The 249,629-nt window shown below is 51.6% G+C and overlaps 7 protein-coding genes, 2 long non-coding RNA genes and 1 other non-coding gene across 88 annotated transcripts; 5 read left to right on the forward strand and 5 right to left on the reverse strand.

The window, feature by feature from the left end:
* The first annotated feature begins 11,766 nt into the window (after positions 1 to 11,766).
* On the forward strand, positions 11,767 to 57,255 carry AP1B1 (adaptor related protein complex 1 subunit beta 1). Of its 50 annotated transcripts, XM_081542746.1 has the most exons (23): positions 11,767 to 11,891; positions 26,282 to 26,344; positions 29,392 to 29,497; positions 32,086 to 32,221; positions 33,182 to 33,427; positions 34,576 to 34,766; positions 35,610 to 35,831; positions 37,988 to 38,108; positions 38,460 to 38,555; positions 39,504 to 39,619; positions 39,896 to 40,061; positions 45,058 to 45,156; positions 45,551 to 45,810; positions 46,382 to 46,583; positions 47,344 to 47,364; positions 47,911 to 48,054; positions 51,845 to 51,990; positions 53,784 to 53,913; positions 54,205 to 54,289; positions 54,870 to 54,956; positions 55,053 to 55,207; positions 55,732 to 55,740; positions 56,445 to 57,255. In XM_081542746.1, exons 2-23 carry the CDS (start codon positions 26,308 to 26,310, stop codon positions 56,517 to 56,519), a joined length of 2,850 nt encoding a protein of 949 aa, XP_081398872.1. In that variant the 5' UTR covers positions 11,767 to 11,891; positions 26,282 to 26,307; the 3' UTR covers positions 56,520 to 57,255. The 50 variants fall into 50 exon arrangements, 46 of the variants coding, with proteins under 46 accessions (XP_081398872.1, XP_081398878.1, XP_081398856.1 ...); XM_081542752.1 differs by lacking the exon at positions 55,732 to 55,740 and having other exon boundaries at positions 11,767 to 11,954; positions 55,053 to 55,212; XM_081542730.1 differs by lacking the exon at positions 55,732 to 55,740 and having other exon boundaries at positions 11,767 to 11,954.
* LOC145528091 (small nucleolar RNA SNORD125) lies at positions 52,389 to 52,485 on the forward strand. The gene has a single exon (XR_014070161.1). It is a non-coding gene; the product is annotated as a small nucleolar RNA SNORD125 (small nucleolar RNA).
* Positions 57,256 to 62,887: 5,632 nt separating the features above from the next.
* LOC145526603 (uncharacterized) lies at positions 62,888 to 67,124 on the reverse strand. The gene is made up of 2 exons (XR_014069016.1): positions 64,767 to 67,124; positions 62,888 to 63,437 (listed from the first exon to the last, which is right to left on the reverse strand). It is a non-coding gene; the product is annotated as an uncharacterized LOC145526603 (long non-coding RNA).
* On the forward strand, positions 64,832 to 67,789 carry RASL10A (RAS like family 10 member A). Its single transcript, XM_081542774.1, has 3 exons — positions 64,832 to 65,487; positions 66,555 to 66,679; positions 66,984 to 67,789. The coding sequence occupies exons 1-3, from the start codon at positions 65,269 to 65,271 to the stop codon at positions 67,249 to 67,251; spliced, it is 612 nt and encodes a 203-aa protein (XP_081398900.1). The 5' UTR covers positions 64,832 to 65,268; the 3' UTR covers positions 67,252 to 67,789.
* A 164-nt stretch (positions 67,790 to 67,953) lies between these two features.
* GAS2L1 (growth arrest specific 2 like 1) lies at positions 67,954 to 73,382 on the reverse strand. The gene is made up of 6 exons (XM_081542773.1): positions 73,267 to 73,382; positions 71,705 to 72,353; positions 70,241 to 70,348; positions 70,061 to 70,157; positions 69,786 to 69,957; positions 67,954 to 69,270 (listed from the first exon to the last, which is right to left on the reverse strand). Exons 2-6 carry the CDS (start codon positions 72,332 to 72,334, stop codon positions 68,244 to 68,246), a joined length of 2,034 nt encoding a protein of 677 aa, XP_081398899.1. The 5' UTR covers positions 72,335 to 72,353; positions 73,267 to 73,382; the 3' UTR covers positions 67,954 to 68,243.
* Positions 73,383 to 77,704: 4,322 nt separating this feature from the next.
* On the reverse strand, positions 77,705 to 104,289 carry EWSR1 (EWS RNA binding protein 1). 3 transcript variants are annotated; one of them, XM_081542785.1, is made up of 16 exons: positions 104,255 to 104,289; positions 99,865 to 99,901; positions 99,674 to 99,725; positions 98,304 to 98,427; positions 93,823 to 94,009; positions 89,329 to 89,540; positions 88,243 to 88,423; positions 85,451 to 85,488; positions 84,882 to 84,914; positions 84,469 to 84,587; positions 80,665 to 80,794; positions 79,765 to 79,887; positions 79,198 to 79,360; positions 78,760 to 78,857; positions 78,095 to 78,347; positions 77,705 to 77,917 (listed from the first exon to the last, which is right to left on the reverse strand). In XM_081542785.1, the coding sequence occupies exons 1-16, from the start codon at positions 104,265 to 104,267 to the stop codon at positions 77,878 to 77,880; spliced, it is 1,803 nt and encodes a 600-aa protein (XP_081398911.1). In that variant the 5' UTR covers positions 104,268 to 104,289; the 3' UTR covers positions 77,705 to 77,877. The 3 variants fall into 3 exon arrangements, with proteins under 3 accessions (XP_081398911.1, XP_081398913.1, XP_081398910.1); XM_081542787.1 differs by having other exon boundaries at positions 85,451 to 85,485; positions 98,304 to 98,430; XM_081542784.1 differs by having other exon boundaries at positions 98,304 to 98,430.
* Positions 103,936 to 109,892, forward strand: RHBDD3 (rhomboid domain containing 3). 10 transcript variants are annotated; one of them, XM_081542810.1, is made up of 8 exons: positions 103,936 to 104,134; positions 104,463 to 104,565; positions 105,040 to 105,195; positions 106,849 to 107,038; positions 107,670 to 108,053; positions 108,939 to 109,101; positions 109,190 to 109,477; positions 109,565 to 109,892. In XM_081542810.1, the coding sequence occupies exons 4-8, from the start codon at positions 106,891 to 106,893 to the stop codon at positions 109,740 to 109,742; spliced, it is 1,161 nt and encodes a 386-aa protein (XP_081398936.1). In that variant the 5' UTR covers positions 103,936 to 104,134; positions 104,463 to 104,565; positions 105,040 to 105,195; positions 106,849 to 106,890; the 3' UTR covers positions 109,743 to 109,892. The 10 variants fall into 10 exon arrangements, with proteins under 10 accessions (XP_081398936.1, XP_081398941.1, XP_081398937.1 ...); XM_081542815.1 differs by having other exon boundaries at positions 104,463 to 104,516; XM_081542811.1 differs by lacking the exon at positions 105,040 to 105,195.
* A 296-nt stretch (positions 109,893 to 110,188) lies between these two features.
* On the reverse strand, positions 110,189 to 164,742 carry EMID1 (EMI domain containing 1). 13 transcript variants are annotated; one of them, XR_014069019.1, is made up of 17 exons: positions 149,272 to 149,470; positions 143,345 to 143,458; positions 142,785 to 142,888; positions 135,301 to 135,384; positions 134,218 to 134,279; positions 132,536 to 132,656; positions 132,249 to 132,299; positions 132,069 to 132,158; positions 131,165 to 131,311; positions 129,970 to 130,059; positions 129,792 to 129,844; positions 129,236 to 129,298; positions 129,099 to 129,143; positions 120,336 to 120,380; positions 115,052 to 115,136; positions 114,122 to 114,212; positions 110,189 to 110,926 (listed from the first exon to the last, which is right to left on the reverse strand). XR_014069019.1 is itself a non-coding variant. In XM_081542824.1 (17 exons), the coding sequence occupies exons 1-16, from the start codon at positions 149,370 to 149,372 to the stop codon at positions 115,090 to 115,092; spliced, it is 1,242 nt and encodes a 413-aa protein (XP_081398950.1). In that variant the 5' UTR covers positions 149,373 to 149,470; the 3' UTR covers positions 110,189 to 110,926; positions 115,052 to 115,089. The 13 variants fall into 13 exon arrangements, 12 of the variants coding, with proteins under 12 accessions (XP_081398950.1, XP_081398952.1, XP_081398943.1 ...); XM_081542824.1 differs by lacking the exon at positions 114,122 to 114,212 and adding an exon at positions 117,275 to 117,299; XM_081542823.1 differs by lacking the exon at positions 110,189 to 110,926 and adding an exon at positions 117,275 to 117,299 and having other exon boundaries at positions 111,000 to 114,212.
* On the reverse strand, positions 162,056 to 243,312 carry KREMEN1 (kringle containing transmembrane protein 1). Of its 7 annotated transcripts, none has more exons than XM_081542831.1 (16): positions 243,074 to 243,310; positions 224,793 to 224,955; positions 220,605 to 220,696; positions 203,870 to 203,994; positions 197,607 to 197,760; positions 195,309 to 195,641; positions 194,349 to 194,507; positions 193,147 to 193,231; positions 190,868 to 191,024; positions 179,952 to 180,089; positions 172,318 to 172,468; positions 167,621 to 167,640; positions 167,416 to 167,530; positions 165,418 to 165,658; positions 164,120 to 165,365; positions 162,056 to 163,392 (listed from the first exon to the last, which is right to left on the reverse strand). In XM_081542831.1, exons 1-10 carry the CDS (start codon positions 243,168 to 243,170, stop codon positions 180,036 to 180,038), a joined length of 1,419 nt encoding a protein of 472 aa, XP_081398957.1. In that variant the 5' UTR covers positions 243,171 to 243,310; the 3' UTR covers positions 162,056 to 163,392; positions 164,120 to 165,365; positions 165,418 to 165,658; positions 167,416 to 167,530; positions 167,621 to 167,640; positions 172,318 to 172,468; positions 179,952 to 180,035. The 7 variants fall into 7 exon arrangements, with proteins under 7 accessions (XP_081398957.1, XP_081398958.1, XP_081398956.1 ...); XM_081542832.1 differs by having other exon boundaries at positions 162,056 to 163,376; positions 164,102 to 165,365; XM_081542830.1 differs by lacking the exon at positions 167,621 to 167,640 and having other exon boundaries at positions 172,306 to 172,468.
* Positions 184,275 to 187,359, forward strand: LOC145526633 (uncharacterized). The gene is made up of 3 exons (XR_014069042.1): positions 184,275 to 185,186; positions 185,292 to 186,339; positions 186,903 to 187,359. It is a non-coding gene; the product is annotated as an uncharacterized LOC145526633 (long non-coding RNA).
* Positions 243,313 to 249,629: the final 6,317 nt, after the last annotated feature.

Genomic DNA, 249,629 nt, shown 5'->3' on the forward strand with positions numbered 1-249,629 from the left:
TGCCGCCTGTAGCACCCGAGGTGGGCCGGCTTCTGAGTGGGCCCGGCTCCTCCAGGCTCAAAAAAGCCCTCCAAGGGGCAGGTGTGTGTGGGGGGCTGAGGGGCAGGGGTCAGAGGGTGCTGTTAAGATCAGAAACACCCCCTCTCCCCCCAGCACACACACGGAGCTGGTGCCGGGACCCAGGCCCTGGGGAGGGCTCTTGTTACTGCGCTGTGTTATCCGTGAGCTTGAGCTGCTCAGGACTTGCCTAGCAGCCCCACCGGGGGTCTGATGTCACCAGGAAAGATGGCCAGCATCCACTGAGCATGTCTTCTTTGTGGGCCTGTGTACTGCAGCCTTCAGCACCCACAATGAGCTCCTCCCAGGGCAGAGTCCTGTCATTCCCCCTATTTCACATGGCTCAGGGAGGCCATGGGTGGCACCATGCAGATTTGAGCCTCATATGCCCAAATGAGTGCCCGAGTCCCTGCCTTCCACCAGAGCCACTTTCTCCCTGTGTGACTTGGGTTGGTTACTCAACCTCTCTGAGCTACCATTTTCTCAGCCATCATCATTGTCTGGGGCCACGTGCCTTGTTTCAATGCCCTCCCATGCCCTGTTTCAATCTTAGCCTCCCCACTGGATGCCAGCACCACCACTATGATAAGCGCAGCACCAGGGCCCAGCCCCAGGCCTGTGGGGGCCTGTAGGTCACTCCTGCCACCCATGCGTCGGCTGGGCCCAGGCTGGACCCAGACTGCCCTGGTCTCTGGTTCCCTACCCTCCCCCTCTCCAAGATCAGAGGCAGCGAGAGGTTTGCTAGGCAGACCCCTAAGGAATATTTCCAGGGAGGCCTTCTCACGTTCTTTCCCTCAGTAGGCAAGCCTCGGTTCTCTAGAAGGATCTTCAAGGTGCCAGGGGGACTGGAGAGCCAGACGGACATGGCGCCTGTTCCCAGACGAGTGCCCATCTCGAGGGTGAGATGGATGTCCACACACAGCGGAGCAATGCTGAGAACAAGGTCCCCTAAGCGCGTCCAACAACGGAGCCCTGCTCAGACTCAAGGGTCAGGGTGGACGCCCTGGGGGCCACCGGAGGAGGGGCCTGGAGCACAGAAACCCACTCGAGCCAGCTTATCACCCTGGGCCTCTTGTCATCCTCTTGGGTGGCTTCTCTTATCACAGCCAGCCTTGATTCCCTCCCCCACCCCACCCGGCAGTTGTCAGGTGCCCTCGTGTTGCCTCCAGACCTCACCCCCACAGCTCCCAGGGTGGCAGGGTGCGTCCGAGCCAGTTCCTGGGAGAGAAGCCTTCGTGGCTCGTGGGTCCTCCCAGCCAGGTGACCATGGCCAAGCCCTGGGGGAGCAGGTCCTGCCTCTTTACTGCTGTGTGACCCTCAGCTAGTCCCCTGCCCTCTCTGAGGCTCAGTTTCCCCTCTATAAACCAGGGGAAAATAATAGCACCCACTCTGTAGGGTTGTTGAGGGCATCAGAAGAGGCAGTGTTTGCAAAGAGCTCAGCTGGGTGTCTGGCACACGCTGAGCCTCAGTAGCTGGTAGACCTTAAAGGCGCAGAGTGGCGGGGGAGCCCAGGTGCAGCAACGTTCCTGGAAGAGACACAGATGAGCTGAGTGTAGGGACTCCGGAGGTGTTATCAAGGAGCAGGAGGGGCTGAGGGCAGAGGGACCAGCACAGGTGGAAGGACACGAGGGATTCCACAGGTGGGCTCAGGGCAGGAGGCGGCGGGGGGAGAGCCGCAGAGGTCACAGGGGCAGGTGCCAGGTGGAGAGCTGGGCCAGGGAAGGTTTGGAGAGGGGCTCAGGTGGGGGCAGTATTTGAAGGCTCCTCTGACCGGAGGCTGGATCGAGGGGAGCTGGGGATGGGAGGGTCGGGAGAGACACTGGTGGCTGTGCGCCGCCCCGGCGGGATGCAGATGAAGCCTCCTCACCGAGGCTTTATGTCTTTACCCTGGAGAGCAGCTCAGCAACCCCCCTTCACCCGCTGGTGGTGCCCAGGTGGCCCCGGAAGGCGGGCGTTGGCTGGGTGGGTAATCACGATGGTCCCAGGCTCTGCCCGCTTCTCTCTAGTGGCCCCAGGAGGTTGAGACTGTTACTCACCCCGCCTCCCGTTTACAGAAAAGCAAACTGAAGCTTGCAGAGGTCGCGAACATTGGTGGAGGTCCCACGGCCGCCAAATGGGGGCAGGCACAGCCAGGACCCAAACCCAGGGTCCCAGTTCCACTGGGCGCCCCACAGTCTCCCAACTCCAAAGGCCAAACGCAGCCCTGCCTCACTGCCTCATTCATTCACTCGCCGGAGCTGAGAGAGGCCGCAGGGAGGAACATGGGCAGCGCACTCCCAGGGGTTACCTGACTCTGTGCAAAGGACGGCAACTCCAGCAGCAGCCAGGTGGTGGGGATGGGGGGGCCAGGGACAGCACGCCCCCAGCCCTCGGTGGCATCCACCACTCGCTCCTGCCGAGGGAGCCGACATGGACGCCTGCAGGGTCCTCTGTGCGAACAGTGTCTGCTTGGTACCCAGGCAGGTAAGCCAGGTCAGGGCAAGAGGGGTACCAGGTGAGGAGTCAGGCAGGAGGCCAGGGCTGCGGGACACTAAAGCGGTGTCTTCCAAAGGGCCGCTTGTGAGACGTTATGAGGGGGTTCCATTATCTGTGGGTTTGGGAGACTGGAAACTGAGGCTCCAGCAGACAAACGCCTTCTCCCCTTAGACCCGCAACAAAGAAGCGGTGCCGTGGCCATAAGCTTGCTGGCCCGAGGGCAAGGCGCTCGGGCCCCCTGGCGAGGCCTGGGGGGCACTCTCCTGCCCTGCTGTGCAGGCCTCTGGAGCATCCGAGGCGAGTCCCCCGTGCTGCAGGCCCACGTGCCGCCCCCCACCGGACCCCATCGGGCTGGGGCTCTGCCAGCAGAACCAGTGCCTGAGGGCGGAGCCCAGGGAGGCTGAGACCGGGCAGGTGCAGAAGCAGGGGCGTGTGGGGCCCGGGCTGAGCTTGACAGACAGGACCCACCAGCACGACTTTGCCCCCTCAGAGCTACTGTCAGCATAGACGTCTGTGCAGCACGCGGCTGCCTCACACCTGGGTTTTTGTCCATATCTTCTGCAGCAGGTGGGGCAGGCCCTGTGACCATCTCCGCGGTGCAGCTGAGGAAACAGAGACTCAGAGAAGGTAAGGGACTTGCCCCAAACCACACAGGTGGGCCAGGTCATCTGGCCTCTGACATCCTGCTGTGCAGCGAGTGGCCCGGGAAAGCGCCCTCTTTCTGGCCGCCCCGCTGTGGCTTGGCAGGTGGACGTCAGCCTGGTGCTTCACCAGCGCCACAGTGGCCACGTCTGTTCCTGGGGGACCCGCTGAGCGAGGCCCTGTGCTGAGGCTCCACATTTGTTACAAGCCAAATCCTCTCAGCGGCTTCCAAGGGGAAACAGTTTGCCCTCATTTTGTAGGGGATGGAAAGGAGGCACCCACCAGGGTGAGACATTCACCCAAGGCCTGGAGTTGGCTGCAGCCAACACTAAAGCCCAGGTCCTGTTTCTCTTCTTACAAAACTGAGATATAGTTCACATACCATAACAATTACCTCTTTTTTTAAGTATGAAAGAAGCAACTTTATTAAATGAACTCATTTACCTGGCACGTGGATTTAGGCAAAGATAAAAAGAATCACATCCTCCGACTTCCCTGCTGGTTCGGTGGTTAAGAATCTGCCTGCCAATGCAAGGGACACGGGTTTGATCCCCGGGGCCGGGAAAATCCCACATGCCCCGGGGCAACTGGGCCCGTGAGTCACAACTACTGAGCCGGAGAGCTCCAGAGCCTGTGCTCTTCAACAAGAGAGACCACTGCAAAGCTTCAGGTCCTAACTTGACTGATCCAGTACTAAACATCCTCCGTATGTCCCCCAGACTTCTCCCAGGTCTTTCTCTCTAAAAACTGCGGAAGATTGACAGATGCCACTCCCAGCCCACACTGGCAATCTGAGGGCAGCAGCTCTGGGTGGGGGGGTCTGGTCCCAGGGCTCTCCCGGGACCTGGTGGAGAAGTCGGGTGCGAGCTGGGTCTGGCAGGGGGACTGAGAGAGTCTGGTGAGCTCCTGGGGGCGGAAGCTGGCTTGGAGCCTGTCAGGAAGGGATGGCCCAGGCTGCTGCCCAGGCAAGGCAAGAAAGCTGTGCAGCCGGGGGCAGCGCCACCTGGCTGGGGAGCTGGGCAGGCCTGATGTGCAGCTGTGGTGACCTGACTCTTCTAGGGGGCGATCTGAGCCCGTCTTGAAATGGGAGTTCTCCACCCAGGCGATATCTCACCTCCTCCTTCTGTAGGGCTTTACTCAGAGGGTGGAGGGCCAGGGCTGTGGGAGCCAATGAACTTCAACCCCAAGCACGGATGACGAGGCATTCAGTCTAGAACAAGAATCGATGTCCACCGTGTGCTCCCTGGACACCAGGCATTGAGCGTGACCTCCTTTGGTCCTCGTGGCTGCCCTGTGGAGTGGGTATCAGAAGAGACAGGTACAGAGAGGGCTAGTGATTTGCTCAGGGTCACACAGACAGAAACGGCAGAACCTGAGTCCAAGCCCAGGTCCATGTGATTCTGGGCTATGAAGGTAATTGATTGATTGGCTATGTGATACTTTACTTGTGAAATGAACACGATTTTTCTTAGCAAACAAACTTACAGTCACCAAAGGGGAACGGCGGGTAAAGGGGATAAATTACGAGGATGGGATTAATTTGTAACTACAAATACATGAAAAATAAACAATCAATAAGAAACTACTTTAGCAAGGTTGGTGTACTAAACACTCTGTAATAATCAATATGTGAAAAAAACCCAAAAAAACCCAAAGATGAATAGATGTATGTATGGGGATAACTGAATAATATTCTGTACACCAAACATAACAAACACAACATTGTAAGACAACTTTACTTCTAAAAAGATAAACGTTGGAGCTTCCCTGGTGACTCGGGTAAAGAACCTGGGCTGCCAGTGCAGGAGACAGGGGCTCAATCCCAGGTCCTGGGAGATCCCACATGCTGTGGAACAGTCAGGCCGTGCACCACAGCTACTGACTACTGAGCCCACGCGCCGCAAGTGCTGAGACCAAGTGCCCTAGAGCCCGTGCTCCGCAACAAGAGAAGCCACGACAGTGAGAGACCCAAGAACCACCACTAGAGAGGAGCTCCTGCTCGCCGGAACTAGAGAAAAGCCCCGGCAGCAACGAAGACTCCGCACAACCAAATAAATACATTAAAAAAAAAATAAACATTAATTCAAAAAAAGAAAAACCAAGAAGTAATGAGACACTTTCCAAATTTCCACTCTTAATTTACAACCAGGAACTAGGAGGACTAAGCCTAAGGCTCCAGTTACCATGAGTTAGGCAGGATATCCTGCCATCTTGTGGCCATTTCCTGCAATGGCAACCTTAAAAATACTGCCAGTGAGCACCTCACATTCACAAGGACTGCGGGGGTGTAAATGATAACCTGCCCTTAAAAAGTTTACATAAGTAACTAATCACAAATTATTAGAAACTGGACAAACAATCAGGAAGAAAATTTCAACAGTAAATTCTACTCACACTGTTTACAAACAATGGCCTGAAAAAATCACAAATTATTATAGATAAGCATATCAGAACCACAGTGAGGAGTCAACTCTGAATCAGTGTCAAAGGCATCATCAAAAATCTGCAAGCAATAAATGGTGGAAAAGGAATGGAGAAAAGGGAACCCTTTTATGGTGCTAGTGGCGTGTGCATGGTAAAATCAGTGTAGAGAGGCGTACGGAACTGTCTTTAAGAGATAAAAACAGGGCTACCCTGAGATCCTGCAGACCCACTCTGAAGAGTATTTGAGGAGAAAAATAGACTTTGAAAAGGCACATGAGGCCAAGTGCTCACTGACTAGAATTTACAATAGCCAACAAATGGAAGCCAACAAAATGTTTACAGAGAGATGAATGGATAAAGAAGAAGTGACGTGTGTACACAATACAGTGTGACTCGGCTAGGAAAAACCGTCTTTAAAATGTGATTTTGGGGAATACAGATAAAACTAACAATAATCAAACTAAGTGAAGAAAGTCAGAATCAAAAAAAGACAAATATCATATCACTTATAAGTAGAATCTAAAAATACACACCAATGAATTAATTGAGAAAATGTAAGCAGACTCAGAGACTTAAAAAACAAACTTTCAGTTACTAAAGGAGAATGAAGGTGGCAAGGATAAATTCAAAAGTTTAGATTTAACGTATACTATCCCATATAAAAAAGATAGTCAACAAGGACCTAGGTATACCAAGGGAGTTCAACACTCTTGTAATAACCTATATGGGAAAAAAATTTGAATGTGAATAGATATATGTATATGTAAAACTGAAAACATATTTTGTACAACTACAATCCCCACCATCTTTAATATCAATGTTACTACAATAAGGAATAAAAGTTAATTTAATAAAAAAGAGGGGTGCAGACACAAGCTTTTGGGTATTTATTGTGGTACATGCCACTCTAATTTTACAATCCCAAATCAGGACTGAGGCTTGCTATGCTGAAATAACCCTAGTTGGGCACGAGGAAATTCTGTCACCCTGTGGCCATCCATTGAAACAGCAACCTGAAAATTAATGCTTATGGGCATTTAATAGTCACATTATGTGGTGTTGGAGAAGACTCTTGAGAGTCCCTTGGACTGCAAGGAGATCCAACCAGTCTATCCTAAAGGATGGAATATTCAGTCCTGAATATTCATTGGAAGGACTGATCCTGAAGCTGAAACTCCAATACTTTGGCCACCTGATGTGAAGAACTGACTCATATGAAAAGATCCTGAGGCTGGGAAAGATTGAAGGTGGGAGGAGAAGGGGGCGACAGAGGATGAGATGGTTGGATACCATCATGGACTCAATGGGAGTTTGAGCAAGCTCCGGGTGTTGGTGATGGACAGGGAAGCCTAGTGTGCTGCAGTCCATGGGGTCTCAAAGAGTCCGACACGACTAAGCAACTGAATTGAACTGAACATTCACAAAAACTGCTGGGCTCCAAATTATACCTGCCTTCAAACAAATTCTAGGGTTAAGTAATAAAAAATAAAATACTGAAAATCAGCACAAACTGTCAAGAATAAGATATCCATAGGTAAATACAATTCATGTTTTTTAAAAGCACATACAAAGTTGCTCAATATAGACAATTATTAGAGATGTGAAAATCAAAAGTATAATGAGATATCACTTTCAAGAAGTCAAAAATGCCATTATCAAAATATCTACACACAAGAAAAGCTAGAGTGGGCTTAAGAAAAGGAACCCTTTCATGGTCCTGGTGGGATGTAATTGGTACAGGTATAAGAGGCAAGAGACTCAGGTTCGATTCCTGGGTGGGGAAGTTCCCCTGGAGATGGAAATGGAAACCCATCCCAGTATTCTTGCTGGGAAATCCCATGGACAGAGAAGCCTGGCAGGCTGCAGTTCATGGGGCCGCAACGAGTCAGACACGACTGAGCACACACGAATTATCAGGACCGGTGAATTAATTCAGAAAACATAATCAGAGACTGAAAAAACAAACTTCTGGTTACCAGTGAAGAAAGAAGGGGACAAAAGAGAAATAAGGACGTTGGAATAAGTAAATACAAACTATTCCATGTTAAATAGATAAGAAACAGAGACCTACGTATACCAAGGAAGGTCCATCAACACTCTGCGATATCCTATATGGGACAAAGATCTGAAGAATACATGCTTGTATATGTATAACTGAAAAAAGGTTCTGTACACCTATAACACACACAACATTTTATATTCTTGTTACTACAATCAAAATTTAATATTAATTCAATAAAAGAAGGGAATAAGACAGAAGCTTTTGGGTGTTTGTTCTGGCACATTCCACTCTAATTTACAACTCCAAAACAGGATTTCCAGTTAGACTCCAGTTGCCAGAGTAGGGCTTCCCTTGTGGCTCAGTTGGTAAAGAATCTGCCTGCAATGCAGGAGACCTGGGTTCAGTGTCTGGGTTGGGAAGAACCCTTGGAGAAGGGAACAGCTACCCACGCCAGTATTCTGCTCTGGAGAATTCCATGGGCTGTATAGTGCAAAAAGTCCGACACAACTCAGTGACTTGGCACTTTCACTTTTCCCTTTGTCAGAGAAGCCACAGTTGGACACAAGGAAATCCTGCCACCTTGTGGCCATTCCCCTCAATAGCAACCTGAAAACTATTGCTTATGGGCACTTAATATTGACAAAAACTGCCAAGTTCTAAATTATACTTGCTCCCCAAAAATTTCCATGGGCAACTAATATAGCTCCAATGCTTTGGCCACCTGGTTCAAATAGCCAACTCATTGGAAAAGACCCTGATGATGGGAAAGCAGAAGGAGAAGAGGGCGAGAGAGAATGAGATGGTTGGATGGCATCACTGACTCGATGGACATGAGTTTGAGCAAGCTCCGGGAGATAGTGAAGGACAGGGAAGCCTGGCGTGCTGCAGTCCATGGGGTTGCGAAGAGTCGGAGATGGCTTGGCGACTGAACAACAACAACAGTTCAGTTCAGTCGCTTAGTCGTCTCCGACTCTTTGCGACCCCATGAATTGCAGCACGCCAGGCCTCTCTGTCCATCACCAACTCCCGGAGTCTACCCACACCCATGACCATCGAGTCAGTGATGCCATCCAACCATCTCATCCTCTGTCGTCCCCTTCTCCTCCTGCCCCCAATCCTACCCAGCATTAGGGTCTTTTCCAATGAGTCAACACTTCGCATGAGGTGGCCAAAGTATTGGAGTTTCAGCTTCAACATCAGACCTTCCAATGAACACCCAGGATTGATCTCTTTTAGGATGGATTGATTGGATCTCCTTGCAGTCCAAGGGACTCTCAAGAGTCTTCTCCAACACCACAGTTTAAAAGCATCAATTCTTCGGTGCTCAGCTTTCTTCACTGTCTAACTCTCACATCCATACATGACCACTGGAAAAACCATAGCCTTGACTAGACGGACTTTTGTTGGCAAAGTAATATCTCTGCTTTTAAATATGCTATCTAGGTTGGCCATAACCTTCCTTCCAAGGAGTAAGCGTCTTTTAATTTCATGGCTGCAATCACCATCTGCAGTGATTTTGGAGCCCCAAAAAATAAAGTCTGACACTGTTTCCACTGTTTCCCCATCTATTTCCCATGAAGTGATGGGACCAGATGCCATGATCTTAGTTTTCTGAACGTTGAGCTTTAAGCCAACTTTTTCACTCTCCTCTTTCACCTTCATCAAGAGGCTCTTTAGTTCTTCTTCACTTTCTGCCATAAGGGTGGTGTCATCCGCATATCTGAGGTTATTGATATTTCTCCCGGCAATCTTGATTCCAGCTTGTGTTTCTTCCAGCCCAGCGTTTCTCATGATGTACTCTGCATATAAGTTAAATAAGCAGGGTGACAATATACAGCCTTGACGGACTCCTTTTCCTATTTGGAACCAGTCTGTTGTTCCATGTCCAGTTCTAACTGTTGCTTCCTGACCTGCATACAGGTTTCTCAAGAGACAGGTCAGATGGTCTGGTATTTCCATCTCTTTCAGAATTTGCCACAGTTTATTGTGATCCACACAGTCAAAGGCTTTGGCATAGTCAATAAAGCAGAAATAGATGTTTTTCTGGAACTCTCTTGCTTTTCCGATGATCCAGCGGATATTGGCAATTTGATCTCTGGTTCTTCTGCCTTTTCTAAAACCAGCTTGAACATCTGGAAGTTCACGGTTCACGTATTGCTGAAGCCTGGCTTGTAGAATTTTGAGCATTACTTTACTAGCATGTGAGATGAGTGCAATTGTGTGGTAGTTTGAGCATTCTTTGGCATTGCCTTTCTTTGGGATTGGAACGAAGACTGACCTTTTCCAGTCCTGTGGCCACTGCTGAGTTTTCCAAATTTGCTGGCATATCGAGTTCAGCACTTTCACAGCATCACCTTTGAGGATTTGAAATAGCTCAACTGGAATTCCATCACCTCCACTAGCTTTGTTCATAGTGATGCTTTCTAAGAACAACAACAACAACTAATCAAAAAAAAAATACTGAAAAAACAGTGTGAACTACGAAGAATAAGATATCAACAGGTAAATACAATTCATAATGTATTTTAAAAAGCACATGAAAAGTCACTCAATATAGACTATTATTAGAGACGTGAAAATCACAAGTATAACAAGATATTACCTTCGAGAAGTCAAAAAGGCCATTATCAAAATATCTACACACACGAAAAGCTACAGTGAGCTCAAGGAAAAAGGAACCCTTTTATGGTGCTGATGGGTGCTGTGGTTAGGTCTGGACTCCCAGCTTAGTGCACTGTTGCCTTGTGAAGTTGGAAGTTTTCCTCAGCCTCTCAGGGTCTCAGAGCGCTCATCTGTAAAGTGGGGGTTTTCACAGTGCCCACCTCTTGAGAGCATGCATGCGTGCATGCTAAGTCACCTCAGTCGCGTCCGACTCTTTGCGACCCTATGGACTGTAGCCCACCAGGCTCCTCTGTCCATAGCATTTCCCGGCCAAGAGTATTGGAGTGGGGTGCCATTTGCTTCTGCAGGAGGTCTATCCAAACCCAGGGATTGAACTCCTGTCTCCTGCGTTGGCAGGTGGATTCTTTATCACTGAGCCACCAGGGAAGCCCTGCCTCCTCTTATCAGTAGCATATTTTTAGCTCTCCTGCCAGGTTTAGCTGCAGGAAAGAAGGGCTGGGGCTCCAGGAAAGTAGGGGAGGAATCCGCTCTGTCCAGGGCTCTAGTGACAAAGTGCACGACTGTAGGGGACTGTTTCCGAGCACAGCTGTGCTGCCCGTACTGCGGAATTCCATGCAGATATTGGAAAACACCAAACAGGAATGTGTTTATTGTTTTGGGAAACTTTTACCAGTCTTGGTGAATTAAAAATACTGAATGGATATATCGAGTCTGGAAGGATATTCACCAAAATGTTAAAAATCATTGTCTCAGGGCGGCAGGATTGCGGGGTTTTTTAAATCTCTTTTTGCTTAGTTGTATATTTCCATAGTGTAAATACTATTTTAAATGTTTTTAAGAGGATGATCAGAAATTATCTAGGAGGCGGAGAAAGTTAATAGTACCAGGGTTGGGAGTGAAATACCTATACCAACCCTGGCCTGCCGACCCAGCATAACGAGAAACGGAACATTATGAAGTTCTCCTTGGAGGGTGTGAGGTTTTCCTGATGACGCGGAATTCCCCGAAGGGTTGCTTCAAGCGGTAGGTTAGACTTACAGCTCTGGTTTAACTCTTCCCTTCACAGGTGAGTGATCTTGAGCAACACTGGCGCCTCTCAGATACTGAGTTTTCCTGTCTGTAACACAGAAGGGAAGTGGACCTCAAAACAAAGAAGAAAAATAGACCTCAAAGTCTCTACGATCTTCTCCATCTCCATCACGTTACATAGGCTCATTTCAGCTCAGTTCAGTCGCTCAGTCGTGTCCGACTCTTTGCGACCCCATGGACTGCAGCACGCCAGGCCTCCCTGTCCATCACCAACTCCCGGACTTTGCTCAAACTCGTGCCCATTGCGCCGGTGATGCCATCTAACCATCTCGTGGTTTTTTTTTTTGCTCTGCTGAGCGGCAACGTGTCCGGGGCGGAGTTAACTCCGACGCCCCGCCCCTTGGCCCCGCCTCGCTGTCACCGCCCCCGCCCGGGTTGTACCCTTGACCCCGCCCCCAGCCTGTGCGTCCACCGGAAGTGCCCGCGCGCGGGCAGCTCACTTCCGCCTGGCAGGTGACAGCCGCGGGCCTCCGAGCGTCCGGCGGCGCGGGCGCACCGGGAAGGCGGGAGGACAAGGCCGCGGACATTTTCCTGCCGTGTCGAGCCGCGCCGTGGCGTCAGGAGCCGTTCGGACCTGTGGGTGAGGAAGCGGGGAGCCCGGCGAGGCCAGAGAAGAAGTGGGGCGGGGAGTCGGGAGTCTGAGGTGAGGGGTTTCTGGGGTCAAAGGTCACGGAGAGGACGGGGCGCTGGAGGGTCTAGGGTGGCTTCCCAGGCCGGGACGAGGCAGAAAGGCTGCGGGCTCATTCATTCGCGCCCCCTTGGCCGTCGGCGTGCACGCCAGCCGTCCCAGGTCCGCAGTCCCTGCCGGGGCGCCCTCCCGTTGAGACCCCTAGACTTAGGCCCAGGGGAGCTTGCGCCTGGCCTGACAGGAAACTTCTCTTCGGGTCTTGGTTCCCCCTGCACACTCACCGCCGTGGCTGTCCTGAGGCCTCCTCGTCGTTAAGGGCCTTATCTCTTTGCCAAGGTTCAAAAAAAGAAAAAAAAAAATTATGAAACGGCCTGGCGCCACCGCCTCTAGGGTGGGGTTGGACAGAGGTTTGGTCTATCCTTAGGCGCCTCACAGACGAGGTAACTGGGGACCCCTGTAATAATGCCAGAACTACTGATGGGAATGCTAGCTGCTGGTTATGGAGCTGCTCCTGTGTGCAGGCACCGTGCTTACACTGCCGCATTTAAACTTCCCAGCAATCTTTGTGAGGTAGCTACTATTATTATCCCCATTTTATCCACGAGGAAACTGAGGCACAGAAAAGTTATACCACACCTGTAAGATCAATCGAGTAGTATGGATGAGAGCCAGGGTTCCTCCCTGGGCTCGCAGGGACCTGCAGCGTGCTGAGACTGAAGCAAGGTTGGCATTTAGGGGCTGTTTAATATCTTTAGCCGCCATTAAATTTATTTGTATCTATATAAAGATATATTACCCTGGAGAAGGAAATGGCAACCCACTCCAGTTTTCTTGCCTGGAGAATCCCATGGACAGAGGAGCCTGGTGGGCTACTGTCCATGGGGTCGCAGAGTTGGACATGACTGGGCAACTGAACAGCAACATGTACAGATACAGCTTTCTTGCTTCTCATCTAACCTTCCTAATGAACATTTGACTCACTTTCTTTAGGATGAAATGGTCTTGCAGGCCATTGCTATAACTGATTACTGTTCAGGGCAAGAAGGGACATATTCCTGACTATTGAGAACTGTGAGACATAAAACAGGCTAGCCATGCAATGAATTTAAGAATATGCTGAACCTCTCTTGAGAGTGGTCGAGCTGCATTCTTTTTCAAGTAAGGGGAGGAACCACATGACCCCTAGGGTATCTTTTGGCCCTCGGTTCTTGAAGAGCATTCCCAAGGCAAGGGCCTGAGTCTCTGAGAAAAGTGCAGGTCCCATGGCTTCTTGGCTGGAATGCACGTCTTGCCTGGGAGACGGTAAAGTGGTTTCATGGCCAGAGGATTAGGTCTTGTGAGCCTGAGCCTTATTCGGTTGTAGACATTCACTTGCTGCAGTTCTCCCTCAGTTTCCCTGACAGCAGCACAGACCTGCTGACTTCCTACCCACTCCTGGGTTTTACAAGCCTTAATGAACCCGTGAGGGTTTCCACACACTTCTAAAGAAAGCTGGGGTGTATATATTACTGTGCAGTGCCTGTTTTTAAACTCCACTGTCTGTTTTCCTAGTTCCATTGAATTCACAGAAACTTAATATTGTCACCTGATCCCCATCCTTCCAAGGGAGGATTTGAGATGAAGTCTCTCGTCACAGACGGTAGGAACGTGAGCAGCGCTCAGAGTGTCTGGCTCCATGTCCTGAGTTGAGCCCGCCAGGCTCCTTCGACCCCTTAGGGCAGCTTCATGAAGAGTGGCTTCACTAGTGTTCAAAAACTCAGATCCCTCAGACGTTGTATAAAGTTTAACTGTTGACTGTGGTTTGAGTAGAGGCTTCACCTGAGCGACTTGAAGAGCTCAGTGGTGTGGTGGGAAGAGCCTTCCTTGTCTCCCCATCTGTCAGCCATGGATTCTCCTCCCAGTTCGGCAGCTTCTTGGTAGCCTGACCCAGAGCCACCTTTACCTCATCTCTACAATAATACCACCACCTTCCCCTCCTCCCCCAGCACTGGCTTATGTGGAAGCTGGACAAGGGCATTTGTGCAGAGTCTGTTGTGGCGAGTGCCTTGACCCTAGGCAGTTGATGTTTCCTGGGGGCCTGGTTTCAGGGGGTATTACTTCTCTCTGCAGAGACTTCTGTGTACACAGGACTTCTTCCATCCTTCTTGTTTCACTTCCTTAAAGTGTTTCAGAAGAAGTTCAGTCTGTTGGTCCTGCTAGCTCTGGGCTTGGACTTTCATCTTTTTCTAGTTATCCTCGAAGCTGTTGCATGACTTGCTTGCTCACTTCCCGAAAACCCCCATGCTTGGCACAAAAGTGTGATGTGCTAATGGTGAGCCAGCATGGCTTGGTTATGAGTTTTGTGCTGTAATGAATTTCCAAAAGCCAAAGGGGCTTCTGTTACTTGTAGGTATTTCTTTTTCTGAACAGGTCTTTTTGCCTAAGATAGATCACTGATAAATTTTCACAGCCCAGAAATGATTTTTGTGTTCTTTTTCTCCTCACACAGAGAGGAATGAACAGCTCTAGGGAGAAAATATTAATTAAGCAAGTGGGGAATCTTTTTAAAATAATTCTACTTGAGGGGACTTCCCTGGTGGCCTAGTGGTTAAGAATTTGCCTTGCAATGCAGGGGACTCGGGTTCAATCCCTGGTCAGGGAACTAAGATCCCACATGCCACAGAGCAACTAAGCCCACACACCATAACTAGAGAGTCCATGGGTTGCAACAAAAGGTCCCACGTGCCGCAGCTAAGACCCAATACAACTGAATAAATACATATTTTTTAAACAATTCTACTTGAATAGCCATCCGTGGACCCTCCTTGCTCTCGGCTGAAACTCACATTCCTTAGCTGAAACTCAGGTTTCTTGGCCTGGCCTTCAAAGCCTTTTGAGCTCTAACCCCTGCTGGGTTCTCCTGCCTCATCTCTCCAACTTCTCACTTCCAGCCTCTTCCCAAGTTCCAGTCAAATTCAGCTACTTTGGACTTCTGCCAGCCCAGTGGTTTACCTGTGTGTCTTTGCTTTGTGCTGGTCCCACCTCCTGAACACAGGTTCCTGCCACACGTGCCCCTTTTTTCTAGACCACTGCTTGGTTCCTCCCATCTGATCATCTCCCCTTCCCCAACCCCCGCCAACCACCTGCTAGCCTGAACTGGATGTCTTGAGGCATTGATCACAGTGGGCTGTCATTGTGTACTTGGCTGTCTTCTAAGTAAGCAGCTCTTAATCCTTGGAGAGGACTTGTTTGAACTGTGTCTTCAGCACCTAGTGAAATATCTGGCACATAGTAGGTGCTCAGTAAATGAATGAGTAAGTGGATATTGCTCTGAACTTTTAGGATTCCTGGGAAACTCAAAGCACTTCCCAGATGATCTCCCATCCTTCCTCATATCATCCCAGGAGGTAGGGAGAATCCGCCCGTGGTGGGATTAACTAGTCTCCAACTGCCCCTGCTACCAGAGTGCTTCAGGACCTCCAGAGACCTGGGGGTTGGGGAGCAGCAGGGAGGAGCCAGTGGTAATGGCTCTCTCTGTGTAGGAATGAAAGTGGCGAACATTTATCAAGCTCTTGGTGGCTGGACACTGTTGAGGGCTTTGTGTGTATTCACTTGCCTTAGCCTCACTTACCCTTTAGGTACGTGACATAGTAATTCTCATCAGCTGTGGTACGGTTGTGCCTGTTAGGCCATGCAGACCCCTCAAGTGCTTGGGTTGTACCTGCTGGGGCTGCCTCTCCTTTCCCAACCCCTTGTTCTTGAATTGTCTCCTGTTTTTAGTAGAGCTGAGGGAGGGCTTGGCTGTGGTTCTTCTCCCAAGCCTCATGCTTTTTGGGTTCTTTAGCCTTGGGCTTGACCTCTGACCTCTACTAAGAGGGTCTCCCTGAAGTTGGGAGGCCTTCTCTAGTTAGAGTTACAGTATGGCTGGTTGACTACAGAGGGCCCAGAGTTCATCAGCCAGGATGTCTTAGTCACTGATCCTCCGTCTCCTCTGTGGACTTGAGCCACAAGCTGGGAGGTTTGGAAGTCAGGTCTCGAAAGCTTTAAAACCAAGCCTTCGGTATTGGTTTTCAGCACTGAAGGCATTTGTTACAGCTGAGCTCTGTAGAGTACTCGACTTGGGTGGCACATGCTTTTTATCACACCCTGATTCCTTTTAGGGTCCTAAGCTTATTTAGAGTAGAAAGACAAAATTTCGTTTAGCCAGGTATGAGAGAAGTCTGTCTCTGCGGTCTTCACTGTCTGATCTCTAAGGGCTGGGTGGCTGGGTGTTGAGACACTGAGGTCAGAGCCTTCATATGTCCAACATTCGCTCATTCATTCAGTATTTATTGAGCCCTGCTGTGTGCTTGGCACTGGGCTAAATGTGGTGACAGGTAAACAAGCCACACAGCTTCTGCCCTTGGGTTGCTTACCACATTGCAATGGGGGAGAGACCAGGAAGAAATAGAGAACAAATGTAATAATTACAAAAACGGGTAAGTCATGAGGGAAGCTAGGCACAGCCACTTACTCTGGTTAAAGCATAAGCCACATCTCAGGACTCTGTTTAAAACCCTCCAGGGACTCAGCTCATTCAGAGTAAAAGCCAGAGTCCTGACCTTGACCTGCAAGGCCCCCTCCATCCTCCCCTGACCTCATAACCCACTGCCCCCTCATAGCTCACTCTGTTCAGGCCATACTGCCTCCCTGCTATTCCTCAAAGAAGCTGGGCACACTCCCACCCTTGCATTATTTTTTGTGCCTGGAAGGCTCTTCCCCAGGCAATGTTACCTGTCACCTTCTCAAGGAGGCCTTCTGTGGCCACCCTGGTTAAATTTCAACCCTGCACTCCCCCTCCCTCACACCCTCGTCCTTCTTCCCTGTTTTCCTTTTCGCAGCATTTTTCACTGTCTGCGATACTATATGTATATTACTTATTTATCTTGCTGATCATTCCAGTCTGCCATTGGGATGTAAACTCGATGAGGGGAAGGGTTTTTGTCTGTTTAGTGCACGGCTTCATCCCCAGCATGTAGACCTATTTATGACTCAGTGAATGTGTGAATAGGAGCAGCGGACTACGAGGACAGGAAAATACCTCCTTAGTGCGGGCGGGGGTGGTGACTTTGAAGGGACGTCACCTAAGCTGAGATTTGAAGGATGAGTCTAATCCAGGCAGAAGACTCAGCAAATAAAAGGCAGTGAAGAGCTTGGCAACTAGAGGAACCGGGAGGAAGGCCCGCGGGCCGGGAGGGTTACAGGCGGAGGGGAGGGCCTCCCCGAGCTCGCATCATAGCCTGTGTCAGGGCCCCTCCACCCACCTTCCCCAGCGTTTGTACCCCCGCTTCCTGCAGCTCTGGCCGCGCTCTGAGCTGGTGCCCAGGACGGGATGGCGATCTGAGGGAAGTGGCCTGAACATTTCTCCCGTGGGAGATGCTGTGACCTGATCTTCTACCCTTTGCCCTTTCTTCTCTCTCTTACCGTGTGTTTATTTACTTTCCATTTAGTGGCTGAAAATGAACCAGGGTGTTTGGCAGTCTCAATTTCAATTTTGTCAAAATAGCTTGACAACCAGAACAGATGGAGCTCCGACCCTGGCACACCCCATGAAACGAACATTGGGAGGCTTGAGGTTGGCTTACATGAAATTTCCCCAAGAGAAGTGAGCCCTAGTCATTTGCATGTTGACTGAGCACCTCCTCCTTGCCCGCTACCAGTCTAGGAGCTAGGAACATGGCAGTGAACAGAATGGACAAAATCCTTGTCCTTATGGAATTTCATTATGGAGGGGGAAAAACAGATAATGTAAATATGGTTTTATAACAAAGGCTAGACTGTAGGGTAGGAGGGAGAGCAGAGAGCACAGCATCCTCAAACCCAGAGAAGAGGGTGTTTCATGGAGGAGGGTGTGATCAGTGGCATCCAGTGCTTGTTAGCATGAGACTTGGCATTTGATAAGATTACCACATCTTCTGCTGGCAGGTCCGGCTCACCCTGGCGTCCAGGGCTATCTTTGAATCTCATCCTTTCATGCCCAGCCTCATCTGCTCCTTTCCCTGCCAAAACCCTGCCTTCGGACTCCTAAACATGTGCACTTGTCTTGGCCCTGGATATGTCACTCCTCTGTCCGCATCTCTAATCCTCATGTTTAAATGGGTTACTGGAGAATTAAATGACAGGCGCCATAAATTAGCATAGAGCCAGTGTTTGTGTTGGTTTAGTGATTCTCAATTCACTCTGTATTGCTGGCATCTTGTGGGTCTTCTCCATATCACCTTCACCCCTCCCTTTCCAAATCTGACACATCTTTTCATGTCCAGCCAAGCCCCTGTCAGTCCAAGAGGGCTTCCTTTGAGGCCCCAGCCCTTTCAAAGTCTCCTCTGAGCTTTGGTGGGTGTTATTGGGAGGGCACGATTTCTTGGCTGTTCCCCTGAAGTCTGTCCCCTGCCCTTGGAATCTGAAAGAACCAGCAGGGAAGGACTGTGCCTTGTCTGCTGTGTGTGTGTGCGCTCCTGTGTGGGGCACAGTCCCAGGCTGTATCCAAAATGAGAGAGATTGTCGGAAAGTGTTCCCAATGTATAGGCGGGAAAACCAAGGTCTCGGGAGCCTAGTTCTGTCGTCTCTGGCCCTGTCTTCTCATCTTCATTAATTTAAAGATTGTTTAGAAGAACCCCCTATTATTTTGTGTTTAAGGAACTTTTCTTTTACTTGGCAGCAGATCTTCCCATGCGTTGCTGCTTGCTTGGAGGTTAGCTGAGAACTAGCCCTTGATGCTAGAATTCAGCCCTGGAGACTCAGAGCTGATAGAACCTCTGCATGTGCCGTTTGCCTGCCTGTGGTTCCTTGTCATTTTGAGACTTCAGTTGCTAGTGGGTCTCAGAAGATTGACTTTGACTAATCAGTTTTCATCCAGATCCCAAGAGGCCTGTAACTCAGTGAGCTCACCCAGACGGGCTTTTGCTGGGCACGTTACCAAGCTTGACGTTTAGGGCCAGCTGGATGGGCTGGCCCTAAAACAACCTGTAATTCAACCTTCGAGGCACTCGGCAGGGATGTGTGGCAACGTACTTCACGTACCATTTAGCCTGGAGTGTGTGTGTTTCTGTCAGGACTTCATCAGAGAGGAGGAGTCACCTCTCTGGACACGGTGGGACGCATGTGACCTTATTATGGGGCCTGGGTAGAGAGCGTCAGTGCTATCATTTTCCAGCTGTGTGACTCCAGACAAATGCCTTGACCCCTCTGGGCTGTAGCTTCCCCATCTGTAAACTTGGGATATTATCAGTACCTTCTCCACAGATCACTGTGAGGATTACACGTAAAACTCGATGTAGTTTCTGGCCCACAGCGCATGACAGATGGCTGTCATTACCGCAGCCATGGCCACCTGTGTTTCAGATCTTATTCCAAACCCTAAGAAGAGTACAGCTTATTTTCTCATGGCAATTGAGCCGGCTTCAAAGAGCCGATCTGAGCTTGCTGACCACATCGTCTCGGAGAGAAAGTCTGAAATCTGGTTTCTCTACTGCTGACTCACCTTTTAATCGTCAAGGTGGCCTTACCTGCCTCCCTGTCAGTAATGTGAACTTTAGTACTCACCCGTGAGGATCTTTTCCTTCTGCAAAGGGGACTGTCAGACAGGCGAGGAGCGATAAATAGAATTACTGGGTGGTGAGTAGAATTGTTGTCTCTGTTAAACATCATCTATGTATTAAATGGGGTAATGGACACAAACCTTTGTTGTTTGTGTCCAGACTTGACGTGGCATGGCAGGAGTGGGGGGATATCATGAAATGAATCAACTTCTGCCCTTGAGACAGAACTGAAACTGCAAAACGTGGTTTGGTTAAAGTTTGGCTTTTGTGTTCCAAGAGACGGTGGCACTCCCCTAGCCCCTTTTGTTCACTCCCCTAGCTGAGTCTTGACTGTCCTTGAGCTGACACTTGCCTCAGAGCCGGCTTCTGAAAGCCATTCCTCAGGCAAGGTTAACAGTGACAGTTCCAGCACTGAAGCTGGACACAGACTTCCAGGGATCGGTTTTCCCTGCCTGGATATCCTTGAACTCAGAGGTGGGTCTTGGGAGCCGGCTCAGACCTTGTCAGATGTCTCTTTCCCCATTTCCTTTCCTGAACTTCTCTGGCTGCTCCCACTGACAGACACTGACTGTCTCCTGGCTCCGCCCCTGGGTGCTGATGGTGTGCTGCGCTGGCATTGCCAGCTTCACGCTTCTTGGCCGACTGCAGAGTGGGAGTTGCTCAGACATGAATCACTGCCCAGAGACTAGGAAAGTCCTCTCCCTGGCCATTGGCCGGCCGTTTGGGGAACTGCTTGGCCTGTTAGCGTTTTCCCTCCTACTGAAGACCTGATGAGGCCTGCCGGCCCTGCTGCATTCTGAAGTTATTTTTTTTTTGTCCCCTTGGAAACGTTTTCTGTCATGCTCTGTGAATGATCGTGCTCGATTTCTCTTGTTTGATACCCGGAAAGACTGGTGAGGAAGTGGGTTTCTCCTCTAGCAGAGGATCCTAGAACATGAGCTGCTGGAGGGATTTTGCCGTTTAAATTTTGTTTTCAAACTCTTCTGTGGAACGGTGGGGTGTCTGAAGGGCCCCTGGTGAGGAGGGAGAGAAGTGAGCATAGTGGAAGGAGCCAGGCTCTGGGCCCTCACCCTCTCTTCAGCCAGAGCAGGTCCACTTTGATTTTAAACAATTTAAAAATGGGATGGTGGGAGGGGTGGGGGGAATGCAGCTTGAAAGGCCAAGGATCTGGTTGAATTCTCACTTGACAACTGGAGAAAGTAAGACCCAGAGGTAGGGGAGTCTGCCCAGGGTCACTCAGCTGTGGGTAGCAAGGCTAGAGTTCCTGGCCAGCCGTCTCGGCTTTGGATCAGTCTTGCCACGTTTGCAGAAAGTTAACTGCAAAGCCTTATGTTCCCAGTTTGCCCAGTCATCACCGTCTGGCACTCATCAAGGAGTCCTGTTGTTTTGATCTGTTATGGGCCCTTGGTTTTCTAGCTGCTCTGGGAACCTGTCTTTTCATTTTGCCTACAGACATTTGGTGAACTGGAATGTGCCAGACGTCATGCCAGTCACTGGGCTGACAGCATCAGACAGGACAGGTCTGGGATGAGCCGTGAGGAGGGCTGTGGAGAAGTGCACGGGGTGGCTGAGTGAGATGTCGAGCAGGCTTCTGCCCGCCCGGCTCCGGAGAGGGCGCCTCGGGGGCAGGCTGCGGGGGAGCCTAGGGGCGGGAGGGTGCTTTGGATTAGATGCGCCAGAGTTTTCTAAACTGCATTATATTGAAAAGAGATGATATGTGCACAGGATGTAAAATTCCCAAGGTAGACAAAGGTAAGCAATGAAACGTCAGTCTCTTGCTCATCCAGCTTTCTTTCTCAAGGAAACCTCTGTCAACTTTTTTTTTTTTAATTGATGGTTATAGTCACTTAAAAATTTTATTTTTTTATTTATTATTTTGGCTCTCCTGGGTCCTCATTGCTGTGCAGGCTTTTCCTAGTTACCGTGAGTGGGGGCTGCTCTCTAGTTGTAACGCATGAATTCTCATCCTGGTGTCTTCTCTTGTTGTGGAGCACGGGTTCTGGAGCACTCAGGCTTCAGTAGTTGAGACATTGGGGCTCAGTGGTTGCAGCTTGTGGGCCCTGGAGCACAGGCTCAGTAGTTGGGGCACATGGACTTACTTGCTTCTCAGCATATGGGGTCTTCCTGGAGCAGGGATCAAACCCGTGTCCCCGGCATTTGCAGGGGGATTCTTTACCACCAAGCCACCAGGAAAGCCCTCAACTTTTCTTATTTACCCTCAAGGATTGTCCATGCATTTGCAAACACTTGCATATTTCTGTTTTATTAGTATTTTAATTTCTAGTAGAAATTGTAGTACACTACATAAGTTTTGCATCTTGCTGTTTTTCACTTAATAGCTTAGAGAGTATTGCATACAGGTGTGTGTAGCAGTGCCTCATTCTTTTTCATGATTGCACAGTATTCCCCAATTCTATACCCAGTGTTGTAATTTTTTAAACTAGCCACTTTCAACTAAAGTTAACCTTAGCTCAGCTAATTACTCTTAGTAAATTTGAGACCTTGGAGAAAAGTCGAAATACCTTCAACATTTTCTCAAAAATTTTTTTTGGCCATAGTAGTGGGATCTCAGTTCCCCATCTGGGGATTCAATCCATGCTCGCTGCATTGGGAACTTGAAGTCCTAACCACTGGACCACCAGGGAATCCCCATAACGTGGTCCAGGGAAGTCCCTTAATGTATTAGCTTAAAACACAGAAAGATATTTTTAATCTCCTCTTCATAAAATTACATTTAGATTTGTGATGATGACTCAAAAATTTGAAAGGTGTTAAGGGCTTTTTTTCTTAAACCCAGCCCTAACTCCAGTGGCTAAAATTCAAAGTCTTTAGCTAGTCTTTCCTTTTTCCCCTCTTAAGTTAAATTACGTCTTTGTTCCTGGCCAGCGTGTCAGTGATTCTCACCAAGAACTTCTTTATAGTTCTAGAAAATGTAAGAGAAAACTACTGTGTTTCAGGCTTTCTTACTCAGTTCCTTTCTTTAAGCCTAGTGGCAGGAGAAGGAACTGGCAACCCGCTCCAGTGTTCTTGCTTGGAGAATCCCAGGGACGGGGGAGCCTGGTGGGCTGCCGTCTATGGGGTCACACAGAGTCGGACACGACTGAAGCGACTTAGCAGCAGCAACAGCAGCAGCAGTGGCAGGAGAAGCAGCCGTCAATAGAATTAAAAAAAAAAAAATGAAGAAGTGAAATTAGCAGGACCTGGCCCTGGGATTGTGGAGTCAAAGTCATCTTCTGAGAACAGGCTGGGGAGGGGGGACACAGGTGGGCACGGCGGCTGCGGCTCCTCAGGGACAAACCGGTCCTTGCAGGCGTGCCCTGCTTTGAATTTGGACCGCGCCGTCCCTTGAGGCATCCCTTGGCCTGTAAATGCTGAGATTGAGGGGTACCTGGCCTAGAACACCATATCCTTAGCAGAAGTGACTCATCACACTGGCCGTAGCAGGGTCTGAAACAGAAAGTCCCTCCAGTTGCTGCTTGTTCTGATGAGCCTTGCCACTTCCAAAGATGGAATCCAAACCCTCAGCATTTTCTTGCCTAAATTGGCTGCTTGCTTTCAGTCGTGGCTCATGTACACAGTCAGAGCCTTGGCCCCCGTGGCCTGCATTCGTTAGGGACGCAGTGCCTGGTGACAGCTGAGCAGGGCCAAGAAAAGCACCAGCCTTCCCTGGGCTCAGAGTCTGACTGAACCATGGGGTTTTTTCCACTCCTGCAGAGAGGATGAAAAATCTCTCTTGCACTGCCATCCTAGAGGCACCTGCAGTGAGAGGACACAAGCAGGTCGCCACAGTAGACCCGCATGGTGGGTACAGGGGTCCTTACCCGGTGAGGGGAGGGTTTTTAATTGGAGCTCTGGGACGGCTTTGCAGCAGCATTTTCATTTCTCCCCGTCTTCCCCTTCCTCCTCCGCTTTAATTTCCTGTATGTGGAATGACTTCAGAGGGATACAGTTTCTGCATTCCCAGTCCCACTGGGGCCTCTGCAGACGGATAGGTGAAATAGATACTGCGGAGGGAAGAGGCCGCCAGTGCCAGCCGGCGCGCGGGGTGGCGGTTTAAGTTTGCGAGGAGTTGCTTAGCACCTGTGAGAGGATGCGTGTCTTCGAGAGCCTCACTGGCTGACCCTGCAGCCTTCTTTAATTCCCCCGAAGAGAAGCTCTCCCACCCTGTCTTCCACCTGGGTAGTTGCGTCCACCACAGACCTGTCAGGGATTCCAGGGCCCCTGGATGTTGTGTCATGCCTGCGGATGAGGGGCCAGCCCCGACAGCCCCCTCTACCCGAGAAGAAGTTTCTGGGCTACGCCGAAGTGAGACGTCTCAGGTAGTTTTCCCTTTGTTCACTTTGACGTCCTTCCAGGTTTGACGCTGGAGGGGGTGGTGCATTGCTTTCTGTGATTCTTCTGGCCTGTGATTTTTAGCCCCTGTTGCCTTCATTGTTGCTTCTTCTTAGACTGAAATGAACCTTGGGAAACAAGGTGGGCTCCTATTCTGGATGCTTCCGCTGATGCTCTCATCACCTGCGACTTCTGAAGCGAGGCGGCCTTTTCTTGCGTGACAGATACGCCATTGTCTCCTTTACCTGCACATTCTTAGAGCTTCAGAAAGAGTCTCTAGGTTGGGGAGGTTTCTCTGAGAAAATGGCTCTCTGTATGCTCAGAAGGGAATTATTTTTAACATACGTCAACTCCTGTAGGAAACGGATGCTTAAACAGTTACCTCATGGCTGTTGGAGAGCAGGCCGAGGCTCCCTGGGCTATTCCACTGAACAGCCACTTTTCATTTCTTTCAACGACAATCGCCTGAGCACTGGCCATGCTTGTGCGGGGGGCGGATGTGGCCGCGGACCAGGCCAACCAGGGTCTTGCTTGCTTGGGCCTGTCTGCAGCCCCGGCTCCTGCTGCCGGTGCCGCAGGCACCAGCCGCGTCGTCTGCTCTTTCCCGCAGCTCCCTCAGAAAAGTGCCGTCATCCCTTTCATCCTGACAAAGCAAAAGGAATGTGGAATTCAGTCTTTTTCTTTATACTTTTGTCAGCAAAGCCTTTATTCCTTTATCCTAACAGGATCCACAAAGGCTCTAAGGCAGCCCTGAGACACAGCATGTATCGGTTTCCTGTCGGTTACTGAAACAAAACCTTTGGGCATTTCAGTTGGGGAACAGCCCCATGGCCATCCTGCCATAAGTAGAAGCTTAAACTGGAAAAATACAGTTGGGCTGGAGGGGAGCCATTGTTGGCTTTGCTTCCAGAAACTTTTGAAATGATCCTTGAGTCTCACGGCCATCCTAACAGTAACCTTCATCTCACCCGCATGGAGTAATGAATTGAAAGAAGGTGTTAATGGTTTACATGTTTGAGCAGTAGAAGGGACACAGTGAGTGGGTTTTCTCCATTCACATGTCTGTTTTTTGGGCTGTGTGGTTTTCTGTACCATGTGAAACTGTAGGTTGGATTGGAAGTTGAGAGTCTCGTGGATTTTTGGACCGAGTCCCTAAGCCACTGTCAGAATCTGTCCTCGCTGTCACTTGGGGGAAGGAGAATTCTGCATCCAAAGAACACAGGTGCTGAGCCCAGAGGGACCTGAAATGGCCTCCCAGTCCAGCCACCTACAAGCCACGTGACCTTGGGCAAGTTACCTGACATCCCTGAGCCTTGGCTTCCTCATCTATAAAAGGGGATAAAAGCGTTACCTTATTGGTAGGATTAAGTGAGATAATGGGTATAAAGCCCCTGGCTTTAATAGGAGTTCAGTAAATGATAGCTTTTTATTTTTTATCTTTTGTCGCATAACACATCTTATGGGATGTGAGTCCCCCAGCCAGGGATCAGACTTGTGCCGTCTGCTTGGATTTGCAGAGCCTTAACCACTGGCCCACCAGGGAAGTCCCCAGTGATAGCTTCTTAATAAACGTTAGAACAACCCAAGAAGCCTCTGCCATGTACCCGGGGTACTTGGCTCCTTTGTGGCTTCTTTTGTCTCTCATATGTTGACCAAGAAGAACTATTCGAGGTTCCATGGCCGGTGCTCAGTAAATGTTGAATGAACGAGAGGCCCTTGGTGCTCTCTTTGCCTTGTCGCCGTAGACCAGCACTTCACACCGTGAGTTTTATGTTAGGAGGTGTCCTGAGAGATGCTTTGAGAAAACTAGCCAGTTAGGTTTGGAGAGTGCTGTGGAGCTTGCAGTGTGTCGATTCCCGCCCTCTCTGGAGAAGTTTAATGCCTGTCACTGTTAGAGAAGCCTGAAAACAGCTGGGGCGAGAAGTCCCCCTAGCTTTTTAAACTCGGTGCTTTCCAAGCGCTTTTGACTCTATAGGCAATGATAGTACTTTCCTGAGGCCGTGATGAGCTCTCGTGTGCAGAGCACTTAACACAGTGCTAGACAGAGTGAGCACCACGTAGGAGTTGCTACAACCATGATCATTAAGTGCTTTTTCATCCTTGGACTCTTACAAAGTATTGAGCCATTCCCTCGTTCATGGGCATTTATTTCCAGTGGCATATTGTTACGGACAGTACTGCAGGATGTAAAACCCTCATTTCCTGTGCAGGTGTTTCCATGGGAGAGATTCCTAGGAGTAAAACTGCTGGGCCAAAGGATACACACATTCAAAAATGTGATAGATCCTTCAGAGTTGCCTTCCAGGACCCAGGCAGCTGTTATCCAACAGTTTGCCCAGTAAAGAGATGAGAAGCTCTCTTCCCTTGCCAGGCCTGCACTGGATCATCCTCCCCTCTTGTGAAATCAAAATGGAATGGAACACAGGGCAAGTCAGCTTTTCTTCTGTCTTGCAGAGTCTGGCCACAGATAAGGGACCAAAATGACGGACTCCAAGTATTTCACCACGACTAAGAAAGGTACTGTTTGTTTCATTGTGGGGTCTTCTCCTCCTCTTTCTCTGCCCTACATTTCTGCTTGCTCCCTGCAGGAGTTGGGGGTGAGGGTGGGTGGAGGCCTGGAAATGAGTGGCAAGAATCACACAGAGCATTTTTAACCTTGTGGATCCGGAAATTTGAACTGCTGATGATGTAAGAAGTTGACCACTTCCTTCAGAATTCCAGAAGGAAAAGGCATTAGCTCCAAGTATAGGGAAAAAAAAAAAATCCTCTTTTGTTCCCTATAGCTTTGAGTTGTCTAAAATGAGGGATTTTTTTTTCCACCCCCAGAGGAAAGAAAGCACACAGTCCTGTCAGCAGTTCCTCAGTGATAACTGTGCTGATCTGGTCCTCACTCTTGAGCACGTGTTTTACGTAGTTGAAGTCAGAGTTTATATCCTGTTTTTCGTCTGACATTATCATAATCATTTCCCCACAGTTCTGAAGACTCAGTCTGTTGAGTTGCTGCATTGAAATTTGCTAAGCTAGCCTTGTGTTGTTGGGTGTTGGAGTTGTTTCTGCTTTTTAGGAAGTGGAGTTTGCCATAGTGGCTGACAAGTGTGCTTTAACCCTGTAAGCATCTTTCTGTCTGGCCCTTCCTTCCTCCTTCCTTCCATCCATATGAGATTAGCACTCGCCTGCTAACAGATGAGGAGAGTCTGTCCTTGGGTCAGCGGAGCCAGGACCTGCACATCAGGCATTCGTTTCTCTGGCCAGCCACTTTCCCCAAGTCTTTGCCGTGTGCAGTGGAGGAGACACATGGAGTCTCTGGCCTGGCTTTGCTTGCTGTTGGGCAGAGAGGACAGGTTATTGAGTAGTAATCACTCTAAATGGCTGTGGGTGCTGTGGTATGGGAGGGGCCTGCGTGGAGCTAGCCAGGTAAAGAGGGGGAGGGGAGGGGGGCGGGTGCTGGGCCCAGGGTCCATCCAGGGAAGGGGAAGCGTGGCCCAGGTTACTGAAGAGTGTGATGGAAGGAGAGGTGGAGAGGCATACAGGGCCTGGTGAACCAGGCCAGAGGTGGGGACAGTGCTGAGCATATTGGGGTGTCAGTGTGGGGGTTTTGTGGGTTTTCTTTTGAGGAGAAAGTCTAGGGAAATGTCTGGGACCAAACTTGACATCAGTGATGGTTTTAGGCAAAAAGAGGTCAGGGTCAGAGTCTAATCAAGGATCAAAGTAGGTGAGGCTGGGGGAGGCAGAACCACAGCTCGCATGGGAGGTGGTGTTGCCTGAGCTGGGGAGGAAGGCCGGGAGTACTTCTCATCTCAAGTACTTTGCTGAACACCATATTGTTCAGTCATTTAAAAAAAAAAAGAACAGAAAAAAAACCTGTTCTTTTTTTTTTTGCTGCTGGGGGTGGAAGGAGTGCCTGCTGTGTGACTGAGGAGGGGGGCTTGGTGACTGACTGGATTCGGGCCCGTTACGGGCAGGAGACGGTTCAGAAGCAGGCAGATTCCAGGTTCACCGCACTAGCCTTCTTGGGGCCGAGCAGACCTGGGTCTCGATCCGTCAGTTGATTCCTAGTTGTACTGAAGCTGGTCAAACATCTCAAACAAAGCAGGGGCAGCCGGGCAGCAGGGCTCAGGGTGGGTCACGGGGTCTGTCGGATCCCGCGTCGGGGACGTCCCCGGTCTCCTGGAGGAGAAGGGCGTAGGTCCCCTCAGCGCCTCAGAGCTTCGGGTTTGAACTGCAAGCTCTGCAGATTCCTCCTGGCTCCGTTGAGCAATTTCCTCAGTGTGGCCTTGCCCAGGCTGCGCTGCCTGATTGTTCTCAATCAACCTGTTTGCTGCCCCTCATTGCAAGTACTTTGCTGAGCACCATATTGTTCAGTCATTTAAAAAAAAAAAAAAGAACAACAGAAAAAAAACCTGTTCTTTTTTTTTCATGTAAATCCATCCAGAACTTCCTCTAGCACTTCCCCCCTCCTGATAGTTTCTGCTTCACCCCCACCCCAAGCAACTTGAGAGGGTAGTCCCCGAAGCTCCTACAAAACAGGGAGCCCAGACAAAGAGGGTCACGTGGCAAATTAGTAATAATCATGGCCACCTTTCACGCTGGCCACTGAGCACCAGGCACTGAGCTGGCGTTTCGCCACTGTTACAGGAGAAACTTCCAGGCCCCAGGCAAGGCCGAGAGTGCAGACGAGGAAGTGCGTTCAGAGAAGCACAGCGAATGTCCTGGGTCGGCCAGAGCGCGCGGGCTCTGGAACTGGCAGACCTGGTTTTGAATCTTGGCCTTCCTTCCCATGGCTGTGTCCCTTGTCTAGTTCCCAAACTTCTTCTATTCTCCGTTTGCTCATCTGCAAAATGGGGGGGAGGTATGGAGCTATCGTGAGGGTGAGATGAGAAAAGGCATGGGAAGAAGTTACGGAGGCGCCTGGCTCAGAAGAAGGCTCAGGAAGGCAGGCTGCAGCTGTCTTGAGGGCAGGAGGCCTGTCTCCTTCTGACGGCTGCCCCTTAACCTGTCATTGGGGCTGTCAGGGCCCTGAAGGGGGCTGCTTCCTCGACTGCTTTTGTCAGATCCTCAAGTTCTCGAGAACGGTTTATCAAGCCCCGGAGCCCTTGTGGGCCAGCCGAATTCCCATTTTCAGATCTGAGCCACCACTTGTGGCTCAGGAAGTGAAACCCTGAGTGAGCTCTTTTAACTCGAGGCTCTAGGAAAACAGCAAAAGCCATGTGTGGGAATTGAGCAGATCCTGCCTTTCCCCCTCAAACCTCACGTCCCCAGGTTCCATCCCGTGCTGGGCGCGGTGGCTGAGGAGAACCCTGCACCCTCTGTGTGTTTTTAGCTGAGCAGGACCTGTCCGCACTCCTCCTGTCTCCACAGCTTCCCCAGTTCCTCTCCCCTCAGTTCAGCGTGACCCCCAGGCTTCCATCCTCTGCTGCCTGCCCCACCGAGCCCAGGACCTAAAACTGCCCTCAGCGGGCAGCAGAGTGTCTTCTCTGCCTCCTTCCCCTTCTTTTGGAGGTTGGAGACTGGGAATCGCCCCCTGGCAGGTGGAGATGGATCACTCACACTGCCTCCTTTTTTAGGGGAGATCTTTGAGCTGAAGGCGGAGCTGAACAGCGACAAGAAGGAGAAGAAGAAGGAGGCGGTGAAGAAAGTGATCGCGTCCATGACCGTGGGCAAAGACGTCAGGTGTGCAGGGGCAGGCCGGCTGCGTCTGGGAGGGCCGGAAGAGGGAGGCTGTTGAGCTTGGGTCCAGTTCAGATCTCCCCTTGTAGGCATCCCTAAGGACCCGTCCCTCGTGTCGTTCCCTTCACAAACCTCCTTTCCAGACAGAAGGTTTTGTTTGCAGAGGGGTCACGTGCTCAGATGCCGATGGGGTCAGGCAGTCTTAGAGCAAGTGAAGTGGGCTGGGTTGAGAGGGCAGCGGACAGTGAAGCGAATGTGGTGCGTGCCCCGTCAGCAACTCCAGAGGACATTGCTGCTGGGGAGATGACCCCAGTGGGGCCAGGTCTTTTAAAAAGAATGGGGAATCTGGATTTTTCATTTTAAATCTCCGCTTTAGATTGCCAGATAAGGAAACTCCCTGGCAGTCCTGTGGTTAAGACGCAGTGCTGTCACTGCCTCGGGTCCAGGCTCCATCCTTGGCTGGGGCCCTCGGCTCCTGCACAAAGAGATAAACACCGTGTAGGTGGAGGCCACCTGCAGGTCGGGCTTGTTCAGGTCCGCCCTCCGGGGTGCGTCTGTTGCCAGAGCAGGTCATGTGCAGACTTGTGGCCACTCCTCTCTTCACACATCTTCCCAGCCTGGAGTGTCCCTTCCTGTTTTCCATTTACCCTGCCACCGCCCTCATGACGCCAGCCCACTGCCCTGAATATGCAGCACTTGCTGTGTTCCTGTCGCTAATTCTAAATTCTAGACATTCTTCTTTTTATCTTTATTACTGTTTTTTTGGCCTCACTGCCTGGTTTGCGGGATCTTAGCTCCCTCCCCAGGGACTGAACCCAGGTCCCTGGCAGGGGGAGTGCCGAGTCCTGCTCCTGGACCAGGGAGGGGCCCCCTGAACTGCCCTCGTCTCACGTGTGCTTCCCGTCCCCACGCTGTCAGGTCCCCAGGGACAGGGCGAGGCTTTATGACACTCAACGCTTGCAGAGCATTTGAGAGTCGGAGAACACGTTCAGGTGTGTTCCTGGCTGTCCCTTGTATTCTGTAGGTAAGGAAGGTTTTCCTGCCAAAGAAACCAGAAACAATGACTGCCCGGTGGTCACGTGGGCAGCCTGGGTAATGGTGGAACCAGACTTAACACCCAGCCCTTCTGAAATGCAGACCCAGGGTGCTTTCCTCCATTTCCTCTCTGCTGTGCCCTTGTGGTCTCCAGCCCGTGCTTGGTAGGCCTGGGTGCCAACAGGGAGCGACTCCCCATCCGGATCCCTCAGCAGGACCCCACTACTCCAGGCTTCTCCAGGGGTTGCCCTGTCCCATCGCCATGCTCAGCAAGGGACCTCCTAACAGTGTCACAGGAGAGACAGTTCTGCAGACAAACCTGTGGAGGACAGAGCAGCAGAGGGATCCGGCATCTGCTGGAAAACCAGGCCTCCTTCCAAGACACAGTCCTCCCAGGACCACATCGCTCTCCTTCACTTAGAACCCCTGCCTGTCACAGAGGAGGCACCTTTGTTCTCTGTCTCGGATGAGCTTCTGCTGATGTGACAGGCCCAGGAAAGCGAGGCGGGCTCCTCAGCTCCCCCCTTCCTGGCCTGGCGTCTTCCAGGGTGACGCAGCGGCTTCAGCAACTGGACTCGCCTGCCTGTCCGGGCCCAGAAAACTTACTTTCCCCTCTTAAGTCTCTGTTCCCATGTCTTTGCCCATAAAGTCACGAAAATTGAGAAGAGGAGGTGATAATTTCAGAGGCAGAAAACCGGCCACTGACTATATTTCACATCTCAAGGAGCCTGTGACCCCGGGACTGTGGGTACCATGTTGGGAAGGGTTCTGCCCAGTATACCAGCACTCATGAGCAAAAAGGCTTTGGACTCAGACCTGGCACCTTAGGCAGTTATTTGTCGTTTGTGAGCCTCATCATTGTCTTCTGTAAAATGGGGATAATCTACAGGCTTCTCAGGGCTCTTAAATGAGGTTATATGAAAAGCCCTTAGCACCGAGCCTGGCTTGTGGTGTGTGCCCTGTGCATGTGGGCTGGTTCTTAGTGAGTGCCTTGTAGTGTCCGTGGTCCAGCCCAGCCCAGCTCCCCTAATCCCTCTGCAACCAGCAGCCTGATATAAGAGACCACATCAAGTATCAGACAAGGAAAAACGATCATTTTCATTTCTGTAGCACCTCCTAAGTGTCAAGGACTAGGCACCCTTGAGTATGTTGTCTCTTTCAGTTATAACAAGGACCCTGTGAAATGGGCCCTTGTTATTTCTCTTTCTTGCAAATGAGAAAATCGAAACAGGGGATACAGAAATTTTCCCAGCTTGATACAGCTAGCAAGAGGCAGAGCTGGCTCTGAGCCAGGTCTGATAGACTCCAGAGCTCATGTATGAGCCTTGTGAAAAGAACAGAGGACTTTTTGGCTTTTAAATTGCCCTTTGTAATTCCATTTCTACCAACAGATGCTCAGGGTGACGGAGCTGCTGCCCCGCCTTTACTGGGAAGTCCTGTTATGTTTCCTGCCCCCTTTGCACGCCCCCTCCTCCCCAGCCCCCATCAGCTGCCGGAAGAGTCCTCCTCTTCTTCCCTTTGGGCTTCCCCACACTGACGCGGCTCTGACCTTCCAGCGCCCTCTTTCCCGATGTGGTGAACTGTATGCAGACGGACAACCTGGAGCTGAAGAAGCTGGTGTACCTGTACTTGATGAACTACGCCAAGAGTCAGCCCGACATGGCCATCATGGCCGTCAACACCTTTGTGAAGGTGCGGAGGGGCTGGGCGGGGCTGGGAGGGCTGCTCACTGCTCGGTCTCCCTGGGTGCGGCGCCGCGGCCCCCGGTAGAAACACGGAGGCTCTTTTCCGCCCGTCTGACTCCCCACCTGGGGACTCTTCCTCCAGTGGAGGGCTCCCACTGTCTCCAGAAAATCAGATGCCACAGAGCCTGCTAACTCATTCCCAGTGAGGTTGCCCCAGGCCTGTGGGTCCCCGGGCCCTGTGTCATTTGCAGCATGTGTCTGAAGGCGTCTTGCTGCCCTTCTAGACTTCGCCCCTTTCTGCGTGTTCTGTCCTCCAGGTGGAGGATAAGTGGGGACTTGCATTGTTAGCTCTGTGCACCTTTAAAACCTTAGCTCCCCAGCCCCCTCAACACCCGTACGTGGGTGGAGGGGGGTTCTGTGTCCCAGTAGGAAAATTGAGGGTTGTGGTGCTGGATGGATGCAGCTCAAATTGTGGCTCTGCTCTGTGACTGGCTGAGCTCCTGACCCTCCTGAGAGCCTCAGCTCCCTCACCTGTGAAACGGGAACAGTATTGCCTGTCTGCTCTGAGCATCAGAGGGAACCGTACAAAGCCTGGTATCTGGCAGATGCTAGGTGCCTCTGCCTAGGTGTGGGTGTGCTCAGTCGCTTCAGTCGTGTTCAACTCTCTGTGACCCCAAAAACTGTAGCCCACCAGCCTCCTCTGTCCATGGGGTTTCCCAGGCAAGAATACTGGAGTAGGTTGCCATTTCCTTCTCCAGGGGATCTGCCCGACCCAGGGATTGAACTGGCATTTCTTGTGTCTCCTGCACTGTCAGGTGGATTCTTTCCCTAAGCCACCGGGGAAGCCCAGATGCCCACACATACCCCTCGTTTCGGTGCTGTTGGCCGCAGTCGGTGGGAGGCCCCACAGCAGCCATCTGGTTGGTGTTGCTCAACCTGCCCCTGGCCAATGGCTGGTTCCCCTCAGGACTGTGAGGACCCCAACCCCCTGATCCGGGCCCTGGCAGTGCGGACCATGGGCTGCATCCGTGTTGACAAGATCACAGAGTACCTGTGCGAGCCACTCCGGAAGTGCCTGAAGGACGAGGACCCCTACGTGCGCAAGACGGCAGCCGTGTGTGTGGCCAAGCTCCACGACATCAACGCCCAGCTGGTAGAGGACCAGGGCTTCCTGGACACCCTCAAAGACCTCATCTCTGACTCTAACCCCATGGTGAGTCTCTGCCGCCCGCTGTGCCGTCTCCACCACCCTCAGGGTTGCTTGGGAAGCCCTGGGCTTTGAGCCTCCACCAGACAGCCCCGGTTCTGGACAGGCAGAGCCCTGCGGGTGGGCTAGCTGTTCTCCTACCCACAGTGGTTTGGGCGCCATCTTTGGAGTGAGCTTCTCTGCGCAGCCTCTCTAAGGGGCTGTGTGGCTGCGGGCAAGCCGCCTGACCTTCCCGAGCCCTCTCTTCTTTCTCAGTAAGCCGGATCTAATTCTGCGCGGCTGCCGGGAGTGTTGAAGGTGGTTTGCCTGGCATAGCCTGGCGCACAGTGGCTGTGCCCTCCTTCCCCTTCCAGTCACCGTCGTCATCACTGTCCTCTCACCAAGACCATCAGAGAGCTCTGACCGGGAGGGGCTCCCTGCTTCCCCGCTTCTTGCAGGGCTGTAGAGGGTCACCCTGGAAGTAGCGTAGCCTGGCGCGCCGGGCACAGTGCACGTCTGGAAGGGGAGCTGTCTCCTCATGGTGGGGCTGGCAGCAGTTTGGAGAACAGTGGGGCCATGTTTAAAGTGAAACGTACGACCTGCCCCCCCAGACATCTTGTTCTGTGTCTCTCTGAGACACCCATCGCAGGTGGGCGCCCAGTGGCCAGTACAGGGATGCCGTTGGAGTGCTGCTTGGTCAGGGGAAGGCTGAAAACCTCCCATCACCCCTGTGGGAACAGCTGCTCTCGTGGAGGAAATGGTTGCGGGCCCGGAGCTTCGCCTGGTGACCCCTCTGTGCTCCAGGCCCCAGTTGTGCCCATGCCCTGAGGGGCTGGCTCCGCGGGAAGCGTCTGGCTCTGAGAGGCATGGTTGTCAAGCCCAGAGCGAGCTGCTGTAGCTGGTAGAGTGTGACTGTGTTAGGGAGCTTTCTCGCCAGGAACTCGGAGTAGATCTCTCTCGTTGTGGTTTTCTTTAATGGCGGGTACGCTCAGTTTCAGCTCACAGAGGAGTCAGTGGAGCGGGGGCTTGCGGTGGGTCTTGGTGCTCCAGACCCTGCCCTTCGGGTCATACCCCTTTCAGGATGTTTGCACTCTGACTGGCCACCATCGTGAGCTGCCTGCTGCCCTGGCCTGTGGGCAGCGCCCCAGCCTCTGCCCCCTCCACCCTCCCAACAGGTGGTGGCGAACGCGGTGGCCGCCCTCTCGGAGATCGCCGAGTCTCACCCCAGCAGCAACCTGCTCGACCTGAACCCGCAGTCCGTCAACAAGCTGCTCACAGCCCTGAACGAGTGCACGGAGTGGGGCCAGATCTTCCTCCTGGACTGCCTGGCCAGCTACGCGCCCAGAGACGACCGGGAGGCCCAGAGGTGAGGGCCGGGGGGGGCGCCTGGCCAGCTACGCGCCCAGAGACGACCGGGAGGCCCAGAGGTGAGGGCCGGGGTGGGCGCCTTGCCAGGCCGGGGCCCCCACACGCCCAGAGATGACCGGGAGGCCCAGAGACGACCGGGAGGCCCAGAGGTGAGGGCCCGGGGTGGGGCTCCAACGGGCCTCTGCCCAGGGCCTCACCCCGCAGGCCGTCCTCAGACACACAGCCAGGCTGGCAGTGGTGTGGCTTCGGGCAGTCAGCCTGCTGCTCACGGAGGGCACAGAACGGAACCCAGGGCCTGCTCAGGCAGCTGATGAGAGACGTTGGTCACCGCAGGCTGAGGCGGGAGGTAGCGTGAGAGCCACCGTTCGTTGAATCCCACAGGGTGCCCAGGGTTCTGCTGGGTGCTTCCCCCGTGCGCGATCTTCTTTAAAGCAGCTCCATCACTGTCTCGGGTTCACAGGGAGGTGGAGGAGGTCACAGGTCACTCGGCTAGATCTCCCCTGACTCTTGGTGCTAACCAGCATGGTACCCTGCCCGCTTTGAGTGCCCTCATGACAGAAGGCAGGGAGTTGACATTTCTCCAGTATTTACTGACTGCCAGGCACTATGCTCAGTGCTGGACACGCGTTGTCTCAGTTAAGCTCCCAGCCACCATGTGAAGTTGGCATCACCCTCTCCCGTGTTTTAGATGAGGAAACTGAGGCTCCAAGTGGTTTTGACCTGCAGGAAAGAGAACCGGGATCTAGAGCTCCCTCCCACAGGAGACACGCTGTCTTGATAACTAAACACAGGGCACTTCCCCCGTCTGTCTCTCCTGCTCGCCCCTCGGAACGGCCCGCAGCATCTGTGAGCGGGTCACTCCCAGGCTGTCCCACGCCAACTCTGCAGTGGTGCTCTCGGCTGTGAAGGTGCTGATGAAGTTCATGGAGATGCTGTCCAAGGACCTGGACTACTACGGCACGCTGCTCAAGAAGCTGGCGCCGCCCCTGGTCACGCTGCTGTCGGCCGAGCCCGAGCTGCAGTACGTGGCCCTGCGGAACATCAATCTCATCGTGCAGAAAAGGTAGCGGGACTGCTGCACGCGGGCACTGTACCCCAGGCTTGGGAGGGGGCGGTCTCTGCTGAGAACGGGGGCTCCGAAGGGAGACTGGCCTGTCACCAGATAGGGTATCTTGACAGCTTACGCCAGGGATTCTCAGCCACTGGTATCTTTGTCCCCCAGGGGACATTTGGCAACATCTGGGGACATTCTTGGTTGTCATGGTGGGGGCTGCTGCTGCTGGCATCTAGGGGTGGAAGCGGGAGGCTGCTCCACAGCCTAAGGCGCACAGGAGCACCCCTCTCCCACTCCCACCCCCAGAACGCCAGCAGTGAGAGGCTGAGAAGCCTTGGCTTAGCCTGGACAGGTAGAGGCTAGCGTGCGCTTCTTAACCACGGACAGTCGCTGGCCCGAGTCCCCAGAGCCCTCCTGAAGCAGGGTGTAAGGTGGTGTGTGCGCATGCCTTCTTCCTGGGGAAGGAGTGCGAGCTCTGGAGGCCGCCATGGACTCTGCATCAGCCCCGGGGCTGCTCAGAGTGCTGAGCACCCGTTTCTGTCCACCCTGCAGGGGTGACCACAGCAGTGAGCCGCTGCTCCTAAGGGAAGGCACCCGGGCGGGTGGGGCGAACAAGCCATGAACCATCCTGGGAGGGGCCCGGCAGCTCCGTGCTGGGGGTGGGGCGGGGCAGACTCTGCAGTTCAGCTTCCAGCCTCTCTGGTCAAACAGCTCCATCAGCAGCTAATTCGCAGGCAGAACAAGCACCTTTCGTACATGATCTTTCTCGGAAGACTGCACAGGCTCCCTGTCCTTGTAGCCTCAGTCTGGTTCTGAGCGCGTGCCTGGGGTCCCAGAAGCATCAGGGGATTTGGGACGTTTGTAGAGGTTTGGGCGGTAAATTGGGGAAAGCTGTGTGCGTGTCTAAGCAGAGGACGAGACAGGAGTCATAGTTGCAGTGTGGGGCTAGTGAGGTGTTGTGGTCCGTGCAGCCCGATCAGCAGGAGGGGCTCCCTTACAGGATTTATTTAACAAGCCAGACTCCCAAGAGGCTGAGCCTGATGCTGAGGCACCGCCAGGCCCGGGCCCCACGTGCGCTGGGCAGCTAGTCCTGATGGCGGAAACCACCTCTCCAGCCGGCCAGTGCAGGACCCCACCGCCCCCACCAGCATGCCTGAGGCTCCTGCTTCACCAGGAGCCCTCCCACCCCACCGCAGCCTGCTCAGCAGCACCAGGGGCGCAGGGCCCCTCCTTTCTCCCGCTGTGTCTTCCCCCCTCGTCACTGTTCGATTCCGCCTCTCCGTTATGGAAAGGCCGTGGGAGTAGGAGCCGGGTAGGGGTGGTTACTCTCACCACGCTCCCGCCCCGATTAGCAGATGTGTGACCCAGGGCGGGCCGCTCCCCCTCAGGTTTCCTCAGCTGGGGACAAGGAGGCAGGAGGTGCCGGTGGAGGGAGGAGCACGGACGCTTGCTGACAGCCGGTGCCTTCTCAGAGGCAGGCATGCGTCATGCCAGGTGCTTTGCATCTGCCTCTCATGTAGGTGTCGAGGTCCCTAGGACCCGCACGCACACATTCAGAGGTTCACTAGAAGGACTCACGGGAGACGGCATATCGTCCCTGTGGCTGAGGTTTGTCGGCCTAGTGGGGCTGTACAGCTGGATCGTAGGGCGAAAGCCAGGTGGCGTCTGGAGGAGTCCTCGCGCCGGCCTCCTGAGCCCCCTACCCCGTCAGTCAAGGCACAGTCAACCCCTGTGTCCTGCTCGGGAACAGTGGGAGCAATCTCGAGAGCCAGGTTCCCAGACGCCAGGCCTTCCCAGGACTGGCAGCTCAGGCCTGCGATGGTAATGTTTCTGACAGAATGCTTCCCGTCTCACGAGTGAGAAGACGGGCCTGAGGTCACCAGCTAGAACTGAAACTGAGGCCTGACTTCCAAGCCTGTTGCCTGGTGCCTGTGACCTCCTGAATATGAACGGTTTCTTGCTTCCCTTCCTGGGATGTGGTTGGACACGGAGGAGCTGGTTAGAACCTTGGTCGCAGGTCCCCTGCCCAGGAGCGTGCAGCCATGGGAGTCACTGCCTTCATGGATGTCAGGCCCACGTCCGACCCCAGAAATGTCCCAGCAGACGTGAGAGGGTTTTCTCATAGGCCCCTGACTTGCTCTTCGGGCAACCTCGCCCACCCCCAGGCCTGAGATCCTGAAGCATGAGATGAAGGTGTTCTTCGTGAAATACAACGACCCCATCTACGTGAAGCTGGAGAAGCTGGACATCATGATCCGCCTGGCCTCCCAGGCTAACATCGCCCAGGTCAGCAGAGGGTGGTGTCCGGGCCCTGGGCTTCGTGACCAAGCTCTCCACAAATGTTATTGGGGATTTTTGTGATGAATGAGCCTACTCTTTCTGTTATTACTTATCCATCCATCGAAGTGCATGCGTTAGCTAGATCACCCGAAACAAGGCTTGTCCGGCCCTGACGAGCCGTCCTTCTGGTTTCTTCTCGGGGCACCTGAGAGCTCCCTCCCTCCCTCAGGACTCGCTCCTTGAACAGGGGGCAGAATCCCATCGTGCTTGTGTCTGTGCTCACCGCCAGCCCAGGGGTCTTCCAGGAGGGTGCCCTGCCAGATCCCCCCAACTCCATCTCCTCTCTCTGGGCCCCAGGTGTTGGCGGAGCTGAAAGAGTACGCGACCGAGGTGGATGTGGACTTTGTACGGAAGGCTGTGCGAGCCATCGGCCGTTGTGCCATCAAGGTGGAGGTGAGCCTCTGAGACTGTCTGGGGTGGGAGGAAGGAGGAAGGGAAAGGAGTCCGAAGCCAGGAGACCGGTCTGATTCAAACAGAATCTGACAGCTGCTCACGACCCGGGAGCCCCGCAGGCCCCCATGGTGCAGACTTGGCTCCTCCTCATCTGTAATCTCCCTTGGGCCTCTGAGTTGCTGCAGATGAAATCAGCCCGTCATCATCACGGGACCTCCTGCAGCGTTAGCACAGACGGGGCAGCCCAAGCTGATGGTGGCCCCAGTAGACCTAGCTTTCACTTCATGGACTTTGGGGCAGGGGGCTCTGCCTGCTGAGTGTTTTGGCAAGTTTTATGATTCAATCGTCTGTGTGCCCTTTTCTCCAAATTTTCAAGGGTCACTCAGACCCCTGTCTGAGGGCCCTTCATCCTGGCCCTACATCCCTCATGTTCTCTGCCTCTGGAGATGTTCCTGGGCCACTGACCCGACTCTCCTTAAATGGGTCCCTGGAGGCCAGGGGGTCCCTTGAGCCCAGCCTCTTGAGACATTTCCCCTTTGGCACCTATGATGGCAGTGAGGAGTCGCTCCCACAGTCTGATGCAGTGTGTTGGAGTTAGGGGGTGTGGGGAGGTCTGGTCCCAGCAGAGGCTTCCTAAGCGTTTTTGGTCACTGGAGCCCATTCTGTGGAGCAAGCAGAAGTGAAGCCCTGCCCTCAGGGCTTGGCCCGGGAGAGCTCCGGAGGCGCCGCCCCCCCGCTCTCAGAAACTCTGCCGGGCTCCCCTCAGTCTAGTTCTGTCTCCAGTGCCCCTGCCATCCCAGAGCCACCATTCCGCATGCATCCTCTCACCTGTTACCTGCTTTCCTGACGTGGGCAAGGTGTGACTGAGCCCTTGACCCAGGCAGTTGGGCAGAGGTTCTGCTGGATGTGGCCACGAGGCCTGGCCCACACTCTCCTCTTCCCACACAGCAATCCGCTGAGCGCTGCGTGAGCACGCTGCTCGATCTCATCCAGACCAAGGTCAACTACGTGGTGCAGGAAGCCATCGTGGTCATCAAGGACATCTTCCGCAAGTACCCCAACAAGTGCGTGGTCACCGCTCCCTGCCCGTGAGGACGCTGTGGTTCTGTGGGGCCGGGGATGGGGGGAGGAGGAGCACGGGAGCGGCTCCCTCTTCCTTACTTCCCTGCTGCCCTACTCCCCAGGCCTAAATAAGAACCAAAACGGAAAGGATAAAGCTCATATCCTGTTACTCACCAGCCTCTCGGGCTCTTGTAGAGTAGCTGCCCGTGTCTCTTGTCCCCTCATGGGCAGCCTGGGTGCCCTCGGTGCTCACATGCTGGCTGTGCCCTGGTCTGCAGGTACGAGAGCGTGATCGCCACGCTGTGTGAGAACCTAGACTCCCTGGACGAGCCCGAGGCGCGGGCCGCCATGATCTGGATCGTGGGCGAGTACGCCGAGCGGATAGACAACGCGGACGAGCTGCTGGAGAGCTTCCTGGAGGGCTTCCACGATGAGAGCACCCAGGTGAGTCGCACCTGCGGGCTTCAGGGCCCTGCCCCTCCTGATAGCACCCTCACCGTGTGGACATCCGTGTGAGAGATGAGCGGGGGACAGGTGTGGCCTGTTTCCCTCACTGTGGCGCCTGAGGGGGGCTCCTGAGGACAGCCTGTGGTGGAGGACTCTGCAGGCTGCAGACATTTCTGGTTTTGTTGTTGTTAATTTATTTTTGGCTCTGCTGCATCTTCATGGCTGCATGCGGGCTTCTCTAGTGCAGTGGTCGGGGGCTGCTCTCTAGTTGTGGGGCGCAGGCTTCTCGTTGTGGGGCACGGGCTCCAGGTACACAGGCTCAGTAGTTGTGGTACGTGGGCTTGGTTGCCCCGGGGCCTGTGGGATCTTCCTGGAGCAGGGATCAAACCTGTGTCTCCTGCGTTGGCAGGTGGATTCTTATCCACTGGACCACCAGGGAAGTCCTGACTTTGTTTTAATTTTGTCTTTATGTTTGGATAGGTACTACATTGACTTAGTTCAAAACCTAAAAGACACAAAAGAATATATAGTGAAAATTCTGTTTCCTGCCACTCTCCTGGCCTTGAGTTCTCCCGGAAGGCACCATGTTACTTATTGGTTTCTGGGGGGAGTGTGGGGGAGTTTGCTTCCAGAGAGAGCGAGTTTAGGAACACACCAGCCAGTTCCTCTACAGAGACAAAAAATAGTCAAATTTCATCACTTGTGATACTTAACATTCCAAAAAGTCAAATTCTGATTTAGTAAGCTAAACACTCGCTCCCGGGAGAAATAGAGAGTCGTGTTTCTACACACCTCCAGTCACTGCATTTTTATCTACTGGTCAAGATAAACATAGTTTTATGTATGTTTCTGTTTAAAGACACCTTGCTTAATACATTCCATTGATTCATTAGCATTGAACTTATAACTCACGCCTGAACAAAGCTCATCTGACACATGTATTTTCTCCAAAGGCGTATCTCAGCCTTCCTGCCCTTAGGAGCCCCAGACAGCTCTCCAGCTCTACACTGGGGTGGGGTGGGCCCCTTGTAAACAGCAAAATCACCAACAAAAGGCCCCAAGCTGTGAACAATGTGGCACGTTTACGATGAGAACTGAGCACCATCTCTCTTGACCTCAGCCAGGAGCTTGTATGTCAGGCAACGCATGCATTCACTGCTCTGCACGTCTGTGAATGACTGTGAAGGTGCCATAAGCATGGGTTTTGGGTCATGACTGAATGCTAGTAAGCAGACAGATTTGCAGGTATGTCCTCTGAATCATGAGGACCAACTGTATATATATTTCCTTCTCACTTATTTTTAAATGTTACTTGTAGCAAACCATGCAAATTCAAACTGATCAGCAGGTTGCATTTTTCCCTTAAAAATACATCTGAAGGCCATGACATTGTGAGAGCTTTTTACAGCTTCCTAGCTTCTTGCAGAAGGACCCTGTTTAAGCTGGGTCCCTGACTGGTATTTAGGTGTCCAACCTTCTGCTCTTTTAAACAGCTCTGCTAGGAATGAGCTGTGGGAAGCTCGTCTGCAGGCACAGCTGGAGGACGGGTTCTTAGGAGAGTGGTGCTGGTAGGAAGGCCTGAGCATTGCCGGTCCAGGTTGCTGTGTCCAGACTGCCCCGGCATAGAGGTGGTTCTGGTTTACACTCCCATCGTGGGGGTGGGAGGCCCTCTCCTATCTCCTGGTCAGCTGAGGGCATCCTCAGACTTGTGCATGTAAACTGCCTGCTCCGTGCTCAGCAACGGTAGTTAGGTGGTGGTGGTGATTGGCCTGCTTCCTTTGCCTCATGGGAGGCAAGTTAAATGCTTTTATAAGAATACTTAGTGCTTTACGATTTGGGAACTTACTTTAGATTGTCTTTTTGAGCCCCCTCGTCCTGGCTCCTAAGCCTCTCCAGCCGTGGGCAGGGGCATCGGCCCCTTTGCAGGGGGCTGAGGTCGAACTGCCAACATCTGTTGGATCATGGAGAAAGCAAGGGACTTCCAGAAAAACATCTAATTCTACTTCATAGACTACACTAAAGCCTTTGTGTGGATCACAACAAACTGTGGAAAATTCTCAAAGAGATGGGAATACCAGACCACGTTAGCTGTCTCCTGAGAAACCTGTATGCGGATCAAGAAGCAACAGTTAGAACTAGATATGGAACGACTGACTGGTTCAGAATTGGGAAAAGAGTATGACAAGGCTGTATACTGTCACCCTGCTTATTTAACTTATTTGCAGAGTACATCATGCAAAATGCTGGTCTGGATGAATCACAAGCTGGAATCAGGACTGCAAGAGGAATAATCAACAACCTCAGATATGCAGATGACACCACCCTAATGGCAGAAAGTGAAGAGGAGCTAAAGAGCCTCTTGATGAAGGTGAAAGAGGAGAGTAAAAAAGCTGGCTTGAAACTCAACATTCAAAAAACTTAAGATCATGGCATCCAGTCCCATCACTTCATGGCAAATAGAAGGGGAAAAAGTGGAAACAGTGACAGATTTTATTTTCTTGGGCTCCAAAATCACTGCAGATGGTGACTGTAGCCATGAAATTCAAAGACACTTGCTCCTTGAAAGAAAAGCTATGACAAACCTAGACAGCATATTAAAAAGCATAGATATTACTTTGCCAACAAAGGTCCGTATAGTCAAAGCTATGGTTTTTCCAGTAGTCACATACCGACGTGAGAGTTGAACCATCAAGAAGACCGAACGCCAAAGAATTGATGCTTTTGAACTGTGGTGTTGGAGAAGACTCTTGAGAGTCCCTTGGACAGCAAGGAGATCAAACCAGTCAATCCTAAAGGAAATCAACCCTGAATACTCTTTGGAAAGACTGATGCTGAAGCTCTAATACTTTGGCCACCTGATGCAAAGAGTCGACTCATTGGAAAAGACCCTGATGGTGGGAAAGACTGAGGGCAAAAGAAGGAGACAACAGAGGATGAGATGGTTGGATGGCATCCCTGACTCAGTGGATAGTAATTTAAGCAAACTCTGGGAGATAGTGAAGGACGGAGGAGCCTGGTATGCTGCAGTCCATGGGGTCGCAAAGAGTCAGACACGACTTAGCAGCTGAACAACAACAAGCCCTGAGCTACAGGCTGATGCGGGCCTTGGTGTGTGTGGGGCAGGGGAAGCTAGGCAGGGAGCCGCCTCAGCCTTAGTTCCAGGCAGCACAGCAGATGGACGGGGGAAATGAGCGCCAGCAGCCAGCCGCCCAGGGCTGGGGAGAGCTTGGCAAAGAGTCCCTGTGTGGTGGTTGTGGCGGTGTGGGCAACAGCCATAACCACTGTTGTGCAGAGGACACGGTTCTTTCCGTTGGTTATCTCATTGACTTCCTATGGAATTTTGAGAGTCCCTTAGACTGCAAGGAGATCCAACCAGTCCATCCTAAAGGAAATCAGTCCTGAATATTCATTGGAAGGACTGATCCTGAAGCTGAAACTGCAATACTTTGGCCACCTGATGCGAAGAACTGACTCATTTGAAAAGACCTTGATGCTGGGAAAGATTGAGGGCAGGAGGAGAAGGGGATGACAGAGGATGAGATGGTTGGATGGCATCACCGACTCTATGGACATGGGTTTGGGTGGGCTCTGGGAGTTGGTGATGGACAGGGAGGCCTGGCGTGCTGCGGTTAATGGGGTCGCAAAGAGTCGGACACAACCAAGCGACTGAACTGAACTGAATTCCCGTCAACCCTGTGAGGCATTGCATCCATTTTATAGAGGAGGAAGCAGACTCAGCACTTAAATGACTTGTTCAGGGTCACCAGCTGGGAAGTGACGGAATCAGCATTCAGAGGAAGTGCTGTCTAGCTCTGGCTCCAAGTCCGCCGCCATGGCTTGTGTCTTCAGCGCTCCCAAGAGCCCCTGAAGTAGGCCATGCGTCTCCCTCACCAGCTGAGGGTGAGTGGCCTTCTCCCGGCCACCCAGCCAGGGGCTTGAGCCTGGTCTGGAAGCCAGTCCCCAGCCCCTCTTGCCTTGGAGACAGCCAGCCTGCTCCTCCGCCGTTGGCCTCTGTGTCCCCAGATCGCAGGGACTCTGGATGCTCGGTCCTGCCTCCCAACATCAGCCCGCCCTGTGCACCGGGGCAGCCCCACCGCTTGTGTCTATAAGTGCCGTCGTTTGGACGGGCCCAGAATCTGCTGCCAGTCCCACCACCGCCCTTCTGCCGCAGGCCTGTCCCTGGCACCATCTGGGAGCCTCTGGTTGTCTTCCTGTGCCAGGGCTGACAAAATGAGATGGTGCTAAGGAAGGGCTGCATGTGGAGAATTGTTCTTTCAGAGGTGTGTTTTGAGTCAGCGAGTTTTTTTCCTGGCAAGTTTCTCTTAAGTGCCTGTTTCTCGCCGGCTCGGCTCTCGAGTGAATGATAGCCGGGGAGGCAGCAGGGGCAGCCTCGAACCCCACCCTCAGGGGCTCCGCAGGGCGGCCAGGTGGCTGCAAAGCATCGCCAGGACTGTGGGCAGCGCCGGAGAGGGGGCTGGAGCTGCGGAAGTGGGGAGGGGGCACAGGAGGCACGTTCAGATGCAGACAGGGTGGGCGGAAGGTGGGGCTGCTGCGGGCCGGCCAGGCATAGTTCCGCCTCAGGAGGAGGGCTCCGCGGGCCCAGTTGCCCCCATCTGCTCGCCTGGCACTCGCTCCACTTGTTGGCGGGTGGTCTCTGGTAAGCCCACCAGGCACACGTGTTGCCCCCATGAGCTGAGTTCCTGAAGGTCATGGGCCTGGAGCCCTGATGGGTTTCTGGGGTCCTGGCGCTGGACAGCAGTCCCCAGACGGCCTGGGGTGCCGCACACCTCCTCCTGACCATTCAGGCCAAGGTCCAGAATACTTGGCACAGCCACCCCGCTGCTGGCCTGGCCTGTTTGCGTGGCCACCCCAGACCCAGGAGAGCCGCTCTCGGCCTTTGAACGCCCTTTCTGTCCCTGAGGTCCTCTCTGGTTCCCTGCTGTCCCCGCCCGGAGCTCACCCTCCCCCCTCACCTCCTCTCCGTCCTCCTCAGGTGCAGCTGCAGCTGCTGACGGCTATCGTGAAGCTCTTTCTGAAGAAGCCGACAGAGACCCAGGAGCTGGTGCAGCAGGTCCTCAGCTTGGCCACGCAGGTGGGTTCGGCCTCCCTGCCGTGCCCAGCACTGCTCTTGCTCCACCCAGGGAGCCAGGGGAGTCCTGCCCCTAATCCCCAGCTCAGGGAGCTCAGTCAAACAGATCAGGGCAGGCGGGGGTAGGGGGCGATGCTGAGCCAGCCTGTAAACTGAGAGGAGAGGGAAGTCCCTGAGAACCAGGAGGGCAGGCCTGCAGGGGGCAGGGAGTGGAGGCAGGGGCAGGCTGGCCTGAGGGGAACCAGGGGGCTGGGCTGCGTCTGCTCTGCCACTAAAGGGACAGGCTCCCACCAGCATTCAGGCAGTTAAGTTAGCGACCCTGTGACCCCCTGTTGTGGGCTCCCCCTCCCCATCAGCCACGTGGGCGGCGTTTCAAGGCCTTCTCGTCACCTCCCAGGACTCAGACAACCCAGACCTGCGGGACCGCGGCTACATCTACTGGCGCCTGCTCTCCACAGACCCTGTGGCTGCCAAGGAGGTGGTGCTGGCCGAGAAGCCGCTCATCTCCGAAGAGACGGACCTCATCGAGCCCACACTGCTGGACGAGCTCATCTGCTACATCGGCACGCTAGCCTCCGTCTACCACAAGCCACCCAGCGCCTTCGTGGAGGGGGGCCGGGGCGTCGTGCACAAGAGCCTGCCACCCCGCACCGCCTCGTGAGTCCAGGGGCCAGTCGCCGGCCCACCTCCCTGGTTCAGTAGCACAGCGCTCGGACCTGCGTCTGAGCAGAATTACCATCTAGTGACTCTGTAGTGAGTGCTCACTACACACCAGGTGTGGACTAGGTGACAACAGCTCCGAGAGACGTCCTCCCTGAAGAGACGGGGACCAGAGGCAGAGAGCACTTGAGGGCCCGATGAAGAGCCCAGGCAGCAGAGCTGGGCTCAGACCCAATTCCGCCCGCCTCCAGAGCCCCGTTCCGCTCAGGTCCCTCCCCCGCGGCTCCCACGGCCTTCTGGCCTGGGTGTCCTGTCCTCTGGGGACCAGCACCGGGGGTCTTCTCTTTAAAGTGGGCTGAGTTGGGGGAATACAGACGGCCCTTCCTCCCCTCAGCCCGGAACAAGATGGCTCAGGCGTGGGAAGGGGAGGAAGCGGGGTGTAGACAGGCTTCCAGGACAGTGAGGAGGCCCGGTGCCCCTCCTGGGGGTGGATCCCGGAGACGAGGGGTCTGGCTTCTGAGACGGCACCACTCCCCGCGCTGCTGAGCTTCTCCCCACGTCCCGGCAGGAGCGAGAGCACAGAGAGCCCGGAGACAGCCCCCGCTGGAGCGCCCCCCGGAGAGCAGCTGGACGTCGTCCCCACGCAGGGCGACCTGCTGGGCGACCTCCTCAACCTGGACCTTGGGCCTCCGGTCAGCGGCCCACCCCTGGCCACCTCCGCAGTGCAGATGGGCGCCGTGGACCTTCTTGGTGGCGGCCTCGACAGCCTGGTACGTCGTAGGGCCCCAGACGAGGTTGAGGGTGGCCTTCGGGGAAGGATCAGGAACGCCTTCTCTGCCAGACACCATCCAAGGATCATGTAGCTCCCCGTCAGTGAGAAGCTGAGGCGTAAAGGGGTCAGGTGGCTGTCCTGCCTAGTGCACACAGCTGCAAAGTGGCAGACGCAGGACTTAGCCCCTCGCTGGGCTGCTGAACCCCAAGCGTCCTGGGGGCTGTTCTCCCTTACCCTATGAGTCCGGCCCCACGGGCACCTTGGCCCTGTAAGGCTGGGGGGGCCATCCCTGCGCCCACTCCCCCACACGTGGCACCGACTGGGGGTAGCAGCCCAGCAGGCCTGAGAGAAGCCCACGAGAGGGCGGGACAGCCCCCTCCCTGTGAAGGCGGTGGTAAGATGGCCTGCTGTCTCCTTGGGATTCTTCAGGCAGCCGGAGAGCCGGGTGGAGGTGGCACCTGGGCCCTTGTCACTCGGCCATGCCCGGCTCAGGTCCCCAAGGCCACAGCACAGGAAAGGGTCAGAAGGACGAGGGTGGTCGAGTGAGGGTGGGGTGCTGGGGGCTCTGCCCATCATAGAGACCGGGGACCCTCCTAGGCCGCTGCAGCCTCGCACAGGCCCCATATGGTCGGGGGGAACAGCCGTGACTAATCTTCTCCCTCTTTCCTCCCTGTCTTGTCTCTCTGTGTCTTCTTTCCTGGCTTTTCTCTCTGCATGTGGCTGCCTGTTCTCTTCACCCTGCCTGCTTCTGCTGGGAGATGGGGGATGAGCCTGAAGGGGTATGGTTCAACCCTGTGCCACCAAGCCTTTGTCCCTGCTGCTCCTCGGTCACCCGCCCAGCGTCCCGGGGCTGGGGGATGTCAGAGCCGTCGGCCCTTCCCTGCTAGCCCTGGCCTCTGTCCAGCACCCTGGCAGCCTCTTCGTTGACTGCCTGGTGCCCGTGTCCATTAGGTCCTCAGCCCACCCTCACTACCTTCCGATGAAGTTGCCGTGTCGTCCAGAGGCCCCCACGAGCCCTCTCTGACATCCAGGGGTGTGCTCCAGTCTCTGAGCACGGCCCCCTCACAGCACTTTGTCGAGTACCCCTTTTATCCGTGGGCTGCCAGTTTATGAGTGTGCCCAGCTCCTTCCCTCGGGACTTGTAGGGCACGGGAGGGCTCGGCCTCTCCTCTCACCCACCTCCCTCTGTCTTGTTTCTGCAACTTAGAGTTGACCTGAAGGCGGCCCTGCGGGACGCCCTCTTGCCCGCCCCCGTCTTCTAAAGGGCCAGGCGGCTGTACTCCCCCTGGTGTGCCTGCCTCTGACCCCTCTCTCTTCCTCTCTAGATCGGGGCCCCCAACTTCGTGGCACCCCCAGCAGCAGCAGTACCAGCCAACCTAGGAGCGCCCATGGGCAGTGGCCTGAGTGACCTCTTTGACCTGACCAGTGGCGTGGGCACCTTGTCGGGATCCTATGTGGCTCCCAAAGCAGTAAGTGCCGTGGCTCCGGGGGAAACTGGAGGCGGATGTATGGGCTCCTTCAGTGGCCTGCTGGGTGGGGTTGGCTCAGGCCAGCCGGGTTGCCTGGAGCAGCAGTTGGCCAAGCGATGCGGACGCAGCAGGAGCACAGGGAAGGGGTGCTGAGTCTGGTGTGGAGGCCTGGGGAAGGCTTCCCAGAGGGGTTGTTGCTGGAGCTCAGTCCTCCGGATCAAGTCAGAATTAGCAAAGTGAAAATGGGGAGCTGAGGCGGGGTGCTCACCTTCCAGAGGACGGCAGAAGCCCCATCTAGCGACTGGTCAGTGGTTCTCAGTGCGGCTCGACCCAGTGCCCCAGGTTGATGACAGGCACTTCATAGCGCCCCATCCTTTTCTAGTGAATGAGATCTACCTACTCATAAAATTTCTGAAATGGTAAGATGCCGTTATCGCGTTAAGAAGACTTAAAAGGAAGAGAACAGAATGCTTCATTTCAGTGTGGTAAAGGCTTGCACACGCCCGCCCCAGCAGATCTGATGGCGTTGCCAGGGGTTGGCAGCAGTGCAGAGTCACTGTGGCACCACAGCTTGGGTGCCATGAGTGATGGGCTGGAGGTGCCATTTGTTTCTGATATGGCGACTGACTCCCAGTAAAGTTGCAGACGAAACAAAGAACAGGCTTCTGTTGATTTTCACCATCATTAAGTTCCTGGGAATTTCAGGGCAGGCTGAAACCCTGCAGAAAATACTCAAGGTCTGCAGGACAGTGGCTCATGGTGAAGCCTGCCATCCCCACGGCTGCATCCCTGACCCCAATCAGCTAAACCTCTCCCCGTTATCAGCCTAGAGGTGCCTCAGATGCCCCCTGTGCCACCCAGGTAGTCCCACCCCACCCCAGACTCCTGGCTGGACTAACGCTGAGGAGGCAGGGAGCTGGCGAGGTCACGGCCCCAGCTGTGAGGCTTTGCTCTCCATCCTGGCAAAGTGGGTTTTAAGCAGAAACGAAGCTTAAAGAGCGATCGCTTTGGCCACTGTGTGGAGGCCAAACTTAAGGGCTACAGCAGAAGCAAGGAGCCCGTGAGGAGTTGTTGACTGCTGATGGTGGCCGGACAGGAGGGCTTTGTTAGGGGTGGAGACGAGCTGAACTGGAAGGAGGCCTGGCAGGACATGGGGGCGGCGGGGAGAAGGGTTCCGGCTGGCAGTGGTGAGGGCAGGCGAGGGAAGGAGAGCTGAGGTCAGGGTGTGGGAACACGCAGACCTGAGGACAGCGTGGTGTGGGCTGGGCCCTTGGCCTCAAGGAAGCTGCCAGAGGGGCGGATGTGGCCTGAGCCCTCACAACACTCAGCCAGGGCCCCTCTCTCTTCAAGGTCCCCTCCCCAAAGCAGGACCCAGCAGGGGTTCAGGGGCCCAAGGACATGTCCCTTATGATGAAAGGAGCTGCCAGCCAGCACCTGCCCTGCCCCAGCTTCCCTGGGTGTGCCACCAAACTACAGTGGCGGTGGCCAGAACCCCCATCCACGCCTTTTTGCAGGATCTGGGCCTAAGGAGCCCCTAGTAGGCGGCAAGTCTAGCACCAGCAGCCTCCCACTTCTGTGCAGGGGTGCACGAACATGGCACGGCCCCCAGCCCACAGAGTCCTCCCAGCAGCCATGTGGCGCTGGTATTCCCATTTTCTAGTTGAGAAATCTGTCTGCTTTAAGGTCTTATAGCTGATAAGATAAGTGATAAGAGTCTGGAACTGAATATAGGGCTGTGGCACCAAAGCCCGTGCCTGTGACCCTTAGGTGATCCTAAAGTGTTTGAGAACTTCCATGTACCTACTTCAGTGCCATGGTTGTCAGAATCAGCTTGCCCTCTGCATGTGGATTCGTTTTAACATGTATTAGCACTGCTTTGTCTTGGTGGAGGACCAAGTGAGTGTATCAGCTGGAAGGAGAGGTGAAGGGATCACCAGGATAGGAGTAATCAGGGCAGGCTACCTGGAAGAGGAGTCCTTTTCAACATGGGCAGGACTTTCTCCTGCCACCTTAGTCACAGGGATATGGGTGTGCTCTCCCTTCAGAAGTAGTGACTGTGTAGGTTACCTTTTTCTCATAGCACTGTGACCACCTCAAACTGTTTGTCCTGCCTGCAGTCCCAGCCCCTCCTTGTCAAGGAAGGTGAGGCTCTCATATGTACAAGAACTTGAAGTTCCTCAAATATTGTAGCCAGCAGAAGCTGACCGGTCTAGACTCCGTGAGCCTGCAGTGACCAGGAGACACGATATCCCACCCCTAACAGTCAGGATGGTGATAGTGCCGGTTCTGAAGAACCTGGGAAGGAAGCCTGGTGGAAGGGTGGGGCAGGGCAGTCACCCTGGAGCCCTGAGTGCTTTCTGTGCTCCCAGTCACAGCTCACAACTAAAACCCCGAGATTCTGCCCACAGATTTGTCTGGTGGAGCAAAGGATGAGCAGGTTAGCAAGTAGGATGAGGTGGGGATGGGGAGTGCCGTCCAAGCGGAGGGGACAGTGTGTGTGTGTGTGTGTGTGTGAGGCCCGAGGGCCGTGCACACTGACCCGGGGAGGGCACCTGGCTGGGGAGGCCGTGGCAGTGTGAGCATCGCATGATTGAGGGGCTTTCAGGGTGCTGGGAGATTCGCCTTTCTAAAGATGGCTTTGGCTGCTCTGGAAACGGGATGGAAGACTTGGGCAGACATACGTACACCTGTGGCTGATTCATGTTGATGTTTGACAGAAAACAAAATTCTGTAAAGCAATTATCCTTCAATTAAAAAAATAGATTAATTAAAAAAGACAGGCAGCTACCCGGGTGGCTGCCATCTTACCTGGGGGCTCTGACGGTGGCTTAGCCGCAGGTGGTGCCTGTGGATAGGGCAGCGTGGAGGATGTGGTGTCGGGGGAGGAGGGGGCCTTGACAGGACCTGGGTTGGGTGACCGTGGCCTGGGGAGGCTGGCCTTGGGCAGCATTGAGCCGTCCTGGTAAGAATGGCCGCTGGAGAGGCATCTGCGTGCCCACAGGGTGGCGTCCGTGGGTGTCCCTCACGGGCAGGGCTTTGATCCATGCCGTTTACTCAGCAAATGTTCCCCGAATACCAATCTCACATCAAGCTCCAAGCCAAGGATGCAAGACAGAAAAGCAGAGCCCTCCCCCTCGAAGCATTGTCCGGGCACAGAGGAGACGATTTATCTGCGAGAAGGTCATTGCCACAGAGCCTGGACAAGGACCCTGGGGATGGGTTTCCGGAGGAGGTGGCTCTGGAGCTGAGAGGCCAAGGACAAGGGCAGCCAAGTAGGCAGGGAAGGCCTGCCAGGCGAGAGAGGTCCTCCTGGGTACTGTCGCTGCCCAGGCCTGTTGGCACAGTTAAAGGCCAGCCCTGCCGTCGGCGAGGAGGACAGGCCGTCACAGCCTGGGGTGCTCTGGCTCTGGCCCAGGGTACCCATGGCTCTCAGTCTCCTGGGCTCATCTGGAGGCTGGTGAGGCCCGCTTGTCTCCTCGCCTTCCTCAGCCCTCCTCTGAGTGTTCTTGCTTTGACTTCTGGAGACTCAGGTCAGGTTTTGGCCACACTGAGCGCCTCCCCACCCTGTGCTGCTCCAGCACATGGCCATCCCAAGGCGGGGGCCACGGGCAGGCAGGCAGGGTCCTTCCTCCCATCCTGAGGCTCGCACAGTCATCCCCTGGCAGTCCAGGCAGGTGTGGTCCATCTGAGAGGCCCCTTCAGCTGTGAGAGAAGGGGGCAGGGGAAGGACCTTCAGGTGGGCTGTGGCATGGGGGACATGGCAGCCCCCTCCCTGTTGTCTTCCCTGCAGGTCTGGCTCCCGGCCATGAAGGCCAAAGGGTTGGAGATCTCGGGCACCTTCACCCGCCAGGCGTGCTCCATCTCCATGGACCTGCAGCTGACCAACAAGGCCCTGCAGGTCATGACCGACTTCGCAATCCAGTTCAACCGCAACAGGTGAGCCCCGAGGCTGGCCTGCCGAGTGCTCACGCGGGGGCCTGCGGCCCAGCCCCGCTTTCTGCTGGAGGAGGGTCTTCCTCACAACTGCAGCTTGGGCCAGCACTCTCTGAGGCAGTGATTTTCCTCACAGTAACCTCTCTCTGTGGGCACCAAAGTCTGAGGTCAGTGGCGGGGAGTTGGGGGGGTAAGGCACCTCCCTTTATTTTTACCTTTCCCCACCGCCCAGGGGGACGTTTTACTGACAAAATCTCCAGACCTGAGCGGCTCCCCTCTCAGGGCGTGTCTTGAAGAAGGCGGACAGGGAGTGGGCAGGGCCTCTGGGAGCGGTGTCCGCACTTGGGGTCAGTGGGGAAGGTCTCCTTGGACCCAGCCAGCTAGGCCGGGGCTCTCTGGGGAACGCAGGCAGCCTCTCCTGATGATCCTTCTTCCTGAGTGGCTCTGGTGATGAGCAAACTGAGCCTCTAAGAAGTTGACTGAAGAGGCTGCTTCCTCGCGGAGAGCCTGTGTGCCAGTGTTGGCTGGCTGGCCAGCAGACTGCTCCCTTCCCTCAGGGATCCCTGCAGGCCCCCAGGAGTGTTCCCGATCATTGCTCACAGTGAACTTATGCGTGTGGAAACTCCCTGGGTACCAAGTCTTGGGTCGAGAACTGTAGGAGTCTCTGTCTCTCTTGAGCCCCTTCACACCCAGTGAGGTTGATGCCATTAAGCCCTGTTTAGTAAAGAAGGAAATGGCAACCCACTCCAGTATTCTTGCCTGGAGAATCCCATGGGCTGAGGAGCCTGGAGGGTTACAGTCCATGGGGTCGCAAGAGTCGGACACGACTTAGTGACTAAACCACCAAAGTCGTGGTTTGAGTGGTATCTGAGCTCAGAGAGGGTGACTACCTCACCCAAGGTCACACAGTTGGCAGAGGTCGAGCTCCCGGGAGAGCCTGGAGTGCTGAGGCACCATGATGGCCTTGGCGTCCCCATGTCATCTCCTGCTGTGTTCCCGGTGGGTCTGAGCACCACCGTGGGCAGAGCATAGGCTGAGGTCAGGCAGCTCAAGCTCTGGGTCTCAGCAGTGCCGCTCACCCAGGTCTGGGCCCGCCCCTCCCTGAGTCTCCGTGTCCTGGAAGACGGGAGGTTGTGTACCTGTTGCTGTGTTTACGAGGACAGGACTTCAGATGCCCCGCCTGGGCACAGGAAGCGCTCAGTCCATGGTCCCAGTCAGTACCATGGTGACTTATCTTCCCAGAGCCCATGGCCGGGTCTCTCTCATGTTCTTGGTGCCCTCTGATTTGCCCACATGCCACTTTACCAAGAGGCAGGGCTTTCCTGAAGCTCTGTGGCCATCATGTGATCCAGCCAGTTCTGGCCCAGACAGTAAACCCAGTGTCTCCCCTGGGATGGTCACGTCCCTCCTGGGAGGTTGAGGTTGGTCACTGAGATGTGGGCAGTCACAGAGTTTTCAGGTTAGAAGAAGCTTTTAGGCCCCTAGTATGACATGGAGCTCCTGGAGGGTAGGGCAGGACGCACTGACCTGGGCCTGCCCGGTGCCTTACCCAGAGGAGAAACGGGAGCAGAGATGGGCTTCGGCTAGCCCAAGTTCCCTTCCCATCCGTGGGGCCATTGAGGGCTGGGAGTGGGGGTCAGGGGCTTGTCCCTCTGGCCTGGGTCTGGCCTGGGGTGATGCTGGCTCTCTGGAGAGCCTTCTCCCCAGCTGCTGCCAGGCTCAGGGGCCCCAGGAGCCCGCCTGCCCTGTGTCAGCACCTGCTCCCTACCATCCCTGCGGGGCTTCTCTCCCCCCAGCTTTGGCCTGGCCCCCGCCGCCCCTCTTCAGGTCCACGCGCCACTCAGCCCCACCCAGACTGTGGAGATCTCCCTGCCTCTCAGCACGGCAGGCTCAGTCATGAAGACGGAGCCTCTGAACAACCTGCAGGTATGTCCCAGGGAGGACCAGGCACCCCGGTCCTTGCCCACATGCGCTGGGCGGGCCGGGGAAGCCTCGGGGCCTGGCTGGCTCTGTCACAGGGCTGTGTCTGTGGAGTCTTGTTCTTGGGCAGAGACGGGTGGGGATGGGGAGGCTGGTGGGTGGTTAGGGGACGGACATGGCTTCCGGGGAAGCGGTGAGCAGGAACCTGCTCAGTTGCGCTCACAGGGAGCAGAGGCTTCCTGGGGCCTCAGTGGGCATCAGGCATCAGGGACTACCTCAGGCCCCTCTTGTTCCCAGGTGGCCGTAAAGAACAACATAGACGTCTTCTACTTCAGCACCTTGTACCCACTCCACATCCTCTTTGTGGAGGACGGGAAGATGGGTGAGTCCTGAGGGCGCCCCTGGGGTCCCTAGAACAGATGGATGGAGTCCGTGAGTCACTGGCTCCCTTGCAGAGCCTGGAGGGAGGGTCACACCTTCCCGGGGCCCTGAGGGTGTTGTCTGGCCAGCTCTGCTCTGAACCTGACCTGCAGCCTCTAGACAGTCATCCCATGGGCCCCCTGAGGCAGGGCGCCTAGGCCACGCATCACACCTGATGCCCAGCCCTGGGCCCCAGCTGGAGCCTTTGGGAAGGCTCGTCCCGTGCCCAGAGGGTATGGGCCCCCCTCAGCCGTCACTACAGGAGCCTGTGACGTCGCTGGGACCGATGAGCAGGCTGCTTCGTGCCAGGGCCAGAGGCCAGACGTGGTCAGGAGTGGGGAGGGCATGAAGGCCTGGAGGCAGGGACCTGACATCTTTGGGGAACAGGACAGGTGGCCCCATCACAACACGAGCTCGGGGTTTGCTGAGGGGAGCAGGAGGGGCCGTGGCGGAGCCACCCTGATCTGGGGTGCAGGGTCAAACCGCCCCGCCCCCGCTTCCCGACGAGGGTGCTGAGCAGGGTCCCACGTGTGCCCCTCCAGACCGGCAGATGTTCCTGGCCACGTGGAAGGACATTCCCAATGAGAACGAAGCCCAGTTCCAGATCAGAGACTGCCCCCTCAATGCGGGTAGGACACCCGAGCCCAGTGCCTGTCCATGCTGCCCTGTGCCCTGACCCCAGCCCTGTGCACCAGACCCCCCATCTCTGACCTTGTGACCCCCAGAGGCCGTGAGCAGCCGGCTGCAGAGCAGCAACATCTTCACCGTGGCCAGGAGGAATGTGGAGGGCCAAGACATGCTCTACCAGTCTCTCAAGCTGACCAACGGCATCTGGGTGCTGGCCGAGCTGCGCATCCAGCCTGGCAACCCCAGCTTCATGGTGAGGCCCCCGCTCCCGCCTGCAGCCCCCGGGGCCCCTGCCTTCCTGCCCCCATGCCTTCCCAGGCTGGAGTCGGCCCTGGTTGGGGGGGCATCCAGCCCGGCTGAGCGGAGGGGGGCACTCCAGCCCAGCTGAGCCTGGTGTGAAGAAGCACCAGGATTCTGACCTTAGAAAGCTTCAGCTCAGTCCCATCGAGTGTCCCAGATAAGGCACCAAATTGGGTCCCTGAACAGTGAAGTGGACTAGAAAATGCTGTGAATAGGGCCCTGTGAGGCCCACCTGGTACTGGGAAGGGGCTCCCGCCTCCCCAAGGGGGCACAAGGCTTCCCAGAGGCTGCGCCACTGTCCTGGCCCCCGAGAGCCCAGGCTTGGCTTCTCCCCGCACCCGAGCGGGCAGGCATGACCCCCTGACGCTGCTCCCCGGCTCCCCGGCGGCGTGGGCGCCATGACCGGTGGTCGTAATTTCCGTCTCCCTGTGTTCGGTTGCTGCATGTCCACCTTCCCTGCCGGTGCCTGCGGTGCAGGACCTGGAGGTTAGCGGACTGCTTTTCTCTTCCTCTTCCCCTCATCCTCCCAGCCACACCTGGCACACTCCACCTCCTGGCCTGGCCTCACCCCCCTGCTCCCCAAAGCCAGGCAGACGCGCATGCAGGCTGCAGGCAGGAGGACAGACGGCCCCTGCTGCCACGCCCTGTGCTCTCCATCCTGGTGCCCCACTCCCTGCAGGCAGTGCACGCAGAGCCCTCAGGGGAGACCAGGGCCCCCTCAGAGCAGCAGCGTTGGCAGGAGGGGCCGGTGTGGCTGTCTCTGCTATTGGGCTCGCCAGCTCTCCTCGCGGTTAGAGCCAAGCCAGATCTGACACAACTGTTTCCTGTGCAGGAAACCAGAAAGGTCCCCCCACCCCCCCAGTGCCCCCACAACCCCCCTCCTGGCCCCCAAACGTCCTCAGGGACCCCCACCCTCCACGGGTGGGGGCTGGCTGCCTCGGGTTCTGACTCACGCTGCAGCGGCTGCGGGGGTGGGGACAGCAGGTCTGTGGGCTGCAGTCTGTTTGGTCCCCACCCGGCTGGCTGCGGGGCCGCCCCCTCGCCTGCACCGCACAGCTGCTCCAGCCACTGCTGCCGCCCCACCGGGCCCCACGTGCACCCCACCCTCTGCCATCTGCTCCCCCTCCCCTGGCCTGGAGAGGAGCCCCGGGAATAAGGGGTCCCTGCCTCCCACCCTTGTCCCCCTACAGCTATCCCTGAAGTGCCGAGCGCCGGAGGTGTCCCAGCACGTGTACCAGGCCTACGAGACCATCCTCAAGAACTGAGGCCATCCAGCACCCACCCCAGCCTCCTTGGAGCCCCCTGCAAGGTGGCAGCACCTTCCCCTGCGAGGGGCCAGCGAGGCTCCTGGCATCCCCAGGCTTCCCAGGTCTGACTGCAGGGCCCGCTTGGGGCCTCAGGGTGTTCCTGTGCCCAGGACTCCGCTGTTCCCATCGTGCTAACATTTAGGGTCAGGTGAGATGGGGACCAAAGGAGCCAGAGAAGCAGCAGGAGCTGCACAGGGAGGCCAGGGCTCCTCTCTGGCCCTTTCCGGCACCTGAAGGCAAGCCCGCAGGTCCCTCCTCAGGCTCCCACTGCCCCCTCCTGGGACAGGCCCTGGCAGGCATCCTGGTGTGTGTGGAGGGTCCCCCGGGTGCCAGGAGAGCTGCTCTGTCAGGGCCGGGGCTCCTGGGGCCTGCCCCGCCTCCCACGCGCTGAGCCGCTCAGGGAAGACCAGGCAGAAGCTCCTGAGCCCCTCGCGGCTCCGGTGGAGCCCTGGCGGATGTGCATCCCGCCCCCCGGCCCGCGAGAATGGTCACTGCCTGTGATACATTCCCGGCGTGCCCGGGGCTCCTGGAGTGAACGGGGCTGAGGGGTGGGGCGCCTGGGCGAGCGGAGTGCTTCCTCTCTGGGGTTCTCCTTAGCTGCCCCCCTTCTGGCCTCCCAGGTTCAGTTGTGTCTCACAGAGCATTAGGTTTTCCTGTTACTGCTGTTTAATAATAAAGATTCTGCTTTTGGCAATCACGGACACTTCTTTCCCCTCCACCAAATGTCAGAATTAAAAACCGCCTCCAAGTGGTCGAGGTTGGTTTTCCTGAGCCCTGCAGTAAGGGTGCCTAGTATATATAAATAGAAATTATATATTGTATGTTTACTCTTATTTTCAGAAACAGAAAGTGAATAAAAATGATGACATCAAGTGTGTCCCTGGCCAGTGTGTCAGGTCCCGAGGCTGCTCTGGGCAGGGTCCTAAGTCTCCTGGGTCCAGGGTCCAGGGCTCAAGCTGTCAGCCCCCCGCCAGGCCCTGTAGATAGCACCTTTCCCTGTCCCTCCCCTGTCCTTGGACACAGCCTGCTGGTCTCCTAGCACCTCTGCCACCCTTGACCCCAGCTCCACCCCAGCCCATACCGTCTGGCCTTTCGATGTTCGAGGGCTGAGTCCGTTTTGGTTTTCCTTGGCTCCCAGAGTTGGCAGGAAGGCCCAGCAGCAGGCCTGTCCAGGCAGGCTGCCGTGGGTGCCCCGGCCACCACCCGGGCCTCACGTGTCCCCCGTCCTGGCAGTGGCCTGCCTACCAATGGTGTTGGGAGGGACCCCCGGTAGGACTCCCTGGACAGAGCTCCCAGTGGGGCCTCAGTGCCGTGTGGCTGCTGGGCCTTCGGCCCTCAGCAGCTTCCTGCCCCGGCCACTCCCTGCCCGCGCCAGACACACTGCTGTGCCAGCTGCTGGGGCATCAGCAGAGGTGCCTGGCCCTCCACTGCCCCACCTCTGACCCCTGGGGTGTCACCATAATGCCCTGGGACTCCAGAGTCTAGAACCAGCCAAGACCCTTGACTGGACAACCTCAGTTGTCACCCTCGCCAAAAGTCCCCAGCTCAGAAGGCGCCACACACACAAATGCGCCCGTGGACTCACCCCGGCCAGCCCTGTCACCCACCACCCCTGACCTGCTGAGGCCCAGCTCCCACCCAAGCTTGGGAGCACACCGCTGTCCCCGGGTGAGGGTGAAGACGAGGCCCAGGACCCAGCCCCTGAGTGAGGGGCAAGTGCTTCCTGGCCTGGCCAGGCAGAGGCCCGTGGACCGTCGTCGGACACCTTAGGTTCGTGTGCTCGGGCCTCAGGTGGTTATGGGAGGCAACTCCCCATGATCCTGGCCCCCCTCTCGCTTCCTTGTCCCTCCCTCACCCCAGTGACACCCCTCACGTGCACCCCTGGCCTGCATGTGCTCAGGCCTCCGTATGCTCAGGTCTCTGTTCCTCGGTGGGGAGGGCGGGGGAAATGTGGCATCTCGCAGAAGATTCTCCAGGGTGCTGAGCCTTCGTAACCAGCTGGGGAATTCAACACAGCGACCCGTTATTCAGGAGGGTCTAGCAAGCACCCTGGGGGCTGATGGGTTCTCTGAGTGCCCGACACCCTGCCCAGGCCTGCGACGTGACCTCCTTGTACATTTTCTTTTTTTAATCTTCACAAGTGTTTTGTTTCATGGAGAGTGATTCGGACGAAGGTAAGTTCAGTCACACAGAGGATAAAGGTCTCCCTTCCACACTTCCTCTGTTGTTATTTTCTTCCCTAGAGGCAAAGTTCATTGCTACATTTTGGTCTTCCAGGAATAATTCTGTGCCTTTATAAAGCAAATCCAGGGAGGTATTGACTAAGTAAATAGCAGCATACCCTGGGCGCTACCAGCACTTGGCTCTCTTTACCTCTCAGTACAAACAGAGCCACCTTGGAATTCCTTGTGCAGAGCGGCTGGTGTCTGCAGATGGACACTCCGGCTGTTTCCATCTTCTGCGAGTCCAAGCAAAGTTGCAGTGAATATCTTCCTACAGACATCCTTGCCCCTAGACCCAAGCGCAGCTGTAGGATCTAGCCCCAGAATGGCTGGATCAGAGGGTATAAACGTTTCACATCTTAAACTTTAGTTCTTGTTTTGAAAAGGTAATGTATTCACATGGTTCAAAATCCAAAAGGCAGACAGATACAAGTGATACAGTATATATATCAGATATAGTCCTCCTTCTCACCCCTCCCTGAAGGGATCAGTGTTACCCTCCAGAGAGAGTGACATGTAATACGATTTTTTCCCCTTTTTATATGTGAAGGGTAGCATGGGGTACACACACCCGACCCGCACCGTACTTGAATCCTGCAGACTTCTCCGTTATGAGTTCCGTTGTAGAGAGCAGCCTCATGCCTTTTTATAGCAGCTGCGTGGTTCTGCATTGAACAGAGGCGCTGCGATGGACCCAGTCCTCGCCGTGAAGTCGTCTGAGTTGTGTCTTTGGTGGTGTTAGTGCAAATGATAACTGCAAAGAACATTCACTTTCATGTCGGTAAACTCAGAAATCGCTGGGTTGAAGGTAGGTGAGTTCATCATTTTGTTAGCTATTGCTAAAAGCTCTCTAGTTCACACCCCCCCAACCAGGAAGGAGCCGCCCGTTCCCCCACACCCTCACACACTTGGCATAGTGCAGTGTGTGTAGGTGTCGGGTGAGAAGTGGTATCTTTCTGTGTTTTAAACAGGCCTTCATTCCTGTGTTTTGAGCCTTTGTACGTCCTTTTCTATGAGCTGTCTCATTTTTTTCGCCCTTTTTTGATCCGGTTATTGGTATTTTCCTCCTGGTTTGCCATGATTTCTCCCCACTTTGTGTCTGCTTTTGCTGCTGCCTGTACTTTTCCGTGCTGAAATGGCGCTGGGGGCGTCACCCTCCTTTCGTCTTTCTTTCCAGTCCCTGTCTCATCTTAGTTTTTGCATTCTGAGCCTGTTCCATCTGGGCTTTATGTGAGGAATGAGGTAGGGATCCAACTTTTTCTTTTCCCAGATGGTTACCTAGTTGTTTCCACACCATTTCCTGAATAATTCGTCTTTTCCACACAGATCTGAAATGTCATTTCTGTCATACACTAAATTTCCACATGTATATGAGTGCTTTTCTGGGCTCTGTTTCGTACCAGAGAATTTTGTCTATATGTTGGCCACCGTGTGTGTTTGTTTTTGTTTGTTTTGGGGTTTTTTGGGCCACACTATGACTTGCGGGATCTTCCCTGACCAGGGATTGAACCCAGGCCATGGCAACGAAAGCCCAGAATCCTAAGCACTTGGCCACCAAGGAACTCTCGCCATTGTATTTTTTTTTTAATATATTGTTCCTTTATATTTTGATACTCTATAGCACCCTCTTATTCACCCTTTGGGTCCCATTTGAACTTTAGAACTAATCTCTTTTTAATGATGGTATTATTTTTATTTGGATCATATCAGATGTTTATATTAACTTATGGAGAACTGACATCTTTATAATGATGTCAATAATAATAATAACCTTTATATCCGAATGTAGGAGTAGGTGACTTTCCATTGGTTCATACTTTCTTTTACGTCTCTAACATTTTAAGTTTTCTTCATTTCAACGTTCTTGCATGGGGAATTCCAGGGTGGCCGTGGTTGGGACGCAGCACGTTCACTGCGAGAGCCCAGGTCTGGCCCCTGGCTGGGGAACTAGGATCCTTCATGGCATGCCAAAAGTAAAAAGTTCTTGCATGTACATTATCCTTGCATAGATTCATGAGTAGTTTCTGTTTTTTGGTTCCTTTTGTGAATGGGATCTTTTCCATATGTATGTTTATGATGTAAATATATATTTGTTAATACATAAAACAAAAGAATAGGAATATTTATAGTGTAAATTACAAATTATGTAACATATACTTTAAAAACTAAACCCAGACTTCATTCCGATTTCTCTAGTTTTCCTCATGTCCTTGTTCTGTCCCCGGATCACACATTCCATGTGCTTGTCGCGTTTCCTCAATCTCCGTGGGTCCGTGACAGCTCCTCGGACTTTTTCTGTGTCATGACTTTAACCATCCCGAGGAGTGCTGGTCACGTATTTCGTAGACTGTCCCTCAACTTGGGTTTGTCAGACGCAGGGTTAGCCTGGGGCTATGGGTTTTCAGGACGGAGACCAGGGAGGTGCCCTTCTTATCACATCATGTCAGGGATACGCGCTGTCACCACGGCTTAGCGCCACACACCAACCTGCATCACTCGGCCGAGGTCGTGTTTACAGCGGTCTCCACCACGAAGTTGCTTCCTCCCCTTTCCACACTCTGTTGGGAAGCAAGTCACGAAGCACAGCCTACACTGCGTGGGGGCAGGGGGCAGCTACAGAAAATACTTGGAATTCTTCTGTAGGAAAATGTGTTTCTTCTCCTGCATTTGTGTATTCACTCAATCATTTATACCAGTTTGGATTCATGGATATTTATTTTATAATTTGGGTTTAATCCAAAAGTGTGTTATTTATTTTCTTGCTTAAATGTTTTAAGCTGTGGCCATTGGGAGCTCTTTCAAGCAGGCTCTGTGTCCCCTTGACGCCCCTATCCCTCGGTTTCTTTCTTTCTTTTTTAAGCTTGCGGGATCTTGGTTCCCTGACCAGGGATCAAACCCATGTCCCTGCAGTGGAAGCTCAGAGTCCTAACCACTAGACTGCCAGGGAATTCCATGCTTTGGTTTCTTTTGAGCACTTCCTTCCTTTCTGATATTATGAGATGCTCCAGGCTCATCTTTTACTTGTCCTGCTCCAACCCTAGCACCAGCCATTTCTCCAGGGAGCCTGGAGAACAGAATCAGAAGCCAAGATCTGGATGCTGGGTGTGCTTGTTGCTCGTAGGGTTGCACTAGGAAACGTTTGTCTACACACTTAGCTGTGCGCGCACACACATATGCCTCTGTTAACCAGTGGTTGCGTGCATGTCTGACTGTTTGCGACCCTATGGACTGTGGCCTGCCCATCTCCTCTGTCCGCGGGATTCTCCAGGCAAGAATACTGGAGTGGGTTTCAGTTTCCTTCTCCATAACCAGTGGTTATTTGCATATAAACTGAGATCACTTTATATGTACAAACTTAAGTCTTCCCACTAGCCTTCCTAAATTGTCTTGTTTTCCTCTTTGTATCATCTCATTTCATCCCACAACAACTATATGAGTTCAAGACCATTATTGAAGCCCTGTGCTGCCTCCTTGTGTCCTGGTGGTTGTAAAACCCCATGGCCTTCAGGGGGTCGACTGAATCAATGCGTGAGGTCTTAACAATGGCCACCAAGGACCCAGCATGCATGAGGCATCTAGTGATAAGTTTCCCCAACTCAGGACTTGCGAAGGTGAGTTAAGCTGGAACAAGTGACAGACGGTGGGCAGGACAGACCGTGATTGATGATCAGTGCACTGACCCAGATGGCCGGGCCAGAGGAGTCCCCAGCGAACACCCCTGGGAGCTGGACACAGTCCATGGTGCTCAACCCCAGGGAGGGGCTAGAATCAGGCAGAATGGGAAGCAACTGCGTGGGCCAAGGTCAGGCAGCGGGTGACGCACAGCCCAAGCTCTCTGGCTTGCTAGTCTTTAGGGAGCCTGGCCCTGGGCTGCCCGCTCCTGTCTTAGCTCAGCTCTGCTCCCACAGGGCCACAGGTACCAACTCACCTCCTCCTGAGGTGCTTCTGGACCCTGGGCCCTGATGAAGATGGGGTTCTCAGAAGGTCAGTTTCAGTGGCCTAAGGTCCTGGGTTCCAGTCCCTGTTCTGCCACTTTCCTGCTGGACCATTTTGAGCAAATCATTTCATCCCTCTGGGCCTCAGTGAGCACACAGGTCAGGGCTTGGCACATCACAGGTCCTCTTTGATTTATTTAGGCCACACTGCACAGCTTGTGGGATCTTAGTTCCCCAACCAGGGATCGAACCTGGGCCCCCCTGAAGTGGAAGCGTGGAGTCCCAACCACTGGACGGCCAGGGAAGTGCCCACAGCTCCTTGATAAGTGGGAATGTGTCACCCCTGTGGAGTCTGCACGGCTTTGTGGGGACTTTTCCATACCCTGTTCAGAGTGTCTGCCATCGTTCCAGAACCACGCCCTGGGCCCGGGCATGGCTCCCATGCAGCCACACAGCCCTGTTTGTGGTTCCCAAAGAAGCCCTGCCCAGAGAGAGGGCACCCTGTAGGAAGTGAAGGGAAGAAGGTTTCCAAGGAAGGACGTCCGGAGCGGGCTCCCACGTGTAGGTGAGAGGGTGCTCTAGGCAGGTGTGGGTCCCAGCAAGTGCCCTGAGGAAGACCTTCCTCATGTCAGCCCCACACCCTGCTGGCGGTCAATAGGGCAGATGGGGCCTAGTTTATTTACTCCAAGGAACTGAGGCAGCTCGCAAAACTCAGAGGCCTGAAAAGTTAAAACGTCAGAGGGGGCGTCAGGTGAAGGGAAAAAACCCATGGTTGGAAAGTAAGATAAAGCCACTCACTGGGCCCGAAGAGCTGGCCCACCAGCCAGATGTAGCCACAGCTCTGGCTCCGAGCTCCCTTAGTGGCTGAGAAGAGTGAAAGCAGACCCAGGCCCCTGATCCAGGTGCCATCACCTGCTCCCCAGGGTGAACCCCCTTCCCCGCTTCAAGACCCAGCTCCCGCCCCCTTCCCCATGTCCCCCAGACTGAGGTGAGCAAGTTGTCTGTGCTCTTTTTCTTTAAAAAAAATCTGTTTCAGCATCTTGGGAAGCAGTTAAGATTGGGGCTGTTTGTTGCAGAGACAGACGAGCGAAATGCTTGGTCAGTGCAGGAACAGTGGTGTCTGTGCATGTCACGCAGTACCCGGGCATCAGGGATGGTCAGAGATGTGGGAGTCCCACCCCCACCCCCACTGCAGGGGCTGGTAAACCCAGACTTCTCAAGCCCTGATGGGGAAGGCAGCGTCCTGCCGGCTCCAGGAGTGGGGATTTGGGCTCTGGGAACCTAACATGGAGGTTGTGGGGTGTGAGGGAAAGCTACAGGTGGAGACTTAAGCAGAAAACGGCCTTAGCAGTGAGGGAGGTGGTGTGGACCAATTTCTGCCTCTCTCAGCCTTGTTGGGACAGGGATCTGGGGCTGAGCTGCTGGGACCGGTGCACACCGGGTGCAGCACCCTCTGCGCAGCAGCACGCGCAGGTCCCCTTCCCTGATGCCGTTAGTTAGTGCTGGCCCCTGTGGGCAGGAGGGACGTGGGAGAGCTCCTGAGAGGAGACCACAGGGGAAGGTTCAGGGACCACCGGCTGACCCGCAGCCTTGGACAGCAGCCCCCTCTCCGGCCTCAGTTTGCTTCTCCTCTCTCAGAGTCACCAGGTTGAGTCTTCGATTCAAGAATCATGTAGGTGATAGCTTAGTGTAGGGCCTGGCACGTAGTAGGCGCTCAAGAAACGGTGTGTGCTTTTGGTGGATGCGGAGCAGAGCCAGCGCAGTGCGGCGACTCGCCCAAGGTCACACAGCCGGGCCGGATCCGACCCGGGCGGCCTGACTCCAGCGGGCTGGGTTTGCGAGGAGCCAGCTTGGGGGAGCGGTGTTTGGAGGAGCGGACGTGGGCGGGAAAGGACTTCTATTTTGGAGCGGGTGACAGGAGCGCGGAACGCAGAGGGGGCTGGGTCCCTCCCTGGGCTCCCTGAGTCCCAGTCACCTTCCCGCGACCCTTCCCGGGAGGGGCGTCCCGGGCGGGTAGGGGGAAGCGGGAGGGGCGGGCAAGCGGTTACCTCATCGCCGCCTCCGGGAGGCTCTGCTCGCTGCTCGCTAGCTCGCTCGCGCCGCCGGCTGGGGCGGCGACTCCGGGCGCCGGAGCGAGAGAAGGACGGAGGGACCGAGGCGCTGAGAGGCAGCGCCGCCCCCTGCAACCTGTTCCGCCGCGGGACCCGCCAGGCGAGGAGGTCCGACCTCGGTGCCCCGCGCTGTCGCCGGCGCCTCCAGTGGCGCTGCGGGGCGGAGGCCGTGTCTGTGCGCGGCGCGCTCGGTCAGTTCTCTCCTGAGCTTGGCACTCGCCGGAGCTGCTCGTGCGTCCGCCGTCCGCCCGCTCGGCTGTCTGTCTCCCCTCTACCGCCAACTCCGAGCTCCAGCCTGGCCTCCCCCGGCCCCCGGTGCTCCAAGGGGCGATGAGGAGCGCGGCGGGGCTGGGGCGCACCGGGCAGGGCGCGCCTGGCGCACAGAGCGGCGCCGGCCTATGAAGCTTCCCAGAGCGGGGCGCAGCAGCACGCGCGGGCCATGGGGGGCAGCCTGCGGGTGGCCGTGCTGGGCGCTCCGGGCGTGGGCAAGACGGCCATCATCCGCCAGTTCCTGTTCGGTGACTACCCCGAGCGCCACAGGCCCACGGACGGGCCGCGCCTCTACCGGCCCGCGGTGCTGCTCGACGGCGCCGTCTACGACCTGAGCATACGCGACGGCGACGGTGCTGGCCCCGGTCAGAGCCCCGGGGGGCAAGAGGTAGTAGACTGAGGGCTGGGGGTGGGGGGCGTGTGACAGCCTGTGAGTGGATGCTTGGTACACACGTGCGTGTCCGCGTGGACGGCCCAGGGGTACCCGACTGTGTTCATGGACTGAAGGATCAATGTGCGTCCTGGCATTGGTGCTCTTCGCCTCTTCTGCCGGCATGCACCAACTCAGGCCCAAGACCCGGCGGTTTTGCAGAGTGGCTTTTTCTCGCTTTCTTAAATTGCTATTTCTCTGCCTCCGCTGGTGGATGGGGATTAGTACACGGGGGAGCATGGTCCTGCCTCCCTGAGAGTGAGTGCTCCGTGTCTGGAGCCACGAGCAGAGCCGCAGTAGGAGAGGTTGAAGCCAGACACCGGGAAGTCCGTTTTGAGGGCATCCTTTTCTGCTCCCTCATTCCTATGACCTGCAGCCAAGACTTGTTTAATAATTTTGCAAAGTCTAGGGCAGACTTTGAATCCTTGGGAATTGATGCCTTCAAGAAGTGAAGAGGAAAGAGCAGGCAGAATTAAGCAGGGCTTCCTGGTGAGGGTGGCATTTGGGCTGAACCGGGACGGACGAGTGAAATTTTGATTGGAGGAAGCGGCGGAAGCATTTCCAGGTGGAAAGAGCAGCGTGTGCTTCGGCCGGAAGCCTAAGTGTGTACAGCTGCCGTTAATCAGCGGTCTCTGCAGGCTCAGGAACACCGGCCCAGGACTTGGGTTCGGAGGCCGGAACTACCCCCGAGGGCGCCCGGGGAGGGGCGGGGCCTGGCCCGAAAGAAGGGAACCGTGGGAAACAGAGGAAGGGGCGAGGAAGGAGACAGGCCTCAGGGGAGAGGAGACCCAGAGGGAAGGAGGGCTGGACGCTGGCTGGCTTCAGGCACGGTTTTAAAAGGTATACCGCGGCGGCCATAAGGACAGGAAGGCCCAGGGAGCTTGCGGGAGAGGGCCATGGACGAGGAGAAGGGCCGAGGCCTGAGCGTGAACTGTGTGGGTTTCACGTCAAGGCTCGTTGCAGAAGGTCTGGACGCGAGAGACCAAGAAGGGTGCTTCGGCAAACTCTGGCCTCCCGTCCCCCAGGAGTGGCCGGACCCTAAAGACTGGAGCTTGCAGGACACGGACGCCTTCGTGCTTGTGTACGATATCTGCAGCCCGGACAGCTTCGACTATGTGAAGGCGCTGCGGCAGCGCATTGCGGAGACCAGGTAAGGTGCGCCGGCCAGCTTGCGTGTGGGACGGCAGGGAGTGTTTGTTGGTCTGGCTGGGCCTTTTTTCCCCTGAGATGAGTGGGTGGGCTCTTCCGCCGTCCTGGGCCAAGTCTCAGGCCTTTCCGGGCCTGGCTTCTAGCCCTAAGCGGTTTTTGGTCCTGGGTCTTTGTGGGTCTGGTGTTTGCTGGTGGTTCTCTGGCTGCAGGAAAGTATGCTCCTTAGTGTGTATATACCCACTGGAGGGATTCTCCGGCCATGGGGGTCCCAAGCACTGCGACCTTCATCCTCCTTTGGCCTCCAGGCCGGCGGGCGCACCTGAAGCGCCCATTCTCGTGGTGGGCAACAAGCGGGACCGGCAGCGGCTGCGGTTCGGGCCTCGGCGCGCACTGGCTGCCCTGGTGCGCAGGGGCTGGCGCTGCGGATACCTCGAGTGCTCCGCCAAGTACAATTGGCACGTGCTGCGACTCTTCCGCGAGCTGCTGCGCTGCGCGCTCGTGCGCGCACGCCCTGCGCATCCGGCTCTGCGCCTGCAGGGGGCGCTGCACCCGGCGCGCTGCAGCCTCATGTGATCGAGTTGGAAAAACGCCGCTTATGGGGGGGAGGGGCCTTCTAGTTAACTGGAACAACCGGGGACCTGGATTGGACGAGATTGCCCAACTTCTCTTGGATTGGACAGGACAGTCTCCTCCCTGATTGGCTGAGGAACGCTCCCACCCAGTCTCCTGGGCGACAGGCTTCTCTTTGAACCTCATTGGGCCCAACCAGGCCCCATTGGACAAATAAGTCGTTTCTGGGACCTCATTGGATCACGACCCCATTGGATGAAAAGGACTTGGCTATGAATCTGATTGGACACGCTCAGGCTGCTCTTGGCGTTTCATTGGACTAACTGTTAAGTCACACTTCTCGGGAGGCAATAAAGGGGAAGCAAGGTGCGCCTGGCATTTCTGGGATGGCAAGATAATCTTGGGGAATGCCCTGATGGTCCAGTGGTTAAGACTCCAAGCTGCCACTGCAGGGGACATGAGTTTGATCCCTGGTTGGGGAACTAAGATCCCTTACGCCTCACAAAGTGGCTAAAAAATAAATTTTGGGCTTCCCAGGTGGCGCTAGTGGTAAAGAACCTGTGTGCCCATGCGGAGACATACACCTAAAGGTTAGAGCTGACAGGCATTGCCCCTCGCAGTTGACTCCAGAATCCCAACCTGTAATGAGGGTTCTCAAATGGATGTGATGGCCCCAAGGCTGAGTCTCCAAGACGCAGACACAAGTAGCTGGAAGAAAACTTTACTGTCAGGCTCTGCAGGGCCACGGGACCTCAGGAAGGGTCCTTACTGGGCTGGCCCAGCCTCCTCTAAGGCATTCAATAATATTAGTAATTAAATAGCAATGCTCATCCCCCAAGCGGAATGTACACCAGAAGTCCCATTGTGCCATGTGGTCCCGAGGGGTCTGGTCCCATGAGGTCTGGTCCCCAAGAGGCAGGGGCACTCCCTGATGCAGAGGGGTTAAGGCCACGAAGGAGAAGGAACAGGGGACTGGGGGCAGCTGGGCTGGTCCGTCACATCCAGGAATCCGGCTCGGTCCTCGGGCTGACTGAGCGCAGGGCATGCCAGGTCCCGGACCCTGTGGGTCCAGGTGGGCGGCGGGGGCCCCTTGGTGTGGGGATGCGAGAGGGTTTTCGGTCTGGCTCTGTGTCCATCCGGCCTCGTGCCCAGGTCCTCAGGGGCTCTGGGCCAGCCAGAGGACTCCCGGGTGCATCTGGTGGGCCCCCTACACCAGGGCAGGGGCTGCCCTCATCGGAAGAGCTGGACAAGGCTGGGCCTCGGGGCCCCGGCAGCCCGTTGGCCATCCTGCCAGAGTCCCCGGGTTGGCCACACTTGCTACCCAGGACGCTGAGGGACGAAGAGGAGGAGCTGGAGGAACAGTAGGCTGAGTCGGGAGCTGGAGGGTCTGGGGCCCGAATTGGGTCAGGGGCTGGTCCACTGGAGGTCCCACCAGCAGCAGCCTCAAGGGCTCGGGCGTTGGCTAGGAACTCCTCTTCCAGGCGCTGAAACAGTTGCTGTTCCTGCTTTGGGTCAAGCTGCAGGGGTGTGCGGAAGACACTGGCCGGGATTGCGCTCAACTCTGGACTGGGGCTGGGGACCCTGGGAGCTGCAGGGCTGTGGGCACGGGGAGTGTGGGGGCTGCTTCTGCCCGAGCCCCCACTGCCTCTGCCCCGTGGCACCCAGGAGTGCTGCCCGTCTCGGTCCCGACGCACCAGCAGTACTGCCTGCTCCTCGCGGCTCTGACTCCGGGCCCGCCGGGCAGGGCTGGGGGCCGACAACCGGCCTCCCCTGCCTCCGGGGGGCCCACGCTGCCGCCCCCGATCCAGCCGGTCCCGGGACTGGCTGCGCGGGGCGGGAGGCCGTCTTGGGGAGGCCGGCGTGCCCGTGGTCACCCGCCGGCTGGGACGCTCCCGCCGGGGGCCAGTGCCTGAGTCTTCACTGCGGGCACCAAGGGGGCCGCTCTGGGCCGAGGAGGCTGAGGAATCGCTGTCCCCAGAGTAACGGCGGGAGCGGGGGTGGGGGGGCAGCTGGTCCCGGGCCCTGGGGCAGGGGAACAAGAGAGAGAGGTGGGGCAAGGTGGAGAGACCTGCTGCACAGAAAGGGTGGGGAGAGGAAGGAACGGGCAGACGCTTGGCTGCGGGCGAGACACCTGTGGTGGTGGCGGGGGTGGCAAGGGTTTCTGTGTGTCCTGGGGACTTCCAGGGAGAAGTGAGAGATTCTGCCACAGCTTCCTGCAGCCAGGGCCACCCCCCGCACCCCACCCCAAGGCAGCGGAAGAAGCAAGGCCCCAAGCTCCCCGCTCCTCAAGCCTCCAGCTTCCTGGGCAGGCCAGAGAGAAGCTGGGTTGGTTGGCGGCCACTCAGCCCCCAGGGCCCGCCCAGCTGTGTTGTTCGTTTGCTTGGGTTGCCATGGAGATGGGAAGCCAGGCCCACCCCCACCCACGGGAACTTTTCCCAGGGTGTGAGTCACTGGAAGCCGCGTCATCCAGGCCAGGGCGGGCGGCCCCCCCCCCTCCACCGCCTGGACCCCGGGTCCCAAGTCCTCCCTTCTCTCACCTGAGTGGGGTCTCGGGCCCCTCCTTCGAGCTGCGTAAGCCAATGGGGGTCACCTCTGGGCGAGAGCCCCGGCGCTCCCCGCCTGGGGCTGGGCTACCAGCTCGGGGGCTGGGGCTGGGTGACACTCGCTGCGGGGAGAAGGTGCGCGTCCTGGGCTGGGGCGGGCGGTGGACTGCAGGCCGAGAGGGCAGGTGCCGCGTGAGGGGCGGGGCCGCAGAAGGGCACGCCCCCGCGTTCCCGCCCCCGCCCCCGCCCCCAGGAGCCTGGACACTGACCCGCGGAGGAGCAGCGGCAGGGGTCGTGCTTGTCCAGGTAGTGCTCCAGCGTGTCCCAGCCGCCTCCCACACGCACCATCACGTGGCTCCTCAGCACCTGTGGGAGCCCGGCGCGGCAGGTCACGGCGCGTCCCACCCGCCTCCCGGGCTCTGCCTGCTTGGGGAGCCCCTCGCTCTCACCCGCACAAAGATGAGCAGACTGGAGTCTCCCACGCGGTACTTCCCCTCCGAGACCTTGATCATGGGAAACTGGTCTGGGCAGGTGCAGCGCCCCAAGATCTCCCTCACCTAAGAGGAGAGGCTGGAGGTCAGGGGTCAGGTCCCTCCTCCCTGGGCCTGACGTCAGCAGCTCCAGGGTCAGAAGGAAGTAAATCCTTCTGTAGAGGAGAGGCTCCGATTGTGTTGCCCTGGACTTGAGTGCCACCTCTGTGCTTGACCTTTCACCAGAGCTCCTTCCCTTCTGACTACCAAGGGGGCAGGGAGCCGACCAGGACGAGGTGGGGGACTGCTTCCTTGAAGTCCCTGAGCCTTGGGGGAGTCCTCACTCCTCCTCACCCATTTCAGAGACGCAAATGTTGAGACCCACGGAGAGGCCAGTTTCAGGGAGGAGGTAGGTCTGAGTACAGAGGACCCATGCCATATGGAGGCAGCAGTGCCACAGACACGTGGGACACACGCAGACACCACCACGCACACCAGGCCACCCACCCGGCCAGCACACGTCTGCCCACATGCTCCCCCAGGCCAGGAGCTGCCAGGCTGGCTATGTGGGCAGCCCCACCCGCCTCCTCACCCACAGCAGAGCTGCTGAGAAAATGAGCAGGTGGAGCCTCGGGTGACCCTGGCCCGGGGTGGGGTGGGGTGGCAGCTTCTGCCCACAGCCATCTGGCTGCCCGCCTCTAGGACGGGCACATCCCATCCTAACCTCCTGATAAGGAAACTCTTGGCCAGGCTGTGGGGGTGTCAGGGACACCTAGGTCCCGGGAAGAGGAGGAGGGAGCTGCAGTCACGGCCTGACACCTCCTATATGCTCAGCATAGAGCTCATCCCACAGCTCTTGACAGGATGTCAGCTCCCAGTAGCACAGCTACTCTGGCCTGGGCTTCCCAGATAAGTCCCGGGGGAGGAGTAGGGACCCGCAGAGCCCCTGGGAGCTTCCTTGGGCACTCACGTAGCGCCCTACTGTGTGCCGGGTGCCTTGCCCTGGACCAAACGCCTTGGGCCCTATTCAACCTCTGGCTCACTGATGGTGTGAATGCGGCGGTCTAGCAGCTGAGTGCAGGGAGGTGTACAGGAGGGGCTCAAATCCCCAGGATGTAGAACACCCAGCGCTTACCTGGGGCACGGTTAGCACCGAGAGGAAGCAGGGGTATCATCGTGCCATGGGGCAGTGGAGGCCGAGTTTCCTCCTGGGCCACACAGGGCTCTGTGACCTCACCCAGCACTTAGCCCTCTCTGCACCTGCCTAACTCTTTGGGGCCGGGTATCCACTTGGTACTCAGCATATGCACCCTTTCTCCGGGGCAGGCTGTCGTGCAGCCCCGAGGACAGGCCGCAGAAGGTGGCCGGCACCACCCTGCCTGCTGGTGCCTGGGTTGTGCTAGAATAAGCCTGGCCATCGGGCATACGCATTCGCGGACTCACCAGCTCATCGAGGTTGCGTAGGTCGCTGGGCGTCATGCGCGGCCCACGGGCTGGAGCTCCTGGGGCGACGGCCTCGGTGCTGTCCTCCCCGGCACTGGGGGCGTTGGGGGCTGGGGGCGCGGCGCGCAGCTCCCGCTCAATCTCCTGTTCGAACTGCACGAGGCGAGGGGCCAGCAGGCCGAGGCGGGCCCCGCGCCGCGCCACCTCCAGCAGACACAGCACCACGCTCTTCTCGTTCTTGCGTAGCACCAAGTCCTCGGTCTCGAACATGAGCACTTCGGGCACACCCAGCTCCGCGCGGCACCAGCCGATGAAGGTGGCCACGTTGTCGCGGGCCATGAAGGAGCCGGGCACCACGCTGTGGGCCTGGAAGGCCACCCCGCGGGCCGGCCGGGCGGCGGCCATGGCGCGGGCGGCCTCAGTGACGGCGTTGGCATGCTGGCACAGGGTGGTGCCCGTGGCCAGCCCCGTTAGGAAGCCATCGCCACCGCTGGGCAGACCCAGGCCGTACAAGGCGTTGAGCCACTCGGCCAGGTCCTCCTTCATGGCCTCCACGTAGGCCTCGCTCGAGCGGAACGGCCGCACACTCTTGGCCGCGGAGCCGGCGATGCCCGCCACGGGGTCTTCCATGCCCGGGCCAGCCGAGTCACTGTGGGCAGGGACACGGGTCAGGATGGTTGTGAACCCAGCAAGTGCTCAGCACAGGCTAAGCCGCTACCACCTGCACCTGCTTGTCAGTTCAGACCAAATGCCTGGATTTTGAGAAACTTCTCGCCTCAGTTTACCCATCTGTGAAATGGATACAATAATAGTACCTTCCTCATAGGAGCTAATGGGATGATTTTTATAAATGACTTACGTGTCCATAAGTGTTGGCTGCTTGGTTCTTTCGGGAAGAGGGATTGAGAGGACTTGGCTGAGTCCTCCTTCCTGCCCAGGAAGGGAGGCCCCCATCGTTACTGCCCCTGTGAGAGGTGAAGAGCTATGCCCTAGAGTAACCTGCAGCCCTAGACTCAAGAGTAGGAACCCTGGACCTGACCTCAGAGAGGGGTTAGATCCACTGCTCAGGCCTGGTGGCGATCCCACTTACTCCGGAAAGGTCCCAGGTCCTCCCTCAACCCCTTTACCCTAGTGGCTGTGTCATTATAACAACGACAGGATGGCAGCAGCAATAAAGCAGTTGCAGTGACCGTGGCCAGGGCTGAGCGCGCAATGATATTATCTCCATTTTACAGATGAGGAAACTGAGGTGCAGGGCTCGCTCAAGGTCGCGCAGCAGTTGGTAGTGGAGCTCGGCCCTCCAGCCCTGCGTGGCGGATCCGGCGGCCGGCCCGGTCCAGGCCCCTCCTCCAGGGAGCCTCCCTAGCCCCAGACTGGTGCCTGTGAGCCGGGACTCGGAATGGCTGTCGCTAGCCCTGGCCGTCCTCTGGGCTTTGGCCCAGAGAGGGTGCGGGGCTGCCCAAGGTCACACAGCTCCGGGAAACAGAGGCCCGCGGCTGTCGCCGCTGGGTCTGCTTCACTGTGTGCCGGGCAGGGGATGCTGGGGGGGTCCCCGCGCTCACCTGACTCATCCCGCGGCCTCGGGGAGCATCGCCCCGGCTGGGCCGGAGCCGGGCGGGCCGCCGAAGGAAGGCGCCGCCCGAGCCACAGCCGATCCAGGTCCCACCACTGCGTCCTCAGCGCCCGCCGTCTCCGCCCCGCCTCCCTGGAATTCGGATCCGGCCGGAGGGGGTGGGCGGGGCCGCGCGCTCTTAAAGGGGACGCGCTGTTCCTGGGCTGGGACGGGGCTGGAGCCTCCAGACGCGGAGCGGGCCCGGGACCCGGCCCAGCCCTGAGCAGAGGAGGGACAGCCCCCCCCCCCCCGCGACCCTACCGGGCCGGAGGTCCCATCCCCAGACCGGGTCCCTTCCCCCTCCTTGGTCTCCTGGGAAGGGGTTTGGGCGTTTTTAGTGGCACCCCCTCCGCAGATGGTGGCCCCCCTTGTGAGCCGCATGGCCTGTTCCCAAGGGGAACTCAGGAAGAGATAGGGGCCCGGAGCTGCGGAGTCACCTCCGGCCGGCGGGAGTGGACCTCCTTAGGTCAGATAAGTGAGGCCGTCCGGCCTTGGGTGGCGGCTTCCTACCAGCAGCGCTGGCCTCGGGGATAGGGAGAATGGCTCTGTTTTACCCCCATTCAACCACTGGCTCCTCATCAAATACTCTTTGTTAAACCCTGAAGTTAAGGGAACCCGTTTCTCAGATAAGAACGCTGAGGGGAGGGCAGGGAGGGGACTGGCTGAAGCCCCTGTGTCTGAGGCTTCGGCCCCTGCCCTGCCCTGGACCACCTCTGGCTGCCGGGGTGGGGCACAGAATAAAGGCTGGAGGAAGGCAGGCGGCAGCCTGGCTCCTGAGGGTTAAGCCTGGCTGGTTTCTTTTCAAACTGCAGAGAGACCTGCCTGGACCAGTGGGAAATCCTGCCCCCTGCTGCGGCTGGGCGGGGACGCGAGGCCTGGCTGGGCAGTAGCCTTGCTGGCCAGGCGGGGCTGCTCTGAGCCAGTGCTCAGAGCTTTATTTAATAAAACTCCTACTGTGTGCCAGGCCTGCTGTGCATTCTTGACCTGAAGGAACCGATGAGTCAGCTCTATGGGGGGGGACACTCTTACGTCCAAACTTGGGCTCAAGTCTAGAGAGGAGCTGGTGGCGCTGGTGGCGCTGGGATTTGACTGATGACTGTTACAGGAATATCTTTATTCAAGGATGGGGCATTCATTGAGTACCTACAGTGTGCCAGACCTCCCGGGGCCAGGCTGCCCACGTGCACCATCTCACTGCGTCCCCGTGACCTTTCAGAAGGGAGGGGTCTCACCTCAATACCCAGATGGTGCAGGTCCCACTCTACCTTCATCAGCACCTCCTTCTCCCCACCATCTAGTGAGGAAGGCCTGTGCCTAGATGTGATAACGGCTGACACTTAACGTGGCACCTCCTGAGTGTCTTTAACGGGCGCTGCAGTGCAGTTCAGTTCAATTCAGTCCAACTCTTTGCGACCCCATGAATCGCAGCACGCCAGGCCTCCCTGTCCATCACTAGCACTGCAGACCAGGAGCAAAAGTCAGGGAACGAAACAGAGCCAGCGGTCAGGCTCACAGTCTGGAGAGGTGGCCCTTGGGCTGCAGTAAGGACAAGGCACCAGGGAGGAGGGAGCTGAGGGCCAGCAGGGGTGGCATGGGCTTGTCCTTTTGGAAAGGTGAGGGAGGGAGCCGTGTGGGTGTCTGGAGGGAGAGTGTTTTAGGCAGAGGGAAGGGCCAGGGTAACGGTCTAGGTGGGCCTGTGTCTGGTGGGTTGGAGAAAGAGGGAGGGGGCCTGTGAGGCTGGAGAGGAGGGAGATGCAGGCGGGGCCTGGGGTAAACCTGGGGACAGCTGTGTAGGGCTTTGTGGGCCAAGCCTCTTTTCAGGGCCATGGGAGCCATGGAGGGAGTTTGGAGCAGTGGAGGGGTGTGACCTGACTTGTCCCTGTGGCTACTGTGGTGGGTGGGGCGGGGCAGGGGCCCAGGAGGGGACCAGGTGGTGCCAGTTGGTGAGGAGTCGAATTTTGAGGCTGTATTTTGAGGGGAAAGCGGATAGAATGTGCTGGTGAATGAGGTATGGAGATAAGGGCAGAGTCCCAGGTTGGGAGGACAGGATTGCTGCAGACAGGGTTGGGTAAGATGGTGTGGAAACTAATTCTCAAGATATCCTGTGAGGTATGATGCTGTTTGATATTCTGCTTCTACAGTCTGGGGAAACGGAGGCCCAGAGAGCAAGGGATGTGTGTGGTCAGCAGCTGTGCAGGATTTTGACCCCTGCTTGTATCTACCTCATGACCTGCAGGGCCCTGGACGCAGGAGAGTTCAGACTGGACCCAGGCCCTGCTGCTGATCACTGGGTGAGATGGTTAAGCTCCCTGAGTGGCAGTTGCACGGTCTGTAAGATGGGACAACAGCAGTCACATCATGGAGTTGTGAAAATACCGTCACTCAGCCCAGCGCTATCAGGGTGTTCATCACTGCGCCTTCAGAGGCCAAGAGGGGACTGCTTCTATCTCCAGCCCCCTGAGCTGTGGCTGCCGTCACAGACCCGACTCCCAACATTCTGACTCGAGGACATGTGGCAGGTGTGGTGCCCACTGATGTGGCCAGACCCACGGCCCAGGCCATGGAGGGCTTTGGCTTTGACCCCCCTCTGTCCTAAGGTGACTTCTCCTCCTGACAGGACCAAGGGAAGCACAGACGCTGCTGGAGGCAGGAGAGGTTTGGGCTGTGGTTGTCCAGAGCCCTTCCCTGCAGACCCCGCAGGCCACCTCCAAGTACAGAATGCTGCGGCTCCCACGCAGCTTGGGCAGCGGGCACGTGGCTGGATCTCCGGTCTGGGCTGCTGGCCTTGGTTGCAGCCGGAGGTTGGATGATTGCCTCGAGGGCAGCGCCCCGACCCTTGGCACTGGGCAGCTGGGGTCCTGGCTGGCTCCACTCGATACTGTCTGGGTTAGACTGGCGTGGGAGCATGGCCTGGCGTGAGTGGGTGTGACCCACCGGGGGCTCGAGGCTGCCCTGTCCAGATGTGGGTCCAGCTGTGACGACTGCTCCTGCCCTGGCTGCAGGGTGAGTGACCCCAGCTCCCCTGAGCGGCCACCCTGCCCCCCATGAGAGAGCAGCAGGTCTGGAAGGCCCGCTCTCGCCCTGGCCTCCCTGTGCTCACGCATGTGCTGCGCCCACGCACGTGCTGCACCCGGCCTGTCAGGAGTGGGCCGGGCCGGGCAGCTCGGAGCCTGCGCAGGGCCCCAGAGCCGGTGTCCAGGCCCCTGTCCTCAGCCCCACGCTCCTGCCTTAGAGATGCGCCCCTCCCTGCGAGCCTTTGTTCTCAACCTCATCCTCTCAACTCACCTTTCAACCTTCACCTGGACCTGCAAGTGTGGCCTTGTGGGGCCAGGAGGCTGTGCTGGAAGTTTTCATTCTGTGTGTAACTGAACGGGGGCTCCTGAGAGCGGGGAGCGGGGCCGCGCCCGCAGGCTTCAGCCGCTTGTGCACAGCCCCTGGGAAGAGGGCTGGGAAAGGGTGTCTGAGGGCAGTGCCATGAGGCCGAGGTGTGGCAGGCACCCCAGGCGGCTTCAGCCCCAAGACCAGTCACACTTGGCGGCTGTCCTGCAGCAGAGCTGGCTGCGGGCCGGGGAGAGGGCCGCCGGGCCCCCGGGCGTTTAGGCCCAGGATGCGTGCGTGCGCGTGTGTGTGGTGGGGGGCACAGGCTCTGAGACGCTCCCTTGGCCCCTCCAGGGCGCGGATGCTCCTACCTCGCCAGCCCATGGAGCTGGGGCAGTGCCTGGCACAGTGCAGGAGCCCAGTGGTATCCTGGGTGTTCGGGCCTTGGGGGTGTGACCCTGGTCCCCACCAGGGCCGACGGGGGAGCATCCTTGGCCTGCGTGGGGGGACAGTAGGGAGGCAGGCTGAGGGGGCAGCTCAGGTTCCAGGGGCCTCTTGGGGGTCGTGGCAGGCGTGGTGTGGGAATCCCCCGGGGTTGAGTGAGGGAGGCGTAGAGAAGCCTGGACTCTGGGAGGTGGTGGGAGGTGTGGGTCTTGGTGAGGATGGTCTGGGCTGAGGTCTGAGAGAACGGAGTCCATGAGGACAAGGGGACGCTTCCCCTGCTGAGAATGGGGTGGGAGGAGGGAGCCGGGCGAGCCCCCCAGGGAGGGGCTGGCACCTGGGGGAAGGGCGGTCAGGATGCCTGAACAAGCGGAGACCGGGGCAAGACCCGGGCGTCGAGGGCACGTCCAAGTGGGCGTGTGGTGGATGCGGAACAGAGGCGGAGAAGGGTGACTGGTTATAAACATTTGGAATTTTATTTAAAAAAAAAAAAAATCACAACCATGAACATTGTTACAGTTAGAGGCCCTCTTGATTCTCCACAATGATACTGAGCATGCTCACAAGGGGTTCCCATTGTTAAGTCTTAAACAACCATCTTTAAAATAAGAAAAAAAAACTCAGCACACTACCATTTAACTTGTTTTAATGTTTCTTCACAAATGGTGAAAAATACTAAAGTACAGACAAGGAATAATCATAATGTTGTGGCCAACATTATAAATATGGAATTATAAATTTAAAACATTTCTGGTTTAAAAAATAAATCTGGTAGTCAATGCAGCTCTGCGGGTCTCTGCGTCTAGTAGGGCCGGTCTCTGCGTTCCTGACGGTGCTCGCCTCTGCCCGGCAGAAGGGAAGGGGGCGGTGGGTTACAAATGGGGTGGAGAGGAAGCCCTGCCCGGCTCAGGGCGCCCCAGGACAGCTGCCTGCCTCCCGCCTGGGGTGGGTAAGACCCGTTCGGGGGTGGGGGAAGGGGCTGACGGCCCAGGCCCCCCAGCTGGTTCACCCCCACGTACTTATCCATTTTTCCAGGTCCTCCTCGCCCGCCTCGTCGGCCTCCCATCTGTTCCATCAACGGTCCAGGGGGGCCCCCAGGGCCACCTCGTCTTCCACCACCAAAGCCACCGCGGTCCATGCCCCGGCCGCCGCGGAAGCCACCTCTGTCTCCACCACGGCCGCCTCTGAACATTCCACCTGGACCACCGCGGTCCATGAGGCCACCTCTTCCTCCCCGCATGCCTCCAGGGCCACCTCTGCCACGGTCACCGCCTGAAGGGAGAGCGCAGGAGAGGACACTCAGTGCCAAGACAGAACACTGGGTGCAGAGCCAGCGCTTCCCTCACTGCCCACTGGGTCACAGTTCAGAACTGATGCTAGGACCGCAGGTGACCCTTCAACAAAGGTTTGAAACGCTCGGGGGCCCACTTCCACACTGCTTTTTCCCCACCAAATATGAAGTACAGTACTACACAACCGCACTCAGCAGAATCCAAGGATGTGGAACCACAAACATGGCGGGGGGGGGGGGGAGATGGTGAAACTCTAAGGGGATTAACTGCACAGAGGGTCAGAGCCCCATCTCAGGGCTGCGCCTGCTGAAACCAACCTGACCCTGGGCAGCTGGTTACCAAGCCCATGGAGCTAACTAGAAGTTTAGTGCCAAGAAGCTGCGGGTACCTACCCGGGGGTGGGAAAGGTGGTGGGAGGAAGCCTTCAGGCTTTGGGGCCTTACACTGGTTGCACTCTGTTCTCCAGGCAAAGTTCTGGTTTCCACAGCCCCTGCATAAATAAAATTATATCAAAACAGAAATCACTTACCAAACAAGCCAGCCCGAGCAGAGACCAGCACAAACAGAGTCCGGGTCCAACTCCACTCAGAGGATCTGACTACAGAAAACGGCTTTGAAGCCGCAGCCTCAGGCAGCACAGGACCAGAGTCTGATCCGGCAAAGTGTCTGGACAACAGTGGACTCTGTGTGACCGTCTCCCGAAGGCTCCACCCACCCCACAACAGAGTCAGGGTCAGGGTGACGCTGCTCTGGACCAAAGGAACCCCGCAGGCCTCTCCAGGATGGGAGCGGGGCTGCCCACACTCCTGGGTGCCAGGAGAAGTACATACGGGTTGGGGCACTGCCAGTCTCCAGCTCGGTGCTGGACGTTTCCTCCTCCAGACGGGTTCCCCCGGGAACCGCGCGGCCCTCTCGGTGGGAAGCCTCCTCTGTCTCCTCCACGACCTCCCATGCGCCCCATGGGTCCTCCAGGACCTCCTGGGCCCCCGGGACCTGCAGTAAGGAAACAGCAAACCACCTCTTTGTAGCACCAGATTTGCTACAGGATGTGTGTATCACGAAGGGAACTGGATCACAGCATTGCTGCCCCCTTGCCCGGTCCTACTTCCCCAGAAGCCCAAGGGCACAGCTCTGTGTCACTGTGGTCTGTTCCTACAGCTAGAGGACGGGCAGGATAAACAAAACGGCTGACCCCCCAGCAGCATGGTTCCCAGGGCTCCCAGCCTCCCTGACCAATCAACCCCTCCTCCCCTTTTGCTGTCAGTACTCAATACTAGTATTTATTCTATACACCTTTTCAGTATTCCTAAGGGGCCTGCCTTCACTCTAGAAACCAAGCTCCTCAAAGACAAGTGTACCGAGAACGTTCAGAGCAGCAAAGAGCACCCGGTAAATACCTCCTCGGAGCGGCGGTGGCATCCCCCTGCCCTCACGTGGCGGCATCCCTCCCCGCATGCTGTTCATGGGCGGCTTCTTCCGAGCAAGAGAAACTTTAAGTTTGCTCCCTTGGAAATCTTTCCCTAGAAAAAGAGATCAGAACACCCATTACTCAGAACACCCATTACTCCCAATGTCCAACTCCTACTCCCCTTGAGGAGATCAGGTATAAGGTTACACGACTCCTTTTTCCCCAACTGCAGCCTGTTATCAAACTCAACCATTCCCACTGCATCAGTGTCTTCCCACTATCTTCCCTAAGATTTTTAAAGGTGAGGCCAGAAAAGCCTTAACAGGGTGAGAAGTAGAGCAGGAAGTGGCTGAGAGGAGACAGAACTTACTGACACTTTCAACTTGGTTTTGTGAAAACTGAAATTCCAGGCTCAATGTCAAAGTCATTATATATATATATATATACACACACACACATAAAAAACCGCAAATGTGCATAGCTGAGGGGTCTGTGGGGCTTTCTGCACCTCTGACATCTGTTCTTAGAGAAGCAAGTGTATCTCAGAACGACGGAAGATAAAGGATCTCTTAACCCCAGGTCAGCGCCTGGCCCTTGTATGGCTGAGGGGGCAGGACAAGCCGCTTCCTGGACGCCCCCAGTGCTCCTCCAGGAGCAGAGAGAGGGTCTCCTTGCTCCTCTGACTCTTGAGTCCTCCTTCCTGCACACCCTACAGCTACACAGAGGGACAGCCTATCTATCTGTGGTCCCTAGAACCACATTAAGAGAAAATCATCCTAACTGAATGACATACTCAAGCACAAGACCCTTTACCTACAAGCTGACACTTGTGCCCCGAGGAGGCAGGGCCAGGGGGCCAGAGCACACCCCGCTGACCCAGGGCTCCTACCATCAAACCACTCGACAGCAGTTTTGGCAGTTGGTGGGTCTTCATAAGACACTGTAGCATCGCCTTTGGGCTTTCCTGTTTCCTTGTCCAAGTAAATATGGATCATGGGTTGTCCAGTCCTCTTGTTCATCTAGGCATAAAATAGCATAATTAAGCTATGACCAGAAATACTAGTTTTCAGAGGAATGGTGGAATTATCAGTGACTTATTTCCAAAGTAGCTACCACAACTATATACACTTAAATGACTTTTTCTTCTTACATGTTTTATCATAAAACCAAAATAGGCCCAAGGTTCTAAATTGTGTCCCATTTGTTCCCCAGCCTCCTCTTCCTATGGCCTACACCTGCCCCAACACCCTTAAAGGCCGTATCACAGGCACCCAGTGAGCAGCCACCTCTTAGGATGCAGTCAGGCCATCCATAAGACACATCGCACATAAAGTGAAATTGTCCTTCGATTGTTAAATACAACACACAGGGCTGTGAGTGTGCTAAAAGGACTCGACCACCTCAAGCTCAATCACAGCCAGTTTTCCCTCCAGAGACAGAGCAGGACTAGCTTCCCAGTCCAACACCAGATGTATTTTTTGCATTACACGTGCACACATTTATGTATCTTGTGATACAGGAAAATATGTATAGAGCTTAAAAGAAGTAACTTATAATATATACGTGTACTGATACCTATGTTTTTATAAAGGGCATATAAAGACAAAGGAAATGTGACAAAATAGTGGTATGAATGATGGGTTATATAATTTTAAAATCTTTAATTAAAATTAAACACTAATTTCTTAACTAGGAATAAATCCTACATACCCAAATAGACAATACACTGTATAATCCACAAGTAGGAAGTTTATGATTTAAGACTTTCCAAAAGTGACTATTTTTATATAGATGGATCAGAAAAAGCCATTCCAAAACAGCCCATTAACGAAAAAAATTAATAAAAATCTGTAAAACTTTTAAGGAGATGGGCTTTACCAAAGACCCAATAAATAGAGAAATACAATGTTAATAGGGGGTGGGAGGAAACCACTCAATATCATAAAAATGTCAATTCTCAAATTCTTATAGATTCAGAACACATCCTATTTGTGTGTGTGTGTGGTTTTTTGGCTACACCAGGCACACAGGATCTCAGTTCCTCAACCAGGGATCGTACTGCTTTCCCCTCTGCATAGAAGCACGGGGATCGTACCGCTTTCCCCTCTGCATAGAAGCATGGAGTCCCTAACCACTGGACTACCAGGGGAAGTCCCCCAATTGGGGTTTTTAAGGAACTTCATAAATTGGTTCTAAAATGTATAGACAGGAGAGCAAGAAGTAAAAGAACGAAACAAGCATCTGCCTTACTAGAGATCAAGATTTAGCACAGAGTAATTAGCGGAGCTGCTAGCATAGAATCACACAAATTAACAAAAAGTATATATGCAGCCAAGAAACAGATCAGGTACAGACGGTACTTTCTATGTGACAGCACTATACACCACCAGGGAAAAGGTAGACCTTTCAAAATATGTTGTGGAATAAAAGGTCTTGCAGATAAAAAAAAACAAAGACCCAACCCAGTAAGGTAATGACTGAAAAAATTAAGAATTCCTGTTCATCCAAAGAAAATGAGTAAAAATGTGAGCCTCAGGGAACTCGCTGGCGGTCCAGAAGTTAGGACCCTGCTTTCACTGCCAAGGGCCTGGGTTCAGCCCCTGGGTGGGGAACCAAGGTCCTGCAAGCAAAGTGGTACAATCTCCCACCCCGCCCTTTCAAAACTCAGCCACAAAAACTGGAAGACTTGTATTCGCAACAAAGACAAAGATTAGCATTCAGACACTAAAAAGAACCACATATATATCAACAAATGACAGACAACCCAATGAAAAGTGCATATAAGACACAAACAGGCATTTCAAAGAAGACAGGATGCCATTATAACATCATTAACCATCAAGGAAAACATTATTAACCATCAAAGAAAAGCAAACTACATTTCCATTTTCTTCTACCAGATTACTGAAAGTTTAAAACACACACACACATGATTCCTGGTGAGGTGAAGGTGAATGTGTGTGAATGAAGAGCCTACACTGGTCGGCCAGATGGTTACTTTCAGGTTAAACACTGTACACATCTTAAGAACCAGCAGTTCTACACCTGGGTATAGTCAGTTCTCATTATTCGTGGATTCAAATATTTGGAACTCCAGAATCAGTACTTGTGGCACTTTCTGTGGTTATTTGTGGCAGTGAACAGAAAGTGAAAAATGTGTGGCCAGATGTACATGTTCCCCAGCAGAGGGAGAGGAAGACAACGCTCTTCCCTCCTGTTCCAGCTCTCCTAGAAACGACCAGAGGCCGGAAACTGGGAGGTCAGGGGCAGTGTTCTGTAACAAGTTCTGGCTCTGGGACTAGTTGGACAAATCTGAATACCAACTCAGGCAAGTCACACTTCTGAACCTTTTTCTTTAACGAGTAGGATTATCAGGATGAACTGTTCTGAGAATGTGTGATTATAATCTACGTGAGATATGTGCACACACTTCTGGGGCGGTGGTGCGACATTCACTAATCCAGTGTCTGTAGCGACTTTATAGAACTGACCATCACGAATAACAAGAATCAACTATATACACCCCAGAGAGACTAGTGCCACCAGGAAACAAGTACAGGATGTTCCCTAGAGCATGGCCTGGATACTGAACAGGACAGACACAGCCTGTTTGTTAACAGAATGTATGGATAACTTGTGATGTATTTATGAAAAATACAGGATGCCCAAACTTTGAGATTTTGACCTAGGGACCCTCCTCAACCCTTCTCAAAATTCCAGTTTCTCTTAGTTTTCCTCATCTAATCGGTAACCATCACAGTAGCTCAGACCAAACTTTCTAGCCACTCCAGCTTCTTCAAGCTTGCCAGGCAAGCTCCTGTCTCAGTATTCCCTCTGTTAGTCTGAAATTATTCCCCACTTGGAGTGGCTCTGTTCCTCATTTTATCCCTTTCCTATCTTGTTGTATTTATTTTCATCCTTAAGAATTATGATCACTAAACACAGCACAACTATATTCCTCTTTACAACATGTTCCACACTAGACATAAACTTTAAGGGTTCTTGTCTTTTTGTTCCCAGTGTATGTCCAGAATGGTGTTGCCTTACAGTAGTGTTTTAATATTCTTCAAAATTATGTGAAACAAAATATTATTGAGGTACATCTATAAAGAAAGGGAATGATAAAATTCAGGATTCAAGTGGGGAGAAGGGACAAAACTAGGAAAGGAAGACATATACCAGGTACCTCAAAGGTACTCATAAAGCCCTATTGCCTATGCTGGGATATGGACACATAAATGTTATTTTAAAAACATAGTCTGGGACTTCTCTGCTGGTCCAGTGGCTAAGATTCCGACCTCCCAAAGCAGGGGGCCTGGGTTCAATCCCTGGTCAGGGAACTAGATCCCACATGCCGAAACTAAGAGTTTGAATAAATAAATAAAAATAAATTTAAAAAAAAATAAAAAATAAAAACATTATAGTCTGTATTTCCTCCCCCCCACAAGTTCATGTAATATTCTTACAATTAACTTGATAATTATAAAAGTGACCCCGAGTTCTCAAATATGCTTAAACCATGTTTAGGATTTCTTTTCTGTAGAACAGTATTTTTTGCTTTCTGCTTTTTGTATTTTAAGGAGCAAACCACATATGGACAGTCCAGAAGGAAAAATCAAGCCACTTCAGAAACTCTCCAAGTCAGCTCTCTTCAAAATGCCCTGCCGGCCCACAAGGTCATGCTCTTACTCACCTTAACAACCCCACACTGCTTAAAGAAGTCTACCAGATCATCGAGAGTCACACTGTCATTTAGTCCTTGCACATAAATTGCACTGTTGTCAGAGTCTTCATCTGGATCTACAGGTGGGCCTTCCAGAGAAAAGGAGAGGCAGTTACTGTCATGTCTCCATAGGGGCTGATTAACCAATGGTCACTACTGCCTGCTAGCATTCATCACAAAGCCAAGAGAACTAGCAACCTTACCAACAAGAATGAGACGGAACTTTTGGTGTATTTTTGTTTACTCATGATCAAGGAAGCCCCAAACTGCTCGAGAGCAAGAGTATTCCACTCATCTACCTGGCTGCTGAACTCCAACACACACTTGCTCCTGGGCTATTCAATTACAAAAGCAAAAAATAAATGCCAGGAATTCAAAATTACCTAAATCAAGATCTGGTCCTTCATCCATGGGTCCTGCCAACCAGGAAAGATCATACAAAATATTATTAGTGCACGTCTTGCAAGCTACAAACCTTACAAACACACATAGCTATCTACTATACCACCATTTGATGGGGCTTCATTAAATTCAAAATGACCCGCACTGCTAAAATGGAGCAGTGCCCCTTTAACATCTGTGACAGGTTTGCTAGGGTTTGCTTTTCCTCTGCTCAGTTTGCTTTTAAACCATTAACCAAATACACTCTCAGTGCTTACGTGCCAAATTAGTGTTAAATTTAAGTCAAATTTTTTTTCCTCCAAATAAACCAAATTTTAAAAATGTACTCTCCCCCATATTACAGAAGCAGTTGCTCAATACTCCAAGTCACCCTTTGTTTTGTAACCGTAGGTTAACCTTATTACCCCTAAGACAGTGCCGGCAGTACCCATTAGTCTCTTCTGTAGAGATCATTTTTAAACCGCTTATCAAACTAATAAAAAATTATAGTTTTCTAAAAACTGACTGTATTTTTTTTAAACACTATCCATGGTAATACTCAAAAACTTACCACCAGGCTTATTGAAGCCACCTCGCTCTCCAGCGCTGCTGGGGGGATAAACGAAGAAATGAAGGCCTTTCCCTTTAAAAGCCAGTACCGCTCTGAGCCTTGGGGGGGCTCGTGGGGAAGAAGGGCACTGGCTAAACACATCTCCAAACAATGCATCTCTCTCATCTTGTCACTATGCCTTTCTTCAGGGCAGCTCGCTCAAATTTCCTTTATATACAACCTTGCTTGTCTGAGTGTACACACCAGTGTGGTTGATTCCTTTCATTTCGGGGGCTGGTATTAATAGTGCAATACTTGGCAATTTGGGGGGAAAATACATCGCAAACACCCACCCCATCAGCTGAAAAACAGGGAGAGCTTGTGTGGAGAGGAGTAGCAAGCCAGGTAACTGCTGTGATGAATCTTTTCATGTTCATAAAGGTGCACCCTCAACCTCTCCCAGGGGAGAGCCAAGTGAGGCCCTGGGCTTCCTAACAATCACAGTTTATAAAAAGCAGGAGACACCACAGTAGAGGCCTATGACACACACCACAGGACGCATCCAGCCGATCTTCAGCATAAAGCCATACATTTCAGGGCACTAATGGGTTTAACAATCGCTGTGAAAGGAGAATTGACAACAGATACCAAGGCTCCACAGACTGGGGGTGCAACTTTATAGACATATCAATTGAGATTAATGGCAACGGCAGTATAAAATCACTGCCTTACGTATTTTGAAAGGGGAAGAATAAGAATTGGGCCTTTTAGTTTTTTTTCTTAAATAAAAGGCAGCTCCTCAGTGGGAGGCCTTGAGCTTTTCTAACCAGTATTGCACCTTTAATACCTGAATATACAATTTCAAGCTGTTGCATGCAGCTTTGCTTCCTTTTTAAAAGTACACACCATAAAATGTTCTCTCTCTTTAAACACAAAAGTTTACACTTTAATGTTATACAATTCTAGAGTATTATACCTCCTCTGGTTCATTACCAAACAACAAGTATGCAGTTACCAAAGTTACAGAAGGATTCCATTTATACAATGAATACATTTTGTTAAAAATATTCTATGTATATTTTTCCTCTCCATATGGACACCGTGTCTAGTCCCACTTTTCATTATGCTGCCGGCTGAGTACTGAGTACGGGTACTTTTTAAGTATTGAAGTGTATACAAGGCTCTCACTTTGTAACCTGTAGCATATAAATGCGACAAAGCATGTTAAAAAGTTTCCACGTTTAACAGCCAATGAAAATATCAAAATACTGAGGCAATGAAAAAGGGCATGTTAACAACATTGAGTGCCTTACCTGCAGAAGACACTGAAAACCATCACCACACCACAATAAAAAAGAGGGGAGGGGGAGGCTCTTGTATTGTCCCCAAAGGGTCCAACAGACTGCATCACAGTCTGCTGAAAAGCCTGTGGGGAAAGCCATGATGTTTTCTATGGCTTCAGCAGAGACTTCTCATTGAGAAAGAGGGAACACCCTCTACTAGCAAAATCTAGCAAAATTAGAAGAATTATTACTTCTGGAGAATTAAAATGAATAAACTTAAAATTGATCTTGCAATCGAAAAATACTAAGGAGTCTAGATGATTGGAGACGTGATGATAGTGATTTCAAGTGTCTACATCTATTTAAAACATCTGTAAAGAAGTGAAACCTTTATAATGGAATGACATTCTCCAAATCAGAAGACTGATTCTACTTTATACCAAATTACTCATAAATTTTTGCATCTTATAAAATGACTTTCTTCCAATAAAGATTTCACTGAAGACTTAAGTTATGCAGAATATGCAAAACAGTATTTTAAACCAGTATTGTTCAGTAGCAAACATATTTGTTAATATAAAATTTAAAAATCAATTAATCTATTTAATCTTGAAGTACACTTCTAAAGAAATTCTACTCAGTTTTTCCTTGAACCAACGGTGGCACCAAATCCAATTTATACTTATACCAACATTCTGCATAACTTTTTAATACTAGTTTATACAGGGACAGAACACACACAGAACTAAGCCTTCTGGATTATGTTAACCAACATTTCACCTCACCTTCATCAAAGTAGAGACACCAGAAAGGGAAAAGGATATGGGAGGAGGGAGGGGAAGGGTGGGGTAGCAGGTTCATGTTACTCATCTAAGCAAAGTTTTCTAAACCAGGTTGTGCCATCCATCAAAATGGTCAAACCGATTTAGACTTCTCAAAATCTCCATTGGGGAGAGTGATTCTACAATTATAATACATTACTCTGCACAAAGCTACTAGACTTCTCTGTATACCAGGTGCACCTCAGGCCATAGTTCAAAGGTTATGGGACCAAGATCTTCATCATCATGTTCAATAGTTCCAAGTATGAACAGAAGTTGGGGACAAACATTGTGGAAAACAGCTGCATTCCTTTTCTGCAGTATATACACCAGGTATTTCAAGACAATCATTCAGAAGCAATTAGTCAAAAACCTAGGGTTGTTAGAAGGGTTGTGTGTGTTCCATCCCAAATCTATTACCCAGGAGGCTTGTGACCTCTGGAAACCATGAAGGGAACTGAAAGCTCTAGTTTCAAAACCATTCTTTGTTCTCCCCAACCCAACCAAGTAGATTGGCACTGAAAAAAGCAAACTGCCTCCATAGATATGCCACAAAGTGACATTTCCATGTTTGCAAGATGGCTTGGGCTCATCAGACTATCCATGGAAATGCAGAAATAAATTTCCTATGTCTTTCAGTCCCTTCTTTCCATTGAAAATCCTATGGATGAAACAAAATTAGGTAAAAGGAGAAAAGGTTTGCTCTTACCCCATTCCACCGCGTCCTCCTCCCCGCCCACCTCTGCTCATGCCTCCACGATCAAATCCCCCTCTTCCCCTGCCCCGGTTATCAGGGCCACTCATGCTCCGGTTCTCTCCTGGTCCGGAAAATCCTCCAGACTCCTGCCCATAAACACTCATGCTACTGGGGTGGTCCTGTCGGAATGAACCTGAGGAAAGAGTCACATCTGTAAGCCACGGATCAGCATTTACACCACTGCTGTTGTACTTTCTCCTGGAATCATAGAATTCTCAACTACAAGGCACTAACCAAGGTACCATCTTCTTTACATCTGATTAAGTACCCCTATCAGTAAGCTTTTTATAAAGTTCAACAAAAAAGGCTGAAGTAATCTCATAGTTTGCCTAGGAAAAAAACACTCTCAAACAAAAATAGGACTCTGACCAATAGTACACAGGGTTCTGTATCCCAAGATGCCTTAAAAAACTGTTCTTTAAACCACACTCAAACAAAAATGCAGTCAGGTTTCTTGGGAGTTGCTAAGGGGTAGTCTCCATCAAGAAGCACTACTCATTCTCATTGTCATAATGAGACATACTCATGGATGCAATTTAATTAAAAGACAACAATCCAGGCAGAGACTAAATTGTGAAGGCAATTTTTTGAATTTTTGGGTACTTTTCCACATAAATAAACTGTAAGCATTCCACAAAAATTTTTGTCTTATGAATGTGAACAAGAAACAATCAAAATACAGTATCTTTTTAACTATCAAAACTGCAGGAGTCTTCAATAGCTACCTACTCATGCTCTCTGAATGAGCTGCAGTGGGAAGGCCATTAAGAAAAGCTGGCTTCACTCACTGCATATAACCTCCCCAGAGAGCAGGGCTGGTAGTCGGAAACATTGTCTCTGGTCAGTTACAAACTCTCTTTTCTCCTAAGGCATACTAACAACAATTAAACTGGAGAAAAGCCAGGATTATTAGCCAGGATATGATACCCTCAAGATGCATCCTGGAGTTTAAAAGCACACAGTGGTAAAGAGTGTTTCCCCGTTTCAGAAACTCCAAACACAACCATCCTTATTTGGTTTTCTCTCTTAGCAACTCACTCTGCTGCCCGTAGCTGCCGCTCTGCTGGCTGTACTGGCTTGGCGCCTGGCTGTAGGACCCGGTCTGGGGGGGGTAACTAGTGGGCGGCTGCTGCCCGTAGCTGCTCTGTTGCCCATAGCTGCTCTGCTGCCCGTAGCTGCTTGGCTGCCCATAGGTGTTCTGCTGGGAGTAACTGCTCTGATCATAACTAGTCGGCTGTGTAGAGGAATAGCTGAGGAAACAAAACAAAACAGTCTGTTAGGAGAGGCTTGTTATTTTAGGTCCCCTAAATATAAGAGACATTCCCAGCATGTGACATAGAAACCCTTAAAAATGCAGTTACTTTTTACATATTAACATGCATTTCCTTCTCCAGTGCATGAAAGGGAAAAGTGAAAGTGAAGTCGCTCAGTCGTGTCCGCCTCTTAGCGACCCCGTGGACTGTAGCCCACCAGGCTTCTCCGTCCATGGGATTTTCCAGGCAAGAGTACTGGAGTGGGGTGCCATTGCCTTCTCCGTGCTGCACTTAAAATGAGCAAAATATTTTTGTATTTAGAATCAAGTTCTAAATAGGAGGAGGGGGTATTATGCAACACCCCCCCCCCAAAAAACGAGCCCATCTATAAAACGCACAACCTTGATTACGAGTTTCCCCCTTTACCACCTCCACCTTTATTAAAATAGGGCTTCCCAGGTGGCGAAGTAGTGGAGGGTTAGGAGGCTCCACCTGCCAATACAGGAGACACAGGTTCAATCCCTGGGTCAGCAGGCTCCCCTGCAGAAGAAATGGCAATCCACTCTAGCACTCTTGCCTAGGAAATCCTATGGACAGAGGACTTTGGCAGGCTGTAGTCCACGGGGTCGTAAAGAGTTGGACACGACTGAGCATACACACACAGGCACATGTGCTCATTAGAACAATAGTTTTTCTCAACCAAACTCAAGGTACGTTTGGGAGCCTAGGTGCTTCCTGTATTAAGGGAACACTGTGCTCCCAGGGAAGGCTGACCCAGGAAAAAGCACTGAGAAAAGTGAGGCAGCTAAGTATGGTATTCAGTTCTCAGGCTGCCTACAATAATTCCCTTGAGCGATGACTTATTTTCTGAAGGTACAAGGCCACTCAGTGTGTGTGTGTGGCCACTTTTCTCATGAGGGTAAGTTTCAAGTTGCTTTGGTGTATATATATATATATAGTTCCAAACTTCTGGACATGCCTGATCGTCTATGAATCTGGGCATTAATAAGGAAAAGATGGACAAGAAAACATCAGAATCAAGGCACTATATGAAAAATGAATGTCAGATTGATATTCACCTTCACATATGTCAACTTAAGGGCAGGGAAACTAACCAAAGATACTTTTACACAGAAATAAAGCTTGAAATATTAAACTTTAGATGAACCATGATAATGAAAAACAAGACAACACATAGTACAATTTAAATTCTAACTACAATAATTTTAAGTATCTGCACCTCCCTCACAGCTGTAAAACGTTAGCTGCTCAATCGTGTCTGACTCTCTGCAACCCCATGGGCTGTAGCCCATCAGGGTCCTCTGTCCATGGGATTCTCCAGGCAAGAATACTGAAGTAGGTTGCCATTCCCTTCTTCAGGGGATCTTCCAGACTCAGAGACCAAACCAGGGTCTCCTGCATTGCAGGCATATTCTTTACTGTTTGAGCCACCAGAGAAGCCCCTGGGAAGCTGTAAGGACTCAAAAGCCTCTCTTCACACCAAGCGCACCTATTCAACTTGCCAGATTAAGTGCTCTCAACGTGACAGTTGTGGGAGGGCCCTTGGGAGGAAATGCTTGAACCCTGCCCATTTCTGCTCCAAGCTGTAGAGAGACACTTACCAGTCAGCTGTGCTTGCTTATACATAAGCCAATGAAATGAGTACAAAAAGTGGAAATGTTAATTCTATCAAAACCAAGTTAACACTTGAGGACACAATTCATACAGTTCATCTGAAAACTTGCATCAAAAAAATAAATCTGAGACAACTTGTGGTTCTTCCTCTACTTCAAAGAAATCAACACTGGACACTGGAGTTGTTGGTGTGGCTAATTAAGACAAAATGCAGAACAATAAACTCTTAAGTCAAAAAGAAAGGCCTCGGCTTAGCCATTAATACTGGTGCAAGAATGGACCTTTAAGTTAAACGTAAAATGATTAAGGTAAACTTTCTTTTTGAAAAAATAATGCCCTGCAACTTGACCCATCTCAACTGCACCTGGAAAATGTAACTTCCATGGTTCTGTTTATCTGCTTTCATGCCACTGTTTCTCATCTGAATAAATTAAAAAAAAAAAGTGGTAAAAATGTACTAATATTTAGAAGTGTTTTTGACTGAGGTTTTAATGTAGAATATGTGGTCAGGCTTATCCCTGGGAGAGTCAGGTAACACAGTTCATCTGAGGAAGCAAAAGCAAGCTGGTCAACAGCCTGAAAAAAATCTGCTGTATTATTCCACTAGCTCCCTGGCCACAAGAACAAGCAAGAGGAGACTGACCTGGTCGGAGGATAGGACGGCGGTGCCGAGACTGGCTGCATGGGGTAGCTCCCAGGTACCTGGGGATAACTGTAGTTACTCTGTCCATATCCTAGGCTGGGCTGGTTGTAACCCCCTGCGCTAGATTGAGGTTGACTAGTCTCAGCGGGTTTGTTACCATCCTGCGGTCTAAAAGGAGAAATAAAAAAGTAAGACTTCTTTTCTCTCAACACCAAACTCTTGAGTAAGAACTCTATAATCTATGAGCAATAAACAGTGTTAAGACTGGGCTTGGAAATAAATACAGTTGTAAAGAGAACTCCATCAAAACCCAATGTTGGTCCAATGGTCTCTGCTGGAAGAGAGCATAAAAGACGGAAGCGTCTTAATCACATCCACAGAAGAGACATCGCCACGCTCCTTTCGTTTCCTGCCAGCAGCTATGGGAGCAATTACAATACTCTGTGCTGCCCACTTAACAGATCTGGGATGGGAGGTGGTGTGTTCAGGAAGAAAATGCCTTTTCTCAATAAGGACTATTAAAGACAAACAAGAGACTTTAACAATAATGCAAATTCTGGGTTAAAGTAACATTTAAGTAAGTCTATGGCATCCTCTCATGCTCAAGATGAACTGGGAAATATCCTTGTGAAGTGATGAAAACCAATCTTAATCCCAAGGGGAAAAAACCCAGAGATTTCTATTACCCCTTAACCCCAAAGTTTGTAACAGGGTTGTAGCAGAGCTGAGTGCATGCTATTTTAAGCAAAGCCCAAGCATCAGCCAGCAGACCAGGGAGGATGTGGAGGTACTGCTTTCTCCAAAGAGCTGCAACAGTTCACAAGCTCCCTCTCTCTGAGGGAAAAGTGAGTAGCTATCACTGATCAGGAGACAGATTACTGTTATAGTGTGTGAGGGACTGAAAAATTAAGAAACCAAAAAAGATGACTTATTCAAAGACTAACATATACCTGCCCCCACCCCCCGTCCACCATGGACTGGATATACTGTTGCAACGCAGCATCAAATGGGACCTCAAACATCTGAGATCATTTTAAGTCAACTGAATTGGGACCCTAGAGGAACCCGCTTAACACTAACCACTGAAGACTGTCTAAAAGATGTAAACTACTAAGTAGCTCTGATTACTCACTGTGCATTTTAGAAGTACTCTCATGACTGCTTGCCAGAGCTAATTTCTTACCTCTACAGCAGACAAACAGTCTAGGTTACAAGTTGATCTCGTGTTTACTCCCTAAAGTCTTCTTTCAAACCAGAATTCAATGTTCCTTCAAGACTGTATGCAGAAGCCACCTAAGTGCACTGTCTAAAGCAAAGACCTGAAATCTTCTGTTAAGTAATAATTAATATTGTTTACTTGCTTATCAGTCATGGAGTACGAACTGTTTGCCCAAATATTCACCCTATAGCAGGGCACCCAGTTAAGAATTCATACTCGCCTGTGGTACTGAGATTACCAAGCCAGTACACAATACAGAAAATCACATCACCAATGTCTGACTTCTGGATATGGATACAGCCTTGACTGACAAGTGAATCATTTGACTGTTTCTTGAAATACATGATCCTACAACCGACCCACCCCCAACTGAGAACTACAGTGTTCTTCCCGAAGAGAAAGCTATTACCCATTTACAGGGTCAATAAAACTAAAGGTAAAAGCATCAAACTATAAGTCAATCAGTTGTTCTGTTGTGAGGAAACCACACTATTTTCACCTAGGTTTAGCAAAGTAAATACAATACCTCCTCATATCAAAATGCCCATTCTACTGAAACGAAACAACCCAGTCAGTGACATTCCTTATTCTGGCCCCTGGATGGCACCACTTATCTACTTAATGATGAGTAACATTTCTGGTGTAACTGTACTGGGTGAAGAACAGTTAAACACCCAAGTAGATCTGAGTAAGCTTTACAAAGGAACCGAGTCAAGGGAGGGTTTGCTCTCTTTTCTAAAAGCCCAAGGCTGCAGCGTTAGAAGTAGGTGAGGGGGCCTTACCTTGTAGGCGCAGTGGCTGCTGGCTGCTGTCCATAAGCTGGGTAAGCAGGCTGAGTGCCATATGCAGACTGAGCTGCATAGGAGGCCTGGGTGGTAGTAACCGTAGCAGTGGTGGTATCATAAGCACCAGTGCCGTACCCCTGGACAGGCTGACTGTATGCCTGGGGGGCAGTTGGAGTAGAATATCCTAGAACAAAGGAGAGCTACGTCAGATTTCTGGCTCCTCAGAGATCTGCCTGGACACTCATTAATAGAACAAATTATAAATCACTTTCAAACATTATGATATTTGGCCCCTTTAAGTATCTCCCCTTCAGTAAAAGTAGCAACAAATCAATATTTAAAGCCTAAGTTCTCTGAAAACACTCAGTTTTCAGCAAAGCACTGTCTCTTTTGCTCTAAACCACACCAAACAGGAAGGAAGAGAGAGTAGGCCACAGAAAATGCTGATATAGAAAAAAGGGCTCCCTTGGCCCCCACCTTGAAGGGATTCAACAGGGGACACGAATTCTATACAGGCTTTGCAAGCAGGCCTTCTTAAACAAGTTTTTCAACTAACTACTTAAGTATACCCCAAATCTCTACAAACAGGAATAAAATGCCCCAGAAAGGGAGGTAAAAGACACAGTATATTAAAGTAGCTGCAAAATAAGGATCCAGGTACAAGTTTTAGCATTAAAACCTATCATTTGGAATTATTTGCTTTCAGCTCCAAGCATCATGGGCAGTTCAACTTTAAGGAAACTGGAAATTGTGGAGAAGATGTGTTTAATTTCCAGTGACATGTTAACAACTGATTAAATACTCTTTAAGAACCACTAATTTTGTTTCAGGAAACAAACTACTAAGAAAATTCCAGTTACCAGCATTACATTAGTAATAAAGACATACTACAAATTATATTTGCTTACATACGTAGGACCAATAAAGGTTTTCCTCTTTAACTTTTTTGATAAATTACCTTAAACTTAATACTCTCAAAATACACACTGAAAGTTAATCTTACATTTCACATAAACCATTTGAGAGTCTAGTAGTCATCAAGTTATCCACCCCATTTCTCTCTTATTTACCTACCATGAGCAAATGAGTATTTTTCCTGCTAAGCAATACTGGAAGTGGACTTTGTAGCCCCCCTGCTACTTCCCTAACCAAGTGTTACACACCTGTCCTTGTAGGTGTGCAGAGACCAACCTAGGGTCTCTCCCTAGTTCCTGCCTTTGCCACACCAGGCAGGATCCACACCAGGCAGGATCCACACCCTTTCTTTTCCTTTTTGCCACACCGTGCAGCTTGCAGGATCCTTAGTTCCCCAACCAGAGAGTGAACCCAAGCCCCAGGAGTGAAAGCCCCAAGTCCTAACCACTGGACCACCAGGGAACTCCTGGGGTCCATGCCCTTCCATCTGGAATCTGGGCTTGGAACATGACAACCCCCGAACCTGTAGTTCCTAACTTGAGTCCCTTTCCTAGAAGAGGTGCCATAACCTTTCCTGGTGCTTGGCTTTCCTTCTTCCTATTCAACAAGCAGTCAGCCATGCAACAGAGTCAAGTCTAGTAGTCAGCATTTCTGTCCATCAAAGAAAAATCCAAATCTCAATAAAGCAAAAAAGTTTCAGTACTCATTAACAAACTTCAGTTAGAACAGTGTCCTCACTCTACACAAAACTTACTAGCCAAAAAAAAAAAATCAATTTCCCTCTGTGCAATCTAAAATGTCACCAATCTGTAGCACAGAATACTTTCTTCTCCACTTCAAACATTTCAGGGAAATTCTGAAATTAATTATACACAAAGACAGTAACTGCCTTCTCAAATATATTGGGTTGAAACGTATATGAAAGTGTATTTCACAAAACAGGAGTCCCAAGCACTGGAAGTGTTTTGAGTTGGCATGTTATTCATCTGAACTGTTTAATTTAAAAGTTCTTTGCAGAATCCTAATGTCAATCATATAAAGCACTCATTTATTTAAATTTAACTGGAATCTAATTCCACCTACCCTATTACTCCTACACAGATTTTTCCCCTCTCCATGACAAGCCATTTATAAGATTTATAAGGACAACAATTTAAAAAACAACAAAAAAACCGATAAGGGCAATAACTCATGTCATAAAAACATCCAGCAACAGACCCTTGTAGTGCTGAACATTACAGTAATAGACACCGGATTAATAATCTTTTAATTAATTTGTAATACCCACACAAGCAGCCAAGCAAAACGAGCAAAAATAGAACAAAACAATAAAAATGATCAATATCAAAAAGACAACATATCTACCATGTGGTGATGAATTTAAGAAAAAAGAGAGTAAGAAACATCACACAAACCACAAGAATTTTTGTTCAACTTCAACAATATAAAGTGTAATATTTCCATTCCAATTAATAAGCTGAGATTTATACAGCCCCTCCTCATGAAGTTTTATTTTAAAATATTCTAGAAAAGTGTCTTTTATATATTTCTTTCAGTAATTATCCAATGACTTTTATGTGTAAAGGCAGTATGAGGTAAGGGAAAAAAGTACTCAGTGTGCTTGAACATACCTACTACTGTTGGGGTCCTATTTGGTTTGGTTCAGCCTCAATTTGCTCACCCGGTTTATTTTAGTTCCTACACTCCAAAAGTTGATGGGAGAATTAGGGGAGATATGAAAGGTCTTCCATAAACTACAAAGTAAATATATAGCTCTACAGAACCTAGAAATTGTATTTCCTACAAATGACTTGATCGTGTTCTTATAAAATGATTCAGAGACTCCAAAGGCTGGATTATTTAACTTCAAATGATACTTGCTTTTAAAATGAGTTAAAGGTAGTTAAAAACATCTAGTTGTAAAAAATCAGTCATGGGGATGTAAAGTGCAGTGTAGTGACCATAGTTGACAATACTGTATTGTATACTTAGAAGTTGTGGAGAGAAGACCTTAAAAGTTCTCATCAAAAGGATGATGTGCGTGGGGGGGGCGCAGGGAGGATGATGTGTGGTGATTCATGCTAACTAGACTGGTGGTGATCAATTCACAATACTCACAAACACTGAGTCATTATGTTGTACACTTGAAACTAACGTCATATATGTCAATTACATCTCATTAAAAACGTAATAGCTTGAATAGGTAAAATTCATCTCACAATTTCAAAATTCTGTGTTAAAAATACAAACTGCAAAATTTCAGTTCCAGCTTTTTCTACAGTTGCCAACTAACACCCATATCAAGTTTAAACACTTTCCATCCTATTCAATGATATGCATTAGGTAGACTAGGAAATACTTCCCATCAAACCCATGACACGTTCACACAATGAAATAAATTACAGGTGAGTTTCTCCCTACCAACTCTGGTAGACCATATATAACTTGGGGACTGAAGATAGTTTGAAAAGTAATATTCTCTTACAATAATAATGACAGGAGTGGGTGGGTGGGGAAAAGGTAGGGATCCTGAAATGTTACACAGTATTAAACATAAAAAAGTTATTGTACAATTTTCACACACTCCACTTTCAACCCCAGTATTAGGATATAATTTATTCTAATTCTTAAAATAGTTCATTTCTTATTTTTTGCTCCCTGGAATGCTGTTACATATATATTTAAAACATACTATGGATTAAAATAATATCATTAATACTTAAAAGGAAAATAAAATGTGTCTGGACTGGAAACCAACCAACAGACAAACATAATACATGCAGGATGGCAATCTGTTCTTCTAAATAAATCTAATCATGCAACCTATCCTTGAGGGAACAGGGGGAAATCAGCTGGGAAGTAGTCATCTGAAATACCTCTGAGAAGGTGAACAATTATTAAGGCTTGACACAAACTAATGTAAAATAAAACAAAGCAAAACCTTTCCCAAAATCACATAAAGAAAAAGGACATGGATCTGCAAATGGCACCTGAAGCAATTTTCCATTAGCACCTTGTTGTGTGTGATGTTAAAGTTTGAGGATTAAACAAATGAAAACACCTAAAGGGTTAACATTACAGGGTTAGACAAGATGGAAAGCATTTCCCATGCAAGAATGAGCAGGATAGTCAAACCTGTACTGGTCCCTTCTACTGTGGAAAGCACAAAACAAAAAGTAGAGGGCACACTATCAGATGAAGCAAACAGATCTGAAAATCAGTTCGATTTTTAAGCAGCTCGGTTTAAGAAGGCTCATTCTTACCCAGTATTAGCATTAGCACTATCTTTTATATATTCTCCATTTTGTCGTGATTATTTAATACACTGTATAAGATACATGAAAGAAAAAGTTCTTTTTTTTCCTTTGGAATTTACCCCACCCACATTCTACTAGAGATCCTTCAAGGAGAATGTAAGGAAAAGGAAAAACAAAACAAAATCCCAGCTCCTCCTAAGAATAAAGGATTCCCAGACGCCAAGGTATCAACTAGAATATATACCCAAAGCACAACTAACAAGTTCCTTAGCAAACACCCTCGCTAACGTGACCCCAGTGTCTTACCAGTGGGAGGCTGTCCATAAGAAGTTGCATAGGCGGTCTGCCCATAGGTTGCAGTGGTCTGAGCCTGGGTATAGCTGACATCAGTGGGCTGTCCATAGGTTCCATAACTTTGCTGCCCATATGCCTGCTCCAAGAAAAAGAATTCAAGAACTTCATATGTGAATCTAGCATTTAGCAATAAAATGGACTTACTTCTAAGTTCCTAAATTGGAAAACCAAGTAAAAAAATATGCTTTATAATAAAAAGATTAAAAAAAAAAAAAGACAGGAGATCACAATATCATGAATGCTTGTTTCCCCTTATCTAATCTACTTGTATTTTCATAAACTACAATGAGATAAATAGGTAAAAATCTCAATTTAATGATACAAGAAATTAACAAGATGCCCTCAAATGATACACGATGAGGGAAAAGATGTATAATTGCTAGCACCCAGTGTAGCAGTTTTAGCAAACAGAAACAAATGCTAGAAAAACAAAATGAAAAGAGAAAGAAAATGAAAATGGGGCTAAAACCTGTCAGACAATTTTGAAAACTGGATTTTCAGCATGGGACAAAGATTTACAAATTATCACACCACTTCAAAGAAAATGAGGAATACTACATGTTTCCTTTAGATAAGTAAAGCATTAGTACTGAATTTTGAACTTGGACATCAGTAGTACTTAAAACCTGGCAAGGTATGAGCTGTTCCTTCAGATATCAGTAAGATCACATTCTAGACTTGAACGGCCAGTTATGTAAGATCTGCCAGAGACATCACATTCTGCCTGTCCTAGAATCTTTCCACAACAGAACTATTAGTATTCTTTTATGCCATAGACCATTTCAGAATTTGAGGTGATCTTAAGAACACTAGGTGGGTAATTTCTAGTATCTTTTGGCCTAGATTTTAAAACAGGCTCATGTACTAGAAAGAGCCCAGAAGCCCTTATAGTTAGGCAGCCGTAAGAGCTGACCCATCACTTACTGTGCAACCACTGGCGAATGGTGTAATATCTATGCACTGCAATTTTTCATCTGCAAAATGCCATATTATCACCTTCCTCTGCAAAACTGCTGTACGATTAAGTTAAATAAACTTAAACACAAAATACGTAGAAGGAACAAGCATGGAGCAAAACACCTAACTTGAGAAATAATACTAGAAAGGAAAGGAGAACTAGCAACTCCCAGTTTGAGGATGGTTTCATTACAACGGCACTTCCACTGTGAAAGTTTAAATATCCGTGCGTTTTATGATTTCAAACACATTATACTTTTCCATTACCTAATTTTTGAAAAAGATTCATGCTAGCTATTGTTTTAATGGCTGATGGAAATAGTTTACTTGGGGATGCAGCCACATATAATTATCTTAAAAATTACCTGGGTAGTCTGTGCATATCCTTGAGTGGGCTGGGCGGTGTAAGCACTGTAGCTGTAAGAGAAATTAAGTGCAAGAACTGAATACAGAACATCCAAATACCATTACTAAATTCTCTACAATTAGAGGAGGCTCTGTACTCTAAAAAAGCAGCCAATCACACCCAAAGTACACTTGTAAAAATCTGACTTACCCCTGCTGGGCTGCAGCTTGGCTGTATGTACTATAATCTAGAGAAAACAAGAAGAGAAAATAGTGTGAAGCCAGAGTTTACAAGGAGAAAAGAAAAAGGAGGGAAGGGATTCAGGCAGCAGGAAGATGAATTTTTAAATACCATACTGAGAGGACCTACAGGACAACACAAGTCCAAATGAGTATCTCTTATCTCTCAACACCAAACCAAAAAATGTCTAAGCCAGTTAAATTCAGAAAATTTGAACAAAGTGCTAGCTAATGAGGTCAAGATCAGCTGATCTGGCAAAGATACTTTGCATGTTCCCATGACTACAGAGCCTCCCTTAACCCACTGGCTGTCATTTCAGATACATGATCATCATCCTAAAACAGGAGACAAGATAAATGTAATAAGATCCAAAATTTTACCCTCAGGAGGCGGGCAACAATATAACAATGTTTAATACTGGAATGGTTACATCAATAGCTACATCTCAAACTCTAGTTCAAAAAAAAAAAAATCACTCCCTCACTTAAACAAGTTACACCACCTGTAATTCCCTAGGAAGACTGAATAGCAATGGCAGAAAATGAGACAAGTTATCCTGCAAACCAGTGTTCTAAAGGGTTTGCTGACCCTGTGAAGGGTTACATCTACAATTTTAAAACTACCCACGTTACAAATCCCACTGAAGTAGTTAAGGCAGACTTGTAATTGGCAGAAGAAAAAGCATTTAATCTTTTGGCCGAACAGTATGGTTTTAGGTAAAACCATCTTTTAAAACTCAAGTGATTTCACCCTAAAAACACACACTATTTTTCTTCCCCGTCCTAAGTAAACCTTCCTACAATTTTTCTTTTCATAAGCAATTTGCAAGGACTCCCCTGGTGGTCCAGTGGTTAGGAATCTGCCTTCCGGAGCACAGGACATAGGTTTGATCCCTGGTCTGGGAACTAAGATCCCACATGCATGCACAGGGTGGCTAAGCCTGTGCACCACAACCAGAGAGAAGTTTGCATGCCACTGTGAAGATTCAATGTGCCGAAACTAAGATCCAGCACAGCCAAATGTTCCTTTCTTGAAAAAAAAAAAAAAAGAAACTTACAAATGCACAAAAAGGGACTTAAAAGAAAAAAAACAAACCCCTCTGGTCCACTGAGGTGTCTAAAAATAGTGAACATAGAAAATAAAATTCTTAAGAAGCTTTCATAACACTACTGAAGTAAACATTCATATATATTTTCAAAAAATCCTGCCCAATTCTCAGCTCTCCCTAAGAACTAGTATCTTATTCTATTAATATGTCAGAAGACAATACTGCCATTAAGGCAGACCAAAGGGTCCTTTCTTTCCAATCAGAAAGTAGTCCCTTATCTGAAAGCAAAAGCTGACAGCTCTTCAGAGAGGGGGTTTCTAACCTCACTCCAACAGAAGCCTGCTTCACAGTTCACCTGGCCTGCCCCCAGAGCATTCTGCTGAACCCATCTCTTTAACTTGGCTCATTTTTCACCTCTACACATAACTTGACCACTTTCCTTCCTCTACACGCTTAACTCTGAATCATCAACATTATCAAATCCACCACCAAAGGCTACATATAATAAGCAAATCGATTTGTTCAAGACAATGTTAGCTCTGTATGTGACATAGAAAAAGAAATACAAATCACTTCTTCCATGTTTTAGTTAAAATATAAACACACCAATGAAACACCAAAAATCAAATATTTCAACCTACATTCTGCTTAGGCTTCTGTGTGAGGAATGGTTCTGTATCACTTACATGTAAGTTCAATGTTTTCACGAGAACTTTTACACAACAGTTATGTAAAACATAAAACTGGCAAAGCTGACATGGAACAAGGAATGATCTCAGATCAATGGGAAACCAGCTGATTTAGCCCCACACTGTTGGGGGCTAAGGGAGGTAGTAAATGTGTTTCATGAGAACTTATGTTATCTTCCGACAGCATACAAACATTTATATGGCCTCAAAAATCTACAGTTACACCCTAGTCAGATTATTTAGCAATTATCTTTTTATTTTTTTTATAACTCCCAAACGTGTAGCTGAAGACTACACTAAAACACAGGACAAGCTGAGGAGAAAGGGGGCTGTGGGTAGGGGCCTCCAGAGTGCTACGCCAAGTCGCTTCAATCGTGTCAGACTCCTTGCGCCCCTTTGGACTGTAGCCCACCTGGCTCCTCTGTCCATGGGATTCTCCAGGCAAGATTACTGCAGCGGGTTGCCACGTCCTCCTCCTGGGGATATTCCCAACCCAGAGTGCTAGCAATGTTCTATTTCTTGTTCTGAATGGTGGTTACTTGGAAGTTTCAAGTAACTTCAAGTAAAGTGTAAACAACAAGTTTCAAGTAAAGTGGACATATACTTTAGGTACTTTTCTAAATACGCCAAATAAGGAGGAAGAACACCTAAGAATATTGCCCAATGTGGTGGCTTTTAGATACTTCAGGCAGTCATGATTCAAACTGTTGAGAGTCAGAGCTTCAGACTACATCATAACTTAAAGTCACTTTGGGACAAGTCCGTGAGAGCAAAAACGCTTTGCTGTAACATCAGAAACAGAGGGCTCAAAAAGCTCTTCAAAGGTCTAGGCTAACCCCGTCATCTTGAAGGACAGGACACTGAAGTCCAGGTAAGTTAAGGATTCCCTCAAAGGCTCCCCGGTCAGACCTACTGCCATGTCTACATAAACCACAACTGTAATTCTAAAACAGTATGCGGTGGTTACCAGTAAACAGAGCTTGAGCAAAGGAGAACGAAAAATTGGCATGTCCACACATACACACACACGTACTCCCCAAACTTTCACGGGGAAGGGAGAGCAGCACTCCCCCTTACAAAATCCTAACACTGCAGGAAAGAGGGAGAAGGAAAGGGCTCTGAGGAAACCATTCCCCCCCAGTCTTGGACTGTGGTTGTTTCAGAGTCCTTTCTGCCAGGGGCACTCTGTACCCTGGCACTAACAGCCAGCATCTACTACCTGCTTGTTTACAGACCACAAAGCTGGGGAGAGTTTTTAAGACTGTCCTGCCCTTGCTGGATTCTGGACCCTTTTCGAATTAAAACTCTCAAGGACCCAAAGCTTTTTCCACAATCTTCCCTCTTTTCTAACTGCCTCCAAGGCCTGGAGTCAGGCTGCCTACGAATAACCCCAGAGGCAAAAATCGCCCCACCCGACCCACAACCGCAGTTAGTGCACGGATTGCAAACTGCAGATAGCGTTTAAGCTACTCTCTTACACACGCCGGGGCGGTAAGGACCACCCCACACACCGTATTACAGATCCCACCCCGGGCTTTCTTTCCAAGTCCAGTCCGCGCCTCCTTCCGCTCTCTTCTGTCAGACCACGAAATAAAACAAGCCTCTCTCGGCTTAACCTAAGCGAATAAACGTGCGAGACGATTACTTAAGCATAATTCAAACGCCGACCGAGGCCTTTTGTTTCTCCTAAATCAAAAAGGCCAAGAAATGTCTTTCGGTGGGGGATTCCTGGCCTTGCGAACCGGGTTAGCCTCATTAAACAACAGACCTCCCTCCGCGTTTGATAAAAAATGGCCCTGGGAAGCCGCTTAATTGCTTTTTGTGGCGGAAAGTAGAACTAATAATGGTTTAAAAAAAAACTTTAAGAAGCAGCCGACTGGGTAGTTGTAAAGCGGAGCGTGGGGCGGGGGAGCTCCACTTAAAGCCCAGTGGGGCAGAAGTTCGGCCTGGGGGCTGGAACCCGCCGAGGAGGGCGATTGGGCAGCCAGCCGACCCAGCTTTAAGCATGACGGGGCTCCAGCTCACAGGTCGGCGCCCCTCGTGTCACAAGTCCGTGAAGCCTTTTTTTGTTTATTTGCTTCCCGCCCCGGGCTTCTCGGTGAGGCAGAGTCGGCCTCGGGCCTAGGCTGCTGCCCTGGAAATGGAGTTGTGGTGGGGCGAGTCAGAGAGACAGCGGGCCTGCGGCTTCTCGAGCCGCCACTTGCCGCCCGCCCCACCTCCGGTTTCGGGGTGCCGGGCCCGAGGCCTGGCCGAACCCTCCCCCCACCCCACGCGGGGCCCCGAGGCCTCAGGCCCCGCCCACGTGGCGAGCGGCCCGGATCTCGGGGCCCGACAGCCGCCACACAATGGAGGCCAAGGCAGGCCCCCGCGCGCCCCCGCCGCCTCCAGCCCCCCGCGCGCCGGGGGCGCCGGAAGGTTCCAGAGCCGGCCTGCTCGGTGGGGGGAGGGGAAGGAGCGGGGGGCGAGGGGGACGCCGGCCATCGAGCTTCTCAGACCGCGGCAGGTACCTCACACCCTTCTCGGGAAAGCCCACTCAGTCGTCCCTGCCATCCCCAAAGACGAGCGGCCCCTAATCTGGGCGTCCCTGCCGTCGCCGGTGCGACCGCAGTCCCACCACACTCACCCGTGGACGCCATTTTCTCTCCTTCCTTCTCGTTCTCTCAACGTCCGTCTCCCTCTCGCTGGTCCTCTAGACGCCGCAGTGCGCAGGCGCGAGACCCGCAACCTCGGGCGCTACCATCGGGCCCCCGCCACGGGGGTGGGGGAAGGAGGAATGAGCCACCGCTTCTCGTCCTTCGCTCCCGCCTCTCTAGTCCTAATTCTCTCTAAAGAGCCCCGGATGTGATGAGCGGACCAAAATAACACCGCAGAGGCGGGCGCGGCGGGTGAGCGGATCTCGGTGACGAGTCGGCGTGATTCTTTGGTCGACGCCAGGTCGTTCGGGGAATGGTTACGCCCGCTGGTTCTAGGGACCGTCTCTGAAGAGACTACCTTGGAGGGAAACGGAGGCCGGCGGGAACTCTAGGGGGAAGGGACCCGGGCCTTGAACAACTGCTGACTAATCGGCGGGCGGTGGAGGGGCTGGTGGCGTGCCGACCGGTCGGCCGGGGTCACGCGCTGGAGGGCGAGCAGAATGGGCTCGGAGCGCTCGGGCCTCGGCGGGAAGCTCGAGTACCGACTGCCAGCCGAGGGCCCCACTCGGCCTTCGGGGGGCGGGGGGCGCGCTCCGCAGTGAGTACCCCGGACACGTGGCCCGGCCCGCGGGGGAGGGAGCCGACACCGGTGGGCTGGATGGGAGGCCCTGAACGTAGCGCCCGGCCCGAGAGCCACCCCCCACACACACAGTAACGGTCGAGGTTGCGAAGACTCTTTTAATCACCCCTCATCCAACACTCTTTGTTTTTACAGAAGGGGAAACTGAGGCCCAAGGAATTTGCGTACTTCTCCTAAAGTCACAAAGCTGAGTCTCACCCACACCCGGGAGCCCCCTCCCAACTGTCCATGACCCGGAAGAATCATCCCCGTCCCTAGCTTTCCATTCTGTCCTTCCGGTTTCCCGGAGAGGTAGGCGGGGTCTCAGGGCGTACAGCTCCGTTTTATAGATGAAGAGACTGAGATCTGCAGCGTTCAGATCCCGGTTCAGTTTGTTCAAGGGCAAGTCTCTTACTCTTGTTAAAGTACCCCGGGGGGAGTGGGGTGATGGTGAGGATGCAGGAGGATAGCAGTGCCGCAAGGCTGACACCAGCCTGACTTCTTGGACTCAACCCCATCTCCCTAGGCTGATGCCCAGGTCCAGCAAAGGGCAGGGCACATTCAAATCCTTGAGCGGGACCTGGAACAAAGCTAGTGTCTTTCTTTTCAATGAACACACACAAAGCACGAGCTATGTGCTAGGAGCACCCTGGGAAACTTGTCCGTGAGTGAGAGGAGCATCTCTCCTCCCCTAGTTCAGACCACCTGCCTAGAAAACTGGCCAAGCGGTACTCATTAGATAGGGTAGGCTCCATGATGGTGGGGGCGAGGGGCGCTTTGAGCTGGGCTTCAAAGAATGAGTAGGAGTTTGCTGTTGGAGAGATGGAGCAAAAGACATTGCAGGCAGAGGAGTTTTCTATATTTTTTCTGCAAGAGAGTGGCAGGTGGGTTTTGAAGCCAAGGATGCCCCTGACAAGGGAGCAGATGAGGCGGACCTCTTATCTCTGGGATTTCCCTTCCTGTCCTGTGACATCGGCTCGATTGGAGTCCTGAGACATGCTAGGGTACCAGAGTGAGAGGATTCCAGCAGGGCATAGAAGACAGGCCGGGTGTGAGGAGGGAGAACACCGGAGGGAAAGCCTTACTTCGTGCGCAGGGGACTGGCACGATTGAGGGCAGCTGGGCTGGAGCAGCTGCTTCCATGTTGAGGCTTCCCCCTTGGTGGGGACGGCCAGGGTGGCTACCATTTACCCAGCAGGAGTTGTGGGCCTGCCTAGTCCATTCCTTTTTCGTATCCTACAAGGAATAAATTTTCTTAATCCCCAATTTACTGATGAGGAAGGAGAGGCTCTAAACTTGCTCAGAGAGGAGTAGACAACAGGAAGCAGTGGAGTGGATACTGGTCTCTTCCTGTGAAAGTGAGGGGGTAGGGCCAGAGAGGGTGTGATCAGGGCTCGAGGAGGGGGATGTCTCTGTCCGATGTCACTGTGTGGACTCTGGCTGCCCCTCCTCCAGCCCTTCGGCTCCACCTGCTCCCTAATCTGCCTGCCCTTTAGCTGGGCTCGCCCCCTGGGTCAAGGGCAGCTGAGGCCACCTGGAGATCTTAAGTCAGTGGAGGGGAGTGGGAGGAAGGTGGCTGGTCTGTAGCCAGAGGGAATAGGGAGGCAGAAGATGGCCTTCAATTTGCCCCGGTGGGGCTGCACAAATCCCCTCAAAATTGGGGAGTCTGGTGTCCCAGTTCAACTTCCCATTCCAACTTCCCATTCCCTGTGCTTCCCACTCCAGGCTCCTTTTCAGGGCCCATCAGGGCCTGACCTCTTCACATTCTCACACATAGACAGGTGGGATAGCGAAATGGCTAAGCACATGGCTAGGCTCTGAGCTCTTCTATGGCCAAGTTGCTGCACCGACCTCTCCAGCCTCAGTTTCTACTTCTGTAAAATGGTGCTATTGCTATGGTAGCTGAAAGGAGGTCAGATAAAAGCTGCAATAATAACTATTGTTATTGTTTTCCTTTACCCCTAGCACACAGTCCCACGGCCACCTTTGAGCACCTTCAGCCAAGTTATGCATGCCAGAGGCCCCCCTGGCCTGCCGACCCCGGCGCTACCTCTCGCTTCCTCTGTCCTGATGCTGCTAATGAGCGCCCTGTGGCTGCTGGGGGCCGGCCCCAGCCTCGTCCTGGCCCCAGAGCTGCTGCTGGACCTTAGGCAGGGTGAGGGCCGGCCACGTGGGCCTTGGAGGCAGGAGATTTGCTGTAGGGCCTGAGACCAGTTGGCAGGAGCACCTACATCCTGCAGCGGTCAGGCAGGGGTCAGACCCAGTGCCCCGGGGAAGGTCTGCCTCGGCTGGGAGCATGCCCAGCTCAACCACAGCCGAGGAGGGAGGCGAGGGGGCCAGCACAGGGTTGGAAGCCTGTGAGTAGGAATTCTTTCAGATGGCTCCCCTGTCTGGTAGCTTTCCCTTAAACTAAGGCTTTCAGCTAAGCCCAAAATGGGGAGGAGGAGCTAGGGGTTTGAGGACTGGCGGGGGCTGAGCACCTATTTCCCAAGAATTTGAAGAACTCAAATGATGCTCACAGAAGTGAAGTGACTTACCTATGGTTGGTTGCTCTTAAGAAGACTGATTGTTGGGTCTGGCTTGTTCTACTTAAAGCAGCAGGGGTGCGGGTAGCCATAGCGTTTGGAAGCCCTTGGTCCCCTCCACCAGGGGTGAAAGTGCTGGCTGTGGGCAGGCTCTGGCTCCCCAGAAGGGGAGGCTGGCTTGGTGGACGGCTCCGGCACACCTGGGCCAGACTCGGGGGCCTCAGCCCCTAACCTGGCACATAAGCCCCTTCTCTCCCCCAGTGCACCGGCTGCTCACACATGCCCTGGGCCACACGGCCCTCCCCAGCCTGCTGCTCAGCCTGCTGCTCCTGCCCACGCTGGGCTGGCAACAGGAGCACCACCTGGGCACGCTGCGGTTCCTGCATGCCTCCAGCCTGCTCGCGCTGGCCTCTGGGCTGCTGGCCCTACTGCTGGCAGGCCTCGGGGTGTCCAGTGCAGCCGGGGGCTGCGGGTACATGCCCGTCCACTTGGCCATGCTGGCGGGGCAGGGTTCTCACCCTCGACGGCCCCGGGGGGCCCTGCCACCGTGGCTTCTGCCGTGGCTGCTGCTCGCCCTGACACCACTCCTGAGCTCCGAGCCGCCCTTCCTGCAACTCTTCTGCGGCCTCCTCGCTGGCCTGGCCTGTATCCTTTACCTGGGCCCAGGGCTGCTGTGGACGTGCGGGTTCCGTGGCTGGGCCCCCAGGGTACCAGGGAAGGAACTGGCACGAGGAGTCAGGCCCCCCTCACTCACACGCATCCCAGGGGCATCTCTGAGTCTCCTCTCTCCGGCTCTGGGCTGGGGACTGGGGGCTCGTGGCCACGTAGAGGTGCCAACTACAGTTTAAAGGAGAGCCTGGGAAGTGAGGGGCCCTGGGAGGCGCCTAGTCTAGACATCCCAGTGGGGATGGCAGCTATACTGAAGCCATGCAGGATGCGGGGTCCCGATGAGGAGAGGTGGAAGAGAGCACGGGCCTGCAGACAGTGCAGAGGGAGAAAGGACCAGGGTGAAAGGGAGCCTGGGGCTCTCCTGGCCCCAGAAGGGGGATGGCCTGGTGCAGGTGTGTTAAACGCAGGCTTAATGCCTTTTGGGGCAACACTGCAGAGGGAACGGTGGGTGCAGGCTGGCCCCCAGGGTTGTTTAGGACTGGGGATGCCCGGCCGGATCCTGGAGAGGGGAGCGTGTTGCCCTCGCTGTGACAGTGCGCAGGAGTGGGCCTGGTGTCACAGGCCTGAGTGGGCCCACAGGGCTTGGGGGATGGTGGGTGGGGGGCAGCCGAATCGAGGTGAGACAGGTTTAAAGATGAGGCACGCCACTACCTCTTGCTGGCTGGGTAGCTATGGGCAGGTCCCTTTTCCTCTCTGAGCCTCCGCGCTGACGAGGGTGATGACACCTCTCTGGCAGGGCCACAGTGAGGAGACAGGAGGGAATGCCCGTCACACACTTGGCATGGGGCCCGGCATGTGGCGTGGGCTCCCCCCAGCTGCATGTGGTTTTCCTTGACCGGCCGCCCTGCCCTGGGCAGACAGACGCGGCTGGGGCCTTCCGGTGGCTGACGCTCTCGGAGCGGCGGCTGCAGGCACTGCAGGAGGGTGTCCTGTGCAGGGCCCTGGCGGGGTGCTGGCCGCTCCGGCTCCTCCCCGCCCCAGGCGGCCCAGCTGAGCTGCCCGTCGCCCATCCTGCCAGAGCAAGGTGAGGGTGATGCCGAGGACACCAGCCCCGGTGGTGGCAGCCGCGCCGGTGGCTGGCAGTCAGCCTTCTTCTGCTTCTGCCCCTCCAGGCCCCCCACCCCTGGACCTCCCCACATGGCCTCCCCTAGCCTCTGGCCCCTCAGTGAAGGCTCAGCCCCGATCCCACCAGGCCTGAGGCCTGTGCAGCCGCTCTGGGAGGGCTCCTCAGAGGCTGGACTGGCCTGGTCTGGGCCCAGCTTCCCCCCGGGGACCCCGCTGTGGGCAGCCCTGGACGAGCAGATGCTGCAGGAGGGAATCGAGGCCTCGCTGCTTGAGGGCCAAGCCCAGGGCCCTGAGAGCCCACTCTGGCTGCCTAAGTCCTCCGTCTCTTCTCTGCGGTAAGGTGGGGTGTGTGTGGGGGTGCCCTGTTGGGGGGGGCTGGAGGTGGCCCTGACCCTCCTTCCCTGTCCCCTCCCCTGCCGCAGGCTGCAGCAGCTGGAGCGCATGGGCTTCCCCACAGAGCAGGCGGTGGTGGCCCTGGCAGCCACGGGCCGTGTGGAGGGGGCCGTTGCACTGCTGGTCGGCGGGGAGGTGGGCACCGAGGCGCTGGTGACTCAGGGGAGGGGTGGGCCCGCCCACCCTGAGGGTCCTGGACCCCCCTAGCACAGGCAGGCCCTCAGGTGAGAAGAGGCCCGGCCTGTGAGGGGGACATTGGGGCCCCAGCCCTGTCTGCTGAGAGTCAGGAGGGGGTTTGGGGTGGCCCCCAGCACCCTGCCCCGGTACTGTTCAGAATAAAACCCAGTTCACTTTTCAGCCTGGATCTCGTGGGGCAGTGCTTGTCTGACTCTTAGGTTGGCATCAGGGGGTTGAATGAATGAGCGGTGAACAAACGGCCGACTGCAGGAGAGCAGTGCTCTTGCTGGACGCCTGGCCAGGGGTGGGGATGGCCTGAGCCTCTTCTCTGCCCCCCTACCTTGTCCCCCAGCTACCCAGGTGATGGCCAGGGAGCCCTGACCCCACTGCCCTCAGGGGGACGGCAAAGGCCACTGAGGAGAGCTGCTGGCCTGCCCGGCCGCCCCGTCTAAGTGCACTTGGAGACCAGGCCGGCGGGCAGTCAGGCGGGGGCCTTTATTGGCTGATACACATCTACCTGCTGGGGCTGTCACAAGCGGTTGTGGAAGCAGGGGGCCCCCTCCCCCAGGCCATGGAGGGACTGAGGGTTCAGGGGCAGAACTGACACAAGGAGCCCTGAACATCCAGTCAGATCAGGTAGCTTGACCTCAGGGTCAGGAAACCAGCACCAGAAAACGAGGAGGGGTACGGATGGGCCCCCTAGGTTTGGCTGGGGAGCCGGGAGGCAAGACTGCCTGCCCTGGTCATCCTTGGGCATGTGGAGGGCTGGGCAGTTGATGAGATGACAGAAGTTCCAAACCTGCCGCCCCCTGCAGACCTGCATCACCCCATTTCACAGAGGGAAACTGAGGCCCAGGGCCCTGAGCAAGGCCTCACCTCTCACCTGGGCCACGCCTCCCTCTCAGGCCCCAGTCCCTGCTCAGCCTCCTAGGAGGCAGACGTGCACAGGGTGCCAGGACCAAGACCCCCACCCAAAGGCCTAGGTGGTGGAAGGGACCCTGAGGATATTAATAAATACGGGCGGGCAGACCCCAGAGGCAGCTGGGAAGGGAAGCCTGGCTGGCCCTCCCCAAGGGGCCACCACCACCCTCAGTCTCTCTCGTCTCGGCTCCTGGGGGCCACGATCCGGTAGCTGGCTGTGTGTCCTCCCCTCTTGCCCCGCAGGAGGCTGGGGGTGCCTGTGCCGGCGAGGCTTGCCCCCGACCCCTCTGGTTCTGCCGGAGGGAAGAAGAGAGGGAGGGACGGAGAGAGGCCAGGTTAGTGAGGTCTGTGTGAGGCACCCACCTCCCCTTGGCCCTCTGGGGGTGGGGCTCTGTCGTCTGGAAGCAGAGCTGTGGGAAAGAAGGGGGTCTGCAAAGCTGGTTAGTGCCCCTCCCCCTGGGAGTTACTAGCCCCTAACCCAACTAGAGCACTCAGGGCCTCTACTTGATTTTCTGAGACAGGTGGGGATAAACCCACCATGTTTCTGAAATGCTTCGTATGTAGTGGATGCTCCATGAGAAAGTACAGCTCTTTTTCTTCATTAACGTATTTTGGATGTGGAAGTGTGCCCTGAATCATTCTCATTTCATAGCTGGGTAAACTAAGGCCAGGCATCACTCTTTCTCTCTCCTTGGGTTATACCACCCAAGTGGGGAAGGGTTTAGGAAGGCCAGGCTCTGCCACTGACCTAATGTGTAGCTTTGGACCTCTGTCAGGGTCTCAGTTGTCTCACCTCTAAAACCCGGGGGATGGTCCAGATACCGAGGCCCTGGGCAACTCCAGTAATTATTGAAGTCAGTTCCAATTTGGCTATGGTGACATATGCCCCAACCTGCAAATTAGCTGGCCTCCAAAAGTAAAAGTGAATAATTGGCGTTCTTCTCACCTGGAAAACTCCTACTCATCCTTCAGAACCCAGATCAGGACCTACCTCCTCCAGGAAGCCTTCTGTCACTATCACCTCAGTCCTTCTCAAATGAGGAGTTAGGCAGGTTGGAAGGATAGGCTGTCTTTCCAGAGGGAGAGCCCCAGGATGGAGGACTTGGCTGAGCCTCCAAAACCCTGTTCACAGGACCAACACTTCTAGTTGAGCATCAGCTTCCCACTGAAGGGAAAGCGGCTACACCTTCATAATTATAACTGTCTAGTGTCCTGACCCTGTGTCCCATGAACCTCTGGGCTGAGATTTGGGGCTGCAATCACAATCAGGGGACATTTCATGCCCCAAACTAGGGAGCACAGGAGGAGGGTAGCCCAAAGCTCAGGTTCCAACATCAGCTCAGGCCAAGTCCTGGCCCCACCATATTCCAGTCATGTGGCCTTGAGCAAGTCCCAGAACCTCTAAGCCCCTTCTGGAATGTGGGGGTGACACTCCTGTAGTCACACTCCTGTAAAGTGTTTAAGGTGGCCAGGAGTGGAAAGTGGTTTTCACAGTAAATATTGGATTATGATAGTCACAAGGTTGGTGTGTTTTCAACTCCTGCAGGTCGGGTCACTGTGAGTCAGTCATGAGATGCTGTTCTGACATGACCAAATTCAGGGCCTTGGTTTTCCCTGGGCCCCCCTCAGTGCCTAGCAGAGCAGAGGGGTCGGTGAACCTCTGCTGTTGGAGCCCAAAGAGCTGGAGCTTTAGGCCAGACCTAGGGGACCCCGGGGCCTCACAACTCTCCCTGTGTCACTGGGGAAGTCACACAAGCCTTCTGAACCTGTGTTTCTTCCTCTGTGAGGTGGGCATGGTACTGCCCACCTAGAAAGCATGTTACAAGGACTGGAGATGATGGATATAAGTTCCCCGGCCCAGGTGACCCGGGTGTGTGACAGCTGTTAACTATTATCATTATCGATCACAGTCTAAACATGAGCCCATGTGGGTCTTCTGTTAGCACCTGCTGTGCATGATGGAACAGTGGGGGGTTCCATCTCCTCTGCTCCCCTCCTCCTGCACCCCCTTTCCAGACCACACCAAGTGGACATGGGCCCTGCCAGGTGCCTGGCACTTCATCCCTGGGCTGCTGAAGGAGGGGCGGGGCACAGAGTCAAGGCCACAGTGTGTCCCTTCTGGCTCCTGTCCCAGTCCTTCTGAGGTGGGGGATGGAGGGGCACCTGACGAAGAGCTGAGAGCCTGGGATTTGGTCCTTGGTCCTTCCTCTGGGAGAAGAGAAGGTCTGGGAGATGGTTGGAGAAGTTTCTAGAACTTGGGGAAGCCATGTGGTGTGGCGGGAGGAGCTCTGGAAGCAGACCCCGCACACCTTCCCACCCCTGGAGGGCGGGGCTCTGTGGGGGCTGCCCTCCCCGCTCCTCCTGGCACACTCGGAACCTTCCATGACTAATGCAAGGATCCCATCTTGCGGGAAGGCTTCCCCTCACACACATCCTTTGGTGCACCTGTTCCCCACACCCCTCATCTCTGCAGATGCTGAAGACCCCCTGCCACCAAGGCAGATACCCTGAGATCGGCCTCAGCACCTGCCCAGATCCAACACGCAGCTGGTGTGCCCTACATTTTTGCCAAATGAAGGAGATGGCTCTGACCTCTGCTCTCCTTCCTGCTGGGGGCCTCAGTTTCCCCATTTGTAGAACAGACATGAGGTTACATGTGATGTCTGAGGCTATGTGCACTGAAGCGTTGAGAGATGGGGCAGCTGGGAGAAGAGTGGCTGTTGGGGCCTCTTCGCAGGTAGGAGAGGGTTAGCCCCAAGGGCAGTCAATCCTTGCCTCTCCCCAGGGCCGCCACAGGCTCCAGTTTAACTTGGGCAGACCTCCTCAGCCGCACTGTGTCAGCCAGGTGGGGCTAACCTCTTTTCATGCCTACATTCAAGGACCTTCTCAAACAGGGCCCTGCCAGATCTTCTAGCCTCAGCTCTCATCCCTCAGCAAACTCAGAGAACAATCCCTCTGGGTCTCTCTGGTCTCTTGGCTTTTGGCCATGCTATTCCTCTTGCTTGTTCACTTGCTCCCGCTCCTTGCCTTTCAAGTCTCCACTTAGATGCCTCCTTCAGGAAGCCCTCCCGAGATGCCCTCTGCCACGCCCCAGCCTGTATCAGAAGCATTTCTGTGCTTTCCTGGTTGCCAGAACTCACTCCACTGTGGTATTCCTCACCCTAGGTTTAACACCCAGTTCCAAGGCTCCCTTCCCCCCCACCCCCGCAGCAGCACCCTAAGCTTCACAAGAGCAGGACTGTATCTGTCTTATCTGTTGGAACCTGTCCGGTGAGGTACCTGGCACAGAGCAGGTGCTCCATCACTCAGGAACTAGTTACCATAACCTTTTCTGTGCCAGACACCGTCTGCTGGCCGGATGGAAGGGCTGAAGAGGGGGTGGTGGCTGCTAGTCTGAATCCAGTGTTGGGAGATGCCGTCTGTGTCCCCAGGCCCTTCCCAGGCCCTTCCTGGCAGGGGCTGCCCCGGCCTGCCCGCCCTGCCGTTACCTGGCCAGATGATGGCTTCCAGCAGGGTGACCCGCCTGGCCAGGAGCTCCAGCTGAGCCTGCTGCTGCAGGAAGCTCTGTAAGCTAGGAGCCTGATGGGAGATGGAGAAGAGCAGACGGTGCGAGTCTGGCCTCCGGGGGCAGGAGGGGAGGGGCAGGAGCCTGGGCTCGAGTCTCTGTCAGGATCTTGGTCTCTCCTTCTAAGTGGGGACGGGGCTCACTTGGCTCCTTAAGTGACCAGACGGGTGGAGAACTGGTGGATGAATGCCTGGGGGAGGGTCTCTCAGCCCACTCACGGGGCACCCCGGGACCAGGAGGGCCTCCTTAGTGAGCACCTCTGGGGTCAGAGCTGGAGGGTGGTACATAACCCAGAATCCCCTGGGACCCGAGCCTGGCTGTGTCTCCCACAGTCCCCTGCCCTGCTAGAGTCTAGCCCTGTGACCTACTGGCTCGTGGACTTGCACACTGGCTCTGCCTGGAGTCTGGATCCATTGCCCATAATCCTCCTGGTGGCCTGAGTTCTGACGTTATTACCCATAATCCCCTGTACTGTTGCAGTCTGGCTCTGTTACCCACAATCCTCTGCTGCCCTGGAGTTTGGCTCTGTTGCCCATAATTCCCTTCAGACTCAAAATCTGTCAGCTCTGGCACCCCTGCAGGCCTGGAAACCACATTACCCACAGTTTCCGGAGCCCCAGGTCTGACCACAGGGGTGGGGGCCCGGGTTTCTGGAGCTCCCCTCTTCCCCTCTGGACTCGTGGGACCAGTCATCAAGGGATGGGTGGTCTTGACCTTTCACGTCCCCACCTGGAGAAGGTCAGGTACCTTCTCCAGCCTCTTGACTGGGCCCAGGCAGCTCCACCCTGGAGGGCCTGGGGAAGGCTGGTGGGCGGGGGCTGGGCTGTCTGTCCGTCTGTCTGTCTCTACTCACCATAGAGCCCAATCATTGTTTCCAAGATTAAAACCCTCTCAGCTAAAATCTTCAAAGCCTCGCGTAGTTGGTGCAACCCCTCCCCCTGTGGAGGAAAGAGACAGATGCAGCCGTGAAGGGGGCAGGGGAGGGGGGCCCTGCAAAGCTTGTTGGAGGCCCATGCCCCACCCTGGACATGCACCCGCAGCCCCTCACCACCTGCCACAGCCCAGGGCCCACGAACAGCCGGAAAAAGACTTGGAGAAGACAGGAGGGGAACAAGGCAGGCAGAAGCAACTCCCTTGGTAGGATCCCACCCAGCTGTCTGCTCTCTGCCCACAGCCCTGCACATCTTCACTGCACTGGGGGCAGGGGAGGCCAGTCTGCAGGGGCAGCCCTGCTGTCCTGGGGCCTGCCATGAGGCTGCCCCAGAGCCCCAGCCGCTCTTCCATCTCTGCTGCCTGAGACCAGCTGTTCTCACAACATCCGCAGGATTCCTGCCACATCCCTGGGCCACTTCCACTCTTGTTTACTTAGCAGTCTTTGAACTGACTCAGTTTTGCCTTCAATACTGTGTGTGTCTCAGCTAATTAACTCCACTAGTGGGATCAGGCTACTTTCCAATCGTCTTCCCACTCACGTCCAGATGAACATATCAGAGTAAAATCAGAAGATGTCTGAGTGGCATCACTGTTAGGTAGCTAGGCTTAAAATGCTGGCAAGGCTGAAGTCCAGGCCCAGGTGCCCCCTCCCCAGTCCTTTTGGGCCCCTTCCTCCCAAGGGCTCTGACGGCTCCAGGTCCATATGCTGCAAGTGTGGGAGCCCAGCCCCGCCCTCTTGTCTCAGCTGAGTCTCCAATACCCCTCAAACCCCTCCCCTGGACCTCCCTGCTCCTGGGTCTCCTGTCTCAAGCGATGCTGGCGCTGCCCAGGGCTCTGGTCAGGGACTGCCAGCTGGCCTTCACCTTCCCTTCTTCCCAGTGTCTGTCCGTCTGTCCTTCCCTCCACCTAGCATAAGGCCCATGGTCTTGTCAGAACTCCACACTCCCTCACCCCTTCCTCTTTCCTAGTCCAGACCAAAGGTACTTCTGGGATGTAGAGATCTTAATTCTGACTGAGCACCAGGATAGCAAGGAGAACTATTCCAGCCCTGACACATCTGGGAGTCTCTCTTGAGTCCTTTACTTAGTGCAGATTAAATGAAGGGATGAGGTATAATATGCATCTTGGTACAATCGCTACCTTCAAGGTAGCTCTTCCCACAAAAACATCTAACAAGAGTCCTCGCAATGTGTCTGTTCCAAGCGAGCCCGCTGTGGCCATGCTAGGACTGACCCTTATGATCTGGCTGTCCTGTCCACATCACATGCATGGGACTACTCTCAGGCCACTGACTGGCCATGGAGCCTGGGGGTCACCGAGTCACACTGAAGTGACCCCTCTTCAAGTATTACATCCATCTAAAAGTAGATGACCTTCACAAATCACATTAAGCCGCTGGAACATGGACAGTGGGACAAGCTGACATCACATGTCTCCTGATGAGATGCAGTAAGAGGGCACCACTTCCCCAGCTGGTGCACCTGTGGAGGGCAGTTCACCTGCTTCTCATCAGGAGGGAACTATCAGGCAAATCTAGACGGAGGGACAGTCTCAAAAAGACAAACTCGAGAAAGCAGAAAAGGGCAGGGGGCCTGTTGTGGGTTAGAAGAACCTAGAGACGTGACAGGAGAAGGCAATGGCACCCCACTCCAGTACTCTTGCCTGGAAAACCCCATGGACGGAGGAGCCTGGTGGGCTACCGTCTGTGGGGTCGCTAAGAGTCAGACACGACTGAAGCAACTCAGCAGCAGCAGCAGCAGCAGAGATGTGACAACCAAATGCAATACATGAATCTTGATTTGATCTTGGGTTGTTTTTTTTTTTTTAACCAGCTACAAAATCCATTTTGAGGATGACTGGTAAAATTTGTAGGTAGTGAAGAGAAGTCCCTCAGCTGTAGCCGACTCTTTGCAACCCCATGGACTGTAGCCTACCAGGCTCCTCTGTCCATGGGATTCTCCAAGCAAGGGTACTGGAGTGGGTTGCCATTTGCTTTATAGGTAAGCTGTATATTAAGTGGCTGAGTTAATGCCAACTATTTCAGGGGTGAGTGTGGTACTGTGGCTCTTTGGGAGAACATCCGTACTCTTTCAAGACACATGCTGATGTGTTGGGGGAGATGCGGATCAGGTCTGCAACTTACTTTCCAATGGATTAGGAAAAAAGATCTGTAAATATATAAAGAGTGAAAGAACAAATGTGGCAAAATAGTAATAACTGGTCAGTCTAGAAGAAGGGTATAAGGATAGTCAATTGAAACAACTTTTCTATATATTTGAAAATTTTCAAAGTAAAAATCTAGGGGGAAAATGCAAAAAACAAAAATTCTGGGTAAGTGGCCTGCTGTTTGCACTGATGATGCCCCAGTGCCCCCAAGCCTGGCCTGAGTGTCCAGGGCCTGCTGGACAGCCCCTTAGCTGTCACACAGACATTCCCCGTTTTCCACAGAGAAAGCGCAGAGGGCCAGCTTCTCCTGACTATCTTCTTTCTCTATTGTAAACATCTCCCTTAACTTCTCACCCCCTCATCCCACAGCCAGACTAGCAGCCACGTGTCTCTCAGCTCCACTGACATCTGTCCATCTTCACTGTCCCCCTCCCAGTTCTGGCCCCCACAGCCTCTTGCCAGGATGACGAGGACAGCCTCCTGTCTAGTCTCTCTTTCTGCTCCCACGTTGCTCCCTTTTCCCATCCATTCTCCACATGGCAATTAGAGGAATCTTTTGCTAACAAAAATCTGACCACATCACTCCCCTACTTACATTTCAGTGTGCTGCTCCCCACTGCCTACAGCACAAACTTCACATTCCTCAATATAGCCTTTTAAATCCCAAAAGCCTATTTGGCTTGTGTCTCACTCCTTGCCTGTCACCCTCTGCCACTCCAAGTATTTGCAGCTCCTCAAACACCCCAGGCTTGCCCTTGCCCCAGGGCCTTTGCACATGATGTTTCCTCTCCTCTGCTGGAATACCCTTTGCCAGGCCTCAGCCTGGGTCTCCTCATCCAAGAAGATGCTGAATTGCCCCCTACCGTCACAGCTGAGCTCCCCCTGTCCTGTCACCGCTGGTTACTAGTCTGTTCTCTCCCACCCCTACTGTGACCACTGTGAGGGTGGGGACTGTGTCCAGATCATATCTGTGTCCACAGTGCCCAATCTGGGGCCTGGCACCGCCAAGGAGGTGGTTGGGGAAAGTTAGCTGGCTCCCCCAGTCCTGGGAGCTGAAAAGCCTGGGCTTCAGGTCCAGCTCTGCCAATAATTCACTCTGTGGAGTTGGGCCTCAGTTTTTCCTATCTGAATAAGGGGTATGGGCTTTGGTCTGGATGGGTCAGTGCCTGCAGCACATCCTCATGACCACTGGGTGTCACTTCTGAGCCACAGCCAGGTCAATGGCTCCAAGAGCTTCACCAAGTGGGGACTAGCAGGTGGAGTGTGGGTACAGGAGCCCTTCCCCACGCGGACCTCATCCCCACCTGCCCCCAACAGAGCTGGCCCCCCAGCCCCCAGAGCCTCATGCAGCCCCCAGCCCAGCAGGTCCCCTCCCGGGCAGGCGGCAAGCAGGGACAGAAGGGCAGGTGGGTGAGGGGAAGGCAGGTGGATGGGCAGGGGCCCTGCTACCTCATGGCGGTGGGGGTCCCTCCCAAAGGTGGTTCTGAGTTTGAGGTCTGTTCTGAGAGAGCTCAGGCATCTGTTTTCCTGTTGGGCCCCCCAGATAGGGATGGGGCTGCCCAGCCGAATTCGGCCTTCACCCCACCTCTCCCACCTCCCCCAGGCCTCTGAAGAGGCCAGTGAAGGGGCCGGAGGACTGGAATCTCCTGGGTCTAGCTGACCCCCAGCCCAGCTCATGCCCATGCTGACAGTGTGCTTAAGAGACTCTGGAGCCACTTGGGGCGGAAGGTGGGGAAGCGAGTAGGGTGGCAGTGAGGGGCTGGGAGAGGCTTGCTAGAGAGGTAGCAGGACCCCACAAGTCATGGGAAGACATGGGAGGGCTCGTGCATGGTGGGGGGCTCCCACGGCTGTATCCATCACTGACCCACAATCAGGAGCAGAGAGGGCGGGGCAGGCGCTGGGTGCTCCCCACGTCTTCATTAACTAGTGCCTGCCAGGAAATAGGGCGTCCCAGCCAGACTGCACCAGGAGTGGGGTGGGGGAGGGAGGCGGCACAACGCCGGCCTCCAGAAGAACGCCCCAGTGGCCTCTCCTGTCCGTCCCATCCCGTCTGTTTTCCAGATGCCTCCTATGGCAGTGGTGGTTTCCAGGTCCCTGCATCGTGGGGCTTCTGGTGCTCCCTCCATGTTTCTTGGTGGGGGGCGGTGATTTCTAGGCCCTGCAATTCATTCACTGCAGCTCTCTCTCGTGACTGTGAAGGCCTCTAGGTCCCCTTCCCATTTATTCTATGTCTTCCGTGCATGTGACAGCTTCTAGGCTTCCTTTGTGTACAGTGGTCTCTAGATCTCCTTATTTCATTTCCCATGGTTCTCTGGTGCATATAACAGTTTCTAGGCCTCTCCTCCCCCTCCTCGTGGGTCTCCTGTGTATGTGATGGTATTGAGGACCTCATGTTAATTGTACGTCTTCTGGGTACAATGGATCTAGATCCCTTGACTTCATTCACCATGTACACTGGGTCCATGATGGTTTCCAGGCCTCCCTTCCTATGATTCACTGTTTTCCAATGTGTTTGGTGGTGTCCGGTGCCCCATCCCTTTTACCAAAGGGCTCCTGTGTACCTCGGCATTTCTGCACCTTCCTTCCTGCGCTTCACGGCTTTCCTAAGGCCAATGGGCCAGGAGCGGCCCACTCTTCTGTGTGGATATTGCTTTCCTGCTTCCCTTTCTTTTGCAGACAGGGCGGCAGTAGCCAAAGCCCTTGCTGGGAAGGGCTATGGGGGCAGGGCATGCAGTCTGGACTGGGTCAGCCCAAACCACCCAGGAGGAAGCGGCAGGGTCACCCTGGCCGGGAAAGGCCGCAGAGAGAAGACAGAGACAGGGACGAAGACAGAGAGTGTAGGTCTGCTGATAAGGCTGGCCCTGCCCACTGGGAAGGGACAGGGTGCGGGGAGGGGGCAGGGGCTGAGGACTGGCAAGGCTCTGCCCGGGGAGACCAGGTTGCAAAGGGGATTTGGATGGGCTGCCCCACCCCCATATAATCTCCTGAGTGTCCAGGGCAGGGGGGCAGCGGGAGGTCAGCGCTGGGCTAGAGCTTACCCAGTGGCTCTTCTCACCAGGGTCTCCTTTGGGGCCAGGCTCTCCCTGCGAGGAAAGGGAGAGGCAGGAGCAGTGAGAGAGGGAAGGAGACAGGGCCTGGGGTTGTGGGGAGAGAGAGAGAGGCTGAGCTAGGCTGAGACGGAGAGAGATAGGGAGTAGCTTGTTTGGACTAACACAAGATAACAATGCAAAAAAACAACTGTTTGAAGGCAATGGAAAGTGATAAAGAATACTCAGTAACTGAAGGATATCTGACCTTAGAAAGAAGGGAACCGCACTGGGTAACATCCATCCTTTTATGGCTTTTCCTCTGAGGGCTCATCCCAGCCCTCTCCGCCTGGCAAATGGCTCAAGCGGGAAGCTTTGGTCTTCCTGGCCCGAGGAGTCGAGGTTGGGGATTGAGACCGCCAAAGGGGGGGGACATTGAGGGAAGGATACTAGAAAGCGGGGACCCACAGTAGGGAAGCACAGTCAGTAGAGACACACTTCTCTAATCCTTGGATGGTCTGCAGACTGCCCATCCCAGAGTCACAAAGCTGAGGGCCTGCCCTCAGCTAGAGCAAAAGTCAGCACTTGTCAGAGGATGATTCTCTTCACTATGATATCTGTATTGTCCAATATGCAATGCAAAATTATTAGACATGTGAAGAAACCAAAAAATGTGACCCATACTCAACAGAAAAATCAGTCCGTAGAAACAGATCCATGGGCAAGCCAGATATTTGAATTACTAGACATGGAGTTGAAAATACCTGTGACACAAACTATTGGGTGTAAAATAGGCTTAAGAATGTATTGTAAAACACAGGGAATATAGCCAATATTTTGTAATAACTATAAATGGAAAGTAACCTTTAAAAATTCTATTAAGCTTAAAAATTTTTGATAAAATAGAATAAAATAATTTTAAAATTAAAAAAAATCTGTGACAAATATGTTAAAGAATCTAGTGGAATTGATATAATGGGTGATAAGATGGCAAATTTCAGAAGGGATGTGAAAATTATAAAAAAGAATCAAATGGAAATCCTAGAAATGAAAATAATATTTGAAATAAAAAATTCATTAACTGGGATTAACTGAAGATGGGATTAACTGAAGATGGGCCATAACAGAAGAAAGAATCAATTAGCTTGACAACAGGTCAATGCAATAATTCTAACTGAAGCACAAAGAGAGGAAAGATTTTTTTTAAAAATTGACAGAGCCTCAGTGACTCACGGGAGCCTCACTTAAGCGTAACTGGAGTCCCAGAGGAAAGAAGAGAGGGCTGAAACAGAAAAAGCATTTGAAGACACATCAACCAGTTTTTTTTTTTTCCAAACGTGATTGAAAATCAAAACAAAACAGATTTCTGGTTTCTGGTCCAGCATATAAAGACCTTAGAAGTCACCATTCTGTCCTCACAACAAGTAAGAAGCTGAACAAACTGAAAAATCAACACTTCTTCCTTGAGCCATCAAAGATATAAGGTCACTGGGCAAACCACTGCCTCTGCCCCCTCCACCCCCATCCCAAACTGCAGAGACAGACAGACAGACGGATCACAACTAAGCGGAGCAGAAACCTTCCTGGGAACCCAGTGCCAGGGTGGTGAGACCTAAAAGTAATTGCCAAAATGCTGGAGGCTCAGTGTGGACAAGTCCCAGAGCTGAAAATTCCAGGGGACCCAGTCTCTGGGTGGGACTGATGGTGGGGTTGGCGGGGGGCAGAACACTTCATGAGTTTTACCTCCAGGAGCTCTAGCTGGTCCTCATAGTGAACCCTGGAGCAAATCCCCTCCTGTTTTTTTTTTCCCGAGGAGAGGGGAGAGGAACTATCTTGAAACACCCCAGAGCATTCTGTTCTTCTTAACAAGGCCTGCCCACAGGAGAAACTCCTTTTCCAGAGCCTCACTCGCTGGGGTCTTATCTGTGCCTAATTAACATGGGAGAAGGGAAATACCCAACTTGAGCCAATTTTTGCCTTTGACGTGGGAGAGGACACGTGAAATTCCCAATTCCAGCCCCCTCTGACCATCTTGTTCCACTTAAGGGGGAGAAACCAAAATAAAATTGAGAAGCACTGGTGAGGTTCACCATCCAGGGGCACAGGCTCAATGAAACCCTGAGACCTAATGATACAACTCCAGAACGCTTGCTCCCGACACCTCACCACCACCTTACTAAAGGCCTGCTCGCTGCAGAGGCTTGTTGCTGTGCTTGTCCAGTCGCTAAGTTGTATCTGACTCTTTTGTGACCCCGTGGACTATAACCCGCCAGGATCCTCTGTTCTGGGATTTCACAAGCAAGAATACTGGAGTGGGTAGCCATTTCCCTTCTCCAGGAGATCCACCCGACCCAGGGATCACACCACGTCTCCTGCATTGCAGGTGGATTCTTTACCACTGAGCCACCTGGGAAGCCCACATCACGTCTAGCTTTCAACAAAAAAAATTACAAGACGTACTACAAGGCAAAAAACACAGTTTTAAGAGGCTGAATAAATATCAGAACTGGAGTCAGATAGCTTGTGTATGTTGGAATTATTAGACAGGCTTAAAAAAAACACAAATACACAGAAAGAAAACTGCTATGATTAATATGCCAAGGGCTTTCATGGGGAAAATAGACAACATTTAAGAACAGATGGCTAATATAAGCAGAGAAATGGAAATTTTAAAAGTCAAAGAGAAACACTAGAACTCAGCTGAAGGCCCTCTTTATAAGATCAGTTAGCTCAGGACAATCACATTCTTCCCAGGCCTCTTAACAAATACTCCTACTCCAGCAAAGGCCCTTCTTGCTGAGACCATCGTTCAGAAACACAAATCCAACAGAATTTCAGCCTTTAGTCTCCCAGATCACCCCTTCCCTGAAGTCCTACCCAGAACAGGAAAAAAGTCACAAGAACGCTACCTGCAGTCACAGGCTCTTCAGTCTGCTGGCCAGGAGTGCATGCTCCCTTGCTGCTGCTGCTGCTGCTGCTAAGTCGCTTCAGTCGTGTCCGACTCTGTGCGACCCCATAGACGGCAGCCCACGAGGCTCCCCCGTCCCAGGGATTCTCCAGGCAAGAACACTGGAGTGGGTTGCCATTTCCTTCTCCAATGCATGAAAGTGAAAAGTGAAAGTGAAGTTGCTCAGTCGTGTCCTACTCTTAGTGACTCCATGGACGGAAAACCCTCCGTCCATGGGATTTTCCAGGCAAGAGTACTGGAGTGGGGTGCCATTGCCTTCTCCGGCACGCTCCCTTAAAGGATATTTAAGGGAAGGAGAGAGAGACGGGAGGAGCACGGGGGAGAGTCAAAGATGCTGACCAGCTCTGTTTCTTAAGCTTTTTGTGTTGGACACATGGGCCTAAGATTTAATATTATTTAGATTTTTCATGTTAAAAATATTTTGGTATAGTGGATAAGAATCCGCCTGCCAATGCAGGTGACACGGGTTCAGTCCCTGGTCCGGGAAGATCCCACATGCTGCGGAGCAAGTAAGTCCATGTAGCACAACTGCTGAAACCAGTGTGTTCTACAGACCAAGAGCCACAACTACTGAAGCCCGTGCGCCTATAGCCTGTGCTCCACAGCAGGACAAGCCACTGCAACGAGAAGCCCACGCACTGCAATGAAGAGTAGCCCCGCTCGCCGCAACTAGAGGAAAGCTCGCACAACCACAAAGACCAAGCACAACCAAAAATAAAAATAAATTAATTATTTAAAATATTTTTCATTCTTCTCAAGCTCACATGGAACATTCACCAAGGCAAACCACATTCTGGCCCATAAAATATATCTCAACAAATTAAAAAGAATAAACATCATACATTGAGCTTCCCTGATAGCTCAGTTGGTAAAGAATCCGCCTGTAATGCAGGAGACCTCAGTTCGATTCCTGGGTCAGGAAGATCCACTGGAGAAGGGATAGGCTACTCACTCCAGTATTCCTGGGCTTCCCTTGTGGCTCAGCTGGTAAAGAATCCGCCCACAATGCAGGAGACCTGGGTTCGATCCCCGGGTTGGGAAGATCCCCTGGAGAAGGGAAAGGCTACCCACTCCAGTATTCTGGCCTGGAGAATTCCATGGACTGTATAGTCTATGGGGTTGCAAAGAGTCAGACACAACTCAGCGACTTTCACTTTCACTTTCAAACATACAATGTATGCTCTTAGACCATAATGGAATTAAACTGGAAATCCCTAACAAAAGATAACTGGAGGGACTTCCCTGCCAGTCCAGCGGTTAGGACTCCGCGCTTGCACTACAGGAGGCAGGGGTTCCATCCCTGGTTGGGGAACTAAGATCCCGCATGCCACACGCACAGCCAGAAAAAAAGAAAAAGATACTTAGAAACTCCTCAATACTTGCAGATTAAACAGATTTCTAAATGACACACGGGCCAAAGTATAAATGTCAAGAGAAATTTTTAACATACTCTGAACTACACAAAAATAAAAATGCTACTTAGCAAAATTTGTGAGAGACTGAAAACAGTGCTCAAAAGGAAAGTTAACTATAAAAGTACAGTGGTCAAGACAGTGTGGTATTGGCTAATAAACAGTTAAAAAGAGCAATGGAACAGAATAGATAGCCCAGAAATGGACCCACATAAATACTGTTGACTGAGCTTTGACAAAGGAGCAAAGGCAACACAATGGAACAAAGATAGGAGCTTCCCTGGTGGTCCAGTGGCTAAGATTCCGTACTCCCAATGCAGGGGGCCAGGTTCAATCCCTGGTCAGGGAGTTATCTCACGTGCTGCAACTCAGGGTTTGCATGCTGCAGCAAAGATGGAAGAGCCCGTGGACTGCAACTAAGATCAGCCTAATTAATTAATTTAAAAAAACTGATTAAAAAATGCAAAAACATGAATCTAGACACAGATCTCATATTCTTCACAAAAATCAACTCAAAATGTATCACAGACCTAAATGTAAAATGCAAAACTATAAAATTCCTAGATGATAACATACAAGAAAACCTAGATGACCTTGAGTTTGATGATGGCTTTTTAAATCCAATGCCAGAAGCACAATCCATGAAAGAAATCATTGATAAGCTGGACTTTGTTAAAATTACAAACTTCCATTCTGCAAAAGCAAGTGTCCAGGTAATTAGAAGACAAGTTACAGACTCGGAGAAAATACTTGAAAAAAAGATATGCCTGATAAGGGCTTCCCAGGTGGCACTAGTGGTAAAGAACCCACTTGCCAATGCAGGAGACAAAAGAGACGGTGGTTTGATTCCTGGGTGGGGAAGATCCCTTGGAAGAGGGCGTGGCAACCTACTCCAGTATTCTTAACTGGAGAATCCCCAAGGGCAGAGGAGCCTGGTGGGCTACAGTCCACGGGGTTGCAAAGAGTTGGACATGACTGAAGTGACTGAACACACATGCATACCTGATAAAGGTACATAAAGGTATGTCTTTGTATATCCAAAAAATACAAAGAACTCTTAAAAATTCAACAGGAAGAAGACAACCTAATTTAAAAAGTTCTTGCACAGGAAAGGAAACCATCAACAAAATGAAAAGGCAACCTATGAAATCAGAGAAAATACGTGCAAACGACATATCCAATAAGGAGTTAATATCCGAAACATATAAGGAACTTATACAACTCAATAGCAAAACCCCAAATAAGCCAATTTAATAATGGGCAGAGGACATGGATAGACAGTTTTGCAAAGAAGACATCTAAATGGCCAACGGGTGAAAAGATGCTCAACATCACTAGTCATCAGGAAATGCACCTGCTGGGACCTCTGTTATCAAGAAGATGAGAGATAATGAATGCTGGTGAGAATGCGGAAAAAGGGGAGCCTCTGAATACTGCTAGCGGAAATGTAAACTGCTTCAACCATTATGGAAAACAGTATGGAGGTTCCTCAAGAAATTAACAATAGGGTATCCACCCAAAGGAAAGGAAACTGCTGTCTTGAACAGGTACGTTCACTGCAGTATTATTCATGATGGCCAGGATGTGGAAAGAACCTGCATCCCCTGATGGATGAATGGGTATTTACCCACGCACACAATGGACTATTATTCAGCCTTTAAAAAGGGGGAAACTCCTGCTATTTGTGACGACAGGGATGGATGTGGAGGGCATTATGCTAAGCAAGATAAGCCAGACAGAGGAAGACGACTACCATATGGTGTCACTTATATGCGGAATCTGAAGAACAACCAAAAACGTTGAAGTCAGAGAAACAGTAGAACGGTGGTTGCCAGGGCCTGGGTTTGGGGGAGGGAAGGAATGGAAAAAGGTCGGTAAAAGGATACAAACTTTCGGTTATAAGATGACTAAGTTGTTGGTTTTTTTTTTCTTTTGGCTGCGCCATGGGGATTGCGGGATCTTATTCCCTCAACTAGAGACTGAACCTGGGACGTGGCAGTGAAAGTGCTGAATCCTAATGGCTGGACTGCCGGGCAGTTCCCTGATGACTAAATTCTAACCTAAGGATCTAATATATAGTATGGTGACCAGAATGAATTGAAATTTACTACGAGTCTGTCTCAGGTATTCTCAACACACACACACAGAGTGTTTCTTGCACAAAACATTTCTCATAAAACTAAACTTACTTTTACCATATGATCCAGCAGTTGCATTCATTGATATTTAACCAAATTAATAGAAAACTCATATCCACACAAAGACCTACACCTAGATGTTTATAGCAGCTTTATTCACTATTGCCAAAACTTGGAAGCAACCAAGATGTCCTTCAGTAGGTGAATGGATGAATGAACCGTGGCACATACAATGTAATATTATTCAGATCGAAAGAATTAAAAAGAGCTATCAATCCATGAAAAGACAAGCTAGAACCTGTAATGTGTATTACTAAGTGAAAGAGGCCAATCTGAAGAGGTTACATACTGCATGATTCCAGCTACATGACATTTTAGAACAAACAAAACCACACGAGACGGTTAGAAGATTAGTGGTTGCAGGTGTCATAGGGGAGGGGGGATAAATAGGCAAAGCATAGAGGATTTTAAGGGCAGTGAAATATTCTATATGATACTATGATGGTGTATACATGTCATGATACATCCAACAATATCTGTAGGCTGTACAACACCAAGAATGAACCCTAACGTAAACTATGGACTTTGGGTGATAATGACATGACAATGTGTGTTCATCAACTGCATCAAATGTACCACTGTGACGAGAGATGTCGGTGGTGGGGGAGGCTATCCGCATGTGGGGACAGGAAGAATATGGGAACCCTCTGTACTTTCTACTCAATTTCACCGTGAACTCAAAAAATGCTGTAAAAAAGAACTGTATTCACTAAACAAAATAACCAACAAAAGCAAGACCCAGAAACCTTACAGATCCAGGAATTTCAGCCAACCCAAAGCAGAATAAACACACACACACACAATCACACCCAACCACACCACGACCAATCTGATGAAAAGCAAGGGTAAAGAGAAAAATCTTAAATGCCAAAGGAAAAAAAAGACATATTATGCACTGGGGAAAAACAGTAAGAACAACAGCCAGTTTCTCATGAGAAATTGTAATTGTCTACATAAACCAGAAGACCACGGAACAATATCTTTACGGTACCAAAAGGGGAGGAAACTGCCAACCTATCATTTTATAGCCAGTGAAAATAACTTTCAAAACTTAAGGTTAAATAGAGACAGTTTTAGACAAACAAAAGCAGTGAGGATTTGTTGCCAGCAGACACACATTACAGGAAAGGCTAAAGGATGTTCTTCAGGCTGAAGAGAGATGATACTGTATGAAAATCCAAATCTAAAGGAAGGTATGGAGAGTATCAGAGGTGACAAACACATCATTAGATGTAAAAGACTATTTTTCTTCATTTTTTAAACTTCTTTAAAAGTCAACCTATCATTTAAAGCAATAACGACAGTGTATAGAGGGTTTAAAATAAATACAGAAGTAACATACGTGACGAGAACAGCACAAGGACAGAAGGGGGTGAATTATACAGTTGTAATGTTCTTATTTATACATGGAAAGGTATAATAATTCAAGTAAACGGTGCTAAGTCAAGGATACATTTTGTTATCCTCAGAGCAACCACAGAAGAATAACACAAAAACGTATAATAAAAAACATCATTAGTGGAGATAACACAGAATTGTAAACAATTCTCAATCCAAAAGAAGACAGGAAAAGAAGAGGAAAAAAAGAGGTCAAGGAGAGATTGGAGTAAACAGGACACAAACAGCAAGATGGTTGACTTAAACCAAACCGTGTCAGTAGTGACGAGATGTGTGCTCAGTCGCTCAGTCGTGTCCGACTCTCTGTGACCCCACTTACTGTAGCCCGCCAGGCTCCTCTGTCCATGGGGATTCTCCAGGCAAGAATACTGGAGTGGGCTGCCATGCCCTCCTCCAGGGGATCTTCCCAACCCAGGGATCGAACCCGGGTCTCCTGCACTGCAGGCAGACTTTTTACCATAAAAGCCACTACGGAAGATAAACTAAAGGGAGACATAGACAAATCCACAACCAGAGTTGGAGAGAGAGAGAAAGAGGGAAATAGAGACTCAGAGAGAAGGAGACACAAAGGGAAGACAGAGAAAGAGGTCCAGAGACACAGAGCCAGGGCGAGGGAGACGGAGGTGGCCTGATCCTAAGGGGCTGATGGGACCCTGAGATGGGGGCAAGAATGGAGTTGGAGCTCACCCTGGACCAGCCTGGGAGGGTCGGGGGCTCGGCCCCAGGGGGTGGAGCCACGGCAGGGGTCTGGGCCTGTGGGCTCCTGGAGGGGTGCTGCTGGATGACCAGCGTCACTTACCCGCTGCCCCATGGAGCCCTGGGGGCCGGGCTCCCCTCGCAGTCCCTGCAGGAGGGAGGAGAGGAATGGAGTGAGCTGTCAGAGGGTCTGATCCGGGGCTCCCCAGAATCCTCCACCCGGGCTGCCTCAATACTCACTCTCTCGCCCTTCTCTCCAGGGTGGCCGGAGATTCCTTTGGGTCCAGTGGGGCCTGGGGGTCCCTGAGCAACAAGACAGGGCTCAGCTTTGTGCCAGGGCAGGGCAGAGTGGGCAGGAACTTGGGGTGCAGAGGGGCAGGGGAGGGTGCCCCAGTTTGGCCTGGGCCTCTGGGCCCTTCACCACACAGCCAATGGCCTGCCCAGAGTGGGAAGTTGACACAGCTCAGTGTTCAGAGCTACAGTGGAGTCAGGCAGTCCCCACTTTGATCTGGAAGCTGCCATGTGCTGGCCACAGCCCTAGGGCAAGAATCTCCACCTCTTTGCTTGTCCTTAGGTGATAACAACACTTGCTCCTTGCCATGTGGACTGAATAAGATTCATGGAAAGTAGTTTGCACATTAAGTGCTCCACAGATGCTTGAATGAATGAATGAAGGATAGAGGAAGGGATGGTGGATGGATGGATGGTTGAGTGGGTGGGTGGGTAGGTGAGTGGATGGGTGGGTTGGGTCAGGGGTGGACGGACAGACGAGTGGAGAACTTGGAGAAATGCTCACCATATGTCCAGGACTCCCAGGAATCCCCATGGGACCAGGAAGTCCAGGAGGGCCTGGAATCAGACAGCATGTCCTGGTTTGAAACAGGTTTGAAACAGTACAACACCAGGAAGTTCCACCCTCAGCTCCCTCCTCATGGCCAGCCCTACCCCTTACCCCAGGCCTGGACTCAACTTACCCATGGGTCCTGGGGGGCCTGGGGGCCCAGCCGGTCCCTGGGGCCAGTGGCTGCTGGTCTCAGTGAAGGTGTTGGACAGAAATGGGTCCCCTAGGGGAGAAAGGATGATGAGAAAGCAGGCCGGGGCTGCTCGGAGCGGTGTGAGGCAGACAGTTTCAACCTGTCTCTTCTGCCAAGCCAGCTTTGACTGCTGTGTCCCCTGCGGGACAGCCCATAGTTGTGGCTGGGGCCACTGGGCACCTGCGCCAAGGCAGGTGGTGGGGGAAGTGTGGGTTACACCAGACCAGGCTGCAGGGAGACCTGGGTTCTAACTCCGCCACAGTCTAGCTGGTGACATCCAGCAAGATTCTACCTCGCTGAACCTGGACTGTCACAGGTCTGATGGGAATAATAATGAAAGCTACCATTAAAAAAAAAAATTATTTGGCTGCACTGAGTCTTTGTTGCCATGTGCGAAATCTTAGTTGTGGCATGTGGGATCTAGTTCCCTGACCAGGGATTGAAGCTGGGCCTCTGCACTCTGGCAATGCAGAGACCCAGCCACCTGGATCTTCAGGGCAGGCAGGGTAGCTACCATTTTTGACGCCAGCTTTGTGCTCAGCTTCTGTGCACGGGTGTCATAGAGCACCGTCACTATCCCCATGGTACAGATGAGGAAACCAAGGCTCAGAGGGGGAGAACAAATGAACAGCGCCTGGTCTAACAGCGAAGGTATGACGCAGATGGGGTTGAACCTGGCACTCTAAACCCTGACCCCAGCAGCGAGCACGCCGGTCAGGTTTCAAAGAAGAAAGAGGCACCGCAGGGCCCAGCTGGGCAGAGGGGGCCGGGCCTCTCTGAGCACTGGGGCAGGGCTATGGCCTTGGAAGTTCAGGGCTCATGTTCTGCTGCCAGGCCTTAAGCTTCCCGGAGCTCTGGGGGCTGGATCCTGGCCAGCTCCGAGGATTGGTGGGAGGGCCTGACACCGGTGGTTCCCAGCACAGGCTGTGGAGGCTGCAAGGATCTGAAGCCAGCCTCTCAGGCCCTGGCTGTGTGATCTCCCCGCTCTGGCCCTCAGTCTTCCTCATCAGTGACAATGGTGCCCACTGGAGGAGTGGCCCAAGGGCAAGCCTGGTATACAGAAGCTGCCTAGCAGACGGTCATGCCAGCCTCACCCCACCGCCACCTGGACCTGCTGTGACCCTGAGCAACTCACCGTGCTGGGAGATCCGGGCGTAGGATGGTCCAACAGGGGCTGGAGGCCCAGGGGGGCCAGGAGGGCCTGGGGGCCCTGGAGGTCCCCTCTCTCCAGGGACGCCCATAGCTCCGGCCTGGCCAGGGCTCCCTGGGGGGCCCTGCAGACCTGCAATGGAACCAGGGTTTGGTGGGTGTGCTGGAGGCAGGGAGGCTTGGGATGGCTGCGAGGGAGCGGGAGGGGGCCACCTGGGGCAGTGGGCACAGAGGGTGCCAGGGGCCACAAGCAGGGCAGCTCCTGTCTCTGAGTCCCTGGCTGTCATAAGGACAGTGGACACTTGGTACACAGTAGGTGCTGAGAAGATGCTGAGTTCCAGAAGGTCCTGTCTCTTCCAGGCTTTTGCAGGAGCCGCTCCCTCTCAGTCCTTCCTTTGGGCTGTGTGTGTGCAGGTCATCCTAGGCCTCACCTAAGGTGTGGCTCCCACTGGGAAGCCCGTCCCATCCCCCAGCCCATCCTGGCAGGGTCTAGGCTTCCTTCCCTGGGGCCCCCATACCAGCCACGGCCCCCACAAGAACCCTGGTCACGTGGAGGGGGGCACTGCTGCTCCTCCTCTGCCCAGGCCCACCCTCCCTGGCCTCCCTCGCCTGGGAGCCCCAGGAGGGCAGGGTCTGGTCCGACTCCCACCACCCATGTCCGGCTTCAAGCTGGGAATAGGAGAGCAGGGAGATGGGCTCAGTGAATGCAAAAGGAGGTTACAGGGGGTCCAGGCGTGAGGCGGGGGGCACCCTTGGAGAGGTTGTAAGTCAGGAGATGGGTGGGCAGAAGGGGCCCAGGCCACCTCTGCTACATCAGGTCGGGAAGGCAGGCCCCAGCCCCGGCCCTCCTGCCAGGGGGGGCTGGAAGGGGCTGTGCTGTGGGCACTCACCTGGTGGGCCTCTCATCCCCATCGGGCCCCGGCTGCCAGGGTCTCCCTTGGGGCCAGTGGGCCCAGGAAGCCCCCGGGCACCAACTCGATCTGGGGGGAGAAAAGGCATCAGTTGGACAGCTCCAGCCTTGCTCAGCCCCTTCCCGGCCATGCCCCGGCCACACCCACACCAGCACCTACCATCTCGAGGGAGCAGAGGGGGCCTGTGGTTTTCTCTGGCTCCGGGCAGCCCTAGGGTGGGGCGGTTAGGCGGGGGTCAGTGTCACCCAGAGTTTCTGCCCCAGCTCCACCAGCTGCCGGGCCTCCCTGGACGCCAATGCTCAGGGGCCCCTGGAGACCCACTGGCGAGCTGGGAAGACTGAGGCCTGCATGGGGGTCAAGCTGGGAGCCAGCAGCAGTGCGAGCTGGAATCTCGCTCCCCCCAGCTCATTCCCACATGGGAGCGTGTTCCTCACTGACCCACTCACCTCGGAGGCCTCCATCCCCAGGGCTGCCCATGACAGCTGGGGAACCCCAGAGTGGGGCGGGGTCCTCAGGGGCAGCTGGGGTCGGGGGCGCTGCCCGCTCAGTGACAGTCAGAACCGCCACCTGTGGAGGAAGAGGACGATGCAGTGGGTACCAGCGTCTCACCAGGGACAGGCCAGCTCGCCCCGTGGAGGTGGGGCTGGGAGGCCAGGCGGCCAGCAGAACCCCACCTGGAGTGGAGACCAGGCTCACAGGGGCCCAGAACTTCATCAGAAATGCCTGTGGTTCTCCAACTGCACAGTTCATCACATTCATTGTAGGAAAATCATCAATGCTATCACAGCCACCCACGTTAGATTCTGAGCCTGTCCCCGTGTTTGCTAGGCCGTGCGGTTTTTTCCTGTGCTTACCTGCATGTGAGTATGTATATTTATATATATTTACATGCATATATAACATGACATTTCTCTTGGTCTCTTAAAACACCACAGGTTGGAAGAATTTTTACTAAATTTGAAGGGAAATTTGGGAGGGTCTGACATGAAACGGAAGTGCCGAGGTGCGTACAAAACCACTTTCCGGGACTTCCCTGGGAGTCCAATGGTTAAGACTCTGTGCTTCCCCTGCAGGGGATGCGGGTTCCACCCCTGGTTGGGAAGCTAAGATCCTACACGCTTCTTGGTGTGACCAGAAAGCAAAAAACAGAAACGAACAAAAACCCATTTTTTGACTCAGTGTGGGGGGAGAGCCTGAAAGGTCAACAGTGTCCCCTGAGCCACTCACTGATCAGGGGTTAAGACAGGCCAGATTGCCTGCTTACCAGGAGGTGTGGGGCCATGTGCACCTACCCAGAGGGAGGCTAACCTGGAACTGAGCTGAGCTGCCCCTTAAGCCAGCTTTCCCTGGGAGGGAGCTTGGGGAGCAGGGTGAGGTTCCTGGGGTGTTCATACCTCATAACAGGGGTTCTAACCCATTTTGCTTAGAAACTTGGCTTTTCCACTTGATATTAACACATCAGGGGCATCTTTTCATGTTGGAAAATGTAGGCATTGTTAATGGCTGCCTAATATTCCACTGAGCCATGTTCACTCAGTTTGCAACTACCCCTTCTGTTGTTTGGTTTTCAAACCTCCCTCTGAATAGTTAATGCTTGGGTGAACATCTTCGAATCTAATCTCAAGATAAATTCCAGGAGGAGGCAATGGATATGCAGACGAAGTTAAAAGTCTCTACCTGTCTTCAGAAAATCTGGAAGAAAAGATGCTCCGATGTTGGCAGTCGCTCTCTTTGGGGGGCACAGGTGACCGAGGCCAATGGTTTTCTGGTAGGTTTATCGTGGTTCTGAGTTTCTCATGTTTCTAAATTTAGGATGTCTTACTTTTTAATTGTTAAAACTTTTTTATCTTGAGATAATTCGAGACATGCAGTACATGTGTTTGCTTTTTGGAACTGGGAAGATAGCATTGTGGTGAGGGTGGGGGATAAAGAATGAAGGTGTTGGGGCAATGAGGGGACCTATTTACAAGCTCTGGGGGGTGTCTAGGAGTCTCTGGGAGGGGATGGGGCTGGGAGAGCTTCACGGGCCTCCTGGAGGGAGAGCAGCCAGGCTGACCATGAGCAGGCCTCCCAGGGCGGGCACTGGGGGGAGGGTGGTGCCTGTCTGGCAGGCAAGGTGCTAACCCACCTTGGCCTCCAGCACCTTTAGCCGCTCCGTCAGCTCCGACACTTTGCTGCAGTTGAAACAACCTGCGGAGAGGAAGCAGGCTGGGTTGGGGCTCCCAGGTTCCCCTTGGAGCCCCTTAGCCACTGGGGGCAGGATAGACGGAGGGGACAGACACCTGACGACCCCAATCCATGAGACACCGCAGGGCAGGGACAGGAATACGGAGTCACAGCCTGTCCAGGGTGGACCATGCCCTGCGGGTGTCCTTTGGCTCCCGAGCCTCCAAGGGGACTGTTTCTCCCAGGGCAAGACCAGGGACCCAACTCCTCATCCAAAATGGGGTGGGGCGGGGAGGGAAATGCCTGCTGCTTCCCACCCGGGCGGGGCTGGCCATGGCCTGCTGGCTTTGGGGACCCCACATAGTCCAGACTGGGCTGGACTCACATGCCACCCTCTGAGCCTTCCCCCAGAACCATCACCCAGCTCCCCGGCTTCCTCAGCGATACCCCGAAGTTATTCACAGCAGTGTCAGCAGTAGCCGAGCACGCTACACGTGCCTCTCTGGTCTTCACCAGGATCCTGCGTGTGAGGACAAGTGTCACTCTGTGCACACCTGGGGATGCTGAGCTCAGGGCAAAGGGACCCGGGGTCTCCCCAAGCACAAAGCCTGGGTTCGAAGCCCAGCGCTGCCCCACCCTGGCTGTGGGGTCCTGGCCAGGGCACATCCCCTCTCTGACCCTCAGCGATGGTGATGCCATCCCGGGGGGAGGTTTATACAAGGTGATTGTGGATAGCTCCTGGCACGGTGCCTTGCACCCTGCAGTTGCTCAGACAAGTGTTGTTTCAATGAAAAAAAGGAAACTGGGGGCTTGGACCTGTGTCTGCAAGACTCTGGGGGTCCTGGGTCTCAGGTGCCTGGGCCCAGGGCAGACTCCCCTTGGGGAGCCCTTCCTCCCTGCACCCCCAGTTTTCTTTCCAGCCTGCGGTGGATGGGGGCAGGGTGCTGTCCCTGATCCTCCACTGCTGGGCCCAGCTGGCTTTTAGAGCAGCCCCTCCAGCCTCCCCTGGCCCAGGCGGACCCCAAGCAGCTGCCCCAGGACCCACCTGAGAAGCCTGTGGGCTGAAGTGCCATCCGCCGCATGGCACTGCCCGACCACCCGGGCTCCACGAAGCCAGAGGAGCCTGCAACTGAGGACAGCGAGGGTGAGGGCCTGCTGGCCGTGACGTTTTGTTCTGTTCCCCCTCAACTACTGTAGCCACAGCGGGGATCCCTATTCCCCTTGGTGCAGAGCAAGATAGAGGCCCAGAGAGGTGGGGCGGTTTACCAGAGTCACACAGCATGAACTGGGCCAAGCTGGGACGAGGCTGTCAATCTGAAGGGGCTGGGAAGGGGCTGGTGATGGGTGAGGGCCATGGGGGAGGCTGGGCGCTTTTACAAGCCCAGCAAGCTGCCTGGGCTAAGAGCTGGAGCCAAGAGATTCGAGGTCGGCTCCCAGACCTGCCGCTTTCGGGCCTGTGTGGCTTGTCCTCTCTGGACCTCCCTGGACCTGCTGATGTTCCCATCTGTAAAATGGGGTCATGAGGCCTCTATATACCTCCTGGGCTGGCATGAGGCCTGAGGCCGGCCATGCATGCAAAAGGCCCAGTGAGCACACACAGGGGCCTGGCATGCAGTAGGCGGTAAATAAACACAGCAACGTCACCATCCACCCTCTCCCTGCCTGACTTGGTAAGAGGACACCAAAGTGGATCCAGCACTGGTTTTAAATGAAAACCAGAGGGCAGCTGGCTGTCTGGGAGGGTACAGGGGGCCCATTCCAGGAGCCCACCCCTGTGAGGAGCAGGCCATTCGGGCTGATCTGGCTTTGGGGGCCTGGTTTTCTCCACAGCTGGAGGGTTGGGCCGGCCAAGCCAGGGGAGCAGGGCGCAGCTGGAGGGGCTTTGGAGCCAGCAGTGGCAACTGCCCCCTCTCCCCCGTACCCCCGGGCCTGCCTTTTAAGGCCACACAGTGTCGCCTGGGGGGAGCCAAGACCCAAATAAGGCACGGGCCTGGCAGCTCAGAGCCAGGCTGCGGGTTGGTGCGGTGAGCGAGAGGCGCCGGGAATTCAAACCAGACGGGTCCCCCTGGCCATCCCCCAGCGGGGAGGCTGCCAGGCCCTCTCTGGGTCCCACCATGGGGCCTGCATTCAGGCTGGGCCCGAATCCCCCACGTACCCTCCCCGGGGCCTGCGATGTGCCCCTTCACAGTGGGTAAATCTCACTTGGGATGGAGGGCACTGGGTTGGCAGCCCACGACTGGGGCAGGGCTTGGGGGCTTGTGGGGAATTACGGGGGTGGGGGGAGATGCCACTGTGAGCCACGCCCAGGGCTAAGAGCTTCACATAGCCCAGCTGGATCCTACAAGGTAGGGAATAATAGCAGCTAATGCTTGTTCAGCACTTATGCTGGGCCCGGCACATCCTGAGCGCTTCTCATATACAGTCTTAACTCGCTGTCCTCATGAGCCCCTGTGAGTGGACGCCAGTATCCCCTCCATTTACACATGGGGAAACTGAGGCACAGGGCAGCTTGGTGTTACCACTCCTCTATCCCCCAGGCTCCGATAAATGGATGAGCGAATATGAATCTCTCCCTTTGCGGGGCAACAAGGCAGAGGTGGAAGTGTCTGATCGCCTGGCTGAGGGCTGGAGCGCAGACTGGAACCCGGGTTAGTCTGACTCTGGGACCCGGCCTCCTTTCTCCTGGGCCACCTGGCACCACGAGTCCAGGTGGGCAGAGGCGGGAGGCCCAGCGCCCATCAAGGAGGCTGGCTCCCGAGAAGAACAGCCTTGATTAAGCCCTCCTCATCCCCTTTGCTCCCAGGTGAAGCTGTAAAAGGCCACTGGCTGACTCTTGGCAGGATGTCAACCAAAAGAAGCGGCTGTTCCCCCAACCCCAGGGAAGTGTGGATTTTCTCTGGGATGAAGTTTGGCAGAGCATCTGCCCTGCCCGCCCTCCCCACCACCCTGCTATCGTCTTCCCGTTTTTCCACGGCACTTTCTACCTCAAAAATGTCATCTGCTTGCCAGCTCCCAGTCTGATCTCCTGCTCCCCCCCGGGTAGAATGTGAGCCCCACCAGGCAAGGACCTCATCTGTCTTGCGTGTGGCCGGGGAAAGTACCCCGCACGCAGTAGGGCCTCAGCAGCTTCACCAAACCTCTTGTGGAGGAATGCATGAGTCACTGGCTGAAAATGAATGTAAAGCAAGCAAACAAAAGGCAAAATAATGTGGACGGCAGACACAACTGTCTTGAAAATGAACATAAGTGTTCTAACATCATGCTAGGGTGTCCCCGAGTTATTAATCTATAAACGTGTGGTTGGAAATTCTTTTTCAATCTACTTGCTTTGGGCCATTTCACCAGGAGTCAGAGAGAACTAGAAAAACTAATGAAAACATGGCCTGACCAGCAGTGAAGACGTAATTGGCTCAAAGAAATTGTGAGCTAAAATTTTAAAAAAAGAAAGAAAGTTTAAATAAGCAACAAAAACTGTCAAAAACGCCAGAAGATACTGGCTCTGGATTCAAGATTCACAAAAGATGATCCCATAAACTCCCCCAAATTCTAATAAATGGACAGAAATACTTTAAGAGTTGAGCCAGGTTGTAAATGGCATGCTATTGTTTAGCTGCTACGTCGTGTCGACTCTTTGTGACCCCATGGACTGTAGCCCCCCAGGCTCCTCTGTCTGTGGATTTCTCCAGGGAAGAATACTAGAGAAGGAATACATTTCCTTCTCCAAGGGGTCTTCCTGACCCAAGGATCGAACCCGAGTCTCCTGAATCAGCAGGCAAATTCTTTACCACTGAGCCACCAGGGAAGCCCAAATGGCCCTATACCACACAAAATTCCGGTAGGAAAAAATCCTAGGGCTGGAAAAGTCTCCTGTAGGACAGAACTGTCACATCCCTCCCACTGGTGTTGAGTCGGGGCCCCTGGAGCGGGCCTCAGTGGGTTGAGAACCCCCTCACCCCAGTCTGGTGGTCCATCCTGAAGGGCCCCTCCCCAGCCCCAACCTTGCCCTCCAAAGAGCTCCAGGCTAGTTTCAGGACCACAAGCCCTGGCTCTACTCTGGGACCCTGACTGGACCACTTCTGTGGGACCACATCCCCCACCTGGGAGATGCTGGCCAGCCCTGCACACACACACACACACACACACACGCACACACACGCTGCCTCCCCATTCCCACAGCTGCTGCTCCCATGTCTCCTCCTCCAAAAAGTCTTCCTGGACAGACCAGGGAACCCACTAAACCCCATTCCACCAAAGCTCTCATTACTCCACCTTGACCTCCACGGGGCCCGTGCCATCTGCAGTTTCTAGCCTTGTGGCCCCCAAGTAGCCACCCCTCCACCGCCCAGGGTCTTGTCCTTGGTCTCAGTGGCTCCTCGTGAGAACACCACGGCCCAGGGAGCAGAGGCTGCCTGTCCACACAGCAGGAGGAAGAAGGGGGCAGGGCACCAGGTTTAAATCCCCCCTCAGCTGGGATGGTGTGAGAAGTTGGGGGTGCCCCTGGCTCCACCTCTGACTTTCTGTTCAAGGGGCTTCTTCCTCCAGAACCCTCCCCCCAGGTCTGCTGGGTCCAGTGACCACAGACATCCCCTGCCCAGCCCAGCTCCCCTCCTGGGAAATTACTCTGCAAATGTAAATATTTGCTACTATTGGCCTGAGCCAGGGTCCAGGGTCAGGGCTGCGGCTGGGAGCTCCAAGAACCCTCTGGGAGGCCCTGGTCTGTGTCAGTCCTGGGCGCCCCGGGGGAACACGAGGTCCCCCACTCACTTCCCAGGCACCCACTTAACGCCAGACTTATGCCGGAACCGGAGAGACAGGATTAGTGATGGAAGGGTGGGGGCTAACAGAGCTGGGCGGGAGCACCAACGAAGTCACGGACAGAGAGGACAGTCACTGCCCAGGCTCTGGGGTCGGAGGAAGGCCGGAGTGGGCCCCGGGGTGAAAAGGAGGGAGGGCGAGGCTGGGGCGCCTGGCTGAGGCAGCTGGGAAGGCGGAGGGGGAGCCTCCCGACTGGGGGTGGAGGATGTGCCCACGCGAGTTGGAGGTGGGGGCCTTCGAGCCCCCCAGATGGGAGTGGAACGGCGGTGGGAGTGGAGTGGACGGCAGATCCGGGCAAATTCCAACAGCATTTAACATGCGGGATCCCAAATCTGCAGAGTAAGACACAGGCTCTGCTCTGCATCCCGCATCTGGTCAGAGCATGAAAGCTGTGCTCTGGAAGGGCCCAGCCCTGGACAGGTAGAGGCCAAGCGGCCCAGAAAGTGCTTTCCTACCATGTGACCTTGAGCAAACTTCTTCCCTTGCTGTTTCCCACCGCGGAAGACAAGGGCTGCGGGTGTCCACGGAGAGGGAAGGGGCAGGTGTGGGGGACAGGTGCGGACAGCGAGGGGGCCAGTGGAGGCTCTGGGGGAGCCCACAGGGAGCTGCAGGTGAGGAGCCTCGATTCTCTGTCTTTCTGTCTGGGAGGGGCTGAGGCTGGTTGCCTCGTTCCCAGGTGTCTGAATGCGCTGGGTGAAGTCCCCGGCCAGCGTCGCTGCAGAAGGAAGACCCAGCTCCTGTGGGACTGAAGGGCTTTGAATTCCACTCTGACCACTCTCTCAGCCTCACTTTCCACATCTGCACCTCCTGCACCCTGACAAGAGGGCACGATGCAGGTAAGGACCAGCCCTGGTGCCCAGCACAGGGGACGGTGGCAGCTTTCTTCCCGTCATCATGGTGACTGCAGGAGGGTCTGAGGCAGGGGCATGCTGCAGACCTCAGGTCTGAGCCCTTGGGAGAATCCTGGCCATGATGCTTACTTGCTGTGTAATACCCACAAGTGATACCCACACTGTCTCTGAGCCTCAGTTTCTCCACCTGTAAAAAAAGGCCCATTCTAGTCCCTTCCTCCTCATTGTCAAGAACATCAAAGAGACTGTCCTCAAATCATCATCATGGAGTGAAACTCCCAATATGCAGATGCGAAACCCAGGGCTAAAAGCCAGGAAGTCTTCTGCTGGCCTCACGAATATCAGAGACTAGAAGCCTGTTTGCTGAGTCGCTGACTGAGAAGGGGGGCTCTCAGAGCTGGGAGCAGCGCAGACTCCCCAGCACGGGGGGCTGGCGGGGGGCAAAGGGGAAAGGAAGACATTTATTAAGTAGCCATGTTGGAGATGTGAGTCTCTGGCCCTCTCAATAAGGTACGAGAGGGACACCTCTTGATCCCGGGTGACTTCCAAATAGAGATGGGGTTCAGAGGGGGTGAAGTGACTTGCCCAAGGTCACACAGCAGAGCACAGTCAATCCAAGGCTGGATTCTGGAGTGATAGGTGTTTCCGTTCCCTCTTGGACCCACTCTGCGCCCCGCCACCCCTGGTGACGCAGCTCTTTGGCCTCAGGTCATGTCACAGCATTGGACAGACCACAGGGGCAGTTGTCAGCAGGGGAAACAGCTGGGGCCCCAGCCTGAAGCTGGCTGTCACAGGAAGGTCAGGGCCTGCCGTGGGCCAGCAATGTCCTCATGCTTCCCCACCCCCCATCCCCAGAGCAGTTCTCTAGAACATCCAGGCCTGGGCCTCCCTTTACTCGGTCTGATCTTGTGGGTAGGGAGAGGCCCTTCCCATCCCATTGGGTATCCCATGCTGCCCCCTCCATGGGCTGCCTGCTGCACCACCTGCTTCACATCCTTCCAACACCCCCGAGAGGCAGACTGCGTGACTTCGCCCATTTCACAGGTGAGGACACCGAGGCCCAGCGTAGGAGAATGTCAGGTAAGAGCACAAGGCCGCTCAGCGCCCTTTAGAGAAGGTGCGCCACCCCTAACCCCCGCCCCCTAGGGGCACCGTGCTGCCTAAACTGCAGCCTCCCCCTCCCCCAGCCGGCCCAAGGCCCTTGCACAACCATGTGCATAATGCATGGGGAGTCCCCGGCCCAAGGCCGGCCGAGGGGGCCTGGCCCAGGAAGCCCTCACCCCCAGGCTGGAACTCCAAGGCTCCACAGAGGGAGGTGTCAGGGCCAACCCCGCCCCAGGCCTCGTCTCCCACCCCCGCTCACCCTCCGCAGAGCCCCAGCCCTCAGCCAGATCCTGGACGCACGGCCTCTGGCAGCTGGACTCAAGGACATGGGCGCTTGAGTCATGGGCGCTCCCCACCGGTCCTTCACCCCTGCCTGCTCCGCTATGGCCCGACAGACCTGGGAGGGTCTGCCCTTGGGAGGGGAGCCAAGGACAGGGTAACCTGTGTCTGGGCAGGCCCTGCCTGGGCACAGGCACTCTGCACCCGGGGTGCCCCTCCTCATCACCAGCGTCTCTGCAGCCTCCTTGGCGGCAGCCCCTCCTGGCCCCTCCCGGCCCCGGGCCCTTCTGCCATCCCCCCTCACCCCTAGCAGGTGGGGGAGGGCTCTGTTCCTGGCTCCCCTCCCTCCCCTCCCCCCCCACACCTGCCTGTGTGACCACCTCTCTATACCAGACCCCTGCTGCCCCCTCCCTCTGGCTGCCTCACGCCCCACCACTGTGTTGGGGGCTCTCCCACCCCACATGGAACCTGCCAGGCCCTTCCGTGCCCTGCTCTGTGGGGAGTCTGCCCCCCACCCGTGTGACTTCACCTCTCTGGGTCTCCATTGCCCCGTCTGTGAGCTGGGGCTGCTGTGGGCCCCAGGGAGGTGAAGGGGGTAAGTCTCAGAAGCACCTATGACCATAGCATTGTGGTTCCTTGATTCTGGAACCAGGATGTGTCTTTTGACTGATACACACGTGAACGTGCTACTGGGGGGCCCAGCGCCTCTTTCCATTAAGGGGCCTTCAGGCCTGGTTCTCAGGCTGGCTCCAGGCCCGTCCATCCTCCTTATGGCCATTCTTGGGAGCACAGCTCTGGGGGTCCCCAAATCTTCCGCTCCCTGGGTTCAGCCAGACCATGAGGGTCGATGCAGTCTGGACCGCTCAACATACGCAGGCGCTATGGAGGAGACGGCTCCCAGTAACCACGGTAACTGAGGGCCCTTCTCAGTTCTGGGGAGTGCTCCACCCAGCCCCCAGAGCTGCATGCAGGGAAGGGAGTGTGGTAAGGGGGTGCTTCTGCCTGGGGCACGTTCCGCCACAGGTTGCCTAGCTGGGTCCTCCCATCGCTGAGAGCCTGGGGGAAGCCAGGCAGAATTCCACCACTGAGGACCTGAGTGCCCGTCACATATATCCTGATCCTTGGTCTCTGAACCTGCCGGACGGGGTGTAGCCATCCCCATCTTGCTGACCCTTCCCTGAGTCATCACCACCTCCTGTGGAAATGTCCCCAAGTTTGGAGGAAAGACTTGGGATGTGCAACTTCAGATGTGAGCCACACATTACGCAGGAAATTCCTCCAGGGGTCCTGACAGGGTCCCGTCAACACCCGTGGGACAGCAGACACCCACCATGCCTGCTGTGACTGGCCGGCAGCTCTGGGCAGCAGCCCCCGGTACGCGTGGTGCTCCGACCTTCAGCGCCTACCCTCTGAAGGACGGTTTACAGCTCCTCCCTCGCACCTGAGGGGAGGCATCTGGCCTGGCACGGGGCAGTCTTACCTTCCTCGCAGCTCGGCCCCGAGTGCCCGGGGCAGCACCTCCACTCGCGGGCCGTCACCATCTTGTACATCACCTTGTAGGTGGGTCTTACCACCGTCCTGTAGCTGAAAGAGCGCCCGGATGGCCCGGCTTAGCAGGGCCTCCCGCCCCCTCTCTCGCCCTCCGTGAGGACACGCCCAGGGCCCTGGGATCCTGTGCCACTTCCCAGCCTCTCCGGAGCTTCCCTCCTCTTGAATTCTGGGCCTCAGCCCTTCCATTCTCTCCCCAGCCCCTGGCCAGGGGTGGGGGATCAAGAAAATAACTGGACAGGAAGACCCTGTGAGCTGGGCTGGCCTGTCCCTCAGCCGTGAATGTTCACTGACTGAAGGTGTGCGGGTGAATGGGGGAATCCTCCCCCAGGGTGGCCCTCCAGGGTGGCCCAAGAGCCAACGGGAGGTGCTGGGAAATGAGCAGTGGGCCCTCTGTCCACCCACCCTTGGGGTCCCGGGCTTCCCCCCAGCCCCAGCCCTTTGACCACAGCAGGAACGCCAGCAGCTCCTGATCCACATGGTCTCGCTCACCTGTTCCCAGGGCAGCTCATCGGCCAGGGGCAATTCTGCAGCACCCTCTGCAGGTAGGTGCCATTCTGCACGTGGCATGAGACGGTGCGGGTCACCACATAGGAGCACCAGTTCCTGAAACGGACCGGCAGACAGGAAGTTCAGGGGTCGCCCACAGCCTGCGCTCTCTCTCGGGGAGCCTCGAGGCTCCAGGCAGGGAGACCCCTGACCCTCCGAGCCCCTGGGCCCTGGTGGGAGTCTCCCTGCTGGGAGTCTCCCTGCCGCTGTGGTTGAGGAGTGAATTCCAGAGCCCTGGGTGGGGCTGGGGGTGGGTCAGACAATGGAAACCTGGCCGTGGTGTCTCCACCCCCAGCCCTTTGCGTCTCCTGCGCCCACTCCTGCCGCGCACCCCTCACCTCCAGGCCTTTGCTGGGTCCGCTCCTGGAGCACCCTTCCCCCGGTTCTCTCCTGGCACCTCCCACCCGCTGTGCCATCACCTCTCCCCGAGTCCTCGCCCACCTCCGCCCCCGTCGGAGCAGAGCAGTTGTTCTCCACTCTGTATGCCTGTCACACTGAATTCAGCTGGTGAGTCACGTCTGCCCCCTCCTCCCCGAGGCATGTGGGAGAGACGCTCTGCCTCACTTATCCTCAGGTCCCCTCTGTGTGACAGCCGGGAGCAGGGTTACCTTCCCAAGTGTGGAGGACTGGCTCCTTCAAATGCCACCGAATAATCATCCTGCGCTGCACATATTGAGCACTGACTGTATACCAAAGGTATTTACATCAACTTTCCTGGTGGTTCAGTGGCTAAGACTCTGAGCTCCCAATGCAGGGGGCCCAGGTCCTATCCCTGATCAGGGAACAAGATCCTGCACACTGCAACTAAGACCTAGCAGGGTCAAATAAATAAATATTTAAAAAATAAAGATATTTACATCATCTTCCCACAGCTGGAAAACCCCCCCTCTCCCTCATTTAATAGAAGGGTAAACTGAAGCAAGATTGAGGGCAGGAGGAAAAGGGGGCAACAGAGGATGAGATGGTTGGATGGCATCACCAACTCAATGGACATGAGTTTGAGCAAACTCCAGGAGATAGTGAAGGACAGGGGAGCCTGACGTGCTGCAGCCCACGGGGTCGCAAAGAGTCGGACACGGCTGAGCAATTGAATAATAATAAACTGAGGCTCAGTGAGGGGGAGACAACTGTTGATGTTACAGAGCTGGTGTGTGGAGAGTCTGGATTTGAACCCAGGAATATGGATGCTCAGCCTGGCCCCCGCCTCCCTCCCAGGGGCCTGGGCTCCCGTCTCCTCCTCCTCATTCCCTGGGGCACGGTCTGTGGCTCTGTGAAGGCCTCTGCCTGGGAACCTGCTGACCCCGGCCTCCACGCCACAGAGGAAAGTCTGGTGGGGTGGGGGCTTGAGCTGAGAAGGGTCACCTGAAACGGTCATTCCTTTCCCAGTCCCGGGCCCATGACCCTGAGCAGGGCTGAGGGCCGGTGAGCACCTGGAATGTCCCGCCACCATGGAGGTGTCCCCCACCCCGGAAACCTAGCCTCGCGGCTGTCACCCCCACCTGGCCCACCTGGAGGAGAAAGTCTCTGGCCGGAACCAGTGGACAAACGCCCCATGGGACTCTGGGGAAGTCTCTTCACTGTTCTGAGTCCTGCGGAAATCAGTCCCAGAGGAGGAAACAGTCCGCTGAAGGCACAGAGGTGGACAAGCCAGAGAAGGGGGCCTCTGAGCCGCCCACCCTGATCCAGACGTCACCAGAGCTCAGCAGAGCCCGCGGCTGGTGACCCCTAGGCAGAGATGCTCATTTTTTCTTCCTCCTTAGTTGAAATCTCCCCTGTGTGAATTACTGTCTGATTCCCTGGTTTACTGCTCATCAGTCCAATTCCTCTGCATAGGAGACACCGAGCTGGTGACCGGCCAGCAGAGATTTTAGACAGGAGAGGACAGTCAGGCCAGGTGGGGTTCAAGGTCAGCCCCTCATGCCCTTCACCTGGTGGGGCAGGGGGTCACCAAAAACTATTTTCCACCCCTCCCTGGCCTTGAAGACCCAGCCCTGCTGTGGCCAGAGTAAAACCCAAGCTCCTCAGCAGGGTCCCAGCCTGGCCCCTCCACCCACTCTCCAGGGGCGTTACAAGCCTGGAGTCCACAGCCCCCCACGCTGCCCATCACCCTAACCACCCAGACCCGCACACCTGAGCTGGAGCTTTTTCTCCTTCCTGCCCTCCCTCCATGAGCGCCCTCTCCCCACCTCCGATCCTTGCAGACGAGATTCCCTCTGCCTGCAAAGCCCTGCTTTGGCAAACTCCTATCAGCTTTTGAGCCTCCTGAGGCTCTGGGCACCGCTGGGCATCTGTAGGGCGTCCCTCCCCCATCCCAGCCACTCACGGCAGCTTTGAGCTTTTTCTCCCGTCCCCCCGCCCCCACCGAAAGGTGCTGGGGGAGGGCACTGGCGGGGACCGAGCCAGGATGGAGCTCATCTTTAAGGGCGCCCAGGGAGGTCTGCTGAATGACTGAATGACCGAGGACAGACAGTGGCCCTGGGCAGGGGAGCCAGGACCTGGGGTTTCCCGGAGATGGGCGTGGCCCCTGGAAGCCCGGCCTCCAGCCTGCTGCCCTTGGGAGCTTCTTTTCCCGGGCGTGCTTGGTGAGAAGCCTCCTGAGACCCCGCTGAGGCTGGGTTACCTCCTGTGGGACAGGGCGATGGCAGGGGCTGGGAGGAGACAGCACCCCTCTGCTGGGCCTGCCACTCCTGCCCACTCAGCACCTCCGCGGCCCCACAGGCTGCCGGGAGGAGAGAAAACAGGCCAGACCAGCTCGGCCTGGCACCAGCTGCCCCCATAAGGGCCCCCCCCACCTGCCCTCCACCCCCTGCCACGAGGGGCCCAGGGGACTTTGTCTCCACAGGGCCTAGGGCTGTGATCCGGAACAGTGATAGGGGCTAATTGCAGGAGGCAGCCAAGCGGGCTGGGGGCCAAGGGCCGTTCGTTATGGAAAGGGGAGGAAAGAAAGAAGAGCCACGGGTGGGGGTGGGGTGGACGGCGCCCAAACCCCACACCGGAGGCCAAGCTCCAGCCCTGGCCCTGCTGCTCCCTAACCTGGTGACCTGGGACGCGCCCTGACCCACTCTGGGCCTCACTCTGTCCATCTGCACATGGGGACTGCAGGACCTCCTCCAGCAGAGGGTGTCTGAGGCTAAGCACCGAGCGCAGTGCTGACGGGCTTTTTGGTCCTTCTTGTTCCTGGACCGTGTGGACCGTGACGTGGGGCCCACGCCAGGAGGCTGGGGTCCAGGGGCTTCCCTGAGCGACACCGGTACCATACCTTCCGCACAAGGTCCCCCCTGCCTTGACTTTGAGATTGCGACTGTCAGGCTCTGCATTTTACAGAGGGGAAACAGACCCCGAGAGAAGTCCCCTACCCAGGTCACCGCTATGGGTGCAGCACTGGGATCTGAGCTCCCCGGGGAGAGGATGGGGAAGAAAGTTCTCCACTCTCCTTGACTCTGGGATTTGCCTAAAGGGAGGAGGCTGGGCCAGGACGCTGGTGATGGCGTCAGCTCCAGAACCACAGTGCTGAGACACAGGTCATTACAGGCTGGAAGGGTCCTCGGAGGGGCAGGAAGCCGCCCCAGCAGGGACTGGGGGGCAGACAGGGGCAAGACGAGCACAGGCAGCTCAGCACAGTCCGCAGGCACCCTGGTTCCGGGGGTCTCAAAGTCTCGCCACATTCTTGGGCCTGGGGGCGGCCCCTTGGATGCTGTCCCGGGCCTCCCCCTCCCCAGGCACAAAGCCTCTTTTCTGCCTCTGGTCCCTCGGCTGCCAAGGGGCGCCTGGGGCACGGGGCTGGAGGGAGGGGTGATGGGCTCGACATCCCCATGCCGTCTTCAGTGAGGCCCAGCGAGGTGGGGCTGGGGCCACAAGGGGAGGTCCTGGCAGCCCAGAACCACAGATTCCTCTGGTGAGGGTCCCTCCCCCACTTAACGTTGGTGTTAGCAGGTTGGGACTATCCTCAGAACAGGTCTGTGAGCAGGGAATGAGGGGAGAGGAGAGGGGAAGAGGGAGGAAACTGAGGGGGGAACTGAGCCCCGGGGCCACGAAGAGACATGCCTGAGGTCGAGACATGCCTGAGGTCGCACACTGAGTGGATAACAGAGCGGAAGAAGACCCTGCTGTGTCTGAGGCCGAGTCCCTGATTGCTGACCATGATCTGCAAACCCTTCCCGGCTCCCCAAGTTGACATCCATGCTCCCTCCCCCAGAGAACCGCCAGGGTGAAGAGAACACTGGATCTGGAAACTGACTGACTTAGACTGAGGTGCCGTTTCTTCTCTCGGCCTCAGTCTTTTTATCTGTAGAATGGGAGCAACAGCATTGCCTACAGGGCTTTTGTGATGCTCAAGCCACTCTGAGCCTTCTATGACTGGGTGACAGCCCCCAGTGACCACCAGACACCTGCCCGCAGCCACAGTCCTGCTCCCACATGGGGAGCCCTGCAGGGAAAGGAGCTCAGGCTGGGAGGCAGTGGACTGGCCGAAGGGCAGTGCAGGTATGCCCTCTCAACTGTTATCCTGAGCTTGACACTGGATATTCCCAGTTCAGAGTCTTGGTCATTCTGGCCCCTGGGACCCTGGGGGTTCACGTCCTTGCCCTTGACAGGTCATATCCCCTCTCTGAGCCTCAGCTTTGTCTTCTATGAAATGAGGACCTTACAAATGTGTGCCTTCCTGGCAGTCGGAAAGGTTCTGGAGGGGGACAGGTGCAGGTAAAATGCCAGCCCAGGTCAGCATGCATGGTGGTGGCTGTAACATCGGCCAGCCATCAGTCCCCGTCTCAGACAACTGCACCTCTGGCCTCTTACATCACAGCCACCTCTGCCCTCCAGCCCTGCCTGCGTCACCTGCTCTTGCTAGCCCAGTGGGGACACGCTGGCCCCTGACCACTGGGAAAGGGGAATTTCTGAAAAGAATTAAAGAATTGAGGCCATAGCGGGTGGGGGCCCGGCAGGCCTTTGAATGGGATGAAAAGGCCTGGAGAGGCCTGGCTACTCCGTATTGTTTGCCTCAGACAACAGCAGTGGCCGGCCCTTGAGAGGGGACCCCAGCGGGGGCAGGGGCTACAGTCAGGACCAGGGCCTGGGCAGGTTCAAACAGTGTCACCAAGGCCAGAAAGACACAGATTTGAATCCCAGTTCTTCTGTCAATGCTCAGAGGGCCTAGAAGATTTTGTCAATTCTCCGGAGCCTCGATTTGCTCATCTGATAAATGGGGACAAGTGTTCCCTAACTCATTCGATCCTTGAACACTGCATGTAAAGGGCCCCCCGGCTGGTACTAGGGGATGCTCCATAAACACCACCAGATAGAATGTTCCCTGCTCTTGAGTGATGGGCAGGAAGACAGAGCACTCCCACAGCACTCAGTCCAAAATGCCAGGTCCCTGGGGACGGACACTGACCCTCGGTCTCTGAAACTCCACCCCAGTCTTCTTCCTTCGAGGGAAATAAATAGCTGGGATACTAAAAAAAGCCAGGAGCAGAGTAAAGGGGGGAGGGTCCCCAAGTGTCAGCTAGAGGGTGATCTGGGCTTCTCCTTCGTGCAGGGAGGGGGCTCTGCGGAGGGGACGGAGAAATCTTGGGGTTTCCTCCGTTGTGCCCCTTCCCCCTCCCCTAGAGTCCGGAGTGGAAGTGGTGGGGGCTGAAGAACGCTGTCAGGGGGCTGCTGAAGCAGGGGACCCCCGCACGGCCCGGAGCTCCTGCCAGCTAATGAGGCCCAGGGTCCCTGCCCCCACCGGGGCTGGCAATGAGGTGGGGAACCGGGTCCCTTTCCCAATCCTGGGCTTGCACGGAGGTTGGGGGCAGGGGTGCCCGGAGTCCCGGTCCCCAACCCCGGGCTGGCAGGACACCGAGGTGGTGCAGCGGGTGGGGGGCTGCCCTTACCTGCGCGCAGAGAACGGCGCTCCCCCGACGCTCCACGCGGCGCTGCCTCCCGGGAGCAGGAGCCCGAGGCAGAGCAGCGCCCAGGCCCGCGGGCCGCCCATGCTGCGCCCGGAGCCCTCCGCGCGCGGTCCCTCGCAATCTCCCCCAGCCTGGCGTGCCCGCTCGCCCGCCCGCTCGCGCCGCCAGCCGCCCCGGACGCGCGGATCCCGGTTCCCAGCGCAGCGGGCGGGAGGGCGGGCGGGAGGCGGGCTCGGGGCGGGGGCGCGCGTTCCCGGCCTCGCCCGGCCCCTCCGCGCGGCCCCCCGCCCCTTGCGCCGCCGCTGCCAACCCGGAAGGAGCCCCGGGGGGCCGGGCGCCCCCGCCAGGAAGCCCGCCAGGTGCCCACCTGAGCCTGGTGCCCAGCGCCCCGTGTCCCTTTTGGGGGCGGGTGCAGTTCCGAGGTGCCCAACCACGTGTTGCAAACTGAGGCCGGGCCACGGTCTCTGACGCAGCCAGGTCCCAAAACCACCAAGCCTGGGCTAATGATGCCAGGCGCCGCATCCCCTCTGGATATTTTTGAGTTATCCAGTCATCAAGGCAAGAGGGGCGGTCCATCTATGCAACAAAAGCTGCCTAAGCGGTGCGCTCCACCGTGAGGGGCACCTCACCTGCGCTTCACGTTCTCTCTCAGTTTAATCTTAAGACCACTGTGGGTGAGGTGGGCACAGTTATCCCTATTTTATAGAGAAAAAGAGGGAGGCCCAGGCACTTGTAGTCCTCCCTGGGAGAAGAAGACCTGGGTTGACCCCATAAAGTCAGTGTCCACTTTTATTGCCGCTTTACAGATGGAGACACTGAGGCCGAGAGGAGATGTCATCTACCTAAACCACTCCATGAGTGGTCGGATCCAGATCTCCTGACTTCAGAGGGGGTGTCAGCTCTTTAGCACAATTAAGCAAGGGTGTAGACAGCATTTGGTCTGGGCCTGGGTTTCCCCATCTGTGACACTGGAAGGACAGGCTTAGGGTGGAGTTACTTCATCTGGAGTGCATGGATGGATGGGCTTCTGGGCAGAGGGCCGTGAATTGCTCCAAAGTGTATGCCAGGGTGGTATGTGTATATGACACATGTGTGTGCAAGCGTGATGGGGTATGTGAAATGTGTGCTGTCTGTGTGCATGTGTGTGATGTATGTGTCTGTGACAGGAGTGTGTGTTTATGGGGAGGGGCCATAGCTCTCATCAGAGGGCACCTAGAACCTTCCCAAACTCCAGAATAGTCTGACCTCCCCGCTTCTGCTGGGACTGACAGGTTCAATCTCTGGTCAGGGAACTAGATCCCACAGGCTGCAGCTAAGAGTTCACATGCCACAACTAAAGATCTTGCATGCCTCAACAAAGATTGAAGATACGGCGCAGCCAAATAAATACATATATATTTTTTTTAAAATAAACCGAACACCCCAGGGAGCACTTTGAAGGGCATGCAGCTCATTAGGAAGGGAAAGTACCGGGCAGTGGCTTCTGTCCTGGGAAGGACCTGGGAGGACCACAGAGTGAGGAGGCAGCGCCACACCTGTTAGCAATGTGTCCGAGATGCTCCATGATGAACAGCATGGGCTCAGTCGCTCAGTCATGTCCAAATCTGGGCAACCCCATGGACTGTAGCCTGCCACGCTCCTCTGTCCATGGAATTCTCTAGGCAAGAATACTGGAGCAGGTTGCCATTTCCTACTCCAGAGGGAGAAATATCAATAACCTCAGATAATGTAGATGATACCACCCCAGTGGCAGAAAGTGAAGAGGAACTAAAGAGCTTCTTGATGAAGGTAAAAGAGGAGGGTGAAAAAAACCTGGCTTAAAATTTAACATTAAAAAATCTAAGATCATGGGATCTGGTACCATCACTTCATGGCAAATAGATGGGGAAACAATGGAAACAGTGATGGGCTTTACTTTCTTGGGCTCCAAAATCACTGCAGACAGTGACTGCAGCCATGAAATTAAAAGACACTTGCTCCTTGGAAGAAAAGCTATGAAAACCCTAGACAGCCCATTAAAAAGCATAGACATCACTTTGAGAAAAAGGTTCATACACTTAAAGTTACGGTTTTTCCAGTAGCCATGTACAGATGTGTAAGTTGAACCATAAATAAGGCTGAGCGCCAAAGAATTGATGCTTTCGAACTATGGTGCTGGAGAAGACTCCTGGGAGTCCCTTGGACAGCAAGGAGATCAAATCAGTCAATCCTAAAGGAATTCAACCCTGAATATTCATTGGAAGGACTGATGCTGAAACTGAAGCTCTAATACTTTGGCCACCTGATGCAAAGAACTAACTCATTGGAAAAGACCCCGATTCTGGGAAAGACTGAAGGCAGGAGGATGAGATGAAGACAGAGGATGAGATGGTTGGATGGCATCATTGACTCAATGGACATCTCCTCCAGGAGATAGTGAAGGACAGGGAAACCTGGCGTGCTGCAGTCTATGGCGTCACAAAGAGTAGGACACAACTGAACAACAAAAAAACAACTCCAGGGGATCTTCCCAACCCAGGGATCAAACTCCAGTCTTCTGCATTGGCAGACAGGTTCTTTACCACTGAGCCACCAGGGAAGCCCAGATAGACTGCATACATGTTCTTTTATCATCAAACTTGTGGGAGCTCTGAGTCACTGTGGAATTTCTCCAGCAGTGGATACTCCAAGGAAAAGCTATTATCAACATTGTGACATCAGAGGCTGGGGTCTCTTGGTCCAGGGTATTTATTTGAAACTATAGCTATGACTTAAAACTCAACATTCAGAAAACTAAGATCATGACATCTGGTCCCATCATTTCATAGCAAATAGATGGGGAAACAGTGGAAACAGTGACAGACTTTATTTTTGGGGGCTCCAAAATCACTGCAGATGGTGACTGCAGACATGAAATTAAAAGACGCTTGCTCCTTGGAAGAAAAGCTATGACCAACCTAGACAGCATATTAAAAAGCAGAGACATTACTTTGCCAACAAAGGTCCATCTAGTCAAAGCTATGGTTTTTCCAGTAGTCATGTATGGATGTGAGAATTGGATTATAAAGAAAGCTGAGCGCTGAAGAATTGATGCTTTTGAACTGTGGTGTTGGAGAAGACTCTTGAGAGTCACTTGGATTGCAAAGAGATCCAACCAGTCCATCCTAAAGGAGATCAGTCCTGAATATTCATTGGAAGGAGTGATGCTGAAGCTGAAACTCCAATACTTTGGCCACCTGATGGGAAGAACTGACTCACTGGAAAAGACCCTGATGCTGGGAAAGATTGAAGGTGGGAGCAGAAGGGGATAACAGGGGATGAGATGGTTGGATGGCATCACTGACTCGATGGGCATGAGTTTGAGTAAGCTCTGGGAGTTGGTGATAGATAGGGAAGCCTGGCGTGTTGCAGTTCAAAGGGTCGCAAAGAGTCAGACACGACTGAGCAACTGAACTGAAGACTTCCCTGGTAGAACAGTGGCTAAGACTTCATGCCCCCAATGCAGGGGACCTGGGTCTGATACCTGGTTGGGGAACTAGATCCCACATGTTGCAACTGAAAAGTCCACATGTTGCAGCTAGAAGATCTTGTGTGCCTCAAATAAGACCCAGCGCAGCCAAATAAATAAATTAAAAAAATATTTTTTAAAAAACCCAGATTTCCCTCGTGGTGCAGTGAATGAGAATCTGCCTGCCAATTCAGGGGACACAGGTTCAATCCCTGCTCTGGGAAGATTCCACATGCTGCAGAGCAACTAAGCCCGTGCACCTCAACTACTGAGAGTCCATGCTCTAGAGCTCATGTACCACAACTACTGAGCCTGTGTGCTGCAACTACTGAGGCCTGAGAACCTAGAGCCCATGCTCCGTGACAAGAGAAGCCACCGCAATGAGAAGCCCAAGCCACAACTAGAGAAAGCCCGCGCAAAGCAACGAAAGATCCAGCGCAGCCAAAAAAAAAAAAACCTCTACAGCTAGAGCCCATGGCAGTGCAGTCTGGTGGTTAATACAAGCTCAGTGCCCCATTGGCCTAGATGTCAATGAGCAACCACTTGGTACTGTGTGACCTGGGACAAGTCACCTCCCCTCTCTGAGCCTCATTTCCTTACCTGAAAAAACAAGGCAGGTGTTTTTTCTTTACCTGTTCATACATATTTGTAGATCACTGTAAGTGGCTTTGCTTTGTCTTTAAGATAGCATGAGCATTTCTTCATGCCGTTAAATGTCCTTCTGAGATGTAGTGTTTTTATATTGTTAGTTATACTGTATTTTCTACTCTTGGTTGTGTAGATCTTAGTTCACCAACCAGGGATTGAATCCGTGCCCCCTACATTGAGAATGCACAGTCTTAACAACTGGACTGCTAGGTAAGTCCCAAAATGAGGCAGTTAAAGACATGGAAGCAACCCAAGTGTCCCTCAACAGGTGAGTGGATAAAGAAATGTGGTATATATATACACCTATATATAGCATTGTATCCCATTGTATCTATAATGGAATATTACTCAGCCATAAAAAAGAATGACACATTGCCATTTGCAGCAACATGGATGGACCTAGAGAATATCATTCTAAGTGAAGTAAGGTAGAGAAAGTCAAATACCATAGATATCACTTATATGTAGAACCTTAAAAAACGATACAGATGAACTTATTTCCAAAACAGAAATAGACTCAGACATAGAAAACAAACTTACGGTTACCAAAGGGGGAAGGTGGGGGAAGGATAAATTAGGTATTTGGGATTAACAGATGCACACTACTTTATATAAAATAGATAAACAACAAGGGGAACTATATTCAATATCTTGTAATAACCTATAATAGAAAATAATATGAAAAACTGAATATATATATGTATATATAACTGAGTCACTTTGCTGTGTACCAGAAACTGACACAGCAGTGTAAGTCAACTATGCTTCAATTAAACAAAGAAAAGACAGGCAGTTTTTAAAGCTTTGGGTCTCTGGGCGGTGGTCCTGGGGCTCAGTACAAGGCGCTGTTTCGAGCGCACCCTCCTGGTGCTCGTCAGCCTAGTTTCTGGTCCTCATTGCTCCCTGAGCAGGAAGGGCAGGAAATGCTGCGGGGACCTGGGTTTGGTCATTTGAGGTTTCAGTGTTTGCTGAGATGGGGAGGAGAGGGGCCTCCTCCCTGGGGGCCTGATCTTCTCGCTGCCAAGACTAGACCACAACCGCCAGTAATGACAGCAACTTCCGGTCTGATCTGAGCGCTGACCGTGCGCCAGGCGCTGTGCTAAGCATTTTGCTCTCATTGTCGCCTGCCCTCTTCTCCCACACCCGGGAGGCTGCCTGATTATCCCCAGGTGCGGGGCTCAAGGCTGGTGAGTGATGGATGCCGGTCTGGGTGCTTACCCACCAGGCCACACTGCCACCGTCCGGCCCAGCCCTGCATGGGGGGGCTTCTTTGGGCGAAAAGAGAGATCAGCTCAGATTTAGACTCCCGTCGGGAGCTGAGGAAGTAAGAGGGAGCACACACATACACACACGTGCACACACACACAAGTGTGTGGGCCACATGGGGACATGGGCTCAGACACCGCCCGCCGCCCACCGCCCAGCCCCGAAGCAGGCCACGGGGTCTGGGAAACAGCCCTGCTGGTGTGGATTCACTGACACATCCGCAGCCTAGTCCAAACAGGAAATGCTGTTCTCCTAACAGCAAACAAACCTGGGTCACAGCCTTCCTTCCCGTTACGTCCCCCTGGGGCCTGTGCTAAGGGCCTCTCCTCTCCGCCTGTGTCCCAAGGGCAGCCTCCCCGGCTGGGGGTGCCTGTAAGATCAGCCCTGTCCACACACCAGCTCGTGTAAGCCCAGGTGCCCCTGGTGATCTGCACCCATATCCTGCCCATTCTATAGGGGCAGGAGCAGCCCAAGAGGGCTGGGGGTACCCGAGTCCATGGCAGCAGCTCCCAGGGGCCCAGGCGGCACCAGAGGCCTTCAGAACCTCTGCCTAGACAAAGGGCAGGGCCGGAGGGCCGGCCTTCCAGGTTAGGGAACCATGCCCGCGTTCTGTGCCTCTGATCTGGAGGCCCGGGGCTGCGGCCCCTCCCTGGGCCAGGGTGGGGATGCTGGGGGACCTGAGGGCCTGTGGCTGCCCAGCCGAGTTAGTTATGCTCCATGGAGCTGCCCTCTTCACTCAGCTCTTTCCTTCCTCGTGGGGCTGGGACTGGTAGGAAGAAGGAAGCTGTCGGAAAACCATAAATCAGAGGCCCAAGAGGGCTTGCCTGCCCTCCTTGGAAATCCTAGGAGGAGAGGCTGGCACCTTTGGGGTTTCGGGGAGGACGACAGAGTGTCCGGCAGGGCACCTGTGTTTGGAGTTAGGAGACCTGGATGTTTGCGTGATCCACAGTGAGACCCTTCTCTCTGGGCCTCGGTGTTCCCGTCTAGAAGCCAGAGGAGGGAGGGATATAAGACTTGGGGACTTTCCTGTGGCTGTGCTTTGTTGGCTGCGAAGAACTAGACAAATAAATGGCCTGCTTCTTGTTGGTCCCAATTGGCTTCCTCTGGTATTCCCCCCAAATCCCCTCCTTTCTGCCCCGGGCTTCTTCCCTACCTCCCTTCTTTGAGGGTCACTTTGCTCTGCTTCTCTCTCCACATCTCTCCTCTTGCAAAAACAAACTAGTAAAGTCTCCTTAAGGCAGCCTCCACCTAGCTGGAGGGGAGGGGGAGGGTAGAATAGGAAAAAAAAAAATTATTGGCTCATTTATATTAGACTGTTAATGACTGATATGTAGAACGTTGTTAAATGTTGGGGCACACTTAACAGGGATTCTTCCTCATTTAAACTCTAAATCACTGGTAGTGGAATTTGTCTGCTAGTAAGGGGGATGCTTGGTGACCAAGGGTCTAGAGACAAGATATGCCAGGTGAAAAGGCCTTCTGTGTGAGGAAGTGTCCATCTCCCCATCCCCTGCTGCATGCATCTAGAGTGGCAGCCGCGAGTCCCTCCAGGTTATTTGGATCTGGCAGATGGGAAGGACAAGTGAGAGAAGCCACTCAGAGCAGAGACCCCAGAGCTGCCTGCCAGCCCCGCCAGCCCCAGGAGGGGCCTGCCGGCCAGAAGTATGTGGGCCTGCCTCACCTGACACCCTCAGGATGAACAGGTTCCACTCTGAGGAGGAAGAGGAGAGGGAAAGAGAAAGAGCCAGCGAGAGACAGAGAGAGGCATTCAGAAAGACAGAGAGACGGACAAAGAGGCAGACGCAGAGAGAAGAGTGCCTGGGGAAAAGGACCCCAGGTTGTTGGTCTCAGCTCCTGTGGGGGCCGGGCAGAGGGAGTGGGACCGGGGTGCCAGCTCAGCACCATCTTCTGCACCCACAGGCTCTGCCTTGCTCAGAGCCGCACCCCCACAGCCCTGAGAATCAAGAGCTGGGCCTTCTTCCTTCGGCTGCCCATGTCTGGCCCTGGCTGACCAGTGAGCTCTGGTTTGCCTGTGCTGCTGGTGTAGGTTGTGCCAGGGCAGCCCCGTCAGGCAGATGGAGCCGCTGGCCCGAGAAGAAATGAATTTCTAGCCTGTGGCTTGGCCTGGGAAGTCTTAAATGGATGGACAGCATATGGGTGTGTGCAGCTCTGGAGCACCTGGACTCCAGGCTCTCCCTGCCTTGGCTTCTGGTCCAGCCCTCTGGGGCCAAGCCTGGATCTTCTCCATCTGCCTGCTCCTCGGCTCTTCTCCCTTCCAGCCTTTCCACTCCCCATGGGATGTGGCCTTGCATGTGCCTCCTTGCTGACCCTTCCTGTCCTTCGGGACCTTCCCTAAGGCGAATGGAGGCATTTCTCCATGGGGGGAACCTGCAGTGTCTCTCCTTCCCTAAGGCAGAAATGGAATGTGGCCTGGCCTGCTCACCTTCCCACTGCCCCAGATTCTGAGACACCAACGCGAGTCTCGGAGTCTCCGTTTTCCCAGATGACCCTGGACTGTGGGGCTTTCCCTTTGCATCCCTTCTGCCTGCCAATGCCCACACCCCTTCTGTCTCAGCTCAGACATGACTCCCTCCCTGCCTCCAGGAAGGTGTCCCACACACCAACACTGGGTCTCGTGTCCACTGGGCTTCCCCACTCATAGAATTCTATGCAAGAGCCACCTGTTGATTTGTCTGTTTCCCCTGATGGGTCACAGATAGTTGCTGGCCCCTTTCTGTAACCTTCCTAAGAGTACTAGGAAAGCTACATACCCCAGAAGCTATAACGGATGCATTGGGTATTTACAATTTTCTGCATAGAGAAAGAATAATATGATTAACTGTGGAAAAAGTTTGCAACTTATCAGAAAAAAGATGACTAATTTCCTCCATATATAAAGAGCTCTTATAAATCAATAACATCAATGACTCAAAAGAGAAACAGACAAAAGTTATGAACAGACAACTTGGAATGACAAGGCATTCAACTTCACTCAAAAGAGAAAAATTGGAGATGAAAACCACAGTGAGATGGCACCTTCCAAAGCTGATGGCTAAGGACTTAAGATTTTTGACAAAATGCCTTGGCAAGTCCGTGGGGGAAAATGTCACTTCATATATTCCCTCTTTGGAGCACAGTTGGTAATACGTAATAAAAGATAAAACATGTATTACCTTGACCTGGTAATTCCACAGTGAGGCAGTTTCTTACATGTACATTTGCAAAGAACAGAAAGAAATGAACTGCAGCACTATATGTAGATCAAAACACTGGAAACAACCTAAATACCATTGCAGATTAGTATACTAAGGTACACCCATCATAGGAATGCCGCACTGTCAGTGAGGCATGTGAAATGTGGCATTCCCACACAGTGGGATATTAGCCATCGAGAGGAACACAGCACTGATACCCACTATAGCACGGATGCCCGCTGCAGAACCTTGACAACATTATACTGAGTGAAGGAAGCCAGACACCAAAGGCTACATATTGTATTTATATGAAATGAACAGGAAAGTCCCGAGAGACAAAAAAGTAGATTAGTGATTGCCAGGAACTGGGGACTGGGACTGGGGAGTGACTGCTAATGGGTCTGGGGTTTCTCTTTAGGGTGATGAAAACGTTCTAAAATTAGTGGCGATGGTTGCACAACTCTGAATATGCTAGAAACCACTGAATTGTTCATACTAAAGGATGGGTTTTGTGGCATGGGAATTATATATACCAATACATATTCCTAAAGATGAGGCTTATGTATACATTTACATATATAAAGATGGGGTAGATAATGGAACTTCTAAGATCAGTTAAGTGAAAAGAGTAACAGCAGCTTTGTGTAAAGGATGCTGCCATGTGTGGGAAATTGCATGAATACCCACCCATAAGTGCTCAGGTTATACACTCACTTTCTCCAGAAGGATTCACCAGAAACTTCTAACTGGCTGCCTTTGGGAAGATGGAATGAGGGATGGAAGGTGTTAATTTTTACTGTGAATCCTTTTGCATGGCTCAAAAATAAATTAATACCAGAAAGTATACATACTATAGTCACCCTTTGCCCTAAGGATTAAGTACGTGTGTGTATATGTGTGTGTGCGTGCACATATGAACTGGCAGCTCTTAGAATCCCAGTCCAGAAGCTGGAGGGGGCCTGCAGCCTGGGAGGGCCCCTGAATGCTGGGGTGAGGTTTCAAGACAGACCTCCACTTCTGGGCAAACTGAGGCTCCACAGGGCTGGATTGGGAGCTGTGCCTCTGAACCAGCGGGACCCTGGGAGGCGGCCCCTCCTTGCCCTCCCGGGAAGGACCCCGAACCCCTGTCCTCACCAGGCCTGGCCCGGGGCTTCCGGTCACTCATGACTCACCTGAGTGGAGGCTGTTTTGGGAGGCGGGCTCCCTGGCCAGAGGGAGGTCCTGGCAGAGAGCCGGGGCGGCCCCCCATGTCTGCACTGAGCCATGAGAAACTGAAGTGGGCTGTGTTCTTCCCTGATCCCAGGGAGGGAGGAAGAGGAAGACGGGGCGGGGGTAGGGGGGTGGAGGGGAGGAGACAGAGACAGAGAAGAGCAGGATGAGAGAGAGCGAACGTTAGAGACAGATACACAGAGACAGAGACTGACCCCGGGCATCAGCAGGGAGGAGCTCGGGCCTGACGTGGGCAGAGTGGGGGCTGCCACGCGGCAGACAGAGATGTGGAGAGAGCAGAGAGACTGTGGGAGGACAGGATGGTGGAGAGGGGCAGGGGGTGGGCAGAGGGTGGGGGCAGCAAGGACCTGCCCCCTCCTGAGTCAGCTCCGAGCCTTTATCTGTGTGCTTGCAGACGGCATGCATTATCATAGCCGCCCATGCAGAGGTATTTTGCTCAGGAAAGGGAGGCCAGGAGGGTGATAAGCTGCAAGGCTAGTGACAGCAGAATGCCACTCAGCATCTGGCTTCGGAGCCCTGGAGCAGGTGGTCAGGACAGTCCAGGCCCAGACTTGACCCTGCACTATGCCCAGCTCCCTCCTGACAGGGGCCCGTTGGCCCATCTGGGCTGCTTGTGTCCTGCCATGGTGGGACGTTCCCAGGAGCAGAGCAGACCTGTCTGGATTACAGCTTGCTATCAGGAAGGGGCTGACACTGTAGCCCCAGCTTGGCCAGCAGGAGGATGTTTCAATCCTGCCTGTATCTTCCTCACTGTGTGGCCCTGGCCAAGTTCCTTCCTCTCTCTGAGCCTCAGTGTGTTTGCCTGGAAAATGGGAATAGCAGCACTTGTCTCAGGGTAGGTTGCTTAACTGTGCAAGCTAAGTCGCTTCAGTTGTGTATGACTCTTTGCGACCTGCCAGGCTCCTCTGTCCATGGGATTTCCCAGGCAAGAATACTGGAGTGGATTTCCTTCTCCAGGGGATCTTACCAACTCAGGGATCCAACCTGCATCTCTTATGTCGCCTGCACTGGCAGGCGGGTTCTTTACCACTGAGCCGTAAGCTTAAGAGGAGCATTCAAATTCAAAAGAGTTCCTTACTCAGGGCTGCCACATTCTGCTCAGGAAAAAGTACCCACGTGAATCTGAGGCATGGGGTGTGCAGTTTGCAGAATGAGACATCTGGGCATCCGGGGAAACCTGACAGATGGAAGAGCCAGTCTTCAGCAAAGAGAATATTGGGGGAGAATCGAGTTTTCTAAAGGTCCCTTGCTGTGACCTGCTTCTATTGGCCAATCTCTCTGGCTAAAGCAAGGAAAATCCCTGTTGAAATTCAAAATTTTTCTCTGTGTATTTACTCAAGACTAGACTGAATAGCTTAATTACTATCATCGTGGCTGGCTTTCTTTGCTGGCCCAGGGAACCAACCAGTTCTTCCTACAGCTGGTTTCAGTTGTACTCTGCCTGCAATTAGGAAGCTATGCCACTAGGTGGCGCCTTGGGTTTGCACCTGCAGTGAAGTGAGGTTTTTCTGGGGTTTTTTTGGTCCATCTGATCCACTCCTAGAAGTTACCTTTTGAGAGCAGATAGAAATATAGAGACAGTCTCTAGGCTGATGGAAAAGAGTGCTGTGATCACTTATCAATGCCTGCCCTGGATGAAGGAATAGAAAACAGGGGCTTCTGTGCCCACAGTCCTCTAGACTGTGCCTCTGAGTATGCGTTTCTATTTAATGCTACTTTTTTAGAATAAGTGGGAATCTGTGAAACACTTGAATGTAAATATTAGGATTACTGCTGCTGCTAAGTCGCTTCAGTCATGTCCGACTCTGTGCGACCCCATAGACGGCAGCCCACCAGGCTCCCCCGTCCCTGGGATTCTCCAGGCAAGAACACTGGAGTGGGTTGCCATTTCCTTCTCCAGTGCATGAAAGTAAAAAGTGAAAGGGAAGTCGCTCAGTCGTGTCCGACTCTGTGCGACCCCATAGACGGCAGCCCACCAGGCTCCCCTGTCCCTGGGATTCCCCAGGCAAGAACACTGGAGTGGGTTGCCATGTCCTTCTCCAATGCATGAAAGTGAAAAGTGAAAGCGAAGTCGCTCAGTCGTGTCCGACTCTGTGCGACCCCATAGATGGCAGCCCACCAGGCTCCCCCGTCCCTGGGATTCTCCAGGCAAGAACACTGGGGTGGGGTGCCATGTCCTTCTCCAATGCATGAAAGTGAAAAGTGAAAGCGAAGTCGCTCAGTCGTGTCCGACTCTGTGCGACCCCATAGACGGCAGCCCACCAGGCTCCCTCGTCCCTGGGATTCTCCAGGCAAGAGGACTGGGGTGGGGTGCTATGTCCTTCTCCAATTACTAATCACTGTTTAAGAAGGGATGCTTATACAAACAATTTTTGTAATAAAGAACATATAGTTTGGGAAAACATTTGCAGCAAAATATTAAAAGAAAAAAGCAAACATGAAGGTTCAGCCTTTCTTATTGGACGGTTAAGAATGTCCATTTTTTTCCCCACAGTCATTTCTGTTTTCCATTGTACCTCCAGGCAGTGGGATCTTAGTTCCCTGACCAGGGATGGAACCTGGGCCCCATGCAGCAGAAGCGTGGGGTTTTGACCACTGGGTCCCCAGGGAAGTCTCTCACCACAGTCCTTTTAAAGAGAGACACCTCGAATGCCTTTTCTTACCTGCTTTTTCCTAAGTGCTCACAGGCAACTCTCGTTCCTGGAGTTGAGAGGTTCACAGCTTCCCTTGAGTCTGTGGCTATCGGCTCAGTCGGTCTCTGTCTCAGTGAGCCTGTTCTTGGAAGAAACTATAAAAGAACAGAAAAGGCCTTTTTGGCTGCACTCTCCTTAAGAATTGCTGGGTTTTATGAAATCATTCTTTTTCATCAGTAATCCCTCAAAGCCTTCTTAGACTCTTTTTAGTGGTAAAACATTATGATAATATAATATCATTAAGTTGGTTTTTTTTTTTTCCCAAAAAGAAAATAAATCATTTGTAATCCATCCACCTTGATGTAATGATTCCCTAGATTTTTGTTTGGGGTTTGGGCTTTCCTTCTTTTTAGTGCTTTTTTTTTCCCCCCAAAGAAAGAGAACTTCCAGTCCCATTGAAAATCTTTTCCCCACCTCCAAACAGTTGAAAATCCTCCTTCTCTCTTAGCTAAACTCTTGACTGCTTGTCCTTTGAAGTTAAAGCTGGTTTCATTTCTAATCTGCCCTGAATTGTTCTGTATCTATAGTCACACAGGAGATCAGAGGAACCAGAATGCAAAGGCCAGGAGTTGTCAAGTTTCTACATACACGGCCACCCATTCAAGGTCTGTATAAGTAAAAAGAGCAAAGGGATGTTTGAAGGGTTGAACACCAGATATCTTTGTTCATGGGGATTATGGATGTGCCTGTATTTTCTTATTTCTAACTAGTTGGCTTGGTGGTCTCTCATATTTCACGTTTGTAATTTAAAATATAAATTATTTTTAAAACTAATTGCTTATTCTTGGTTGCACTGGGTTGTCATTGCTGCGCACAGGCTTCCTCTAGTTGTGATGAGCAGGGGCTACTCTTTGACGTGGTGCACAGGCTTCTCAGGGCGGGGGCTTCTCTTGTGAAGCACGGGCTCTAGGCTCACGGGCTTCTGTAGTTGCAGCGCATGGGCTCCACAGTCGCAAATCGAGGGCTCCCAAGCACAGGCTCAGTACTTGTGGCTCATGCGCTTAGTTTCCCTGAGGCCTGTGAAATCTTCCCGTACCAGGGATTGAACCCGTGTCCTCTGCATTGGCGGGAAGATTCTTAACCACTCGGCTCCCCCAGGGAAGTCTTCTGCAGATGTAATTAAATTAATGACTTTGAGATGAGATCTTCCGGGATTACCCACATGGGCCCTAAATCCAAGGACAAAAGTCCTGATAAAGGACAGTGGAGGAGAGACAGAAGGAAGGCCCTGGGAAGACAGAGGCAGAGCTTCAGGAGGATGCAGTCACCAGCCAAGGAGCTCCTAGAGCCACTGGAAGCTGCCTGAGGCAGGGGACGACTGCACCCCCCCAGACGCTTCAGAGGGAGCCCTGCTGACATCCTGACTTCCTCCTCCAGGAGTGTGACAGGATACACTTCTGCAGCTTTAAGCCAAGTTTGTGCTCATTTGTTACGTCAGCCCCAGGACACTGGTACAGGAGGGCATGTGGGGATGGAGAGAAGTCACCAGATCTGGAGATTTGTGCATGCTAAGTCACTTCAGTCATGTCTGACTCTTTGCGACCCCATGGACTGTAGCCCGTCAGGCCCCTCCGTCCATGGGATTCTGCAGACAAGAATATTGCAGTGGGTTGCCATGCCCTCCTCCAGGGGATCTTCCCGACCCAGGGACCAAACCCCCGTCTCTTACAGTCTCCTACATTGGCAGGTGGGTTCTTTACCACTAGCACCACCTAGGAAGGAGATATTTAGGAGGTAGAAAAAACCTTCCTCACACACCTCCTCTCCTGTCCGAATTCCCAGGCATTGCCTTTTACTCCAACTGTGATGATTTGAGCCTCATTCCTTCCACTGAGGGCTGTGAAATGGGATGGTGATGGTCATCCTTAGGGGGTGCCTGGCACACGGCGAGCATTCAATACATGGTGACAACACTTATAAATTCATAAAACCTTGGAAAGTATGTAAAATGTCCTTTCACTTTGCAAACATCCCCAACTCTCAGAACACTTCCCACTGGCCTCCAGGGAGACCAAGGGCAGTAACTGTCATGGGACAGAGCTGTCATGGGTTAGATGGTGTCGCCCTAAAAGATGCTGAAGTCCTAACCCTTGGGATGTGATGTTATTTAGAAATAGAGTTTTTGAAAATGCTCAAGTTGGGCTTCCCCAGTGGCTCAGTGGTAAAGAATATGCCTGCAATGCAGGAGACACGGGTTCGATTCCTGGGTCAGGAAGATCCCTTGGAGGAGGACATGGCAACCCACTCCAGTATTCTTGCCTGGAGAATCCCATGGACAGAGGAGTCTGGTGGGCTATGGTCCATAGGGTCGCAAAGAGTCAAATATGACTGCAGTGAATGAACATGCAAGTTAAGGTGAGGTCACTGGGGTGGGCCCTCATCCGATACGGCTGTGTCCTTATGAAAGGGGAGATCTGGACACACAGACAGATGGAGGGAAAACGATGTGAAGACAGGGAGAAGGCCACCACTGATACAAGGAGTGCCCGAGGCCACCAGAAGGTACAGAGAGCGGTGGTATAGATGCCCCCCAGGTCCCTGAAGGCACCTGCTGAGCCCTCAACCTCAGATTCCCGCCTCCCAAGCTGCGAGACCAGAAGTGTGTTGTTCACGCCTCCCATCTGTGGTACTTGGTTACTGCAGCCCCAGGACACTATACAGGTAGGGATGGGTCTCACGGTCTGGGGAAACTGGGCCTTCCAGGGCCTGTGGGGGGACCTTGGGCTGTTCCAAAACCCTGTCCCCCCAACAGTCACTGTCCAGGCCTGTGGCCGGGCCCGGCTACCTCTCTGCCCCCACCCCCACCAACAGAAGTGCACAGGCACTCCCAGGACAGAGCTCTGGGCTGCACTTGGAAGCCCTGGCAGGGTGTTTCCAATCTGGCCCCTTCCCAGTCAGCAGGGACCCATCATCTGCATGGCCTCTTGGCCGCCCCTGTCAGGGTAATCGGGGCTGAGCTGCGGCAAGTGGTCAGGGAGGGGTGGCTCCCTTTATGGCCAGGGGCCCCGGCAGGAGAAAGCAGGTCCTGCAATAGGCCCCTGGGTCAAGCCTTGGCCCTGTGCTTACTTTCTGGGTGACCTCAAGCCACTCTTATCACCGCGGTCATCTTGGTTTCCTTACCTATTAAATGAGGACAGTAGTAGAAATTACCTCCAAATACAGCTGCCAGGATTCGGTGGGAGAACGGGAGTACCAGGATGCTTGATGAAGAGAAATTACCTCCAAATACAGCTGCCAGGATTCGGCGGGAGAATGGGAGTACCAGGATGCTTGATGAAGCAGCTGCCAGGATTCGGTGGGAGAACGGGAGTACCAGGATGCTTGATGAAAAGAAATTACCTCCGAATACGGCTGCCAGGATTCGGTGGGAGAACGGGAGTACCAGGATGCTTGATGAAGAGAAATTACCTCCAAATACGGCTGTCAGGATTCGGTGGGAGAACGGGAGTACCAGGGTGCTTGATGAAGAGAAATTACCTCCAAATACGGCTGCCAGGATTCGGCGCGAGAATGGGAGTACCAGGATGCTTGATGGAGAGAAATTACCTCCAAATACGGCTGCCAGGATTCGGTGGGAGAATGGGAGTACAAGGATGCTTGATGAAGCAACTGCCAGGATTCGGCGGGAGAATGGGAGTACCAGGATGCTTGATGAAGAGAAATAACCTCCAAATACGGCTGCCAGGATTCGGCGGGAGAATGGGAGTACCAGGATGCTTGATGAAGAGAAATAACCTCCAAATACGGCTGCCAGGATTCGGCGGGAGAATGGGAGTACCAGGATGCTTGATGAAGAGATATTACCTCCAAATACGGCTGCCAGGATTCCGCGGGAGAATGGGTGTACCAGGCTGCTTGATGAAGAGAAATTTTAGATACTTTTTTAACTTAAAAAAAATCGAGGTGGACTTCCCTGGTGGTGCATCAGATAAGAATCTGCCTGCCAATGCAGGGGACACAGGTTCAATCCCTGGTCCAGAAAGATTCCACATGCCTCAGAGCAACTAAGCCTGGAAGCCACAACTACAGGAGCCTGCTTGCTCAAGGACCCTCAAGTCACAACTGCTGAAGGCCTTGAGCCTAGAGACTGTGCCCCACAACAAGCGACACCCCACACAACAAAGAACAGCCCCTGCTCGCCACAACTAGAGAAAGCCCATGGGCAGCAACAAAGACCCAGCGAAGCCAAAAATAAACAAATAAAAAACATTAGCAGCTCATCAATATAAAATAGATTATAAAAATGGTGGCAAAATATATATCATTTAAATTTACTATTTTAACCATTTTTGAAGTTCAGCGGTATTAAGTGCATCCATATTGTGCAACCACCATCTATCTCCAGAACTCTTCTCATCTCGCAAAACTGAAACCCTGTCCCCATTAAACACAATCTCCCATCCCTCCCTTCCTACCTACCTGGCAACCACCACTCTGCTTTCTGTCTCTATGAATTCGGCAGCTCGAGGGACCCCATATAGTGGACCCGCACGGCGTTTGTCTTTTTGTGACTGGGAGATTTCACTCAGCATCATCTCCCCAAGGTTCATCCATGCTGCCGCACGCACTGGCATTTCCTTTATTTTATTTTAATATTTGCTTATTCAGCTGCACCAGGTCTTGGTTGCGGCAAGTGAACTCCTATCTGCTGCATGTGGGATCTATTTCCTTGACCAGGGATCGAACCCGGGCCCCCGTGCATTGGGAGCGCACAGGCTTAGCCTCTGGACCAACAGGAAAGTCCCAGCATTTCCTTTAGGTTTTATTTTCCGAGAGAAGAATATTGTGAAGGCTCTGTGTGGTGGTGAGCTCCAGCTGCCCTGGGAGGAGGCGCTGAGCAGCCCCTCTGCCCTACGGGGGCTCCAGGGGCCCTGAGGAAGGAGGCCCTGGGACTACGGCTGCTCTCAGGGGCCTGCCTGCCTCCCAACCTCTCACCTGGGGAGCTGGAAGAGGGCACTTTCTTAGAGAGGCTCCTGACCCAGTCCCTTCTGAGTTTCTAAAGTTTCTAGAAGGAGACCCTGGGTTCCAGGAATCTGCACTGGACTGTAGGGGTGGAGGGGCAGGTGGTGGTTCCCGGCCTGCCCGGGGCTGGGGTGCAGTGAGGAAGTGGCTGTGTGCACACACGCTATGCATATAAAAAGGAGGACTGGCTAAAAGAGTAGGGGTGGGGAGACACAGGTTCACGCACAGTGGCCCAGTCAGTGTCTGACCGGGTCTTGGAAATCTCCCCCATAGGGTTACTTCTGAGTTCAGGTTCTGCCGTTAAGTGTAGCCACACTGAACGCTGAGGAGAGAACCCTGAGAGAACCCCGAGGTGCCCAGACAGGATGGTGCCCCTGGCCTCTGGGCTGCCCAGGGCCCAGTGGAGCCTCGCTCCCAGCACATATGTGGCCTCGGGTACTGTGCTGAGATGCAATGGCTCTTGAATGGATGGTGGACTCAGAAGGCCTTGGGGTTATCCTTCTGCACAGCAATCTCCACTGTCTGGGGAGCAGGGGCTATAGTAGAACACAGGACAAGCATGGGATCTGGAGGTTAGACAGACTTGGGTCACCATGGGCTTGAGCCGGGGGCCCTCACCTCCCTTCACCAGCCACAGTCTCCTCACCTGTAAGCTGCAGATGATACCAGCTGTGGACATCTGACAGGGCGGGTGAGGGCTGGTGGGCTGGGGTACAATGTCCAGCCTGGGCCTGATGCCCTGTGAGGACACGGCCCTGTTGCTGTTAGGAGAGAGGACAGCTGCTCACGCTGAATGTGTGTCAGGATGCCCCCCGAGTTGGTGTTTTTCCTTTTTGGATGTGTCAGCTTACTTTCCAGCCGCCAGCCTCCTCTAGAAGTTGCACACAGATAAAAGGTCCCCGTTAATGAGGATTCTAGCTAAAGTTTTAAAATTCACAGCAAGCCCGCTCCGCATAATAATGTATTAGAAACACAACAATCCTTTAATCTAGAAGGAATTAATTGCTGGGCCCAGAAATTCAGGGCACATTGACAGAATCCTTAATTTCTTGAGTGGATGGCTTCAGAAAAGCGACTGATTTTAGGCTGCTTCTCTCTCCGCCTAAGTTAAGACTCCCACCACAGTTCCGACAAAGGGTGAGATTGTCTCGATGTCTCGCTGGGTAAGAATCATGTATGTGGGGTCTGAATTGACGTCAGCTCTGAGTTTTCCCTGCTGGGTGGAACGTGGCCGACTCGAATCCCCAGGAAACTCAATGCCGGCTCTGTGGCCCGAGCGTCTTGGGCCCTGAATGGCTTCATTCGTCCTACTCACACATGTTTGCTGAGCGCCCTCTGGGAGCCTGAGTTCATGGTCAGTACTGGACACGCAGGAGCAGACAAATTAAAATAGCCTTGGGACTTCCCTGGTGGTCCAGTGGTTAAGAATCTGCCTTCCGGATGCAGGGGACGTGGGTTTGATCCCTGGTCAGGGAACTAAGATCCCATGTGCCTCGCAGTGCAGCATAAATAAAAATAATAAATAAACCTTTGCCTACCCAGGGTTGCAAAGGTTTTCTTACATTTACATTTATGATCTGTTTTTATTGATAGATTGATTTACTTATATTTTGACTGTGCCGGGTCTTCATTGCTATGAGGGTTTCTCTCTAATTGCTGCGAGCGGGGGCTGCTCTCTAGTTATGGTGAGCGGGCTTCTCACTGCAGTAGCTTCTCTTGTTGCAGAGCACAGGCTCTCTAGCGTGCAGGTTTCAGTAGTTGCAGCACATAGGCTCAGTAGTCATGGCACATGGGCTTAGTTGCTCCATGGTATGTGGGATCTTTCTGGATCGGGGATCGAACCTGTGTCTCCTGCATTAGCAGGAGGATTCTTCACCGCTGAGCCACCAGGGAAGCCCCATGATCTGTTTTTGAGTTAATTTTCATGTACACTTCAAGGTGTGGGCCAAAATTCTTTTTTTGTTTTAAATTGCATATGTATATCTACACTAGTTTCTTGAGGATGCCACAACAAATTACCACATACTCGGTGGCTTAAAACAACAGAAGTTTATCCTCTAACCGTTCTGGAGGTCAGAAGACTGAAAGCAAGGTGTTGGCAGAGCCATGCTCCCTCAGGGGCCTATATGAGAAAATCCCTTCTTCATATCTTGTAGCTGCTGCTGGCCACCTGGCATTCCTTGGTTACGCCACTCCCATCTCTGCCTCTGACTTCCTAACACCTTTTCCTCATGTGCCTATTATAAAAATACTCGTTATTGGATTTAGGGTTCACCCAGATAATCCAGGATGATCTTCTCAGTTCACAACTCTTAATTATATCTGTAGAGACCATTTTGTTGCTGTTCCATTGCTAAGTCATGTCTGACTCCTTGCAGCCCCGTGAACTGAAGTACACCAGGCTCCCCTGTCCTCCACTATCCCCCAGAGTTTGCTCAAATTCACGTCCATTGCTCAAATTCATAACCATCTTATCCTCTGATGCCCCCTTCTCCTTTTGCCTTCAATCTTTTCCAGTATCAAGGTCGTTTCCAGTGAGTCAGATGTTCACATCAGGTAGCCAAAATATTGGAGCTTCAGCATCAGTCCTTCCAATGAATATTCAGGGTTGATTTCCTTTTGGATTGACTGGTTTGAGCTCCTTGCAGTCCAAGGGACTCTCAAGAGTCTTCTCTAGCACTACGACTCAAAAGCATCAATTCGTCGGTTCTCAGCCTTCGTTATGATCCTACTCTCACATTCATACATGGCTACTAGAAAAACCATAGCTTTGACTGTACTGACCCTTGTGGGCAAAGCGATGTCTCTGCTTTTTAATATGTTGTTTAGCTTTGCCATAGCTTTCCTTCATTTATCATAGCCTTGTCATGGCAAAGGGACTTGCATAACTCAATGATGCTATGAGCCATGCTGTGCCACCCAAGATGGATGGGTCATAGTGAGGAGTTCTGACAAAATGTGGTCCACTAGAGGAGGGAATGGCAAACCACTCCAGGACTCTTGCCTCAAGAACCCCATGACAGTATGAAAAGGCAAAAAGATATGACACCAAAAGATGACACCCCCCCGCCCCCGGGTTGGAAGGTGTCCAATATGCTACTAGGGAGAGCGGAGGGCAATTACTAACAGCTCCAGAAAGAATGAAGCAGCTGGACCAAAATGGAAATTACACTCAGTTGTGGATATTTCTGGTGGTGAAAGTATAGTCCAAAGCTGAAAAGAACAGTATTGCATAGAAACCTGGAATGTTAGGTCCACAAATCAAGGTAAATTGGACATGGTCAAGCAGGAGATAGCAAGAGTGAATATCAACATCTTAGGAATCAGTGAACTAAAATGTAGGGGAATGGGTGAATTTAATTCAGATGACCATTATATCTACTACTGTGGGCAAGAATTCCTTGGAAGAAACGGAGTAGCCCTCATAGTCAACAAGAGTCTGAAATGCAGTACTTGGATGCAACCTCAAAAGCAACATAATGATCCTGGTTCATTTCCAAGGCAAATCATTCAACATCACAGTAATCCAAGTCTATGCCCCAACCACTAATGCTGAAGAAGCTGAAGTTGACTGGTTCTATGAAGACCTACAAGACCTTCTAGAACTAACACCCAAAAAAGATGTCCTTTTCATCAAGAGGGAATTGGAATGCAAAAGTAGGAAGTCAAGAGATACTTGGTGTAAAAGGCAATGAAGCAGGCAAAGGCTAACAGAGTTTTGTCAAGAGAACACACTGGTCATAGCACACACCCTTTTCCAACAACACAAGAGATGACTTTACGCATGGACATCACCAAACGGTCAATACTGAAATAAGATTGATCATATTCTTTGCAGACCAAGATGGAGAAGCTCTACACACTCAGCAAAGACCACTCCCCTCCTTCTTCTCCTTCTCCTGCTCTTCTTGTTTTTGGCCGTTCTGGGTCTTTATTACAGTACTCAGGTTTAGTTGCCCTGAGGCATGCAGGATCTTTCTTCCCCAACCAGGAATCAAATCCACATCCCCTGCATTGGAGGGCAGATTCTTGACCACCGGCCACCCAGGAAGTCCCTCTCCTTCTTCTTTTTCTTCTTCTCTTTTAGTTTCTGAAGGCAGAAGCTTACTCAAATCCTTTAAAATTCACTGAGGTCTGTTTTATAGCCCAGAATATGGTCTATCTTGGTAAATGTTTCGGGTGCATTTGAAAAGAATGTGGATTCTGCAATTTGGGGGTAGGAAGCTGTGTAAATGTCAATTAAGTTGAAAAGAATGTGGAGAAAGCCTGAGCCAGTCCAGACAGTGAAAGGAAGGTCAGGGGTTGCTGCGGAAACTGCAGGAGTATTTCTCAGTCATGGTGAAGGCTGAGGCTGTGCAGAGATGATCTGTCCAGGGCCTGTGGGCAAACACCCAGCAAGGAGAGACCCAGGAGGGAGGTGCGTGTTCAATGTCATCTTCGCCCTGGGCCCTGTGGCCCTTATGGCTGTCTCCCTAGCTATCTCCTTCTCAGGTCCCCTCTGATGGGCTGGGCTGACACCCAAGTTCCAATTTCTACTTTCCGGAAGGCCTCAGGCCTTGATGTGGCTTTGGGGCCTACCAGTGAAGCTCTGGCCAGACAGAGATGCCCCCACTGGATTCTGTGCCTACTTAGCTGGGGTACAGACATGGTATGTACTCCCGGTCCTCTGCTTCCCAGAAAGATTTCTGGGGCAAGTGTGGAGTCCCATTGCAAGGCCACAGATGCCAGAACCAAGGTCACCTCAGGAACTGACTGAGCCCCTTTGTGAAAGTGTTAGAAAGTGTTAGTTGCTCAATCGTGTCCCACTCTTTGTGACCACGTGGACTGTAGCCCACCAGGCTCCTCTGTCCATGGGATTCTCTGAGCCCCTGTGAAACTGTTGCCAAAAGCCCCCTTGATCATCACCCGCAAGCTTCCTGACCCTGTATTAGGCAAAAATGCCCACCTCAGTGCTCACCCTACGGCACCCTAATCACCTAATGCCACCCTTCCAGCAGGAATTCCTTTTGTCTTGAAGCTATAAAAATGGCTTCTAACCCATGAAAGCGTCGGCTTTCCCTTGAGCCGGCCCGTTGTTCTAGCAGCGTCCCGTTGGATTTCTCTGGTCTGTCACGAAGTCAGCCTACTGTGCTCAGAGAGCCCACACTATCTCTGCTCTTTGTTCTTAATAAACTCCCTCCCTTCTGCAACACTCTGTGTCTGGAAATCCTTTTACAACCCGCATTCGGATGGCCATGACAGCAGGCAGCCTCCCCTGAGCCTCCCTCTCCTCCTCTGATCACGGGTCCTGTTGCCACACCCAGGTCCCTTGTGCTTCCCCCACACTGCCCTGCAGCCCCTTGGCTCAGACAAAACTAAGCTCTCAGTACCTGTATAGGGTTGCATTGTGCCCACTCCCAATTTCATATGTTGATGTCCTAACCCCTGGTGTCTCAAAAAGTAACAATGTGTGGACCAAAGGAGGAGACTAAGTTAAATCAAGGTCATTCGGGTGGACCCTAACCTGATATGCCTGGAGAAGAGGAAATCTGGACACGCAATGAGATACCTGGAGTCCACGGGCACATAGGGACAACCATGTGCAGAGGGTGGCAGGAGTGTGGCCGTCTGTAAGCCAAGGACAGGGGCCCAGGAGAAACCACACCTCAGGAGAAACCACACCTGCCGGCGCCCTGATCTTGGACTTCCAGCCTTCAGATCTGTAAGAAAATAAGTTTCTGTTGTTTATGCCACCTCGTCTGTGTTATACTTTAAAATATTTATTTATTATTTTAAAGTAAAATGGTAAATATTTATTCAATTTTGTGGGACAAGTGTGCTGCCTTCCTGACCTGCGTCCCCTACCCCCACCCCAGCCTCCCCACACCCATCCTTCTGGAAGTGGCCACAGTGGCTCTGGGCTCTGTGGGAAGAGGAGATGGAGAGGTTGCTTGTGTTTGAGATACTTCCTTGCATTCCTCTGATAAAAGAAATGTCCAATGTCTTGGGGTCTGGGGGAGTCATTCTAGCTTATACATGAGTTAACTTGAATTTTATGGTAACTAGTATGGCCCATTTGTGACCTATTAAACATACCTTGCATGTCTGTTTTAATTTAAAATAAAAAGGGATATTTGACCACAAGTAAAGAATGACCATGATAAAAACAAAGACTAAATGCCTCCCTTCCTGGATGCCAATGCTTGCTTGTTCTCCTCTGATGCTAAGACTCCCTTCCCAAGTGTCAAGGCCACACTGACTCGCTGTGTCCATGCTGATCTGTTCTTTTTTTAAACTTGGAGGAAAGTATTCCTGATGTGTTTGATGTTCTGTGTTCTGACAAGACCTAAAACTGTGCTGTAAACCATGCTTCTACAGAGCAGTTTTTCAGAGTTATCTGAGAACCTGTCTTCCTGGCTATCGTCCTCTGTTTGGCTCAAACAAAACTCTTTGCTATTCCTATTATAGATTGTTTGTGGATTATTTTCATCGACTGCTCCCTCCCCAGCCCTGTGGCTTCCAGGGAAACCCCGAGTTACAGAGCTGAGGGGAGAGTGGGCAGTTTGGCCAACCTCGTCAAGTCCTGGGCCCTGGCTGAAAGATCTGGGCTGCAGGGGCCAGCTGGAGGCCCTTGGAAGGTCACTTGCATTCCTGCAATAATCACAGCAAACTTGAACGTGCACACACCAGGCACCGTGCCTCACAAGCCTCCTCTCAGGACCCTCACAACCCTGGTGGACAGGTGTTAAGATGCCTGCTGTCCCGAGGGGCACACCGAGGGCCACAGGCCTGGTACATGGCAGGACCTGAATTCACACTCAGCTTGTCTTAACTCCAGGATGAGAGAGATGAGCGGAGGTGGTTCTGACAAACTTGGCCAGAATCTGGCTAGAGGATAGCAGAAGATCTAGAGAGAGAAGCTATTTTAATTCTAACGTGCATGAAGGTTTGTGTCTTTAGGGTTAGTTCTGTTGGAGTTGTAATTGTCTATGGGGAGGGAATGGGGTGGTGTCATATTGTCACTAGTGGCCTCTAAAAATCTCAGCTGGTTGAATCCAATGCCACTGTCCCGAACTGCTTCGCCGCCCCCACCCCACTGTCATCTCTGTCCTTCCCCTGACCCACCTCCTATGAGGGCTGGGTTACCTCCAGCACCTTCCATGGCTCCCCCAGCAAGGGGACTGTCAGCTCCTCTGAGCAGCAAAAGGGCATCAAGGCCAGAATCACTCAAAGGCCATCATAACAAAGACCACTGATATGGTTTCAGACTCCTCACTGCAAGCAACCTTTGAGAAACTGCCACTTTTGCATTTTAGTTTATATCGAAGAAAAATAGCCATTGTTATCTGAAAACGCTTTGAAAATGCTCTTCCTTTTTTTCCACCTTCCTATCTGTTGAGGCTGAATTTTCTTCATATTTTCAACCCAAACGCTACGTCACAACAGACAGAATGCAGGCGCAGACATGGAATCCAGCCATCATTCTGTGGAGCCAGACATAAAAAGATTTGCAAAAGTATTTTTTTTTAAAAGCTATCTTCCCACTAATGTTTTTAAAAAATATAGTTACTTTAAAACAAAAATATTCTTAGTATAACAAGAAATATACTCACTGTTATTTTTAAGCAAATTAATAGATTTTTTTTTAAGTTCTCAATTTAAATTTCGAATAGGATTTATTCATTTCCTAGGGCTGTTGTAACAGCCTGCCACAAACTTAATGGCTTCAGAAAACACAGATTCATTCCCTTATCATTCTAAAGGTCGGAAGCTGGAAATAGATCTCACTGGGTCAAAATCAAGGTGTCAGCAGGGCAATTTGGGGCATTTAAATGGTGCCTGGAGCTTTGTAGGTCCTGTGTAAGTGTTGGTAATCACCACTATCATCTTCTTTAAGTTAATAAAATTTGTTTTCAAGTTTCTATTATTTATTTAGGCTGCACTGGGTCTTCACTGCTGTGTGCGGGCTACTCTCTAGCTGAGGCTCTTGGGTTCTAGAGCACGGGCTCAGTAGTTGTGGCACATGGGCTTAGTTGCTCCATGGCATGTGGGATTTTCCCAGACTAGGGATGGAACTCAAGTACCCTGCATTGGCATGCGGATTCTTAACCACTGGACCACCAGGGAAGTCCCTTCTGCCTTCTCTTCTTCTTCTTTTTTTTTTTTTTGATAGATAAGAAGAGGATTTATTTAGAGAGAAACAGACTCCACAGGCTGTGGGCCATGACAGAGGAGGAGTGCCTTTCCTTCTTCTTAATGAGACTGGAGAGGTCAGTTGAGGCCAGATCATACAAGCCCTGTTATCCTGGAAGCACTGGGGTTCTCGGGACTGTTGTCTGGCTGTGGAAAGGTTTAGGCAGGAAGAAGCTGGTGAGCTTTGGGTTCAGGAGGCCCCCCCTGTGGAAGGGTGGAGAGTAGACAGGAGTGGGGAGACCTCCAAGGAGACTACTGCTGTCACTCAGCAAGGGTGGTCATGGCTTGACCTCGGCAGTGGCAGAGAGAGAAAGGGCAGTGGATGGGACTGAGAGAAAGGCTGGGACAAGGCCCACATCTCTGGGCCAGCAAGAGTCCAAGGCCTGGACAGGCAAGAGTTGCGCTGTCAAGTGCAGGAGCAGCTGCCTGCAGAGGCACGAGCTTCCTGGTGCAGGAAGGTGCACACAGGGGTAGAGGCCACCGGTTGAGGATGCTGGAGGGGTTGTGCCTCCACTGGGATGGAGCCCGACAGGCAGACACTCTGGATTGTGCCCTAAATCACTTGGTCCTGGTCTTTAGGAAGGTGTCTGTAACCAGAGGTAAATTAGGCAGGTCTGGTCCGAAGATGGGGTGGCCAGCCTCCCACAAAGTGCTGTCTGAGGGCCCCTGGGCTTTCTCACATGCGCACCTGGGCCCGCCCCGAGGGCGCTCACTTCACCTGTCGTCACTCACTACCCTTGTCTTCTGCTGGGGGCCCAGGCCACCCAGTGATGCTCGAAGTCAGTGGTTGAAGTCATGGTGGGACTGTGGTCCTTGGGGCTGGTGTCCGGCTGGGAGATCCAGGGATGCCCAAATCCTCCTTCCCGTGAAGTTCCCCAGTGAAATACACACACTGGGATGTTGACCAACAGGAAAACGATATGCAACTTGGTTCTGGGACATTCTCAGAGAAGCCTGCCCTGGGCCTGGAGCCCACTGATGTCACTGAGTGACAAGGCCAACTCTGCCATTAAACGACTGTGACCACTGACCCTGAGCAAGCCACACAGGGCTTTATGTGCTTGCACTGCAACTTGAGCTGGATTCCTTTGGGGTGCTCCTCCTTTCATCCTCCCCTGCTATTGTTGGTGTTGTTTAGTCGCTAAGTCATGTCTGACTCTTTGTGACCCCATGGACTGCAGCCCGCCAGGCTCCTCTGTTCATGGGATTTTCCAGGCAAGAATACTGGAGTGGGTTGTCATTTCCTCCTCCAGGGGATCTTCCTGACCCAGGGATCGAACCCAAGACTCCTGCATTGGCAGGTGGGTTCTTTACCTCTGAGCCACAGTGGAAAGCTGTTTCCTTGCTGACATCTTGACTATAACCTTGTGGGAGACCCTAAACCAAAGCCACTCCACTCAGCTGCTTCTGAATCCTGACCCAGGGAAACTGCTGATAATACATTTTCATTGTTTTAAACTTCTCAATCACGGGATGTGTCATACAGCCAAGTATAACTCATACAGGTGTGTAGTGCAGTGCCTGGTACTGTGTGTACTCAGCAAGTTATTAGTCACTCCTCTTCTTTGGAATCAAGCTCTGTATCAAGGTCGAGCTCATTGCACTAGGTTCTTCTTCCCTTAGGCTGTGGCCTGTTCTAGGTAACGCAGTGGAGGGCTGGTCCCATCAGTTTGCCAGCTATGTCTGAAACTCTCTTTGACATGAAGAGGATCCCCACTACCACCATCCACAGCCATTTCCCATTTGGATTAGTTAACCTGTTTCCTGCTTTGCAATGTCACCAACATCAAGACTGGTTTTAAAAAAACTGCACAGGTAGGGCTTCTTGAATGTCTCTTGTTATATGAAGGTAGAGACTCCTAAGATTTGGATGAACCTTGCTCTAATCCAATGTCCTCATTTCCCCATTTGGGCATCTGGACTTCATCCATTGTCTGTCATCTTCAACATCACATTTCAGGACTTTTCTGGCAGTTCAGTGGTTAAGACTGTGCTTCTAATGTGTGTGTGTGGGTGGGGACAGGTTCCATTCCTGGTTGGGGAACTAAGATCCCACGTGCTGCATAGCCAAAATAAGTAAATAAAATAAAATATGAGGATCTTCTTATTTAAACAAAAAATCACATCTCTTACAGAGCTCATCATTCTCAATTTTTAAAAAAATCTTTCACCAGCTAACATCTTTTTTCTCCCAATCAGTAGAATCTGAAACCAGTCCCTCCTAAACGTTTACACCTCAGATCGTCAAGGAACAAGACACACCTGAGCTGACCACACCCCCACCCACCCCCACCCAACTGCCTCCAGTTCCATTTCTCGTTGCCCTGCTGTACGATCAGGCTGGAAAGTAGCCTCTGTCAGCAGCATCCCTGCCCTGGAGGCAGGGTCATCACACCCATACCGCTGGACATAGGGCTGGCTACACAATTTTGTGGGGCCCAATGCACAATGAAAATGTGGGGCTCCTTTGAAGATTATTAGGAATTTCAAGATGGTGACAGCAGAGTGGAACAAAGGGCCCTTCTGAACGTATGGCCCTGTGTCCCTGCAGTGAGCCTTCACGGGAAGCGGGCCCTGCTGGCACCAGTCGCCCTTGTCTCAGAACTCCCTCCCTGGTGCCCTGTGCTTGCTTCTCTCCTCTCCTCTCTCCCAGCTCCCCCTTGCCTCCTCTTTCTTTCTGGAAAGCCGGCCAGGAGTCTTGGCTGGTGGGGCCTCCTCTGAACATCTTCAGGGCTCTTGGGTTTCCCTTAACATTCATCTGGAAGATTCTGCCTCTCTCTCTGGCACCATCCTGTCCCTCTCCTGCTGTGGCTGGACTGATGTCAGGGACTTGAGCCACAAGGGCCTGATTGCAAATCAGGATCCTCTCTCCTTCCTACTATTCTGCTGGTGTTTCTCATGCTGGGCTGGCCCACTTCTCCAGCCTCACCCTCTGTTGCTCCTCCTACATGCTGAGCAGCACTCACCCTGGACCTCACTCAGATCTTGAGGCATTTCAGGCTCTGATACGACTGTGGGATTTGTGAATAGTTGTGGCAGAAACAGTGCCTTGGATGGACCTATTTCATGTCCCACGCTGCCCCTCCTGCAGGACTACATTTCCCAGAAGACCTTGCATCCAGCTGAGCCCATGTGACTAGTTATGGCCAATAGGATGTGGGAAGAAGTGAAGTACAGTGAAGGACTACTTTCCTGAGTCCCACTCATAAAAAATCGCCTGGAGACCCTCTGCCCACACTGGCTCCCAACACTGTTTGTTGACACCAAGGGTGCCTTGAATGCAGATGATTCTGGAGCTAAAGATGGCAGCAGTCCATAGCCAACTCTACATCAAGAAGGAAACACCCTTAGACTGGGTGATGCCCTCCACCTAGACCAAAGACCCAGGCAATTTGGAAGATCAGCTTTTGCCCCATTTCCCCCATCCAGTGCTTGCCACCAGCTTCAGTTTTTTCAGGAAGCTCCATGAAGTCGTGTGAAGGGCATAGACTGTGGAGGCGAGGTTATGGTGGCAACATGGGGGCGTGAATTCTGCCTTCTGGGCCCCAGTTTCCCGAGTAGAGAGACAAAGGAGGCTGATTCTTTGAGATTCCCCCAGCCTCTCCTGAGAGGCTTCAGGATGTGGGGGCTGACAGCTGGCCCTCTCACTCCCTCTGGGTACCTACCCCACAGGCGGGTTTTTGAGTTTGGTGTTGTTTCTAGGGATCTGAAAGGTGATATTGTCGTTTGTGTTAGTGAACCACAAATGCACAGGGATGGCCAAAGGTGACTTTGAAGTTGCAAAGCCCTGGGTTTCAGTCGCAGTTCTGCCCTCCAGTCACCAGGTCGATGACCTTGGGCAAGAGTTGCCTTCTGTCTGAAGAAGAAGACCTAACTAGCCGGGATTAAATGAGATTGGGGGGGGAGAAAAAAGTAGACTTGATTTCTCTGAGACTCAGTTTCCTCATCTGTGAAATGTGAATATAACCATACCCACCCTAGTGGGTGGCTGAGAGGCTCAAATGAAATAATACAAAGTGCGTTGAGTTTAGTAGGGAGCCTGGTCCTCGGACATTTAATCAATGTCCACTGTTGACAGGACAAAGTACCTGATCTTCAGCAAATGTTAGCCTTGCTCCCTCTGCCTCTGGGTACACACCCAACATCTGGGGTCTCGCCCCCAAGTGGTTTGAGTGCTGTAGGTGCTCACAGCCCTTCACCTGGAGTGGGTGCTGCTGTGTTGGGGGCTTTCTCTAGGGCTGAGTCCCTAGTGCCTAATTCAGAGTTTTAAAGATGTAGTCAGCATCCTTTCCAGAGAGCGTTCCAAGGCCTCAAAAGCCCATCAAAAGCAAATTTATAGCAGAGCCCACATCAGCCACCACCCCCCCAACCTGCTACAGACCCGTTGGCGGAAGATCAGACACCCCAACTGCTGAGGGTTAATTACAAACTTGGCGCCCATCTGCTTGGGAGAACTTGCAAGAGTCTTTTTTCTCTTTCCAAAGGCATAAACATTTGTACTGCAAGTAGCCCAGGGGGCCTGGAGATGTTTATTTTGCAGTTAACAAAGAGAAGGAACTTTTGGCTTGCAAGCTGAGTGTTCTGCTGGCCCCAGGGAGAAAGAGGCTTTCGGGAGGCCCCCTATAGGAGCAGGTGCCTCTGGGGGTGGCTCAGGTCAGGGTGGGGAAGGCCAGCAGCTGTCAGCCCAGCCTGGTGACCCCAGGTGACTTCCCCAGGTAGGAGATGTGCTGCTTCTCAGGGCTCGGTCTGTCCCAGCATTTTCACTCTTCGACAGAAGAAAGAAGCGTTTTCTTCTGAGTGGTGTGCCAGTGAGAGGCAAATGTTGTTCTTTGTGTTTTTTAACATTTTCCATTAAAAAAAAAAACAATGTGTTTTTTCCCCCAAAAATTGCACATGTAATTCAAGAATATAAAAGATTCAAGCTACATATAAATGCATCAAATAAAATGCGTTGAATGCTGACACAGAATTTCATAGTATGGAAGTAGAATAACTCATCTGCTCACTTACCTGCTGATGCAATGTGTTCTTTTTATAAGCAGACAAAGAGGATGCTCTTAAGTAAAGATCTTCCTGTTGTTGGGTCCCGTGGGGTCAGGGCTCAGAGGGCTTTCCTTCTGGGCAAACAGTTTGAGAATCCGAGAGCTCCTAGGTGTCAGTGGTGAGAGAGTGTCCTGGATTAGTCTTCAGGGGTTAGGGCCCAGGGCTCGGTGGGGAGGCTGCGGTTCAGCTGCAGCTCTCTAATCATACCACTTGGGGGCACTGCTGAGCAAGTCTGAACAGGGATGGCTCTAGTCAGGAGGGCCAGGGCGGGTCTGAACAGTGCGAAATGGGGAGCTGGGCCTCAGGGCTGGCCTATCTGCTTGCCCACCTGGGGCCATGAGGGAAATAAAAGGACATCCAAGTTCTGCATTTGTTCCTGACCTGAACATGGTGGTTTAGGCACTAAGTTGTGTCCAACTCTTGTGACCCCATGGACGGTAGCCCGCCAGGCTCCTCTGTCCATGGGATTTTCCAGGCAAGAATACTGGAGTGGGTTGCCATTTCCTTCTCCAGGGGATCTTCTCGACCCAGGGATCGAACCTGGGTCTCCTGTGTTGCATGTGGATTCTTTACCGACTGAGCCACCAGGGAAGTTTCCTGACCTGAAGCAACAGATTAAAAAAAAAAAAAAATCCACTGCAGGCTGGAGGCCAGCAGAGAAGGGTATTTTCACCCAATAGATAATGTTGCTGAAAAGGTGATGGTCAGCAGATAGTTTTACAAAACAGGGCTACATACTGAACATTTGGGGGGAAATTAGCTACTTAAAAGGAACTGAGTCGAGTTATTTTCTAAAGAGTGAACTACCCTTTCTTGGCATGTTGTGTGCTTGGAATTTGATAAACAGGGTTTCAGTCCCAGAGGCAGGGCACACCTGAGGTCCCCTTGCTCTCAGTGGTCCCCAGGAGGTCAGGCTGCAGAACCGTGAGTAGAGTCCGGACTGTGAACCAGGCCTTTGACATGCTGACCGTCTCCAGACCTGTGTGGTTAGAGTGTCACCACCTTAGTTTACTGCCAGAATTGAATGCTTTACCTTTATTACGGTATTTAACCTCACAACAACTCTCTGAGAAACTACTGTTAGACCTGTTTTACAGCTGAGTCAACTGAGGTTAGAAAGGTAATTTGCCTGAGGTCTGGGAGCAGGTCCCATGGCGGACCCCTCATGGAGCCTGGTCCCCGCAAGTCCAGAGCTCATGGTCTTCATGCTCCTCTGATGAGGAATCACGGCTTCCTCCGTGAAGCCCTGTGGTTTGGCTAAGGTTACCTGGCTAAGGTTGCTTGTGGCAGCAAGCTCATCTCCCTGCATCCCTCAGGGGCTGCCTTCCTCAGGTTCAGCTTCTGGTCCCTGTCACCCCAAACAAGACAGAGGTATGGCCCTGAGTGTGTTTCTGGGGTGGAAGGCTCCCAAGCCTTGGGCCCAAGTTGCAAATGACTCAGTGGGGATGGAGAAGTGGCGAAGAGCCAACGGCCACCTGTGAAGTCAGTTTCCTGCCCTGAGAGTCAGCTGGGGAGGCATGGAGTCAGAGAAAGGGAAACAGATTCTTTGCTGAGACCCTTTGCTAAGAGACTTGATGGCAGAGCTCAGTCAAGCAAGGCCACATGCAAAAGGTGGCCCTGGCTGCCTCACGGGACTGAGAAGGCCAGTTTCTAAGAGACTGGGGCTCCCTACGTGGGAAAGAGAAGTGATTTTAGCCCAGCAGTTGGCCAGGAGTCTGGTTCATGGTTCCAACTCATGGGTATTAGCAGAAGAGAACAAGGCATTGCTGAGGGTGGCAAATTGGTTATAATTAAGAGAACCTGGGAGAGCAAAACAATGCGAGGGCCACTAGCTGTCCTGGATCTGGGAATTCTTTCTCTGGAGCAAACGAGTCGCTCCCCACCCATCCTGTAGGGCAGTCCGTTCGAGCAAAGAGCCTCCCCCATCACCACCTCATGCTCCCAGGGATCTCTTTCTGCTCTCCACCAGCACCTTTTCCTTCCTGAACAATTTAAACTCATCCGGCTGGCTTGTCTTTCAAGAAAGCAAACAGGCTCGGGTATGGGTTCAAGCCTGTGCTTCCTGAGTGAGTTACGTAAACTCTCTGAGCCTCAGTGTCCTCATCTGACAGATGAGGATGATAAGAAGGCCTAACCCATCCAGCCGTTTTATGCGTTCAACAGGATGGATGAGAAGTGGTTGGCCTGGCACCAGGGGCTGGCCTGCGGGCTTGCTGCCTGCTCTCACACAAGCTAAGAACATGTGTTAATTGTCGGGGAAGAATCAAAAGACGTGTGACAGTTATATAAAATCCAGGTTTCAGAGTCCATAAATGAAATTTTATTGGCACATAACCTGCCATTTGTTTATACAGTGAGTCCCCTACTTATATGAATGAGTTTCGTTCTGAGAGTGCGTTCGCAAGTCCAACAAAGTTAGCCTAGGTACCCAGCTAAGGCAACTGGTTATATAGTACTGTACAGTAATAGGTTTATAATACGTTCCACATAAATAACACATACATAAAAAACAAACTCACAAAATAAATAAAACATTTAAAAAATAATTTTCTGTTTGGCTGGGTCTTCATTGCTGTGCAAGCTTTCGTCTCATTGCAGTGTGTGGGCTTCTCACTGTGGTGGCTTCTCTTGCTGCAGTGCATGGGGTCTAGAGTGAGTGGGCTTCAGCAGTTGTGGCTCCTGGGTTCTAGAGCACAGGCTCAGTAGTTGGGGCTCATGGCCTTAGTTGTCCTGCGGCATGTGGGACTTTCCTGGACCAGGTATGGAACCCGTGTCTCCTGCATTGGCAGGCGAATTCTTTACCACCCAGCCACCAGGGAAGCCCAAGAAAACATTTTTTATCTTACAGGACAGTACCTTGAAAAGTGTAGAAGTATAAGTACCATAGTTGGCATACAGGGGCTGGCATGTGCATTTGCATCTTTGAAAGCTTGCAACTTGAAGGTTCATGTGTAGGGGACTTTCTGTTTATCGTTTGTGGCTGCCAGGGGTGGGCCTTGGTGCCCGCCTCCCACTGCCAATTTCCTACCCCCTCACGGAGTCACCCAAGGCTTGAGGACTTGTAGTACTGGGGTCCTTGGGTGTCCCTGGGGATGGGCCATGGTTCCTTCCACTGGATGTTGCCCCCAATTACTGCAGGCAGAGGTGAGATGTGACAGAGATCAGAGACTGTAGGAGCCAGGAAAGGTAAAATAGTTACTATTTAGCAATGCAGGAGACCTGGTTTGATCCCTGGGTTGAGAAGATCCTCTGGAGAAGGGAATGCCTACCCACTCCAGTATTCCTGCCTGGAGAACTCCACAGACAGAGGAGCCTGGCAGGCCCCAGTCATGGGGTGGCAAAGAATCAGACATGACTGAGCGACTTTCATTTTCATTTAGCCCTTTGCAGAAAAACTTGGTCAGCTCCTGGCATGAGCACCTGACACTGGATGAGTGATCAGTAAAATGTATCCATGGTTACTATTATTATTATTCTCTTGGTCTAGTTTTAACTTTCAGGTACCCCTTGCTCTTGGCTTAACGGAGAGACTATGAACCTGAAGTCCTTGGAAGGGTTTTGGGGGTGTCTCTGAGTCTCCAGAGAATTTGTTTTTTTGTAGGCAAGGTCTTTTGGGGAGGGGCTTCATGACATTCATCTGATTCCTGAACGAGTCTGTGTTCTCAAACAGGTAAAGAAGCATAGGTTTGATGCCTGCCTTATTGCAGGCACTGATCTGTACTTTTCTCTGGGTTGTTTGGAGGCAACATGGGTGATATTTGGGGGAGATTTTGGAAGGCCGCGGGGCCTCCCTCAGACACCCATGCCCCTGCCCAGGTGGGAGGGGCTTGCGGAGCACCAGGAACCAAGAGCCCTGGCTTTAGAGCCAGCAGACAGGGGTTCAATCCCAGCTTTGCCCTCCACTGGCCAGTCCGTTTCTCCAAACCTCGGTTCCCAGGCTGGGTTGGCCCCAGGAGGACTTGGAGGGCTGACCACAGTGTGGGTCCCTGCTCTTACTATTATCATCAGCAGCATCCCTGGACATTCAGAAGCTTCCCTCCACTCACTTGGAGCCCATGAAAAGCTGCCCGGTGTCTGGCTAACAGGTTTGAGGTTTGAATTCCCACTGCTCTTGGTTTGACTTTATCTTTGGTACCAGCAACTAAAGTGAGTTCATGAGACATATTCACTCAATCAGTCTGCCAAACAGCAGGCCCCAATTCTGCTTTTTCAGAAGTTCAGTGGCTTCATTTGAACAGGGACAATAATAGACATTTCCTGAGAGTGAAATAAGAGATTGGAAGGTTCTCTATTGTAAGAAGCTTGGCTGTTTCAAAAGATTCTCCTGTTTTTGTTTTTTTTCCCACCTGAGGAGTTACTCTGGACCTCGAGCTTGGATCTGTTTTCCCTCTAAAATGCTTCTCCGTGCAGCCTGGTTCCCTGGCCCAGTCATCCACAGCAGGCAGGTTCATTCCAGGGCCCGGTGACCACTTCTGAGAGGGCTGAGGGAATCTTCAGCGACAGGCTTGTCCTGGAGACCGGCCTCCGCACACAGGCTGGTCCACGGCCAGGCCAGCCCGGTGCTGTCTGCGCCCAGTTGCCGGGCGTGGTCCCATTCAGCAGGGGCCCAGTGGCTCCAGACAACAGCTGGAGACCAGGAAGGGAGACTTCCAGCTACAAGCAAATGTTGCTGCTTCTTGAGGTTGAAATGTTCTATCCCCAAAGTGCCCCTTTCAGCCAAGCAAAAACAATCCCCCATGGGGACCCGACCCTGCCACAGAGGAACAAAGGCGTCCCAGTTCTCTGTGTTCCAGAGACGGTCTGCAGTTTCAGGCACGCACAGCCCAGTGGGGAGAGGGGATTGTCATGTGATCTCCAAGCTTGAAGACAAGGTCGTCCTTGTCCAGGCCTTTCGTCTCCAGAGGAAGGCCCTTGGTTGCCTGACAGAGGATGAGGCTGACGCTGCCCTGGTGCCAGCTCCCGGATGGGCGGGTTTTAGTGTCCCATCTTGCAGGTTCAGGACAAGGAGACAAGGTCAAGGTCAGCGGTCCCCGGAGTCCACTCAGATGATCTGGGAGGGGGGCTCCTCCTGGTCCTGCTTCAGGCAGCACCGGTGCCTGCGTTCTGGCTGTGTGTATTTATTTTTCTGTTGCAGGTGGATCCATTTCTAAGTTCACCAGCAAGGCTAGCCCATTTGTTCTCCAACAGCCATTAAAAATATTAGTATTTTCCTTCAGGGGTAGGCAAGAGCTTCTGGGAGAGAAGGAGAGCTCAGAGAAGACGAGCGCTCAAGTGACAGCGGCCTCTAACAGCCATTAAAAATATTAGTATTTTCCTTCAGGGGTAGGCAAGAGCTTCTGGGAGAGAAGGAGAGCTCAGAGAAGACGAGCGCTCAAGTGACAGCGGCCTCTGAGGTGCCAGCCAAGGTCAGGAGGGGAGAGAGGGGGCGAAACTGCCATGTCAAGGCAGCGCCTTCCGGTGAAGCGTCTGGAATGACTGCTGTGCCCTGCCTTTCTCTGTCCCTTGATGAATCTCTGGAGCAATATGGCCTTCTAAGTCAAGGAACCAGTACTCTGTAGACGGTGGAGGAAGCAGCCACTGGAACTTAAGGCCACTGTCTATAAGTGGACAATTCATTTCAGAGGAGAAGGTGACTACTGACCAAACTTCTCAAACGAGGTAAAAGGGTTTCGGATTTCAGTGAGTGCCGGCATCAGTCAGGGGCTTCCCGGGGATTCTAGTGGGTCTGGGGTGGGGCCCAGGAACCCGCATTTCGAACAAGCACACCAGGGGTTCTCAGGCCAGTGGTCCAGGCGGTGCTCTGAGAAGCACATCTGCATCTAAGGTGGTGGTGCTGGCAGCCTTGCCCGGCCAATCGCCTCCTGAGAATTTGGACCTGCGGGCTTACAGAACCAGCGGCAGCCTGATCCAGGCAGGTCGGAAGCTTGGCTTCCGGGGCTGCCCCCTCTCCTGCCCACTGGCCAGCCCCCTGCCCTAGCCCTGCCCAGGCTCCCCCTCATCTGCCTGAGTGTGTCTGTGACACTGTCCTCAGCTGCTCCTGCCCAGACACACCCCGGGGATGTCAGCTGTGCCTCTGTTTCTATAGGCCGCAGCCCCCAGGCCTGACCCTCCCTGGGCCTCAGGCCACCTGTCCAGGGTCTGACAGTTCGGCCTCCACATCCCATGGGGACCTCCCTTGACTCAGCTCGACAGAGCTCAGCACGTTTCCTCTCTTTTTATGTCGCTTACCGCAGAGACTGGCCTCTCTCTCCTCAGCAGCCAAGTCAGGACACTTGGGCAGCACCTTGTTCTTCACCTACCAGCTGCATTCCAGAACAACAAGAAACAGCTACTGCTTATTGAAAACATACCACAGGTAACAACTCATCACAACCAGGTGACCTGAGTACTGTAACTGCCCTCACCTGTGGCTAGTGGGGGGCTGGGGGTGAGCCGGGCCCTGTGGAGGCGGCCGGCTCTCTCTCTCAGGCCCTCCCCTCCCACCACAGAGCCGCTCTGGGGGCCTGGATAGGCCCTCGGCATCTCTGATTGGCCTCCTTACCCTTGGTTTAACCTCACTCTGACCTATTTCCCGAATGCAAGTGGGAAATCCTCAACTGGGAACCTGACATCGCTCCTCCACGGAAATCCTTCACAGGCTTCCTGTTCTATACCCCCAGCCTCACGGCTGGGTCCCACAGGCTGACGCTTGGCTTCCTCAGGACCCGCTGAAAGGGGCTTTGAGGTGCACAGCCCCTCACAGGAGGAGAGGGAGGGCAACTCACACCCAAGCTTCTTCCCTGTTATTAAAAAGAAAGGATGGGAAGGGGAGAAGAAGTGCTGGCTGCTCGGAAAGGCAGGGGGAATCGTGTGGACGAGAGTCATGCAGCTCGCCAGCCTCCTTAACCTCCTGAGCCAGGGGTGCTGTGCATCTTACAGGAGCAGACGCTGGACTGACCGGCCTGAGGCCACCTCAGACCTGGGGTCCTGTGCCCTGGTCCATGGCTGCCCTGTGGGTGTGGAATCCCAACTCTTCAGACCTCACCAGTCGGAGATCGGCTGCGGGTGAGAGGCACGGACGAGAGCTGAGCAATTAGGAGACAGTGACCTGGGGTGAGCCCGCGGTCCCCTAGCACAACACCGTCCTGGCCCACGGGCTTGGGAGCCTCCCATAAACACAACAATCCTGGGCCCGTCGCGGTTTCTACAACAATGAGAATATTTATTTTCTCCAGACGGTAAAAATAACATTTTTCTCTCTTTTGTAAAAGTTAAGTACCATTACATTCCATTTTCTTAAATAACAAAATCCTAAAAATATATATTAAATTGTATACAGTGCATCACACTTCATCTTATATTTTAAAATACATGATGTTTCTATTTTATTCTCAAAGTTGCATATTAAGAGCATATTTACAGATAAAGCCTTATCATCCAGAGTCAGGAGCCCCTTGGGAAGGTGAGTCTGGGTGGGGGCGGTCGTGACACCGTGAGGACCCTGTGGCAGCAGCCCCCACCCCCCACCATGTGCCCCTGGCGACACGTCCTTTCCGAAGCAGCAGACTGACCTGGACTCTCCCCCACACCCCACTGCTGCCTCGTTGAGTGTGTTCAACTTGGCAAGACGGGAACCTGGGAGATGGGCCTCCCGGGGTCTGCAGGCTGAGGGTGAGGCCCCATCCCCCTGAGCCAGTCAGCCTGAGGGAAGGCAGCTGTGGCTGGAAGGTCTGAGAAACCCCGCGCCAGGGCGGCTAAGCTGAGAGCCCCAGCCAGGAGGTAGAACAGTGAGGAAGGTAAACGAGACACCAGAGGAAACAATCAAAAGGTTAAACATTCCCAAGGTGGCAGCAAAAGCAGACATCAAACAGCAAGGGAGACTGGAAACCAAGGGGGTGGCAGTGACGGGGCTGCGGGTTGTGGGCTGGCCCGGCTCTACGGGAGGCCAGGATGCGGTCAGACCAGGGACCGACCTCAGAGGCCGTCCACCTGCAAGTGCTCGGGAAGATGAAGTGCCAGGACTCACAGGGGCGTGGTGACATGGGTCAGGACGACCTGGCTGGATACGGAGCAGGTCCGACCATTCCTGCCAGGGGCTGACAATGGGCAGGGCGGGTGGGGCCCTGCGGGTGTGTCCTGGGCAGGCCCCCGCCCCCTCCCCCCTGGGTTTGGCAGAAGGGCCAGGACAGCTGCGCCTGCAAGTGCTCTGATCTCTGTGGGTTTCTGGCCGACCGGAGTCTTGAGCCAGAGCCCACACTTCAGAAGTTACAGCAACCTGGTTACCTCCCTCACGCCCAGAGGCAGGGGCCTCAACCCTGTTCTGATGTGAGGGCACCTGGGTTCATTTCTCTTCTCTGTTCTGTGAGCCATTGGCCACTCGGGGAAGAACAGAAGCCCTGTGTGCCTTCTCCAGGGGCCAAGAGGCCAGGCTCCCCAGCTGGCCGGAGTCGGGCAGGGGCTGAGGAGGGGGCCTGGGTCCCGGCAGCACCCCATCAACCCAGGGCAGGGATGCTTTGATCCATGGGGGTCCCCGGAGCCCCTACGCTTCCTCTTACCTAAGCCCATGTGGTCTGTCGTGTGCTTTTCTCAGGGTCACCCTTCCCAGTCCCCTCCAACCCCTACTTTCTCATCTCTTAAGCGGTTTCTTAGCAGATCAAGTGCCGCCCCCTCGGGTGTCCCGAGGCGTAAACACCTCCCTCTTCTGGGACAATTTGTGTCCCAAGTGTTTACTTAGGTGCGGGGGGCCCTCTGGACAGGTGGCTGACAGGTTCCAGCCAAGGCCATGGCCAGGTCAGGCTTACAGACTTCGGCCTGGGACAATTTATGGCCCTCTCCCCCTGGGCCATCCTGAGGCCGGTGTGCGTTTCCTGGGGCTGCTTCCGGGATGGTAAGTGGATCCTGGGTCACTGGGCTGCACCCGGGGTGGCAGGAAGGATAGCACTGGGCTTCCAGCACCTTGGGGATCTCTGAGAAAGGGCTACTCCGGCTGCTCAGACACATGGTGACCTGAAGTCACCAAGTGTGACGACAGCAGGTGGGCCCACAGGACGCACCAGGGCCAGTGATCAGAGGGAGCCCACGGCTTCGAGCAACTGCTCCCGGTCGGGCGGAGCCCTCCCGGCTGGGATCCCACATTCCCTCTGTGCTGCTCAGGGACCTAGTGACCGCACACACCTGACACTTGTGTTTGAGAGGAGATTCCATAAGGGCCAGGAATAGCTTGGAGGGGAGACTGCACATGTCATACATCCCAGTGGTCCTTGCACATGGCAGGCCTGTCTCCAGACCTTGGGGGCCGGCAGACAGCTGCTCTGGGGGAACTGCCTTTTCAGATCAAAGCCTCCCCCAGGGCCTGGGGCAGTGCCCCTGCCCTCCTGCGGGCTTGCTGTGTCTCCCACTCTGACTCTCCCCCAACCCCGCCAGCTCCCAGTGTCTCTTTGGCTGTTGGGGTCACCTCCCAGTGGCCCCACGCAGCCCTCTGTCTTTCTGGGAGCCAGGTGCAGATGGCTGCCGGTGGGGCAGGCCCCCAGGGAAGGCCAAGCGAGCAGTAGCCCAGGGGCTGGGGGAGGGGGGAAAAGTGCCCAAACAGGGCGCGGTGAGGCCAGAGGCCTACGAGGCCTGAGTGCCTACAGGACAGCCTCGCTCTGAGAAAGACCAGGCTGGCCTGCTGGGCTGGGCCCTCCTCCCAGCTGCTGTAAGGGATGGCACTGACTCTACCACCCACGGCCACTGCAGCTGCAGCTCTCCATCTTCAGAGGCCTTTCCAGGAGGGGCTCCGGTTCCCACGCCCTCCCTCCGCACTCTGCACACCACTCTGTGGCTCCCCTCTGGTTCGGGACGTGGGGCTGGTGGTGCAGAGGATGTGGGACCAGAGACAAGAGCCCTCTCCTTCCCTGCTGAGCCATTCCAAAGCCCACCCTGTCCCCATAAGAAGGGGCATGGAGACCACCGAACGCCCAGGCCATGGGGAATTTCTCATCCTCTTTTAAAAGGAGGGACAATTAAAGGAGGGATTGTTGGTGCCCGGGGTCACAAGACGCTGCCTGGATGCTCCGCCATATATACTCTGTTCTGAACAGAGGCAGCTTAGGAGTCACGAGACGGGGCTGGGCTTGGGCTTCACAGGACCTCAAGTTGCTCGGGGACAAGGCCAGCAAACTCAGTGAGGAGTTACTGAGCACCTAGAAAAGCTTTCAGTGAAGTCTGCTGCATGAATAGACGGCTGGACATTTCCTACGACCATACCTCAAACCTGTCTGCTGGTCACCAAGCTGCACAAAGAAGCCATACAAAGTAGCCGCGTGTGAAGGTGTCAGGTTTGACCTGACGGCCTTCCAGGTTGGAGAAGGCCCATCCTTGCCCAGAGCCCAGAGCCAGCGCAGAGCATGGGCCTACATCATGCGCGGGGGGACTAACGCCCGGGACTACCGGACCAGGCCACCCCTTGGGAGAGCCTCAGAACTCTCTCTGCCTGGCCTGTTCCAAAGCAGAAAGACCAGGAGAAAGCCATCTGTGCATGGATAAAACTGAGAAGAAGCGCTACCTACCTACTACCTGACAGTTGTCTAGAATGTACCTGAGCCCCATGCCTGACACAATCACCCCGTCACCTCAGCCCCCATTGCCCCAGTCCCCTGCTCCTAGATCAGAGTGAGATGCAGGGGGCACAGACCAGGGACCTTGAGTCTCTCTCCTGAATGTGGTGATGAAGCAGGTTGAATGCAGGCCAAGCGGCCCCTGTGTCAGGTGCCTGCCCAGTCGGAAGACTGTTGCCCTGGAGGAGGCCAAAGGCAAGGCAGAGAAGAGTTGGTGGAAGGAAACCATGGGAGAGGCGGTCCCCAGGGGCCTCAAGTGCAGAGGGATCTCGTGTCCTGGGCACGGAGAGGGAGCTTTTAGTCACTCACAAGAGGATTACGGTCGTCTGGTTGACTCTGACACTTGAGCTTCTTCTTAAAGATGGAAATCGAAGTAGAAGGCTCATAAAAAATGCTCCAAATTTCCCCCGACGTCCCTGGTTGATGACAATCCCTAAGGTCCCCCGAGGCAGGAACGCGATGGGATCTGTCAAACAAAAATATCTTGATTTTTCAAGTAGAACAGAACTAAGCGTCCAAAGCAACCTACACTTGCATGAGATACCTGCACCTCTAAAATGGGACACTCAGTGAGGAGGCCTGGGGAAACCTAACAGCTGCCTTTAGAGACTGGAGGGACCGCCAGGCGGGCGACCCAAATCCCACGGGATGGCAGTGCAGTGGGGCAGGTCCCAGCTCAGAGAAACGAAGAACCTTCCAGCTGGCAGGATTATTCCAATCTGGAAAGGGCTGGCCTGAGAGATTATGAGTTTTCAAAAATCTTCTCTTTTTAAGCAGACAAACTCTTTTCGAATGACACTTATTCAGAAGCTCACCTACCTAAACAGGATGAAGGCAAACCTGCTCTGTTGGGAGTGGGCCCTGCCTTTCTCCCCACCTGCCCCGCTCCCTGCGTCAGCCCCTCGGGCTGCTGGGCCGGGAAAGTGCAGAGGGACTGGGTGTCAGATGGGAGACGCACACGAGTTTTGGGGTCTCGGCACACGGTGACGTTCTGGGCCCCAGAGAGCACCCCGTCCCCTCCCTGCTGTCAGGGCACACAGACGGGACTACGCCTGAGAGGCTTCCCTGGAGTGTGTGAACTGTGACTCAAAAAAAGGAAAGAAAAACATATATATATATATTATATACATTATATAAAATGTTAGAAGCTCAGTAAACAATAATAAGGACATTGTTTTGCCTGAAAAATGTACAGTGCAGGGTGGCAAGGCCTGAGTAGTGCCAAAGTGGCCAAGGGCAGCCTCCACAGGGCAATAGCGGAGCTGGCATTTAATGTATGAAAGTCTGTAGCAGCCTTGGGGTAACTAAGCCCATGCATCACAACCACTGAGCCTGTGGCCTGCAGCCCTCGAGCCACCACAGCTGAGCCCACATGCTGCAGATACTGAAGCCCACACATCTAGACCCTGTGCTCCGCAACAAGAGAAGCCACTGCAGTGAGAAGCCCGCACTCTGCAACAAAGAGCAGCCCCCACTCGAAGACCCAGGACAACTGAAAACAAAAAACAAAAAAACGCTGAGTCAGAGCACAAGCCAGAAAGTTGGGGAGAAGGTAGCTTTTACACCAACGCTCAGGAAGGCCTTGAAATGGAGACAGACTTTATGTCAATTATATCTCAATAAAACTGGGGGGAAAAAGAGAAATGGAGAGAGCCTGGACTGGGAACCACAGGAAAGACAGAGCTGAGGTCTAGGAAGATGAGCAAGCCCTTCTGTAAGTACACAGACTCCTGTGCATGAACAACTGCCCCTTTCCTGAAAGGCAGAACAGTTAAACCTTCCAGTAGGAAGTAAGAGAAGGAAAAAAATTTTTTTCCCAAATTGGTCAGAATTGAAGGGTGAAGCTAGTATAAGCTTCCTAAATAACTGCTTTAAAATAATTATTAAATGGTAGTTAATAAAACTTCTCTTCCTAAGACTGTCTCACAGATTCTAGACAGTATCAGGAAATAGACCTGGTATTATCCTAGGAATCTTTGCTCTTACGTAAAGATCTCATCAAGTGGCCAGCACAAATCAAAACAATGGAAATTGTCGTGTTTTACGCCTGGACTATTTCAGTCCTCCTTGAAATGATATCCTCTAGACGGGGGAGCCGGAGAAGGCAATGGCACCCCACTCCAGTACTCTTGCCTGGAAAATCCCGTGAACGGAGGAGCCTGGCGGGCTGCAGTCCATGGGGTCACTGAGTCGGACACGACTGAGCGACTCCACTTTCACTTTTCACTTTCATGCCCTGGAGAAGGAAATGGCAACCCACTCCAGTACTCTTGCCTGGAGAATCCCAGGGACGGGGGAGCCTGGTGGGCTGCCATCTATGGGGTCGCACAGAGTCGGACACGACTGACGCGACTTAGCAGCAGCAGCAGCAGCAGCAGACGGGGGAGCAAACATAATCCCTCAAACCTTGGTGAGATCTGTCCACCTGGACACTTCACTCTATAGAGAATGAGGAATGTCTGCGGCCGCACACGGCCCTGGGCTGAGCGCTTCAGAACTGTGTTCTGACGTTACAAGTGCTTTCAGACAACTGAAACGTAGTAGAAAATCACCTTCCCTTCCTGGGGCTGGGCAGCTTCTGTACTCACCTGAACGTGATGTGCAGAAGTATCTTTGCTACGATGGCTGTGACCGTGAGGATGAGGAGTGTTGCCAGGCCATACACTGTCCATCCTACAAGTGTAAAACACAGGGGTGAGTTTGCACAGGGGTGAGTTTCAGACTGGGTGTGAGTTCAGTTTTTAGGAGGTCTGTGTGGAGCCCTGAGGGAGCCCTGGCAGCTCGGGGTCGGGGGGCTGGGGGGCAGGCTGGCTGAAGAGTTCCCAGCGGGTGGGGGCGGCTCCAGAATGCAGCTGGAGCGGGGCTGGCATGGAGCCCCAGTCCTTCTGAGCACCTCGCCTGGCTCCTGACTCCGTTGTGAAGAGAGGCACACAGAGTGGTCCAAAGCACACTCAACTCAGAGTCAAAAGGGGTGGTACACTTTCCATCTTCCACCACTGGGACCGCTGTGCGACTGCAGATGAGGTACATAACCTCTCTGGGCCTCGGTTTCCTCATCTGAGGAATGGGATGTGTGAACCATGAAATCCTACAGATATACAAAGGACAGGACACACAGGGAGGGGCTCTCCTGCTGCGAGTCCTGCAGGGGAAAACCTTTAGAGCGGTGGAATCACTAATGGTATCTGCAGCTCTACCAGCTCCTAAAGATTGCAATTTCCTTGGCAGAAAAGAAGGAGTGACAGTCTGTGCCCAATCAAGTGACCCAGCTTGGACCACAAGACTACTGCTCCCTCTCTACCCTACTCCTGTGGGACCTGCTTCACAGCTCAGGTCACTATCTGACTTTCTCATTTTGCTTCTTGTCTTTCTCCTCCCACTTACAAGTGGCAGGAGGGCAGGGATTTTGTGTGGTTCTCTGTACAGTCCAGCGCCTACAACAGAGCCTAGCCACCATTAAAGCACTTACAGATCTGCCCAATGACTGAGTAAAGAGCTCTGGCAACTGCGATGCATTTAGCAAGCTACAACTTGGGGCTGTGGAAAACACTGGATAAGCTGATTAAACACCGTGTCCTAAAGGAGGTGAGCACTTTGCCTAAGGACTAAGGAATCAAGCCAGAGAGACTATGTCCCTCCAAGGCCAGGACAAACAGAGTCACAGAGCCAGGAACCCCAAGCCACTTCGGAAGGAGGAACAACCAAGAGCACCCTGGTTCTGTAACTGCCGAGGGCGCTGCTGCCAAGCTCTGTGGCTCCCACCCCTTCAGTGGGGTCTGGGAACGGCTACCTGGCACGGTCTGGGGGGGGTGGCTGGGGCTGGTGGTGATGACGTAGAGGACTTTGGAGGAGCGGGCAGCGCTCACGCTGAAGTTGGCCTGCTCCGTGATCACCTCGGCCAGCATCTGGTTGTCAGTGGGCTTCTCCTGTGGTGGGTCTTCCTTGATGGCTGGAAGATCAAAAGGAATTATCTGGGGGAAACCTGGTGGAGACACCAAAGAGGAGGTGGCACTGGTTATGAAGAGGGGGCCATTTTCTCTGGTTCAGTCCTGGGGGCAATTCTCTCCCCTGGCCCCCCCACCCCCACCCCAGCCCCAAAGCAAAACCTGCCAGGCTCTGGCTCTGAAGGATCCATCTGATGTCTCTGTGTGGACTCCTGGACATGCTTTCGGGTGGTCCTTCCCTTGTGCCTCTGCAGCTATGGTCCCTCAGCCTGGAAGGCCCTCTTGTTTCCTATCTGTCTGCCCCAATTCTACCTGTCCGTCCAGCCTGTCCCACCTGTACACTGGAGCTGCACACTGACTGAACTCTTCTCTAGGCTCCTGACGTCCAGGGCAGAGACTAGGTCATGGATGCCCTCTTTGTGCCCAGCACATGTGTCCATGGTACAGGGGCATAGCTCCATGTTAGGATGGTGGAGGAGGACAGTGAATCAGGCTTTGGTGATTGGCAAGGGTATTCAGAGACAGGAAGATGAACAAAATGACCTCTTTGGAACCTTTGGATTCTACCAATCTCAGCTCTTTTAGTTATTCTTTTAGCCTTTCCATGAAAACTGTCATGAGAATGACTAAAACAGCAAAACTCACAGGTGGCATCTCTTTTCTGTATCATGCAGCATGTACAAGTTATAAAACAGGAACTAGGAAACCCTGCAAGTTGATTGGGCAGCTCCTGACATGCAAGAACCACCTGAGGTCCGCATGCTATAACGAGGTGCAAGGGGGGCCCGAGGAGGCCGGGGCCTTACCTTGGTATAAGACAGCAAATCCCTGGGCCTGATTGATGCGATCAGAGAAGAAATACAAAATGATGAAATCCAAAGAGATGTTAAAGGACGAAGGTGGGCGGTTTCTCCCATTGAAACGGACCAGGACGCGGTGGGTGTAGCCATCCAGCAGCTCCACCATGTCTGCGGAATCCCGGATGTCAAACAAGGTGAAGTTGAAGTGGATGTGCGCGGCTCCTGGGACCCGGATGGTCCAGTAGCAGACCCTCCCAGCGGCGTAGGCATCGGGAAAGTCAGGGGAATACACCACAGAGGTCATGGCCGAGTAATTCCCACCACAGGCGCCAACCAGAGCTGCAGGAGACAAAAGGACACCAGCCCTCAATCGGGGGCTCGGCCATGGGGTTTACTTTCCAACCTGTTACAAACAAAACTTCTGAGCTGATGGGATCCAGTCTAGGATGTTGTTTTTTTGTCTTGAAAACCAGACCATCTTATGTTTCAGGATCGAATGACTGGAGGCTTTTTTTTTTTTCCCCAGGAGACCTTAGAGTGAGCACACAGCATGGCAGTACAGCCCAGGCGGGGGCCAGGCTGGAGTCAGAGAGTCTGGGTTCGGGACCAGCTGGGCCATGTGATCCCAGGGGCTCACTTCACATCCAGACCTCTTGCTTCTCTTGGCTTTGAGGATGGAGAGACCACCACCTGCTCCCGTATCATATGAATGTGTGAGGACAGATGAGATGAAGCACATGAAAACACAGACCTCTCTGCAGGGGGCACTCAGTGAGGTCAGAGCCCCCTGGGTACCTTAGGAGTGCAAGGCTCATGGGAGGGGCCACACTAGTTTTTCAAGTGGGACACTGTGGCACAAGAAATGACCTTCTACAGACAGGAAGTTCCCTCATTACTCTGCACCAGCACATCTAATGTCTGGACCCCCGGTTCTGAGCGGCAAGTTCAGGGAAGGGGACACGCCACTTCACAGTCTTATGTAGTGAGGTGAAGACAAGAGCCTAGAAATAAAAGTCCTCAAGAGGAAGGGCAGGCCCAGGATTTACAAAGCAGGCCAGGTTGGGGGGGGGCACCCACTTCCCTTTAGGATGTAGAAAGCTGCTTCCATCCTAACACTGAGAAGAAGCTCAGAACTTTTTCTTCAACCCATCAGAAAGCTGAGGTCTCAGGACAACCAAGGGATTTTTTTTTTTATAAATTTATTTATTTTAGTTGGGCTAATTACTTTACAATATTGTAGTGGTTTTTGCCATACATTGACATGAATCAGCCATGGGTTTACATGTGTTCCCCATCCTGAACCCCCCTCCCACCTCCCTCCCCATCCCATCCCTCTGGGTCATCCCATTGCCCCAGCCCTGAGCATTTGTTCATGCATCGAACCTGGAATGGTGTTCTGTTTCACATATGATAATATACATGTTTCAATGCTATTCTCTCAGAACGTCCCACCCTCACCTTCTCCCTCAAGGGATTTTAATTCTAAAAAGTAAGAAGCTCCTCTGAGGAGAGTAAGGCCACACAAAATGCTTCATCCTTGACAGAGCACAAAAATGACAGCCGGCCACCATGAAAGCAAGGAAGAAAGCAGCTAAAATTTTAACAAATTTCTAAAGGCTGAATGTGGACCAGCCTCTCAGTCCAGGATGCCCGGAAGCCGCGGACACAACAGTCTGCACTCACTTGCACGCACTTCTGTGCAGGCCTCCACCCAGTGCCCACGAGAATGACCGGGGTGGGTCAGGAGACCAAAGGGTCCCCATTGGTGGGACCAGTGGGCAGGAGGTGATGAGCTGCTGCTGGGGGACAGGTCTGATACCCTGCTCTCTTCCAGAACCCTCCTGGAGCAAAAGCCTGAAGCTGAGAGGAAGGGGCCACACACCCTTCTGCTCCCAGGCCCCTGTCTGCCCCTGGGAGCTGCTGTTACTCTTGTCCGAGTAACCAGGCGAAGACTCATTGCCTTTGGAGGAATAGCAGAGGCAAAAGCCACCAGCCCCTGGCCTGCAGGAGGTACTTAGTAAGTACTGCAGGACTTCACTTTCACTTTTCACTTTCATGCACTGGAGAAGGAAATGGCAACCCACTCCAATATTCTTGCCTGGAGAATCCCAGAGACAAGGAGCCTGGTGGGCTGCCGTCTATGGGGTCGCACAGAGTCGGACATGACTGAAGCGACTCAGCAGCAGCAGCAGCAGCAGGTGAATGAATGCATAGCAGGGAGGCAGGGTCGGACAATGGGCAGGCCGGCCCCCCTGGCCCAGGGTTCCCCAGCCTTGGACAGCGCAAGGCCCGGAGCATACTCACTGTCGAAGACGATGACCCTGCCATCACCCCCACAGGGCTGGGTGTGGTCCCCGAAGCAGACGCTGCTGCACTCAGTACTGGCTGCCTCCCCGTACTTCCAGTAATCAGGGTCGTTTCCACAGAAGCAAGCGTAGCCCGACTCTATCCCAGCAAACTGCCATGACAGAGAAGCAGCACTTGGTAAGCGTCAGTCGGGGTGTCAGGTGGCCTGGCCGGGTCGGCCCCTTGGCAAGCAAGCACCTTGTGTTCCCAGCCCACCTTCCGGGATCCTCTACCTTGGTCCCGCCCACTCTCACTGCACTTCACTACATGCTGACTTGTAACTGTGTACCACCACGGGGTGTGTGTGTGTGTGTGTGTGTGTGTGCTTCCCCTCCGTGAGCATTCCTTACTTATGTTTGCAATCTACTGTATTTAAGTCAGTTAAAGGCAGGGATCCGATTAACTTGAAACATTAATAACAGCTAAACATTTTATTGAATGTTTACTATGTGACAGGTGGTAAATGCTTTGAAGTTAGTGCTTATTGCAAAGTTAGTGTAGGCTCTATGTAATACATTTTTAAAATTAATTGATTTATTTATGGCTACACCAGATCTTTGTTCCTGTGCTCAGGCTTACTTTAGTTGAGGTAAGCAGGCTTCTCATTGCAGTGGCTTTGGAATGCAGCCTCTAAAACACAGGCTCGGTAGTTGTGGCGCACAGGCGTAGTTACCCTGTGGCATGTGTAATCTTTCTGGACTAGGGATCGAACCTCTGTTCCCTGCATTGGCCGGTGGATTTTTTCTTTCCTTTTTTTTTTTTTGTTTTTTACTTTTCTTTTGGCAGGTGGATTTTTTAACCACTGGACCACCAGGGAAATTCCCTATTTAACATTTTGATTTTTATATTACCATACAATACAACTATTTGTATGCTGTACAGGTCTAAAGATTTTAACCCATGAATGAATTTGTACAACCACCACTACAATCAGGACACGGAACATGTGCAGTAACCTTTCTTGTGCTGTTGCTCTACAGCTCCCCTCTATGACCCCTCAGTTCAGTCGCTCAGTCGTGTCCGACTCTTTGCAACCCCATCTACTGCAGCACACCAGGCTTCCCTGTCTATCACCAACTCCCAGAGTTTGCTCAAACTCATCTACATTGAGTTAGTGACGCCATCCAACCATCTCCTCCTCTGTCATCCCCTTCTCCTCCTGCCTTCAATCTTTCCCAGCATCAGGGTCTTTTCCAGTGAGTCAGTTCTTCCCATCAGGTGGCCAAAGTACTGGAGCTTCAGCTTCAGCATCAGTCCTTCCAATAAATATTTAGGACTGATTTCCTTTAGGACTGACTGGTTTGATATTCCTGCTGTCCAAGGGACTCTCAAGAGTCTTCTTCAATACCATAGTTCAAAAGCATCAATTCTTCAGTGCTCAGCTTTCTTTATGGTCCAACTCTAACATCCATACAGGACTACTGGAAAAAACCATAGCTTTGACTAGACAGACCTTTGTCGGCAAAGTAGTGTCTCTGCTTTTTAATACGCTGTCTAGGCTGGTCATAGTTTTTCTCCCAAGGAGCAAGTGTCTTTTAATTTCATGGCTGCATCACCATCTGCAGTGATTTTGGAGCCCCCCAAAATAAAGTCTCTTACTGTTTCCATTTTTTTCCCCATCTATTTGCCATGAAGTGATGGGAATGGATGCCATGATCTTTGTTTTCTGAATGTTGAGTTTTAAGACAGCTTTTTTCACTCTCCTCTTTCATTTTCATCAAGAGGCTCTTTAGTTCTTCTTCACTTTCTGCCATAAGGGTGGTGTCATCTGAATATCTGAGGTTGTTGCTATTTCTCCCCACAATCTTGATTCCAGGTTGTGCTTCATCCAGCCCCGCATTTCACATGATGTACTCTGCACATAAGTTAAATAAGCAGGGTGACAATATACAGTCTTGACTTACTCCTTTCCCAATGTGGAACCACTCCATTGCTCCATGTACAGTTCTAACTGTTGCTTCTTGACCTACATACAGATTTCTCAGGAGACAGCTAAGGTGGTCTGGTATTCCCATCTCTTTCAGAATTTTCCACAGTTTGTTGTGATCCACACAGTCAAAGGCTTTGGCATAGTCAATAAAGCACAAGTAGATGTTTTTCTGGAACTCTCTTGCTTTTTCTAGGATCCAACAATGTTGGCAATTTGATCTCTGGTTCCTCTGCCTTTTCTAAATCCAGCTTGAACATCTGAAAGTTCTTGGTTCCCATACTGTTGAAGCCTGGCTTGGAGAATTTTGAGCATTACTTTGCTAGTGTGTGAGATAAGTGCAATTGTGCGGTAGTTGAGCATTCTTTGGCATTGCCTTTCTTTGGGATTGGAATGAAAACTGACCTTTTCCAGTCCTGTGGCCACTGCTGAGTTTTTCAAATTTGCTGGAATATTGAGTGCAGCACTTTCACAGCATCATCTTTTAGCATTAGAAATAACTCAACTGGAATTCCATCACCTCCACTAGCTTTGTTCATAGTGATGCTTCCTAAGGCCCACTAGACTTCACACTCCAGGATGTCTGGCTCTAGGTGAGTGATCACACCATCGTGGTTATCCAGGCCATTAAGATCTTTTTTGTATAGTTCTTCTGTGTATTCTTGCCACCTCTTCTTAATATCTCTGCTTGTGTTAGGGCCATACTGTTTCTGTCCTTTACTGTGCCCATCTTTGCATGAAATGTTTCCTTGGCATCTCCAATTTTCTTGAAGAAGTCTCTAGTCTTTCCCATTCTATTGTTCTCCTCTATTTCTTTGCAATGATCACTCAGGAAGGCTATCTTATCTCTCCTTGCTATTCTTTGGAACTCTGCATTCAGATGGGTATATCTTTCCTTTTCTCCTTTGCTTTTCACTTGTCTTCTTTCCTCAGCTACTTGTAAGGCCTCCTCAGATAACCATTTTGCCTTTTTGCATTTCTTTTTCTTGGGGATGATTTTGATCACAGCCTCCTATGCTGCTGCTAGGTTGCTTCAGTGGTGTCCGACTCTGTGCGACCCCATAGACGGCAGCCCACCAGGCTCTGCCATCCCTGGGATTCTCCAGGCAAGAATACTGGAGTAGGTTGCCATTTCCTTCTCCAGTGCACGAACGGGAAAAGTGAAAGTGAAGTCGCTCAGTCGTGTCCGACTCTTAGTGACCCCATGGACTGTAGCCTACCAGGCTCCTCTGTCCATGGGATTTTCCAGGCAAGAGTACTGGAGTGGGGTGCCATTGCCTTCTCCAACAGCCTCCTATACAATGTTACAAACCTCCATCCATAGTTCTTCAGGCACTCTGTCAGATCAAATCCCTTGAATCTATTTGTCACTTCCACTGTATAATCGTTAAGGGATTTGATTGAGGTCATACACTAATTAGTTTTCATACTATAGTTTTAACTTTTTAAGACTGTCATATGCTAAAGACCGAATGTCCATGTCTGCCCCTCCTCTGCAAATTTATATGTTGAAAGCTAATTCCCAATGTGATGGTATGTAGTGGTGGAATCTTTGGGAAGTGATTCATGAGGGCTTGTGTTCATGAATGGGATTAGAGCCTTTATAAGAGAGATCCCCTTTCCCCTTCTGCCATGTGAGGACATAGTGAGGAGACAGCCATCTATGAACCAGGAAACAAGCCATCACCAGACTCCAAATCTGCCAAAGCCTTGATCTTGGACTTCGCAGCCTTCAGGACTTTGAGAAATGAATTCTGTCTTTTTTTTTAATTGGAATATAATTGCTTTACAATGTTGTGTTAGTGAATGCTTGGTTTAAACCAAGTATTTTGTACAGCAGTCAGAATAGATTCAGACATACTATACACAGAATCATATTTTGAGACTGGCTTCTTTCCCTCAGCATAGTGTCTCTGAGGTTCATCTGAACTGATCTATAATTTGCTGAGTAGTAGTTTATTGCATGAATGTACCACAGGTTGCTAATCCATTGAGTTGTTTTGTTTTTCATGATTATAAAATAGAGCTGCTGTAAACATTTGTTTATCTTTCTGTGTGAACATATGCTTTCCTTTCTCTAGGGTAAGTATCTAGAAATGGGATTTCTGGGTTGCAGTTTCTCTACCTCATTAACACTTGCTTTTGTCCTTAAAAAAAAAATCACAGCCATCCTAGGTTATTTATTGTATGAAATGGTATCTCATTGATTTTGGTTTGCATTTCCCTGAAGACTAGTAACACTGAGCATCTTTACTGCATCAAGTATAAAAAAATTTTTGTTATTATGTACAACATAGGTAGAATATTGAGCACTTTTTCATGTGCTTATTGGCCATCTGTACATCTTCTATGAAGAAACATCTATTCAATCCTTTGCTCATTTTTTAATTGGGCTGTTTGTCTTTCTATTGTCACACTGTTAGAGTTCTTTATATATTTTGGGCATTAGATCTTTATTCAGATATATGTTTTGCAAATATTTGCTCTATTCTGTGAGTTGCTTTTTCACTTTCTTAATAGTGTCCCTGATACACAGAGAATTTAAATTTTGATGAAGTTCAATTTATTTTTTCTTTGATTATCCGTGCCTTTGGTATCCTAACTGAAAAAATCATTGCCTCATCCAAGGTCATGTATATCTGTACCCATATTTCTTCCTAAAGCTTTATAGTTTTAGCTGCTACATGTTAGGTCTGTGATCCATTTTAAATTATTTTTCATATATGAGGTAGAGGTCCAGTTTCATTTTTTTCCATGTGGATATCCAGTCGTCCCAGCACTGTTTGCTGAAAACACTGTTTTTTTTCCCATTGAATGATATGGCACCCTTGACAAATATCAATAAGTCATAAATAATACTATCAATCAAGCGATTGGTTGCTTGCAAAAGATTGAGCATGTAAGTAAATGTATGCAGGATAATGGGAACCAGGTTTCTCACTATTAGAGAAGGGGGCCAGAGAAAACTGGAAAGAAGCCTGCAGTGTTGGACAGGGATTGACGTTACTAGTATAGTGCATGGTTTGACATATAGAATAAATAACATATATTTATTATATACTATGTATACTATATACTGTATCTTTATATATAAAGACATATAATAAATTATTTATTAACAAATAATAATATGGCCATAAATAATAATATGTCTGGACTGTAAATTCTATTTCCTTCAGCTTATATGTCCATCTTTATGCCAGTACTGTAGCTCTTTTATCAGTATGTCGGTGTTCCCAGGCCCTCTTAGTAGAAAGAGCTAGGAAATACATATGTATATACAAACACACATACACACACTTTTATATTTATGTTTCTTTCTTTTTTGTTTTCTTTCGCCACATCATGTGGTATTTGGGATATTATTTCCCCAACCAGGATGAAACCTGTGCCTCTTGCAGTGGAAGTGTGGCGTCTTATCACTGGACAACTACCACAAGTCCTATATATTTATTTCTATATATCTCTCTCTATATATATATCAGAAACCATGCACTATACTAATAACGTCAATCCCTGTCTAACACTGCAGGCTTCTTTCCAGTTTTCTCTGGCCCCCTTCTCTAATAGTGAGAAACCTGGTTCCCATTATCCTCCATAGATTTACTTAACATGCTCAATCTTTCGCAAGCAACCAATCACTTGATCATGTTGGGCCAACTGCCTTGCTCAGCCCCTGCCTCAGACAGACCTTGAGCACTGCCAGTCTATTCTCCTTGCTTGAGGCTGATTAATGGTCTTTTGACAAAATTATTAAGGAAGGAATGAAGGATGCAAGGAAGGGAGGAAAAGACTTCTTTTTTTGATATAACAAACAATAGCATTATTGAACCTTAATGACTCACGAATGACTTTCAGATAGAAGAATGGATAGGATGGAAAGAAAATATTTTGGACCGGTATCCAGGCAAGGGCTCCTTAATGTATCAAAGTAGTAACCACTACCTTGGCTTATTCGCAGATCCACCCCCCTGGAGCCAGAGACGTCCCTGCTCATAACACACGGGGGCTCGAGGAAACACGTGACTCTGCTGGAGGTCAAGCTGGATGCAGGTTCTGGGGCGTTTCCTTTTTTCTCTCAGTCTTTGGACAGAGTGCTGCCTCACACCCCGGAATCCCAAGCCCCACTCTTCCTCCAACTTCTCTTTGGCAGAAAAGTACAGTTGTAATGGCTTCACAGGTTGTTGTTGTTTTTAACAATTTAAATGATTTAAATACATTTTAAATGATATCTCAGCAGAATGCATTTAGACCTTTATCTTTTTCCATAGATATAAAGCCACAGAACCATTACCTTGAACCTTTGACTCCGACAAAAACTGATGCAGTTTTGTATGGTGAGTTTGTTAGACGTTTTACTGGCGCCAGTTAGAGGAGGTGGGTTTCCATGATCCTTGTAGCAGCCAAGGTTTCCAGGCACTGGAGAAAAAAGAAAAACAAAAGAACTTCACAACATCTGGCTGTGAAACACCAAGAAGGAAAGGCGTGTTGTGCCAGGTACTTTCATCTCAGCCAGTATTTCCACTCCTAAAGTACAAATAAATAGCAAGCAGCAAGTGTTAAAAAAGGAAGTCTTGGTGTCCTCTGCTAACTGCTATATCTTTGTTTTATTTTGACGAGTATGTGAAGCCGATAAAACTGACCCTAAGACATTTTTTACTTGTTCAATATTGATAGAATTTAGTATTGACGAGAACTAGGCCTATTAGATTCCTAAAAACAGAGATGCTACAATATATAAATTATGTCTCAGAGTCACTGGAGGACAAAAAAAAAAAGCATTTGGAAGCCTACCATCCTATGCCTTGTGCCTCCCCTAGTCCCTTAAAAAGCCCCACAAGTTGGTTTTATCAGGTCATTTCGTGAATTTAATAGTTTCCTATTGCCGCTGCAATAAATGACCACAAACCTAGTGGCTTAAAGTAGCATAAATCCATCATCTTACAGTTGGGGAGGTCAGGAGTACTAAATGGGTCTAATGTGACTAAAATCAAGATGTCAGCAGAACTCTGGCTCCTCCTGAGGCTCCAGGGCACAACCTGCTCCTTGCTGCCTCCTGAAGAAGCTGCCCCCATTGCTCGGCTGTGGCTGCACCACTCCAGCCTCTGCCTTTCCCCTCTGCTTCTGTCATCAGATCACCTTCTCTGTCTCTTATAACCCTGCCTCTCTGTTACAAGTCCCGTGTGATTACACTGGCCCACTGGGGTAATTCAGGATAATCTCCCCATGTCAATATTCTCATCTTCATCACATGTGCCACGTAAGGTAACATGTTTGAAGATTCTGGGGGTTACAATGTAGATTTTTTGGGGAGGGGGATTATTCTGTTTACCACAGTGGACGTATTAGAGTTTCACAACCACAAAAGTCAGACAGTCTGGTCTAGTAGGAAAAGCTGCAACTGAGAATGAAGAAACCTAAATACATGTGTCCCCAGCTCCTGGTGTTTGTGCCCCTGTGTGATTCCCTCCCTGGAGTGCGGGCTGGACAAGTGACTTGTTTTTGCCCAACAGAATGTGGTAGAGTTGAGGGGAGCTACTTCTGTGACTGGACTACAAGAGCTGTGACTTCGGTCTCGCCAGTCGACTCTCTCTACCGCCTTCTTGGCTTACATACTCTAAGAAAGCAACGTAATCACATCAGAGGTCATGAGAATGGCCTTCAGCCAATAGCCAGCGAGGAGCTGAGGCTTCCAGTTTCTGCAGAGACTGAATCCCACCAACAGCTACATGTGCTTGAAGGAGATCCTTCCCAGCAGAACCTTCAGATGAGACCCCGGCCCTGGCAGATGCCTGGGTTGCGGCCTCACCAGAGACCTTGAGGCAGAGGACCCGGCTAAACCATGTCCATATTTCCTGACCTAAAGAAAGTGTGAGGTGATAAACGTGTGTTCTCCTTAAATTTTAGAGTAATCTGTTACAGCAATAGATGACTAACACACCTATATAACATGCATCTAAACATATGCTCATTGAAAAAAGGAATGTATTGTGAGCCATGGACAAATTATGGCTTCCTAGGTGGCTCAGCGGTAAAGAATCTGCCTGCCAATGCAGGACACACAGGGTCAATCCCTGGGTTGGGAAGATCCCTTGGAGAAGGAAATGGCAATCCACTCCAGTATTCTCGCCTGGGAAATCCCATGGACAGAGAAGCCTGGTGGGCTACAGTTCATGGGGTCACAAAGAGTCGGACATGACTTAGCGACTAAACAACAATGGACAAATGGACCTCTCTGTCCCTTAGTTTTTCATCTGTGTTATTAATTTATGAAATCACTCCACCATCAGATGAAGCCCTTTCCCTATTGTCTCTATTTGGCTCCTTACAGTTTATATCACTCAAGATATAAGACATGAATGAGGTCTGGTCCTAGAAGCACTTCTAAGCCAGTCAGAGTTACATATTATCCAATTCCAAAGTGAGACATATAGATTCTTAGAAGGCACTTTTTGTTTAAGACTGGAAAGCAGCACGGTCCAATTGAGTAAACTGTATACCCATACTAGTTTTTGGCACATAAAAATACACACACGTGCACACACACACACATATACACTTTTCAATTTCTGCCACCATCTACGTCTAACCAGCTGGCAGGAAGCTAACCCAAAGAGTCACCCTCCCCCATCTAAGCCAAGTGGTTACTCTTCTCCCTTGCGTCACACATGGGTCAAATATAACAAATGTGGCTCACCACATAAATGTTAAAATGCATCTTTCGGAAACAAACCAAATCTCTATAGTAGCAAATGTAAACAGAAAAGATCCAGGCAGTAGGAGTTCAGTGTTCAGTGGGGGCCTGGCTTGGGAATGGCTGGGCTTTAGAGTTTAAACAAATGCAGTGAGCTAAGCATCTCTAGTTAGGGGTGTATCATATAAGCCGAGCTTGTTAAAGGGGCCTTACACATGGAAACCTGAAGCATGCGTTTAATGGTTTTTAATAAGAGCTACTTGATCGTGATCATCTTGGTCATCTACTCTGATTTCTGTCTCATTTATTCCATTCCATGCTCACAAATAGGCATGTTATTATGTATTCATTTATAGACAGCCCAAGGCACAGAATCATAAATGTTAACATTAGACATAAACAAGGTCGTGGTTTGCGTGGATGCAGCTGGAACCTATCAGGTTTATTCACAACAATTCGGTGAGCAAATTCAGGGAGCTCATGTTCAGTTCCAGTAGGGCAGTGAGGCCCCAGAACACCCCAAGGAGATAGAGCACTGGAAACCAGCCCACATCATGCTGCTGCTCCATCCGTCTGAACAACGATGGCCTTAGTATCATCCTTGACACCAAGTCAATTGCCTGCCAGACACTGTCAATTCTACCTCCTAAAATACTTCAGACACCTGTCCCCATCTCTATCCAGGCTGCTATTTCCCTGGTTTAGGCCACTCTCCCCTCCCATTTGGGGCTTCCCAGGTGGTGCTAGTGGTAAAGAATCCGCCCGCCAATGCAGGAGACACGAGAGATGTGGATTCAATCCTAGGGCCAGGAAGATCCCCTGAAATAGGAAGTGGAAACGTGCTCCACTATTCTTGCCTGGAAAATTCAATGGACAGGGGAGCCTGGTGGGCTACAATCCTTGGGGATGCAGAGTCAGACATGACTGAGAACACACACCTCTCCCACTCAGACTATTCTATCAGCCTCCTATTCCATCTCCCTGTTTCTAGGCTCACCCTACTCTAATCTAGTTAGTACACTGCAACCAGAATAACTTTACAGTACATTCCAGGCAGAAGGAAAGCCAAGGGCAAAGGCCTAAGGCAAGAAGGACCTTGGTTTTTGTAGGAACACAAAGAAGTGAGTGTGACCAGTGAAAGACAGGAAGGCAGCAGGAGCTACAGAGGTATGCAGGGGCCCTTTCTGAAACGGTCAGAGCTCCCAGGTCGCGTCCTCCAGGATGAAGTCCAAACTCTCTCACGTGGGACCCAAGGCCCTACCTGATCTATGCTGTTCCTCTATCCCACCCCCTCAGCAGGACCCCTCTCTCTGTCCCTCAGCTCACATTCTATATGAAACCCAAGATACATTATAGTGTATCTGAAAGTTGCCCGAACATGCGCATGGCTCTCTGGCCTCTGGCCTTTCATACAAGCTGCTCCTTTTGCTTAGAATCCTCTTCTCTGCTTACGATAGCAGCCTGCGCATCATTCCCCTCAGGAAGCCCCGCGGGCCTCCCGTCGCCCTCCCACTCCAGAGCAAAGGCTGCACGCCCCTGTGGTGTGCTCCTGTAGCAGCCTGTGCAAAACCCGATTCTAAACATCTGTTTATGTCTCCTTCATCGATTAATCATGAACTTAAGGGCCGGACTCTATCTTCTGCACACCACTGTATTCCCAGGGCCTGGCATGGTCCCAGCCATACAGTGGGTGCCCTGAAGCTGGGTGCTCAATGAACAAATGTGTTCCACGTTGCCAGCTGAACTCATGGAGAGTGTGTGTTAAGGTACCTGTCAGGCAGCAGGGAGTCAAGAGTGCAGAGCAGAGAGGAGAGCTGACCTGCATCTTGATGTCCACTTAGGTTTTGACTCCTCACTGTCCTCTTTGGCTACCTAGAAACACCACTCCAGATAACCAGGTTCTCCATTAGAGGTTAACTTTAAAAGGTAAAATTCTATCTTCCTCATTTTGGATGAAACTTTTCTAAAATGCATTCGATAATTAAAAAAAACACTTAGTTTAACCTACGTACTTTGTTTCTGGTGGCTTGGGGTCACCAGATGTATGTCACTAAATGGTCCCAGACTGTGTGCTTTTCTGTGTTCTTGTGTCCGACTCTAATAGTTAATCTGTCTCCATGGTTACAGCTGGGGCTGCTGAACCCTCAGAACATTAGCACTGGAGGGAGTCTTAGTGTCTACTTGCTACTGTCAGTGCCTGTGGTCTTGGCTTATCTTCTTAATTTGCTGCTGCTTATGCTTAGGCTTATGGACTTCACTGGTGGCTCAGATGGCAAAGAATCTGCCTACAATGCAAGAGACCCAGGTTTGATCCTGGGTTCGGGAAGAACCCCTGGAGAAGGAAATGGCAACCCACTCCAATATTCTTGTCTGGAGAGTTCTGTGGACAGAGGAGCCTGGTGGACATTAGTCCATGGGGTTGCAAAGAGTCAGACACAACTGAGCGATTAACACTAAAAACTAAGTAGGCTTAGAACAAAACTATCGAGCTTATTAGAACCATGTGGAAAATAAGAATAGTTTCTGAAAGAGGGAAGGCCTCTATATTTCCTTCTCAATTTCAGCTGTCCATACAGTAGCTCAGAGCTTTTGTTTGCCTACTTCCCAGTTCTTGGCAATGCTCTGAAGGCTGCTGGTGCTACCATCACCTGTCCAGAAGCAACCAGCGTTTTGCAACAATCACAAATGTGGGCTTTTGACAAATGGACCCCAGGATGAAATTCGGTCTCTCTGCCACAGCCTTTCTAAGCTCCGGTTCATCCACAGTGGGTGATACGGGCCTCAAAGGGTTCTTGTGAGAATTAAAATTAGATAATGTAAATAAAGTAAACACCACAAGGCCTGGCAATATAGTATGTGCTGAATAAATGCTGTTTGTTATCATTTCATACAAAAGGCTTTCATCATTTCCCACACAAACCAGAATAACCTGCTGGGTTAATAGAAGAGTAAAACAGCATTGAATTAAAAGATAAGATAAAAGGCAGTTATCTCAGAAAACTGGATTTGATTTCAGATATTAAAACGTTAACCTCTACATCTGGGTAGATCCAGTGCAATGCCATGCAAGCGTTTCCCATCAAACCCAGAGCCCTTTCAGGAAGGCAGACAGGAGATGGGTTTCCTAGGTGACTGAGAAGAAGCCACAGTTCGGCCAGGCTAAGGGCCCTGAGTAGGGATACACGAGAGGCTGTTCTCCCTGGAGAGCAGAGGTCAGCTCCAGATGGGGAATGCTCACTCCACGGCTTTTTCCTTGGCGTCCCTCTCCTGATAAGGCCAGTCTGGGAGCTAAATGAAAGTGACTCCCTAAGAAGAAGGGCTAAATCTGCAGACACGTTAGTCCCTTGGCACTCTGCACAGCAAGGCCAGCCTTTGAGGGCTGTCGCTGCCTCTGACTCTCACTGGAAAGTGTGGCTCCAAGTCTCGCCAGAGAAGACACGTCATTGTCGTCTTCAAAAGCATGACTGGTCAGCTGAGTGGATTTCCAGACCGTGTCCCACCCTGAGTTCTTCCCAGAAGCGGGGAGGGAAAGTCAATTTGTAAAAGGATATTTGTTCTCAAATTCCTTTTTTACTTTCAAGACCACTTTAAAGTCCTGTGGCTTGGTCATGCATTTTTTTTCTCTTACCAAAGAGGCTTCCACACGTTCAATTTTTAAAAATCATCTGAAAATATAAATGGACCCCTTGTTTACCACACTCGGTGCTTTAAAATGTGACAGTTAATTACCAACAACCTTTTCAGAGGTTCAGGGTTCTTGACAGGGGTAAAAGTTTTAGAGGTAGCTGAGGGAAGATGGTTCTCTCTTCAGCTTAACCCAGGAACTACTGTCTTCTCACTGCCACAAGCAACTGTTGGGAAGCAACCGTGCGGACTTGCTAAACAGCCTTTACAACTGGATATAACTATGGTCTCACTGTGATGGTGCAGCTCACACCTCCACAGGGCCTCCATGGCCAACAGCCCTTCTCTGAGAACCACTGTCTCGGAGGACCTGCTGTTGGCTGGGGGCAGGCCTATGAGCCCCATCCTTGGCCACTGCTGACCCCCACTGGGGTCACCAGACTCCCTCTCCCAGAAGTTGGAACTAGGATTCCAGGCAGTGAACTGCAGGCACCGGGACTTGCAGGGTTTGGTCAAGCCTGGATTAAGGCAACAAGCCACATTTGGGCCACGTGAGTGGATAAGTGAACTGATTCTGCTGGTCCACAAAGAAGAAGAATGGACGTCATACTGACAGAGAGGGGCAGAGAGGGAGACCATGCGGCCCCACAGACAGATGGTAAGTGTGGGCACCTCCTTCCCAGGTTCTGGGACACAGGGATTGGATTCTGTGATATTCTCCCAATGCCCTTCCAATAAATCTCTTGCGCTCAAGTTAGCTTGAGTGAGTTCTATTCCTTGCAGACAATTCCTGACAAAGAAGAAAGCCTGCCCTTCATTGTAAAAGTTCAGTTTGAATAAAAATCTTCAGCTGGTAATTTGCATAAGAAGTCCTGATCCATCATTGTGTTCTCTACTGCCAAATCTGAGAGATCTGTTTAAGAAACTGGAAGCAAAGTTTGTCTCTTGCATTTTAAAAACTCTGCCCTGGCTCTGGGGAACACCTTTTATATTTTCTTACAAATAAAATCTGGCTCTTCCGAAACTACGCAGCAACTGCTTGTTTTACTTTTTCATACTAAAAAACAAAGATTTTTTATTAAGCACTGTAAATTGCATTCAATAGCCTTCGGATACACCACACCACAACCCGTCTATAATCAATCAAACCCAACGGCAGTTCATTCTTGCACAATCCAGGAGTTAGGGCGAATCTTCCTTCAACTTACAGTCAGGTCCTACTCAGGTCTTGTGGGCAGGGACTGGGAAATTACATCTCATTTCTGATCACTAATGTATGATGAAGTGCATTGGGAGAATTTTATGAAAACAAATAAGTGATTCTGTTTTCAATGCACACTGTTTGGAAGTATTAACAAAACACCGAAACGATATATGTATACTGGCTTCTACTAACTCCTCGATGGGAAAGTTCCCAAGAACAAGCAATGAGTTTCCCACTACAGAAGGCGGGGGGGGGGGGGGGGTGAGGCTAATTATTTTAAGCAATATAATGTCATTAACTACCTTCTGCCTCCACACTGGTGCCTCAGGAGCTGAATTCTCTCTTCTGGAGGAGATGGGAATAAGGAACTAAGTACACATGAGATGATGCCATTGATAGTCCTATCAGATGACCAGTCATTTCAAAGACTTCCCTCAGAGCATCAATAGGTTAGGTGTGGATCATTCCATACTCTCAGCCCATGACCATGAGCACCCTGTATCCCATCCTGTCCACCTACAACTTCCATTAAAAACCTGACAGTTGCCAGCTTGGTCCAAGTCCTACCATAACATGGCCCCATTCTAACTCTGCAACTTTTTTTTTTTTTTTGGCCACGCCGTGCAACATGCAGGATCATAGTTCTCTGACCAGAGATCCAAACCAAGCCCCATGCAAGTAAAAGCATGGAGTCATAACCATTGGACCTCAAGGGAAGTCCCTCTACCTCTACAACTTTATTTCTAAATATCAGTTCTCATTTTCAGTCACTCTGATTCTTCTACTCATGTCTCTGAGTCTCACAGCGACTCACCCAAATAAGTAAGTAAACAAGGCCTTGTCTTCCCCTATGAAATTTTACCCTTGGGGAAGGCAGGAAAAGTTCCTAAGGATCCTGACCCCCATACGACCCTGATGCATCACAGAGACAGTTCTCCTCTGGCAGGAGTTCCTTCTTTGAAAGTTAATTTCTGGGGATAGAATGTGGTAGACTGTCTCCAAAGGAGGCTCTAATCATTTTCTCCCTCCCCATACATGTGTGTGACTCCCCACTTTCAACTTGGAACCAATTTCCTCTCCTCTTGAATCAGTACTGACCTTGTGACTTGCTTTGATTAATAGAATGTGATGGACTTCTGAGCTCACCCCCTAAGAGGACTGGCAGCTTCTCTTGGAGGCCGGCCACCCTATAAGAGGTCTATACATGCCGCTGGAAAGAGAGGTTGCCCAGGTATGGGGCTGAGGCCATCCTGGACATCCCGTGGGTATCCCAGCCCCAGTAGAGGACCAATGGATGCAGACACCTGACTGAGCCCAGATGAGAGCAGGAGGAACACAGCCGAGCTGAAACTCGACCAACCCACAGACTTAGGAGGTAGGACAAGCTGTTGTTGTTTTAAGCCACCAGGGCTTTGGGGTGGCCTGTGACGCAGTAACAGACAACCGAAACACCTTACTCGACAGAAGGTCAGTTTGAGTTCAGGAGGAACAGTATGGTACTACTGTGTCTCTGGGAAGAAGAGCTCAGATTGTTGACTCGAACTTTTTTTCTGGACACCACAAGCATCCCAGGCAAAGAACCACAGAGGCATCCTTTATTCGTCCTGCTGTTTCATGCCATATGTATTTCACTTGTCATCAAGTTCTGACTCCTTCCTAAATGCATCTTGGATGAACCCTTCCTGCATGATCTCGCTGCCACCACCATAGCCCAGGCCCTCATCCCTCCGTTTAGAAATCTATGCCTATCCTCCCCTCCCCAAACATCCCTCCTCCCTCCACCCTGTAACAGACACTGGGCCCATCTTCCTGAATGAGGAGGGCTTTCCCTGTATGTGAGCCCCAATCTAATCAGCCCTGGCTTTCAAGGTTCCCACCCAGTTCCTCTCTGTCTGCTCCTTTCCTTGGGCAGTGCAACTCCCACCGACACGCACAGCAGTCCCGTGCCCTTCCTCTGCATCTCTGTCCAGCTGTTTGTTCCCTGACCTGCAGGGCCCTGACCCCTCCAGCCCCACTGGCCTTTCTCCCTAATGATGCCTCCAGCTCCCCAACCCTCACCGAGCCCTCTCAATGTCAAAAACTCACAGCTCTCTACTGCATAACTCAATCTTATTTATATAATTGGTGGCTGGTCTCCAATTTTCCCCTGTGTTTATAGCTCAGATTCCTAATTACATCATAAGATTGAGGGTGGGACTATTCCTTATGTTCATGTGTATTTTTTACAGGCCACTGTTGGTATAAGGATTATCAGTAAAATTGTCCTTACTGATCTGAATGATTTCCCCTTTTTAAGCTATTAATATGCTTTAGAATATTTTGGAAATGCAACATATATAACTGTCACTGAGGAAAATGTCCACTTGGTTCAGAAAGTCTGAATTTTTTAATGAGAAATTAAATAATATCCACTGCCAAAAACAATGAGTAATCGAGATATGCCTGTTCTGAAACCATAAAACTGCACTGTCAGAGGAATGCAGGGCCTCTGGTGTTCTCTGAGCACAGGGTCACACCAGGCTCCCAAGGGAACAGCCTCGGGGCAAGCAGTTGAGGCACACTCCAGGGCCCTGGGGCCAATCAGATAATGCAGGACCGGACAGCAATAAAATGAAGGTTGGGAAGAACCTGTTTAGGAATTGGATATCAGGAACATGCCAGTGGTAGTCCACGCCTTGGAAGCAGCACAGGCCACCACGGTCTCTGCCTGTACTTTTCTGCCTACCCTCTGCTAGGTCCCTGGACTCAGAGACATGTGTATTTTACTCATTTAATCTTCAAAATGACCCTGGAAGGTAGAGATGAGGAGACCAAGGCTAAGAGGGGAGAGTCATTTTGCTGTGAGCTATAAGCAAGTGATGATTTCAACCTAAGGTGGAGGACCTTGGAGGCCGAGTTCTTTCTACTGGCTTGTGTTGTCTCTTACTGGAAGAGATATGACAATCACATCAGCAAGAATATTTGGTGAGCATCTATTACAGCCTGCATCTGGTCCCATCACTTCATGGCAAAGAGATGAGGAAACAATGGAAACAGTGACAGACTTTATTTGGGGGGGGCTCCAAAATCACTGTAGATGGTGACTGCAGCCATGAAATTAAAAGACACTTGCTTCTTGGAAGAAAAGCTATGACCAATCTAGATAGCATACTAAAAAGCAGAGACATTACTTTGCCAACAAAGGTCTGCCTAGTCAAAGCTATGGTTTTTCCAGTAGTCATGTATGGATGTGAGAGTTGGACTATAAAGAAAGCTGAGCGCTGAAGAACTGATGCTTTTGAACTGTGATGTTACAGAAAACTCTTGAGAGTCCCCTGGACTGCAAGGAGATCAAATCAGTCAATCTTAAAGGAAATCAGTCCTGAATATTCATCGGAAGGACGGATACTTTGGCCACCTGATGCAAAGAACTGACTCACTGGAAAAGACCCTGATGTTAGGAAAGATTGAAGGCAGGAGAAGAAGGAAACGACAGAGGATGAGATAGTTGGATGGCATCACCAACTCGATGGACATGTGTTTGAGCAAGCTCCAGGAATTGGTGTTGGACAGGGAAGCCTGGCATGCTGCAGTCCGTGCGGTCACAAAGAGTTGGACACGACTGAGCGATTGAACTAAACTGTTACAGCCTGCACTATGTGAGGGGCTGTGGAAGACTGTTAAAATACATGGCTTGAGGGGGGAAAGCCCCCGTAAATTCTATCAGCACCCCTCCGTAAACAGACATACAGTCCAAGTAAAACGAGAGAGCCCACTGAGCAAATACAGGTTTCAAAGAAACCTCGGGTCCCCACCACCTTAAGGTCTGTCCTTCACAGAGATTCCAGAACCTGTGCTTATATTTGAACAGTTTAGTCCAGTTGGGAGAACAAACATAAAAAATAAATCATAAAAACAGGATTCTGACCGCTAATTCTGGTAATCTAAAAGGGTTCACTTAAATAAAATGGTTATATAATTGTAGTTTCAAAGAGAGAAAAGGTGAAAAATGAGATTGAGTAAAGTACAGTATTAATGTTCATTTCAATTTCAATATTGCTTTGGCTATGGGCTACAGTTTGAGGTTTCATTATTTAGCTGTAAAGTGTTAGTGACGTGCAGAGATGTGTCTTTTTCAAGGTGAAGTTCAGAGCAATGGGAACACGATGTTGGGAGAGACGCTGAGGCTGGGACAAGGCCACTGATGTGTGGTTTCATGCCAAGGGTCCACCTGTGGGGAGCCCCTTCCCAGCTGAGAACAGCTGGGCCGGGAACACCCATGGAGACAGGCCCAACAGTGTCCAGAGTGGCTCTGCCTGCAGTAAATGCTTCCTGGATACCATTGCAGCCTGCTTACTCCTGGGGCCTGGGATTTCCCAAACTCAGAGGAGAAAAGAGAATGGCTTGGAGCTAACAGCTTGAACTGCAGACCCTCTGTCGCCACTGAGTTAATCCTTTGGTTTCCCCAATGTCGAAAAGGCAATCCTAATAATTCAGCATACTATCAGAATTTCAAACTCAAATTCCCAAACAATCCCCAAAGGAAAATTCTCAAGAATGACCTCAACTGTAGCTTGGTTCCACCCCAAGCCCCCCACTTTTAAGGAAGTAAAGGAAGTGGGGCTATTCATAACTCCTGGCGGGAAAGGGCACTGGTTGGTCTCGCCATGAGGAGTCCTAAACTCAAATCCTACTTGGCTCAGAGGCTAACCCTCATCAAATCACTTAACCACTCCAGCTTCATTTTCTCATCTGACCAAGGCGGGCAGGAGGGAGGGAACACACCACCTGCTTCACAGAATTGCTGAAAAGGTTAATAAGGTAACGTGAACATAAGTGCTTTACACATATGAGGTACTCAATAATAACTGAAAAAAGCTAAAACATTTAAAAATCAGTGCTGACATTAAAATGCAACAACAGCTGACAAAAGCAAAACATTTTCTGTAGTTGAGAACCTGCCTTGACCATCATTGCCAAAGAGCCCCTGGCTTTTTACTCAAAGTCTGAAGTTTAAAAACTCTAGTGTTCGCTTTGGGAGCACATATACTAAAATTGAACTTTAAAAACTCTTATTAGGGATCACAATTAGAAGCTTTCAAATCCTGCTCTTTTGGGTTGCATTTCTGTAAGGAACAACAAATCTGTTTGATCAAAGTCAGGGTCTCATCTAATTAAACGGAACTTAAGCCAGTGAGGTCACCGATCAAAGGTCCCAAGTGGCAGAGGTGCTGTTGCTGGCGTCCTCCGAGGGCAAGTCTGGGAGAATGATGCCACCAGGAGAGAACTTCTCATGGATTAGGAGGGAGGAACAACGCTCCAAATCCCCGACACAGAGGCTTAGGAAGTGATGGAGAAGGGCTTCCTTCTGACCCTGACACTCCCCCAGGGCTCATCACTGTCGTCTTTCTGGGTCAGGTTTTGTACCCAGACCATGATCTGGCCCCGTCTAATTTTTCTCAGACCTCATTTCCTGACCTTTTTTCTTAAAACCGATGTCTTAGCAACACTGATGTGCATGAGAATTCACGTGTGTATGTGCACACATGCTAACTTTTCCCTCCACCCAACCCTAACCTGGCTGCTTAAAGTGTGGTCCTGCAGTGCCAGCATCCCAGGGGCCTGTTAGAAACACAGAATCCCAGGTCTGTCCCAGAGCTACTGGATGAGAACCTGCATGTTAATAAGCTCCCTGGTGATGGTAGGTACCGTAAAGTGGGAGAAGCCCCGCACTAAGGCCCTACTTCTTCCAGAAGCCCTCTGGCAAAGCAGTCCTGCCACCCCCCTGTGCAGAGCAGACCCCCCTCTTCAGTGCTCCCGTCGTTTTGTTCATCTCACGTATGCAGAGCATCTCGCATGTGCTCATCTGTTTATGTACTGCCTTCAGTTCTAAACTAGGGGCTCCCCATGGGCTGCAGACTAGGCCACCCCTGTGTCCCCTACTGTGTAAAGGCCTGATATATGGTTAGAGCTTAAATAATGTCATTTGTCACAGCTAATCACTTCTAAGGTCCTTGTGATTTTAAACTTTAATAATTAATTTTAAATAACTTTAATAACTAACAATATTAAACTTATTATAAGTTTAATAACTAACCCAAATACCTGTGAACTATGTTTAAAAAGTACAGTTTAGGTGAGTCATGTTACACACTTGAATCTGGATACTTTGAATGTGTTTACACATTCAGTTTAAAATTTAAATATTACAAATTTTTTCAGTATTACAAAAACTATTTTTTGTAATTGAAACTTTCAAGCGTACACAAAAAGTAGGAAAGAATATGAGCCCTTACCCAGCATTAACAAATAACCACTTTAGAAAAAACATTCTTATTTCATCTGTTTCCCCCACCCCCGCCCCACCCACTCACTCTTTGGAAGGCTAGATAACTTAAAACAAATCTCAGATATACTATAACTTCAGTGTGTATTTGTAATTTAAAAGGGCTCTCTCTATATGCATGCCATTACTGTACCTATTCAAGTTAACAGTGATTCCTTAATATAATCTAACATTGTCAGGATTCAAATTTCCCTAATTCGAAGGGGAATTTTTATAGTTGAGTGTGTAGAAATCAGGTGAAAATTTTATCGCAAACCAAAAATAGCTCTTGGAGCTGATATGATAAATTTCTCATGCCTGTGGCCTCAGGCTCTAATCAGCAATGTGAAGAAAATCATATTTGTCTTTAAATACCATTTGCAGGTTCTGCTCTCCCCCAACTAGACTACTTAGTTTCAAAAACTGTACGAAACTTTTATAAAGAATCTGTAGGTAAAAGAGAACAAAGCAAAAGCCATGCAGGGTATTAAAGTACCTGTCCCTCAAAAGCAATGAAATAAACAGGAATAGGACTGGTGAGGCTGACTATTTAACAAGAGACAGACACGCAAAGGCTGGACATTAAGCCAAATGATTTCCTGTTCGGTAGTCAACAGGACTTAAGAGATTCAGGAGGCGGGACAAACAGGGATGGTAAACTTGGTGTTGGGATTTCCTTTTAAAAATCTGTATTTCTTCTCTCTGTGATAGAATGGGGTTTCTGAGAAACATATTGGCAGAAGCAGTTTGAAGAGCAAATCCAATTTCCTGGGGGTTGTTCTCCTTTTAACAGTAAGTTCTGATCCGGGCTCCATAGGTCAAGAGCGTAGTTCAGATCTCTCTTTGCTCCCTTTTGAATCAGACTTGGTCTCTGCCTGCCCGCTCATTTTAGCTCTCTGCGTAACAGAGATTCCGGTCTCCACACAATGGCCCACCATTCAACCACACTCGGCTTTGTCCCTAAACATTCATTCCCCCTGGCTCCTGCTGGGTCTGTTATATTCAGATATGAACTTTCCAGGAATCTGATCATGTCACAGGCCTTTTCCTGTATGACAAGTTCAATGCTGATCATGAATAGCGGGCTTCACACAGAGGGTTAGTATTATTCATGAAAATTATGACTCCACATCCAGAAATAGGGCAAAACTGGCCTAAAATAGGCAGGCTGGATCTTAGTTGAGTCCATCAGGCAATTACCAAGGTCTCCTGCTGCAAACAGCTTAGGAGGTTTTCTCACTCTGTTAATCTGACACATTAAAAGCACAGTGTCCTTGCAGACTCAAGGTCTGAGGCCCGGCTCGGTGGGGACCCTGGTGCCCACAGGGTGAACAGAAGGGTTTTCCAAAGGACCAAAGCTAGATACTGCTCCCTCCTCCCACCGCTCTAAACCAAGGGCTCCCAGTTCTCATTCCCAACTTCTGTGTGTCTTCCCACCTTGACCATTTCAAGGCCAGCTTTAGAAGCTCTGAGAGGGTTGTGAAAGCGCCTTTAAGAAAAATGATATTTAGTCTTTCTTTTTTGGAACAGTGAGACACATGTGACAAATATTACAAATTAGAGGGGACCTAGGTGGTTCCTACTGTTTTGTTGGAATTCTCTACTTTGGAACTCAGTCTCAGTGACCACATGAGTCTGCTCCCATTGGCCCAAATTATATTTTATAAATGAGAGTTGAGGATTATCTTTCCAAATAAAAGTACCCGGACTGAAACCCCCTCTTCGCCGTTCCTGAGAGAATGACATAGGCTGGTACTAAAAGACCATCATTGTGCAGAACAAATGGACCGAGGAAAATCTGCTTTCCTCTCCCCCTGCCCCTTCCTTCTTCACATAACTAGAGCCAAAAGAGATGTTTTTCATTTTAAAAATTTGATTAAGCAGCCTGGGCAAAAGCCTCTTCTAGTCTTTACTGTTTTCTCAATTTGGGGGAGCTGAATCAAGGTATATCAGGCTGGAAAGACAGGGAAATGAGGGCCTAACTGCTGGGCAGTAGTGAGATGTGCGAAAGTTTAGCTCACGAAAAGTGAGCACTGGTCCACCTGAGGCAGCAGAATTCTGACTGCTGAGGTGGGCATGGGGAGAGAGTCTTGGGTCCCACTTGGACCTCCATACCCCTTCCTGACCTGCGGAGTGGGAGAGAAGGCAGGGCAAAGGGTAGATTTATATCATGAGGGAAAAAATTCGGGTAGGATTATTATGAAAGAGCAGTCTTTTCCTTCAGCTCTAAGAACTGAGAAACTCTATTCATCTGGCATATCTAACAAGATATTATAAACACCGATTAGTAAATAAATGCCTTATGGTTATCACATTTAGTTTTGATTTCCGTATGTTAAATCGTCCCACAACATTTTCAACCTAGTTTTCAAGTATCTTTCTAAGATCCTTTGACACATCACATATGCCCTGAGGGTCAAGATACCTTTCTGCCTTTACATATAATAAACACCGAACAGGCAATGAAGGAATGAACAGATTAGAAGACAGATCTTGTGCTAAAAGGCTGAAGAAAGTGGGTTTTCCAGTAGTAGAGAGTGACAAATTGTGAGCTATTATAATATAACAATAGAACATCTTTATGCTAATATGAGGAAAGGAGCTATCACATTGGTTTTGAAGGTATCTAATTAGACATTTACTGAACACCAGCTTTCAGGGGACACAGCACATCAAATCTAAACAGTAAGTAGAGTCACAACTTAGTTTTACTGTCAATAAAAGGCTCTTCGTTCATTCTTAAAAAAAAAAAAATTGGCCACACCCCGTGGGAATCTTAGTTTCCCGACTAGGGATTGAACTCAGGCCCCAGAAGTGAGAGTGCTGAGTCCTAACCACTGGACTGCCAGGGAATTCCCTCATTTTTTAAAATTAATTCCCCAAAATGGAAGGTACCGTTTCTTTTTCTGGACTGCTACCAAGCTGGTGCCATCTCTACCCATGAAAGAATCGGTGTGAGGAAAGCCAGCGGGAGGTGAAGTTCTGGGCTTATCCATGGAGGGAAGGGGTTCCTGAGAGAACCTGAGGGTCTCCTTCCCAAAAAGCCTCCCTGGGAGAAGTGAAAATCTTCAGCCCAGGTGGCTTTTCCCCCACCTGCTCCAGGAAGCCCACCTGCCTGCACTACCTGCCCTCCCTGCCGCCCCACCACTGGCCTCCACTCCGAAAGCCTAGTGCTCGGGGCCAAGGGGGTGTCAGAGTCTTACTCTGGCAGGTGGGGATCTCGCAGTACTTCCAGTAGACGCCGTCCTCGTGCTCCGCCACGTAGCACCAGGGGCTCACGTCACCGTCTGGGTTTCTGGGGAGGGAAAAGGACACACCCGGTAACACTCCCTTTGTTTTAAGTCAACTGGCTCATTGCTTCTCAGTTTTACCAACCCCCAACCCCCACCAAAACCAAACCAAACAGACAAAAAATCTTCAGCTTCTGTGTTGTTTCTAATAATTCATATGTATCTTAATACCACCTCTCATGAAGAAGAAGAAAGTGGTAATACTACAAAAACAACACAATGCACTGCCATAGAAACTTCAGAGCTTGAGGGTGGGGGTGGGGAATGAGCAAAGGCGAAGTGTGTTTACACGAATTCACTGCAGTGTGACTGGGACAACTGACCATTGAATAGATGATGCCAAACAGCCCTGGCACCTTAACTGTGAACACGGCGATCCCACGACTGGGAGAGCACAGGTAGGCATAGAACTGTGGATAAATAAACACACGAATGGGGCAAATGGTCAGGAAGGAGACTTGGTGGTTACAAGCCAAAGGTCCTGAAGATAGGCAAAACCCCCTTTACTGCACAATTTCTCTTTCAATGCTGTATTCTAAGGAAATCTTTACTTACAAAGATGTTCACCACAGCATTTTCACAATGCAAAAAAGTTAGAAACAACAATTAAAGGTTGGTTGAATAAATATGTCCATATAAGGGAAAGCTAGACAGCTGGTAAAAATGTGGTATAGAGACACATTTATTAACATGGAAAGATATTCACAACGTCTTGTTAGGTTTTTTTTTTTAAAGGCAGTTCTAAAACACGATGCATGACAACAATCCCATTTTTGAAAAGATATATTTAGGGATGGATACACACCAGACCCTTGAAAGTATCTCTAGATGATGGGACTATAGGTATTAATAATTCTAATGTTTTTCTTTTCTGATTTTGTTTATTTTCTTATGTCTTCTAGAGTGAACACTGTGTGACTTTTAAACAATAAAATAAAATTCACATGATCCAGACTCCACTGACAACTTTTCAACAGGATCAGGCTAGTCAACTCATGTGTGATAGAAATGGGTCCTATTTTCACATCAAAATACTAACTTCTCAGAAACTTCTAAAGAAAACTACACCAGAGAGTCTCAGTCAGAACATAGAGTCCTGTTATCCTGGTATCAGCTTCTGACATGGCAGTAATAATTGCAAAAGACTTATTTCACATTTCTAAACGAGTGGCCTGGAATAAATGCCTTTAAGGTCTTTTCAACTCTGAGATGCCACGACAATAATGGGCAGTGCTGCTGAAACACAGCAAAAGATGGCAGGGGTTAGTGGACACACAGAAAAGCCTTGCCTCTCCCGTTGCTTTTCAAGCTCCCTTTATTTGGACTCAGAAGGCTGGAAACCTGACACTCCGGTTAGGCCGGAAATGGGCATAAAGACCCTGCGGCCTAAGCTTTTGCAGCAGCCCCTATCAGGCCTGGGAGGGATCAGCCTATTGTGTGGCCCAGAAGATAAGCCACCCTGAAGCACAAAGGGTCCTTTTATTTTTTGTGCCCAAAGGCAGGTGCCAGCACCAACCCTGCTGTCCCGGCCTCTCTGTCCTCCCACCCCCAACCCAGATACGCGGAGCCCAGAGAAGCCCATTCCCATCACTCGCCATCTCTCAGACGTCGCGACTGGGATGGCATCGGACACATCACGTAAGACAAACACGGTGTCGGGTGTCAGCTGAGAAATCAAAGTTGGAGACCTTGTACAAAGCCCTTCTTTAGACAGCATTTCACTGTCATTTTCCTCCCTCTATTCGGGGTTTGGCTTTGATGTAGGATTTGTAAAGGCTTTCGAAAACAACTGTTTGTTATCAGAGTCAAAACCATTCTGAAAAGCATCAGAATAGGTTAAGAAAGAACAAGCAAATTCATCTTTGACTCGCTGCAGTGCTAAAACAAAAGGTCCCGAGGCTCTCTGATGTGATAAGCATCAGTAATTTCAGTGTCCCTTTTTTGAACGATAAACGGTTCGGTCAGGTCTGGTACACTTCACCAAATCAAAGGAGAGGCCTGCGGCCAGCCAAAGCTCGGGAGGAAAGTGGTGCTCCTGGCGCTTACTGTTTTCTTAATGGATATTGACTGGTGCATGTGTGGGAGCCTAGTGGTGGAACTGGGTGCTAAGCTATAAGAAAAGATTTTTTTTTTCATGTAAATTAAACCTCATGGGAAATTTAAAATCAGATTTAAAAACAGGAGCACGTCTGAGAAGAGTTGCTTGATAGAAGGCAACAGAAAAACAGAATAAACCAACAGCCTAATACCAAGAGATAGTTTAGAACAAGAAGATAAAACAAAAAATAAACACTGGTTTCTCTTCCTAAATACTCTTCTTAACCCACGCCAACTATTCCCAATAGAAAAACTAGGGGAAGGAAATAAGCCAGAAGTGGAGTGGGGTTCATTTCTTTTAAATATGAAAGAAAAAAATTAATGATCATGTACAACTTTGAAAATAAAATGTAAAAGGATTATTTAATGAGCATGTGTAACATTCATTGGAAGGACTGATGTTGAAGCTGAAACTCCAATACTTTGGCCACCTCATGCGAAGAGTTGACTCATTGGAAAAGACCCTGATGCTGGGAAGGATTGGGGGCAGGAGGAGAAGGGGACGACAGAGGATGAGATGGCTGGATGGCATCACCGACTCGATGGACGTGAGTTTGGGCAAACTCTGGGAGTTGGTGATGGACAGGGAGGCCTGGAGTGCTGCGATTCATAGGGTCGCAATGAGTCGGACACGACTGAGCGACTGAACTGAACTGAACATTAACGCTAAAATGCAAAAGATAGCAAAATGTGAAGCAGTATATAAACAAACTGTTATCTCTGGGAAGAAGGCCTTGGAGAGGATTTGGGAGGGAAGAGGTAAAATGGGGACTTTATTTAAACTACATATATATATATCTGTGGTGTTTGAGAAATTTTTTTAATAACCTTTTAATATTTCTATAACAAACAATAAAATGTAACATATAAAAAACAGCAATCAAATAGCAAACTGAAAAACAGTGCACTAGCAGCTATGAGGGAATGGCCAGCTGGTGTCCATTAGAACCGAGGGGAAGCAAAGACATGAAGACAACACGGACTATAGGCCTGGAGACTTCAAGATAAGCACAAGGGTCCTAGATGTGCGCAAAGGTACCTGGGGAGGGCAGCAGGTAAACACTGGAGCCCGTGCAGTGCAGGTATAAATATGTTGTCTCAGCTGGGTCAACAGTGCCATGGTTGAGATCCCATGAACTCAACATTGAGATCCCATTGAGAGCCCATTGAGATCTAACATTCTGCTAGAACTGGGGGCAGAGTGTGTGGCTCAAAGAGTAGCTCAGTGGTTGTTTTTCCCTGCACCAGTGGCTCAAGAGGCTGCCTTTGTACCTGCCCTAATAATAATTAAATTCAGCACATGGCTGAACCATGAGTCATGTAACCAGGACCCTGGGTATAAATACCTAAGACGTAGCTATACCCAAAGGTGCTCTGGTCCCTACTGACCAGCGATTCTCAACCTGGTTTGGATCACTGACAACTTTGAGGATCTGGTCAAAGCCATGGATCGTCTCCCCCGACAATCACAAGTACACACTTGAAGCACCATGGAGTTCAGCCCCTATGAGGGTCAGACAGCAGGTGAAAGAGCAAAGAAACACCTGAGTATACTGAGAGGAAAGAAACAGCACAAATCTGCTGGCTACATCTGCTCCCAGAGCAAGGTGGTCCTGGGCTGGCAGAAGGTGGGACAACACAGGGCATCTTCCTTTGCTCAGAAGCAGAGGGAGGTTCGGGCTGCAGACAGTGCTCCGCTTGCCCACAACGTCCACGGCAGCTTAAGAAGCTGAGTCTTCTGGTGGCAGCGCCAACAAAGGAAACCCTCCCAAAGAGACATGGAAGTCACCAGACAGGAAAGCACAGCTCTGAAAACCAGCATCAAAGAGCCCCAAGTTGAAAAGAGATTTTGTGTTTGTGTGTGTTTGTGTGCACATGAGCACACAGTTTTGGGAGAAACGTTTCTAAAATAGTAACAAGAAAGGCCTTCTGAGTTGGCCAAAGGGAAGACAAAGCTTTGCCTAGTTGTGAGCAAGGTGGGAAGAGACTGGAGGAGGGTCTTACCTGCAGTAGTTATGCTCGCCCACGCCCCCCTCCCCGTTGGGGTACTTCAGAGTGTTGTAAGGATGCTGGAAAGTCTCGTTCCAGAACAGACATGGCTTCCCACCTTGCAGTGCCGTCCAGTTCTGCGTTCCCCTGTAATCTGCACCGTTGGCTGTGAAACATTCTAGGAGAAAGAAAAGGCAGAACAAACTAAATTTCTGGCGACATCTATAGCTTCCTCCCTCTGTGCTTGATGTCTTGTTTTGTTTGGATGGAGCTGGAAATGGGTAGCGTCTTGCTGGATCCGGGACACAGCGGGTTGAACATTGGTAGGGCTGGGTACCCTCCAAAGGCCAGGCTCCTCTTGGCGCTTGCTTGTCTGCAGACACAAGGACATTTTCCCCGAAAGTATACAGATCCCAGCTAGGATACAAACAGGGAACTGAAATGTATTGAAGCCCATGAAATGAACCGGGAAAACCCCCAAATCTGGGAGCCGTCTGTGAGGAACTCTGGGTGCTCAGAGGGGGTCACTGCACCGCCAGCGTCTCCGCGTGGTAACTGGAACCAGGGCGCCAGCTCTAACTGAGCTCTCCTCTACGATCTGCAAGGCTGCACTGACGCTTGGATTTAATAAGACCATCGGATACAGCAACGCTTTGGAATCCCAATCACACGGGTCTGAGAATGACTCACATTCCCTGGTAATGAAGAACAGTCCTCCCCACGCTGCTTGAGACGGAGGTGCCACAAAACAGACAGTCAACAGGAGGGAGCGGGCGCTGAGCTGGCATTTTCTTTCACCTCCTTCTGAAATTCCTTCCTATAGGACATGTTCAGCATGGTCTGATGACAAAATCCTTGCAGGTGCAACAATTGTGCTTCTAAAATCTGCCTTTCGGACTTCGTGGGGGGAGGGGGGAGGGTTGGATGGGAACCTTGGCTGAGAGGATTTTCCCCACACATATTGCATGCATTACATTCGCAGAGGTTCATGAGAAAGGCACAGTACAAAGAGCGATTTCCGAAAATTAGCTTAGTTCAAACTGACAGATAGAAGCACTTCAAACACTTCTTTAAGATGTATCCCTAGGGACCTGACAATCTGGGGGAGTTTTGCTAACATTCTTGGCTCTGTTCCTTTCCCTCTCCTGGCATGTGCTGACCCACGACTTCCGGCATGAAGGACTCACACCTCCGGCTCCCAATGTGGGGCGTGCTCCTCCTCCGACCTCAGCATGTGCATAACACAGGCAGGTCTATACTCTGAAATGTATCTGAAACCTACCTGCAGACCATCTCTCTTCCTGTACCCGCTTCCTCTCCCAATCTGGGCCCTGTGTTTTGCCCAGAATGGCACGGTTTTATGGACAGCCAAAATAACCGGGAACCCCAGGCTGCACAGGACACCCTCGCACTTCACCTACACGTTGTGAGAAGGGCGACTCATCATGTTCTGAGTCAACCAAACCCTTCACCAAGAGTGTGCACGAATTAAAAAGGTTCAAAGGTAATTGAAGGAGACAGCTCAGTATAGCAGAAAACCCACAGGTCCCAGACCTGATGCCAAACAGCTGCGTGACCTTGGATGAATCACCACCATCCACATCACCGCTGATGTTTACGTGGGGTTCTACTGAGTCCCAGGCTCTGCTCTAAGTGCTTCACATCAGCTCATCACCAGCCCAGCCTGGAGTCCTTAACACTCCCATTTTACAGATGAGGCAACTAAGGCACGTAATCACACTCTATGCTACCTCTGACAGAACCCCTTGGCATCACCCTGGCTTTCCCATGCTCTCCCTCACCCTGTTTCCTCTCATAGTTGAGTCCTGTTGACTTCTGTCAAATGTGTTCCTGAAACTACCCTCTCATCTCGGGCGCTGCCACCTTTGTCCCGTTCGCCATGGGAGGACAATATGGTCCGATTCAGGTCCCACGGCATCCACTTTCGTGCTCCCAACAGCTCATTCTCCACACAGGGCTCAAAACTCCCAGAGAGACGTGAGCACTGGGAGCAAAACCCAGAGCCTTCACCCGTCTGTGAAGCCCGTGAGATGCAGCCCCAGGCCCTCTCCCCACCGCCGAGCTCTCCCCTCATCGTGTGCTGTGCTCCAGTCACATTCTTCTGCTTTTAATTCTATAAACACACCACACTATTTCCTGCCCGAAAAGTTCTTCCCCTAATACTTCCCATCACAGACTAAACATTACCTCCTCAGAAAACCCTTCCCCACTGTCTCCACTCCTGTTTTTCTGCCCTTCATTTGTTTCCTTCATAGCACTTATCATCACTAGGAATATACACAATCTGCTGGAGAAAGAGAGAGACTGAGTGTGTGTGTGCGTGTGTGTGTGAGTGAATGTGGTCTTGCCACATCAGAGCCCTACCCAGTCTCAGGGTTAGCGCAGGACCTGGGAACCTATATTTCTAAAAATCTGCCCTGGCGATGATTCTAAGAACATCATGCCAATCTCTGCCAGTTACTAGAATCTTAATTTCTATGTGTTAATACATCTTTTTCCCCTATTGAAAGTGACTGACGAGGGGCTTGGGAGCCAGAAATGCAGGCTGACCAACGGAAAGCCTTAGCAGTAGACAGCAATTTGCAGGGCAGTGGGTCAGTGTTCCCTGATGACTTGATCTGAAGAAGAACGCGGTGGCCATCCATACAAGGGCCAGCCCTCTGGAACGGGATGAGGTGGCATCTGAGAGATGGGATGGGTACGAGCATGCCTGTTGGCTTTAGTCTGCTTCTCCCAGACCCAGTCTTGTTCTTAATTATACTCGGGAAACTGAGGCAGTGTTACCAGATTTGACAATTATTTTTTGAGCAGACTTGCCCAGTGCATGTCAATTGTGTGTGTGTTGAGGGGGAGGGGGGACCAAGAAAAACAAATGTGAACATTCTGGATTACAATTATGTGTGCATCTTGATTTCATCAGAATACCAGGGTGGGTACTAGGTAATGGGGGAGACGGCAATGGCAACCCACTCCAGTACTCTCGCCTGGAAGATCCCATGGACGGAGGAGCCTGGTAGGCTGCAGTCCATGGGGTCACTAAGACCGAGCGACTTCACTTTCACTTTTACTTTCATGCATTGGGGAAGGAAATGGCAACCCACTTCAGTGTTCTTGCCTAGAGAATCCCAGGGACGGCGGAGCCTGGTGGGCTGCCGTCTATGGGGTCGCACAGAGTCGGACATGACTGAAGCGACTTAGCAGCAGCAGCAGCACTAGGTAATGGGGACCCTGCCCACCTTGTTTCCTACTGCTGGGAAACTGACCTAAGCCTTGGCTAGACAAGCAAGGAGAGGCTTAAACCAATAAAAAATAAAGTATCACATGGCTGGTTGTAATATTTATGCATTCGGTGAAAGAGAACGAGCCAAGGAGATAAATCTAATGTCCAGGATATTATTCATTAATTCATTCAACAAATATTTATTCAACACTTACTATGTGTCTGGCACTGTTCACAGCACTGGGACCATGTGGTGAACACTCTGCATTCACGTGCTAACAGGGCTTCACACTCATAATACACCAATCAAAGTCAATGCTAGCCAGTGCTGGGTGCAACAAGGGAAAATGGAGTAAGGGGATGGAGGTGGAATGGTGGGGGTTCTCTTTTAGGAAGGGCCTGGAAAGGAGATGTTTGTGCAAAGATGTGGACAAGAAGAGGAAGCAAACAGTAAATGACACAACAAGGGCTTTCTGGGTAGAGGGCATGGCAGGCACAAACCCGGAAAACTGCATATGGACTCTTTGGGAAAGTGCAAGGCCACTCCTCTGACCCAGCCAGAGTAGGGCGAGTGTGTGGAGAAGGGTGGGTGGGACATGAAGAGGAGGAGGGGCCAGGCAAGACCAGGACATGTAAGGTCTTGAAGGTCATATAAGTTAGATTTTGGCTTTTGTTCTAAGAGTGAGAGGAAGTCATCGGAGGGCTTTGAGCAGAGAAGTGACGTGATCAGATTTATCCTTTAGCAGAACTGCAGTTGCCGGGTGGAGGAAGAGCTGTGGAAAGCATGCCAAGCACGTGGCAAGGGGACCCTAGGTGGCTGCTGCAGACGATGGGCTGGAAAGAAGGGTGGCCTGGGCCTGACTGGCAGCTAAAGGGTGGGAAGAAGTGGCTGCACTCTGGATGTATTTTGAAGGTAGAACCAAAGTATTTGCTGGGGGGCGGGGGTTTGATGAATACAGGGTCCCAGAGAAAGAGCAGTTGGCGACAACACCAAGGAGGTAGGCCTGGGCAGCTGGGTGAATGGGGCTGCCATGTACTACGATGGGGTGGACCCATGAGGCACAGTATCTTGCCGGTGGAATCAAGGCTTTGGTTTTGGACAGGAAAACTGGATGGAGATAAGAGAGTAAGCAGATGGCTAGATGAGCCCAGGGTTGAGGAAAGAAACCAAGGCCAGATCCAGAAGTGTGGAAGTAACAGCGTTTGTGTGGAGAGAGAGAACATCTGGGCCGCGCCCTGGGGCCCTGCTGCATTTCAGGCCTGGAAGAAGGACCCAGCAGTGAAAGCTGACAGAGTTCAGTCTGGGAGGTGGGATCTTTAAGGGAGAAGGGGTTTTGAGAAGGAAGGGATCACAAGCTGTGAAAAGCACTGCTTTATCTCCTGCCTGTCTTCTCTAGCTGGAGACCACTCCATTCATCTCTGTTGGACCTTTCCTCTCTATCAAAGAACCCCAAGTCTCTTGTTTTGGGGGACTGAAGGAAAACAGTCCTTAAGTTAGACATAAGCCTGAAGCACTCGGGATTAATTCTGCCTTTCTAAGCTGGTGATGCTTTATCTTTTTCTCCATCACCAAAATCCTTCAAAGTATGGCTTGTGGCATTTATTTTTTAACAACTGGAGATGCACTTGTGGTCAGAGGAGGATGCTGACAGGCGCGGGCCTGCCCTGCTCTGGCTCTGACCTGGCAGCTCAGCACCGCCTTCACAGCACATCCCTTCTGCAACTCACGTTTATCTCTGAAATGAAGGCAGTCAGGGAGATCAGGAGTCCTAACCCTTTTATGTACACACAGACCTCTTGGAGAACAGGCTGAAAGACAGGGATCTGACTCCCCAGACAACCATCACATACACAACAGTTTACACTTTCAGAAGTGCTCACGGAGCCCCTAAAGCCTTTCTATGCAGCCCTGACCACCTGAACAAGTGATACCTACAGAATACAAATACATGCACATGTAAACTTAGAGGAGTGAGTGTTTAATCTCCAGGGTTATGAAACAGTTTAAATCAAATACTTTTCTCACTACTTTCTAGCAAGAAAAATTTCTAGCATGGAAAGAGCACGGTATTGGCTGGAGTCAGAGCTCAGCTCTGTGGTTTATAAGCTGCAGGCATGCAGCTGAACTCTGAGCCTCAGTTTCTTCACTGGTACAAAGGGTTATTTGATTATTAATAGCTCGGGATAACTGGAAGAATCAGAGGAGCTGCAAGTAAAGTGCCTAGCACACAGTAGGTGCCCCATAAATTATTATTATGTAAATAAACAGTGTATTATTATGTAACTAAACAGTGTAAAAAAATCAAACTTTATTATAACTTTGAAAATACTGTAACAATCACGATCATGTAGTTTACTCTACCCCATAAAAATACATAGCTATAAAAGGCAATATGCCATGGATGGACAGGCACACCATTCTGCTATCTACAATTCTGTTGACAGTTACCAGGCTACCATGCGGACAGAAAAAAGTATGTAGTGTTTGAAAAAGAGGGGATATATGTACACGTATAGCTGATTCACTTTGCTGTACAGCAGAAACTTTTCAGCACTGTAAAGCAACTATACTCTAATAAAAATTAATTGAAAATAGATAAGTAAAAGGAAAAAATATATATGGTTTGAACCCTATGTTGAATTCCAGCATTCAGTGGATAAAAGGTAAGGCGAAAAAGGTCTATGCTTTTCTTAAAATTCCAACTGTGTGATGAAACATGTCTTTGTTTATATATGTTACTGAAATCACATAATTCAATATTTGTACTTATTATAAGTGAGGAAAATGCCAAGTTAAGAGTCTCAGGCAATTTAACCCTTGGTGGGTTGTACATATACTGAATTTTTAAAGTTCATGTTTAAAACTGTAATGAGGTATTCTGTTAAAATAATTAAAACTTGACATATATGAGATAGTGGTGGGAAAGCAAAAGACATTCTACTCCTCAATAACATTTAATAAAGTTGAAGAATAAGTTCTCAATGAAACTCTAAGTTATTCCTAACGACACTGTTTCCCTGAACCATTCCTAACCACATTATTGAGAAATAGAAATTTTTTCTCATACTGAGTCTTGAATTTTCCTAGTTTTCTGGTAGCTAATTACTAGTTAGATCTCTGTTTATGTAATGTTTGTGAGAGTCACTGTTTTTAATCCACCAAAGTCAAGTTTCTGTTCCACATAGAACCATTCAGCATCTCTTATCAATCCTATGTTGGAAGAATCTGGCTGGTTTTAGCCTTGTTTGAAATCAACGCGAATCAACAAGCATTAAATTGAATTATGGCATCTTAAAATAAGGCAGAAAATATTTTTCAGCAGGAATATCTTCTGTTCTTTTAAAAGATATCTGTTAAGTTTGGCAGGCAGGTAGATTATAGAAATTCAAGGCTGAGGTGGAAAATACTTAGATGGTGACACAAGAGTGTCGTCAGATGTTTGCACAACACACCTGGTGCATTTCCAATAGACTAGTGTCTGGTGGGAACTTGTGTGTAGGTCCTCAACGCCTGCAGTCCCTGACAAAATCATCTTTTGCCCTCAGACACTTAAAGGCACTTCAGGAATACTTATTTCAGTTACACAGAACCCAGTGGTCAAGAGGTGCGTGGCCCTGAGAAGGCAGTGGTTCTCAGCCTTTCTCACCCTGATGGGGCTGAGCCTGTAAGAAGAAACTCTACATCTTCAATGCCGATGGCTCCCCAAGGGCAGGGATTCCCATGATTACAAGGAGGCAAGTGATCTAGATCTTGATCTAGATCTAGATCCCCAGAGAGAAGGTAGTCTGTGGGGAAGGAGGAGGCCTTCTATATATATGGTGCATAGAGAATCACTGGCAGAAAGAGGAAATGACACTAGGTGAGTAGCTGACACTGCGAGGTTTAAAGAAATCACCTGGATTTGGGCCTCCACTTCTTCACTTGTGAAATGAGGGGATTGGAGCCAACGTCGCTTCACTCTAAACTCTAATCTCAGGATTCTAACAAAATAGGACAGAGATGCAAAAGTCTGAGGTAATTTGACAGGAAAGGCTTAATGACTAAAAATCTCTTCCACGCTTACAATGCTCTAATTCTGTTTCTTTAATGGAAGCGACGATTCTTCAGGAAAAAAAAAAAAAAACTCACTTCCCGTGTGGGCCCTGCCTCTGGAGAGGCTCTTAGCTCTTAAGCACTCTTTTTTGCTTAGCTTTTTTGAAGCTACATCTTCAACATATATATGAAAAAGAAAAAAAGGGGAAACTTCTAGGTGAATAGAGACTTAGGTTAATAGAGTCAGATCACCTAAATGTACCTTGTTTAGATCCTTGTTTGAACTGTAAAAAACACCCATGAGACAATCAGGAATATTTAAATACTGATTAATGGACTGGATATTTGATGATACTAACAAATCATTGTTAAATTTTTTAGCTGTGACAATGGTAGTGGTACTATGTTTTTGAAAAGCGTTCTTATCCTTTACAGATACATACTGAAATATTTACAGATGAGATGATATGATATCTGAGATTTGTTACAAAATAATCCAGTTGTAGGAATCAAAGGGATACAAATGAAATAATACTGGCCTTGGTTGATAATCATGGAAGCTGGGAGATAGATACATAATGACTTCCTTACACTCTTCTATTTTTGTATATGTTCTAAATTTCCCATATTAAAAATTTTTGAAAGGACATCTTGAAAATACTAACATGTTGTTTTACAATTAATCTACCTTAGTTTCTTTTTCAAGAACTATGATCAAACTCAATCAACCATAAATTCACTCATCTAAAATCAAGACAGACATTCACCTACCATGTTCTTGGACTATGTGTTCATTCATTCAAATGACCACAGGAAAAAGTAGTTCTGTACTTTTGCCCAAAGTAGAACTGCCACAAAATAATCACTGTAATTATTTAAATTATCAGTAGCTTTTCTATTAAAATATCTTTCAGGTTTTCCTTTTCATTCATAGAAACAGTGTGCTTAAAAACAGCATCCTGTAACTCTCAAAGTTATTTTAACTAGAGAATGCATACTTTTGGAAGAGGACCCGAGGTCTTCTATTTAAATCTCCAGCTTATTCATCTGTATTAACAGATGTGCTCAGTTGCTCAGTCTTTGCAACCCCGTGGACTCTAGCCCACCAGGTTCCTCTGTCCATGAAAATTTCCAGGCAAGAATACTGGAGCAGGTTGCCATTTTCCACTCCAGGGAATCTTCCCAACCCATTAACAGATAAAATACTTGATTAAAAGACTGTTCTAAGTAACACTGAACCTATACTAAGCAATGGACCTGAGGTTTAAACTCAGAAGACCCATGAAAAAACTTCAGAGAGGGGTCCTCATTACTTGTTATACAAAAATTTGAAAAATAGATAACTATCAAAGCAGAGCAGGCCCTGAATGCAGGGCTGCTTGGGTTCCAGTCCCCAGTCTGGGTCTCATCTGGAGTATGCTCCACTCTTACCCAGGGAGGACCCACTGGACAGCATGCATGGCGGTCACAGTGAAGCATGTGTGTTTGCTAGGAAGTCACCATGAACATGCAGTAGTGCTTGAGGAACTGACAGTCATTCTGTAGGATATTATAAACAAGTACGCCCATCAAATTGAAGACCAGGAGATAGCTTTTAAGAAAGAATGAGGGACTTCCCTGGTGGTCCAGTGGTTAAGAATCTGCCTTGCAATGCAGGGAATTGGGATTTGATCTCTGGTCGGGGAAGTAAGATCCCATATGCCTCGGGGCAATGTAACCCACGTGCCACAACTAAGACCTGATGCAGCCAGAAAAAAATAAAAAAGAATGACCACTCACCTATCAACATATACAGAAAGATTAGGGCAGGCCTCAGTGAAAGCATGAACTCGCTCCGAAGTCACTAGCTTAGCAGAACTCTAAGGAAAACATTTCATTAATTAACCATGGACTTTTCTGCTAATGCCAGCAGGACATATTCTATCACAGCATAGTGATGGCACCTCTCTCAGTGTAATGCCTGAGCATCAGTGGGTCTACTTAAGTATTTACTTATAAATATTCTCTTCAATCTTGAAATAAAATTTCACACTAGAGTGTTCATGTAAGGAAACGGGAAGCATAATAAGATGTTTTCAAGTTCAAAGTCCATTTCTCTGATGGACAATAACTTAGTGCATCATAAGTCAATTCTAAAGGATCAGAACACAAGACAAATGCTGGAGAACTATTTGAAAGCTCAGGGTTCAGAGGAGACAGCACTACACTCCTATGGAAACCACAGGCTCTAAAACAAGTCCCACAGCCCCTGCTGCCCAAGTTCTTCTAAGACTTGATCATCTTGAACTGTAATTGCTCCAGAAGCACCTGGCCCTGCTTCCACTAGCCTGTAAGTTTCCTGAGTGGTTCACTCATCTCTGTACTCTCAGCAACTACAGACTACACAGAACATGCCTGGCAAACGTCTCTTGAGTGAGGGAAGCAGGTGTATGGAGGGCTGGGGGGTGGGGGGGGAACCCAAGACAGACATATTCAGAGAGCCCAGGTTTCCTTACCAATTTGGGCCTCCACCCTGGCTGTCAGTGCCATACTGTGAAATGACCTGGGAGAAGTTCCAGGAAAGTTTATGTAAATCACAGTATTTGAAAATCAAATGCTTGCTATTTAAACCAGGGGAATCTGCTATTTAAATGGAATCCATGGTAGAATTGTTTGTAACAGGGAAAGAGCAGCCCTCTTTGCAATGAATACACCTGTTTCTATTCTGAGTCTGCTTGCAAGACTCAGGAGACACCTGGCTCAAATCTACACCTCGCCTAACCATCTCTTGAGCAACACTTTCACATTGTCTGAAGCTCTCAACCAGACAAAAAGGAGATAAAATAAACTGATACAATCCAGCTTCTGGACAAGTCTCATGAGTATTGCCTGTGCCCGATTTTTAATTTCAGACAGTGAGAAAGTTCCCCAATAATGGAATCCTGGAGGGCAGCCAATGCTCCATGGAAGCCAGGCTCTGGGCTATTCAGCTTCCCTTGGTTGATATGGGGTGGGCAAATAATACAACTGCCCTTGAATGAGGGGCTAGCTGACTGCCAGGTAGACAGTGTATTTTAGGAGAGTGTGTGTTCAGTCGTGTCCGACTCTTTGCGACCCCATGGACTGCAGCCCACCAGGCTCAGTATTCCAGGCAAGAACACTGGAGTGGGTTGCCATTTCCTACTCCAGGGGATCTTTCTGACCCAGAGATCGAACCCACATCTCTTGAGTCTCCTGCACTGGCAGGCAGATTCTTTTACCACTGAGCCACCTGGGAAGCCCCAGTATATTTTTAGAGCACATCTTTAAATTAAAACCCAAAGCAACAAAGTTATCGCTCTCTATGATTTGGTACAGGGACAAGTCCTAGTCAGAGATGCAGGGCATACAGTAGACATTTGATAACATTTGTTAAAAGTCAGTCCCAAGATAAAGATATGACTCAAGAGACAAGTTTCAGAAATCCTGGCCGTGGAGACAGCTTGAGGCAGAAGGAAAGTCTCAGTGCAGTGCCGACTACAAACAAGAACAGGCATCGTTGTCACCTCTAGTCACTCAGAACAATGAGGACAGATGGTGGCCAACAGACTGATTTGCTGGTCAAAGGTTTAAAGTTTCAGGCAATGTTTCATGGATCAAGAATTTGGTTGCCAGATTTAGCAAATGGAAGTACAGAATGCCCAGTTAAATTGGAATTTCAGATAAACAACGAACGATTTTTTAAGATAAGTATTTCCAAATATTGTATGAGACAAACACAAAAAAAATTACTGTTTATCTGAAATTCAAATTTAATTGAGTGTCCTGTATTTAATCTGGCACTCTTACTCTAGAGAAAGTGGAAACATACGGTGACCCACAGACCTCCTTAATCCACTGAGTTTTCTGAAGCCCTGTTCACAGAAATGCTTAAGGAGTTTAGATATGGATGAAGAATCTCTTTTCTTAAGAGTGAAAAAAGATGTTGATCAGAGTCACCTACTCTGAGGCTACAGAGAAGAGAGGGCAAAAGAATAACATGATTAGGACAGGGTTTCTCAATCTCAGCACGACTGACATTTCGGGTTGGATAATCCTGTAGAGGGGCGCTGTCCTGTGCATTCCAGGATCGTCAGCAGCATCCCTGGCCTCTACCTGCTAGATGCCAGCAGTGCACCCCTCCCCACAGCAAAAACGTCTCCAGATATTGTCAAATGTCCCTTGGGGGCACAAATCTCCTCTAGTTGAAACCACTGAATTAGAAGAAATGGTCAAATAAACAGAGAGTGTCATACCCATTAACCAGTGGTCACACAACAAAAGATTCTTCTCAAGGGAGAAATTTTCAGCTCAGCCCGGGGACCCCCTCAGGCGCGTAAGGATGAGAGGACTAGTTATTTCAGCTAAGACAATCAGAAATCCTTCACTGGCCAGAAGCACTGGAGGAGAATCTTTGGTGAGCTAAGCTGAACTTCTGCATGGCAGTGCACACATCACAAAGCAGGGAGACGCACCCAGCCTTTGAAGACGTTCCTTTTAAGTTAACCTCCCTTCCAACTTAACTTTTTCCAAATCTCTTCCTGCCATTTGGAAGTTGAGTGATTCTCAGCTGAAAAGGCCTGTATATACGAGGTGCAGATGGCAGCAGTTATGGCCCTCACCAGATGCTGCAGTCTCTAATTTGATTGAAAGGATATAATTAGACAACAGAAACACTTTAATGAAAGAGCAAAACATGGAGGGAGGGAAGGATTGAAGGCCCTTAACTGATGCCAAAACACCCACCAGTAATAGAGGCTTTGAGTCTGGGGAAAAGGAAGGGGAAAGTCCCTTAAAAGGACAGTCCCCATCCTGTTTATTTCCCCATAGACATAGGAATAGGGATTTTATTATTGTAGATTTCCACTGTATTTTATGTGGGAACAATCTGATTAAAACCAGAAGAAGTCTTCGGAAGAACATCAAAGAAAAACAAATATGGCTTCTGTGGTCATTATTAAAAATATTTTTACCAGTCCAATAATTTTCTTTGAAGATGAATTTTTATAGATTGAACAGCAGCAAGTAATTTACATACTGTGATGACACTGGTTAACAATCCCTACTGTTCTAGAATAGGACTACTTGGCCGCCATGTTTTCACCCAACGTCAGGACACCAGAGAACATGGACAGCCACTTAACATTTCTGTTTGGAAGATATCAAGAAACTGGGCAGAGTTAGTCCTGTAAGTCAACGCTACAACTGTTCTGAATCATCTTTAAAAGTTGCCTCTGCTGTTTTTATTATTTCCTAGCTTTCAAACTTTGAGTGTGAGTACACTGCTCTGGTTCTAACCGAGAATCTAACCAAACTGAAAGAAGTCCAGCCCTCAAAGTCTGAAGTTGCTAATGTGGTGTGACACTCTGGCTTGGAAGCCTCCTCAGCCCACTAGAAGCGGGACCCCGCCCTCGTGGAAAATTGAACAATAAAAGTTTAATGCTCTGGCTACTTGCCAGGGATTAAATCAGTGGTGAGAGAAACTAGAAGCTGGGCCCAGCAAAGGGGCAGCTCCGAGAGGGTACTGTTCTAAGTAGGAGAGAGAAGCAGCCTTGTGTAGGAGGTGGCCTGAAATCTTTGGTCTATAAAGTTCTTCCTAGTCCCCAACCTCATTCCTCTTCAAACTGGTGCAAGTCTAGGCAACGGAGGTGTTTACCTAGAAAGTGGTTTAAAGGCAGGTGGGGAGTGGGAAGATTTCCTTATAGAAGGACAAGGCAGGTTTCTGTGGAGCGGCCTTTTTTGAGGAGGGACACCCTTCTGACATTTCTACAAGGGCTTCTTTGCTTTCTCTGTTCAGTCTGAATCCAGGATAAGGTCCCAGAGGTGAGGTCTGGGGAAGAAGCACTGCTATCGTGAGAGCAAGACACTGGAAACAACAGAGAGGGGGGAAAAATACAGAGCGACCTCCGGCTCCTCTCCTAGACTCACGCTTCTGGGTTCCAGCTGGATTCTCAAGATCAAAGTAACATGGGAGAAGGTCAGTCACAGTCTCACCCATTCACCAGGAGTCAGCCAGAAACTAACCTGCCAGGTGACTATAAGGGGCTTGAGGAGACCTCACCTCAAAACCTGCACAGGTAGTTTGCTAAGGAACATATTCACTTCCTCCTCTGTTGTCCTTATTCAGGAGGCAAAAACCCAGACAAAAGCTGCAGATCCAAACTTCCAGCCTCTCCCAAGTGTTTTGCATTAACTGTTCCACAGTACAAATACAATCAACTTGGTATGTTTGTTTCATTTTGTTTTTTTCAAAAATGTTTTAAAATAATCAGCCATGCTAAACACATTGTTGTTTTTCTAAAGGCCACTTTATAAAAATGACGATAGAACCATGGAAATAAAACTCAACTGTTTAGGAAAATGATAGAAGTTTGTTTTCTCTTTTATTTTTTTTTCTTTCTTTTTTTTTTTTTTAAATATCTCAGGGCTGGTGCCACCTGCTGCCTGGGCTTTCCTCTGAGAAACAGATCTCTCAACAGTTTGATCCAAACAACATCTGCATAGCTGAACAAATCCTGGGCTGGTTCTGAGGCAGGCTCTATTTTCTTTATGTACTGCACGCTGAACCACACTGAATTTTTTTTTAAAGCTTTTTTTTTTAAAGTCTTAGTAAAGATCCAAATGTATGTGCATACAATTTCCCTCTTGGACACATTCTTTTTAATCATGGTAAAATATACATAACATAAAATTAACCTTTTCAACCCTTTCTCAAAAGTCTTTTAAAGTCAGCTACCAGTAAAAGGTTCATTCATTCACCAAATCATTTGCCTTCTTGTCACCTTTCCAGACCAATGAACACTGGGAAAAAAAAAAAATCAATACATATGGACCTAGAGCAGGACTTGGTCAAGTACAGCCTGTAGGCCAACTCTGGCCCACTGCCTGTTTTTGTATGTCCTATGAGCAAAAATTGCTTTTTAAACTTTTAAATGGTTGAAAAAACTAAAACTTGTGACACATAAAAATTACATGAAATTTGAATGTGGGTGTCCGTGTGAGTTTTACTGGAAGACAGCCACTCTCATTCATTCACATTTTGTTATGGCCTCTCTTGCCCTACAAAGCCCGAGTTGAGTAATTGCAGCAGACAGTACATGGCCCACAAAACCCCAATTATTTACTGTCTAGCCCTTTATAAAAAATGTTTGCCGACACCTGATATAGAGCCTCAGATGGCATTTCAGGCTTGAGAATTCTACACTAAAGACAATATATTGCCCATCACACGGAATTCCTAATCTGTACACTGTGAAGCAATTGAAAGCAATATATTTTACCTTCATCACTGACTGCCTTTGATCCAAATAACCGAAATCATAAGTAAGCACATCAAGAATATCTCTATTAAATGTACCAACTTGCTGTTTCTTAGCAGTGAGCTTAAACTGAACTTCTTTTTGCTCTAAGATTTATAAAAGGTCTCCTTACCTATCTCAAACACTTCAATAGCTTTGTTGAGGAGTGAGAAGTTTTCTCAAAAAGATGAGAGTTCTTTGATGCCAGGTCAGTTTTGACCGTTTCCCTGTCTCTTAAAATACTAAAAGCATAAAAGAAACTGGCATGCACATTGGTCCCCTTCACTCCTCTCAGCCCTTCTGTTCGTTCATGCTAAGTCCCTTCAATCATGTCCGATTCGTCGCCACCCCATGGGCTGGCTGTAGCCCGTCAAGCTCCTCTCTCCATGGGATTCTCCAGGCAAGAATACTGCAGTGGGGTGCCATTTCCTCCTCCAGGGGATCTTCCCGACCCAGGGATTGAATCATGTCTCCGGCACTGGGAGGCAGGATTTTTGCAGGTAATCCTATTAACATTAATGGAGTTCCCACAAGGGACAAGGCTCTGTACAGTATGAAGCTCTTACTGTTAACTGAACTCACAGGTTTTAGGGCAAGACACATTACTGGGACAAATTCCAGATGAGGAGCTGGAGAAGAATGAGTGTCAACTATAGAATGATGTTCACGACAAATGTTACCAGAGTTGAGACACTCTGTTGACGCACACCCAGCAGGCCCTAAATGTGGTGAGACACTGATGGTGAAGGTGAAACACTGAAGGTATTTGCCTTCGGTGGAAAACTCAGAGCTAAAGTCCACCCAGCCTTCTCTTCCTACCTCTTGGCTGTCCCCTGCAGGTCAGTAAATTCCAGATGGGAGTCCACGTCGGAGAGTCCATGGCCCTGGCTGCCTTTCTCCTTTAAGAGGGAGTCTAGATTCCACCACTAACCTCTACATCCCTCCTTATCAGTTGTGAAGGAAGGGAGAGGATCTCAAAGGATGAAGAGAAGGGAGATCATTTGGGGTTGGCTATACACTGTAATTAGAAGTATCACTGATAGGGAACGAGCTAACTGTTTTCATAAAGTCAGCATTCAAAAATGCAAACCACCAGTAATTTAAATATTACAAAATTATGCAGAATGTAAGTATTGAAATAAGTTTTTCCATCCACAAAATTTTAGAGAAAATTACAGTATCAAAAATATAAAATGGCAAGCCTGACATATCTTCAGAGTGAAATATGTTTTTTATTGGAAAGGATTTTTAAAAACTCGTGGGCAGGCTCTAGACAGGATGTGATGGTGAAGACCATGTGGTATCTCCCCCAAATTGCTCTGGAACTGAAGAGGAAAAGTCACAAAGGCACTGATGTATTATATCAAGATGGCAGGGAGAAAAGCTGATGAGGCTCGCTGAACTGGGGACATGGGCCTTATCAGAAATCATTTCATAATGGTTATTTATTTGTCCCTACCCCAGACCCACTCTTCCCAAGTGGCTCAGTGTAAAGAACCCACCTGCCAATGCAGGAGACGCAGGAGATTTGAGTTTGATCCCTGGGTCAGGAAGATCCCCTGGAGGAGGAAATCCCATGGACAGAGAAGCCTGGTGGGCTATACTCCATGGGGCTGCAGGACTTAAGGACTAAGTGAGATGCAGGCACGCACAAACCCCAGACCCTCCCATAAAAGCACACCGAGGTGTGAGGTTCACATGACAGAAGGGCTGCCGCTCTTGACCCTTTCTACTGAAGCAGAGGTGCCTGAGGAGGGTGCCACCTTCCAACAAGCCTAAGCACACAGCAGGCTCCCTGAACACTTTTCGGAGCTATTACTTTGCCCTTTCCAGGAGAGGAACCAGTTTATTTCCACCCGTACCTCTCTCCATAGAGGACATTAAATCCTGACCACACAGATGGCAAAGTGGAGCTAAGGGGTTACTAGGTTACAGTTATGTTGACATATCCTGGCTCTCAGAAAGTTCCTCCGTCATTCCTCACATACGGTAAACAGCAGAAGTGATCAAACTTTTGCAGAAGTTTTGGTAGATGTCCCCTTAAGAGGCCACTGATCACTCAGAAACCCCTTCCTGAGCCTAAGGTTTACAGCACTTGGAGAGCCCTCTTCTACCTCTCTAAAGCCAAGCTTTGCCTTTTACGGGGTTTAATCAGATTGGAAACTCAGAGCATTCCCAGGGCAAAGGAGGTGTCCAGCACTTGGCGAACTGTGAAGCACTATAAAAAGAATTCTTAAATGTGTTCAGTGACTGCCTGCTGTACGTGGGCGTGTTACCTGCAGTATATCCTTTAATCTTCACAACATCCAGCAAGGGAATTACCATTATCCCTCCTTTACAGATGAGGAAACTGAGGCTCAGAGAGCCGAAGGCACAGCCCAAAATCACGCAGTAAGTGACAACATTAAACTTGATCTTTATCACGAAACCAAGCTGGCAAGTAAACAAAGCAATGCAGAGTTTTCTTTCAGCAGCAAAATCCTGTCTCTCCAACATCACAGTCTGCGACTTGGGGTGGAGAACCCAGAGGCTTGAGTTTTCCCACTCAGGCAAATCTGAATGCACTTTCCCCACCCCTTCCCCTCATGTCCAATTCCCCATACTTGAACAACCTGCTGAGAAAGGTACCTGGGCCAGACAACGCCCTCTTGCCTGCTCTTCAACTTGGGCGAGTTCTGCTGCAAGGAAGGGTGTGAGGGCAAGCTAAGCAAGTTCCAGCTTCCATCCTGGTCTAGGGCCTCATGTGGGGAAAACTTGGCCTTGACCTTAGCCTGGGGAGCGGGTGACCCTGTTTAAAGCATGGAGCTACCCTGGGAAACGGGGGCTCTGCGTTGTACTCGCACGATGAGCACCCTGAACTCTGTAGGGGAGACGTTTGCCATCACCCCCTTCCTTTCTTTCTCCCCCCACGCTGGACCTGCACCTGAGTCCCCGGGAAGTTCAAAGCGGGCCCTGGGGGGGGAAGGGGACGTTCAGGCAGGGCAGAGCCGGTCGTCTCGGGACCCAGATCCGCCTCTACTAGTAGGACAGGCAGGTCAACTCGACTCCTCACGAGGCGCAGATACAGAGCTGGGCTAGTGGGGCGCAGACCCGGGCAGAGGGGCCGGGAGCCCGCTCTCGTCGCCTCTCGGCACCCGCGGACATGGGAGGGAAGGGGACCGGAGAGCGTCCTGGCCTGGGGTGTCGCTGAGGGGGTGGGGGCGGGGCAGCGTCCCCAAGCGGGGCGAGTCGCCCCGAGGGACTTGAACTGGGCTGGGGGTGCGGGGTCCTGAGAGAGGAGATCTCCCGGCAGGGGGAGGCGTCGTTGAGGAGCCTGAGGAAAGGGTCTGAGGTACTGGAGACAGACAGGGCTCCGGCCGGGGGCGTCGCTGAGGGGCCTGAGGGCGTCTCGCGTCCTAAGAGAGGAGACCTCCAGGCCCGGGGGGCGTCGCTGAGGAAAGGGTCTGAGGTACTGGAGGCAGAGAGGGCGCCGGCCGGGGGCGTCTCGGGTCCTGAAGAGAGGGGCCGCCTTGTCCGAGGGGCGTCGCTGAGGAGCGGGTCTGAGGTACTGAGGCAGAGAGGGCGCCGGCCGGGGGCGTCGCGGAGGGGCCCGAGGAGAAGGGCCGCCTCGTCCAAGGGGCGTCGCTGAGGTTCTGGAAAAGGAGCCCCAGCAAGCAGGGGCGAGGGAGTTGGGCCCCTGGGCGGGCTCCGCGAGGGACAGGCGGCGGCGGGGGGCTCGCTCACTCACCGGGTCCGGGGCCAAGACCGGGGCTGGGCGCGGGCCGGGCGGCCAGCGTGAGCGCGGCGGCGGAGAGCAGGGCGAGGCGGGCGGCGGGCGGCGCCATGGGCCGTCAGTGCGGGGCCCCGGGGCGCGGCCCGGGGGAGAGGGGGCAGCGCAGGGAGCCGGGGGCGGCCATGGGAGCGGGACGCTGGGCTCGAGCGTGGCCCCGCCCCGGCCCGCCCTCCCCAGCGCCGCCACCGCCCGGGCCGCCCGGGGCCCGCCCGGCTCAGCCGCGAGGCCCGAGGGGCGGAGCCGACGGCGCCCGCCCGCGCCTGCCACTCACGCGCCAGCCCCCGCCCACATCCCCCTCCCCACTGCACCTGGTCCCGCCCACCGGCTGAACACTCGCTTGGAAGGTTCGAGGGGCGGGACCTACAGGTAAGGGGCGGGGCCTGGGGCACCGCCTCCGAGTCCCCGAGTGGAGGTTTGACCCGGCTGGACCGGGCCGGGCGCCCAGTGACCCCTGCTCCACCCTCGCTCGGGTCGTGACCCACACGCGGGCTCAACCGCAGCCGTAAAAATCAAAACAGCTCTTTGCAAACCGCTTTCCTCTGCTTGGCTCATCGCAGCGGTTTTAAAACGGGTGCTCTGGAGTCAGCCTGGCCGGATTCATATCCCACTTGATCACCTGTAAGATCTTGAGAGTGAAAGTCGCTCAGTCGTGTCCAACTCTTTGCAACCCCATGGACTATACAGTCCATGGAATTCTCCAGGCCAGAATACTGGAAGTGGGTAGCCGTTCCCTTCTCCAGGGGATCTTCCCAACGCAAGGAATCGAACCCAGGTCTTCCGCATTGCAGGCGGATTCTTTACCAGCTGAGCCACCCGGGAAAAGAAAACTAGCTCTCTTACTTCAACTTCATCATCGGTTAAAAGGGGGCGTTGATAACAAGTACTCCCAAAGCGGTGGTACTAACGAGAAGCCTAGAAAATGTTGAGTCCTTTCACCATGCCAATTCTTGCAGGCACAAAAGAGGCAGCATACTGAGCCCTGGTTCCGAATCCTAAAACACATCTTTTGTCAACTAGGGCAAGTTCCCTGCTCTTAGTCAAACGCAAAATAGAAATAATAAAAGACCCTCACAAAATTAGGTTAGATTACATAGAAATAAGTGAAGCTCCCGACCCCGAGAAAGTCCAGAAGTGGGTGGGGCGACGGCGCTTTCTCAGACACTTGGATCCCCGGGCGCAGAGAGCGCGTGGCGGCCCTCGGCCCCCGTGTGGCAGGCGCATTGCTCCTCACTCCCCGGCCAGGTCTTCCCCGCCCGCCCCAGGGTCTGTGGTAGGCTCTTCTCCTACCCCGCACTCCAGGGTAGGAGAAGGCAGAAATTTTCCTCCGGCTCCCGTCTAAAGCGCCGCGGCAACGCCCCGCAGGGCAGGTCCGGACGATGCGCCGGGAGTTTTTAAGTCCCTGGTACCAGACTTGCAAGTGCGGGCCTGCGCCCGGCGCGGCGGCGGAAACCTCCGCCCTCTCATGCAGACACGCAGCGCCCTGAGCGAGGCTGGGCTCTCCCCGCCCCGCAGGCTCCCTGGCCCGCTTTAGGGACACCGTCCCCTGCGCCCTCTAACCCCCCGGGGGCCGTCCCCTCGCCTGCCACTTCGCCCCCAATCATCCCCCCCACCCTGTCCCAGCTGCTTCCAGAGGCGCCCCAAAGGCGCACCTACCTCCCACGAGGCCTCTAGGGCTCCCTCCTTCTCCACCCACACGACCCAGCGCCCCGGCAAGAGTCATCTTGTTCAGTCACTGTTTTCCCTGTGTCATTCCCGCAATGGAGACTCCTCTGGGCTCCTTGGGGCAGGGGGCTGCCCCTCGCCCAGGTTGCTGGAGACACACCCTCCACATCCCACCTGGTGTCTTGCACTCTAACTTACCCTCTGTCTTCTGCACCATTTCAGGTCCTTCCCCACCTCCAAAATTGCCTCCTGTAACACAACCTGGGAATTCCTCACCACTGAATGTGCACCCTCCCAAGCAGGAGCCGCTTGAAGGAGAATAAAACGGGGAGATGCAGGTAGAATGATCAGCACAAAGTGAATACTTAGGGAAGGGGATCCTTCCTCCCTTCAACAAATGCTAAGTGAGGAGTCGGTCAAAAGATAAGACCTTAGAGTCTGAACTGACATTCATACAGAGGGGAGAGGCCAGTTAACCAACAGGAAAATAATGTGATTTTCAGAGAGCACCAAGTAGGACAAAGACAAGAAAATGATATTGACCGAGGATGCTCTGTGGACTGTTTTAAACAGTCTGCTGCTGCTGCTAAGTCACTTCAGTCGTGTCCGACTCTGTGCGACCCCATAGATGGCAGCCCACCAGGCTCCTCTGTCCATGGGATTTTCCAGGCAAGAGTACTGGAGTGGGGTGCCATTGCCTTCTCCGTTAAACAGTCTGCTAGGGAACGGTTTTAGCAAAGCAGGACACAGCTTTCTATATTTTATGAGATCTTTTCACATCTCATCCTAGTTTCAGAAGAGGAAATAAGAAGGGCAGACAGGGGTTTCAAAATCAGGTTTATTTGGCCAAATCTGGAGATTTATGCCTCATGGCAGTAGCTCCCATCTGTCTTACTGTCCTGCAGAAAGGCACCCCTGCTGACTGGGTGTCAGTCTGCTGACAGTCTGCTCTCTTGGCCTTGTGTACCCAGAATGGGCTACAGTGAGAGATGAAAATGTGGGGTCCCTTTCTTCAAAATAAAGAATTTCCAGACGGCAACAATAGAACATTAAACCAAGCCTGGGGACCTCCTAAGCTTGAAGGCCTGTGTCATCAACTACACACACCCCTGGAATGTTGCAAGCCCCAGAAAGCTGGCTTGTACAACAGAACTGAGAAATTGTGTGCAAGCCCCTGCCCCTACTGGCTGCCACGAGAAACATCCCTCTAGCTGTCCCCAGGCCTCCCTCCCCTCCTTCCCAGCGTAAAGCCCAGCACAGGTGATGGAAACAGCACATAGAGACTAAAAATACAGCCAAGCAGGTCTAGGTCAGGTCACGTAAGGGCTCAAGGTCTTCGCTCAATTATGTGGTCCGGGCCCTGGCAAGGAGCTGCCTGAGATATTCATTTCAGTGCTTCACATGCCTCAGTCCTTAAGCAGCTTTATTTCATGGAAAGAGTGAGGGCACTGATCGTAGCCCCAGGCCTCCAGGAAGAGGCTGGTGTCTGTCTGTCTGCTGGCTCTGCAGTCAGGCCCTTGGATTCCTCCTGAGGGCAACAGGATTTGCCAAAACCTGAGTGATCTCAGCTGGTGGAGTTTGGGGGATCCTGGTATCTTTGAAACTCCAGCTGGGATGATTTCTGCTCAAAGGGCAGTCATGCTGTGGAGAGAGCATGAGATGAGAAGTCTGGTTATAATAACAAGAATAGCAGGCGTTCACTGAGGATTTTACTGAGCTCTCGGCAGGGTGCAGGGTTTGTCATCACATTGCATGTATGGCAGTCACCCTACAAGGGAGGCACCCTTGCCAGCCCCCTCATACAGAGACGGTTAATGGCTTGCCCAAAGGTCACCTAGTGGCAGAGCTGGGCTTTGACCCCAGTCAGTGGGACTTCAGGACCACACACCTCATCACCCACTGTGGTGAACTGCCTTCTTGTCTTTGTGGGGTTCTAGCAACCAATGCTCTCTGAGTGGTCCAGGGCTGGGATTAGGGTGAGGTGAGTGAGGCATTGGCTTTAAGCACAAGATTTAAGGGGGCCCCCAAACCCAGGTGGTGCTAGTGGTAAAGAACCTGCCTGCCAGTGCAGGAGACATAAGAGACACGGGTTCGATCCCTGGGTCAGGAAGATCCCCCGGAGAACCTGGAGACTCCCATGGACAGAGGAGCCTAGTGGGCTATGATCCACAGGGTCGCAAACAGTCGGACACAACTGAAGCGATTCAGCCCCAAACTCAGTAATCAAGATAAATATTTAATCAAGTTTAAAGTATATTAAATGCATTTAATGGACTGTGTTTTTGAAAATTATTTTATTTATTTTCTCTTTGGCCTTGCTGGGTCTTTGTTGCTGCATAGACTTTTCTCTAGTTGTGGAGACTGGGGGCTACTCTCCAATTGTGGTGTGTGAGCTTCTCACTGCTGAGGCTTCTCTTCTTGTGGAGAATGGGCTCTAGGGCTCATGGGCTTCAGCTGTTGCAGTTCCCAGGCTCTAGAGCAAGGACTCAGTAGTTGCAGCACACAGGCTTTATTGCTGCTAGGCATGTGGGATCTTCCCAGATCAGGGAGTGAACACTTGTCTCCTGCATTGGCAGGCGATTCTTTACCACTAAGCCACCAGGGAAGCCCTGGACTGTGTTTTTATGTACGTTTTAAAGTTTTTTAAAAAATTTCTTGGCTGTGCCGTGCTGCATGTGGGATCTTAGCTTCCCCAACCAGGGACTGAACCTGTATCCCCTACATTGAAAGCAGAGTCTTAACTGGTGGACTGCCAGGGAAGTCCCAGTGGATTACGTTTAAATGCAATATCTTTAAAAACTCTAAATGAACGCCAAAAAACTCATGATGAACAGAATCTTAAAATTTTAAATAAAATCAGGATCTAGATTCCTGATTTTCCTTTAGTCTCAGGCTCATCTCAGCACAGTACTGTTACTGACCCTGTCTCCCAGGTTCTGAGTCAGGCAACTAGTGACGGAGAAGAGAAGCACTAGTGTGTCTTTTCTGATGGCGGTGAAGGGAGAAAAATAATTTGGTTTTGAACATAATGAATTAGAGATGTCTGTGGGGCATCTGGTGGCCACATCTGAGAACCCAGAGCCAGGTGAGAAGGGGTTGGCAGGGTGGGCAGGACACCCTCATCTCACATACTTGGCCATGAGAGGTGTGTGTTCGGCACATGTGGTCTAAATCACTGGTCCTCTGAGTTTGCATCACGGCTCAGGAATCTACAAATTCTCTCATCCAGAGTTTCTCTCTTCTTTCCTGAAAACTTCTACATCACGAACCTCAGATGTGTTCCCATATGGGTGTGGAAGTTTACTTGCTTGGGTGTTAAAAACATCTGCGGAAATTAAAAAACTAAATTCCATTAGAATTTGAGGATGGGGCATGAAGGAGGAAGAGGAAAATTCACATGAATTGGCTCAATTTCCTCTTTATTCACCAACCCTCCAGAAAGAGAATAGGAGCTAGGAAAAACTACAGAGAAGAAGAGGGGTAGTAAAGGAGAAAAAGAAAGAAGATTATCAGAGCTAAAAATACAGTGAGGAGAGCCTGGCTAAACATCAGAGAAGGGCAGATGTGTTTGCAAATAGAAGCGGTGATTTAGATATGTCAGGAAGAAGAGCTCCAAAGGATGGGTGGAAAGTAAAAGTTATTTAGACTGAGCTCAGCACAGTAAAAAAGGTTCATTGGCCAATCAAACTGAGGGACAGATCTTTCCGCAACACGGAAGCCCCACGGCCTCAACCCCAAGTTCTCTGGACCAAGGGTTGGCACCTACGATGGAAACTCTTGCCATGGTTTCAGGACCCTGGACCAAATGGAGTCTTTCCATCCTGATTTCATTCTTCTGAACAACCTTCAGTGGAACAACCTCTGTTAAAGACTAGTTACTTTGTTTGATGTATCCTCATATACCCACTTCCCTGTCCACCTAACATGGCAGGGGACATTCGGGACAACTTCTAAAACTGGGGGAGAGACTTCCCTGGTGGTCCAGTGGCTAAGACTCCACACTCCCAATGCAGAGAGCCTGGGTTCAATCCCTGGTCAGAGAACTAGATACAACATGCCGTGACTAAAGATTGCATATGCCACAATGCAGATTGAAGATCCCGCGTGCAGCTGAAGACCTTGGGCAGCCAAATAAATAAGCTTTTTTTTTTTTTTAATAAGACTGTTGGTAGCATTTTGTGAGATGATGTTGGTAAAGAGTCTAGAACCATGCTTTGGACTACAGTGAGCATCCAATCAACACAGCTTTTACAGAAATAGGAGAAATGGCACACGTCAAATTACTCTGAATTATTGGTAAAGACCATGAGGGTTACTCTTGGGGCAGTGTCAACTGAAAGGAGTTACACGGAAGGGAGAGAAGACAGAATTTAATGGAGCTTGAAGAATATGTATCAGCTGCCATCTGTGTGAAGAGCTCTGTGCTCGAGATTCTGAGCGCTCCTAGAGGCAGAGCAGTGTTGCTCAGTGACTGAGTCAAAGGCCCAGGAAAGTAAATACATTTGAGTGTTTGGAACGAGGTGGTGAGGAAAAAGTCAACCGCAAGACGGGGAAGGAGAGGAGGGAAACAGAGGCGCGGTTCCCTGTGTCTTACCCTTCTGATCCCACAATGCGGAATAAAGGCAGACCGTAGCCCCAGAGCTGGGTCGCACTTCTCCGGGACTCACCAACTTTGAAAGGATGCCTGCCTGACCAACCTCCAGATGTTTACAAACCCTTCCCAGAGACGAACCCTTTCCGACACCCTGCTCTAAAACTGACCCTCCTCTAGGGAGGTGAGGCCAAGGCTCCGCCACTGAATGGGCTCCATTGTCCTCCTGAGTGTCTGTGGGTCCAGATGCTGGTGGCC

This window comes from Giraffa tippelskirchi, chromosome 11, assembly GCF_054371585.1.
Source record: "Giraffa tippelskirchi isolate mGirTip1 chromosome 11, T2T-mGirTip1v1.2.pri, whole genome shotgun sequence".
NCBI classification, from domain to species: Eukaryota; Metazoa; Chordata; class Mammalia; order Artiodactyla; family Giraffidae; genus Giraffa; species Giraffa tippelskirchi.

Coding starts and splice junctions, on each gene's coding strand:
- AP1B1 (XM_081542722.1), top strand. CDS start 26,308: ATGACGGACTCCAAGTATTTCACCACGACTAAGAAAG. Junction 48,055..51,844: donor CCTATGTGGCTCCCAAAGCA/GTAAGTGCCGTG, acceptor TCTTCCCTGCAG/GTCTGGCTCCCGGCCATGAA. Junction 53,914..54,204: donor AGCCTCTGAACAACCTGCAG/GTATGTCCCAGG, acceptor TCTTGTTCCCAG/GTGGCCGTAAAGAACAACAT.
- RASL10A (XM_081542774.1), top strand. CDS start 65,269: ATGGGGGGCAGCCTGCGGGTGGCCGTGCTGGGCGCTCCGGGCGTGGGC. Junction 65,488..66,554: donor AGAGCCCCGGGGGGCAAGAG/GTAGTAGACTGA, acceptor CCCGTCCCCCAG/GAGTGGCCGGACCCTAAAGA. Junction 66,680..66,983: donor CAGCGCATTGCGGAGACCAG/GTAAGGTGCGCC, acceptor TTTGGCCTCCAG/GCCGGCGGGCGCACCTGAAG.
- GAS2L1 (XM_081542773.1), bottom strand. CDS start 72,334: ATGGAAGACCCCGTGGCGGGCATCGCCGGCTCCGCGGCCAAGAGTGTG. Junction 70,349..71,704: donor TACGCAACCTCGATGAGCTG/GTGAGTCCGCGA, acceptor CTCTCCTCTTAG/GTGAGGGAGATCTTGGGGCG. Junction 69,958..70,060: donor CTGCCGCTGCTCCTCCGCGG/GTCAGTGTCCAG, acceptor CTCGGCCTGCAG/TCCACCGCCCGCCCCAGCCC.
- EWSR1 (XM_081542784.1), bottom strand. Junction 98,431..99,673: donor GATATGCACAGACTACCCAG/GTAATTTTTAAG, acceptor TTTTTCTTGGAG/CAGGCATATGGGCAGCAAAG. Junction 78,858..79,197: donor GACTGGCAGTGCCCCAACCC/GTATGTACTTCT, acceptor TTATTTATGCAG/GGGCTGTGGAAACCAGAACT.
- RHBDD3 (XM_081542810.1), top strand. CDS start 106,891: ATGCATGCCAGAGGCCCCCCTGGCCTGCCGACCCCGGCGCTACCTCTC. Junction 107,039..107,669: donor GCTGCTGGACCTTAGGCAGG/GTGAGGGCCGGC, acceptor TCTCTCCCCCAG/TGCACCGGCTGCTCACACAT. Junction 109,102..109,189: donor GCCCATCCTGCCAGAGCAAG/GTGAGGGTGATG, acceptor CTGCCCCTCCAG/GCCCCCCACCCCTGGACCTC.
- EMID1 (XM_081542816.1), bottom strand. CDS start 149,372: ATGGGCGGCCCGCGGGCCTGGGCGCTGCTCTGCCTCGGGCTCCTGCTC. Junction 143,459..149,271: donor GCGCCGTTCTCTGCGCGCAG/GTAAGGGCAGCC, acceptor GGTCCGTTTCAG/GAACTGGTGCTCCTATGTGG. Junction 130,060..131,164: donor CGCCCGGATCTCCCAGCACG/GTGAGTTGCTCA, acceptor TTTCTCCCCTAG/GGGACCCATTTCTGTCCAAC.
- KREMEN1 (XM_081542831.1), bottom strand. CDS start 243,170: ATGGCGCCGCCCGCCGCCCGCCTCGCCCTGCTCTCCGCCGCCGCGCTC. Junction 224,956..243,073: donor CGGTCTTGGCCCCGGACCCG/GTGAGTGAGCGA, acceptor TCTTTCTCCTAG/AATGTTTCACAGCCAACGGT. Junction 193,232..194,348: donor CCCCCCCCAGACCGTGCCAG/GTAGCCGTTCCC, acceptor TTACACTTGTAG/GATGGACAGTGTATGGCCTG.